This window comes from Oreochromis niloticus, linkage group LG23 (assembly GCF_001858045.2).
Source record: "Oreochromis niloticus isolate F11D_XX linkage group LG23, O_niloticus_UMD_NMBU, whole genome shotgun sequence".
NCBI lineage: Eukaryota > Metazoa > Chordata > Actinopteri > Cichliformes > Cichlidae > Oreochromis > Oreochromis niloticus.
In genome coordinates, this window is record NC_031986.2 from 45,111,197 (window position 1) to 45,341,145 (window position 229,949).

The window sequence follows — 229,949 nt, forward strand, 5'->3', positions numbered from 1 at the left end:
ATGTGTTCTCGATCCGCCCATTTTATCGAGCATGCATCGGTGTAGACTTGGGACAGCTATATATCCCAGAATGCATTTCGTCCAAAACTCAACAGCGGACTCCCGGCACATCGCCCCCCCCCCTCCCCTCCCCGCCCGCTCGCGGTCTTCTCACTACTCAGGTTAAAGAAACTCCAGCAGCTGTCTATAGTATTGAGTGTCCACTAGAATAGAAATAAAAGCGTTCTAACATCTCACCTGCTTGTTTTTATTAAGGTATGTACACGTATGTACATGTACACTATTTGTATTAATAGAGGTTTCACTACTGAGGTTAAAAATGATATATAAGTTACTTAGATCACTTCTAAATGTTAATGTTTGGTTTATTTCAGTGTTTTATTTGTTCCTGAGTAAACCGGTTTGGCTGTGATTAAAGTTAAGCTTCATAACATGTTACTCACAGTTAAATTAGGAGGGGACGGCAGTAAAAACTCCGGACCTGTGACATCATCACGTACGCTGGTACAAATCACGAGTCCGTGCTCGCGTACTTGAGAATTGAGAGACGGCCCACGAGTCCGTGCTCGCGTTCTCGGCGGGTACGTACTCCCGTGCGTTCTCGGCGAGTACGTACTCACCGAGAACGCGAGTACGTACTCGCGTACTTGGGCATTGATAAACGGCCATTGTATCAGGTACAGCTCGGTAGTACTGGATTGGACCCCCCTTTTGAATTCAATTTGTTCAGTTTGTGTAGTGATTTGTTCACTACACGTGATGCAAACCTGCTGCACCACATACCAAAGCGGCTCTATAGATTGAGATGTGGTTACTGTGGAGACCATTTGATTACAGTGAAGTCAGTCTCGTGTTCGAGAAACCAGTCTGGGATCATTTCATATTTAAATACCACAGAGATGCACCGCAGATAATAAATCGATATTTCGTATTATATTGTTTGTTATGGACAATACACAGGTCAGGAGCGTGCTGCTGAAATGATGTTTCATCCTTAATTTAAATACATCATCACTGTGATTTTTTTAATATTTGATTCATGATCCTTTCCCCTCCATGACTGTTAAGTTTGGAGAAATCTGTGTGCTTGTAAACTGTTTAAGTCTCATCTCCAAAAGTTGAATCTGTTCATCTGGACGTAGCGTTTTGTGGGAGAAACGTTTCGTCACTCATCCAAGTGACTTCTTCAGTCTCAGCTGACTGCAGGTTTCCCCAAACCTTATAAACAGTACAATGCTGTGATTGCAGCCATTCCCCAACTCTCTGTGAATGGTACTCATGGCCATTGATCAGTGTTCTTTGATCAGTGGGTTTTGGTCAGTGATTGTTGATCAATGGTCATGGGAATTTGCATAATTATGATTAAGGAACTGACCTCACAGCCCATTGTTCCTTCACTGGGCTGGTTTCAGTCATTATGCAAATGTACTGTTTATAAGGTTTGGGGAAACCTGCAGTCAGCTGAGACTGAAGAAGTCACTTGGATGAGTGACGAAACGTTTCTCCCACAAAACGCTACGTCCAGATGAACAGATTCAACTTTTGGAGATTTACTTTCCTGGATGATTGAGAATGCATCAAGATGTTTAAGTCTCACTATTTCAATTATCACACCCTGCCAACAAAGAGGAACAATGTGTGCTTGGAGATGAGATAAGACAAAAGGAACAGACTGACCATGAAATAATCGCTGTGCAGAAAAATATTTTAGAGCTTTATGTGACCTTGTGTCTGAAAGTGCTATGAAACTATGCTGGGAAACCCACGGCTCAAATACGGGAAGCTGACAGGACTGCACCTGAGCGTCCTCTCAGATTATCAGTGTTGCTTCTTCTTGCAAGAATAAACAAAAGCTTTTTCAGCACATCTATCGGGGTCTCCATTGCCTTGGTTTTTATTAAAGTGGTGTCACCTTTGGATTTATCTGTCATTCTGGTCCTTCAAGCCAGATCCTACATCCCAGCCCTTTGCGAAAAATAAGGAACCTGCAAATTGTGGCAGGGTCTGGAACCATTCCTGGATGCCTTATTACTCCAATTGACCACAAATTCAAAAGACCTCTCTGACCACATTTGTGTTATCTGAATCTTATCCAATAAATTTACCAGCAAGATGTTTGATGATAAAATCAGACTTAAGTGGTGAGAGAGAAGCTTGCAGTTAAGTCACTGAAGGGCAGGAACTTCTGCAGCCCGATCCTCAATAACTTCTGATCTTTGCAGAAAAACCGATAAGTAATTATGCCATTTAAGACAACTTGGCAAGAACCATTAGAACTAAATTGTACCTTATATTATAAACACAGATACCTGACCTGATTTAAATGATCAGCAACAGATCAAAATAGGAAGCAAGCCACACACAAAGAGATGATGTCTGATGCATTGGGAACTACTTTGAGATAACATAGCCACATTTAACTGTAGAGAGCCTTATTGAGCCATGAGCCATGCTATGCCTAAACAAACAGGAGGGATGGTACAGGGTTAGAAAGATTTCTATGTGATGCAGAGGAAGACAGCAAGGATGTACGATGTGCTCTGCCCTTCCAACCTTTCAACTGCATTGGAACCAAAGAGTGAAAAACCACCCTGCTCCGCCCAGACTGGGCCAAGCTCCAACTAAGTGATGTGCAGAGTGAGTCTCTGGGTGACAGCACTGTGCAAAATTACTGGGCTGGTGGGGCTTGAAAGGTTCAGTGTAAGTAATTTTGTTTCAGTTATGGTGGGTGCTGCTAAACCTTTACAATGCTTACACGTGAAGAACATGTGACTCTACAAACATCACAAACACAAGGAAAGTTATTTTTTAAATATTCAAAGTGTTTCCCAGAGAAATTTTAACACCTACGTCAGATATGCTGTCGGCCCAAAAAGGAGGTGTCTGCTCCATGTTGGCCGATGTGTGATGTATCATTCATTCCAAACAACACAGCCCCAGATGGCTCAGTAACAAAAGCCTCACAACCCTTAAATCTTTGTCTGTTAGTAAATGTAGAGGAGTACAGCAGCTGTAATTGTAATCCTGATATGTCTGACAATACTGGCGATTACTGGTTGTTGCTGTGTGCCATGTCTTCTCGGACTGACTCAGAAAATTATTACTACAGCGGTGATTAAGGTAGATTGCATAGATGATTTAATTTTGTATACAGAGGTACCCATGAGATGGGCAGATGGTGGCCATGATGACACCAAGTATTGGCGATCTATAGTTTTTAGGATCAGTTGTGTTTGGTTTAGCTCCTTGTACATAGGAACTTGGTTGTAGCTTTTGTTTTGCGTTCATTATATTTTATTTGCAGTCTGTTTGGGTTCTGGTTAATCTTCCGAGTTTAGTAATATTAAGTTGATTCCCTTTTCCCCACCTTTCTTTTTCCCCAGCCGTTGATGGTCCCTCGTCATGTGTGTGATGTTCTGCTTTGCTAGCCTTGGTTCTCTTGTGTATTCTGTTCAGCTGTGTTCCCCAGGTGTTTCCACTCTGCTCTTACCTCATGTGTGTATTTACGTCTTCAGTCTTCCTCTGTTCTTTCTCACATTGTTGTCATATGTGTCCTCACGCTGTGTGCTCTAAGTTTCCTCCATAGTTCATGGCTTTCCATGTGAGGTATTAGTATCCTTTATACTCACGTATTTTGATCTTCTTGAAATTGTTTATATATATATACTCCTGTTTATGCTTTTTCATTAATATGTAGCTAAATTATAAACAGAAGGGAAAGTTAATGAAGTTCTGAGAAATCTGTGTGCTTGTAAACTCTTGTTTAAGTGTTTCTGTTTCATGCCCTGCTGCACAAGAGGAACAATGTGTTCTAGGAGATGAGAGACGACAAAAGGAACAGACTGACCATGAAATAATTGCTATGCAGAGAAATATTGCTGACCTGTATACGACCCTGTATCTAAACCATGTGTCTGAAAGTACTATGAGGATAAGCTGAGGGGACTGCCCCTCATCTTCCTCTCAGTGTGTTGCTCCTTCTTGCAAGAATAAAAAAGGTTTTCCAGTGCGTCAGTCTGACAGCGATGCAGTTCCTCCTGCAAAGTGCATGATGTAATTAGCAGCAGCACTGTATACAGAAGTATTAGCCTACGATTATGCTAGCACAACATAAAACTTTAGAAACCTCACCCAGAGCAAGGAGGGCTGGAGGGGCCTCTAAACCAGAGGCGTGGAGCCTCCAAATATGTGGATAGAAATGATTAGAAAAGAAAATACATCAAATACATGTTTTTAAATTGACAGTGTGTAAATTGCTAAGACTATAAACCCCTTTTGGAGGAACTTGCTCCTTGGTTGAATATTATAAACACGGGCCCTGTTTATAAGGAATCTGCTGCTGGCTCCTGCTGTGTAACTTCTCAAGCCTGAACGCAAACTGTATTTAAATCATGTTTCAGCTGTACATGTTCTGAATACAAATTCAGAGAGCCAGATAAAGAAAAATAACAAAACTCTAATATCTATATTTTGTGACAGAACAACAACTAAAGAGGCGCAATTCTCATCAAGTCCAGCTGATGAACAGGCAGTGGGACGGTTCGAGGGCAGTTGCCTGCTTTGTCTAAGGGCTAGTCAACCAAGGAAGGGATCCAAACATGTCTTTGCAAGGGAGGACAACTTTGTGCGGCCTCCTCCTTGAAACTGTTTACTCAGTTTACTCAGCAGTGTTATCCTGTAGTTACAAGGCCCTACTGCAAATAATGCCTGGTTATCTCTGCCCTTTGATTGCATTTAAACACAATATTTACAATGTCAGGTCACAAGACATTTTAAATACTTTGCTGCCTAAAAATAAAACTTATAGAAAAAAAGCTATGAAGCTATTCTCCGATTTCATTCTTAAAAGGTTATATTTATGTATTTGCAGTTACCTTCCCACAGTCTTTTCTTATGAACATGTATAATGTTCTTTTATTATGTGCATGTCTTTATTGTTATATGTTTTCTCTGCACAGCTCTGTGTTGAACAAAAAGATCTTCATGGCAGACGACAGAAGGGCTGGAACCATGGTGCGCTGTCCATTTCTTAACTGATCATTCTGATTATTCGGACACATTTTCATCATTTTTATGGAGAAATTTTAATTTTGATAAATTACCACCCACTGCATTTCCATGGCATACAGCTCCAGCTCCATTCATTGTACTATGCTATGAATGCATGCTACACTGGGAAAGTAGTGTTTGTGGAAATGTGAGTGATGATGGGTTTCCTGTCCTTTCTATCCTTTCAGGCAACAGGTTGCAGTTTGTTGCTGCGTAGCCTGTAACAGTGAAAGAATCAACAATGCAGTTCTTTGTGTTCATTTTATTAAAAGTTTTTTTTTTCTATTTATAATATACGACAAATAATCGGACAAGTCTACTTTTATATTTATTATCAAACCTTAAAACGGTTGTCCTCGACAACTTTAAGTGTAGTACATTTAACACAAAAAATGGTTGGTGCATGAAAAATTAATCTGTAGAGGCTGCAGGTAAAAATCAGGGATGCAGCGGTTTTTTTTCCTGCAACATGTGGCTGCCTTTAAATCGTCGATATAACTGCTGTTCTTTAAGTGAATGCACAGGGACATGTTACATTTTACATTTCAATACCTCAAGCTCAACATTTGCCATTTATGGACCAAAACGTGTGATATTTACAGAACAGTACCAGAACAGTGCAGGAAATGTGCAGGAATATTGTCAGGGCCGTGCAGGAGAGATCGTTTTGAAGTTTTGGTGCAGCCCTTGTCGTGGGAACAAGAATCACGTCTGTTTTTGGCACAGGTATCATCTTCCATCCTAGAGGGGAGTGCAGCTTTACATTTGAGCAATACGCAAACAACATCTTGTCTTTGTTTTTTGCATACGCGTGTTATGTGTCCCTCCCTTAGGAATGCCAAGCATACTGCTATTTCCTTCCCTCTGTTTGACAATGCCAGGAGGGACGACGTTTTACAAAAGGAGTGAGAGACAGAGGGAAACTCTCCAGAACACGAGGCGGCATCAGTAGTCGTAAGCTGCAAGAAAGAAACAGAAGGACGGTTATCCAAATCGGCAGTCGAGCCAGAGTTTACGAGGAAGAGGAGCATGCGGTCCACTTCGCGAAGAGAGGTTCATGTCCAGACGGGCATGCAATCACACCAAGGTGGTCTTACTTTCTATTGTGAGGATGCAGGTACTTGCTGCCGTGCCTCTGCTGTTCACAGCCTTGCACATGTACTCTCCCTCGTCCTCGGGGAAGGTCTCCGGCAGGTAGAGGCAGTATGTCTCTCCTCTCTCTATGTACTGATAGTCCTCGCAATCTTGAAGCATCTCTCCCTCAAACCACCAGGTCACCTCTGGCTTTGGTTCCCCGGTGATCTTTACGGTGAACCGAACTGGCTCAGAATCTACCACCGACTGGTTTTTGAGGGGCTTTTTAAACCACGGGGCCCCTGACCTGGCGTGATCTTCCTCATCTTCGTAAGCCGCAGAGCCATTAATGATGCTACCCTCGTCCTCCACATCATCATCCTTCTGCAAACAAAGGATAAAACAATCACAAAAACGTGTTCGTGTGTTATCTCAGCGCAGTTTGTCATGAAAATGGAAGATTTACTTTTTGGAGGGCGGCATCAATCTCCTGCTGCTCAAACTGCATCCTCTGCAGTTTCTGCTCCTCTATCCTCCTCCGTTCCTCCTCCTCTCTGGCTTTGGCCATCTGCTCAAAGCGGGCTCGCATGTCCACTTTCTGTTTGAACGGTGAATCCTCGGCCCTCGCTGGAGTCGTTTCCCGATCCTCATCCTCCAGAAAAAACAAAAACTTGTAATACATACTGCCAAGATCATCTTCATTGATATAAAAAAAACACTTGCGTGTGTTATAAAGTGCTCTTACCTCCTGGAACCGCTCAGCTTCTCTCTCCTTAATTTCATCATCGATGGCCTTCCTCTTGGCTCTCTCCATCTCGATCTTCTTCTGAATCTCCTCCTCAGTCAGCTGCTTGATCTTCTCAAACTTGGACTTGAGGCTTTTGGCCTGAATGGAGCCGGTTCTCTTGAGCTTAGTGAGCTCTTCATACTCTTTGCTTACAACATCCGAGCTTTCATTTATTTCTTCCTGTAACGATATTTGAAACACAACTTTAAACATTTAGTTGCATTTTTCTGTAAAACACACTGTCGACTCGACTGGCTGTTGTCTGTATGTCTGATATTTTCAGCTGTTCCAGGCTGACCTCGCCCATTTCTTGTCTGAGTTGTTCGAATTCCTGCTTCTCTTGCTCCATTTTCTTTTTGCGCTCCTCTGCCTTGCGTCTCCTCTCAGCTTCCTCCTTCTCTTTCAGCAGCTCTTCAAAGTTGATCTCCAGTTTCCTGGGGTACAGGGCTTCCTGAGACTCACTCTTTACCATCCCTTCGTCCTCATCTAGCACCTAAACACACAAGTACCCACAAAAGTCTTTCAGTATTTTAATGTTTAATGAAATCCTGCAGCAGTAACGTCTTCAATTTGCAAAAGCAATTACAAAGCATTACAAACATTAGATAAACAGCTGCATGCAAACAAACCCAAGATGCATCGTCTGGAGGCCACTGTGTCCTTGTATGTATAGGGAATATATTGATAATAAGACTCTTGGAGTAAAAATAATATATACTATATTTGAAACTGAAAATCTCTTACTGTTTCATCTCCAAATGCAGACTTTTCCTGATCCAGACCAGGGCTCTTAAAGAAATAATTGAGACATGGAAACAGCAGTGCGGTTGTAGCATCTGAGCCCATTATTACTGATGTGCAGCATGAATCTATTACAGACAACACTTCTGCAGGGTCACTTAAATTAGGTGTTGGCTTAATTCCACTGATGCTGAATGAAATTGTGTTTGATTGTTTTACAAATATCGTAAAACTGCTTTTTATGCAGGTTGTCCTGCTCTGTAACAAGAGACAGCTGAGCAGCAAAGCAGCAGCAAATCAACTTGAAGCTTTAACAGCACCAAAAAGCTGTAACACATTAGTGATCAGTCCAATACATGCAGACTGCGCAATGCTTTTGTCACCAAGTGATGGACAGTTACCATGCTCTTGCGGGCCTCAGCAAACAGCCTCTTTTCCTCCTCCAGTCTCCTCTTAGCCTCCTCCTCTGCCCTTTTCTGCTCTTCCTCTCTCCTCTGGCGTTCCAGCTCCTCAAAGCTGACACATATCTTCCCAGGCTCACTGCCCTCCAGGTTCAGCAAGGCCATCAGCACCTCGTCATCCTCATCTACAAGCTGAGTGAAAACCCAACAGTGCAAAGACCACATTAAGGTTGCCATGGTTTTTAAAAAGCAGTTGATCTCACCGCCTGTACACACAGAGTAAAGGCAGCTTAGCTCTGCACAGAAAGCTCAATAATTATCCAGACTAGTTTGTTTCACTAACCAGGCCAACCAGCTGCTGACTAGGGTCTAACATTCAGCTGGCAGATGATCGCTTCCTCACGCACAAAATTTCAATCTACACTTTTAAGGCAATATCAGACTTCTGACAAACAAATTCATTGATATAATCAACAGATACGTGTCCACGCTGAGAGAAATGTTTTGTATTAAAATGCAGATTTAATATTGACCATGCTTTTCCTGGCTTCAGCAAAAGCTCTTCTCTCCTCCTCCATCCGTCTCTTGGCCTCTTCCTCTGCTTTCTTGCGCTCTTCCTCTACCCTTTGTCTCTCCAGCTCTTCAAAGCTCAGTCTCAGTTTTCCTGGACGAAACTCCTCCTTGTCTTCCTGTCCGGGCTGAGTGCTTTCCTCGTCTTCTTCCTGATGAGACACAAACATATCCCAAACCCTGATTAGGCCATCTTCACAACACAAAAGTCATTTGGAAGCACAAACACAAATCCCCTAAAGTTGTTTTTATGAGATGTTAATGTTAATCCCAGGAGGACTTCTGAAATATTTTCACATGGCTCGTGATTTATAGATCTGCACTTCTTGCTTGAAATAACTGTTCACTGGAAGATGATGGCAGTCAGAAGGAAGGCTGTTATATCCGTCTGTAGATATGTATATGTGGCTTTTCTCTGGTACCGCCCTAAGCTTGCATAGAGGAGGGTTGCAAAGCGACATGCAGATGTGGGAATGCTAAAGCTGCTGAAGGGCACTTGTTCTCTTCATGAGATCTGCCAATGAATCACACAAGTACAAAAGCTATGCTTGCTGTTTTGCAGTTATGTGTACCATTCCCAGCCTGGCCTCCTCAAAAGCTTTCTTCTCCTCTAGCAGGCGGCGTTTGGCTTCCTCCTCAGCTTGCTTCCTCCTCTGCTCCTGCCTTTCTTTCTCCAGCTCCTCAAATGTCAGTTTCAGCTTTCCAGGAGTCACTTGAACCTTATCGGAAGGTTTCTCCTCTTCATCCTAATGCAAAAGAATGCAAGAAAGCAGACCTGTGGCTGTAAAACACAATATCTCACGTTAACACTGCGTTCATACTGATATCTTCATTTACCTGTTGATTAACTGAGCGTCTCTTCACTTCCCGGAAGGAGCGCTTGTTTTCATCGTAGCGTCTTTTTTTCTCCTCTTCTGCCTTCCTTTTTAGCTCCTCCTCTCGATTCTTCTCCATGTCTTCAAAATTCACTTTGATTTTGCCGGGAGGTCGTGACGGCTTCGCCGGGACCACACGTACCAGGATTGTGTCATCTCCTTCCTAAAAAGTAAAAGTAGCTGATAATCATGGTCTAAAGAATTCACAACAACAATATTATCACAATTTATATTAAAGCAAATGTGATAGGTATCTATATGTTTGCTTACTGTGGGGTTTTTGGTCTTTAGGAACACAAAGAAACTGTGATTTTAATCATTACTATGTGTGTTATCTGCAGCACTGAGAGAGCAAACCTCACACACTCACTGGGATTGTGTGTGGGTAGGCAGTGACTCTGCAGTTCGCAGTAGGTCAGTGTACGGGTGTCAGTCTAAGATAGCAGCAGGCACAGCGGGAAGGCTAGAGCTAATTTTGTCTGTGGGAGGTGTGGGAAACAGCTGCCAGTCATCTGCTGTCTACACCTGGCAGCTCTGTTCCAGCTGTTTCCAGATCACAGTCAGATCGTTCCTATATGTGAACAGGCTGTTTTTAATGGTGTGATCTGAAGCGTCATTATGTGGTCGACGAGGCTCAAAGTTAAAACAGCAGTCGGGGGTCAGAGTAGCTTTTTAGACAAGCTTTGAAGAAACTGTGATTTCACCGTCGACTTCGTGATCTGATCTTTACCATAATCAGGGCTGTGTCCTGGATTTCACACAAGCAAAGTTTACAATCATTTTTACCGGTTAGCTGCGCACCCCAAAAATATTTATGCCCAGAATGTTGATTTTAAGTAATCTGATTACATGCCAACTTTCCACATAATTTTGTTACATAAGTACAAAGTAAAATGGAATCTGTACAGATTCAGTCGAATAATTTGAATAAACAAACATTTCAGTTACACTCAAAGTTGATGAGGACAAAATATCTTTTCTTTTTTTCCGAATGTGTTTCAGTGAAACCAACAATGTTACGCTCCCGGTCTTTGACATCCCAGAGGAGAGGGTCACAGTGTTATTAGTGATGACTAAGGCAGCGCTTTGCAGCCACATTCAAAGTTTCAAACTGAACAGGATCCATATAAAAGTCCCATTTTCAGACAGCATTGTGAACCTTATTGCAGCAGAATCAGGGCAAAGAAGTAGTGCACAGTTCCTTGTAATTGCCTATTTGGCATGAGATCACTTATGTAACCGTTTCCAAGAACTGCACCGTCTGAATGTACAAGAAGCCTGAAAGTGGACCAATTGGAAATCTCCGTCTGATTTAGCCTGAATCATTTTCCTGCACAGTGAGATTAAATGTATGTATCTGCCAGCAGTTCACAGACTGGTCATGTTAGCAACGCTACTGGTGGATTCAGACCTACATCCAGTCTGTGCCAATTACAACTCATCCGAGCGGCAGCTGAGGATTAACCTAATCATTACGGTAGTAACCACACTGGTTCATCGCGGCCTCTCAAACACCAAAACACACTTTGTTTTTGGTTGCACCCAGGTTCACTGACCTCAGCAGCTTTTTGAGCCAGTTCTTTCTGGATTTTGGCTTTCTCCAGCTTATCCTGGGCCTCCCTCTTCTTCCTCTCTTCCTCCATCCTCTTCCTCTCCTCCTCTTGTCTTTGTTTTTCCATTTCTGCAAACTTCCCCTTCACACTACCTGAGGATTTCACAAAGCGAGACACAAGCCTTAAGCCTCGTCTTCCTCCCGGATCATTATCGCTCATTACTATCCCTTACCTTTGATTTTGGGGACGTAAGATTTTTCCACCTTCGCTGGCTTCACCTCCTCTTCCTCATCACTGGAAGCAAGCAGTTCTTTTATCTGTGATCGAGCAGATAGAAAGTGTGACGAGGTGAGGTTACGGTTTAGCTGGGATCATCTCCTTTGCCACTCAGGAGCCATGCTGGTCCCAGCAAGAACACGAGCCTAATCCCTGCTAATAGCAGGGTCATGTGGCTTGCAGCGGGCCTCTGATTGGCCCGTCGTGTTGTTGAACAGATAGAGGATGAGCGCAGGTGTCCGAGCCTGGCCAGCTACGGCACGGCAGTATACAGGAAGGCCGTTGTGTCTGAGTGCCTGATAATCACATAACACCGTATCACTGCCTTTATTTCACCGCAGTCGATTAGGAAGAAAAGCCGTCTTAACCCTGGAATTCTTGATCTCTGACATTCCCAGTGGGGACTGTATGTTTGTATTTGTGATGTCTGCTTATTTTCTAATGGATCAGTGAAGTTTTGGTGATATATTAAATCAATTTAAAGCAATTTCATTGACTAATCTGATTAGTTGATCAATGGATTCACACATAAAATGCTCAAAAGTCTCTTTAAATGTCATCGTTCATGCAGTTTCACTATCATGTGACCCACTGGATATTTGATATACTGTGAATTCTGAATTTAAAGTAGTGGTGAGAAAGTTGTTCAGTGCACGACTGCCAATAACAACGTTTCAGTGCATATTAATACGGTTAAATATGGCTTTTTATAAAAGATCACTTTAACAACAAGCACATATCTAAAACGTTTAGCAGGTTAATACATGAGATGTGACGGATGTGTCGGTGCAGTGTAAAAAATGAGTTCTCTCACAAACCGGCAGTCTCTGTCACGGCGTCATGCCTCATCATGCCATGCAGATCAGAGTGGGAGGTTAGTGGGGTTATCAGTCTTTGACCTGCTGCTTCCTGCGATGCCACTCTCTCTCCTTGACGTATTGCTCCTTCCTCTTCTGCTGCTCCTCCCTGTTCCTCTGTCGGCTGCGCTCCTCCCTGGTCTTCTGCATGGCCTCAAATTTGCTCGTCACGTTCTCCTTGTCTTTGTTGAGCTTTGGCACGTAGCTTCTTGCCACCGGCTTTCTGGACCTGAGGAGTTTCTGTGGTTTAACAGTCGAAAGAATGATGAGTTCATTGATGTCGCTGTGGGAAAAAATGGTACCAGAAATGTAAAGATGCTGCCAGTGTTTTCATCTCACCTCTTTTTTGAATGCCACATCAGAAATGTTCTGGTCTTCATTTGTTTCAGGTTGTGGCTCTTCCTCATCCTCCTCCTTCTGTGAAACACCATTAACATCTCCCGAGCTCTCATTTTGCCCTTTCTTTTCTTTGTGCTCCAAACCGTTCACGTGTGTCTTGTCAGTCTCATTACTCGCTGTTTCATTCCTGCGACGAGGCTTCTTATCTTCTGTGGATGCCTTCTCACCTCTACCCTCGACGTCATTGGCTGTCACATCGCTTTCTTTATCTTCCACGTCGTGGGCCTCTACGGCTGCCACCTGCGCCACCTCAGTCATGTTTGTACCACAGTGACAAGCCGACAAACACACTCTGTTTAAAGTTCTTCACCTGCAAAGCACACAAGTCATGGTTCAAACACTGATGACCAACACTGATGTGTTTTTAAGAATCTGCTGTTAAACACACAAAGACAAATGGTTTAGACACAACTCACTGATGGATACAGCAGAATAAAAGCTAACTACATTCACAGGTGGATGTTAGGATGAGTTTGTTAACCTTTGTCATGTAGTGCCGCACATAAGTGCTCCATTTTAGCTGACAACATGGCAGACTACATTAATTATACACGATTAAAATCCTAATTTTAAAGTTTTATTTTTAAATTAATCTGTGTTTTGAATCAATCATTTTAATGCCATTTCTATCTTTGTCTAATTTTATTTTTCATCCTTTAGCTGAATATCAACTCATTACTTTACTGTCATTTTGCTACATTTCGCAGTTACTGTCTGTCACATTGTCACATTTTTACCACAGCAAACGGAGCTGTTACTCAGTATCTGGAGAAAGAGTGCATGGAAGCTTGCTGCCCCCTATTTATAGCCCACTTGTGGATCTAGGGCATGTGATCGTGGCTATTTCTGATGACTGATAGGCAGTTGGACACAGCTCAAGCTGGCACCCACATGTCGCCCCACAGACCCTCGACAAAATGGCCAAACTGAGAGCAGGACAACTGGATGAATGAGAGCTGTTTGGACTGTTATTCACCCCACACTAAAACTGTTGCTGTGTATCAGCGTCCCCAAATACCTTTCAGACTCAGCACACTGAGGCGGATCACTGTGGGCCTCACAGGTGGGCTCAGCCCTACTTCAGAAGTATTCGAAGCACTTTTACATTATAGCAGAGAGTGGCTAAATTGAACCAATTATAGTTAAGCATGATTTTAGGCCTAAAACTCAATGCTGGAGTCCAGCTTGATTTAGTGATGGCTGATTTGATTTTCCACCCTCATTTTAGGAGGTGAATGCCAAAGTCAGACAGTGACAGTGTTTGTTGCCCTTTGTGGATCTTCACGCCATATTCTGACTGTTTAAATTCCAATTTAGAGGGATTTTGAAAGAAATCCACTATAAATCTATTACTGCGGATAAATAAAAATAACCTGCTTTGTAATAAATACTCTCATTATTTAAACACCAGCTAAAGTAGAAACGCTAGTGTGATTTCTGTACACAGCTGGCAAAATCATGACATAAAAGCCTGATTCTACCCTCAGTATCGTTTAAGACAATTATTAAGCAGTGAAGCTATAGCCACACTAATGAGCATGGCGTAAACCCGCAATAACCAAAGAGTTGGTTAATCCTAATTCAGGGTGTAGGTAAATAATCTAAAAACACACACTTTGGTCTTTTCAAACCCCCCTCGTGCTACAGAATTACGAAACCAGACTTTACCTCTTCAGTGCTTTCGTCCTCCTGCTTTGATTTATTTTATTTTATGTTTTATTCCTCTGGGAAGCCACAAAACTTAAAGTGAGACCAAGCGGAACAATCCGAGGAGCGACGGCTTCCACCAGCTCGACTGGCTTCTGGTTGCTGGTTTGCCTGTTGGTGAGCAGTTTCCTTAAAAGTACCGTTACTTTCTACCGGATACTGCATTCCGCGCGCGCCTGCTGCAGGTTCAGCTGTTCAGCCCCGCACGCGCTCCCACACACATGCACGCGCACAGGCGCACGGACCCATCATTTACTCACAGCTGCATAAATAATCTCAAAGCCTTTCTTTTTATTTTTGTTTAAGATGAACAAAAATAAATACAGTAATTGTTTTGGAGGATTTCTGGCTACAGACAGCGTTACTTTTGTCAGATTATTATTTATGTATTTATGAAAAGATAATTACCAAAGTGTAATTAGCAAGCTAATTATCGCTATGATTTTATACCAACGACAACAGATAGATAGGTGAGCATTTTTGTGCAGTTTTCCAGTTTTTATACTTCTCACTTCACTTTTTAAATTTGTCTGATTAACGTTTTTGTTTTGTTTTGTTTTTAGAAAGAACAAAATGAGTACATTGCATTATTATTATTGTTGTTGTTGTTGTTAACCAACGAACTGCTGAGATAAGAGCAGCTTCTTTAGACTGTTTGGTAGAACTGGAGTCTAAATGCAGATAGATTATAATTATCGGCTCGTTATCCAGTTCAGCGCAGATTCCCGACTTATCAGTTCAGAGGGACAGCGGCTTACCCTTTCTTTTTTCTAAAATGACCTAGATGTCGCCGTCATTATGCTATGCAGTGACAGTTGGTGCTGACATTGTTGTGTCAAGAGCAACACAAATCCAGTTGTTAAGTGTGTCACATGCGCTCAGAAACCAGGCATCTGTTTAACTTATCTTAAGTCAAATAACTGAATAACAGCTCCATGGTAGTGCTGATAAGCCGTCTTCTTTAAACTGAGGTGACAAAGTGATTCTCTCACTGTAGATGGATGTAAATAGAAACCTCGCTGCAGACAGCCCGCTCTAACGCCCCCATGCACAGCTGCTGACTCACTGACCACACAGGCACCCAGCAGAAAGTGCACAAAGTTAAGTCCCCATTCAAGCACTGTAGGAATGTTGCAGACAGTTTTTGAGAGGCTGCACACAAAAGGCTCTGCTGATCATGCTGCTCGATTGTCTTTGCCTGAAGAGTCAAAGCTTTGGCCATATCCACTTTTTGGACGTTCCAAAAATGTAGGAAAGCTTCATGATTTTAGCAATTACACTGTGACTTTGTTAGAGGTGTTGATATTTTGGACCCCCCAAACTGAAGAGTAAAACTCTGGCTAGTGTTGCACTTCTAAGTGAAACATGAGAGTCCCGGTGCCTCTGGAAAAGAAAGAACTGGAAAAAAGGCTCGAGGAGTCCTTTAAGGCAGCGGTCCCCAACCCCCGGGCCTCGGACCGGTACCGGTCCTTGAGTCGTTTGGTACCGGGCCGCGAGAGTTGAGGCTCGGGTGTGAAATGTATTGTTTTCAGGGTTTTTATCGGTTTTCAGCGTTATTTTGTTATCGTTTTTATCGTTAACTCGGTTTTCCTGGGTCTTTTCACGTGTGTTGTGAATAAATCTTCTTTTTTTCGGTACCGGTACTAGTTTTGTTTTGTTGTGTTTATCCGCGACACCTTAAAGGCCGGTCCGTGAAAATATTGTCGGGCACAAACCGGTCCGTGGCGCAAAAAAGGTTGGGGACCGCTGCTTTAAGGAAACAACATTAAGACTGTTTGAAAGTTGTTGTGTTAACTCGTCCAGTGCATACAACTCAACAAAAGTGCCCAGTGTAGATAATAAACACAGAGAGTTTGCCAAGGTCACTACACGTCTTCAAGCAGGCATCGAACTTTGGATTGTTGTATCTGTGTCTTGACTTTGACTGATGTTTGCATTTGAATGATCACATGGAACTTCACATGTTCGTTGCACTTCCTGCCCAGATTGAAGCATTAGCTGGTCAGGGGTACTGTTCACTGAGCTCTCGGGGCACTGGGGTCTTGGTCCTCCTCTGTTTCTGAGTCCGGTGGGGTATTAGGGACAACAAGGGGACTGCTTTAAATAGCACCACAGCTGTGGCAACTAATCAGCACTGCAAGGACAGCTAACCTGAGTCAGACTGGGCCTTAGCATCAGCTGCTGCAGCACAACAACTCAGACTCCCCTATGGATATTTCATGGTGGTACAGCCCACACCCCCACGCTGAAACCACTGTAAAGTGGCTCACCGGGTCAAACTGTGCCATGTGCTGGTGAATGGACACACCTGTCCACACCTCTAGCAAAGGTACACATAACTTATATGAGCAAATTTCAAACCACATAACCAGGCACTCAATAAAAAAGGCAAGTGTTATGTGACATGCTGATGAGCTCAGCAAAAAGACAAAAAAACTCATCAAATCTTTTATGTCTCTTTTCATTTTAGTCACTTATAAACAGGCTGATTCACTCAAGCAGGACTTGGAACAGTTAAAACACATTTCCGCGACCCTCTGATTCTTCCCATCCACGCCTCATATAAAATATATTCCGACATGGCTGAGCTGTCTGTGTATTCTCATTCTGTGTGCCGATAGTATTTAGAAGGACTTTATTTGGTGTTTGTGCCAAAGGAGTTGTCATAATTGTGTGTCTATTAAAGTGAAGCAATCGTTCTTCCTGAGCAGACAAACCAGTCCAGTGGCATGCAATCATGATACAATGTTGTGGTTTGGAAACAGTCAAAGGCAAACGGAAAGTAACAAAATGTGCCGTTCATGAGCAACAGCCTGATCAGGCCCAGAGCAGTACTGATCTGCAGGTTGAGCTGGATGATTGCATTTTTAGAAGAAATTGCTGTGTTCTGACCAGACTTGGCAATGCACTGAAGGACATGAACTCTGTGATGCCTCTGCCTTTTCTCCAGCCTACATAGCTAAATGAGATCAAATTAGGTGGTCCGGAAAGGACAGAACAACCCTTTATCAGCTGAGACATGAACAGATGTTTGTGCTGTTTTCAGAAGAACAAGCAGACTGTTGTTCAGCTCGTGCCCCCATGTGTCTAAACCAGAATAATGAGAATGAATGGTTGTTAACATCCATGTTTGTTTTGTTGTTGTTTTTTAACAGTTTCTCTCTTGAACTACATTATAACTGATTTGGGTTAATGTTACATACAAATAACATGAGATCAATGTGGTTTTATTTGGTTCTTAAAGTAGTGACTTAGAACATTTCCATAATAATGATTCAAAACAGCCTAAAGTTAAAATATTCCAGTCATCTGATAACAGGCACTGGCTTCCACTCTGCACCACTGGCTTGGTGACAACCCTCCGAGGGACGGTTATTATGGTAGTATCCATGACTGGACACAATTTCTTAACAAGGATGGATTTATATGTAATCGTGCATCAGTCAGCAGCTGGTCTCATGGCCCGGGGCTTGCGTACATTTATTACCTGAAAGCATGAGGAAAGATGGTTTATCCTCCTGTGCTGTTAAACAAATTAAACCTCAGTGTGCATTTGTCTTTTCGAGACCTTCATCGAGGTGCCTTCCTGTCAGCGTGGATGCAGAGTGTGAGCGTCTCTCACTGCCCCCTAGTGGAAACAAAGGGAAATACCTGTGACAATCGTGACTGTAACATTAAGGGCAAGAAATATATCATGTGAGCTGGTGACTAATTATATATATTCATCATTCTGCACTTGATGTCTTTATGCTTCAATTTCAAGGTTGTTCAATGACCTGAGCACACTAAGAAATTCATTATGATGTGTTGACCTGAAGCCCCTTCATTAAAAGTGTGTATGTATTTCCATTAATGTCGTCAGTTTGTGTCACTGTGGCTGAACCAGTTATTAAGTAACAAAACACTTTAGAATCAGAGCCTTTCAATCTCACTGAAATGTGAAATTAGGTGATTTTATGGAGAGAAGATGAAGATTTTCTTTGACTGTTGCTAAATTTTGTTTGCTTGTTACTTTATTTTAACTTCGATCACCCTTGTGTCTTTTATTTCCATAATGTTGTGAAACATGTGTCTACAGGTCTGTTTATGCTTTATTGGTAGTGCTGTAAGAAAGTAAAACATTAATCATAATCAGTGGATTTCAGACTATGGGCTGGGCACTGCTGGGCACAGAGCCAGTGGATGTGTGGGTGTGGACTAGTGGAAATATCAGTTGAAATTAAGCTGAATGAATGTGATGTTTGCTGTCTAAAAATGATGGCAAATATATATATATATATATATATATATATATATATATATATATATATATATATATATATATATATACATGTAGGTAAATAATAATTCAAATATGAACAGAACAACACATCAACCCTCTGCCTGCTCTGCTTCAGTATATCCATGAATCTTCTCTGTGGTCTTTCTCTTTTCAGCTCCATATTTAAGATCCTTTCTCCAACATATCCACTGTCCCTCCTCTGCATATGTCCAGACCATCTCAGCTTTTCCTTTCTCACTTTGTCTCCAAGCTGGTCATCCTGAGCTTCCCCTCTGTTGTATTCATTTCTAATCTTGTCCATTCTGGTCCCTCAGGCCAAAAATCCTTAACTCTGCCACTTCCAGCTCCTTCTCCTGTCTTGTTGTCAGTGCTGCCATCTCTAAACTATACATCATAGAAGGTCTCACTAAACCTTCTCTTTTCCTCTTGTTGTTATCCCTTGTCATAAATCAGCCCTCTCTAACCCTGCCTGTGCAGTCTCCATTGCTGTGGATGGTTGAGCCCCGGTATTTAAACTCATCCATCTTTGCTATCTCTATTCCTCGCAGCTTCGCCTTTCCCTCTGCCTCGGTCTCACTCACACATATGGATTCTGTCTTGAGCTTTCCACAGCTTATCCAAACCTTACCTGGCTTTATGTGAAAAAGTAATTGCTCCTAAACCTAATAACTGGTTATGCCACCCTTGGTAGCAAGAACTGCAATCAAGCATTTCAGATAACTAGCAACTATAGAGGAATTTTGGCCCACTCTTCTTTGCAGAATTGTTTTAATTCAACTGTATAAAGGGTTTTCAGGCATGAATGGCCTCTTTAAGGTCATGCCGAAGCATCCCAATCAGATTTAAACTGGATATCGACTACTCCAAAACGGTCAATTTTGAGCCATTCAGAGGTGAACTTTCTGGTGTACTTCAGATCATTGTCCTGCTGCATAACCCAAGTGTGACTGAGCTTCCGGGCATGAACTGATGGCTGGATATTCTAATAGAGAGCAGAAGTCATGGTTCCATCAATTACAGTGTGCAGTCGTCCAGGTCCTGAAGCAGCAATGCAGCTCAGACCATCATACTAAGAGCCCAGCTATGATGATCTGTTTATGAAAAACCTTCCAACCTTGTCAGTCCACAGATTATTTTTCCAAGAGTCTTGGGGATCATCAAGATGTGTTTTTGGCAGATGTGAGACGAGCCTTTGTGTTCCTTTTGGTTAGAAGTGGCTCTTTCCGTTTTTCTTCCTTATTGTTGAATCATCAACACTAACAATAACTTAACAGGTGAGGCCTGCAGTTCTTAGGTATTGTTTTAACCCTGTGTGGAAAGCTTTTTGACACAAGTCCAAGTAGGTTTGGATGGCTTTTTTCCCCCGTAATAAATTAAACCATCTGTCTATCTATTATTATTTGCCTGAGTGTGACAAATATGCAAAAAATAAAAAGATAGAAATCTATTTATATATCTGTATGAAAATGTGTGTGTGTGTGTGTGTGTGTCCGTGTGTGTCGGGGGGGACTGGCTCAGTATTTACAGGAAATACATTGTTATTCACAGGCATTTGTGTCCCTGTGACAAGACAAAATACTGAAAGCAGTTTAGCGCGCACGCTCCACACATGCGCATTATTGACAGCGCCCATCACGTCGATTAAACAACTTCCTGGTCCGGGAAAATCTGACATTATCGCGATAGACGAGCTGATCTGTTAGTACTTCTGCACTTCAGCGGCACGGGCCTGACGCTGGAATGCAAAAGCATAAGTTATTTAGCCCAAACAAAGAACCGGGAAACGTCAGCGCACCTTCTCAGAAGTATCACAGCTGTCCCTCGGGACTCAGCTACAGCCCGAGACATGAGGGGGACTCTTAGCGTGTGGTAAGAGCCATGGAGCCGTTTTAGTGGCTAACGTTGGCTGGCTTTAGCATGGTTAGCTAGCTAATCCATCAACACCCGGGCTTGTGACAGCTGACCAGCCAGCCGGACTGAGCTAGGGTTAGCATTAGCATATTTAGCTGACAGGCTGTTGAATTAAGTTAGCCTGGTTTAAACGCATTGCTGGTTTAGGGTTTTATGACGCTGCGTTAGTGACAGGTGACATCGGAGCGTCTTCCAGGAGTGGCAGGACTGTCTTTTAGGGTGCACAGGTGCGGTTGTTTATGTGAGTGATGTACGGAGGCTAACTGATGCTGATAACTAGCCTGCTAGCTAGCATTGGTATGTCGTCGTTGCTTGGTGCAACAGTATGGCAAACAAACAACAGACTGACAGCCACCTCCTTACTTAGCACGCGTGTGCTAATGGGAATAAATGGCACAATAATCCGTGTTTTCATTCGGTTTGTGTTTTCCATTGACGGATTAACTGTATTCGGTTAAATAAGCAACATGACATGCCGCACAGTGACTGTTTAATTGATACGTGCGTTAAGATTACTGCTGACACATAGGGTGTGTGACTGTCATTGGCAGGCCGACAGTCCTGATGGGATTATTGCAGGAATTTCCATGTTCATTTATTTGTTTGCTTTGTTTGTCATCAGGGGATGAGACGAGATCGGTTATTTCGACATTTGCAGCTCTGGGCTCGTTGACTCTCTGTTTTGGCTCAGGATGGCGCAGGGAGGCTCTCAGCTCGACTACCACATCCTGCAGGACCTCAAGCAGCGTTTCCCAGAGATCCCAGAGGGGGTAGTGTCACAGTGCCTTCTGCAGGTACATATTGAAAGCTGTTATTTGGATTGAGGCTTGTTATAATATATGTATTAGTGCACCATGCTGTGTTTGCACTAATTCTTGCATCGTAAAAACATCGCAGAAGATATTTATGATCAGAACATCAATACCTAATAATCACACTCCTTTCTGCCTCAGAACAACAATAACCTGGATCTCTGCTGCCATCTGCTGGCCCAGGAGAGTAACAGATACCTGTATGGTGATTTCCATCCCAGTCCAGAGGAGGGGCGGCTGAACCGAAATCACATGCTACACATTAGCTTGGGCTACCCAGGTTCAGATGCAAGCAAATCAAATGGAGGAGCAGGAGGAGTAGGGCGCTCCTTAGTGCACAGCACCAGTGACAGTCACATCGATCCGCAGCGACCCAACTACCCCGAACCGCTGTCAGCCCCTGCTACCATGGCTCCTTCCCCTGGATACAATCCTTTTTTTATGAATGATCAGAGCCGCTCAGCCAGTACTCCCACCCCTCCACCCACAATGCCAGGCATGTCTCCCACATACTCTTCTGTTTCACATTACACCATGAACCCTATAACAGTCACTCTTTCGCAAAGCATACCCAACGTCCCACAAGCTCTGCAGATCCCTCCTGGACACTACGCAAACAACACCAACGCAACCCTGTACATTCGACCCTCGCCATCTCAAAGCCCCCAGCCAGCACCCTGGTCCTCCTCAGGTGCACCTGTCTATCAACATCAGCAGTCCCCTTACAGCACTCCCACATACGGCTCACCTTACAGCTCCCCACAGCATCAGGTCCAGGCGCAGCCCCAACCGCAACCCCAGCTACAACCCCAGCTACAACCCCAGCTGCAACCCCAGCACCAGCCCCAACCCCAGCACCAGCACCAGCAGTATGTCTTCCTCCCTATTAGCTCCCCAACTCTTCCCAGCATGCCCTACCACCACCAGCAGCCGCCCCAGCAACAGCCTCCTGTTTACAGGCCCTACCAAACAAAAAACCTCCTTAAGAACCAGATAGAGATTACTCTGGAGGGTCCGCGGCCTCGCAGCAATTCACCTGTGCACACTCCTCACCCCCAGGGACCACTTTACAGGTCTCCCAGTTCTTCGCCCAGCTCCCCTTCGAGGGGCATCGCAGTGAATGCAGGTCCGCAGCCGTACCACCCTGGGGTGTACATGCAGGGAAGACCTCGGCCCGCCTCGTCCCCTCAACCGGGGCAGTCAGCCTATACGTTCAAAATCAAAGTGTCCCCAGGAGGCCAGGCTCAGAGGCCCCTGAGCTCGCCGCCCGTCACTGAAGCCGAGCCCATTCTCAACATAGTAGACCAAGGAGCGCACAACGCTGCCCCTGCACCCATCCTGCCCATCTCCGCTCTGCCGGGGACTATCACCAGTCAGTTTCAGCCAATGCCCAGGCGTTCCAGCTCGGGCTCTGATGACTATGCCTACACGCAAGGTAAGGGCTTCTTATTTTTGTTACCGTGCAAGTTTGTCCATCAAAATCTTATATTTCAATATTCATATCATTTTATATATGTTATGTTTTGCAATATTTAAGGTCTCACCTGTCATGGGTTTATATAAGCAGCATAACAACTTCTGCTGCTCATATTTTTTGGACAGCGTTGTCGCAGCTGCACCTTCATATGATATTTTTTTTACTGCTTTGTGCTTGATATTCATCTTTAAATATGTTTGGTTGTCTACGTGTTGTGATGAGAAAAGGTGTGATTGTCATGCTTTTTCCTTTTTTTTTTTTTTTTAATTTAAGGCTGCATATTGGTCTTTTGCGTGTGTTAAGTACACATGACACTGCTTTCATGTGATTGTAGTCTTCCCCACGCCCTCTACCTGTACCATCACTTTCAGGCTTATATAGCAGATTGGAGTCGCAGCATTTCATTGCAGCATTTCATTTCTTTTTTTAAAAATCATTTTTGCGTTTCCCTTCAGCTCTCCTGCTCCACCAGCGGGCGAGGATGGAGCGTCTGATGAAGGAGCTGCGGCTGGAGCAGCAGAAACTCGAGCAGCTGAAGGGTGACGTTAACAACATGGAATACGATGCCCTTCAAAGACGCTTTCGACGAGTCAACTCCACCAGTCTAATCCCCCGAGTAAGGCCTGAACGCGTGCTTGTCTTACATGTAGACCTACTCGTTCATGTCACTCTTTGTGTACTGCTTCACTGACCAAAGGTATAAAGGCAAGCTGTGAAATGATCACTGATTTTATTGAATGCTTTTTAAACTATTCACTGGGAACTACTTGATTATTCTCCCAAGTTATCCCCACCAGCAGACGTTCTCAGATGTCTGTGCGTAGCTGCTGCTTACCTTGCAGAGTTTTCACTTGATTTAATTTCCATTTATGTACTGAAGGACTTCCTACAGCTGCTGTAGTCTTTGTCTGTGCATGTTTGTCCTGTTTGTGCAGTAGTATCTAATCTCACCAGCCACACACGCCTCACCAGTCCAACACCTGGCACTGAATGGCTTCTGTTTTTTGTGGTGTTATTGTGTATTAAGGTATATTGCCACCACTTTGTGGTGATAGTCGACTGTTACATCCTACATGTTTCTGGTAAAAACTCCATATTTAAGGAGTATTAGAAAATAATCACTGAGACGTCAACGTGGGGTTAAGACTGGTTTGATTTCACTGCTAATACACACCAAAGTGGAGCGTGAGTGTGGGAGTGGGCTAATCAGACCGGCTCGTGTGTTTACTGTCTGCAGCCTGAGGAGATGACCCGACTACGCAGTCAGAACAGACAGCTTCAAATTGATATCGACTGTACACTGAAGGAAACAGATCTACTGCAGTCTAGAGGTATGCACACATCACTCACACACAAATGCATTCCCACACAAACCTTTGAAGTGTGCCTCTGATTTATTTGAAAGCATTGATCTTGAAAGAGCCGAGGCCTGAAGCAGACAGTGTCGGGTCCAGAATGATGGACGAGTATCCGCCGCAGCGCATACAGATGCAGGCTTCTGAAATGACTGGCCGGTGCTTTGCAGGCCTCGGGCTGATCTGTGCTTGACCCTCACTCTGGGCCCTGCATAGTATTTCACTGGCACATGATTCTTGTTGATTATGCAGTTGAAACACTTAGCCTACAACACAACGTGTGGACATTAGTTCCAATCCTTTATCTGTTTACCAGGAGTGATGATGATGGAAGCTGAAACAGTGTTTCTGGCAGCACACTCAGGAGTGTGACCGATTTACTTGCAATCAGCCCAGTGCCACTGAACATTTAAGGGGGGGTCTTCTGCAGTAATCCTTCTGATGTCAGTTATCTCACAGACCGTTTCCTTCAGGATTCATTTGTATTTTGCTGTGTTTGTCTGACCCTCTACCTTGCAAGATATGCTGCTGCAGAGACTCGATGCTGTCACAACACACTCCATGGCACATTAAGTGTGTTTCTGTGGATGTGAAGTTTTCAGATTACTCTTACCGTGACGTAAATGTTGACCTTGTGAGATCAGACGTTTTATTCAACAGGGCGGCAGCAAATCACGGCGATCGTGTTCACCTGTGCCAGCACCGTTAGGAGTCAGCAATTTCTGATACCTAATTTTCTAACAAAGACGAGATTATCAGTGCCGTTCAAGATAAACTCATGTGCCTGTGAGGTTTTGCCTCATGTTATTCATGTCACATCGTGAGATTCCTGTTGTCCTGAAATGGTAGCTGTTAAAGATAAAATTATTTTGACAACACGCGAACATTTTACATAAAATTTGTTTACAACTTAAACTCTAAATATAATTTGGCTTTGGGGGTTTTTTTTATCCTCAATGTTGCTGTAGTTCTGTTTGTACAAATCTATAAATGTATCTACATCAGCAACAAATCTGTAAATAAACATTTGTTTTTAATGACTGTCGATATTTGGGGCTCTAACCTGTTTTTTAAGAATAGATGGGCTCAGAAACCAAGAACTGGAAGAATAAACGAGCCCTCTGAAAATCCTGTTGTTGTGGTCCTTGTGATAAACGCAGTGTACAGGCATAATTTGCTTGAATGGTTTTTCTGTAATCCTGGAGTTTCTTCTTCAAACACGAAGAGTTTGCTTACAGAGAAAATCCAACAGTTATTTAAGTAAATGTCTCACCAGCCTCGGCTGCTAGCTGTCGTTCTTTTTGGTGGTGAAACTATTCTTGTCCTCCTCTAAACAGGCAATAAAATCCCATGTTGTCATAAATCTTATTTGGAGTTCTTATTTCATTTTGTTCTTAAAATATTTTTCTAACCACTGGGGGGAGGCTGATGCACGGTTGACCTCATCACAGCGTTGCACACTCTCCTTCGTCTCCCTTGTAGCTAGACGCGCGATCCTACTAAGCTGGGGGGGGTGCCCCTGTCCCCCCCATGCTCAGTGGCTGAGGGACCTTATGTACTATCTGAGCCTTGAAAAGATCCGTTATGCGATTAGCACTAACAGTGGCAAGTTTTACGAGGTGTGGGGGCAATTCCTGAAATATTTTTCCAGCCTTCAGGTTGTGAACCCGACTTCCAGCATTTTTTTAAAAAAGTTATTTGTGTGTTTGTTTTATTTTGTTCTGTTTTGTCCTGTTGTATTTGCGATGGTGTTTTTGTGTTTGTTTGTTTTTGTCTTTAGTTTGGTTCGTTTGTTTGTTTTTACCTGGCCTGATGGATAGGGCTACTGTGTGGTATGGGTAGGGCGTAAACTGATAAAAGTAATTACAAGAAATGTGAATGTGTCCTTAATCCGTATTCTATTATTTCAGTTCAAACAATCATTGTGAAACCTACTTGTTTGTTGTTTAACAATTCTGTGTGTATCTGTTTTTCTTTGTTGCTTCAATTTAATAAAAATGTCTTTGAGAAAAAAATAATTTTCTATAGATGGCAAAACACTTGCAGGAATTCCCAAATATTTAACAAACGATTACAGCAACAATGACTTTATGCTCCCAGAGTAGGATAACACATTTCAAGTAGGCCTGCATGATGCACGTCTTCTTCCAGGTGTTTGATTGGCAGATAAGTTGTTGAGTAAACTGAGTCTTTGTGACAGCTGACTCTGTCTGTCTTTGGTTTGCCTGTCGGTATAGTTCTGATTACACATCTGGCTGAAACAGGCACTCTTTAAAACAAACTAAAGCTCTCTGTCTGATCTCTGCAGGGAAGTTTGACCCCAAAGCAATGAACAACTTTTATGACAATATTCAGCCCGGTCCTGTAGTGCCGCCCACATCTGGAAAGAAAGGTAAGCACTTCTGCAGAAGTCAGAGAAAGACAGAAACACAGTTTAATATTTTACCAAGATGCAGATTTGACGGTTCATTCAGATCCTTGTCTCACATTGGCCTTAATTCTTACTGTTTGGTCTGTTCATGCTGATAGCTGTGAAATTAAAACGATACAGTGCTTCTCATAAAGTGCTGTGGATGCATAAAAATGTCTCAATTTAAACTTGCTCTGTGGTTGCTTGGCAGCATCGTGATGTGATAGCAGATCATGTGTGATTCAACTCTTGTGGCTATAAATGAGCTTTTACTGCCTTAAGATTAAAACAAGAGTCTTTTATAAAAAAGTGTTTTAGGAACATAAACGTTAAAATCAGGTCAGTTTAGGTTAGTTAGTTGCTAGGCAACGTGATGACATTATAATATCAGACTCTACTGAACTTTTGTGGATAAAAATTCAATTTCGCTGTTGTGAAATTAAAATGCTACGTAGTCTTTCTAAGGTGTTATAGTGGCCCCACAGCTTACACGGTCACCTAACTGAAACCCTTTGCAGCATCTGGAGTAAAAGTTGGCCAGAACAAACATGCGGCACTACCCACACTATCCACACTATCCACACTTCCCATCCAAAAGTAGAACTGGCTGTAGTGCAGGTCATCCACTAACTGGAAAGTTGGTGGTTTGATTCCTAGCTTCTCCAGTTTAAATGCCAAAGTATCCTCGGGCAGATACTGAACCCAGAGCTGCTTCACTCACATTAGATAAAATGATAGCTTGGCGTAGACAGAAGGAATGAGTAGAAATGGAAGGTGCTGTATGAGAAGCAGTTCATTTAGCATCATAATATCTGATACAGATAAAACCTTCAGGGGCAGAAGATGCACCTGTTTGGTTGCTCCGCTGTTGATTGTGTAGCAGGACCTTGGACAGAGATCTAAGATTTGCTCTGCTGTTTAGTAAACGCATGTTTCTGTCAAGTTTCACCCTTGAATGATTAACTGCCTTCGTTTTAATGCTGCTCTGAGTTGTAGACTTTCTGGTGCGCATGTTTTACCACGTGAATGAACTTTTTCTTTCTTTTTGTCAGAAGGGACACAGGCCTCCAAGCGGGTCCCCCAGACGGACGAGGACTTTGAAGGCGCCCAGTGGAACTGTGAAAGCTGCACCTTCCTCAACCACCCTGCACTAAACCGCTGTGAACAGTGCGAGATGCCACGCTACACCTGAGCTTACGCACTGTGCTGTATCTCCACTCCTGCCTCATCCCTTGCAAATCCCTGGATACTATAAGCCCCGCCCCTCTACAATCTGCAGAATCTGTGTAGAGGTCTCATCCCATCAATCAGTATACAAGTCCCCTCCTACCTGCTGAGGAAGAGCCACTTATCCCTCTCGTCCTGCTCTGGTCCCCTACTCCTGTGCACTTTGACCTTTGTTTTCTTTGGTGGATAATGACCATTATTCTGGAGGGCTGGAGCTTCCTGTGGCAGACGTGTAAGAGCAGACTGCGGCTCAGACGGCGGGTGCAGCAGGCTTCAGAAATGTCAGAGCGCTTTAAGGATTGAGGAGGAGCAGCTGTGGTTTACCTGGCGACCATTCCATGCAGAACAAATGACTGCCCTGTTTACACTGTGCCCATTCCCAAAGTATAAATGGAGACACTTGTTTTATCCAGGACCTCCAGCTCCCTCTTTCTGACAGTGGAACAATGAAAGCAATGAGTATATAAGTTGTGACTAATGCGAAATGTAGACTTTACACTGTATCTGGCTCTGTATGAGAGCTCATTTCACTGAAAGAACACTAAAGACACTTGCATATGAGTATGTTCCTGGTACTTTTATGCATATTATTACCACCCTGTATTATGTGTTCAACAGATGTTGATTTCCTGTGCAAATGCCTCAACTTGCTGTACTTAATAAAAGAGCTGATTCTATGTGACTTGATCCTGCACAGGTGCAGAGTTTCTGATTGATCACGGCTGTGATCCCTCCTTCCCAAATTAAACAGGCACAATTAATTTTTTTTCTACTACATGTTTATTGTGTTTATCAGACCAGTGGGAATTGTAAATGCATGCACACACTTTGATGTTGCAGGAGGGAGTTCATGAACGCTATGAAGGAGCTTTCAGAAGACGGCCATTACCACAGCACGCCGGTGTAGGTCGTCTACCGCGGTCCTCGTTTCATTACTCGTACACGGCACGTCCCACTCTGGTGTGGACCTTAGCTCAGACGCTAAAACCAAGTGTGTTGCCTTTTTCAGCTACAGTGGATTTCCTGCCACAGCCTGTCTATAGGAAAGCAGATGTATTTTTAATGGTGCCTGTTGAGAGCATTCTCATTTCCTACTGAGTGGGAAGATAAGGAGGCATCACATGGGTAGGTCTGTGAGCACATGCTGGCTGGTATGATCACGCACACACACTCAGCAGACGTGGTCATTTGCCCTCTACCTTCCTACTGCTGTGCTTAAAACTAATAAGCTTTTATTATGTAAACTGCATAACTTGGATATGATACAATTTCCTGAAAAAGCAGGTACGACTGGGGGTATTTGAAAGGTTCTCACAGCAGGTCTGTTACAGCCAAGACTTTAGGCTGATCTCACGTTAAGTACTATTTTGTTCATGTGATGGACTTGACGTGAGATTGGCCGCTATTTTTAGATCAGCCTCTGAGACTGATGCTGGATCTGCCATAGTGTAAAAATGATGACCCAGGGCAGGCCAGCAGCCTAAGCAAGGACGCCCAGACCTCCACAGCCCAGCCACCTCCTCCAGCTTATCCTGGGAAACGCTGAGGAAACTCTTCATCTCGACTGCTGTAGCTGGAGATCTTATAACCAGCGACTGTCCTCCCTGCGGAGGGATCACGTTCAAACAGAAGCTAATGTTTGCAGTCTGTGGTCGTGGCATAATTGGAATTCCAGGGAGCGATCTAAAAACAGCAGCCATGCTGGAAGCTATGTGGGCGTGTCGCAGGTAAAAGGTAACTCTGAACATGAGAATGACCAAATTAAAGGTAATGCTTTACATTCTTTATAATTTTGTTCTCAGAACTTCTTGATCGCATCTTGTAAATCAGGTTTTGTGTAGAAGACACTCGTGAGTGAATCTTTAACCAGGATTGTGTTACTTTCACCCATTTGGAAGGTGTTAGCTGTCTTAGGTAGCTTCTGTTTATTGACCCAGTTATAATAGACACAAGCAGGACAGGACAAATGCAGTGAGTCCAGGGAGCTCTGTGACATGCTTTCTCTGATATATTAAAGTCTGCTGGCAGCAGAAGAAAGCTTGGCCAGCCTCCAGTTGTTGTTGCGTCTCTGGGGAAATGTGGCATGTTGCATTCTTTAGGTGTGCCCCATCTTCCTCACTTTGTCATCCTCAGGATATCACTTCAAAAGAATGTCTTCCTCTCCACATTTCCTTCTCTTCTCTGATTGGCTAATTAGTCCATCAATTCCTCCGGGTATGGGGCCAGCGAATCCATCTGTTCACAACAGACCTTGTGTCCAGAACTAAGACCTACTGGAGTTACACTTAAAGGGGACGCAGAATTATCTGACCGGTGGCATTCTCTCCCAAATGAAAGCGCCCCATTTCTTTTATATCACTGGATTCACTGCAAGCTCTCCTAAGAGACCTCAGGGCTTCAGTCCAGTGAGCGAGGACAGCGTTGGAGACAAGTTCACAGTATCAAATACAAGAGCTCCATTCCAGTCCTGAAAATATTAATGAGCATTTGTTTTGTTTTATTTTTCCTATTTCTAGTCTTTTTGTGCGATATGTAAGAGACAGAGGTGCTATTACTAATGTGGACACTAGCTGGGTGAGGTCCCAGGTTTCTCCTCGTCTTTTCAGTAGTAGTCTTCATAGTTTTTGGGGTTGAGGCAGTAGAGGAGGGCACCTCCGAAAGAGAAGATGGTGGATCCCCATGCCAGGCCGTAGCCCCAGTTAAATTCATGGTAGATCCTCAGACTGACTGTCTCTATGAACTTGATGGGGAAGAGAACCAAGCTGCACACTTGGAGCACAACTGCAAGAAAAACAGACAGTTCAGACGCAAGATGCATCATTAAAGATGTAAAAGGACCTTGGGGTCTTCCTGTGCACATTCGATGAAAATGGAATTTCTTTACATACCTGCAGAGAAAAGCATGACGGCCACAGGCTTGTAGCAGCGACTCCTGGAGCCAAAGCACAGGGAGAACAGCGCCACGAGGAAGGCGAGCAGGGTGAGGGCTGCTCCCCCCAACAGCAGAGCCAGGGTGGCGATCTGCCAGTCTGAGACGAGCACAAACACAGGGGCAGAGAGGAGGGAGAGGGTGAGGGAGGAAAACCGTGAAATCACACTGAAACAGAGAGTGACACAGGTAGCTAAAAAAAGGTTACTCTGGAGAGCCGTGTCGGCGCTGCTGACAGGAGGGAGGAAAGCGGAGAGACAAGATGAGGACAGATAAAGGGAAGAAGAGAGAGTCAGCAGAATAGGTCACAGGCTGTAGTGGTTAGCCACAGTAATACTGCAATACTCAAAAAGTAAATAACACTGGTGCTGAATTGCCACAGTGTAAACACAAACTATTTGTGGTTTGGAGGCTGAGTGATGGCGGCGATGGCTCGTAATGTTTCTGAGCCACCGGGGACCCGTTGGCGGGCTGGCAGATGAGGAATGCGAACCCTCAAACTGAGCACAGCCCTTTTTCTGGCTGGCAAGAACATGCGCTTGGTTACGCGTGCACATTTCCAACAGTCCAGTAATGGATCCCAATGGAGCAGAAAGGTGACTCTGATAATGAGTATATCCCTCCCTGTCGGCTGATGCCAGCTCAGCAGCATCCTCAGCATCTCATCCACACTTGAGTGTAAATAACTGTCTTCCCCAAACAGAAGCAGCTGTGAAAGGCAGAAAAATATGATCGTAGGCTTCTTCTTCTTTTTTTTTAGATGCCTTGCCTTTTTCTCGAGTCTTTCTTAGTCTTAATTAGCCACGGGACACCAACTGAGGACTGTTGAGAGACAATATACGTTATTGTTTAGAGATTAGGGGTCTCTTTCATTGCTTTACTGTTTACTTGCGGAAACAGGAGGTCTGCGTGCTTATGATGAAGCATTTGATTACACAGGAGGAAATCATTTAAAGTACGGTGGGTGGAAAAAGGTAAACATCAAAGCATAAAGGGGATTGGGCTCTGTATACGCGGCTCAGTGTTACAGAGTGTGGAAAAGTTTACAGTGACTGACTAAAGTTTATTTAGTCTTTTTTTAGTAAGTGTACGAGCTATTGTTTATTATGGAGTCTGGAAAATAAAAAAAAGATTAAGCATGGCCGAGAATACTTCCTCTCTGCTGAGGCAGAAAATCACTAAAACAGCAGAAGAAAGTGACGGAACATAAGCTGCTTAAAATACAGTTCCCACTCTTGTTGGAGGGAAACATTATCGGAGGGGCCAAGCAGCTCAAATATAAACAAACATCAACCACTTCTGATGGTTGATGGCTCAGGATTTAGAGTTTAAAAAATGGGCCCTGTCACCACAGGATGTTGGAGCGAGCCCACAAAAAGCAGAGCACCACTTTTCCTTCAGCCTCCCTGCTTTCACAACCAGAGCGACCCCCTCACTGCCGCTGCCTCTCAGCAAAAAGGGAGGGTTACACTGACTTGACCCGCAGCTGTCACAGACCCATCGCTGTTGAGATACTGTATCTTTCCTGGGTCATTTTGATGCCCGCAGCCCAGCCGGCGCGCAACTTTATCATGAAAACAGCAGGATACAGAAAGTCATCTCATCTCAGAATTGGAACGGATCCTGTTCGCTGTGCGAGAGACACAGCCAGAGTTAGGGTGCTTAAAGGCTTTGACGAGCAGGAAGTGCCAAACTATTAATCTGAGCCCCGCACGATAACAGATGGAAAAGGAGATACAGTACACGAGATCCAATCTGAGCATTAATTATGGTCCTCTGTACGGATGTCGGGAACTGCTGAAGTGTTAAGCAAATAAATCCTTCAAGGCCCCCGATTCAGTTGCTTTGTCTCAGACAATTGTGGAAGATCTGTGACACAGAAGTGCCTCGAGTGTCTCTCTCTCTCGCACTGTCACACAATCTCAGCCTCACTCTCTCAAGGCAGCAGGATGAAGGACTGTTTGAAGAAGCATCATCTTCAATCGGAGGCTGCAGGTTCGTGTCCTCTGTGTCTCTGAGCTGAGGCTCTGTCCCACAGAGTCGGTGTGTGGCCTGCACAGTTCTGTGACCTCCCGTAAAGAGAAAGCAGGCACCCAGAATGGGATAGCTAACATATTACATTATTAATACGCTTTGCCATCACTGCATCTCACTGAGCTGGACGTGCTCACACTCTGGCTCCACATTCGTATCCTGATCTCGCACCACCCTGGCATCAACGCACACTACTGTTGCTGCATTCCTGGCCCCATGTTGAGTCTGTAGCGTTTATACTTGACCACGACAGCTCCTGACTAAATGTGTGTGCGTGTCTGTCTGAGAGAGACAAACACACAGAGAGGAAATCCTATATGCATCTGTATATTTAAAACACTAGAGCATGTAATGAGGCCATACTTGATGTCTACCTTACAGCACATCATTATGGTTTAAAGAGAACTCTGTGCAGAACACGTTCAAAACATCTGAGTGGCCAGCTGCTGTTTCAGACTAACAGGATTTATTTCATGCCCGAAGCATGACACTGAGGAAATATCGGGGGTTGATGAGGGGTGGGGGGTGGTTAGAAACTGATTACTGGGATTCAAATCAATAAGCCCTAGCCAAGCACAAGCCTGAGGAAATGGGAAGTTCACTGTGTGCATTTACTGTGGTATGCTGCTGCTGCTGCTGCTGCTGCTGAGAGCTGACACGGAGACTAGGTGTCTTTATATGGCACCAAAGTGCACTTTGTCTGCGCTGACAGAGGAAGAATGGGGCCAGAGTGGCCCGCAGTTACTCATCTCAGACAGAAAGAAAACATTTTGTCAGACTAACAAAAACGCAATTCACCAGTCAGCACGCAGGAGCCGCTCAGAGACAGCAGAAAAATGAAACAGAGGAGTAAACAGAGACAGGAAATGTTAGATAGTCTACTCAGGGATACTGCAGGATAAACCAATGCAAGCTTTACGCACATTTACAAGGAAAAACAAAATGAAAAACCCTCTCTGTGTGATAGTTTTGACATTTTTTTGCTTTTTTTGTGTTGCAAGATGGATTGTTATCTACAAACTGTGGCTTGAAAGCCTGCCAGTGCATTAGAAATGTCATGAAGGGCTGTTGCACTGCTTTACATATGCATTAAATATTTTGTACGGCGCTACAAACACTCACTCAACTAGCGATAGGATCAATTTTCTGAGAGTTCAGCCAGCTTCTCTCTTTCTTTCTCTCGGTGGATTAGTAGCTGTGATGGAAATATGAAATGCTTCCAGAAAAAAAGCTAAATGAGGGGACTCCTTAAATAAAAAAGTTTCCCTAATAGAGAAAATCGGCATTTCTGGAGTGTTTCAACGTGTTTCCCTGGTTACTAATCTGCAGGCATCTGGATCTCGGGGGAGCTCTCTGCTCTGAGCTGCCCCTGCTCCTTGGCCGGTGAAGAAACCCACACAAAGGCTCATTTTGATCGCAACAAAAGGCCAAATGAAACCCCAGCTGGACCGCTCCTGGCGAGGCAACATTCCCACATCATTCTGTGGCGCACTGAGCAAACGCTGTAAGGAAAAAAGAGTCAAACAGCTTAGAAAGAAACCAACGCGTCTTATTAATCAGACTTGTGAGACTTAACTTTTCCTGTACTCGATTATTTCGCAATTGGACAGCAGTGCGCAACACACCGTTCTAGATCCTATTTCATGCAGAAAAGTTCGGCACTTTAAATTAAACAGGCAATAGCTAATTATAAAGTAATTAACATCTAGCCCTCTCTGGGGTGATGTTTTATAATTCTCGCCCACAGAACAGATTGGTTCAGCAGCGCACTCTCCGCGGGGACCCTTTGTTATCCCTGAGAGCGGTGCATCGCACTTCCATTTGAATACGAATGTGGGTGTCTGTCTGCGCCCACAATCCTGCCATTTCGAGGGTGAAGCATCCCTTAAAACTACAACACCCAACTGGTTTAAAACTTCCAGCCAACATGGTGGCACGTCACGCCAGCAGCAGCCAGTGTTAAGCGTGTCTGTGCGGGCACATGAGCATCTTTCTCACCCGTGGCCAGCGTGCTGCTGCAGGACCAATCCTCGGAGCTGACGGGCTTCCAGCAAGACTCCCACAGGGACAGGAAGTACTGGTCATCCGCGGTGACCCACGCCGGGCTCAACATGGCACCGACATCCAGGCAGAGAGCGAGAAAGACGCACACAAGTCCCACCAACTTCAGGGGCGTCAACGCCGTCACCCGCACCTCCTCTGTGCCGCTCACGGATGAAGCCATGTCTAAAGTATCTTACTCATTAAATAACAAATAGTACCAAAAAAAAAAAACAACAATGAAACAAATGCGGGATGTGCTCTTTTCCTCAAATCGTCAACCTTGAACCAGTAATAACTTGTGGTTGTTCCCTCTTGCCCGCGCACAGTGTGGTGGCGAGCCTCCGCTCACTCTGCGTCCTGAGCCCAGAGGACGCTGCCGCGGTGTGTGCTGTGGATCCGGCGCTCTGCCGACGGGACCGTGCTGCGGAGCTCTAAAATAACGGGGCTGCACCTGCTGGGTCCTAGTGCCAGAACACAGACACACACACACAGAGTGTGTGTCTGTAGGTGGTTTTCTAATTTCTCTCCCTGATAACCAGGGCACCAGACACCCTCTTAGGCTTAAAAAAATTCTTTTTCATGAAGCATATATTTAGGGCTGGATCAGGTGACCCTGAATTCTCCCTCAGTTATTCTGCAGGTCTAGGCTGCCGGAGGCTTCCCATGATGCTATGAGTGTTTTTTCTTCACGCCCTGTGTCTTACACCTTGTCTTTTGTCCTGTCTCCCTTCCCACCTGCTGGAGGTTTCTTCTGGTTAAAAGCGAGTTTTTCCTTTCCACTGTCACCAAAGTGCGTGCTCATAGGGGCTCATCTGATTGGGTGCAGTTTTCTCTGTTTTCTCTTTATTATTGTAGGTCTTTACCTTACAAATAAAAGCCCCAACTTAAAACCTTTTTATGCACACAGCCTACAGTTAATAGATGTTGTTTTGTTAAGTTTTTCACTCCCTTAAGTCACTTTTCCAAAAACTGACTGCAGCTTCTATCTGGTGACAGTAATGTTCTTTCTGGCTCAAAAGGCATTGATATTATTCCTGAGAGGTATGTTTGACACATTTTTGACAGATTATAGGCCAAGAAGTCATTTCTAAAAGTTTAAATTCTTGCAACAATGGATGCCCAATGCATCCATAAGGCAGCATTTTAGTGCAAGAGTCTGAGCTAATAATTAACTAACTTGTATTCTTTAACTGTGTGTTATTTTACAAATTTAAAGTCTTGTGTGCAATTTAACCACAGTTTTCACTGGATGCCTAAATACATGCTTAGTGTGAGTGTTACAGTAGGCATGAATTCAATGTTTTATTGTAGGATACAGGAAATCCAAAAAGCATAGCTGAATATTTCTGAGATGCGAGTTGTGGTATAGATTCAACAAGATGCTGGAAATATTCCCCACAGCTTTTGGTTCATAGTGATATGATAGCATCACACAGTTGCAACCGCGTGACGTTTACAGAGCGTTCTCTGTAAATGGTAGATATTGCTATGTGGGAAAAATCCCAGTAGATCAGCAGACTGTCTGGCACCAACAACCATGTCATGCTCAAAGTCACTTAAATCTTCTTTTCTTCCTCATTCTTATGCTCAGTTTGAACTTTAGGAGGTTTTCATTTCTATATCTACATGCTTGTATGCATTGAGTTGCTTCCATGGGATTAATTAATTGGATATTTGCATTAACAAGCAGCTGAAGAGGTGTTCTTAGGTAAGGCAGAGAGGGTTTGGACATGTGTAGAGAAAGGGTAGTGGATATATTGGACAAAGGATGTTGAAGATGAAGCTACCAGGAAAGAGGAAAAGAGGAAGACCTCAGAGAAGGTTTGTGGATGTAGTGAAGGAGGACATGCAGAAGGTTGGTGTGACAGTATAGGATACTAGAGACAGGGTGAGATGGAGGCAGATGATCTGCTATGGTGACCCCCACAGCAAATCTTCTGCAGCCACAAGAAGTAGAAGATGAAGGCTGGGCTTTTGTTCATTCACTTTGGCTTTAAGATCATCTTCCCTCTAGGCCAGCTTTGTTCTGATTGGCTGCCCTTCCCAAACAGAATGTTTATACAGCAGGTAGGTGGAGCTGCTGTGCTGAAAAGATCACTTTAAGGACATCTCCACACAATGACATCATCAAGAGTGCTTGGAGCAGTCCGAGGTTGTGGATCACAGCGCAGACACCGACCATATCACTTTAAACTTTATAAAAAATGAGGTTATTCTCTCTCACACAGACACAGAGCTACGCTTAGAAGGCTGCTCGGGTGCTTTCTAATTGAACTCAGTGATTTTTTGTCCTCAGGGACGAATCTTGGAATTAATTCATATTGATCATAAGTTCACCCTGAGAGAGACATAGATGAGAATATTGTTGAAGTAAATTAACTTCATAGCTACATTTAATTAGAAATGCACCATCAGCATCTGTGTTGGAGTCCTTGTTAAATTAGGTTACGTTATAGACCGTAACTGGTATTAAAGGAAACTGAAAATAAAACACAACATTTTCAGTTTCATGAACCAGTACATTGATATTATATGCAGGTCTATACTGTGATGGGGAAAAAAATCTCATTTGACTTTGTGTGTGTGTGTGTGTGTGTGTGTTTATATTTACCCATCCAGCCTCTCCTGATTACAATCTGTTTTCATCAGTAATGATGTTGAAAGACTTTGCCGGAAGGAACATTTGACCTACACTTTGGTAAGACACACACACTCACACACACACACACACACACACACACACACACACACACACACACACACCCGCATACCACACGACAACATAACTCATCAGTGTTAATATACTGCTCGGAGTTGCATATTTGATTGCACGTCTAAGGCACAAAATATCAATGCTTAGATTGAACTGTTTAAAATGACTGACACAGAACACTGAGCAAGAGTGAAACCAAGTGGAAACAAAGTGAAATTAACGATTGTATCTTCCTCTGCCATCAGGAATTGGATATTGTGGTGACATGAGCAAAAAATGAAATGTCAGGCAAACGCTAGAGATGAATATATTCTTTAATACTAACGTCGCTGAAAGAGGACGGTTTTCTGGATCTTTAAATGCCTTTTAGAATCATCCTCACTATCTGAGATTTGAAGTGAAATTTGTCTCAGCTTGGCATCCTTTTGCTGCACCATCTGGTAAATATTAACGTACTAAAATCTCAAACCAAACAGAATGTCCTTGATAATCTTCTGAACTGCATTTGGTTTCTATTTGATTGATAAAACTCCTCTCTCGGTTTAGTTTACAGTAAATACTAAATAACATGTTATCTACAAAAAGATGAAACATTAAATTTTTGCATGTAAACACAGAAATAAATGGCTAAGGGCATTTGCAGTATAATATTTATCAAATACTGATATGATATAATAAACAGATGGTATTATTTAAATTATAAAGGCCAGATTGTTCATTTTGTATGTTTTAGTTTAAATAGTGTCATTGAAAATGAGACAGAACACACAGTAAACGAGATTAAAGTGAATTTGACATCTGACATTTGTTTTAACTAATTATTGATTATCAAACCAAAATCAAGCAGCAGAAATAAAAATTGAAGTAAAAGGGGATTCATATCAGATTTTTAAAAATCAGATAAACAAAAAAATCAGATTTTTTTTAAAAATCAGATGCTAACTTTTTTTATAGTAAGGGTTAGATTTATTATATTTTAATATTTTCTTTCACTTTTTGTTTTTAATTCTGCTTAGTTTCATTTTAGCGTCTGTGATTTGAAAGCGTGTAGGTTCACTTTGGTTTTCGTTAGTTTCAGTCTTTTTAATCATTATTGTTCTGAGGGTCTCGTACGGAAAGCAAGGCTTCAGTATAGATCTAAGCAGCAGACTCAGTCTTAGACATCCAAAATCTCAATAAACATGTCAATCAAAGCCTTATCAGAAAAGTGAAAAATGGAAGATAAAAGATTAAAATGTTTTAGCTAATTAACTAAAACTAAGAATATTCCCTCTATATTTTGTTTTATTTTATTTGAGTTAGTTTTCCAAGTTCACATAATAATTTCATTATTTTTTCCTTATTCTATATGTTTTTTTTTGTCACATACGATTTTAGCTTCGTTTAATTAACCTTGCGGAGGATGGAGAAAACAAGAACTGCCACCTTTCATTGATGACCTTTGATTTTTATTGGGTGGCCTATTTGTGAACACGTGGACTTACTTACATAATTAGAACATTGGTTACATTTATGTATCTTTAGTTATTTTTTCCAGATAGATTTATTTACCTGCGATCCTTCGCCCTAACTGTGGTCTGGACTGTCTCTTTAACTCGGGGGAGCGGGGCGCTTCGTGAAGCCGCGATACCAAACAGACCTTGTGCGCCTGCGCAGTTTGTACAACAAATCTTTCGGGCAACGGAGGAGACGAATGGTCGCTAATGCGCATATTTGGGGACAAAAAAAGGTAAGTCGGAGCGATAGGTGTTGTGTTTCCAGCAACACACGGTTTCGAGAAGCAGTGAAGCCCGTAGCGTTTGGCGGGACTCTCTCCCTGGAAGTCTTTGTTTGGCTTCTGTGTTGATGGCCAGATTGAATTTAAAGGTGAAGGCTCCGTGAGCCCACTAATCAACCTGTCAGCGCTAACCCGCTCAGCCACACACCGCCGAAGCTAACCTAACCAGACAGAGACCGTTAGCACAGCGCCGTGTCCCCGGTGATTGTTTGGGGCGGAGGCGCTTTGTGATGGATGTTTGTGCTGATGGTCATCTATTTTTGGATCCCGCTAACACATCCGTGCGGAGCGCTGGCCAGCAGCCGCCATTGGTCGCTGTCACTTCAGCCACGGATGTCTCATGGTCATGGCGTAACAACGCCCTTTACCGTGTCCCTGTCAGAAAACGGTTTCCGTCAGTCTGTGTGAGAACAGCAGAGATGTGATGTTTGTAAAGGAGCTTGGAAACCGTACTGCTTATCTTTAAGTAGGGCCAAAGGAAAGGGTGTAGCTGCCGAGATGGAAGTTCGAGTTAACTGTCATCTTACTCGCATCAGCAGGTTCAAAGCTGCAGCTTAATGCCTGTTTGCTTTTCTGCAGATAAATCCCCCCAAACAGACTCGCAGGAATCATGGGGAGTGGTGAGTTTACCCAGAAACATGGATTTAACCTTCCTCTTTTTTCTACTCTCGCCTGTTTTTCTGTTCTGTTGTGTTGATTTTCCACATTGTCCCACATTGTCCCACGCTAGTAAACCACTGCAGTGTCCCCCCCTTGTTAACACAGTAAGAATTCCCATTCTTTCCGGGGGGGAAATTCCTGTTTGGATTTTGCTCTTTGTCCTTTTTTTCTGCCTTTAAGCCTTTTGTCGATCTCATTCCTGAAGTTATGAGTCAGACAGCCATTACTTGTTAATTTGGGCATGTTGTGGCATCTGGACGGCTGTTTCTTTGGGGGAGTTTATGTTTATATTCTGGATGTGAGAAACAGAGGGCCACCTTGTCTCTTCAAGTCCGTTCTTCCAGTTTCTCTTATTTGGCAGAGGGACGGATGCCCAAATCAAAGGAGCTTTTGTTTTTATGTAGAAATGTGGGCACTGACCAGCACTCGGCTCTGCTGCCTTTGTTTCAGTCCCCACCTCGCTCCCTCTCCCGTTTTTCCTCATTATTTTTTTCCCAGCATTTCTATCCTTTTTGCCGTCCTTTCAATACACTCTGAATTCCTCCCCCATGCTGTTCTGCTTACTGACTCGCCCTTACTTTCCTGTCATCTTCATTCCTTTTCCTGTCTCTGCTTGTTGATTATTGCATTTTTTTCTTTCCCCTACTCGCTCCTGTCTTTGCTTCCTCTCATCCACTGTTTCCCTCGTTTCAGTGTTCCTGCCAGCAGAAGCGGCCCACTCGGTCCTGCGGAGGCTGCGCAGGGCCAACTTTTTTCTGGAGGAAATAAAGCAGGGTAACATCCAGAGGGAGTGTCGGGAGGAGACCTGCACCTATGAGGAGGCCCGGGAAGCTTTTGAGAACGAAGAGAAGACGGTGAGAGGATAAGGAGGCATGTCGCATCACGTATTGCACATCAAAACTCCAACATGAACCATGCGTCATTTTTCTTTAACAGGAAATCATTTCCAATCCAATCCAACTTTATTTATATAGCACTTTTAAAAACAACAAAGTTGACCAAAGTGCTTTCCAATAATAAAACAGAGATAGCAGTTAAAAACCATACAGTAAGCATACAATGAAATCAATAAACAAAATAAATATATAATTGAAAAAGAAGATAAAAATAAATCAGTGTATATATTGAATATCAAAACATGAGTAAAATAAACAATAAGATATACAATGAATAAGATTAACAAAGTAAAAAGATTAAGGATGACCAACAGCTGACTACAAACTGACTCTGATAATACTCCTAGAAAGCCTTTGAAAAAAAGTGTGTTTTTAAAAGTGATTTAAACATTTCAATTTCCTTTCCTATTTGTGGAATGCTGGAAATAAACAGCTTAAAGTGGAAGATCCTTTATTTTCCTGATTCTTATAGATGAGGACAAAATTATTAGCCCACCTATGAAATTTAAAGTCTTTCCCAAGTGCTTTTTTAACAGAGCATGTTTGTGCACAATAACAGAACTGTTTTAGATTAGTTTGACCGGGGTCAGTATTATTTGCCCTTCTGGAAAAACAGACCTTTTTATCGTGCCACCGCACAAAGCACTGCTGTGAAATGATGTGATTTAACTTGGTAATGCTCAGAGCTTCTAGAACCAGGATAAAACCGAAGGTTATTTTCCTATTTTCACTCAGTATAAAAACTTCAGCGAGGGTCTGAGCTGTCAGTTGAGAAAGCATCAGGCCAAAAACGAAATCAATCAGTTTGGACTCGAGGAAAAAAACTGCTGATGATCACAGAGCAGGAGATGGATACACAGAGTTTCCACAGTAGAAACCAGAGTGTTAAACCACAGACACGATGCTTATGTTTGGAGAGAGAAGTGAGAGGCGTACAACCCAAAGAACGCTGGCTCCACGGTGAAACACGGGGGTGGGAGTATTATGCCGTGGGAATGCTTCAGCCCACTTTAAACAGAGAGTCTCAGGATGGAAGGAATCATGAAGAAAGAAGGAAATATGAAGCTTTAGAAAGAAAACTTCAGACAACCAGCAGCTAATCTGAGTCACGACAACAACCCAAAACATGCCTGGTGAAGAACAGCGACTGGTCTGCACAAAGCCCTGACACCAGTGCCAGTCTGTGAGGTGGACTGAAGATCTAGGCCAAGATGATCGAGTCTGGAGGAGCTTGGGAGATTCACTGAAGAAGACGTGTGTGACTGTTAGCATTGGGGAGTTAATAATTTTGACCCTGTTAGTTCTGGTAGTAAAATAACATAATCGTCCAAAAAACTAGGATGTTTGGATAACTGGAACTCCTCACCCTTTTTAGAAGCACTTGGGAAATACTTGAAACATGAAAACATGGTTTCCTCTGCAGGTAAAATCCACAAATCAGCATCACCAGTGGAGAGTAACCCACGCCAGCCACTCTAACTACAAGTGATATTTTGTGGCCTTCGTGCGCCCTGCAGTGAAATCCTGTGCCGAGAGTGGAACGAGGGTGTTTGTCAGAAAGTGATTGCAATCAGCAGGAAGAACAGCCCAGTGCACCATTGTGTGGAGGCCGGAGAGCTAGGTCATGTGTGCACTCATGTGGTCTCTTTGTTTGTTTGGGTGTTGTTGTCGGCTTCCTTTGCGTTGCAGTAATCTGGATAAAAAGCGCTTGCAGTGGGGGGATGTGTACTTTTGGGCTGTTTTATTGATGGTGTGGATGTTCTGTGTGCAGAGGCAGTTCTGGGAAGAATATGTGCGTGAAAGCAGTCCGCCTGGAGGCCTGGAGGCAGCGGTGGGCGGGATCCACTCGCTCTACCTGATTGTGCCACTGCTGCTGGTCGTGGTCATCATCGCCGGCATCGCAATCACTGTGTGGCGCTGCCACTCCCGCAAACGCTCACAGCGCAGCCCCAGCATGGGACACTCGCATCACAACAACGTCTTGTCAGTGGTCTCTATGGACCACTGGGGGAGGGAATACCACGGTGACCAATCAGAACTCAGCATCCACAGCAGCCCAGCGTATCCAGGCTCAGAGTTTACGTCAGGGCGCGGAAGCGCTGGGGACCCGCCGCCATCTTACGAGGAGGCTGTGGGCCACACGGATGTCCAAATAGAGACGGAGCCGCCCCCACAGTATGAGGACATAGTCAACAGCAGCTCTGTTAGTGTCAATGGGGGCCAAGGGAAGTGAACGTGTTTGTAACCAGCAGCCTAACAAACGCCCTAACCCACACTAAGACTATTATTGTTTAGCAGTGCTACTGCTGTGTTTTCACCAGCCCCCCACCCCACCCCTGCAATCCAACACACACAACAGAAACACTAATAACTGTTTGGTCAGTGGACTAATGCAATCATTAGTGCTGGAACAGACGTTGCACTAACCTGTGGCATTGAAGGAACGAGTGATGGTGCAATACCAAACCGGTCTACACGCTGCTGCTTCTCCTCACGCTGTATCAGAGCTACAGATTCACAAACGTGGTTTGTATCACAGGTGTGAGACCAATGCTTTAGTGACGCTCGGTACCAACTGATGTCACTTTGAGACCCGAGTAGGCAGCGTCACATCATTTGTACGTATTTTTCATCTTTGAATTTGAATTTTTCATCTTTTGTGTTTTCATTTTGCAGCACAATGCAAAACTTTACTCAAAACATTCATCCACAAGTTTATTGTTGTACATTTGCTGTGTGTGACTCAATCATAAGTAAACATAACTCAGACTTTTAGCTTGAGGAAGGACATTATTCACCAGCCTGTCTCTCGTGGTGGGCAGGGAGCCTGCACATGGCTCCGATGAGGGTTTTACCTGTAAATAGTAGATAGATGTCAAGATGTGGCATAATATGCCTTAAAGCACGAGGTGACTCACCAAATCAAAGCATTGGTCCATCTTTAGTAAACACTTGTGAATGTTAGAAGGGTTAAGGGAAGGACAGCAGTTATGCGTCATTACCTGCTTATGTTTTGGTAACACCTGTAGTTCATGCTGTCCTCGTGAGGTTAGAGGTGTCTCTGTACTGTTTAATGGTCAGGACTCACTGGCCCATGAACACTAGTGGGGCCTCTGAAAACTGCTCACAGCTGCTTTAACTGTGAAACGCCCTCCTTCCCAAACGGACCTCCTGGATGTGAAACTGTAGCTGTGCTACTGTTACTGACTTGCACATGAATGTGGGGCAGAAAGCAGCAGAGACGGGTTGTCAGGGGAAGCTTCTGTATTTACAGTCACCATGGATAAAGTCTATGTTTAGCATGAGTAATGTATCTATGTAACTGTGTATCTGTGTGCAAACATTACGGGGAGGCATTTTTTAAAGCTTAAAGGCCAGTGACTGCATCGGTGCTGATGTAACTGTAGTACAGAAGGTTGTGAATAATGAAGGGACGAAGCTGAAAATGAGCTGTTTCATGAAAAGTAGGACAGTCTGGTTTCACATTTGCTGTGTCACTCAGCAGTAACAATGACGTCGTAATCCTCAGAGTGCTCAGTCTATATGCAACGCTGCTGCTGCTGCATACACTCTAAAGCCAAATATGTTGTCACTAATGCTGATCACTGTCACACAGCAGAGCACTCAACTTTTGCGATGTGACCTTTGAGCCTCAGCACTCGCTATGACACTGAGCTGACTCGTGCTGGTAGAGGTAGCAATTTTGGTTGGGTCACTTGTTGTACTGTTACTTAACAGAACCCTGTTTTTACAAAGCCTTATCGAGGAAAAAACGCGTTATATAACACTAAAAGTAAGGAGCTTGTTATAAATCTTTCACTTGTGCAAAAGCTTGAATTAATTTGTAATAAAATATTTAAAATGTGCTACTCGCTGCATGAATCTTTCAGCGTCTCAAGAACATGTTCAGTTTGTTTGGGTGAGCACTTGTTGCTCTTCTCTTCATCGCTCGACCCCCCCCGTGTATCGTTACCATCGTCACTCACAAAGGGCAAAATTAGTCATCGCCAAGTGGTTTTACAGGCTCTCACAACCGGATCAAACAAGTGAGAGACAAAAATTCATACGAAGGATACAAATGTATCCAGTGTGATCTTCACTTTATATTAAAGAAACAGAAGAGAAGAAACCGTAGAAAAAAGACAGATTGTTGTTTCCACCTGGCCTGTGACTCACGTTCGTCCTCTCTGTGAAACATGATCCAAAATCACAGTATTGTTTACTGCTGTTCAAACAAACCATAAAGTGATTCATTAACCACAAATCAAAGACCAACCACAAAGTCAATGGGCCTCAGCAGAGAGCAGTGAATATCCATTTATTCATTTTTTGCCAGAAAGAGTCATAATTGTGGACATTGAAACCAGCTTTTATTAACATTAGATAGCAGAGCTGACACACTGGCTCAGTTTGTCCTTTTCAGGTTTTTGTTGAAAACGAGCAGAGGACGGCTTTAACGGCTTTAAGCGGAGCGAGCCACATTTAGCCGGTCGTAGAACAAAACACACACACGTTTAAAGGAGCATGATGGAAGTGTAGATGACCTGTAAAGGAGGTCGCTCATTAAGTCACATTATTTGGTCTTGCAGCAAGCAATGGCACAAAGTTAATGAACAGAGTTTGACATTATTACGTTAGAATTCAGGGTCGCGTTTTACCAAGGCTCGTTTGACAAAATGAAATAGAAAAAAGGTCTTCAGACAATTACAGCGCAGCTTCATATTATAAAAGCAGTATTAAATGTTGCCGAGCTGGTCGAACAGGCCAGCTTTATAAAATAGACGTTTTTGTCCATACTGACATCCAAACCCGGGGGCGCTCTGGTCACACCCAGTCTTTGGGGTTTCGTAACGCATCCAGCATCTCAGCCTCCCGGGTGCCTTTGGCAGGCTCGTGCATGTACTCCCACCTGAGGATGAAAAGCGATTCTGTTACCACGCCACGCGGGCAGCTTGCTGTCGTTACACAAACGAGGTACAAATGGTGCTTTGAAGAGGCAGCAGCTTACCTTGCGGTGAGTGGGAGGGACATGAGGATGCTCTCGATTCTTGAGCCGGGCGTGGCCAGGCCAAACTTCACTCCCCTGTCGTACACCAGGTTAAACTCCACATACCTGCAGAGCAGCACATCATCACTGTAGCCTCAAAACTTACTGTTCATCGTGCATCAAGTTCAGGTTTTGATTTATTTAAGGTAATCGGGTACTGTACGAAAACACATAAGAACCACTCAGAGCACAAAGCAAGGCAGCTCATTCTCTGGGTTTACTTTCACAGGAATAATACTGTAATGTGCATTTATTCATTTTGTTTTCTTTGTTACTGTCATAGGTTTGTGATGCAGTTAAAATCAGATAAGGGCAGCATGTTAACACTATTATCCATTACCTACAGCTACATAATGTAGCATATTAAGTAGATAAGTATATAACATTACGTTACAGTTTATTTCTAACTATCTCGGCAGCTTGTTGCTTTTTTCTTCATAAGTTTCTTTGAAAATATGAGATTTTTGAGTCTTCTTGGAAAAAAGGCAGATGTAAAATGTAAATGTGAGGTCAGAGGTCAAATATGACACGATATCTGGATACAAAACTGATATTTATAATCCCTGTAAACCAGCGTCAGTTTGTAAATGCTGCTAATGCAAACAGAGGAAGCAGAAGTTTAAGCAAAGATCAAAGACATTTGAACAAAGTCTGACTTCATTTGACCTTGAAAGAGGTCAGAGGTCCACAGTGAGGTCATATTTAGAATCCCCATATATGCTGCATGATGTCAGTACAAACAGTGGCAGTAAGAAGCAGTTTTATATGCTCATTGTTATCACTTTGACCTTCACACCAATCACTTACCCCTGAAGGAGAGGTCAGAGGTCAAATGTTACTTGATATTTTAAATCCTTACATGGTGCTTTCTGTATGTGCCAACACATACCACACTGAGCTAATCTGAACAATCTAATCACTCTACTGGTTTCCAGCTTGCTATCGTACTTCCCATTCTCAAACTAGCCCTTTAAGTCAGTATCTGTGTTGTTAGTGACTCCCTGCAGGATCCACACCAGCTTCAGACCACACTGCAGTCAGAGCTCTTTAAGTAGCTCAATCACACAAGTGAAGACAGACTAAACCTGAGACTGGCAGTCACTGCAAGTCTGTGGCCTGAAAAACAGGACGGACTGACTTGGATCAGCTGGTCTGTGAAGCCTTTATAATTTTGTGTTTATTTGAGCACAAATACTCTTAAAGGATAATCTGAATAAAAATAATATCAAACTTTGATATTTAACTTGTTGTAGAAAACGAGCAAAGGTGCAAAAATAAGTGAACCTTTGATCCAGTATCTAGTGTGGATCCCTCCTGCAGCAGTAACTGTAACTAAAGCTTTCTGTCGATCAGACCTGTAGCCTCTTCCTCTGTAAAGCACAGCATCACCTCTGGGACGTCTGTGCTCACTGCAGCTTCAGGCCTCTGACTCGACCACTCCAAAACAGTCTCTTTAGTCTTTTTCGACTGCTCTATGATAAAAAGACTTGTGTGTTTAAGGTCACTATGTTGATGTGTGAATTTGATTATTTGTGCAAAATCTTTTCCATCCAAGATGAGCATGAACAGCTCTTTGGTGAAGACCTCAGAAGTCTTGTTTGTAGACTTCCACAAAGATCTGAAAATCAAACTCTGATCCCTGATCAGCTGGGTTCTCTTTATTTACTGTTTGGTGCTACTCACCGGCCTCGTCGAACCTGCTGCCAGTCCTTCTCCTCATTAGTAAAAGAGTCATTGAGATGTTTGTACACAATGGGCAGATAGCAGGGCACCACAGTGCGGGCGCAGCTCTTGACAAAGCTGAACACCTCCTCCTGATTCGGGGAGTCCAGGTCGTCAAAGAAGATTCCTCCTATACCGCGGCTCTCTCCTCTGTGGCGGACGTAGAAGTACCTATCACACCTGGACAACATGCAGTAATATATACTGAGACAGAAGCATGGCCAAATAAATATCCAAATATATGACATGACATATGACAAATGAAGTCTGACTGACATATCAGCTGCTATTGGATATTTGCCTGTATGTTGATATCAGTATTTATAATGACCAAGTAATGAAAATTTAGAAAGTAAACTAAAACGTTTAAAAAAAAAAACTAAAGATGCAAGAGAAACATCCTCTCAACCACGTTATGAGCGCTGATGTTCCACAGTTTGTCCACCAGAGGGAGCTCTGCAACTTCTCTGTTGCTTGGATCACCACAAACACACCAAGTGATCTCAGCAGATTCAACAAAACAGCAGTAATATCTTAGTGAGGACTGAAAATAAATATGAGGGAATTGTGTTTATGTTTCATTTTTCCTGAGAGAAAAATCATCAAATATCATCAAATATCAGTATAGGTATCAAAGCTCCAAATGGGCTCTAAATGAATTAACAGCAAGTCAACTGAAAGCATATCTGTAGAGACAGTAAACTGTGCTACATTTAGTGGATGAGAGGGGTGCCAATCGTCTCTATAAGAGGAAAGGCATATTTATGAAAACATCACATTATTCCCTAAATGCAAAATTTTACTTCATACAGCAAACAGATAAACCACACCCATCATTTCCCACTGAAGTCAATCCCTGACTAACGTCTTGGCTCAACGGTTTTTCTGCAACTGCAGATTTTAGACAAAGACTTCCTCTTATCATCACTCCACAGTGGGGATACACCCAGTGTAAATCCACACACAGATGCATACGTGCTGAAGGACCCACGTGCAAGTGGAGGCGACGAGCGTGGGACTAACCAAACCGTACCATTTCTTAAAGTCGGGGTAGTACTGTGGGTGGTGCTTGTCACAGGCCTCCTTCAGGGTTTTGTGGAAGTGAAAAGCATCTTCCTTATCTATATACACCGGAGTCAGGTCTGTGCCTCCACCGAACCACCACTGCTTAGTGCCTGAAACAAGGAAGACAAGCCAGACAAGGAAGAAGGAAACAAGGGTTATCATTCACTCACACACTCAGTTGTGTCACTGACACTGAGAGCCAACTGCTGATGTAAGGCCTAATGCTTACCATCTTCCTCCTCAATCTCAAAGTATCTGTAGTTGAAGTGCACAGTAGGAATATGGGGGTTTTTGGGGTGGATAACGGAGCTCACTCCCATGGCAACAAATGGCAGTTTACCTGGGAAAAAATAAAGATACCAATATTAAAGTTTAAACCGCTGTATCGAGGGTTCAAAAACACAAATAGCAGTAGTCAAAACTCACCATCTTTCCCTTTGAGGACCTTTCCTCTGCTCCTCATCTGCTTCGCAGCCTCCTCTGTCAGGTTCCCAAACACCACTGACACATTAACACCCGCCTTCTCAAACACCTTTCCGTCCTGCATCACACAGCTGATGCCTCCACCACCTGACACAGACACAGTCAGTTTACTTTTGGTTCTTCTTTTAAGCAAATATAATCATGTTACACTGTACGTGGATATTTTATGTCAGGCAGAAGCGCCTTACCTTCCTTCCTGTCCCACCGGTCAACCCTGAACTTCCCACCGTCCACCTTCTCCAGGGCTTTGCAGAAGTCGGCCTGAGTCTCCATGATCAGCATCTCCATCTTCGTACGCATCTCGTCCTTGTTCCCCTGCAGCACACTAATGTCAGTCACCGGCGGAGACATAAAGCCCTGGCACCTCTGAAGAATGTCCCCCTCTTTCTCTGTCTCCTTGGCGGCTCGGGGGACCCTCGTTGCCATCTCTGCGCGCTGGAAGTGGTCAGTGTTAGCTAAAAACCCCGCTACGGCCGCCGCCGCTGTTACTGCTGCGGCTCCGCTGAGCGCCAGGGCTCCCCTCCTGGTTTTCCCGGACCTGCCTGCGGTCCCATGGGACATGAACCTCACGCCGGTACCCCTCGAAAACCATCTCGTTCCCGGAAGCAAAGGCACTGACCGAGTGTGAGTGGAGGCTAGCCGCGAAACGGACTCTCCGGCACTAGCGAGCCCCTTTAACTGAGAAGTTACACATCGTCTCGCGGCGGTGTGAGCCGTTTTGTTCACCGAGTAAAACACGATGGTGGCCATCTGTGGAAAAAACACGATTCTCTGTCCGTGTGTCCGGTCGCTGCCTGTCACTGTGTTCTCACCACCAACTTAATACTGTGTCAGAAGTTTCACCTACGTGATATCAGGCATGATTTAGATGAGGGGGCGTGGCTTGTCAACGGAGATAAAAGCAACATGGGAAATGTCGTTCTCCATTATCGCGGTGCGGAGCTCAGAGTGATGAATGCCTACACAAAACTCCAAGACCCAGAATTCAGTGCGCCAAACAAATGTTGCATTCAAAGACTTGTGCTATATTCTCTGTTTGGGGACGTATTTAAGGACCTCTGTTTCCCATACGATTGTTTATAACAGGCAGGCCTGTTGAGCTTGATTTATTAGACTTCTGCGGGAAATCTTCGTCTTTTAACTTCGACGACGTAACCGGAAACCCCATTTAACCCTAACGCTGCAACCTCCCACAGCATTCAAGTCATTGCGGGCTACAGGTTACATATCCTGGGAGGTGCACATCCGGTTACATGGAAGTTTATCGGGGAGCGTTAAAAGGAGTTTCTGCTTACTTCCTAAGTTATGACTGAGATTTGCAGCAGAAGTCTAAATCAGGCATTACCCTTTATCAGCAGTGTTGGGTAAGTTACTTTAAATTAGTAACTTAGTTACATTACTAGTTACTTCCATCAAAAGTAACTCAGTTACTTCAAGTTACTCGTTACTTTAAAAGTAACTAGTTACTAGGGAAAGTAACTTTGGTTTTACTCAGACTTCTCTTGTTAATGTGTTGCTTCCGTAACTGGATACCCAGCCAGACTGCCAGTCTTCTAGCTTGCTTGCTTGCCACAAGTGCACCAATAGAAAGGAAAAAATAATGTGCACATTTCCACGAGAGAAATCCCACGCCTGGACCGTCGTTGACCGCCGCCATGATTCTAGCCTACGTCACAGTGTCATGTGCGCTTTTTACATCCAACACAAAAACTGCAGTCGTGGTGCTTTTGATTGTACTCAGAACTCAGAAATTCTGCCTTCTGAATAGGAAGATGTAGGTAACACCAGACTGCAGATGAGCTGCATCCAGGGCTGGACTGGGACAAAAACATTGGCCCGGGCATTTTGACTAGAGACCGGCCCACCATTATAGGAAAAATCATAAAGCCTCTGAATGAAAACAAACACTGTTGTGACAGTGATGTACACTGTCTTGATGGTATATATGTATCAATCTATCAATTGTTTGTTGTAAGACTCAGATAATTATTTAATAAAAGCGAGACATTTTAAATGAGAATAAGAATGAAAAGTATTTCTTTGTGCCCCCCTTTCCCTGTTAATGCCCTGCCTGGCCCCCTGGCATCACTTTGCTAGATCCGCCCCTGCACAGTTACCAGCTGTGAGCTACATAGAAAAGGATCCTGGTGTTATTTGTCTCTCAGAAACAGTTCATAACTTCAACTCATTCATGTCACCTAAAAGATAAACCTGCTTCTCCATCACCTGTTCAGCTCTGATGATTCAGTAAGGACATCTCCTGGTTTCATCTGCATGTTTCCCTCTCACCACATATCCAAACCGACATCATGACCAGCAGCTTTACAGCTGTGGCTCCAGCAAACATCAGCTGATACTAGAAATTAATATTAAATAAATTCTAACAACAGCTGATCAAGCTTAAACGTGCTGCTGTTGTTTAACGCGACATCCGCTGGTTTCCTCTTTCTGGTGCAAAGTGGGCGATAAATAAACAGAGAAAAGCCGATCAGCTGATCATTGATCAGTTTCGTGATTGAAGTAGAAACGGGAGAGGAGAGAATGAGAGAAGAAGAGGCAGCTGTGCAGCTTCAGCTTTGTGTCTTTTTCATTGTAGCTGAAGTCCGGGACAAACTGTGTTCCTTTTCACCTCAGTACGAAACGCGTAATATTTTCTCTGAATACCAGACGATTCTGTTTTTTAGGGGACGGTTGGCAACTCTAATAATTAACCGTATGAACAAAATAAAGTTCAACATCAGTAACATAGCACCCACCCAGCTGTATAGAAACTCCGTCATGCTAGCTAGCACGCAGTACGAAAATGTCAGCATACCGAAAATAAACTCCACCTAAACTTGGTTTATATCTGACTCAGATAGACTGCAGGTCATAACTTCTTACCTGAAGTTCAGTTCACCTGACACGCGGACCGGCGGCCGCTTCGGGTCTCTCTTCCTGCCTCCCTTTTCCTTCATCCACCTGCTGGCCTCCACCACTTGCTAATGTTATTGAATCTGTGGAAGCTCCGCGATAGCCTCCACACGAAGTAACGAGTAACGAGCCTATCTAAATCCCAGTAACGAGTAACGCGTTCCTGATTTTGGCATAATAACTAGTTACCGTGCTCGTTACCACAATAATAACGTAGTTACTGTAACGCGTTACTTAATAACGCGTTAGTCCCAACACTGTTTATCAGTGAGTCAAAATATAAAATAAGCTGATTCTCTGTCACTGTACAGTCATCTGTCAATGTGACTTAACCTAGAAATGCACCAAATGTGAGCAGGAATGTGACATGTAATTCAAACGTTACACGAAAAGTCACGCTAGAAATGGGGTGTCAAACATAGGGCCCAAGGGCCAGAATAGGCCCAGCGCAAACTCCATTATGGCCCACTAGATGTCTTTGGAAAATGTGATGGTCAGCAATTTGGACTTCTAACTGTACTTTCATAAGTTTAACAGCTTTTTCTACTGAAAAAGACCACCGTGGCCATTTTTTGGATTACCTACTATAGAAATATATATATATATGTATATATATATACATATATATATAAATTATTTCGTTATTTTAAAGTGGATACTTCTGAAAATTAGCAAAAACTTTGCGTTTAATAATTACAGCACCAACTGGCCAATGAGCTGCCAGAACCCTTTCTGTAATTGTACACAGTAATTTCTTACAATTTAAGCCCAGAGAGCCATGCTGACAGATTTCATTTACTACAGCAGCATTTGTCTATCATGTAAAAAAAACAAAAAGACATACTGTTAGAATAGCACTTCTTTTTCTTATATTAGGATAAATGCAGGAATAAATGTGTTGTTAAACATTTTCACACCGACAGAAGTGTCACTGCTCCGACAAACATAAGATCAAAGTGGGCTGTATGTGGCAGCTGATTTAAAATTAGTTAGAAATCTCTGCTCTGGATCCCTGCTTTTCTTATCAAGAAAAAGAAAATGTTTAGATGGATGAAAATTGTAATGATAAAAAACCATTTTCATCCATCTAAACTGGTTTGATCGTCCTGGCATTGTGCGTACAGACTCACTATCATATCTTCTTCAGCAGTTGTATTCATAATGTCTCTGGTTTTATACAACATTTCTGGATGTTACATGTAAAATCCCCAGGCTCTATGGCTTCCCTTCTTATACCTTTTTATTATTATCTGTAACAACATAAGAGTTTCAGATTAGCATAAAAGTTTGTGTTAAGGGTTTCGACACCCTGAGCTGCACAGTTGGAAGTGGTCGGTTCTGTGAGGCTTCTGTGTTTCTTCACACTTAAAGAAGAGGCAATTGGGAATAAAAGGGAAAAGAAAGGGTCTGATAGTGAGACAGGAAAGGTAGAAAGGTAAAGAGGGTGGGGGAGATAAAGAAAAAACAGGGGTTATGAGGAGGTGGACAGATAAGAGATAAAGAGACGGGATGGGAGAAGGAGGGATGGATGAAGGCTGGGGTAGATAGAAAAATGTTAAGGGAAGGGTGGAGACAAGGCAGAGGCATGGGAAAGATAAAGGAAGGTAATAAAGAAATAAAAACAACAGGGATACATATTCAAAGTGGGAAGGGATGAGGGTTTGATGGGACTGTGGCTGTAAAAGGTGTCAGATTTTTAGTGGGGTCCCTCCAGTTCTTTCAAAGAGCCAGAGGAAAATATTTCTCAAAGATTTTTATTCTGATTTCCTCTGAAGCTGTTGTTCTACATGAGTGCATTAAGGCAACAGTTATTGTGATTTGGTGCTGTATGAATAAAACCTATTTGAGTTGATTTGAACATTATCGACTCTGTCCTTCCGCCTTCTTTGGGTTGTTTACAGTTTTAGCAGGAAGGTCTTTTCCTGGCGCCCCTGGCTTATTTGATTGACTCTGATTGGTACCACTTGGTTGTTGTGTCTCTTACTGATCAGAAATGAGGCTCTTTCCTCTTCTGCTTGTTCTTTTAGCTGTCTGTTAGTGTCTGTTAGTGAGCTGAAGCAGCCTTAACTTTGAAGATTTCCTACCTGCTGTGCTGTGACCTCAGCCTCCTTTGTCTTCTTTTCATTAAACACACAGAAACACATTTCACTGTGTGTGATGAGACCATATACGTACATTGGGAGTAGCACTCTGAATACCACATATAGTATAATATGTAAAATAGTTAAGTGTGTTTTTTCTTCTAAATTTATTCATAACACTTTGTAAAATACTTTACTGACTTTGCTTAATTAATTATTTATATAGCATTACTCCTCCTTAGTGTGTCATTTATAAATACAGATATATGATGATGACTATGATTATGACTGTGATTATGATTAAAATATAGCCATACATGGTGTAACAGTAACAGAGAGATAAACATATCTGTATTTATGAATGACATACTAAGGAGGAGTAATGATACATAAATGATGAATTAAACACTTACTAATACCTTATTAATACCTTATTAATGCTTAATACTGTGACATTATTTCAAAAGTATATATATCCAGTTGCTAGCTTGATAAAATCGAGCTGTCTTGCTGAAAATAGGTAGAAACTTGTACCCATGTAGTGTGCACTGTTGCTGATTCTAATCATCCACTAGTTTTTTTTTATTGACTCATACATAAAGAAATAAGAAATGTACTTTTGAAAATGAAACACATCATATTCTGTGTTCGTTTTTATAAAGTCCTGAATCATTCACCAGCATCTGCAGCATTGCTGTACCGGCCACAACACTTCATGCTAAAGGCTTCTTTCAGTTGTTTCATTTTCAGAGAAACATCTTTGCAAAGGTTCCCCCTTTAATCATAAGGCTTATTATAAACAAATGAATGTATGCAAAAGTATAACTTCCAAGTTTGTTTTAACTACTTTGGGGTGAAAGTCTAGAGTTACTTACTTTGACTGTATGCTAACCAATTACACTGATGTGTTGTACACATACAGAGATTTATAATCAGAGAGGTGGTTGGAGATAATTGACTTCCTTGTAAATTTTCTATTTTCTCTGCCCTTTTGACACTTTTTAATCTTTTATCTGTTGCCTGATTTTGTTTTACTTTCCTGCCTTTTTTTTTATTCTTTAATAAAACCCAAAATTAGATTAAAAATGTCACGACGTATAAAATGCAAATAAAAACTGAATGCAAAGACTCGCAAATCTCATAAACCCAAGTTTTATTCACAACATAACACAGAAAACATATCAGTGTTTAAACTCTTTGTACTCTGGTTTTATTAGCATTTTACACGTCGTCCTGACATTTTTGGAATTTGTTATTCTCACCGTAGAAAAAGAGGCAATATTCTAAGTGCAGCCTGTCCTGGCTCAAATGTGTGCTTTAGTTTTGTTTAGTCATAAAAATGTGCAAAAATGGAAAGACTCGCACAAAAGGGCCCAGTTTATCTAGATTAGTGCTTTAAATTTAATCGACCTCGCTCAGCCTGGAGGAACAGATAATTAATTAAATTAACTTTACTTTGTTAAATATTTAACGATCTTTTAATACCTCCTGGCTTTTCCCTCATGTTTACACCGTGTTCATGGAGATTTTCTTTTCTTTTTTGTGAATGCGTGTTTAGCGGGTGGCGTGCGCATGCGCATGTGTAAAGCGTGTTGCTGGTCTCTATGACGACGTGTCTATTAAACCTTTTAGTGGCCGTGGAGAGACTTGAAGCAGATTATGTGCACAGGTGTTGCTCCACCGGCTGGCGGGGACTACGCAGGCCAGTTAGATGGTCGGTTTGTTGTTTTACTGAAACAGGAAGACGACGGAAGAAGCTGCTGCTGGTGAGTTTAACGTCACTGTTGTCACATTTTACACTGCTGCTTGTTCGCTTTGAAAGCGATCGATGTAAAGCGTCTGGGTACAAAGTCTGCTCTACAGCCTGCCCTCTGTTCGTTTTTATAAAGCATATAGATTAAAACAAATGAAGTAAAACCTAAAGATGACTCTGTTTCTGTGTGTTTTAAGCTGCCTGGTGGAAGTGAAAGTGGCTGTGACCCAAAGCACACATGCACTGTAGATGTTAGCAAGTGGGGGATATATAAGTATTAAAACCAAAAAGCGAAAAAGAATTGTAGATTTTGACAGCCATGCAATGCTGATCTAATACATGAGATGGCGACAAAGCCCGGAAACAGATTTATACCTAATATTTAAACGAACCCACTTAAAATGGCTTTGATGGAGTTTTTACCATAACATAGCAAATACAGGTGCTCCCAAAACTGTTGTTACTGTTCTTAAAGCACAGGCCCACTGTGAATAACCCTGGTCTGCCTGTACAGGCTGATCTTTGCATTAGTCTTTATACTTAATGTTAGTGGTGCCCAAGTCGTTGGACATCAGCACCATGACATGAAGAGCCATCATTGGCTGGAGGTCATGTGCAAACACTTGGGTAAATAAGGTTATCTGTGCTGATATGTACCTCCTTTGTTTTCTGACCTTTACTGTTATATTTTGGCATAAACTAAACAGCACATATTCCTAGAGGGACATTCAGGTTTCTGTGTGATCACCACAAATAATGCATTTAATGAGGAAGACTATGATTATGCACTTTTTTGTCTCATGTGTTAAGCGGTAGTCAAGAAATCATCCAACCTGTTGGCAGCCTCACTGTGATTAAACGCTCTTTACAAGAGAAACCTGAGAACAATGCACGTTTTATTCTACAAGAAAGATGCTCACCATGTAATCCTAGAGTGAATATATTCTATGTAGTTTCACCAACCTCTGCATAAACCTGGAGGGTGTTGACTGCACTGTGATCTGTACTTATTAGACTTAATAACATGAAATTGTTACTTTTCTCTTGAAGTCAAAGTCACCCTCTCACAGAAAACAGTGAGTAGATCACTGATCATCAATGATTTTAAACCTGAGGTGTTGTTGGGCTGCACAGGTGATCTCCACGGTCTATAGCGATGATCGCATCATCACTGTGCTGTCTCAGGCTTGACCGACTGACATCACTTTCTTTGGGTGCTACAGTCTGAGTGTGTGCAGGGAGAAAAACTTACTTTAATAAGCTTTACATCACATCTTTCTGTCCCCTCTTTCAGTTCGGTGGTAGATCATGAGCCAAACAGTTTGCACAAAGACTCAGGAGGAGTACGAGGACGACTTTGAGAAAGATCTGGACTGGCTGATCAGTGAGGAAGGCCGGAGCGAGGACCAGGTAGGTCTGACATTACATCTCCTGCATCTCGTCTTTCTAATCTTCCTTTCCTTTTTAATGTGCAGTATATATCTGAATGCTGCTCTACTTGCTGCAGACTGAATGAGGTGTGTATACCTGAGCCTGCTCTGTGAAAGTGTGTCAGCGAGCAGTGTTGAGTTACCAGACCTGGCACACCGAGTTTGGATGTGAAACCTATGCTGCTGAAATACAGAGGCATACTTTCACTGTTCCACTGCTGGATGCAATATTGATGAGCAAAATAAAACATATCTTGTATCTGTTGCTCAGTATTGATGTTGCACCTTCATCTACATGCAGACTTAATGCATGCAGAGTACATCTGTCTTATCCCCCACAGGGCTCTGACTATGAGGACATAGAGGCAGACATTGACAAAGAACTGGAGCAGGGTGAGAAACGACAGGGAATGAAAGGAAAGGAGAAAAACTACAAGGAAACAAACCGAGACAACAAAACAGAGCAAGTGGAAGAAGAAGAAGAGAGGTGGCCATCTCCTATGGAGCCACTGGAGTATGACTCAGACAGGGACAGTCCCAGTAAGTCATCACCTACAGCCCCACCTCCTCCAGGGATGGATGATCAAACAGACGAAGAGAAGAAGTATATCCTAGAGAAGATCCAGCAGGCTAACCGGGAGCTGCAGGATCAGGCAGTGCCAGATATGACACGACGCAGGCGGTTGCATTTTAAAGAGACATTGGTGGACCTGGTGGTGCCTCCGCTGCAGTTTGAGAGAGATGGCAGCAGTGATGAAGTAGAGGGGAAAAATGGGAGCAAGGAAAGAGCTGAGGATGCACCGGCAGATACTGAAGTGTCAGGAAAGCTGTCCGAGCTAAAGATTTCACCTCGCAATGAAAGCAGGAGTTCTGAAGGAGGTTCTGGCAGGGCTGGGGAGAGCAGCGAGGGAGGCCAGGGGATGAAGGAGGGCAGAGTCCTTGTGGAGAAGGATGGGAAGTTTGACCTGGTCAGTCTAAAAGAGGTGGAGAGTCAAGCCCTTTTCCCTCCTTTAGCGAACAACTTCAGTGAGAGTTCACGCTCATCACCTCGTGTTCAGGAGCAAAATGTAAACTCTGTTAAGATCCACAGTTCCTCCTCTTCTCCTCGCCTTCGGGCTGCCTCCTCCTCGTTTCCACAGGGAATAGATCACCTTCGGCCCCCCAGACCTCCAGCACAACCAAAGGGCAGGCCTAGCTCAGCCAGCCAGAGCCAGAGAGGCAGCCAGAGGAAAAGCAGCAAGAGGCGGGTGCAGTCTGCCACGGAGACACCCAGCCAGGCCACGTACACCCTGACCCCACAGCAGAAAGAGCAGCTGCAGAAGATCCAGGAGAGGAAGCAGAGGCTGGCCAGAGAGGTAGGAGATGCAGCTAGTTAGGTCATTTCAAAAAAAGGTCTGGCTATGGTTGCTACATTTCTTTACAGTTATTATGTTTTGTTGTTTGCCACTCAGGCAGAACAGAGGAAGCGTGAGGAAGAAGAGCTGAAGAGGCAGGAGAACGAGCTGGCGTTCAAAGCCTGGCTGATGAGGAAGAAAGAGCAGCTTCAGGAGGAGCGAAGGATCCACAGAGCCCAGGAAATCGAGAGAATGAACTGTCAAGTATGGCCACACGGGGGCACAGTAAGCTCATAACACAGTCTCTACATGAGGACCACATTTTCCCCCCAACACTTTTCGTGTCTTAAACTTTGATGCAATACAAAGAAAGTGTCCAGTAAAAGTGACCCGACTGAGGATGGTAATACACTGCTTCTGCGTCCCCCGTTAGAGAGACCCCAACCCGGACCCGGAGGAGGCCTTCAGGTCATGGCTTCAGAGGAAGCAGGAGCAGCAACAGAAGGAGAGGCAGCTGGTGGAGTTCAGGAGGCTGGAGGAGGACAGTGGGTACCTGTTACACAGCCGTGAGGAGTGCGACGAGGCTTTCAAACTGTACGTCTGCTTTTAAACTTCGTAACCTGCAGAAATAAAGTTTTTATATGATGACTTCCTGTCACCACTTGTTTCTGCTCTAAGGTGAAGTTAAAGTTTTACAGGCTGAATTTTGGTTTATTGATTTAAATGCTGTCAGGAGTAAAGTTACATTTAGACAATATTAATAATAAAAAAGCAGCTAATGATGCAGCCCTCATCTGACTGAATAGGGCAAATATTCTGAAAACGTGCTGGAAGTATCTATCAGCTGACTGACAGATACCTTTTTCCTCCCTCAGGTGGCTGAAGCGAAAGCGGGCGGAGAAGCGAGCGGAGCAGCAGGCGGCCCGAGAGCACTCCCGCAGGCTGGTGTTAGAGGAGCGGCGTGCACGGCGCATGAGGGACTTGATGTGCACCACCAGTGAAAGCAAACCGTTCAGAGTCACTGAGCAGCTGGCCTACCGCTTCTGAGCCGAGCCAACCCGGCACACCCACCAAAGCCACATGTTACCTCTCGTCAGGGTCCCCACAAACTCAAACTAAGGACTCGGGCGGCGCGTTACAGTAAGCAGGTATAAACTCCCAAGTTTGTTAAACACGAGGTGACGGAAATCCATTTGTTCCAGAAAGATGGTTAAGTTAAACTCTGACTCCCCCGACTCAGCCAGCTGACTGACACCGTTTCATTTCCTTACTGATATGGTTAATATCAAAGTGGTTAGCAGAATGCGTTAATATGCACATGAAATCCCAGGCAGATGTTAGTTCAGTGGTGTATTCAACACGAGTGCTTTTAGAATCAACCAGCCTTGGATCATGGATGTGATCAGCAGACACTGTAGATTTATTAACAACTCAAAACCTGTTGGCTACATGTTTGTAACATGCTGACTCTGCGGTCAGTCAGGCAGCCGTCTGCTAAATATTTAAATGACACTTTTCTGTCCACCTGTTTTCATTTTTACGATGAATATCACTCAGTCCACTGGATGTACGGGTGGATGGATGATGGGTGGATGGATTTATTGACCCTGGTTTCTGTAGCAGGGCCCTGGTGGAGTTTCTTGTTCATCATTTTTGAGCTCGAGTACATTTATAAAGTATAGCACAGTGACCTCGCCTCTGTAAATAACTGAATAACATTAAATACAGCTGTGGCATGGTTTGAGTAAATGCTTGCACAAGTTTTGAGTATGGGCGGAGCTCCTGACAAAGCGCTGTGATGTAATCCTGAATAAAAATGACCTTTTTCTTATAGTCTGTCTTTTTTCTGAGAGTTTGGTTACATAATAAGGATGCATGCAAACTTCATAAATTATTATACAATGTTTTCTAATAAACCGTATTCTTAGTTGCAATACGCAACACATGAAACAATATGGACACAAAACACATGAAATATTTTTAATTTATAGGCATGTACACATACATGTGTTCTTCAGCATTTCAGAATTAAACAATAAAACATTTTGAACCCATGTTTAAAAGCCAAGTTACTCTTATTTATTTTTCTTCTCCACCTGATCTACAGTGCACGACTCGACCGTTCTCGACCAACCACACAAAGTAATAAAAGCCCGTTATTCAACGCGTATTCCTTGAAACAGGAATAATTGGCATCTTTTATGAAAAAAAGTTTCTTATATTAAATGTCGGCAGCAGCTGTCATTACAAGACAAACACAATAAAAAACCAAACACACTCTGTCCTCGTGTCAGTGAGCATCTTAGGCAGTGTCGTGCAGAGTGATTTATTACAACTAATGAACTAAACTGACTAAAGTTTCCTGTTTCACTTAAATATTCAACAAAACACTAATTATTCAGATGAGTCTCATTTTAGACTCTGAGAAAAAAAACAGTGCACCGTGCATTTAAAAATATATTACAGGCATAGAAAATAATAAAAAGGGATAATGTGCTTAATATCATACTTGCCCGTACCATTTGTGAAGACACAAGTTAATATATGAACATACAGTGAAAATGAAATATTGGTGTTTAAGTCTGTTGCCCAGACACGACCCAAAGCAGTGAAACTTCACAGTGAGATTACAGATACAAGCTGACCACAGTCTGTCACTCCAAACACACGCAGGCTGTGATTGGATCAAACGACCAAGAATCAAAATGTAAACTCAAGTTTGAATAAGAAGCAGGAGGAAAAAAATCAAAATAACACAAAACAACATTAACTTTGCACTTCCAAAACAGTACAAAAATAGAAACGTTCTGATCCAGAGGTCATTCAATAAATAGTGAAAACATATACAAGTGATTGATTAAAGAAGGTGGCGCCATTGTGACGTTTCTACAACTCATCTTTGGGGTTGATGTTGAGACCTTGACCGAACACGTGCTGCGTGTCCAGGGCCTGGACCACCTCGTCCGCCTGCAGTCGCTCCTGTAGCAGAAAACAGTTTGTCCAACACATTTATTAAATAGCAGAAATTCAGTGGGAGTTTTTTGTTTTTTGTACATTTTTGGTTCAAACGTTCTTCCTTTCCAAACAGTCCCAGTGATTTCTACCAGTATAACCAGTATCACACAGAGGATTATTTTTCACAATATGTTGTTCTACTATTGAGACTTTAATACAGCGGCATGTATTTAAGCACACAGTGATCACTGGTTGCCACATATCGACAGAACAACAACAAAGTGCACGAAACAAAGCAGGTGTCGAGTACACGGCACCGAATACTCTGCCAGCGCCCTCCGTTAAAAACTAAGGTCGGTTTTTTTCCTACCAACTGAGTAACAATGTGACACTGTTACAATGTAACCAGTTAACTTTTCTCAGTTTATTCTGCAAAGACGATACAACAGAGACTCCAACAGCAGATGTAGAAAAAGAAGCTACGTTTTACCAGTTCTCTGTAGAGTGGGTTCAGGGTGAACCAGAGAGCCACAGCACACCTCTGCCCACTCGTAACAGCCTTCACGCCATGTGGATTTTCCCCTCCTGACGAGAAACCTACCATTCTGCCACACTTTGGTTTCACTGATGCCTGAAGGGGACGACAGAAGGACAGACGTGAGGCTACGATGATCTTATGATGCGAGCACAAAGCTGAAGATGAACCGTGACATACTTAAAAATCATCAACTTCACATATTTTTAGGATTGTTTAATAAATGTTAAAAGGGATGGGGTCGTCATTTCAGAACTGAAATTTAAAATGAAACAAAGTGTCATTTTGGTCACTGTACAATAATACTGTGCAAAAGTCTTGATCCAGCCCTCATTTCTTTATACATTGCTAGGGAAATCTTTATTGTTAGGTCTCCTGGCTTCTTGGAGGACATTTAAAGAGTTTCTTTGGATGCTGCCTTTTCCAGATGGTATTTGATGGTGGCTTAAAGACCTTTAACCTCGCTGGCTGCGATGCAGCCCCATACCATGACCGAGCGTCCTCCCACTGTGCTTTTACAGAAGGCTGTAGACACTCACTGACCTCCCCCCACGGACCAACACTGGATTTTAGTCTTGGTCTTGATTAATTTGGCCGACCTCAGCCTTTTCTTCCAGTTTCCGTAAGAATGGCTTCTTGACAGCCACGCTTCCAATGAGGCCATTTCTAATAAGGATTCAATCAACTGTAGACGGATCGACTGAAGGGAAAATTCACAAATAAAAATCCAGCAGCGACCTAACATAGGACACATTTGCCAGTCACATGACTTTCTGAAACTGTTCGTGAGTTTCTGGGTTTCCAACGGTCCAGTTCCTCAGATTTTTTAGGGTCACACTGCACACCATGCTGAGATATTCCAGCCGACTCTTTGTGAAACACCTTCTTGGTGCAAAAATACTTGTGCTTCTCAGACTATGTTACCTTTGACAGTTTTTGTAGATTCAGCTGAAGAAAGGGCAAAAAATGTGTCCTTTGGCTGGTTTCAATTTAAAAAGAGTTCCTTGCCAGGTTGTTATAGACACAGTGAGGTGCCTCTTTAAATGGCTTAAACAAAAAACATTCCTGTGAAAACTAGTGACAAAGCAGCCTGAAGAACTACTGCTCACGAATATTTGACAAGAAATTACAAGAAAGCCTGTTTGGAAGCAAAATAAATAAAAGCTATGAAATCATCTTTGCTGGGCAAACTTCTCACCGTGACCGTTTTGGCATCCATTTCTGTAAATATGAACTCCCCTCCTTCAAAGTCCCCATTTAGATATAACAGTGCACTGAAACAAAGAAGGACATTAAAGCACATTAAAGCAGGAACATCTGCACGTCTCACAGTATAAAACAAACCTCACAAACACTTTTGTCTGGAGACATAAACCTCGTACCTGTAGTCTCTGTTTGTGTAAGCTGGAGGTTCCTTCCAGCACTCATTGGCATCAGGGTCCAACAAGCAGTTGTCAGCATGGATGGGATGGCTCAGGTCATTCCTGTGATCTTGCTGACCTAAGGGAAAAACAACGACACTGCTTTTCGTGTGACGGTAAACACAACAACCATCCACCTTCCTGGATATTTGAACTCATCGGGGTGAAAGGCAGCATTTTATTTCCTTTACTAAATACTGTTTATGGCCTCAGCTGAAGACCTTTGATGGCTGTCCGGCACACCAGGTGTGTGTAGGAGAAGTGCAACGTGGAGTTTAGAACGAAATACGACTCGATGATTCGTCTCGCCCGCTCGCTGGTTTCGTAGAAGAGGCGAGCACTTCTCATTGGCACTCTGCCCTCAAAGCCGTGCTGGGAGGAGAGATGGAAAGGGATTTTAAACGCCATCAAAGTGGAGGTAAGCTAACAGTCCTGGTCAGTCTGTGGGATTTTTAGTTTACAGTTTATGAAGCTTGTCGTAACATTCATAACCAGACTGGAAATTAGAGACTTGTTTGTTTAGTGACCAGTGTTTACCTGCAGGGTTTTAAGCACACTGGCTCCTTCAAACCTCTCATTGGGAGTGTGAGGGGACATCCTCCCTTTGTAACCGTCTCCTGCCATCGTGACAGTCTTTAAGACAAGAATACAAAAACCACTTTATACAGTTTCACACACTGAGACAGAAACCAATGCACGATTTGTAAAACTGTCCTTACATGTGCCAGCTGTCTGAGCTCTGCACACTCTTCCTCAGATATAACATGATCCAGCAGCACCCGCTGGGTCCCGTTCAAAGCCGCCGAGTTCTGCACCAGCTGCACGCCCTCGTACAGCAAGGGGCCACCTGCACAGATCACAGCACAGCATTGGAAGAATGCAGCCAGTGGTGGTCTTCATCCTTTTAACTCCTCATTCTGCTTCGTCTCTGTTAGCAGCAAAATTTTACCTTCCTTGAGACTCTGCAGAGACGTGACGGTGACATTTTTCTTATGCGAGATGGGAACATACTCCATCCAGCCATCGGTGCCTGAGGGAATGCTGGATGTGGAGAGAATCTGGTGTGAAGATACCCACTCAGGAACAGCAGTGACATACAGAATGAACATTTTCTGACTTTAACACATACAGGATCAAATTTGCATGAAGCTAACAACACAAATACTGGAACTGTGTTTTTGCTTCGTAGACATCTCCACCTGCTCTCAGCCTGGAGCTAGAGGTGTGCCGTTTGAAGGTTTGACAGATTTAAAAACGTCCGTCTATTAAGCTGAGCGAGCGTGGCGAGGGTGAACCAGCACATGACTTTAATCTAGAAACTTTGGATTTGTTACTAAAAGCGTGCTACTTAAAAACTGAAAGGCAGCCTTTCCATTACCACACACTTTTGGCAATATAAACAAAAGGATGAATACACAGCCTACAACCGTACACATCATTTGTTTTAAGTGTTTCACCTGTGTGAGTCATCTCTTCCACCTGTGCTCCTCCAGTAGTTCTGAAAAAAAAGGGAAACCTGTAAATTTGACATTTTTAGCTGCATGTATTGTTACATGTGGCGGCACGGCCAGCAGATGGCGCTGTCAGCTGAGCAGATAGAAGTGCAGCGGCCATGCCAGGCACCTGTTACCCCTGCTTTGAATGAGCCAGCAGCAGCAGGGGCGCATTAAGGCTGTTACACACCCTGCAGGAGATCTGCTCTGCATCACAAACATACGGACTCACTTACCAACAACTGCTCGTTAAATTACAAACTAAATCTCCTTTCATTTTGGGGGGAAAAACAAAATTAAAGAACGTCGGTTTGTTATTAAGCGCTCAAAGGCTGCTCCGGGGTTTTATAGCATAACTTACCCCTTCTGTGAATTCTGCACCCATGATTTTGCTGCCAATCAGAAGGAGCTCTAGTTCCTGTTTGTGCCGCCTCAGGTACCACGCAGCTTTCTGTTGAACAAAAAAGGTGGATGATTTATGGTGAACAGAGTAAAGGAAAATGTCATTTGCATTGTTTTTCTGCAGATTATGAAACGCTGCTCTCTGAGATGCTCTGTTAAAACCCTGTTATCGAGTCACATGTTAACTACGAAGAAAATTAGTTGCAAATTGTTTCTGTTTTAGTGCCGCTTACTTTTCCAACCCTCGACTCCTGAGACATAACAATGACATCAAATTTAAAATGAGCCAACATTTAGCAGCAAACAGTAAAATGTCTCACTTTAAACATTTGATTTATTTCTACGTTATATTATAAATAAAATCTGGGGTTGTGAGATTTGCATTCTGTTTTACACAAATGTGTAAACCACGACAACATAGGAAAGAAATGAGAAAACGGGAAAGACAGCTCGGTTTTATTTTGTTCTCTCGTGCAGAAAACGCCTTCAGACAAAATTATTCAGACTTTAATGCGAGTCCTAGATAACTCAGAGGTCTGTCCATAATGTCTCCAAGCTCTAAAAGTCACAGGGTATTCCTCTTGTCCGTATAAAGGAAATGAGAACGAGACTGTGTTTCCTTTGGCTCTCTGCGCTTCAGTGCCAGGGCTAATGGTTTGTGATGAACTCTCCTCATTTTCTCAGAGGGAAACTTTCCCTCCTCAGGGCAAAAACAGAATAATACTGCAGTAACGCAGAGAGCTGCTCTGCATTGAGGTGGACTGTGTAAAACCTAAAGCTCCCACAGTGTCCCACACACTTCTGTGGGCCAGACTCGTTAGCGGGGAGGCGGTCGGACGTGGCACGGGATCCAGGACTCTGTAAATGAACTCTTCCAGTCAAAAGAGGGAGAGGACGCAGAAGGAGGGAGTCTGCGGCCCAGTGACTTTTCTGTAAACTGATGGGGATGGAAAGGCTTAGACAATATGCAGGCTATGAGTGAAAAGTTTGACTTTCAGTCTCACACACACGCACGCACGCACACACTCATTAGAGACAGTGTGTGTGTGTGTGTGTGTGTGTGTGTGTGTGTGTGTGTGTGTGTGTGTGTGTGTGTGTGTGTGTGTGTGTGTGTGTGTGTGTAACAGGCTTTAGGAGAAAAGCTGTTTCCTTGGAGCTGAACTGAGGCAGCGTTTGACTTTTAAAGCAGCTGATCAGAGTTTAGGAAGAACAAACGCTCAGCGCACAAGTAGCTGATGAGCAGCAGTCAGCCTCTGCAGATTTAATTTTCACTAGCGTCGCGTGCAGACATTTAGCCTTTAGTCACTCAGAATAACAATAAAAAAGACGGCAGGGGGAAAAATATGTCACCGTAAACATTGGATAGAGTCGATAGAGTGAAATGTGCCGAGTGCTGCCAGCTGGATAGAAAACGTACACAAGTGAAAAGCAAACTTGAAGCGGCAGCAGCTGCCAAGTGGCAAGTAGCTGCTTCATCCAAGACATACAGCAGGAGGGCTGTTTTCCGTAAATCCACACTTTTCCTCTCCAGTCCTGGACGTCTCACGCCAACACTCCTGTTACATTACTGCACATCCATCTCAAGTGGAATCTTTAGCCTTTATTTAATCTCTCATTACTGTTTCTTTGAAGCAGTTGCCAGTTACCTCAGCCTCATTCCTCTGAGTGCAAAAAGGTGTTTGAAAGCATTTAAACATTGTTCTCATAACCTAAAAGAAACCGTAGAGAGCCCCAGAGCGCCTCGATTAACCTGATTACACCGTCCAGCTTCAAGGTCATCTTCAACGGGCCAACCAATCAAAGTAGATCTTTGAAAAGAGGAAAAAGAACGAGCAGAGTCTGCAGCTTCTGTGTGACGTCTGCAGATAATTAACAAATACCGGCGGCGATCAGTGCTGCCCCTCGGCCTCCTAGTGATGCACATATGGTATGAATTTCAAAATCCTACGTCACCTTGTTCCCAAGTTATCGCATTCACAAGATTTTCAGAAAATGTCACCTCTGACCTCTAACCTTGAGGTCAGAGGTCATTGAGACTCGAACTTGTCCGAGGTTTTTAGTAGAAACATCTATGACATCAGTTTGTGTCCACGCCGCCCGCCTTCCAGTCGCTTCAGTGAAATCTTCTCAAATGAATCGTTGGTGTTTTATTTGCATTTTTAATTTCATCGGTAAAACTTCCATCTTCACATACAAACTCAAACAGAGGCCAAAATAAATGATCACAGCTCTGTCATGCACCAGCCTGCATATTCGAGCAGTAACATAGCCGGGCACAGACACTGTAAACACACATCAACACATTGCTCTTCTTATTAAGTTTAATTTAAAGGCCCATTCACTAAATTCATTCATCGGCTGAAACGCTGTTTTCTGCTGTCTTCACGTCCAAACACATCAGCTCCTTACCTCTCGTGGCTCAGCATCATGTCCCAGCTCCTCTCTGTAGTAATCGGCGTTTTCCTCCATGAACTCCTCTCCCTTGTGGAACAAAAGGTAGGTGAGAGCGCACTGCAGCGCCTCCTCCAGCCTGCCCGCTGCAGAGAGACACACAAAGCAAAGGAAGGAGTTTTATCTTGTAGTTTCCACAGAGTAGACTGTAACTTACATGTCACACATGTGCAAAGCATGTAAAGAGTGTTTTGTGAAAGGACTGTGGAGTATGTGAGTGACACACACACACACACACACACACACACACACACACACACACACACACACACGCTCAGGGTTGCTACAACAGAAGGAGAGCAGCGGCCGTCTCCCGTCACCGAACGCTTCCTGAAACATCTGTGAGCACAAACGCACTCCTGACGAGAGGCTGAAGGTTAACCAAAGATCTCCCCCCAGACGTCGGTCAGAGTGTGGAGATTTGAGCTTCAGCAGAGAGAAAATGCCACTGATGTTTTTAGGAAACATAAGCTGCAAAGGTATGAGTAATGGTGGTGCTGAGGAGTGAAACAGGAGGAGGCCCCAGTGTAACAGGGAGCGACATTACTGCCTCACAGGCAACAAGCAGCTACCTTAAATTTCCAACCTTTACGCAACAGGATGTTTGCACGAGTGCTCCGCGGATAAGCGACCACTTTTTCTCAGGAAAACAATTATGGCAACAAAACAATGTCGGACAAAAGTTCAAACTTTTTAAGTCTGATTAGAAAAAATAGTTTTGTCTTTTTGTAACTGAGTCATTTCCATCATCATCACACAGACCCACACTTCAGGCTGTCGGGAATGTGCTCAGACCCACTGATCTGTCATTCCTTATTGGAGCCACATGTTTACAGGGCACCACGTATAATCAGTGATGTCACAACTCGTCAGCGCACCATCTTTTCCCGTCTACGCTTTGTTGCCGTGCCAACACTTCTGTGTTGAACTCTTCACTCCCCCGTTTAGATGTTTTCACACTCGCGTTCTCCACACAGCGCCAGCATCAGATTCAGCCACGCTATTAATGCTCGTGATACAAGGTGAGACTCGACCGGGCGTGCTACGCTGCCGATCCACTTTGTGGTCGTGGGGCCTTCGTGTACACACATGTATGCGCTTGTGTGGGCGTTGGATTCATGGGTGTATCCATGATCCTTCTTCTTTGTTCATAATTGTGCAGTCAGACTGAGCTTCACACAGCCACAGATAATGTCTGAAAGTATTGTGCAGTCACCATTTTTTACACTAAAGAAAAACCTACCTTTGAAGTAGGCAAACTGAAGGTAGTCGTAGTGTAGAGGCAGGTAGTTCTCCATAGGTGAGAGGCGACCAGGTCGAGTAGCGAGGTCTCTGACACACTCGTGCTCACAGTGCAGCACCTGAGTGAAGTGATCTGCAAACAAAGAAAGGAAAAAATCTTAGAGCTGGTGTTTGATTTGGAGAAAGTATACAAATCACAACAACTGTATTAAAATCACAGTCATCAACTCAAATACTTGGTTCTAATTAAACAGAAATTTCTATGAACTTGTAAGAACTGTGTAGAACATGAATCAGTCTGTGTCAGGTCCTGAATCTGAAATTTCCACTGAAGTCACGGGTCAGAGGTGAGTGGAACCAAGATCGAGGCCATTTGTTTTTGAAGTTTGCAAAGACTGCTACATTTTGACAATGGTAGTTCACTCTTTGCAACATAGTAACGCTTTTGAAAGATTTTTCAGGACTTCTGCTTGTGCTTGGTTTATTTTTAGTATGTTTTTTGCAATTGCTGTTTGTTCTGGGAAAGATATTGCAGACTGGGTGCAGTATAATGCATTTCTTGCATTTCTCATGGGTTCTGATGGGGTCTTTCTTAAAATTACTGGTCCCAGTTACAAAGGCGCTTGTGGACTCAAATGAAATGAAACTCACGACACACCCGGCAGAACATGATGTTATTTAGCTCGTCATATTCCAGCCACAGAAATTCTTTTGTCCATGAAACCAAAAAAGCTGAGCTTTCTTTTTGCCTCATAGTCTGATTTGTCATAACTTTTCCGTTTTGTGGTCGGCTTTTATTTGGCTGTCCCTTCTTCACCCTGACCTGTCTTATTTGGCTCAGCAGAACTAAAATACCGGCGTAAATCCATCTGCTTTTACACACGTACTCACATAACGGTCAGCGATTCTCTGCGCAATCAACCTCTCACATGTTTAAGCTTGCTGTGGGAGATTTCACATGTCACGTTTGAATAGTAAGCTAATGAGTGATAAGACGACGTCAGAGGAATCGGTGCGCAATTAATCGTCACTCACCAATCAGTGCTGCCGCTCTCTACACACCGTTCACGGGATCGCAAAGTGAAAGCAAAAAACAAGCGCAAATTCAAACTAGATTTCAATGTGTCATCGATGCCAATGACATAATTACTCAGCTACATTTGTGAAAGAATGCAAAAGCATTGACATATCTTTCCTTCCTCTGATAGCCCGACGGGCAGGGCTGAGATAGATTTTGGTAGCCCGACTGGAAAGATCGCTAGCCCCGGGACGTCGGGCTAGCGATTTTGCGAGCCCTGACACTCCATCATATACACTTAACAAATAAGGACACTTTATGTTATAGTTACTGAACTTATCCAGATGGTATGAGACCAGCTCTGGGGTAGAGAGATCTGTGATTTACGCACATTAAAGGCTGACGTTCAGCTGGTCTAATGGAAAAGAGCGAGAGCTAATCTCAGGGCAGATACTTCATCAAAACACTGACGAATCCCAGTAAAGTCTAAAACACAGAACATCTGAGAACTTTACGAGTCCAAATTTGGATAAAAATGTTGATAAATAAATGAAAAAGGTTCTCCCAGTTTTCCAGTCTTGGCAGATGTTTTTAGAATGAAACATTTATGGAAATTTAAAAAACAAAAAACAAGGCTCAACATATGATTTCCTCATGTGCATCCCTGAGAGGAGAGCCAGCAGAGCCCGATGAGCGTGCTTTATGAGGACGTGTGCTCATCGTTTATGTGCATGAATACTGAGGTGGTGTCTGAGCAGCTGCAGCAGCGCTTTCCTGACTCTCTGTTTTAGGAGTCTCGCAGGAGCAAAGGTCTGATCTGATTTGACTTTCTGGGTCAGTGAACTGAACGTTCAGCAGGAGACAGGAGAACATAATCCTTTAAAACTCCCGTATACGCGAGTCATGTTGCGCGATCGCAGCCTGTGCCGTGGCAGCGCTGTGGAAAATAAAACTCCAACTGTAAGTAAAACAAAGCCTGGCCAAAACTAATCAGCGTTTATACATCCTGGATACGACTAACCTGCAGCTACTGCTAAAACTCGCCTCAGCTTCCACAGACAAAGATCTGACTCTTACAGTAATAATAATAATAATAATAATAATAATGATAATAATAATAATAACACCCCTGCCCAAAGTCCCAGTGTAACATGATAATACTAAAATTATAATTGTGATCTGGTAGAAGAGATTTTACACGCCTGGTTCTACACAACAAGATCATTAAGGTCTACAGGAACAAAACAAACTGACAGCACGTTATGTGAAGTGTGAGATAAGTGCTTGTTATTTATCCAGCTCATTAAAACTGTTTGAATAATATTTTGTGATGAAACTATGCGGTTAACCTTCTCGCCAGCTGTCAGTGTGATGGACGCCAGTCTGCCAGTGACCTTTGGAGTTGAACTGAGAGACGCAATTAGGAAGATAAAGTTGTGTAAATTACACTAACTTTCATTTTTGTGGTTAAAACCCCCCAAAACTGTCGACGTGAAAAAAAACAAACAACAACACTGAACCGTTTAAAAAAAAAAAATCTTACCTCGTGTTGTGTTCAGGTACAAGAAGAAAAGCTCCTAAAAGTCAGCTTCACAACACTTTTTCCTTTAATCTGTCACACCTCTTGTCTCAGCTACAGAAACCTGCATGTTCTGACTGAATAAAAACCAAAACACATCCAATAATTCCATGTGTGTCACTACAATTTTAGTTAATGAGCCCAGGCATGTAGTAACTAATGTTCCTTTAAGCAAACACGCCAAGAACAACAACTTAAATTGCAGCAGTGGAATGAGGCGACGGGAGAGAGGGAGCTGGCCTGGGTTCAGGCCGTTTCTGCCAAAGATGGTTATGAAGCATGTCGACTGAATCCCAGAGCTGACCGCACAGCTCTGCTAATAATTCTGAACAGAATCAAATAAACTGGAATTTATTGGGACTTGTACTCTTAAAAAAAACATGCAGCTCAAACTCAACTCTGACTGGTGCAGACAGACGTGCCATGGCTTTTGACTTTACGCGGGACACATGAAAGAAGACCTGTGACCTCAGGTCTGGATGTCAACTGCTTTCTGTCCAAGAAAATGTCCCAAAGTCTTTAAAAAAATATTTGTAAGATTTGTTTTGGGGCATTTTTTGCATTTATAGGATGGTGTAGCAGTGAAAAGCAGGAGAGCAGGGGAAGACGCCCAGCAAAGGTCACAGGGCAGACTGGAACCCAGACGCCTCCTCGACAGAGCACCTCGAGACTGGTTTCTTACCTGATACGACTTCATAGAGGCTGTAGCGGTATCGGAGGTGATCTTGGCCCTCAAACTTCTGCGGGCCTTGGCACAACGCCCGACAGTCCACATCTGCCCTGTAGTATTTCACCAACGCCTCCTCAAAGAGAGCGATCGCTCCTTCGTACTCGCCTTTATCGTACAACTGCACTGCGGCTGTGAAGGAGCGCTGCGACAGGAGGCGATAATCAAGACAAAAATGATTTCAGCCATGCAGTCACAGACCAATACGATTCCCATGATGATGACAGCTGTGAATAAATAGATCTGATGTCTAAACTAATCCTCTGGTGAATGTCACGCTCTGCCGCCGAGGAAGGGCGGGGCAGCAAATGCTTCAGCAAAAACACTTTGGACTAAGTTAAGTTTTAAGTTAAAACTTTGAACTGAGGCACAAGTTTCACTTAGTGAGACACTCCGTGGCAGCTTCACCACAGCTGCCACTGACATGTTTCCAATCATTAAACTGTAAGGACCATTAACACAAAGCCCCTTCAAACAGGAAGCGCTGTTTTCCATGGTTGCCATTTCCAATTTTTGGGAAGAAGCAAAGTAGGAAAAAGCTCAGGGAGAAATGGTTTTTGTAAGTATTAAATTCAGTACATGTGGTTTATGAAGATGCATCAGGACATGTGTGGCATGAAACCCAAATAAACTGAAATGTCTGACTGATTAAGGTTTTGTGCCTTGCCTGGTGAGGCCGGGCTTCTCGGTCCACAAAGTGGGTTTCCTCGACGCCCTGCAGGTTTTTGTACTGCTCCAGGTCCCGGCCCATCTCCACATGCTCTGGATTGGCCTGGAAGTAGGTGTGAGCCGCCTCTGCAGCCTTGTCAGGCCGCTGCAACTGGAAATAAAAGGAGCATAGACAGAAAGAATAAGGGGTTATTGAAATAATCGTGTCAGCAGAATTAAGAACTGTGGCTGACCCAGAAATGGGATAAAGTTTGAGGTGTGACGGGCATTTTTGGAGCAAACTACAGCAGAATTCAGAAAATAAAAGCTTTTTATCTTCATGTTTGCAGCATAAAACAGACGGACAGCTCTCTGCGATCCATAAGCTGACGTGAAGTACCTGGAAAAGAATCTGCCGCCGTTCTTCTGAAGCATCTGCCCAAAGAAACAGATTACTTTCCTAAAATTTCTGGCATGCAATTTTTGAACTCACTTGAAATAAGTAATATATCTACATTTGTTTCATTAAGCCAGAGAAGAACTCACTAAGCAGATTTAGTAGCCCACACTGTCTCCATCCACATCCTGTCAATAAATAGAGCTGTCAGTGTTACAGCTGCTGGATAACTTCTTTGCACCCAGTGAACTCTGTGGATTTTCTAAGTAATATAACGAAATAATCATTTGTACCTTGTAGTATTACAGTGTTTCTTCCTCACTTACACTCAAATGCATCCAAGGTGCTCGTCTGCCATAAAGGAGCAACACGTGCATGTGCAGGAGTTGGAGGCTGAAACAACAACGCTGCACTAAAAACCTGAACAACTGCTGCCCATAAAACCAAACAACGAGAGGTTTAAAAATTCAATGAAACGAACATTTGGGCGTGACCACTGACGCTTTTTACACACCTCTGGTTCTCCATCGCCTGCTGAAGTTCGAACCAAACACAAAATAGGGAAGAGAGGGGACTTTATTGCCTGACAGGCTGATATGAGCATTTCAGAACAACAATCAAGCTGGTAGGAAGGAAACTTTATCTCAAATAACAAACTGTTACAACCAACGAATATAGAAGAGCATCTGTGAACACACACCACATTGAATCTTGAAGCAGCCACAGAGCCCACCGAGTGCTGAGCCTGTCAGCCAACAACAGGAAACTGAGGCACAGTACGATTGTCGCCCGGTCTGCTGGCTCTGGGTGGGGTGAGAATTTCATGTAAATGATGTGAAAGCTTGGATCCATCCAGCCTCGTATCAGCAACTCATGATGCTGGTGGTGTAATGATTGGGGGGATTGAACACTTTGGGCCCCTCAGTACTAAGTTAGCACTTGGTTACTGTTACAAACCAAGTCCATCCCTCTATGACCGTCTGGCTGGTTGAATAACGCTGGGCTCCGTATATATTAAGCTGCTTTCTTTAGATGTAACTTTTACAAAACACCACTGCTGGCTTCGGCCTGAACCGAACAGAAACAAACCACAGAAAAGAAACGGATCAGGGGGAAGATTAAGGATATCTTGAGCAATTTGAATTCCAACGTTTGCCTTTTTCATCTCTAAAACGACCCACACCGGTTTGTAAGAAGTCGGCTATCAGGACGTGCCTGGTGCCATTCAGATTAGATAGTCATCGTGTTCAAGCCTCAACACGGACACATTTCTCTCTGCAGCCAACTCTGTATACAGTCAACAACACAAACGGGCTCTAAACAACAGCCTGCATTGGATTTGGCTCATTGGATGTCACCAGGGACTGTGTTTTAACTCAAACATGATAAGTGCCTGCAGGTTTTAATCTGCCGTCCTGTTGGATGGCTATAAACACGTTAACCAACAAAGCCAAAACTGAGCGATAAAGGGCTTCAAAATTCAAATGAAGTGCTCGACAGTGACTGAACTGTAGACAGAAGCAGCCGAGTAGAGAGCCGAGAGGATGACAGAACGATTACGAGAGAATGAAACACAGAAACAGAAAGGTGAAAGTTGACAAGGTTGGAGACGATGTTGGCTGCGTATCCCCTGGAACGGCACACTCAGCAGCAGAGCCATCTGACGCTGATTGTCTCAATCCATCATGTCGCCAACAGGTGCAAACTTAAAGCAGACCCCAGCGTTTCACGACCTAACCTCTCTCCAGTCGAGTATGTCGGACTGACCCGGCTGCCAAAAACAGAACTCCACACACGCCAACCCCTCGTTTCGCTACCAGGTACCGATTCCTGTTTGCTAGTAAAAAGGCATTTGTTACAGTAAAGGTCTCGTTCTGTACTCCTTTGTTCTTTGTTAGATAAAGTTTGGGAATTTCCACATGTATGCACGGACATCCTTTTCTGCAGGGACCTTAATGCACAAACTCACATGCTGCAGATAGAAAAACAGAAGTCTATGTTTTCTGTGGGGGATAAAATCTTCCAAGAACTGTACATCATGAAAGCTGGAGTGACCTGCTCTGATGGAAGAAGCAGAACCACAAACAATGAATTTCTTTTTGAAGAATTCCCCCCCCGTCTGTCTGACAGCAGCCTGAGAGGAAAAGGCCAGCTGGACATGCTGGGTTAGTCCTGAGAGTGAGGCGGCATTCCTGGACTGAAGACACGAAGACAGCTATGATAAGACCAAGGTGTCTTCAGCACGTTCCTGATGAAATTCATCCGAGGCTTAAGATAAGAAATAAGATCAGATGGTTGATAAGTGATGAGAACGTGTGTTCTGAAGATCACGATCAGCTTCTTATTTTAAAAAAGCATCGATGTTCTTTGTGGCATGAGTTTGGCTTCCAGCCCACTCCTGGTGAAAACACTAGTAACTCTATTTTAACTCAGTGTAACATAAAAGGTTTAAAAGCCTTTGAAAACCACGCAGGAAGAAGCGGAAACATCAAATTTACACAACCACGACGTGCACAAGCATGCACAATGACAAGTGAGTGACGCAACCTTCGCTGGAGTGCACGATCTGAAGTGGACCAGAGGGAGGAGCTTTGCTCTGATGGCACAGCGCACGCTGCTGCATGCTTCGGACACTTTCGAGATACAACATTCTCCTTTAAGACACTGTTGTCAGCTCTGATCATCTGCTTTGTGCACAGTACCAGCAGGTCACAGCGGCTGTGGTATACAGTACACCCACCTATTCTCTCCCCAGCTGCTAACATACATTCACAGGGACAACATGGCCTGCTTTAGGGAGGCACACAGTGATGAGGACCCCTGCACACTGACGACTAAATATACTGTTCATTAACAAATAGCAAAGTTTAATAGTGCCTGAGTTCATCAGTATGAGATGCTTGCTACCATTTTATGGACAGATAATAAAAGTATTTCTGAGAGTCGGTGTACTGAATCAAACTGTGAAACCCCGCAGTGAGTCCAAGCTGGAAGCTTCTGCATTGAAAACACATGTTCATATATCAAACACTCCCTCAGCATGACGGAGCCTGAATCAGTCATGGCTGTGAGATTTCCATGACGCTATTCAGCAGAAGATTCGGCATACAGACAGTCATGTGTAGGCAAATCCAACTGATGTGCAAATATTGCATCATTGCTATCCTGAGAAATCAGAAACAACTCATTTTTTGCTGATCGTGCAAATCAAGCACCTGACTGCAGCAGATGGCCCCGCCCCTCCCTGAGCCTGGCTCTGCCGGAGGTTTCTTCCTGTTAAAAGGGAGTTTTTCCTTCCCACTGTTGCCAAAGTGCTTGCTCATAGGGGGTCATATGATTGTTGGGTTTATTGTAGGGTCTACCTTACAATATAAAGCGCCCTGAGGCGACTGTTGTTGTGATTTGGCGCTGTATAAATAAAGTTGAATTGAATTGCAGTGTCATCCTCACTCGTGGACCCAGCATGAAACCAGAGACATTACAGGCAAATGCTACCGACAGACTTTCTGATGGTAGGTTTGTTTTTTTTTTCTCCCTTCTGTCAAACAAACGACTGCAACTGTGAAAACTGACGGTTTTTAAATAAGTTAGCCATATTATAAGTATTAATTTGATTGTTGGAAAACTGCACTGTCAGTCACAGTGAACCGAGTTCAGCTTTCACTCTCTCCAAACAGTAAAACGACACGACAGACATATTTTTCCTGTGCAATTAAAACTCACAGCAACACTAAAACTCTGCCATGAAAAGCAAATCTTATGATGTACAAGATGTAAACTTCTGAATGTGCTGACTTCCTCCTCCCTCGTGAATTTCAAAGCAGCACCTGTAGAGATGAATAAGCACCAGTCAGTGTGTCCAGCTTTGAAAAGAGCGACTTGTGTACGAGCTGCTGGACCGCCCTGCCACTCAGAGACGTGCTCTTGATGTGGGAACATGTTAGTGCCAACTTAAATGTGCATTTGCATGCTTTTCTCCTCTGGGGCTGCACCTTCCAGTCAAAGGTATGTAGATAGGTGTGGGCTGGTGCTGCAGACACAGTGATGATGTGACAAAGTGCACATATGGCTGTGCTACAATTGTCTCTGCACACAGCTCTGAACAGCTGAGAGACGAGCAGTCTTTATAAGCTTCTACAGATGCCAAGAAGTTTAAGCTTTGAGTGTGTTACACAGATTTTAGTGTTTACGTCAAAAGTAGGGACAGGAAAAGCTGCAGGATAGTAACGATTTCAAGATTATAGTGCACAACTCCTCTCCTATTCCACTTTTTCTTGCAAAGGTTTCAAACAAATTCCTCCCAAAATGTTACAGCTTTCAAACTTGAGGGTATGCAGGTTGAAAGGCGTCGCTGCTGCATGCAAACTGCAGTTTGTGTGCATCCGTCCTGATCTTTAGGATATGAAAATGTCAGTACCTCGGTTTATCTGCCAGACGTGTGATATGAAATGCTGTCATAGTTGGCAGGAGAAGAGTCAGTCGTGGTTAAAAATACGTTTCCTTACCGTGGATGTAATGGCTGGCAGCAATGGCTGCTCTCACCCGGTGAAGAAACCTGCACACTCCCGCTGACTCTTAAGGCTTTTTATTGCCAGTGAAAGCTGCGGCAGCTATACTGGGTGAAAACCTTGACACCAGTGCCTGCAAGACAAACCCACCGCGGAAAAATGTGTCCAAATGGATGATAACCTCCCAATGAGGCGAGCGCATGCTTCCTTCTGCTTTGCTTCAGAGGTCACCAGCGAGCACTTTGATAATTCAATTGAGAAATTTCAGTTAGTCGTGTCTGTTTGACGCTTTCATTGTGACGTCCCCGTTTCGAGACCACGTGCCAACATTAACAGGAATGAAGAACATTTGAAGCCCATTTTTAAAAAGCACACACTTGAACACAAAACCATTACAAAGGGTGCTTTTGATTTACGTGAGTCTAATTGGCAAGGAAAATGTTGTTCCACCTACACGTTAACCTTTCCATCTTTCACACTTAAGTCTTTCAATCTCTGGAGCTTTGATGGACAAAACATTGCTTCAGTAGAAGCTAACTGGACACACGGACCACATAATGTCTTTACTGTGTGCTGAGGAGGAGGCGTGCCCGAGCCGCTCCTTCATCTCAGCTAAATAAACCAAGGCTTGATTTTTTTTGCTCTACTGATATAATCAAAAAGCCTAACACATTATTGGGACTCCAGCTCAGTTTTTCCATGCTAGTGAGGAAAGCAGCCAGACGGTCAAGGTGCACATTACATGAAACACGGCTAACGCATTGAGCACATGCTGTGGGAGAAGCAAGACAAAAAGAAAAAGTGGGCCAGTGGAACTTTTCCTCTCAGTGATGTCATGGTTAAAGTGGTCCGCTTTGATCTGCTCCATCCTCCTCCTCTCTCATTTGTCCATTCCTGCTGACAGATCTGCACAGTGGCCTCTTTCTGCCCGTCCTTGACCGTTCCCGTCCTCGGCCCAGCGTGCGATGATCTAATAAGGTCACGCCAAAGAAATTGCTAAAAAACTCCTCACTGCTGTTGCTGCTAAAAAGCCTCTTTCATTACACCCATCAAGATAGGAGTCCTGTGCTTCTTCCTGAAAGTGCCTCGGACTGTACACTGAAGACAAAACAGCAGTAGATAATAACGCCACTGTTCAGCAGCGAGCTGGATTCAGACACGTGTTGTGAAACTGCTGGCTGTCCTTAGAGAGGGAGGGGAGAGTGAGCGTAAGTGACCACAGTGGTCTGAACTCATAATGTACAACAGGCGCTCATGATCCAGAATCTTATTAGCTATCCAAACATAACGAGTCCATGAATGAGCTCATATGGATCAGACTACCTGACCTGAGGCGGCTGGAATCTGCAGGCATGCCTGGGCTGTGACTGACGACACTGGGCTGCGGGGGGAACATCACTCCCTCCAACTTCAGTGACATCCAAGGAAAGACTTGCAGGAATGCCGAGACAACCTGACTTTCCCTCTAAGCTATGGTGACACCCACCACATGAGCTACTGTATCCTTGGACAACCATCACAGTCTTTCCCACGTCAGATCGTGCTTCCTGGGCAGCGTCAGGGCACACAGGACCGACTTTGTGTGAAAACGTTAACGAAAACACTAGGTGCAAATGTTTGAAGCAGTGCAGACAGGGTGGAAAATCACCCATAATGTCTTCCTCCTTTTCCCCTCCTCCCAACACCTTCCTCACATTCCCTCCTACCTGAAACACAATAACACGCTCTCTTCTCCCAGGGAAAAACAGGCCTGGTTAGCCAACGTCTTTATTTTGTTATTATCCCGCAATCTCACACTCCATCGGTTTTCATTGACATAAAAATAGGTGCCTCTTTCCCAAACTGGAAAAATGTTGACCAGTCCAAGAAGTGTGAAATCTGTCGCTTTGTGTAAATCTTTCTTTAGACACTGACAGAAACAGGAGCCACAGACACCCGCCCAGCTTTCTCAGCAGCTTTTACCATGTTGCACGGGATTAAAGGGAAACACTGGGAAAATTGGCTTTCTTGGTAAGTTTTACTCTCCCACAAGATTAAAGGGGAAACGTGCGGTACGTAAGAGTTTAAAAAAAGCTGCAGGCTGTAGCTTTACATTCACAGAGGGTGGAAACCTACACACAGAGGGGAGTTATGGGTAACATGAGCTGATTAATCCCAGCATGCAGCGCTGACCTGCGAATCAAACAGGCTCACGCAGCCGAGGATCAAACTTGCCCTTGGAGTTGGTGAGAAAGAGACGAGATGTCACAATAACCTCTGAGCGAAAGCTGTTTGCTCTCATCTTATCTCTCTTTAAATAACCAGACAGCGAGGAATTTTCCATTTTGGAGGATGTTTTGAGAAACGGCACATTTAAACAGTTACACAGCATGCCAATCAGAGTCGGGGGTCAAAGGTCATTTCCAGACGTGGCGTTTGTGTGTCCAAGCTAAAATAAAGACAAATGTTGAGTTTACACAAGAGACGTACAACAAATGAGCGAAACTGTCAGTGTGAGAGAGACAGCATTCATCCAGCTACCCCCCAAATCTCAGCCCACACACCCCAGAGGAACAGAAAATATATTTGTTCATGTAAAACTCAATCTGCTGATTACAGCTGCCAGCTGCCTTTCAGTGACAAAGGGCGCCCACACCCACCAACTTCTTCTGTGGGGCCTTTGCTGAGAGACTGAAATGCATCCAAGAGCCACAGCTGGACGAGAAGATTTCAACAGAAGATTCAGGAATTTGGAAACATGTCAAGCCTTCAAACTCGTGTCCTTTTAGTTTGATAGAAATCTCCATTAAATGTGCAATTAAGCTCATTTTCCCACGTCTCTGTAATACTGAGCGCGTGAGCTACCACGACAGAAGGAACATCCAAAAATCCACTCAGCTGCCAAGAGTCAGGAGACGGTTCAGACTTGGTTCAGCCTCACTCTGATTGGAGTAATGGATCCACCTTTTTCCTCGGGGGTTAGAAAAACAAAGAATGACGGAGTGGTTCTGCTCAAAGTGTCATAAAAAGACTACAGCCCATAAATCACACCACCATCCACTGAGCCTCAGTCAGGGGGGAAAACAGAAAAACCCTTTTACTACATGGAAAAGGTGAAGAAATGTCCAAAAAAAGCAGAAACAATAAAACAGTAAAACCTGCGTGAGTCAAAGACAGAGAGGAATGTACGTCCTCTCTCTAAGCAGACATACTCCATGTCAAAAAAACAAAAACGAGAAAAACGTCTCAAGCCAGGTATGACGGCTCTAATTATTCCCTTTCACTACGTCCAGCTGAGTTTCGCATCTCCTGCAGAAACCACCATCACTGGAGAGCGATGCAGCTGGATACAGGAGGCGCTGCCACCCCAGGGGTCAAAGGGTGAGACACCGAGGAGGTGGGAATGATGAGAACAGCTTAGTAAAAAGGGAAAAAAGAGGAAAAGAAAATGCAGACTGGAGTTCAGCATGTTACCTCGCAGTACGAGGCAAAAAGCCGGGTAAAATATATGCTACGAACTTTTGGACATAGAGAGAAACACTTTCTTCTGATGTGGCGTTCACTTGTTCTCATTTAAACCAATCACATTAAGGATGTTTTTCCATGTTAGTTTAAAAGTAATAATATCTGCTCAGTAAATGCAGCACGCTTTTTATTATAACTCTGTTATAAATCCGCAACAATGGCAGCGGACTCTGTTTTGTGACCTACAACAGAAAAAACAAACGATTGGCTGCTCCCTTATTTACAAAGGGCTCGTCACAGCAGGAAGACGGCCCGCGTCGTCTCCTGGGAATCAAACCAGGAATCTTTGGCGTGTTAGCCAAGTGCGCAAACTGCCACACTATGGAGACACTATGGTGAACTACAGAAGTGAACAAATAAATCAATCAAGCCACATCGGTGTCAGCTAATATGAAAATAAGAGTGAATTTCATTTTGATTAGCAGCTGTTCAAGAATGAAAACCTCAGGATAAATTAGCTGCATTATCCACTCACAGACTGGAACAATTATTAGACATGGAAGAAATTCTCAGTGTAGCTGCAACCAAACTGCACCAATGTGTGCGCAAACACGCACTTTTACATCCTCCCGCTGCGACATTCAGCACAGCCTGCTTGCATGTGACAGCGACAATAACTCTGATTTATGCGCGCGCGTATTTAACAGTCCAAATACATTCTGCACATAATGGGATGATGCAAAGAAAAAAAAAAAGAAAAAAAAAAAAGACATAAATCCTCAGTGGAAGCACTGGGACGAGTGTTTCAGATGTTTTCTCAGCATGTCGCCACTTCCCTCTTGGGGGCTGTTTGAACGCCCCCTTTGTGGGCTGAGCGTGGCTCTTTGCACATATTTGCTGGGGACTGCAGCGGAGCGTGGACACAAACGTACGTTTCAGGATGTGTTTGGACATGTGGTGCGGAGAAGAACTCCCGCTCCCATGAAAAGGGTGAAAACATCTGATGTCAAACTGAGGGTAAATCTGAGCAGACCTGGGCGCTGCGCTGCATTAAGCCAGTTCGAAGGGCTGCTGTAATGATTTCATTGGTTGGACACCTTCACACGTGTTTTCTAAATTTATCCTTGCCTAGAAAAGAAGAAGAGGAGGAGGAATCCAGTCCATCCATGAGAAACAAAAATATTTTAGTGTGATTTCTGGAAATGAACATAACATTGTTTAGCTTGGTGGAGGCAGTTATGAGCGGGCTACAGAGCAATGCTAACTGTCTTTAATGGCCTCTCAGCTGCTCTGTACTCCGTCACAAACACAACATACGACTGCTGATGCTGTCACATTGCACAAATGTAACATTCTTGACACCCAGCATGGGGACTGGAATTCAGCTCAAGCCTGCCAGTGCATGCACACGCACACACACACACACACACACACACACACACACACACACACACACACACACACACACACACACACACACACACACACACACACCACACACACACACACACACACACACACACACACACACACACACACACACACACTTAAAATCACATGAGAATGGTTACGAGACATTTTTAATGGGAATCTGTCAGACCTGAGGCTTTGGGGAAATTAACGTTCGTGTCCCGTGCATGCTTTCCACAGCAGTGGAATTCAAAGGATCAGTGTGTGCTGCAGCCACTTTTTACTCCTCTGATAAAGAAAGAAAAATGTTTAACCAAGCAGGTCTGTGCCTGTCTGCGTCTTCCTGTTTGTGGTCAGATCCTCTGCAGAGGCATTCGCCCCCTACCAGCCCTTTTATTTGATGGGCTTGGCTGTGAAGAGCTGGACAGGGCTGAGGTCAGGGGTCATGGAGATGTCGGGCTGATGACCCAGAGGTGACAGGTCGCATGAACATGCATGCTTTGCATTCTCAAGTAGTCATGGAGGAAGCATGGAGCACAGTAGGGGGAAACTGTTCAATAAAGAGAATATCAGGTGTCGATTCGGAGATCCAAACCAGCTTCACGTGGTGTAAAACTGGTTAATGACATTTATAATTACAACATAAATGCCACACATAAAGATAATCTAAAAATCCATATTTATTATTAACTTAAGAGTCAATTTGACATAAAATCACTGGATTTTATTGACTCAAAGTCCGTGTACAACGGTCAGGAGGAACAGATGATGAGTAATAGACCTGAGAAGAAAAAAAAGGTGTTTTTAGTTGTAGGAATAGGACAACATGTCTTCATTCACCACCGGTTGTTTTATAAGGCAAGACTAATGGGTTATGCCGGGCTCACACTGTGCGATTTTTGACCCATTTTGAGCCGATTTTTGAGTCGTGCGACCGTTTTGGCAATCGGCCCGAGTTTGTCCTTCATCGTGCGTCGTGCATCGTGTAGTGTACGTGGGGTAACGAGAAGCGATTAACACCTCACGACCAGCTCCCGATCATCAATCGCTTGGTCGGGAGGATTTCAAACCTGTTTGAAATCCTCGCGACCGTCGTGAGGGTGTCACTGCAGCTTCTCACACTGCGCACGCGCAAACACAAATGTCAGCGAAAAAGACGGCGCAGCACGGCAGTGCAGCGTGTGATCTGGACACAAGCGATGGAGGCACAACTTGTAGAACTTTGGAAAGCTCAACCGAGCCTTTTCGATGTGGCCTCACAAAATTATCACGACCACAACAACCGTGAAAATAGTTGGATCTACACTGCTGCTCAATCACAGCTGCCTGATCAATGTTTTTCATAAAGTTGATGGCGGTGGTGTGCGTGTCTGTGTGAGTGAAAGACAGAGAGGGAGAGCGAGCGGCAGAATTTCTGTTATAACCTTCATTTTATGAACGCACAGTTTGAGCACTCAGGTCGCATCAGAGCATCGGGCCCTATAGTGTGAGACCCTGCATCGTGACCTATGAACTTCTAACCCCTGCGAGTCAATCGTACAGTTTGAGCAGGAGCTGAATCGCGCGACTGAAAAAAATCGCACAGTGTGAGCCCGGCATTAGTGAGCTTTTGCTTGGCTGAATCACCTTATGCTGAAAACATAAGCTGGTCTGAAGCTGCTCATGTTCAGAGTTTCAGTTTAAAATCAGCTGAAAGCAGAACACCTTCACTGATTCTGCAATACAGAGTCTCTGCTGGGCCGATGCATTTTACAGCTGAGGCCCGGCTGTAAAGTTACCTTAGCACAAACTGTGTGTCGTCATGTATAGATGTTTTTCATACTCGACTCTAATCTGTGCACCTAATTAGTCGTCTTACTCTGGACCAATCGTAGCATCTTTTACCGTAGTGTTTGTGATGCTCTCCGTCATCAAATCAACAATTAGTCGGCTAACTTTGATCTCCACTGTTGAAACTTAGATAAGGACTATTTATTTCCCGTCTTTTACTTTTCTAAAGCAAATCTTGATGTAAAACATTTCATCAAAACTGTCAACGGGCTCAAAATGTGTTACAAAGGGTGAGATGTGATAGTGCTGCCGTGGACAAAGGATGTTTTTAAAAGGTTAGTGCTCCTAAACTGCACAGTGGAATCTTGTTTGTGGTTCTTGGGAAGCGTGAAGGATAAAGAAAGACAAGTTAACTGTGAGGCGGCTGCACAGAATATTTATGTCAAAGTTACAGAGATTAAATGATCTAGAAAATCTTACCTGGAATAAAAAGCACTAAAGCCGCTCTAATCTTACAATCATAAATCCAGACCTGCGGTGTGCATTTCCTCCTTCAGGCCTTAAATATGATTACAGCCAGGATTTCCCTGCCTCACTACAAAAGCCTGTTTCGACTTTACGTCCACCCTCTGTTCGTTGGTACAAGGGCAACTCTCACATGCCTCCACTCTCCTTTTCCATTAGCCTGCCCCTCAAGTTTGAGTAAGAGCACATTTGGCATTTATTCCACGGCAAAATTAAAGAAACATGAAGTGTGTCTGTGTCTCCATGAGTACTGAAAAAAAGCTAAACCCTTGTAAACCTCAGAATAATACGTCTCCACAGCGAGGTAGGTGAAAGTGGAAAAAGAGTGGGTGAGAGACAGCCCACGGAGCAGTGGGCTCATGGTCCTCAACTGTTTGCCACTGGTAACAAATCCTACGTGGCCACACACACTGAAAGCCTCACGGTGTCTCAAATACCTGCAGGACTCCACAAAACACTGAAAAGGAAAAAAGCAACAAAAAGAAAAAAGGCTTTCAATGTAAAAAATGTAAAGAGTTATTACGTCCAAACATTCAAATCCATCCGACTCGTGTTCATATTTCATTACTGTCACCACAGCAAAGATGAATGACACCACCACGGCCGCGTTTGAAGGGTGGAGCTCGTGGACGTTACCAGGAAACCGCCAAAGCAGGAACACTGCACCCTTCGATGACAACACGAATCAAAGAGGTCAAAGTGCCTAAACCTCTCTTAGCCCCATAAAGCCCACAGCCACAGAGCCTTTGCAGCAACATTATGAACCCAGAGCTTCAGTCTTTGAACTGTTGCTGCTTTGCTCTTTAAATATATCCAGGATCTACCACAGGCCTGTCATTTTGGTAAATGTTTCTGTACGTGTCGCGTCTCTAAGTGTTGCTCGTGATAGTGACTGACAGCAGCTAAAGCTTCAGTATCAGCCAACATTAAGCACCCCTGAGTCTGCGCTGGTCCTGCTGCAGTGCTGCGGTATCAGGCAATACAACCAAAACATCTGCCGAGATCATCTGCTGAGGATAATCTAGATTATCGGGTCAGGAGGAGATGTGTGCAGCCTTGCATGTCTACACCTCAGGCAGACGTTTATTTGAGCATCCGTCTGCTCGTGGATGACTCTGTGCATCTGCACGTACACCCATGAGTGCTCCAGCTTCCCAACAGGGGCTGAGAGCTTACAGCCTGCTCAGTAACAGAGCGAGGAGATTAAATTATGATAAGCGGTGACCCTTGGGGGGGGGAAAGGGCACAGGTGGCCCGAAAGTTTTCTCGTGTATGTAGTCTCCTAGTCTGGCAGCTCTGAACCTGCTTGACTTCAAACTTATTTTCAGGGCTACGACTCTGCCAGCTGTCATAAAACGTTTCAAAGAGCAGCTTCCGGTCCTCAGCTACAAATGAGCAGCAAATGCAGAGGTGACGTCTCAGTTCCAGGTCTGGGACTCTGCCCTATTAATAAACTGCGAGGAAGTGGTTTGGCAAAGATAAACACACAGGAGGACTTGAACTAGACATCTGTTCGTTACAAGAGGTCTGCTTCTCTTCTCTGAAAAATCTAGGTCATCAATGGCAGAGCGGCCAGCAGAAACCTTCACGACTCACTTTGTTTGGCAAACACGTTGCTCCACTTTACAGAATTATCAAATAATCTGTTCAACATCTGAAAACTTTTCAAAAAGACCCAGAAATACGAGTCAGAGAAATCCAGGACCAAAGAAAACTGAGCGACAAAACATTTGGCGACCAAAGCTGACGGACTTTTGTGACAATAAACGGATTGTCCAGTGGTTGTTGGTGCCAGTGTCACTTTCAAAGCAACATTAATTAAACTGGTCTTAAAGAGGTAAATCTGTGGTGTGCTGTGTGCAGCACGCAGGATTGGAGGACCCAAGTGCAGACTCCACGAGGCGAAAAGTGCACTCGGAACAGCTTTATTGCTGAACACCAAAATAACTAAACTGAATATCAAACTCCTGCTGTTGGAGGAGTTTGATTTGGGGAAAGTTTTTAGGCTAAAATTACATAATTGATAAAAACAGTACCAATGTTAATATCTCAGAGAAAACTAAGATGTCCTGTCCAGCTGTCTGGGGCCTGGTTGGAGCTGTCTGAAATGTCTTACGTTTAGAAGTTTGGGCACATCTTTCATTGGTCTGTTTCAGATCGTAGCCAAAGATTTGTAGCTGTAAAGACCTCTGTGTGAGAACGCAGTACCCACTGATAAAAGGTCAAAGGTCAAACATGACATAAGACTGTTTTGTTTTCATTTCCATGATGCTGAAGATATTGATCCTGAAGATCATTCTTCAGACGCAGACACACTAAATGCGATCGCTGCTGTAAGTTCTTGCGACAGAGGAAATGAAGAGTGGAAAATGTCTGAGGCTAAACTTGGACAAGACTCAGAGTCTGAGCCAAGACTTCCAGGAACTCCAGATTAATCATGAACCTGAGATTTTTCAGACAAGAAAGAGGCAAACATGTGGATGCTTCAGTTGTGTGCAGACAGCTGAAGCATCCACATGTTTGTGTCTGGCTCAAACATATTATCGCTCTCAGCCTTTGGATGATGGCTTAGAGGATAAAAACAGTGAGTCTTAAAAACTCGTCTCTCAGCATCTTTTTGTTGTTACTGTGTGTGTCAGCGCTAAAAAAGCATATTTGGGGTCTGACTTTACAAAAGTAGCATAAATAAGAGTCCACGGGAGGGGCCGGGGGGGAATGGTAAACAAATGTTTTGACTGAAGTTCACCCCGCCCAGCTGTGTAACAAAGCCCCTCGGACACAGCTGGGCCCAGCTGGGCACAGCTGGCCTACATTTCTCTAACAGCACATTAAGCATCAATCTGTTTCATGGTGCTTAATTATAGGAGCCGGCAAAAAGACCTCCGAGGTCAGACTTTTATAGCGGAGTGGAATCTGCCGAGGCCCCATTAAACCATCAATGCCATTTGGATAACTGAAATATAAACTAAAGGACACAAAGAAGTAGTATCTGAAGGATGAATCCTCTTCATTTCCCATCTCAGTCCATTCAGGAATTTTAAAGCCACAATGCTGGATGTATTGTAGGAGTTAAAGATGTGACAAAAGTGTCAGAGCTGAGCTGATGTTCACACCAAATGAGTCAATAACCTCAAAAACGAGACTGGAAAAACTATTTTTGTTGTCCAAGTGGGTGAACTTTGAGCGACTTGGTCCAAATTCCTTAAAATCGTTTTTTCCACAACCAAAAAGTAAATTTTGGAGCTGTTATTTGAATTTCCCTTCTGGAAAAGAATGTGTTTACTTTTGGCCAGACCAAAGTCATCCCACACACAGCTGCTCCAGTGATACGAGAGAATGATGGATTGGTTTCCTTGTCTTATCCTTGCATGAATTGGCATTCACGCCTAACAGTGTAGTAATCTAACGCAGTACTACAGCAAGACTGCTTACTGTGAAGTTTAAGATAAGAAAAACTGCCCTTGAATCAATCAACTACACTAATCTAGAGGGAAGAAAAAGTGCAGTCACTGAAATGGGGCCTTTCCAGTGAGCTCAGATAACAGGATGTCCCCGGGGGGCGAGGAGAGGAAATCCCCCACAATCTGGAGAGGAAAAATACCACCAGACCTCCCAAAGCAAGCTGTGTGGAAAAGTTTGACTGTCGCCAACATGAGGCGCTTTTCCTGGTGTTGATCTGCGCTACCTTGTACACAAATACGGGACACTACAGGAAGTGAAGAAACGCATCATCATAACTGCTGATGTATGTGGGGGCAGATCCAGAAATATGACTTCCTAAGAGGAGGCTGATCTCATTTCCTCTCCATTCACAGCTGGCTCTTGCTGAGCTCCTGAGAAAGAAATCAGTTGCTTTTTTTCTTGTCTCCATCCACCCAGGACAGAGATGTGACACAGCATCCAACCACGCAGCCTCCGGCCGCGACTGCTCTTTCCATTAACTTCATTAGCTGCGATCCACAGACGCGATATTCCAGAGACGTTTGTTTGGGTTTTATTGGCTTCAGTGTCAACGCTGTGATCTTTATCATGTGCTGTATTGTGAGGAAGACTAATAGATGGAAACAGGCAGAAAGAAGAAAAAAAGTAATCCGTCATAAAACCTAAAGGTTCACATTCGTCACCATCACGTCAGTGGAAACACACACTGGGTGATGGCTGTGGTAGCCGGAGGAGGCGCAGTACAGAGGGCAAGGAATGCTTGTGTAAGCAGCTGAAAACATAATAACACACTTACAACATGTGTGTTTGTCCCAAAGCACAATGCCTAAATTATAAAGCGGGGGTGACGAGTATGTGTGTCAACTTTCACTGAGGAATCCACCCACACTTACAGGCTCCGAGTGCTGGAAAAACCCTTTGGTGCTGTAGGTAATAACACCTCCTGACGTGCTTCCTAGGCCTGCAGGATAACCACAGATGAAGCACTGTTTGAAAGTAAGCCATGACAGCTGTAAGAGGTGGGACTGATAAAGCACACCTAAGACATGAAACATCCCCCTCCCCTGCTCTGACATGACAAAAGTCAGTGAAGGTCTAGTTAACACTTAAACACGGGACAAATTTAGCTTCATTTAAAAATCCTCACATACAAAGGTCTTGAATAACCAGGCTCCATCAGTCTACCTTAAAGAACTCATCCCATCATATTCCCAATATCCCACTTCGCAAAAGTAGAATAGGAGGCAGAGGCTTCAGCTTCCAAGCCCCTCTCCTGTAAAACCAGCTCCCAGTTTGGATTCAGGACACAGACACTCTCTGCTTTTTTGATAAAGCTTACAGTTTGGTTCTGGATCAGCTGATCCAGCATTTTCCCCTGTTATTCTCCTATAGGCTCTTTGTTTATACGCCACTGCTGCCTTCTCCCTCTCCTCATCCTCCAACTGATCCGGGCAGGTGGCTGCCCCTCCCTTATCCTGGTTCTACCCAATCTCCTGTTAAAATGAAGCTTTTCCTTCCTACTGTTGCCCAGTCCTTGTTCATCAGGATCATTAGATTGTTGAGGTTTTCCCTCTGATATTGTGGGGTCGTCACCTTACAGTACAAACTGCCTCGAGGCCAAATGTGTGCTTGAACTGGTGATACATAAATAACATAGGAGTCGAACTGATCTACTACCAGATCACCTTTATAGGAGACACTTAACCAGAGGCAGTCAGGAGGTGTGTCAACACCACGGGTTATACCATTAAAACAAAACCAGAGTATGGAAACGAGCATTAATGAAGAATGCAGGCTGATGTCATCAGCATCATGCATCTTCAGTAAATTTGTTGTTGGGATGTTCATTCAGTGAAATATTCATAGATCTAAGCCACAGTTCCTTAACAAGACTCTGAAGTTGTTATCGTGTGGGGAAAACTGTCTATTGGCTGCTGGATGACCCAGTTCATTCATTTCTACATCCAATGGGGAGAACTCCTCATGATGTCATGGCTTTTATGGCCAGCTATAAACAGCTTCATTTGTTTTGTTGTCATACCTGCTGACACATAGTGAACAAAAGCAGAAAAGGTTCAGGAGTTTGTATAATTTTCTTCATGTGTTTGGTGGGAACTGGGCACAATCCCATCCAAACATTTGGAACCACTGATTCAGATGAGCTCACTCTGACCTGGCAGCAATGCAGCGTCTGAGGCCATTACAGAGATTGCCTTTCACACCACACGTGCAGCCTGGGTGGAAGCCTCCCACTCGCTGTCAGTGCACCGAAACCCCACTGCCTGTGCCATAAACCACAGCCAGGCTGTACTGTAAAGCCATGGAAACATGAATGGCCCAGACTGCACCGTATGTATGACACGCCTGCATGCTGGTGAAAACCACAAAACCAACGGCAAGTAAGAGGACCAAGGGTGACAGAGCCACCGAGTGGAGGCCCACACTAGAGTTTGAGTGAGGAGGCAGAGAGGATGAAGAGGCTGCTTTATACATGGAGCATCTTCTAAGGAGGTATTAATGTGCTGTCATTTAAGGATAAAGGTGGCCTGCTGTCTGTTTGTAGCGTGAACAGGCTGAATCTAGTGCCAGCTCCATCGTGATGAACAAATGAAGTCGTCATTGCTGCAAAACTTACATTCACAAAAACGACGTTATTAACCCAGAGCAGCGTTTTCCCCACAGACTATAGCAAACAAAAGGAGAGCTGTTTACTGTCCAACATCTACATGATGTCATGAAGACATTTTTGCACAATGGCTCTACTGTATAGAAAGTCACTGGCCCTAATACGAGTCCATATTACAGACTCTGTGGGAATTAACCACTCATTTCATCAGAGTGACACAGTTTCAGCTTTCTGCCCAAACCATGTAAAAATTCCTCTTTGATGAAGAGATGCTATAAACCACTGACCCAAAGAGAAGTAGCCCTGTCATTGGGTCTGTTTGTATCCCCACTGCTGCTTAGTAACCAACCCACAAGGTGAGTTTCTGCGTGGGTTTCATTAATACCGCCAGGCGTGTGCCAGTCTTTTTTAGGCAGATGCTAATTTTAGGGAGAATTTATTTCCCCTACTTTATGTGATATTACACCATTTCTAAATTATTCCAAGTATTTTTATCATATTATATCCACTTAAAAAAAAAATAACCTCAAAAAAAATCTTAATGCACCTTCATTCAGTTATATTATTGATCGATCGATATATAGAGTGCCAAATCTCAACAATGGTCGCCTCAAGGTGCTTTATATTGTAAGATACAGACCATGTGATAATACAGATGACCCTGCATAAGCACGCATTTGGCAACAGTGAGAAGGAAAAACTCCCTTTTAACAGGAAGAAACCTCCAGCAGAACCAGGCTGACAGTACATCCAGAAATCTGTGGTGACTGGAGGGAGATGGGACAAATTACACACTGTGGAAGAGAGCCAGAGTTTAATAATGACCGAGTATTGAAGGCAATGTGGCGCATAAACACAGCGAGTGAAGATTGTTGAAATAGTATCGCGAGTTTTGTATTTGTTTTTAACACTAGTTAGCAGCTGATAACTTTAATTCTTTAAATTTTGTCGCTTCTGTCTGCAGAAAAACAAGCTGAGAGTTATGATGCTAAAGTGCATGCTTCAAAATGAAGAGTGGGTTACATACAGGCTATGTCCATCTTTTAGCTACAGTCTGATAAGCCAATATTTTGATCTGGTCCAAATTAGCAACCTGTGAGGAAGAAGTAGCAAAGTAGTAGAAGACGGTCACATATTCCACACTGTTGACTGACATCCAAAATGTTGATGGGCTCCATTGCACGCGAGTCGCGGTTAAAGTCGGTTACAGACACAGCTTATGTTTGAGTTCAGCTGTGCCAAGGAACATTACACTCTCACAAACCTTCGACATGAACCAGTCAGATAATCTTAACACCTATAATTAACAAAAACACTAACTATCTGTATGGCCTTTAAAAAGAAAACATGTTTTATTTTACAAGTTTCTGGTAATTCAGTAAAGCAACATGAAAGGAAATCTCCCGCTATGTCAGCACTTTGCGGCTCCATGGAAAAATGTACAGGAAGCTAGCTTTAAACCAAGTGCATGCCTGCTCAGTATACGCTTAAAACAGCTTCTTTGGCATTTATGCTTCTAACCACAATCTGCTCGGGTGAGAAAACAGCGGGACCTCATCCAGAATAAGTGGTATGGTTGCTCTGCAGATGTTGTTTCTGATGCAGCCATGAAGTGTATACAAAAGATGCATTGTTCTCAGCCTACGGTCCCACTCTGCAGCGCATAGTTTCCACATTTACACCACTTAATAGCACAGTTACACAACAGCACAGGCTGTAAATCACAGCATATTCTAATACGTTTATGTCAGTGAAAATCATTAAGTAACCATTATTTTGGAATGGCGTAGTACAGCTTATTACTGCGAGATAGCACCAGATAAACTATTTAAACCCCCAAACAGAGTCTATAGAGTCAGGGAGCTTGGCCTGCTTTAATAAATCAGCTGTTTACTTGCAGTTTGCTGCGGCTGTAAACAGAGTTTGGACCCTTGCTTTGAAACATTCAGCCTAAGCTGATGTGTTTATTATCAGCATGCTACTAATATTTAGCTTGTAGCAAAGTAAATATTAAAGATTCAAATCTAAAAATGTTCTTTATCGTCTCTTGAAGGAAAACGTCCTGTAAATAACACCATGACAAGTACGACAGCAGTAACACGACGCTGTGGGGCAGCTTTTCTAAGACAATGAGCACAAAACAACATCAGGATTGAGGTAACGCGACATACCAGTGCATGTTCATGTGCAATACTGCAATGCATTGTGGGCTGGTTCTTGTTGAGTCTGACCGTGGCTGTGAATAGAAACGTACACTGCTGACAAACTAACGGGCTGGTCAGGACCTCGACCTCTCCCAGCCCACTCAATCAGTAAAGCACTCCAAGTATTTGTGTCTGCTAAATTAAGAGGCCTGTTGAATCCATTTCATGGGCCATGTTTCCACACCAGGCAACAATGGAAGAAGATAATCCTGCAACTATTACATTCCTATAAAACAGACATTTTGCTGCGTGAGAAGAGACACTGGAGCCTTTTTTTTAAAAAATTTACATCTATAAAAATAGTTGGCTGCTGTTCAGGAGAAGAAAATAAGAAGGAAATCTGTATCGTTCCACTGGGTGAGCCCTCATTATCCTTAGTTACAGGGTGGAAATACAAAGACCTATCGATAATTACGACCTCTGCATGGAGAAAAAAAATGACAACATATTCACCAAAAGCAGATTGAGTTTCAATTCTCAAATTAAGTTTTAATTATGGACGAAAATGACTGAGTCAAACAAGAAGAGGCTTTCCTTTATCCTTTGTGCAATCGAGGCCGTGCCGCAAACCTTCGCGTCCTCACGTCTTTCTCAGGACCCCGTAATGATCAGTAATATCCTCCATAACTAAAACCACAAAACTCAGAGATTAAGCAAACAGGAACCAGAGACGGCAAAACAAAGCAGCTCCAGGCACAAAACAATAAATGATGGTAAACACGCCACCTCGTTATACGGAGCAGGCGTAGCTATGGTTACGCTGGAGGCCCTCGGGATGGACGTCAGTCTGAACTTTCTAAACGAATGTGACTCTGCTTTCAGCATAATGTTTACGATTACAGCAGGAGGAAGCGTTTATGTTCCCGTATGGCTCCGTCTCAGTCTAACAATTACATTTGCATGTAGAAACTCAGGAAGACTCGTGTCTTCTCTTTCATTGAGTGCATATGGTCAGGATGTAATGCATCGTCTTGAAGTGGCAGCTCTCAAAATCACAGTTAGGGCCAAAAAGTTTACATTCCACTCATGTGACGTCACATCGCAGAGAGTGCTTCATATCACCCGCTCGTCCAAACGATCCACTGCTAAACTGGCAAACTGAGTGCAAACACAGCCAAAGCAGAGGCGAACCATAAAACAGCATCAGAGTATAGTGTAGTGTTTTAAACAGGCCGAACACGCCGCGGTACACAACCATTACGTCCATGTGTATCAGCCATGAACACTGGATCTCTGAATTTGACCCAGCAAGGTTAAAACTCTGACCTGGAGCAATGTTACCTACAAAAATGTAACTATTACATCATATTACATTATTTATCTTACTTATCATTATCTCTTCGTAGGTTCTGGTTTTAATTCTGGTTCATTTGCCATTATGTCATCACAAACACTTAAATACACATTCAATTCTGTAACTAGAATTCACAGAGCTGTGTACTATTAAAAAAAAAAAAAAAATAACAGACAGCGTCTAGGCCTGAAAGATGAAGCCGATGGGGAAGTGCCTAAACTCGCTTTTATTAGCCATTAGGGGATATCTGTTGCTGCAAACAGAAGTCTGACTATAAAAGTGTAAAAGCTCCCCTCACGGTCACCACAGTAAATGTTTTCCTTTAAGGTCTCAGGAGAGTTTAAAGTAATACTGAATACATCACCGTCCCGTGTGAATAAAGAACCCTTTTAGAGTGAAGAATGAGAAAGAATTATTATTATAATGTTATTAATTAACATGATGCTACTATACTCGTTAAAAAAAGAAATGCAAGTCTGCATTTTAAATGCTTGTGGTGCAACCCGGCAGGCACGTCCAGAGGAGACCTAGAGGAGGCCGGTCCTGCTCTCAGTGTGTGCACAGTCCTGCTGCTACAACACACCTGATCTACCTCTGCACAGTCAGAGCGGGCTTCCGTTAACTTGGACAGACACGCCACGGTGGCACTGAGGACAACGTTGTACGTGCACCGTTTTTTGTGTCTCACTGGCTCGAGCACGCAGCACACTGAACGAATTCTGAGGCGTACGAGTGAATTCGTTTGTGTTTGACCGACTTCTCCATCGGCTGTGACTGAAAAATATGTTTGGTTTCCTGACGCATCGCACAGAAATAGACATAAAACTTTTCTTTTTTGACTAACACGCAGTGTCCCTCACTCGCGTCCACATGATGATCAAAAGGCAGCTCAAGCTTTCCAAACCAGCGGGTGTGTGCGTCTTTATACACACAGTCTTCTTGTCTTGGCTGTCGCCCTGTTTTGAACAGACTCATTCCATTAGACGGATGAATTCATTTGTTTTGAACTCTTTTACTTTTGCCCAGTCCAGGTTTTAAGTCCTGCATAACTTTGTCTGTCTCACATTTTCAGCCATTAATCAGATGAGTTCATCTTTAAATAAAAAGGAAAGGTGCCAGCGGGAGCTGATGTAAAAACTGATATAACGTTTCACAGATGATGCGATCCGGCTGCTTGGGGGGAAATCCTTCATTTATAGCAAAGGTTCTTTAAGGACATTTGGCTCGGCGTGCTGGAAGAGCCACACACAGTCTGCTCCTCAGTCTGCACCTCTGGAAGGCACGAGACGCAACTCCACATATGTTGGGGTTTAAAAAACTGCTCACAGCTTTCTTGTGGTATTTTTTTCTCATTTAGAAACTAATACATTATTTTTGTAATCAACAGTGTTGTTTTGGTCTAAGCACCATGTATAATGGTGTAAACAAGATGGGGAAACGTGATGTTATAAAGCATCTCTGTGACATTACAGCCAGTGCTTTTAGACGGCTTATTCTTACAAATGACATGAAGTTTACCCAAAATATTCAGACCAGCAGCTTACCCATAGCCATGATGTCATTGGTCCATGACCTCAGCCACTGAGAAGGATCTCTGCTTGGCTGCAGATGACATAATGTGCAGCCAAAAAGGAAAAAAGTCCCTTTGGTTGCACACTTTCTCCCATTGCTGTCACATCACTGTGATGAAGCAGACAGGCCTGTCGTTAGCCGCCTGTCTGTTATTAGTTCCAATTCAGAGATCCACAGCAGATGTGAAGGCCCCGAGGTCAGTAACAACCAGGGTCGGGTCAACACGGGATCGTGAAAACACGATCGGGGAGAAAAAATGTTCTCTAAAGACAAAGGAGCAGGTCTGAACAATGCTGAACATCAGGATGTCCAGTTTGTTCTTTGGTAGTTAGGAGTCAAAGGAAAGAGGAGCGATCTGAGCAAACTGGAAACAGGAAGGCGTGGCTCCGCCAGCTGTTGAACTTGGTGATGTGTAGCATAGGGTGGATGCAGCTGTATGGCTGTCTTTGTATGCTCAGGAAAAACATCTGTAGTGGGACATTTACAACACAGTCTGATAACCATCTACAGTATGCCAGTGTCTTTTGTGCTAAACACTCGAAAACCCACTCAGCAAATGCAGTGCAGCTCTGCAGGACGTTAAACCTCTTTTTAGTCTTCAAGCTTCCTACAAGGTCGGTCCTCTCTGACACCGAGTGGAAAAGAGTAAAATCATCATTAGAACTGAACAGGTGAGAAGCATGTGCCCTGCTCAACACCCTCGATTAAACCAAAACCTCCCTGAAGCATCTCCCAGTGTGTGCCCAGTGTGATAAAAACCGCACAACTCCGGACAATCTGCCAACGATGTTCCTGTGGTAAAACGAATACTACGTAAATGTGTGCACATGTCAGGTCCCTGTGTGCAGCCTGATGACAGCAGACTGGCCTGGATAAATAATCAACACTTTAAATTGAATTTTCCTGGAAACAGCTGTGGGGTCAAAGCAAATAAACTGTCCTCGGAACATTAATGAGAAGCCTGGTGAAAACAGAAAGCTCCAAAAGGAAGGTCAATTAGACACATTTCACTTTCAGCTACTTCCTGCTTACGCTGGTGTGAAAGCTTTGGTGTGGACCAGACAACTGAACCAAAGACAACAGTCACATCGGCTTTTTGGGTAGAACAGAGGACAAACATTTTCCCAAGCATTTAGAGGATCTCTTTTCCATGTTGCATTGGAATTTAAGATAAAGACCTCGGAATTACCTTGCATGCTTCAATTTTGGGCAAACTCCATCTCCTGGTGACGAGGTCTCCGGTTTCCAGAGTGAGTGAGGACTATTGGACCCGACTCTTAACATCAGCCAGGTTACCACACACTGAGCTTCACTGCGCATTAAGACACAAGTCACACTGGGCCCAGCACAGCTGTGTTGCTTTATCCCTGCACTCCTTTTGGAGCGCTACAGCCAAACTACACTTGCACAAGCCTCAAGCTAAACTCATTATTGTCAACACAGCGAGGTCGAGAGGGTGGAGACGATCACAGCTTGGCCCAAGCAGAACCATAATAGCAGAACAGTATCAGTTACCTTCTGCTTTGCTAGTTCAGTGGAAATTTATACAATCACATCTTGCCATTGTCATGTGTGCTTAACCAAACAGACAAAGAGGATAACAGGCATGTGACCTTACTCTGCTCGGAGGCCTGCAGCTCTGTGCAGCTGGGACCTCACACAGAGTACCACAAACTTCCTGCCATGAAGAGTCATTTTACCCACTTTAGTGAGGAAGATTCAGGTTCCTGTGCACTCTCCCTTCTTTGCGGTTTCCACTCTTAACAGCGCACGACTTATCGTGGTCGAGGACAAAACCAACTTAATGCAACTGCACAATTTATGGCCCATGGTTGTGCAGAACAAGCTGTGGGCTGGATATAAGACGCATCACAACCTGATGAGTATTTTACCTCCTTTGAGAGGTTGGCTAAAGTGGCTTAAACCAGTGCCAACAGTTCAATTAGAGCAAAATGTTTAGTCTGAATAAGCAAATGAGTATAGCTCTTGAAGTGACCACTGGCTACGCGCAAGCAAACATTTTGATTAAAAGAAAACAGCAGCAGGGGAGATGGAATAGAGTGTAGCAACTGGCATGCCAGTGGGTATACGACTACCTCTGCTGCAGTCATCAATGTAGGCTGTAATTCATAAGCATTATCCGTTAGTCCCTAGAAGGCTCCTCGTGGTTTCAGCAGGCAGCTCTGTCTGCAGCAGCACATCCTCCAGACCATCCAAAGTTGACTTTAGTATTTTTCTGGGAAAGTCAACACACATTACTCAGGCGCACTTTGTGCAAACACGTCTCCTCCCTGTGTGCTTTGTAGATGACACATTTGACTGAAATAAACATGGCCCCGCCCATCTACCAAAAAACACCTCACAATTTACCAAAAAGTGTGAAAAAAAAGTGTGTAAATGCAAACTCGACTTTTTCCATGCTAACTCCGGTTTCTGTGCTCAGACACCGCGGAGACGTTGGCAACGTCACCAAACAAAGAGCGACAGCCTCCATTAGAGGCATGCATACAAACACACATAGAAACTAAACCAGTAGAAGCAACAACGTCCTCTTGGCAAACACTTCAATGTGAGAAAAGGAGGGAAAAATCCACATGAACACATCTAAATACTGTTCTTCCGCTTTTACCAAAATCCTGCTTATGGGATCAAGAGGATATTGTGAACTTTCATGAAAAAGGAATACACTGCAGTCACCATGTGGTCACTGTGACAAAACTGAAGGCCGAATCAAAGACGTCCTGATTCCTGTCAGATCCAACTACGTCTGTTCTTTTACTTGGACTCATTTTCACAGAGGCCAGTGTTTCACAAGCCAAGTCCATCTCTGCTCCATTCATCTGTCTTTTTCATGACTGCAAACCGATGCAGTGTTTTCAGCTGATCCTGAACCAGCCTCCTGCACCCTGCTCTCCGGCAGCAGTTTGTTAATCAGGGCAAGAACAATATAGGTGCCACGCCCCCACATTCCTGTCATGGGTTATCCGCTGAAATCCAGTCATGCAGAAGACTTTTGGCACTGCTAAGTGCCACAATGTGTGATCATCTGGGCAAAGCACAGCATGCTTTGCCCAGGAGGGCATGATGATGGTGCAGGTGTGGAACATTCTGACTCTGAATGAGGTGTTCAGTCTCACTTTACCTCTCCTGTTTCCCCGTTACTGAAACAACACAGCAGTGCGTTTGTTTTTCGGAACATTTCCATTTAATCTTCATTGTGTGACAGTTAAAGAAACACCAGTGAATCCATCACTCACCAACTTATGTTTTAGATCTGCAATGTTTAAAATTCCTGTTTGGCAAGAAGGCAGCAGAGAAGCAGCAGCACACAGCTGAAACCTTTTAAGGTGGACCTGAAGCATCAAGCCAGTTGGACTGTTGGACTCACACACGCACACAGGTTGACTAAAGTTTAAACTCAACACATCACGATAGTGAAGATGCAAGAACATGTCCTCGTTTTTCTTGGCTTCGTGTGTAGATGATGACGTTAATTACGATGTACAAGTTTTGGGCTCTGGTGAGATAAGCCGTGATCTTTGAGGGCTTAATGTCGTGCAACTTTGAGCACGTGCAGTGGAAGCATAACCTGCTGGTGATCCTATGCATGCACGTGCCCTGCTGGCCACTGAAACTAAAATTTGCAGCTCTCATTCATTTGGACAGCGCCTTGGTCTTGTTAACCCAAAATAACCGCCCAGAGGCATCCTTTTCTTGGCTCACCATTCAACAGATGGTTACCAAGTGGCAAGCCAAGTCTTGTATACCTAAAACTAGAACTTGCTGCTTTTACTTCAGCTCAGACTAAAGCAGAACACGCTCAAGAACAAGAGCAGACACAAATCCCTCAGAGGCTGCGTCAGAAAGAGCAACCAGACAATAAGAAAAAAAAGAATCTGTGCCAACTCAAATATGTGAATTCATGTGCCAGGAGCAGATCAAGCAGCCATTCATAGTTTCCTCTTTTCAATTCTCCAAAACATCAAACCAGTTCTTAAACATCACGTTTAAAAAAAGTCTTGTTTTCAGTGACAAACAAATCAAGGAGCTGCTGCACCCAAACATTTGATGAGACCTTTAAATTCAATGAAATTCTCATCCACACTCGCAGTCACTTTTTAGGTGTGATAACCGCAGAATGACTGCTGCGGACACAAACACATGAATCAGACTCGGCAGCAACTGGACTGTTTTTGCTACTTTAACTGTGGCAGACGTAGAGCTCGCTCTCTGTGTCCCCTTATTATGTGCAGATGACAGTGCCATCATCTCAGACTCAGGCTCACTGCTCTGAATGCTTTTAATACAATGTTCATTCTCTCTTAACAAACACTCACTTTGTCCAAGATTCTTCTCCAGAGTCCAAACTAATGTGGACGCCTCAAAACAAGGAGCAGACCCCTGCCCCAGCACCTCCCAGGGCGCTTAAGTCTCACCAGTTCTGTCAATTTCTTTTAATTTAGCTTTTCTCTGATTCACGTACACACCCGAGGTTTTATATAAGCATACGGGATGCAAGCGGAGTAGTATCAGAACCACAACCTTCCAGCTGTGTTATAATCAAATCATCGTATTCATGAATGAGTTGGACTTGATTTTTAAAAAATCCCAAGAAACAGCAGCAGACTTTAGTGTCCTGACCTGCTGCCACGTTCTAGCACCATCCTGGGAGACACGGGGAAGTCCTCAAAGCAGAAAAGATAAATGGGACAGTCGGACAAATCGTGAGAAAGCTGCTCTCCCTCTGTTCTCATCTCTCAGAGAAAAGTAAACTCGAATGAACAGATTTACATGATTCCTGCCAAATCTTTGCATTTTTCCCATCACTGCAGATACATTCAGTCCCGTTCATTAACAGAACAAAGAGGACAGCACATCAACAGGGTGAGTGCACCATCCCACTGTCCCAAATCTGTACGAGATGACTAATGACAGTGGGCAGTCTGGGACGAGCCCTGCTGGGTCTGGAAAGACTCGACTTAATCTACAGTAAGATGAAAACTAAGTAAAGTAGAAGAAAACGTCTCCACAGCAGCAATAATGGACCATTACATCTACACAAAGGAAAAAGGGATACGCAGCTCACTTTGGACTACAACATCCACCACGCTGACTTTAACGCAGTGGTTGTTATGCTGATGTATCAATGCGTCTCCAACCATTACTCAGATCGCCAGATCTGAGAGTGTAACAAAAATCCAAAAGTGACATTTCAACAGCCTTTGTGGACATTTTCTGTGATCTGTGGTTGAGGCCCTCACTCCCAACGTAGCGCCCACAGGCTTGGAGCAGACTGAGGACTCATCCAAGTTTTGGGTGAATTGCTGGAAACCCTAATATAGGTCTAGTGTGAAATGCCAGAAAAGCTGAATGACTCCCCGCAGAGATGCACAGGCAGAATATGGTGACGTAAACAGTGGACGAGAAAACGTCTTGAGCACACATAATATTTGGTGTGAACTTTTAATCTCAATGAAAGATTTAAAATGTGTGGTCTGGGACTGAATGATGGCTGCCTGCATCCACCGAATGTCATTACAAAGAAAAATTTGTCACGAAACTTTTTTGAGAAGTAAAAAGAAAAAACAAGTTCCCCTTTACAAACCACTTCTTGGAATAACAGTGGATTTAAAAAAAAACTGTTGCTGGGAGAGTTGCATGACTTTAGCGAGCGCACAAAGACCGCTCCACAAGTTTCCCTTAATACTTACAAAAAAAGGTGACGTGCATCTTTTTTTAGAAAGGTATACAAACCACAAAAGGAAAATAAAATATTTGCCCTGCTGAATGACGGGCGAGCTGGAGACTTGCACCCAGCAGCAACATTATGCCGTAGAGCGTCAGGAGGAGGGTGTGGGACAGCAGAGCGTCAGAGACTACAGGAGCACGCCTTTTATTTTTAGTTAATACCACCAAGAGCCTGCACACTAGCACACGTGAGGGTCTCTGTGCACTTATTCAGAATCTGATAAAAGTGTGCAGCTAACAGTCATTGTGGCCAAACAGCAGCCCCGCTCTGCCCCTCTGTACCTGTGGCGAGCTCGCTGTGTTCCCAAAGGGTTCGGTTCACGAAGATGTCAAAACAAAACAGCAAAGGCAGGGCTGAAATAAATATTCAGAAGAGTGTGTGTGTGTGTCCTTTTGTGGGGAAACAAAAACAAAACATTATGTGCCATTTTGTTCTCAAAACAGATGTCGGAGAAAACATCATTCTTTGCACAAAAGTTGAGAAATATTGTCATAGCTGGACGAGCATCTGTCTGTAAAGTGGAGTCTATGATCACGTCTAGACAGGAGAGAGTGCTCAGCTCTGAATCTTTCTCTGCTGATTCAGGAGAAAGAACAAAAACCACCTCACAGCGAAGCAGCAGACCTAACACGGCAGATCAACTTCCTACCACAGTAGCAGCTGTGCGTCATCACCTGGGCATGTGGGGCTGGTCTGCAGTCAGCAGCAGTCCACATGTGGGAGGACGGTGCCAGCTTGTCAGCCTAAATCCAACTGGGTTAAACTGCCCTCGTCTGACTTCAATGAAATAATCTTATTCCAGTTTTTCCTTTCTTGCATTTTATAGCTTGATTGGCACAATCACATGCTGCGTGATAGTTGCACTCAGCATCCAAACGTCAAAGCTAACGCGCTTCCTGCTGAGGGACACATGAAGAAGTCGTGTCACAGCTGTAGCCATGTTGAAGTGTTCTGGCCCTTACAATCCATCCAAAACTCCAGGAGATGCTTCCCTCACCTTTTCTCCCCCCTCCCACACAAACTAAGAAGAACAGTGACTAGACTGACTAAATCAACACGTATCTAGAGGGGCTTTCCAACTTTTCTCTAAACATCCTTTAATGAGAAAGACCAGCGGTGTTACAGTTTGGTGAAGCCGTGCACAGACAACCCACAAATATTCACAGACTACCAGGGACACAAAGCTACTCCTCCTTGAGGGACAAAAAGCAGCACACAGAGCCTGAATAAGCCATTACACTTTGTTCCCAGCTCGCCTACTTTATCTCTCTCAGTGTTCCCACGCTTTGCTTTGCGCTCACCAAATGATGAGCCTCATGGGAAGTTCCATTTAGAAAGTCTGTGATAATGCAGACATCATCCTAATTAGTGCCTCTTATAGACCTGAAGCTGTCCAAAGAAAAAAATAAATCAAAGGACTGAAAAGCTGAATTTGTTAGTTCAGTGCACTTCAAGTGGACCTTGATGTATCTGCTTCATACAAACAAGCGGGTTTGTAACACTGTGGATGTGGGACGGAGCCGGAAAGAGAGAGATTGAAAACCCACAAACATGTGTTGAAAAACCAACAGTGCACGCCAAGAAGCCGCAAAGCCAAACAAAGCAAAGCACTGCTGTAAAACAAAAGACAAGTGCACAGATCTGCATAACAGCAACACAATTTTATGTTACAGCGTATTGTTGTGGTCAGGGAGACTGAGAACATGGCTGTCAGCCTACAGATGTATAAAGTTCTGCATCTGATTTATCATGACAAGCATGATTCACATACAGGTAACTGAGCTGGTGGGAAAATCCAAGTACTTGTACTTGATAACAAAGTGTCACTTGATGCAAGTACAGATGCCAAAGGCTCAGCAGTGCATGTATTGTATAACGTATTTGTGAAAATGCTGTATTTGTGTTTTCTAATATTTGGTGCTCTGGGTCTCTCAGCCTGAAGAACAACAATGGATTGAAGCACTTTGTGAACAGTGTCGCAAAGCAGCAGCTCAAAGATCTCCTGCGCTCCGTGTAGAGTCTTCTGGGTGGGCGTGTTTCGTGGGGTATCAAATTGCCCCCCGGGGATCATAAAGCTTATGTTGAATCTTAAAGTGATCGTTGCCAAGTTTTCAGTGAAAGAAAACTGGCAAATGTTTTTCTAAATACTTTCTCTTTCCTTTGAGTATCCTGATGTGTATTAACGTGTCTTGCAACAATAATACACCTACTGTACGCACCGTGTACGTGGGGTATATTGCGCAACAATGGCACAAGCAAACCCTCGCTGTTCTCTCCTCTCTCTGCTTCTTGTTGCCAGGCAGCAGAAACGTTTTTTTAATGAGGAATGCAGCAGGTAGCGTTGAGCAGACCAGCCAGACAAACCATCCCCCGCCGGGTCCACAACAATAGTGCTCATTCAGCTCCAGCGGTTCACTCCTTCTCCCCCCTCCTTACCTTCTGATAAGCCTGCTGGAGATAGTTGTACGGGATCCTCCTGTTGAAGTCCTGCACCACATCCTCGCTGACTTTGTGCAGAGACTGCGTGCCAACTTTTGCCTCGATGCATTTGTTCATACACGCTGCTCTCCGCAGGACCGAGTCGAAGAAGCGCAGATCCGAGAAGCTTTCATCAAACGGATGCTGGTCCTGGCACCTCAGCCGGCACTGGACCCTGGTGGCCCGGACATGTCTGTTGCTGCTGAGCGCCCCCTCCATGTAGCGCACCACGCTCTCATAGTCGGCACTGTAAAACGCTTCCACCGCGTTATCATATAAAAGGTCGTACGGCTCCAGCACACCGGCGGAAGACGGCAACACGGCTGAGAGCAGGACCGGGAGAAAGATAAGAGTCGGTAACAAGTTTCCATCCATCCTCTTGTCTTCAGGCTGCGAGGAGCGTCAGGCGGAGAGCACACAGAAATCAGCTCAGCCTCCTTTTCCAGTTCATCCAAGCGCTTCTCTCAGAGTCACCAGCCGAGCGAGGCGGAAATGGAATAATTACTTATCGAGGACACACTTGTTATGACCCCCCTCTCGCTCCTTTAACTCCTCCCCTCCGAGATGAATGGCCACGGTACAATCAAAGCGCGTTTTCGTAACAGGGAAACAAACAGCCCCCACGGGGAGTCACGGGCAGTCCCGTGGGTCCTGTTCGTTCAACGTTTAAAACACGAAACGCTGCGTTTAAAGGAGGAATGCACCTTTAAACAGTTTGGGTTCATCGAGGTAAATCTTTAAAAAATCTCCAGTTTTAGACAATTTGAGCTCACCGAGACAAACCTGAAGATGTTTTCAGTCATAAAGAAACCCTGAAAAGGAGACATTTGACTTCTCAGATTTAAGGAGTCTACAAAAGTAACCGAGAGAGATTCAAACAGGTAAGCAAATCCCAAAAAGCTGGTTCTGTTCACCTGGATGTGTCGCCTTCAGTGGGAGAAACGTTTTCGTCACTCTCTCCTTCCAAATGAACAGAATCAACTTTCTGGGAGTCCAAAACAACAAACTCTTCAGTTCATCCAAAGTCAACGAAACTTCGTTTCCAAGCTGTTTGCGCAACCTCAATAATTCGCATGTTAACTCAATGGAGACTGCGCTGTTTAAGAATGAATTCATTTATACTGTGAGCACAGGAAACAACGGGGGCAAATACATTTCGAGAAAATTCTTTGTCAACAAAAGAAAAACGCGCTCTCTCCGAGTCCCCACCAGAGACAGACCCACAGAGCCTTTCCCACATTAGTGGACACTGTCTCCCTCTAGAGGTTTTCGATGTACAGAAACTTTAATTAAAACACCACAAAACGACATGAAGCTAGAGTCCAGGTAAAAGCACTTGCATAGACTTCTTTGATAAGTCAAGTCACTTTTATTTCTATAGCTTTTATTCATGGTCTCCAAAAAAGTCAATTATAAAGAAGCAAGAAACCAAAATCAAACGTGACAGAAATAAAAAGCAAACAAAGCAGATATTTCAGTGATAATAAAAATGTGATGAATCAATAAAATAAGGGGAAAAGTCTAATAAATAATAAATGGACAAGTAAGGTAAATATATTTATAAAAAATGTAATTTCAGAAAGAAGAGTCGAAATAAAAGAGCTGTAAGAAAACGTAAAAGTGTCTTTAGTTGGACAGGTTTTTTTTGTCTGTTTTTTCAAATGTCATTTAATCTCTTATTGACCTAATTACCAATTAAACCAAACTGAAATGTGTGATTACTTTAAGCTTTCGCACAAGTAATTAAGCCACTGCATGTGGATTGCACCACTAGGTGGCAGTCACACCGAGGAGATTTTCACCACTGGTATGAAGAGCCCAATGAATGTAATAAACCACAGTACAACACGTTTTAGACACACCAATGAGCTAAACTAGAGCTGTATACAATTTTACTAAATGCTGTGAATACAATATTCTGATATTAAGATGATCTTTGAAAGTAAGTCAGTTATTTCAATGGAAGAAATAATGTACAGGGTGGGCCATTTATATGGATACACTGTAATAACATGGGAATGGTTGGTGATATTAAAGTCCTGTTTGTGGCACATTAGTATATGTGAGGGGGCAAACTCCTCAAGATGGGTGGTGACCATGGTGGCCATTTAGAAGTCGGCCATCTTGGATACAACTTTTGTTTTTTCAATAGGAAGAGGGTCATGTGACACATCAAACTTATTGGTAATGTCACAAGAAAAACAATGGTGTGCTTGGTTTCAACGTAACTTTATTCTTTCATGAGTTATTTACCTGCCTGTGCAGGGGCGGGTCAAAGTTTTGCCAGGGGGCCAGGTGGGGCATTAACAGGGAAAGGGGGCCACAAAGAAATACTTTTCTTTCTTATTCTTATTTAAAATATCTCACTTTTAATAACCAATTATCTGAATCTTACAACCAAAGTTTTCATCTGATGTAAAATGTATAGAAATCCATTATTGTATTCAGTAAATATTAAGTCTAGTATACCCTAGTAAGTTATAGTATTCTTTCCTTTGGGAAGGTACCATCTGTGCAGTCTGCAATTCTGTTGAAGAAAGATGTTGATTCTATTTAATTACTGGAGAAAAAATAATAGATTTCTGTGCATTTGTTTTATACGTGCATTAAATTAAAATCGGTTTTGTTAGTTAAGCATCTTGAGGCAGAAGGTGGGGGAGTGGTTCCCTATTTTTATTCTTTTCTTTTTTTGCTGGGAGTTGGCTGGGACCTATCAGTTAGGTATATGTAATTATAAATTAGATTGTTTTATATTTTTGCTAAGTACTGTTTAGAATACCAGAATAGGGAGGATGGTGTAGGTTTAAGTTTATTATAAAGGCTTTATGGCTTTTCCTATAACACCATGGTGGGCCGGTCACTAGTCAAAATGCCCGGGCTGATTTTTTGTCCAGCCCTGCTTAAGAGGCCTTAATCACAGTTTATGCTGGTGGGGGCAGAGCATTTAAAGCCAGTCTCTCTGTTTGCAGCAGATGGCCCCGCCTCTCCCTGAGCCTGGTTCTGCCGGAGGTTACTTCCTGATAAAAAGGAGTTTTTCCTTCCCACTGTCGCCAAGTGCTTGCTCATAGGACGTCAACTGATTCTTGAATTGAATCAGATTGAATCAAATCTAATCAACTAATCACATGGCAGCAATGCACTCAATGCATTAAGGCATACAGGCATAGCTAAGATGGCCTGCTGAAGGTCAAACCGAGCATCAGAATGGGGAAGAAAGGTGGTTGTTGGTGCCCAACAGGCTGCTCTGAGTATTTCAGAAACTGCTGATGGGGGATTTTCCAACACAACGATCTCTAAGGTTGTCAGTGTGAGCAGTTCTCTGGGTGGAAATGTTGATGTCATTTGAGGTCAAAGGCTGGTCTGCTTTGAGTCAATAAGAAGGAAATTGTAGTTCTAATAACCACTTCTAACAGCAAAGCCATGCAGAAGAGCATCTCTGATTGCACACAAGTTGAACCTTGAAGCAGATGAGCTACAGCAGCAGACGACCACAGCAGGTTTTGCTCCTGTCAGCTAAGAGACTGAGGCTAGAATTCACATGGACTTTATAAATTGGACAAGAGAAGATTGTAAAAATGTTGCCTGGCCTAATGAGACTTTTTAGTGTAAACAACAAGAAAGCATGTATCTATGCTGTCTGTGAGTTCATTGTACGCTAACGAGTTCATTGTACTCTAATGGCGTCTCCTATCAGCGGGTCTCAATCCAGCAGAGCACCTTTAGGATGCAGTCATTTGCATCATGGATCTACAGCAGCTGTGCGATGGTATCGTGCCAATAATGGCCAAAATGTTTTCAGCACCTTGTTAAATTTTAGCCACAGAGAGTTAGGGCAGTGATTAGATATGACGACTGCTTTCTTTCTGTTATTCTTTTGCTGACAGTTCAGGAAGGGTTGGACATAATCAGAATCTGAGTGGCACACGGCCACTCCCACCAGAGTCTGCATCCACTTAAATCCACATCCGCGTTTTGTTATGTTTCAAGTGAGGAGCGAGATCATTTGTTTCCACAAATCAGAAACTCACTAATGGAGCAAATGTGTATTTGCCAATAATCAATTTCACTCTTCTCTCCGAGTGCAAATGATCAAATCAAAGCATGTATTTATCCTTCGATCTTCCTCTTGCATATTTGCCCACACAGAGTTATGATCACTGCAAGTTTTCACGTGGTGCTTATCTTAAATGGTTGGTTTTACACACGAATGACTATGAAATGCAGACTGAATGGAAGTAGGTTTCTTACTGTCATTCCAATAATTTGTCTAGTCTGAGAGCAACCCTGTCAACGCTCCTGGTGTACAGTAATGGATTTAATGACAGTGTATGAAAGGAAGGAAACTAATACACTGGAGAAAAGGCACTCATTACTTGTACACTGTGGCGTTTAAGATAACTGCTGCCTGGATACAGCAAACAACAAACTCTTATGGACTTTTATGCCTTTTATATTCAACCAAATGCAGTTTATGTATGTTAAAGCAAACTCTGAACACATGTTAAACTTATGGCACTGTGTTTAATTTACAGCTGTGGTGGTTAGCATGCAGACTGAGTATTACTGAAAACTGGAATCAGAATAATATAAATTATGCGACCACATACCAAGACAGTCAGAACGAAACTGAATAAATAATGAAAGTTACAAAATGTAACAAAACAATTATAAATATCCCTGTATATAACACAAGTTCAATTTATATGGTTGAAATCGAGGCGCCCTCGTACCAAACTGTAAAGCTTTGTTATTTTCTCTGCAGAGGATGTGCACGATGACGGGTGTACGACTACTGCAGTGTGACTGCTCATTAGATGGAGGAGCTGTACAGGAATCATTTCCTGTGTTGCTCAGTGGTGCATTTGGGTAATCTCAGTGTCTCGCTGAGCGTGCTCCTGTGACTGGCCAGCACGTCATGGAGTGGGTGGGATGTATTGTCTAGCATTGTCCTTATCTTGGACAACATCCGCCTCTCTGACACCACCTTAGCTCCATCCCCTCAGCATTCCTGGCCGTGCAAATCAGTTTATTGAGTTTGTTGGCACCTGCGACACTTAACCTGCCGCCCCAGCATGCAACAGTGTAGAGGATGATGCTGGTCAGACTACAGACTACTGAAACGTACACAGCTGATAAATGATGCTTTTGTATTGTTGCATGTATAGCACAACCTCCAAATTCTCCTTGTATTAAAAATACAGTCTTGCAGTGGCTTCATGTTAGTGGATTTTTGTTCTTTTTGTTAGCATCTAATAATAAATAACAAACTTAAGTAACTTCATATAAAGTTTGAAGCTTCTGTCTTCACAAAGGCGCCTTTTTAAAATGTTCAAGCTTTCAATATCAATTATCAAACACAGGAAAAAAAACAAAAAAATTTTTTTATTTAATTATGCAAACAATAAAAAAAAATGACAAGTTCCAAAATGAACATACTTTACACACACAAACAGATCTACAAAGTACAACAGAAAGTACACCGTCTGCACTTTATGGCCACACTTCAAACTATGAAAGCAAATCTTCTTTAAAGCTTATTATAAACTTGATGACTTTATAAGTGTACAGCAGGATGGCAGGGTCCTTCACAAACATAAATCTGTAATTACAGAAGAAATTTAAATGTTGAACCTTCACATCTTTACACCGGGGAAAAAACACACGACGACCGATCCTGATAAGACCTCGTTATTCAGTGACTGTAGAAAGTTTTTTCTTCAACTAGACGTAGTTGGACTTTGGATCACTGGTGGGAAGCAGGCGGCTGGAGCTTATGGACATTGAGGACGTGGTCGCGCATCTGCGACAGCTCAGGAAAGCACCGCCAGTCAGAGTGAGGAGTCCACCGGCCCAGCTCACAAACACGGCATTACCAAACTCAGATCTGCCAGAGAGAGCAAATAAACACTAACTTAGCGCGCTGCATGTTTGCTTACAGGGTTCATGGGTGATGATATGTGTCAGCTGTACCTGATTAGAGGAGGGGAATCATAAAAGTTCTGAAGAACAACTTTGACAAACCAGGAGGTGATGATGATGGTCAATAAACCTAATCAAAGAAAGCACATGATATCGTCCATCACTGCAGCTGACAATCATTTTAAAAGCCCGTTGTTATGAATCCATCAGTCGTCTCGCCACTCATTTAATTTTGGTTTCACGTGTTAGTTTAGATCTGAACACACCTGAGAGCATGAACATGATTCCTCCAATCATTGCTGTCACAGATTTGCTCTGCGAGGCACCGTCCATGAAGTGGGTGCACTTCATCCCCACTGTGGAGACGAGCATTGCCAGAGCAGAGAGGAAGAGGCTGAGTGGCAACGCTATCCTGGTTGCTTGAATCTCATCTAAAGTAAACAGAAGCACAAATATGGGAACGTTTGGTAAACTGTAAATGTAGATTATACATTAAATATCAGTTTTAGAACATTTTTCCTTGCAAAAGCTCAACAAAAAGCTGGAAGTAACGAACATTTTTACTTTGTCAAAAAGAAAGACATTTCTGACTAATTAAAGTCCCGTGTTGTAAGCTGGGGTGCAATCCAAACTTACCTGGCAGTTTGATAAAGGAATGGTAAATTTCACAGGTGGCTCTGTCTTGGACTCCACCACAGGACATCCATAAGCCCTCATAGGAGCGGTGCTTGCCCTGGACCAGTTTCTTCCAGTCCACCATAACAGTGGCGGCAGCAGTGGCAGCGACTCCGACCAGTGAGAGAAAAAAGCCGAGGAGCTGTAATCCAGATGCGGCCATCTTATCCAGCAGAGGAGTTCACTTAATCGACGAGTCCCGAAAATTCTTCGGGAATGTGCAAATGATCTGAAACAGTGATGAGTGCCGCTGAAGTCAGTAGTCACTCGTAGTTGCTCAGACCGTTATGCGTGAGCGCTGCTGCCTCCTGTTTTTAAAGTCCAAGATGCGTCACGCTCTAGATCCCTTTTTCCTCCTGCAGCCGTTGATGGGAAGAAAATGTTCCAGGAAGTCTTATCTTGCTAATTAACTAATGATGATAACATAGGTCACACTGACTATTCTAGGGAAAGACCGCCATAACATTTTTGAACAAAAATGAAAAAGATTCCTCTTGTGGTCTTTGGATGAGCCCTCCTGATGACCACCATGAGTAGAAGTTTAATATTTAGCATTTAATATCTTTCTGTAAATCTGGCCTGATGATGAAACTGGGTCTCAAAGAGCACAGACACGAGTTTGGATTTCAAGATCGATGCAAATGAAATCTGATTTTTCTGCACGGTTTCACTTTGCATCAAAAATTTGCTTCCGGTGTGGCGCACGCCTCGTGCATTTAACCTGCACCTATATGAGCCGGCAACAGGTTACGTGCAGGGAACTAAACTGTGAGCCCATCACACAACAATGACCTGATTAGTCATGTAAACAGGAAAAATAAAGGCTGACTGTCATTACAGTTGCACAGTCACAGTAGTGTTATCTAATGGGTTTTAATATGTAATTATTGGATGCATGTTTGGGTTTATGTACAGTACAAGACATACTTTAAACTTTAAGCTTTGCATGATTTAAACAGCGCTGAGATCTACATTTTTAAGTATAATTTCACAGTGAATGAAGAAAATAAGCAGAGTTAGAATAAGGCAGCACATCTTACACATGCAAACATTTGGGGAATTTATTCTGTAACTTCTGTCTTGTATGCTTCAACTGATAATGTGTTGCACAAGCACAATTTACAGTGCACACTACTGTACGTTCTTAATCCCATGAGATCCATTAAAGAGGATCTTTCAACCAAACAGTTGAACGTCAGCGTCCTCATTGTCATTCCTTTCCTCCGTTTAACGCAGCAAGCCCGCGCTTACGTGAACAAACTCTTCATTTACTTCAGCAGTTACCAAATTATCTGACCATATTTGGTTCACAGGATGCCTGTTTGTTAACATTTGCCGTGCCTGTTAGATTGGATCAGGGTCCAGCCTTTCCTGAAATAAGCACAAACATTTTGCTGCAATTAAAGTTACAGATTCCATCTGAATGTGCCACTTAACTTATTTATTATTCTTTTTTTCTTTCCAGCATTGTTAAGTTTTACTTGCAAGGTCTGCTTGAGTCAAATCTTATTTCCAAGGAAGTTTCTTTTGTTGTTGCCTGCAGGCAGAAGATGTTGGTGACAGTATCAGGAAAGCTGTTTTTGTGCCCAACAGGCTCTTCTGTTTGGGAGCCATGTCTTTTATCATTACTTATTTTTACATATAACAAATAACTGCAGCAAGAACTCGACACAAAGGTCTGCACAGTTTGACACTTTTTAACCTTCATTTAACGCCACACTGTAGTCTGTTATTACTTCATGGTTAAGCGAGTTTTGCTTGGAGAATCAAACTGAAGCTTTCATTGGTTTTACCATTTTTTAAAATCTGTCTTCATGCTAGCGATCCTCTACGCAGACAGACCCTCCACTATAATAAAGTACACAGGACTGGTATTGGCAGAGGTCAAACTAGATCATCAGGGCGCTCCATCATCACTGTGAATAATGTAATAATCCTGGTAACAGAGTGTATGAACTTATTTGTGTTTATCAAACTGTAACACTAAAATTACATCACCTTGGTTGAGTGGGTTATGACGTTTATAAAATGCAAATTGATAAACTGAAACAAACATTTGATTCCAGGCTTGATTCAGTCCCTCCCTCCATGGGGGGCTGGGACGTCTGGACCACGTCTGCCCCGACTATGATTCAACTCTCAGGCAAAGAATTCACTGTGTGGACATTCTGACTGTTTATAATGAGCCTGCTTATTATGAATAAAAGTCATGTAGGTCTCAAAAAAGAAGAGAAACAAAGAAACGTAAACATGATGGAAATGAAAAGCAAAACATTTCAATAATGAAATAGTTTTTATGAATGAATAAAACAGCAAAAACCAGGATTGACAAATGAGTCTAATAAAATCAGCAAAAGTAGAAATAAAAGAGCTTCAACAAAATGTTCACAGTGTGAAGCTGGGCAGGATGTTGTTGGGAGGCTGACCTCAGTGACCTTTTGGCGGGATGTGGCGTCAAAAGCTTTTGAAAACAAATAATACATTTTTAAAGGGAACAGTTTTGTATTTCACAGGTGGCCAGTGCCAATGAGCTTTATGTGTGTGTGTGTGTGTGTGTGTGTGTGTGTGTGTGTGTGTGTGTGGACACTTTCTATGTGTCTGTTTGGTTGATATTTATACATTATTGGAATATGTTTCAAATTGTCTTTAAACAGCCTGAAGGAAAGTTCATCCTCATGTGTGGATGAATTTATGTATGGATTGTGTCAGTAGATGGCGCTAAAACCACGGAGCTCACTCACCTGTAGGTGAAGCTGTACCTGAGAACCAGCCCATTCATTTTTGTCCTCTGTAATGGAAATTTGTTTTTGGTCTATATCTAAGTCCTGGTTTTGGTTGGTCTAAGTCCTGATGCACTAAACAGATCCTGGGCTTACCACTGACATCTGGAGTGTTTGGGTGGTAAACAGGAAGGAAATCACACCAAAGTTAAATTCTTGTTCCTGGATCCTCAGGAGGAAATATTGAGGAGCTCCATCTCACCTGTCTGATCAGATGATTTTCTCAGTTCCACAGTTTAGTTTTCACTTTGACGTTCAGTTCAGTTCAGTTCAGTTCATTTTTATTTCAAACATTTCAAACATGTGTCTTCGCAATCATTATAAAATATCATTTCATTATTTGTTTGTTTGTTGTTGTTTGTTGTGAGCCTTTACATAGACAGATGTTTGTCTTTCTGACATCCAGTCCATTGAATTTAAACAACCAGCTGTAGACATGCCAGTAAGCGTTGAGGAGCACCAGTCATAGAAGCTGTCATACACTGGTTGTGCATGTATGTGATATGTACATGACACAGTTGGAAAAAAAATAACGTTGATGTCTGAGGACATGTAACCATCTGCGATAAAGACAAAACCTCTTAACATCCACATGTTACCCCGATAAGCCGTCTGCACTCGTGCCTGCACAGAAACAGACACAGCACACCTGGGCAGTGAGCCTGCAGGAGCAGCTTGTGGTTTCTGAATATCTGAAAGGGCTCGCTGGTTTTCAAAGACTCATTAAGAAACTGAAAATTCACTTTTTCATGGGTTTACAAGTGTGGGGGCCCACTCTGGGCAGGGACACAACTGACCCAAAGATCCACTTTACCCACTATTAAATACTTGTTTGAAAATAAATAATTACAATAAAACAACTGAAGCTAAGTTAAGCTGTATATAGCAGATGTACATGAAGGTCCTTCACCACAGCAGCTTCCCACGGCCTTAAGAAGCATCTGCTGTGTGTCTAACCTACACACACACACACACACATATATGTCCCTTATTTAAAAATCTCTATGTTTTAAAGTGTTCCTCCATTATAGATGTGGAAAGCTCTTTAAAATTTAGAAGAGACACTTTTAAGTAATGATTAATCAGTTAGATCAGATGTAATTATGACTCACTGAAAGAGGTTTGTAGCCTCGTTAATCACAAACAGTAAAGCTTCGTGTGACACGCAGCTCTGCAGGATACGTGAGTGATTATTTACGGTGCCCAGCACACAGCTCCGCCCTGCTCTCCACCTCCCTCTGGGCCCGGCAGCTACTCAAATAGGAAAGGAATGATGGAGGGTCATCTGTGGGGGCCACACCTACACCCGCTGGTCCACCCTCCCCTGCAGCTGAGCCACAAACCACACCTCGCCACAGAGCAGTTGTAAAACAGGAATGCTTCACAATACAAATGCAACAAGGTGGCACCAAATGGCCACAGAATTAGTCATGTGATCAGTTAGCTCTGCTAGTATTGAACAAGGGGCAGTTTCATTGGATTACTTATCGGTGTTCCTGTAGTGAAATTTGGGTGGAGGACATTTATTTATTTATTGGAGTAACGACAAGTAACAGCAAGCTGTCCAGTCCTGTGCTCTCTATAGAATAAAACTACTGATGTGATTAAAATTGTTGTTCTCAGCAGTCGAGTTAGACACTAACAAATGAGCACAGTAACATCAAATATCCATTAACTGGTTTGTTTGATCCCATTTTACTTTGTGACAGTTCAGGAAGGCTGTGTCACAATCAGCATCGGAGCAGCACAGTCGCTCCCAGACACGGCCTGCACCCACTCACGTCCACATCCGCTTTTTGTTATGTTTCGAGTGAAGCGTGAGCTAATTTCTTCCCACCGTGACTCACAAACCCATTGTTGAAGCAAACGAACACTCACCTGTGTTAATATTCTCACTCTTCCTAATTATTTAATCGAACGAGGCATTCGCGTATCCATCACACTCGGAACGCAGCCCAGTCTCATGACAAAACATGAACCAAAGTCAGGTCAGTAAACAGCTTCTGTTTTTGTGCATTTGCCTCCTGAAAATGGAGTTTATAGTCAAATCTCATCAATTATCACTTACTTTCTAAACAATGGCAGTGCTTATCTTAAACGGTTGGTCTTACCCACTAATGTCTCTGAAATGCTGACTGAATGTAATGCAATAAGTAGGTTTCTCTGCGAGCGACCTTGGCAACTCTTACATGGTCCTAATGGTCTGGAGTAATGGGCTTAATGACAGTATCTATGAAAGGAAGGAAAGTATGACATCATTACTTGTACACGGCGGCGCTTAAGATAAGTGCTGCCTGGTTACAGTAAACAAGTCTTATGGACGTTTATGCCTTTTATACTCAAACAAATGCAGTTTTGTGCTCACATTAAACGTATGGCGGCGCATCTGTTTGACAGCAGCTGATATCCCCGGTGAACGATCCTTTGGTGCTGTGGGAACGGGACCGCTGGTCAGGTCTGAGATACGCTTCTCCATCCACGTCACCTCGCCAGAGTAACATTAGGTTCACATTAGGATGCTGTTTAAAAACATCTCTTAATGATCTGAACTTTATCAGTTAATAATAATAAGAAGAATCTTGGTTGGTGGTTATTATCTATCAAAATGATGATGTATTTTTGTCTTGGTGAGTTTCTATAGATGCTTTAACTGCATTAATATTTCATATGGGTATGTGCTTTATTGCACGTGTTTCTGTCTTTCAGTTCTGCTCACTTGCTTCTGATTTGTTGATTTCATGTAGCGTCGACCTGTCAGGTACAGCAGAAAGTTAGCCTGTGTGGCTAATTAAAAACAGGAAAACACAGATTATAAAAAACAAAATTATTTTATTTTTCTTCTCAAAATATACAAAATGTTGATACAAAATGTTATCTGACTAGGGGAAGCTTCACAGATACAAATAAACACATAAAACACACACAAACAAATCCGTATATAGGAAAAGTATCGGAGAGTACACCGTCTCCACTTTACACGTGGCCACACTTGAAACTATTAAAAACTGTTCGTCTTCGGTGCTATTATGAAGAAACTCTACCTGACAGGGTCATTTGTATATTTATAGAATTGTGGACTTTTTAGACTTAAACTTTGAACCTTGACATCTTTACAGCAGGAGAAACCAGTGCTGTGGTGGCATTTAAACCCAGGACAAAGGAGATTCAAAGGCGTTTCCCACAGAGCGATCCTCACTCCGATCTCAAAGGGCTCTCAGTGAATGAACGTATTCTTTAAATAATCCACAAAGGGAAACTTGCTCCTTCTTGAGGTTCTTGTGGCCTTTTTCACTAGACGTAGTTGGACTTGGAGTGATTGGTAGAAAGAAGGTGGCTGGAGCTCATGGACACTGGAGGGTTTGTCCTCCAGCATCTCCGACAGCTCAGGAAAGCACCACCAGCCGCAGTGAGGAGTCCACCAACCCAGCTCACAAACACGGCATTACCAAACTCAGGTCTGCCAAAAAGAGCAGATCAACATTAGCACACTGCGTGTTTATTTACAATGTGTATGCATACGTGTGTGTGTGTGTGTGTGTGTGTGTGTGGGTGTCTTGATGGCAGTACCTAAACAGCTTGTGTCCACTGTAAGAGAGAACCATGTTGACAAACCAGGAGGTGATGATGATGGTCAATACTCCTAATCAAAGAAAGCATATTTCATCATTCCAGCACTCATGGATCCTGACCCACCTGTTCACTACTGACCAATAACAATCACTCTCAGGTGCTATCTTAATTATGACTTCTGTAGAGTACTTCAGTCTGAGCGCAGGCTTTGGGACACACCTGAAAGTATGAACGTGATTCCTCCGATCATCGCTGTCATGGATTTGCTCTTGGGCACACTATCCATGAAGTGGGTGCACTTCATCCCCACTGTGGAGATGAGTACAGCCAGAGCAGAGAGAAGGAGGCTGACGGGCAGCACTGCCCTGGTAACCTGAATCTCAGCTGCAGCAAACAGAAGCACAAATATCGGTAAGAAATATTAGCTGTATTACACTGGTGAGAGAGAGAGATTCGGTTAGTTCTCTGATGGCTCGGTGGCTAAAATCCAAAGAAGTAACTGTAAATACATTTTGGGCTAATTATAAGACTTCACTGGAAGGTTCCTCAAAAAGCAGCGTCTTGCTTTGAGATGATTGTAGGTGCGATGCAAACTTACTCGGCAGTTTCAGGATGGACTGATAAATTTCACAGGTCATTCTGTCTTGGACACCAGCGCAGGACATCCATAAGCCCTCATAGGAGCGGTGCTTGCCCTGGACCAGCTTCTTCCAGTCCACCATAACAGTGGCGGCAACAGTGGCAGCGACTCCGGCCAGTGAGAGAAAAAAGCCGAGGAGCTGCAGTCCGGACGTGGCCATCTTATCCAGCAGAGTTAACTTGATTAATAAGTCCTGAAACTTGTTTTGAGATGGAGAACAGTGATGAGCGGCCGCTGAAGTCAGTAGTTGCTGATTTAAAGGAGTCCCTCCCTCGTAGTTGCTCAGACCTTTGTGCGAGAGCGCTGCTGCCTCCTGTTTTTAAAGCGTAAGGGTGAGGCCCCCTTTTTCCTCCTGCAGCCGCTGATGGGAAAAACTTTTTTCAGGAAGTGGTATTGGGCTCATTAAGTGATGACTGGAACACATCGACTATTCTAAAGAAGAGTCGCTTTAACATCACATGGGCTTTGCAGTTCTTTGCTTAGGCTCCTATCAAAATAAGCCCAATGGGAAATCAATTCACAATTTCTTTATTATTTTCTTTCAATTAATTCAGAAAGTCCTTTTTTAATAGTTCAGTTTTTTCTTTTTCTTTTTTAAACAAATAATAAAAAAGATTCCTGTATTTTCCTCTTGTGGTCTGATGTCTGTCTTAACTTTTAAGCCTATAAATCTGCAGAAATGTAATATTAGCCTACATGATTCCCCTAATTTGTCGTTATGATGACGACAAATTAGGGGAATGTGTACCCTGCATGTGCCATATCACATCAGGGTAGTTTAAGTACAAGATTCAGTTTAATCTACGTAGACCACAATTAGCGGTGCTTAATCAGCCCTGAGTCGAACAGACTGCAGGTCAAGTTGCTGGACATAGTTTCTGAGCTGTCAGCCCGTCACAGATGAATTGGCTGATTAGTCATGTTGACAGGAAAAGTAAAAGCTTTGGCTAATTCTCATTACAGCCACTCAGAGAGTCACAATAGTGTTGTTTCTCTTTTATGGGTTTTTAAGATGAATTTGCACTGAAAGCCTGCTAGCCTGTAATCACTGGATCCCCGGTGCTGGACTTTTTCATGTTTTGTAAGGCTGTGACTTTCAGATGCTGCTGATCCGTGTTTAGGCTTGTCATTTGTCCTCCACTCGTTTGTTTTTTAAGGGCAGACCTCACCGAGCTGACATTTTGGCCTGGTGTTCCCCTAATAGCTCTTTGGGAATGTCAAACTGTGTTCCCTTTGACATTTTTTATAGATTCAACTAAAACATGGAGACCAATTATTTGTTTTCAGCAAAGAGACGATACTAACATAGAGGCACAAATGAAAATTGCTTGTTTGCTAAGTCAGGAGAAACTTTGCTCCAGACCACTTTAAAAAAATTGCAAGAATGCCTCTTTGGCAGCCAAATATAGAGGAATGAAGGATGGCTCAAGGTCTTTGCACAGCGCTGTGTTCTTGATTCCCAAACATCCGTTAAAGAAGGTCTTTGAATCAAACGCTGAATGTCAGCATCCTCATTGTGACTCTTTTCCTTTGCGATGCACAGCAGCAGGCTCGTGCTTACGTGAACAAACTCTTTATTTTTCCTGTGACAGTTACTAAATTATTTGAGCATACTTGGTTCACAGGATACGTGTTTGTAAACACGTCGCCTGCATCGCCTGTTAGATTGGCTCAGGCTCCGCCCTTTCCTGAAATATGGCTTCATCAGAACATTTTGCTGCAATTCAAGTCCCAGATTTCATCTGACTTTGCCTTAATTACATCACGTCTATCCTTCCTTTAGCACTTGGGTTATTTATTAATTAACTTATTAAAAGTCTGCTTAGGTCATTGTTTATTTACAAGGAAATAAAGGTCACTGGGGGTCGTGTTATGAGCCTGCAGGGAGCAGATGGTTGATGACAATATCAGGAAACCCGCTTTTTTGTACCCGTCAAGTATCTGAATTGGCTTCAGCACAACACAAAAGCCTGAAGTGAAGTGAACCTGTCTGATGAGAAGCAGGCTTCCTTCTATTCTCACAGCAAGATGAAAGCGTATGCCAGCTTGAAGAATAATATGTCACCTTTCATCTAAGCACACGTTATTCCCACTATAACAATACTGTGTTTGTCAGTTATCAGCCTTACTCCATATATGTGGTGACTCATTCACATACGAGCAGGATTTAATGGAAATGCAGAGTCTAAAGCTGATGATCTGTAGCTGTGCATTTAAATATGTGCCTATCAGCAATGGTAGCAGGTTCCAGTGTGAGCTGTGTGTGTAACAAGTGTCCCTAAAAGTAAGAAAAGTTTCACACAATTTACAGCAAGAGGATAAAAATATTTAAAAATCTCTTGTTTTGTTTTAATAAAGAGTTATTATTTATCTGTTAAACCAATTTGTAGGTCCATGCTTGTCAGAAAAGCTCTGACTGTTTGGGGCACTGACAGAAGACCTGAAGGAGTGTCCTGTGGTGCCTGTGCAGTTGGCAGCAGACCCTTTGAGTCCAGCTGATTAAAGTTTAAAACATTCTGAGATCAATCCCCCGCATGGTCACAGGACTTTGCATAGATTCACTGGGTCTGAAAATAAGTGTTTGTGGCCACATCACTTTGCTCAAATGCAGCAGCTTCTATGTTTCAGAGATCTAATATGCATCTGTCACACTGGAAATTAAAGGCCAGCACTGAGAGTGTACTGAACAAAAAAAAAAAAAGATTTATGAACTTGTAAAGTCACAAGATAAAAAAAGGTTTTGGATTGAGGTTTTATTGATCCAGCGAACACAAAGAAAGCTTGGCTATGTCAGAGCCATGCCCCCATCCTCTGGTTTCCTATGTTTGGATCCTCCTCCTTCATTATTTGTACAGTTTAAATACTAGCCCAATTCTAACTAAGGTGGTGCAAAATGTAAATAAGAAACAATGTTAAGATTTGCACATCTCATAAACCCATACTCATTTACGACTGAACATGGATTAAACTGGATTAAACGGAGACATTTTGCTTTTTATTTCATAAAAAAAACAGCATCTTGAATCTGACAGCAGCGACACGTCTTGAAAACGTTAGGACGGGGGCATCGAAGGCTGGAGAGGTAAGTAGCACTAAAAACGGACAACTACGGGAACATTTGAATCCCAATGAGCTTTGGGCTTTTGTAATGTTGCTTGGACCCTTCCTGAGAAGTGTTTGTGCTGGGATGTGACTCACTGTCCTCCTGAGGCCCCTGACTGTTACCATGGGAGCAGTGGTCTGTGACTTTGTTTGGGTATCATGACCGTTTTCCACGTGACTGTCAGTAACTAATGTTTCTCTGCAGAACGCTGCACATCATCATTTATTTTTGTGTTTGCTTGTTTTTTCTGCCCACCAGATCCAGCGCTGGATTCAAATATCTCGACCCTGCAATCGCTCATCTTTACTCCACTCAGTTTTCCCAGTTTCCCACCATTAAAGACTTTCAACACCAACATGCTGCCTTCAGCCTCTGTTGGTTGTGTAAATGTCTGCGACAGCCACACAGGTGGGGCCGCAACTATTTGGAGAATTACATTTTTTAGTGACTGCTGCATCAAACTGTGGTTAACAAGCCTGGTTTATCGGATTCAAAACGAGCTCTGTGAGGACAGTACGGGTTTGTAGAAAGCAGGAAAACACGACTATCAAAACTACAAAAAAAACAAATTCAAAAATTAACCTCTTCAGTCTCAGCTGACTGCAGCTTTCCCAACCCTTTAAGCAGTACATTTGCATAATGACTAAAATGACTGACTGCTTATTAATGATCACGAAACTGACCTCAGGAAACGATGAGTGGGACGCTAATAACTGAGAGGCGGCCACGTGGAGAAATGTTTTATGCTCAGATGAGACAAAGATTGAGTTATTTGGCTCCAGGCTTAAAAAATATGTTTGGAGGAGTAAAAGTGAGGCTTTCAAAACTAAGAACACTGTACAAACCGTGGAGCACGCAGCATCGCACTGGTACGTTGCGCAAAGTGGATGATGGAGGAGGAGGACCAGCTCCAAATTCAACTTCACCTCTAATCAACAGCTAGACGGCAGAAACTTGGGGACAACTGGGTGTTCCAATAGCACAACGGTCCCAAACACACATCGAAACCATTCTTGGTCTAGGAGTGAATTGAACACAACAAGAAAAGTGACCTCCCACTCACACACACCACCCAAGAGCAAAAACAGAGTACCTTTCATTCAAAGTGCTATGCAGCCATTTATTTATGTTGGCAGTGAGCAATGCCAGAATAACAAACAGAAGATCCCTGAAGGGCCCGAAGCTTCCTTATGAAAAAAAAACAACCAAAAGACAATTTTACCCAAACTTCTAAGTGAAAAACAGGAGAAAACTGACCCGTACCAGGCTGCTGAACAATATATGCACAGTGACAGAGGTACACAAATGCTACTTTACAAATCTATTTACAACAGCAAAGCCCTAACCCAGACACACACATCACCTTATACTTACTGATACCAAGTTTTTAGGCAAAGACAATCTAAGTAACAACATTCAGACACACAAGCTGTTTACTGGGTGGTGGAGGCTGGGAGAGGGGCTGCCATCTGGTGGTTATATACTGGGTGATCGACCAATTATCCAATCCCAGAGCAGGAATGAATTCCACCCAACGACTCAGCAGGCACTGGACTCCAGTAAGACACACCCAGGTGTCCACGCCTGAGATAGAGAAGAGAAAAAACCCACAGCCATCCTCTGGTGGGAGGAGTCACACATAAACACACACACACACACACACACACACACACACACACACACACACACACACATATGACCTACATGATCATAACACTAGTTTTTGGATAAAGCTTCTGGAATGAAATAGTATTTAAACATTGTCTTTTCTCACTCTTACAGACGAGCTTTCCAACTTGAACAGAGGGTAAACAGTAACCTTTGCAAAAGCTCGAGCTTACATAAAAGGCAAATAAAAAATTCACTGTCACTGAGGGAAAATAGCTAAATTTTATCACACGGCGACATTCCCTGGAATGACTTCCCAAACAAAGAAAGCAGGACTTATTTTGATTGCTATCGAATTTCAGCAGGCCGTGATTATTTCCTCTAACAAGTAAAAGTGTTTGTTTGGATGGGAAAGGTCTCAGAAGCAAAAATGCTGTTTAATTGACACACTTTAGGCTGTTTTTCTTGGGATAACCAAAATCCTCTGAGATCAGTAAATAGTTTTCTGTTAATGACCTTATTTCCAGCACCTTGTTGTTGAGCAGTGTTGGGTCATTAGTGCTCTGTGTAACATGATAGTAAGGTTTTAAAGCTGCTATATCTTTTAAAATACATATATATATATATATATGTATTTATACTTTTTTTAAACCACCATTGTGTCTTTAATGCGATTCTTTATAATCTGATTTGCTGTTTGTGCCCGAGCTGGCCAAACCAGTTTTCACTCTTGAGTTTTCTATTCTGTACCAAGCACACGGTGAGATGTGTGAGCCCTCACACACACACACACACGCACACACACACACACACACGCACGCACGCACAAATTCATGTAAAAAGCTCTCTGATGACATCGCATAAGTTTAAAACGCTTACAGGTGCATGCTTTAAGTAAACTGGTGCAGTGAACAGAAGATTCAAAGGAACCCTGAACCCTGAGTGGACAGACTAAACTGCCAGATTAAAGAGTTCAGTCGGTAATTAGCAGAGCTGATCAGAAATACTGCAGGCTTCGCTTCTCGTGAAAATGCAAAGCACCTGCCAAATATCAGTAAACATGGGTTTTAACTTTTGATTCACTGGAAAGATTCAAGGATTTCCTTGCAAATACGACCTAAAGCTAGCCTTTATCACACAAAGGGAGGAAGCAGGCATCTGGGAGGAGCTACGCTGTAAACTCATTTCTGAGAAAAGCAGCGAGCCACCAACAACACGACAGCCAAATGTTTTAAAGTGAGCTGCTGGGAGAGTGGAGCAGAAACTGCGGGAGAGAGGTGAACTCGGTCCCTGATTCATTAAGAATGTGATGTTGTAGAGCACTACAGGGGAATTCTTAAAGAAGCCAACACCTGTTCCAAGAAGCTTGATGACTAAGCAAAACCTGCCTTTTTTCCACAGCCACAGTCAGGCACATGAAGATCAGTCCCACGCTCAAACTCAGGCCACAGTATGTGAGGGAGACGCCATCTAGTGGCATCACTGAGCAAGACAAGGTGCGGGAGGCACCGAGAACACAGTGCGACTTTGAGGTTTACCGGTTTGCAGGGTGAGCAGGCAAAATCCCCGGACATGCCCGTATATATGTATTGATATATATTTATTATCCCCACACACCGGAGCTAATCACGTTAATTATGCGCACATTCCATTTTCTGATTCAGCGCTAAAAGTTTGGTGTGGCACATGCTGGCTCCAGTCCATCAATCACCAAGTTTTTCTCTGTTCAGTCAAAAGAATATTTACGCAATAAAGCGAAACGACAGAAATTAATTTCTCCTTTCTTTCTCAAAACTTTATTTAGCCCACAAATAATTCATTGCTCATAACTTGTCTCTGGCTTGAGACATTACCGTTATATGCGTACATGCTCTATTTGCTTATTGATGAATTTAGGAAGCTGGGCTTCATAAAACAGTTCAACAAACGAATGGCGACAGCACAAGTGAATCTTCTTATGTCCACCAGCTGGGAAGCACTGACGTAATTCAGAGGGAGACATGTTTTCCCTTAAAGATGTTCCAGCTTCCCCCCTTATAAATGTGCCTTCATTTCCATTGTTAGTTTAACTCCTCGGGGTCCTCTCATAACATGCAGACAATACCTTTTATTTGAACAGAGCAGATCGCCCAGCTAGTAGGAAATGTTTAGAAACGAAGAGAAGGCCTGTTTTACGCAGTGGCTCTTTCACACACGGACAACGTGGAACAACCTGCCAAAAATTCACCACACACACACACACACACACACACACACACACACACACACACACACACACACACACACACACACACACACACACACACACACAACATGTTGCTGTGCCGATATCCGCTCAGGCTGCAGATTCTTAGGTGATTTCTTGTGCAGTTGCTATATTGGTTCACTGGGTTTTTAGCTTGACTTTCATAAATATGACACACTTTTGTTTGTTATTCTGTGCATATCCAATTATTCAGCGTCCTGTAACTGCAGCTGCATTAGCTGGTCAGTATGGGAAAACAAATTCAGTACGTTTCTGTCCTTTAGTGCATGCTTAAACAACACTTAAACACCTTGGCATGGATTCAGCAGAGACTCCCTCCGTAGGTGGGCCTAGCTGCTGCTTCAAACCAGTCGGATGTCATTCCTGCATCAGGCACAGCACAGAGCGCCTCGGGCCAAACGGCCTGCTAATTTTTTTTTTTTAAGTTTTTTTAGATGAGATGAGAAGGTTTACTTTTGTCAGCATTTAGGCGCTGAGCACTTTCTACAGCTCCATTTCAAGCACTGACACAACCTCCTGTGGGACTGTGACAATCCTGAGTCAGGGTTGTTTGAAAAAGATAAACTTCATCCATATGAGTCCAAATCTAAACATGTCGCTCCCATTACAGATTAAGAATTGCGTTTCTGGGAAAAGTAGTGATAGATGATGAGCTTTGTTCTTTAAGTGTCAGATTTGATGATCCTGACTGTAAATAGTTAATGATTTTGGAAAAATGCCGTTTCTAGCTCAGGGTGGGGCACTCGAAGCAACTCAGCTGATGCAATGCTGCCATAGTAGGAGTGATTGTTGGCATAAAAAGAGATTATTAGTGTATAAAGTGCTCACATTAAATGTAGCCCTTATTCAGCCGGCCTACAATCTCCAACATGCTTACATACACCAAGACAAAGGGCGTAATAATAGCGATGATAATAATCCTTTCTTTCTTTTTTCCCTCCACATTTTGTAACTTCTGGCCGCCTGAACTCTCATTAAAAACAGAGCTGGGATTTTCTTTGTCTCTCTGAGGGTTGGCTCGGAAAGGTTTAACAGAATAGTTCTCTGACAACCTCTACCGGTTTTTCCTGAAGATGCGCCCCAGGCTTCACGAGGAGAAGCACACAAACTAAAACATGCAGTGAATTAGATTAAAGATGACGGACACTTTTTTTTCTTTTACAGACTCACATCAACGAGTCATGAGAGGAAACAATGTTTATTCTCTCTCTGCCGAGATGATCTAGTCTTTAATAACGTCTCTAATCTGGATTGACAGAAATGTAAGAAGGCGGTGACTCTCTCTCTCGCTCTCATGAGTGGGTGTGTCTTCGTGTCTGAACACGGCGTGCTCCAGTAGATAGACAGCTGCATTCACCTTTCTACCTGCCAGGTGAGACACGGAAAAGACAGTCAAGTCCTCGCAGTTAACCAGCTTCTTCATCATTCTGAGAGGAGCTGAACGTCTGAGTGATCCGCTGACCTGCACGCCGGACAGGTGAGCTCATTTACCCGTAAATACACACTGTGTTGCTGTTTTGTTTGCACAGTTATGCAACCCATTAAACCAACTGCCTTGATGATCAGGATGTATGTCATCGTGTTTTTTCCCCTCCCCAGTTTCCAGGTAAAAAAAAAGAAAAGAAAAAAAGACCCAATCAAAAACACCTGTTGCGTCCGGCTGACCTGTGATTATCAGCGCAACCCGCAGTGCTCAGTATCATTAACCAGGTACCAACAGCTCGGTACCCGCACACAGACCTGCTTGCACTTGTGAGCTCCGCGTTATTTGTGTTTGTGAGCCAGCAGGTACAGGAAGAGCACGCGCGCTTCCCCCTGGACACCAAACGCCCGCCTCTGACCGCAGAGAGATTCCCGCCTGCAGAACTTGTGTTATCCGCACAGCTGGAAACTTTGCCTGGGAATTTCTGTGCTCAAAAATTTCAGTCATTGTTTCTGGTCGTGTGTGTAACTTCCCATCCCGGCCTTTAGCGCAGGGCTGCCTGCCACATGGTTTGGAGGGATTTCTTTAAATCATCTGTTTTAAATCTGGGCTGCATAATTGAACTATTTTACACAGCAGAGTCAACATCAGTGTGACCATTGTATAATTTGATTTGTATTAAAGCAGGACTACAACCTAACAGCCGCATGCTGGTGGGCCTGACCTCTTCATGCATCTGCTGTCCGAGCAGGGTCTGATCTCCAGAGGATTTCAGCGGTTCCTTTAAGAACATTGCCCAAACTGAAGCCGATCACCTGTCCACAGAAGCAGCCACTTTTCTGGCTATTCAGGTGTAGCTTCCAGTAGTTCAGTTGTGACATATCCCATGGAGGGCATGGCAGTGGTGTTACCACTTGCAGACAAACCTTCAGTATTTCAGGTATGTTGGTGAACCAGCTCTGCTCTACTCTCAGAGGAAGGGTGTGACTGTACTTTTCTTGAGAGTGGCACAATTTAATTAAATCTCTGACGATAAAAAGCTACCTGCTGCTGGCACCAACCACTTCACACAAGGAAGTTATCGCACACTGAGCACATGACTTACTTTAACACAATGAAAGGAAAAATGATTGCTTGTTTTCCTATGCAGCAATAAAAATGAAACAGCACTTTCTGCTGTATTGGTGTTGCTTTTATTTAGCATGGCTGAAATCACCTAAATGACACTTAAAACATGAAGCAGAAGAGTGATATTAAACAAACCTGGACGTCAATCACAGTTCAAACTGATTTTTTTAAATTGTCTTTCTAGGTGTAGTTTCTTGAAGTCGAAGGTTTTCAAGATGACTCATAAAAATCCAGAGGTTTTGAGCAGTTTCTGCCTTTGGAAACTCAAAACCTGTACTACAGGTAAATCTGTGGTTACATGTGCGAAGGTCAGAGGTCACTTGAGGTTTCAAACATTCTGCATTACGGGATCTGCCACTTCAGGCGGGCCCCAGAGGGGGCTACTGCGGGAGGTGCTGTCAGAGTGAAACTAAGTTGATTGAATATCATGACCAATAAACTGTGACCTTTAACACTAAAATCCCCCCTGTATTCTTATTAATGACTGAAGCTGTGGGATGTAGTGGGCATGGCAGGTGAGATCTGACTGGCCTACAGCTTCACAAATTCATGGTGTAAATGCTGATGCAATTTATTACATTTTGAGATGCTACAAGTAAAAGCAACTTATTAAATTCATTTTACTTAAAAAAAAAAAGTCCAACATGTTGATTCATGATTGGTAGATTGCATAAAGCCCTCGATCAAAGAAAACAGACAACACATGAAACCAAAGTCACATCTGAAGCACAACATACACAAATACACGTCACTGTGATCTGTACCCTCGCCAACTGGAAGCATGTCCACTAGGTGGTGCTCTCATCAAAGAATAAATTAGACCCACCTCAGTGGGTGCGCCAGCTCTGCTACAACCACAACTTTAACCGCCCCCCCCCCAATTTGTAAAGTCCCTGAAAAACAACACGTATATGGCACAGATCCCATTCAGCAAGTCGCACGTACTATAATTCAATGATGGTTGCACGTTTGTTCAACGCACTGCAGACGAGAGAAAATGGTTTCTGCTAACAGCACGGGGGCTTGTTCTCCACGCAGATTTATAATTTCAGCAACATTTATTACAAAGCAAAAGCTCTAAGCAGCACCAGATGCTCAATGAGTGAATCATTTTGAGGCAATCAAACATTTCAGCAATGTGCTCTTCATTATCCGTTTTTTTTTTTTTTTTTTTTTTTTTTTTTCATATAACCAAAAATATCAGGCCCTGAAGAAGTAGAAAACAAAACACTAGAATATGTCAATACGAGCCGTCTCCTGTCTGCAAGTAGGAAGTATAAGACAGGGAAGTCCTGGAAGTGACAGCGGGGAAGCTTGGTCAATGAAAACTGAGGAAACCATGTGAAGAAAAAAGAAATGTACAAAAATATAAAGCTCCCTTTCTCAATAAAGACAGTGAGTAGGATACAAGGTTTCATGGTGGGAGAACCCAACAGTTTCCACATGATTTGGTCTGACAAATGTAAAACACATGAACGCAGATTTAAACACAGCATCTGAGCTTGAACTCAGGTTTGACACACAGGCAACATACATGCATTTCATTTGGTACTGGTTCTTTTATGTGCCAGCTGGAAACGACAAGCTCATATGAAATACTGGCAGAAGAATGAAATACTGTACAGCAGGATGAGCGAGCAGATATTTAGTTTCTACAGAGAGCGATTATTATTGGCTGTTTGCAGCTTTAGCCCTTTCTGATAATAAAGAGGGAGCCAGTTAATATTGATACAGAGCTGAAATGCATGTACACATCTGTACACTCAGTAAGCATGCACATAGAAACAGTGAGTCATATACAGTCATACCACTACAGTTTAAGAGTGACGGGGTTTAAAAAAAAAAAAAAAAAAAAAGCGCCCCTCACAAGCAAAAAGACGAAAACACGTCGAGCTGATCGATGTCCACGGATCGCCGCAAAGCTCCACCTCTTCTGCGCTGGAACAAGGTGGTAAACGTATGAAAGCCAGAGCTACCAGCACCGAAATCAAGGCTTATTTCTTTGTTTCATAATTACAGCAAAAAACAAAATACAATGCGTCCCTTCAGAGTCAAAGGCTGTGTGGCACATGGGCAGGCCTCACAGGGCCTCGCTGCACAGCACGGCGAGACAGCAGAGGTGCAGCACGCTGTAACAAAGAAGCTGCCACGTTGGTATCTAAGACACTGTAGTAGCCACGGTGGACCAGACGAGCATGTCCCATGAAGAGTCTCGAGGAACTGTGACGGTTACATCCAGCAGAGGCTTTCAGCCCTTTGATGGCACACGATGACCACAGCAGGGGGGGCAGTTCCTTCATTTACACAGCAAAGAATCGTGGGAGATTTCTTTTGGCCCGGCTTAATGTCACGCCAGTTCAAAGAAATATGCAATCACATTTTACAAATAATTTAAAAAAAAAAAAAAAAAAAAAAAAAAAAAAAAAAAAGGGGGGGGGGGGGGGGGGGGAGATGAGTGTAATTCCAGCACTCACATATCCACTTCCTCAACTTTGGGCCAACTTAGGAATATATTTAAAAAAAATAAAAAAAATCCCACTGCCAACTCATGAGATTGTCCACAGGACTCAGACCAACAGTGTGGATGGGTGAAAATAAAAGATAAATACAGACACAAACAGGAGGACCGACAGCATGTGTGGACACGGTGGAGAGCCTGAGTCACCGCTTGTGATAGGCACCTGGAAAACATGGAAGAGACAGAAAATGAGCTCCATATACTGCAGTGCCACTTATGCTGCAGTGTTTATGGACTCAAGTTTTCCAAGGTAGAGTTCAGGAGTTTATTAATATGAGTGATTCATCTCGTCACGAGAAACCAGCTTTGGTAGAACTAAACACCTTCTGTGTGTCTGCACTCTCACCTGTTCAGGTAGGCAGTGCTAAGGAAAGTAAAGGTAGATGTTCCTATTTAGACATTTTTCATTTGAAAGAAATGAAGCTTTTCATGTTAACATTGATGATGTCAAAGATAAGGCCCGGGGACCAGAATTGGCCCAGAAAAGACTGAACGAGCCAACTGGACAGTGAGGAAAAATGTAAACTTTAGACTTGTAACTTTTTTCCTACCGATTTACACGACACCAAAGAAATCAAGTAAACTTCTTAGTTAAATACTGTAGTATTACTAGTATATTTAGTTAATTAAACTCCTGGAGTCCGAGCCAGTGTTGAGTTTGACAGCCCTGATCTAGACCGATGCATTTCTATCTGCAGGTTCAAAGTTAACCCTTCCTTCCCAGAATATACGCAGCCAGGACCGCTGGGATTTCTGAAGAGACTAAACTGCAAAAACACCAGTGTTGAAAAGGGACAGCAGCTGCCTTGTTTAGGATTTCAATTACCTCTGTAAGATGGATCAGGTCTGGCCGGAGCACGAGGGGCAGCAGGGTGATCTGGGTAGACGTAGCCAGGGCCCACATTCTCATAGTCATGTGTGCGTGGCTGTGGAGGCCTGAAACACACACAGAAAATATTTATTAACAATTTCTGCTTCTTTACTGAATGGACATTTCTTCTGGTGAGAGCTGTGTACCTCGGAGGCTTGTAGTTCTTTTGCCTTTGGTACTCGTACTCCTCTTGTGTTCTGGGCCGGACAACATCCTCGGAATTTGGCTGGAAACCAACAGAAATTATGGTTCTTGTCCCACAGAGGAAATACAGTTTTATATGGAAAAAAAAAAAAAAAAAAAAAAAAAAAAATCATAGCAGAACTAATTCACCCAAAGCACGCATTTTAAAAATATGCACGGTCATGGAAAATTACCCTGTAGTCTCCCTCTTGCCGCCTCCTCTCCACTGCCATCCTTTCCATAGCCAGCCTCTCCCTCTCCCTCTCCTTCTCTTTCTCCCGTTCGCGATTCTTCCTGTACTCCTTTTTCTCCTGCTCCATCAGCAGTCGGGCGATTTCCTGGCAGAGCGAGGCGACTAGGTCATTTACCCCAGAATATTTCCTCGCCCTACATGTTACATGACATAACTCTACACAAGCGTCCCAAATGTCATCAGAGAACACCTGGTTCACATGAATCAGCCAAAGCGACACCTCCAACGCTGCAGAGCATCTTTACACATAACATCTGCTTAATGGCTTCACAGACTCAGGCTGAATAAAGCCGGCTCTGAACTTGGAAATGAAGGATATATTTATCCTGTGTTAGAGGAGTTTCCACACTCACCTCATCTTGTGCCACTTGGGCTGCACGCACATGCATCTGGCTCGCCTGAAACCAGTGAAAAGGTTACATTCTCACACAGACCGAGGTGTTACGTAACGTTGGAAATACACAAGAAAAACACTTTCAGTTTGGTTTTTGACATCAAGGCTTAAAGTTCTTTACATGACTGACAGAGTAAAATGCTTTACTGTCATTGGCTCCAGAGCAGCCAATCATGTTTCATCATGTCAAATCAAATCATCTACAACAAAAATACATTTATGGGCAAATTTATTATTCAAACCTTTTCATTTCATTACAAACAAAAACTGATTTCTAAACAAAGAAGAAGAAACTCAACCCCACACAGACCAACACGGACCTTTAATTTTGCTCTTTGCTCACACTGTTTACTAACTATAAGCTGATGTGATTGTTCCCTGTACATCACCGCGTGTGCACACATGAACAACATGTACTTCTCTTCTGGTTTCCTTCCTCACCTTAATTTCCTCCTCTTGCAGTTTCCTGGCCACCTCCAGGTCCTTCAGCTCTTGCTCGCGCAGATCGAGCTTGGTCAAACCCTTGGTGGCCTCACTCAGTCCGTACTCAGTCTCTGGCATTACTGACCCACCGCCACGGTGCGCAATACGACCTGCAAAAGGCAAATCATGACTAACAGAGTAGGGCTGCGACGATTATTTATTAGGATTCATTTCCGCAAAAGGTAATATCACCTTAAAGGTGCAATTTACACAATTACAGAAAATGTAAAGTTTTTAATCATTTTTCTTGATAAATTAAATTATTTATGGATTAAAATCATTTTCTGTTGAAGGATCAATAATTTGATGCCACATTCACACGAAAATACATTGAGCAGCAGTTGGAATAAAGCCAATACACCTTTAAAAAACAAACAAAAAAAGGGCTGCAGTGCATCTCCACTGGTGTTGTTCGCTGCGTTTGGGGTTTTTAAAACCTGCAGCAGCTCTCAGATCAGTTAAAACAATGAAAATTGTAAAGTTTAGCTTGTTCAATTGACAAGAACACACAACCAGCTCTGAAGCCCTTTATCAAGGAAACATTTGAGCTTGTCAAAGCTCATCAAGCTATAAGAAAGCACACAGCACGCGCCTCCCTCCAAGCACAGAGAAACGATAAGAAAACTCCACACAAGGCCAAAGAAATCATTGGACTCAAACCTGTTAGAAATCACAAAATCGCTGTCCTCCTCATAGAAACAGTGAAACGAACATGTTTATTAGCGATTGCTGTTAGACTGACCCACCACCTCAGATTGGCACAGAGAAAGGTTTAGCACACCACACAAACACCCCCACAGAGCCCAGAGGGAGTTCGGGGTGATACCTGTCTCTCCACTGGGTTGACTATGACTGCGTTCCCTGCCACGACCCTCCCCCTGTTGGAGGTCCCAGAACTCCCTGCTGTCTCCTCTGCCTTCATCGCCCCTGTGGTCTCCAAACACCTCATTGGGGCTGGACTGGACACGGTGGCGTCCCCTGGTCCTTCTCCCTCTCTCAAAATCCTCCTCTTCCCCCTCCCAGGAAGCCCTCCCTTCCCTCAGCCGGTCCCGGCTGTGTGCTGGCTCCACAAAGTCCTCTTCAAGTCCTCTCTCCCTGCTCCGGGTTCTTGCTCTTTGTCTCTTTTTATCTCGATGTCCGTGTCCCTCTAGCTGTCTGTCCAAACTTCGTCCTCTGTTTCTGGATCTTTCTCCGTCCCTCCCCTCTGCTCTTCCCCACCTGAGGTCCTGGTCTCTGTCCCTCCTCCGGTCTCTGTCCCTCGTCTGGTCTCTTGCAGTATACATCTCGTATTCCAGTTCTCTGCCTCCGTCTCTGTCGTACTGCCTGTTCCGCTCCCTGTCCCACGTTTTGTCCCTCTCTTTAGGAATTTGGACTGGAGGTGGTCTAGCTGGTCTCTCTTTCCTCCTCACCACTCTCTCTGTGTCCTCGTACCCTAAATCCCTGGCTCTGCCAGTCTGTGAGGGCTCGTACTCTGGATACCTGTCCCCATGCTTGCCTCTGTTGGGCATCAGGTGCTCAGGAAAAGGATCTGCGTGCCTGCTACGGCCTCCTTCTCCCGGCAGATAGTGCTCGGGGTCTCTGGAGCGACCACGGGGTGTTGCAGCATCCAGTTTTGGGTGTCTGCTCCTTTTAGGTTCTGTTGAACTATAATCTGGAGAGTAATCTCGACGTGAGCTGACCGGAGCATCGTATCGCCCGGGGGATGTTGGTGTGTGATGACTGGGTTTGTCCAAGTCTAGAGGTCTTCTTGCAGCTGAGCAGAGTGAGAAGGCATGATGACGATGATGATGATGGGTGATGAAAACAGGGAAAGTTAACAACAACAGACAGGTGTAATATAAGCCAAGACAGTTAGTGAGCACCGGGTTAGACAGCACCTGTGAGGAGAGCGGTGGTTAAAAGAAGCATGAAATGCAGAAGATGATATTAAATGAACCAAAACGTCCCAGCAGTGGTTACTGTTGCTAAGACAGCAACAGCGAGTGTTAGCAGCTATCAGACAGGCTGACTGGATATAAAGGCACTCAGGACTCATGATGGGACATCAACCAGTATATGGTGTTTTTAAATGGTAACAAATGAAAACCAGTGTGTCCCCACACACAGTCTACTTCTCTATTGCACTCCACATACCGCTGCCTTTGTAAATACAGATGCTGCTCGATGGACAATCCTACTCTCAAGAATCCTGCTCATGTTGGTCACTTTATGTCACTCATACTGTAAACTGTAAAGCTGTCATCTTAAACCACTTCAAGGTCACTTTAAATCTGTAAATTTAGACTGTTATTGATCCTTTTTACCTTAAAGTGTATATTTATTCCTTTTACCTTTACCTTAGTCATAAGTGTATATTTATTTCTTACTCTTCTTACATTTATTGTTGTTTTTGCACTGAATGGAACTGGAGCGTCTCGTCTCTCTGTATACTGTACTGTATAAAGCAGAGATGACAATAAAGTTTACTTTGACTTTACTTGAGCTACCCTAGTATATTTGGCACTTTTATTACTGATGGACAATCTTCTTTCTCTTATTCTCAGAGTCCAGCTGCTGCCGACTACACAAAGCAGCAGTGCTCTCCATCATCCACCTGCTTCACTGGTGCTGTGATTGGACCGACTTTATCTCTGGTGTCTGAATGGAGGTTAAATAGTTTTGTTCTGCTCCAGAGATCGGCTACAAGCTGACGGGTCGATGCATGCAGGTGGAGAACTGTTGAACGCATTACTGTGTTGATCGTTTCAAGGCGACAGGACAGAACGAGTAGTTAGAGTCCATCTGCAGGACGAGAGGCTTACAGCAGACAAAAACCTGACTAGTAATAAACTGCTTGGTCATTAGAGTACATGTTATATACTGATTATTACTAACAGTATATTGACTTAAGAAAGTGTCCCTGTGTGTGAATACAAACACCCGCCCCCCACCACCATGAGAACAACCAACATGTGCATGAAAACCAAACTGCAGACACACCAACAAAGCAAACTGATGATCTGAGCACGTTCACCTTTAAGAAAACCAGTTTGTTGGGAGTCGACATGTGGCTGAGAAATGTTTCAATGAAAACAAATGAGTGGAAACGCACAGAGAGAAACACAAAGCTCAGGCCAGTCCTCGCTGCACTACCAGTCAGTGCAATGGCATTCCAGTTATTCAACCAGCAGCAGGGAGGTACGAGCAGAGCCTGATACCTGCTCAGACTCCCACGGACATTCGCCGTTTGCTCACCTCGTCTCATTTTAAAAAATAAAATATTCTCCTATTTTTTAACCTTTGATTCTACACTGCAGGGACAGCTGTTCTGTGCTGGTTTGTGATGAGAAGCAAAATGTTTTTACATGTCAGAGAGAGAATCTTTGTTCTGACATCATCACAGTCACAGGTACAAACACCCAGTGGTGACGTTACAGGTGAGCAGTTACATAACTTATCACAGTCTGCGGTCGATACAGAGAACAAGCAGGTGGACTGACAGCGAGAGAGGCTCGCCCGTCCCTGTCTGTGCTAACAAAGGGCCGCTGTTGGAATAAACACCAACACTGAAACTATTCAAATCAGCTTCTGTGACAGTTTAAATGAACAAACGAGCACAAGATAAAAATCACTCACGAGCACTTTAAGTAGAAACTGTGATGTGTGTGTTGAATTTTTGCAGAGCACCAAATTGTTAGAAACGCAGACGACACACTGATGTTTTTGTCTGTTGACTAAAAGGAAAAAAAAGATTTTCTTTTCTGCTTCCTATGTAGGAGTGACACCACTGTAGTGGTTTAGTGTTATGAGTCAATCTCAGAAGAAAAAAAATCCAAAGGGTAGAAACAGGAAAGCTGGTCGTCAGCGTGTCAGATTAGATTTAGCAGCTGCAGAGAGAAAAGCTGAGCTTTTATTAGCCAGGAGGGAACAGGAAATGTACTTCCTCCTACACTCAGAGTCACAACTGTGGTTCAAGACCTGCGACCGCACTAATGCCTCAACAAGACGCAATAAGAACGGCCGCAGCGCTTCAGGCACAGAAGCAATCGTGATGGCAATCTGACAGGCCCGACATTTTGCATTAGGACTTGCAGCAAAGCCTCAATTTTTCAACGTGAAACATAAAAATGTGACACTGAGGTGCTAACACAATGTTTTAGAAGCCCAAAAAATGTTTTTAAATACATCATCAGGAGTTAATCTAAAACTGCTCTCTTAATTCATTAAATGCCAACTCTGGTACCAAAGCACAGCATCTTCAGACTGAAGCAGCGCTCCTCACTGGGAGTAAAAGGACGAGTTATTTCCCTGCAGGAACATGTAAGCCTTCCTTCAGGGTTAATTATGTGCTTATAAATGCATTCCAAAATCTTCAAGTCAGCAACAACCTCCAGCCCCATGAGCGTTAGAGACACGCCCACCGCACTCAAAGCTGGAGACAACCAAACCCAGCACAGAAACAGAGACCGATCATCTCCCGTGACCTTACTCACCAGTTTATATTCTTCTGTGAAAAGCTGTGACAATTACTGTCTTTAATTAAACATCATTAGAACTACAGTAATACAAGTTTGCCTATAAAAACATATGATTATTGATTTTTGGAACACCCACACACACCCGCGCGCACGCACACACAATCTGAACAAACACGGACTTAGAAGTGACCTTGAAGCAAACTGAAGCAGGACTAGTGTGTGTTATACCTGAGATCTCTTTCTTATCGTTATGTCCGTCTTACTCTATTGTGCTTTTCTTTAACTCTAACTGTTAAATGCTCCTGCAGGACGCTCATACAGCAGTCAGCTGTTTTACAGATAGAGGAGTAGCTTTGCTCCGACAGCCATCAGTCAACAACAAATGAGGCATTTACATAAGTCAGCGCTGCTCTCCTCACCTCCATGTTCATCAAAATAATCTTCATCAAAGCGCGTTTCCAGCTGCTTATGTCTCCTCCTCTCCTCTTTCATCTCCTTCTCCTGCAGCTTACGAGCGATGGCCTACAAACAAACAACGCAACAGTAAACATGTCGTCCCGCACCAATGTAGAAATGTCCCACTTGGACAAAGGTCATATTTCTTTGGGTGCACGTACAGTAGCTCCCTCCTCAGGCCAATTAGCACATGCTTTGTACACCTTCTGGAGCACGTAGGAGGCGATCTGATCCGAGTTAGCTCACTCTGACTAATCTAAAACAGTGTTGCTGAAAGCAGCTCTGTGTCCCCTCTGATTGGGAAACAGAATCTAGGATTTCTCAGCTTTCCCCTTTATCAACAATATCATCGTCATGTAAAAAAAAAAAAAAAAAAAAAAGGTCCTAATTACTTTGGCCTTTCCACCTTTTTTATTTTTTAAGGAATAAACACTGGTGGAAACAAAGGCGCAATGATTGGAAAAGAATGACCCACCCTAAACAGGAAGACTAGAAACAACTGAGGGGTAAAAACAAGCAGGACTGGCTTCAAGTCCACGTCTGCTTCTTACCGCATCTTTCTCTTCTTGCTGTCGCTGTCGCTCTGCCTGTCGGACCAGTTCCTCCTGAATCTCCTGGGCGATCTCGTTATCTTGCCGCTCACTGAGGTTCACATGTGTTGTACGCGTGTACGAAGAGAAGAAGCAGGAAAATGTTACAGCATTAGGAAACTATATACATCAGGTAGGGAGGTGAGATCCTTCTGATGTAATGGAAACATTTTTAATTCACAGCTTTGCTTAAAGATACATATTTATACTGACACATTTGTTAAATAAGCATTATTACACTTTTTAACTTTGTCTCAATTATTCTGATGACAAACTCACACACTGGTGCTGAAACTGGCTCTGGGACTACACACGTTAGATTGTTGTGTATATAAAGGTTTAAAAACCTCACTGACTTCAACACTGAAGTCAGTGAGGTTTTTAGTCAAAAACACCATCTGCCTGCAGGGCTGGTGTGTGAAAATCATTACAGTGTGTACAGACGCACCTGAGTGTGAAATCTTAACAGGAGGAGGAGCTTATCCAACCCACGCCGTACCTGGATTTGACCTGGGCGGTTAACGGCTCAGGATGAATTAAAGTGGCACATGTAAACAAACTGCTGCACCTGAGCATCTTTAAACATTATGTGCTGAGAAAGAAGTGATGCTGTTTAGTCCAGCGTCTAAGTGACAAGTGTGGGATGGACGGCGGTGTGAGCTTGGAACAAGACCGGCAGCACCGGCCAGCATGCATCGCTGAGGCGTCTGGCCTCGCACCCAGGGAGTGCAATCCCTCCACTCGAGCCCTCCATGTTTGTGTGTGTTTAAAATAAGTGGGCTCTGTGAGTCAGCGCTTTTATGTTGATTAAAACTGCAGAGCACAGAGAGAAAGACTCCAAGTGCGTTTTTGCACACTTGGGATTAACTCCCGCTTTGGACTGAAACAGAGACAACAGAGCTCTCTGCTATGTTCAGGTCAGCGGAGCCTGATTTATGTTTCTGCATCAGGCCGCTGTGGTTAGTAAGTGTACACGCTGCATTGCTTTGGACATGCAGCTGGAAGCAACCCAAACCCCTCGGGAATATAATTATATATCAGCGGTGACAAAGATACCACATAGACTCCATAACAACTGAAGAAGATCTGTTTACCATTTGTTTCTTCTTCTGCATGTTTATAAAGCAGGATAAAGACTGAAAGCATTTTGTAGGCTAGCATGAGTCTCCTAACACAGATATAACATGCCTTTAGCACAGACCGGTTAAGAAGTCTACTACATCCTACGCCTAACCGACGCATGGCTCAGCAACATCTCCTCTTAAATAATCTGAAAACCAGCTGGTCAGCACAACCAGCTCCAAGCCTCATGACTGCTCTTTGGCAAAAACAAGATTGAAAGCATACTGAATGACAGGATCTTCTCATTTATAACAATAACAGTGTTAAACCTACTGTGAATGATCACTCAGCAGGAGTCACCTATAGCGCTGTGCTGGCTGACCTTGCTGCTGGAGCATAAATCTGTCCGAGGACGGGGTTTGCGAGTAATTACATGAGATTAGACTAATTGGAAACAGATGCTATCAAAGTAACTAATAACGCTCACAGTAAGTACTGCTGAGTAATCTGATGACTTCAAAAACCCTCGAGGTGCATCAAGTGTTTCATTTCAAAAACCAAACACATCCAACCAGCAGATTCTTATTTTCCTACTTGGACAAATGTTGCTCATATATACAACTATAAACAGGCGCGTGCTTTTATGCAACTGCTGACTCTAGCATGACTTTTCATTAGCACAAAGCTCAATGATTAAATGTGCTCAATAGCATTATTGATTTGGACTTTTTCAGCAGCTGATCCATCAGCCACGTCTCCAGTAATTCCTGCTCTTCTTATATCTAACAGGTGTGTATGAGGCTGACGTGTGAGGGACACCTACATGTCCACGTTCTCTTTCTGGGTCTTGATCTTGGCCCTCTCATCCTCCTCCTCTTGCAGCTTCTTGGCCACCTGCAGGTCGTTCTGCACCAGACGGCTCTTATAGACGTTGGAGGCCAAGTGGCTCTCAACTGTTGAGACACACACACCACACACACACACCACACACACACACACACACACACACACACACACACACCACACACACACACACACACACACACACACACACACACACACCACACACACCACACACACCACACACACACACACACACAGAGAGCAGGTCAGGCTTTACTATCAGTGAGATAAATGTTGAACAGCAGAGTTTATTTACACATCTACACTTCAGCGTCTGAGGAGGACTAGTGTTTAGATGATCGGCCGAGCACAAGATAAACGCCGAGGACGCGGCCGTTTCAGCCTCTGCTATTGAACCGAGTGCGCTCTTAGTCACTGAGAAATGAACGCTGGCAGCTGAGGCGTCGTTCCAAGGTTGTGTGACGGCATGTCGTCGACCATAACAGATGAGAAATCCTGTTTGCTGACGCACTTCTAGCACTTTGTAAGCAGAGCATCACTCACTCGCTCAGCTCTGTTTCATTTTGTTATTGATCCGGGACAAAATTACATTTGGCAATTTGTACGCGAGGAGCTCCATGAGGTTTCTGTTTGTGATTGGTGGGATGAAAAGAGGAAACCATGTCACAGCTGTGCCAACGTGATAACAAGTCAAGGGACCGACATCGATTTGTTTTTGGGTTCTCTTGGATGATGCTGTGATTAATTTTTCATGTGCTGACAGCCCATGAAAAAAATAAGTCTGAAGTCACACCGTAAAATGAAGGACATTTATCCACTGCCATGTTTGCCATGTCAACAGCAATCTGGATTCATCTCTCAAGGAAACAAAACAGACGTTGTGAAATTTGTTCACTTCATAAAACACAACCTCGGAAGAAGCCTCGGGTCATTCAGGAAAAGAAACAACGCTGAGCTGTGTGAACATCAGACACACGAGTGGAAATCTGCACAGTGAAAAGAAGCAAACACAGAAACAGAAGATGCCAAGTGCTGACACGGCCTTGAAGACATGTTTCCATGTGACATTTGGACACTTTGCTCTTCTGCATGCTCAACATTTTGAATGGAAATAAAAGCCAGCTGTATCTGCACATCAACTCAAACTCAATGTGCTTAAAATCTCCGTTTGGGACGCCATCTGCTCATGTGATCCAAGACAAAAAAAAAACAAAACGGGGGGGGGCTGCATATTTAGAGGACTACTGAAATATATTAAACGGCATCCTCCCGTTTCACTTCCAGGGTCAAAGGTGAAAGAACATTCTGCCAACACAAACCTGATCAGTTATTGTGGCAACAAAGGAGCAAATGGAAATGAGCCTTGGTTGTAGATCCCTACAGCTTTAAAAGGGTTAACGACACAGGGACAGACCCAAGCACAATCACATTCATTACAGCTAATCTGCACTGAGGGTGTGGCTGGATGACATCTGCCTTTCTCTTATTTAGCAGAGCTCGTGGCACAATTTACCCTTATATAGTTATACAATTGAGGAAACGGAAAGACAAACTAGTGTCCACTACAGCAGCGCCTTCTCTCGGTTCACACTCTAAACTTAGTGCAAAGCAAAGGGTCACCAGACTCAATAATACAGCAGTGGCCCATCTCTGATGCTTCTTGGGTTTTGTTGTTTTTAAACTAAATGCACGGAGGGAATCTGAAAAAGACGTTGATGTGAGATTTCAACAATTTATCTTGATGCAATTACAAAAAAAATATTTATAAAAAAAAAAAAACAGCAGACAAGGGAACGTAGCCCTCAATAATGACTCTAATTACTTGCATATGTGCTCACATTAAAGCACCAGCTAGCGTAAAAGGAGACACAGATGCAATGTGTTCAGCTCTACAATCAGAGCTTTCTGTGCTACAGCTGCTGCACACAAAAAAGCCACATCCCTGCTCTGATACAGAGCTTTGTGGCGTCCCACAACAGGGCTCGATTAATTGTGTACCAGGGTTTATACAGGCTTAATCAGACTGCAGCCACTGACACCATGCTCTGCCCTGCAAAAAAGCAAAGTGGAGCCTTGTGGGCTGCACACATGCTTTTACTGCTACACTCGTAAAAAATACAAACAAAACATAATTCAAAGCTTGATTTTTAGCAAAGGGATACCAAATGATTTAGGAAAGGAACAGAGCTGCATGACAGGAACAATCTGCAGTTACATAACAAGCCCGATGCAGAAAACAGTGCAATAATAAATGACACCAAGTGTTTAAACAGACTCTCCACATACAGACCTCTCTGTGTAAACTTTGATTTCTGTCATGTGAATAAAACAGCCAAGCTTTCTTCTGCCTGAACACAGTCAGGGAAAACAAATGTCTGAAGGAGGGAAGGTGGCACTGTTTGTCAAATGCTTGTTTTACCCGCGACACTCCTCAGGAGTACAAACTCATTTTATCAAGAGTCAAGCTGAATGTGAGAATGAATGAGAACCACCGCCTTAAGGTAAAAATACTGGGACTAGGACGAAGAAAAACCCCCAAACATGACTAATGTGTAGATGCTTACTTTCTTGTTCCTGGAGGTTATAGGCCAGGGAGTGGTCCTCCAGCACGGCAAAGTCTCGGCACACTAAAGAAAGGAAGAAAAAGAGACTTCGTTTAAAAACGAGTGCTGGAAAGTGTAGCAAATGTTACAATCACTCAAACAGCCCCATGTATTCAAACGCAGAGCTATGCTACCAGTTAAACACAAGCTTGAGGAAGAAGAGACGTCGATTTGAATCAGACTTTTCACGGTTTCATGCGTTTAACATCTGGCGCGTCTTCCCACATGTGCTTAAGCAATAAAAATGTATTTAAAGTCTAGACGGAAGGCAACGTTTCAGAATTCCACCAACAGGGAATCAAATGTGTCACGAAACTGAGAAACTACTTTTACTGAGAAACTACTTCTACAACCATTTTTTTAATCCTTTTTTTTGTAAATCTGATAAGCTGAGCAGAGTGAACAGCACAGTGCAGCACATCATTCTTAGGAAGCACATGTTAAGCAAAGTGATTTTAGTCCATGTCTGACCTTCTGGAACTTGTTTTTGGATCTGAGATGAACTGAAAGTGAATGAGGAACCACTCTCTGTACTCAGACTAAAAAAGCACTCAGGGTTTTTTATCTTGACAAGTTATTTTAAGGTGAGAAGAAGTGAGAAAACGTTTTGTTGCTGCACTGAAGTGCCATTCAAAAGGCAACATTTGTAAAGCTCATCTAGTAGAAAACACATCCCGAAGTCAGTTTAATGAAACGTGTTTGTGTATAGCCAAATAAGCTACAGTAAGTAAAGTAAGATTACACTGAATTTTCTATCTAAGCTGAGTTTTTATGACGCAGGACTCTTTCTTTTCCTGTCATTTTCAGGCCTGGCCAAAGACTAAAAGTCCACCAGCCACAACCTCAGCTCTGTAGAAAGAGAATAAGAATGTTTTTCTTAAAGAAAAAAAGATATGAACTGCTCATTTTCCATATCTACACAACAAATCTAGAGCAAACTTTCCAGGCTTGGTTTCGGTATCACTGGTGCTGCCAAAAGATTCATCCTGAAAACAACAGTTTAGGCTGATGGAGTAGGTGGGGATTTTTCCTCAGAAAACACCCCCAGCACCAAACACCATCCCGACACATCCACCTGATCCTTCTCAAAGACGCACACAGCTCGTCTCTCTTCACGTACACTGCTCCAGATCTTCAACAGCAAATGGTTTCCTGTTAAGGGGAGCTAAGGGGGCAGTTTTAGGCCTTTCTCACAACGTCAACTAAACATGAATGTGGACTTAAACGTTCTGTCAGCGTAGCTTAACTACCCTTATTTAGCAACAGTACCGTAGCATCATATAAACAGAATATTCTGTCATGGCTTCATCTAGCAGGAAGCCTTCAGCACTGTGGAGCTGGCACCGGATCGCTTCAACAAAGCAAAAGCAATCTGGCATCATACATATTCACCAGTGTCGATCAGTGGCGTTTGTGGAGCTCTCTTCCTTACCCACACACGGCAACCTCACCCCTGCCAAGCTTTCAGCCCAAAGATTACTTCATCCACATGAAATATTAATAACCAGTAACTGCCTGTGACTGTGTGACTGTAGAGATCGCTGTGAGGGAATCGTTCACTGTTAGGCAAACGCAATTGACAAATCATCCAGACTGCGTTGTTGTGCACGATGGCTAATGACAGATGCTTTGAAGGAGGATGACACCTCCACCTCCGCCAAGCATTTTCTCAACCATATGCTTAATCTTCTTAGCAAAGAGATTGTATCGTGGCTGCTGCAGCTTTATGTGTCAACAGTACTTTAACAGTTGCTTTTAAACACACTTCAGAAGAATTCAGCACTATACCAAGCAACAAGTGAAAGACGGGTTACAGCTGCACTCGCGGTTTAGGTTTTCACACCATCATTCATTTCAGGACCTGAAATAGAAAATAGGTCTAACATGTGTGCACTATGCAAATAGATGGACAGTTCTGCGTTTAATAAACCACAAGAACATCTAAATATAAATAAATATTTCAAGTTCATTTTTGCACCTTGTTGTTTTTACTGTTTTCTAACTTTTCCAGCAGTTTTGTAGAGTCCATCCCTTCCCAACGCAGACTAGACAAGCAGTGCAGGTTTCTTCTCTCTCTGACCAGAATAACAAACATCCTGCCCAGCAGCTGCTTCACACTAACAGGTCCTTCCCACCAGCAAAGCATCCCATCCATAATGCTTTTCCATATAAACACCCCCGTTTCCATTCTGCTTTTCAAACCCACAAACAATAGCAGACCTAGTTCTGGGTGTCTATGTGGCAGAGAGCTGGTGGGATTCATATTCTGAACAGTCATAACAAGCAGGAGGAAATGGCACCAGAGAATATGAGAACGGGGGGGAAACAAACAAAAATCAAACAGAGCTTGTTTTCAAAACTCTGGCTGGACCACATACCTTAAAACAGGAAAACAACTCAGGTGACAAAGTTACAAGTCATGTAAACACAGCAGCTTGCCACACAGCACATTTCACCAGCCCAGCACTGTGTTTAATATGAGGAGGATCTCACTGTGTCAACATGTACACAATACACAAAACGGTGTTTCCCACTGTAAACTTGTCTGGATGACACCTGCACCCAGACTGACCATCTAACTCCAGCCTGAAAAGACTAGTAAGTGTGCTAGCATCCACTAGCAGCGTGAGCTAAAAGCCACATTAGCCGTAGTGCATGAGACAAAAAATAAACACCTGCGTTTACTCGGTTAACATTAGCCTCGCTACAGTTATCCTAACGTAATAGGCTGGCTGTTTAAGAGCTAGCTTGCTTTATATTTTTCCAGGAAACATGTTATGTGGACATTACCCTCTTTCACTCCAGGTAGTTTATTCTGGTCGATGCTAACGTTACATTCAGCCATGTTGTCACGGATAATAAGTAAAAAAAAAGAAAAGAAAAAAAAAGAAAAGAAAAAACCCGTTGACGGTGAATTACACTTCAGCGTTTCTTCCGAAGGTTAACGGCAGCCTGATTGATCGCCTTTACTCATAAACCCGATTGATGGTTCAGGTGCTGGACGACCCTTTGATTAGTTTCGGTAACCACCCTCTCCTGATACGTCGCCGCTGTAATTGCCAGGCTGTTACTCTGCTGTAGCTAGCCTGTCAGATTGCTAGCTTCCCTCCCTCCTTACCCGGCCAACAGAGTAAGAGGATACTTCCTGTCGAGGTTTTTCAGAATAAAGGACCGGCTTTCGCAAGAATTGCGCAGGAAAAATAAATAGATAAATCACACACACACACACACACACACACACACACACACACACACACACACACACACACACACACACACACACGGAAATAAAAGAAAAGAAAATCAAAGTGAAGATTGTTCAAGAGTTCCCTTATTTATTTATTTATAATATATATATATATAAGATAAGATAAGATAAGACTTTATTGATCCCACGACGGGGAAATTTTTGCGTCACCTCAGCTCAGGTACAGATATCAGAAGGAAATACAAAAAAAATACAAATAAGTACAATCAATGAAAAAAGTAAGATAATACACTATATACAATGGTAGCACACACAGTATAAACACTATATACAATGGTAGCACACACAGTATAATACACTATATACAATGGTAGCATACACAGTATGTGATTATGGATATGGTTGGAAATATGGAAGACATAAACTATATCGCTTGATATAGCTATTGTACCACTACTATTCCTATTTATAGACATGTACACACACACATGTAAACACTAAATATACATATGTATACATATACATACATATATACCTGCACATGTCCATACACATGGAAGGTCCATTATGCATGAAGTGGTGACCGTGGATGTTCACAGTGTCCAGTGACTTATGACATTGTGATTGAGGAGTTATAGAGTCTAACTGCTGTTGGGATGAATGATCTGCGAAAGCGCTCCTTCCTGCACCGAAGGTGTTTCAGTCTCTGACTAAAGGAGCTGCTCAGCCCACTCACATACTCATGCAGTGGGTGATGTGGGTTGTTCATGATGGATGTCAGCTTTACTAACATCCTCCTCTCGCCAACCACCCCCACAGACTCCAGGGGACATCCCAGCACGGAGCTAGACCTCCGCACCAGTTTGTCAATCCTGCTCCTGTCCCTGTCCGTGCATCCACTCCCCCAGCAGGCCACTGCACAGAAAAGGGCAGATGCTACCACAGTGTCATAGAATGTCCTTAACAGAGTCCTGCAGACTCCGAAGGACCTCAGTCTCCTCAGCAGGTGGAGTCGACTCTGGCCCTTCTTATACAGGATGTCTATATGTCTATATGTCTATATGTCTCTCTCTCTCTCTACATATATATATATATATATATATATATATATATATATATATATATATATATATATATATATATATATATATATAACAAATACAACTGAACAGTAGTACTGACTACACCAGACCTTCATGCTTACGAACTTAGCCCAGCAAGTATAACTTTAACCTTTGACTGTGCAAAAGCCAACATTTACATTTAGCTTTATACTTCGGGTTTTTTTTTAAGTGTACCTTTATCAGCCAGCTTCCCAAACATTTGTTAAATATATTATTGAACTAAAAGAAAAGTTTAGCGAAGCTCTCCATTGGGGGAAAAAGTCTAAGAATACACTTGTGTTTCGGAAACTGAGCCTATTTGAATTTAAAACCTTACAATGTAAATTGCTGAAATGCATCACCAACATAGGCTAGTAATAACGGTGAATTTTTCTAAACTTGGCATGCTTAGTACACGAAAGTGCTGCAGTTTTAAGTGTATATTTTCGTTGTGATCATTACAAGCCAGCAGCATATGACACAACTGCTTTATTTATAAATTCAGGGACACAAGAATGCAGTGCTGGTATTAACGTTTGCTTTAAGCTGAAAAGTGAGTGAGCACACTTCCGGTTAGTTTCTAACTACTTGCGGCTGACTTACTAGAGGCTTTGAATTGACGCAGCCTCGAGAAGAGTCTCGAGGTGCAGTGGCTGTAGACGTGTGCTGCATGTGCAGCTGTGGAAAGTCTTCACCACGAAGCAACCGTGGGTCAACAGTACGGTCCACGCGAGTAACGATGCATGTGTGGGAACCGTCAAGGCAGACTAAGCGAATGGATCCGCATTTACACGTGTCATACTTTCTATAAAATACACGCTCACTGCAGCTGGTCTTTTGATTATGGTAATCTAATTGCTCCCTCTGGTGTTCAGCTGTCGGGTAGCCTTTCAGCCGCTTCCAATTGACATAACATCCCTAAAACAAGTCGAGCGGTCCATTTGCAGATAAATCAATGGGATTGTTAGTAGTACTTAAGCATCACAGACCGCGACAGTGATGCTTAAGTAAAGCAGTTTTACTGTTTATTTTTTTAGTGAAATACAATGAGGTCAACGAAGGCCTGACCTCTGCCGTTAAAGATGAAATAGAACAGAAGCTGGGCTGAAGGCTGTGGGGCTCCGAGGTGCTTAAACTGCTGTTACAGAGTTACGAATGCATCATTTCAGGATTAATCTTTAGGTGCATCCCTATGATATTTAGTTGGTGTGAACAGTGACTGCCTCCTGCAGACTCAGTAGCCTAGTTTCAGTTCTTTATCAGTACATTTGGTTTTCATTTACACGACAGACCCTGAAGATCCCCTCAGCACAGTCTTTCCTGATTCTTTAGCTTTCGTGTTTGTAGTCTCTTTATTTGTCTATTCAAAAGATGAGTGGCTAAAGTAGTGAGCTTATGAAAACCCCTTGTGTGCAAGTCTCATCCCAAAGGACTCTTATAATAACAGCCAAATTTAGCAGGTTCAAGGCAGCTCATTTCCCTTAGCCCGCACAAACACTATGTGCGCTCCGCTGGCTGACGTATGAAATGTGATTTCCTTGATTCATAGAATAGGATACGGTAAAATGGGAGGTGTTGGATGTTTGGCGTTGCCTCAGTGATGGATGCTCCTTCGTCTCCAGATCAGTCCTGAAGCCAAGATTGAAGAGCCCGTCTCTGGTTATGGTGCACTTAAGGACCGAATCCATTTACTTGCCACTCTTTCCCTAGGCCAACCCACTCCTGCGTACCTATTTTAGGAAGCAATTAAAGTAAAAGAAAAAGACTTGCAAGTGCCAAGAACATCTGATTCTGGTTCATAACCAACAGGTTGATTGATAGCATCCTCTCTTTTTGATTTACCCGTGTCAGAGTGATGTAGGGTTTCTTGGCCGCACGTCCGTGTCAGACCGCTGTATTTCATTCAGACGATTCACAGGCCCTGTGAGAAGGTGGCCCAGTGACGAAGTCCACAGTGACGAGAGGTGAATTTAGTAATCAAGGGGCCGACGGGCCCCTCCTCCCAGCTCGTAGAAGTATAAATATATTGATGGGTTGGTTTTAAGGGAGTGGACATCTAGCCTTGCTCGAAGGAGTGCTCACAGTGCGAAATTCGCTTGACATTACATTGAATGCCATGGACAGGGTTACAGCTGTGAGCTACTGTTTAGGACTCCTGAGTTTGTTTCTACTGCAAGGCGTGCTCAATGTGGACGGGAGGAGCATATTTAATCCAGGTGAGTGTGCAAAACAGCACATTTAATTTAATTAAAATGCCAAATGCATGCAACTGCTGATTAAATGATTTTGTCTATTGGTACAGTTTTATCAAATTTCAACATATTGATAGATAATAAGCATATAACCCACTGTGTGTTTGATTTGGTACATCCAGGGAACCCTGCTTTTAGTCAGAAAGAAGACACAGATTCCCAGAGCAAAATTCTGGCACTATTACTGCACAAAAGCTTAGTCCCAGTGGAAAAGGATGATCCTCTGGGTGAGACCTAGAAACACATGCCTGTTATAACATGCACAGATACATTTCTGCTTTGGTTAACTGGGTCTCCTTTCTGCAGGTGTTGAGCTGGCTAATAAATTAGCTGAGATCGAGGAGGTAAGGCTTATTTTAACTGGCACTGTGATTTAGATGTTATTATAATGTGAACAAACTGCTTGTGTATAAATGGAAGACTCGTTTCTTGTTTCAAATTCTCAAAAGTTGTTACAGTAATTCACAAAAACATTGCAAAACCTTTCTCGGTGTGTTATAATCACTTTGATCTGTATTTGTAGCTGAGAGCGCTGAAGGAGGACCTGGAGCTGGAGAGGAAGATTGCAGCTAATATGGTAGAAGGCAAATCCATAACAAGGAAACGCGGAGAACGTAAGCTAAATACGAATCAAACATTTACAATCATTACACTATAAATATACTTAATATGAGCTCAAAGTACAAAATCCTGTGTTTTTGCCTGTAGCCTGCTTCTGGAAGTACTGCGTCTGAGACGGATGCAAGAGGAGGACGACCACTGTGAAATCTTGCTGCAAAGCCCAACATAGCCTTAAAACTCAGACTAGCAGTAATATAATCATACTGTATTTATCCCAGCAATATAGAGTTGTAACATAGTTGTTTCATTAATAAAGGTTTCATTTCACCGTGGCTTTACATCTAGAATCTGTAAATAATAATAATACTTGAGGATTACATATGACGAAACATTACACATTACTTTACTTGAGTTTTCTTTGCATGACACTTGTGTTTTTGTCGCCCTCCTGTGGTAGAATTGGGAATTACATTTTTTTTGGTTTTTTACACCATTACCTACAAGTTCTCTTCACTGCTTATAGAAGTGCACTGCTGTTAATTTTACTGTGTAAATAAAATCATAATGTGAATACTTCTTGTTTTCTTTTTTCCTTTAAAAGTTTAAATGTTTAGAGATGAATTTAGGATTAATTTAGCATCAAAAGAGGAAATAGAAAAAGGCGTTGTAAACACTACTGAAGACTAAATCATTTCTAATTATATATTTATTCTACTAATGTGATGCACATTTGTCAGCTAGTTTAAACTGTGGAAACAGGAAGTGGGTGGTGGGCAGTGACAGGCTTTTTGTTCCACATTGAAGCACATTTGACTGGATTGTTCGGAGGCGAGTCACAAGCACAGTCCAAACAGCGGTGCAGTGAAAAGGTTAATCATACGGCACACGATGAACTGAGTTTCAGGGAAACCAGACTGACGCTGAGCTGGATTCGCTAAAACAGCAAATGCAGTGATGACTGCTATAAAATCAGGCGTGCTTTGCACAATATTGCACAGACACAGCATCGGGGGTGGACTGAAACAACAGGTCAGAGCTTTGACGCCATCTCAGGCCAAACTGTTCACGCCTACAAATTTCTACTCGTGCAGGCTGACCCTGTGTGTTGCTGTAAGAGGTGACACAGCTGTGATATCGCACCGAGTGATTAAAATGTACCTTTACACTACAACAAGCTCTTTGTGGTGGCTCAGTTCATACAACCGTAGATACAATATTGAGTTTTTATTTTTTGCTTAGTATTTGTGTCTTGCTGTAGGGGATGTACCAATATGTGGCCCATATCATAATCAACGATTACAAAAAAGCTTGCAATAAATCCATCAGCAATATATCAGTGAAAAATGATCTAAAATGTAAATAGTTTTGCTTAAATTCATCTGACATAATGGCATGGTTGCAGCTCTGTCCCAGTCATAACTGGCTCTCATCACATTTTGGAGACTGCCAAATTATTGTCTTTGATAGCCACATCCCTCGGGGACAATTAGCCGATATGTTTGGGCCCCTTGCTACCTCCCTCTCTGATACAGTACGTATCCTGGGTGTTCTTCTGGACAGTTCCTTTAAACTTGATAAACAAGTGTCCTCTCTAGTACAGTCTAGCTTTTACCAACTACGACAAATCTTTAAGGTTAAGCATTACATACCGCGAATGGATCTTGAAAAACTTATCCATGCCTTTGTTACTTTAAGATTAGACTACTGCAACTCCCTTTACCTGGGCCCTTCTTCATAGACTGCAACTTGTCCAAAATGCAGCGGCACGCCTTTTAACTGGTACTAGAAGATTTACTCTCTGCTTAAGAGGATTGTGATTCTGACTGTTAACCTTACACTTTACAGAGATGTTGTGCAGAAGGACAGAGTCTTAGAGTATGAGCTCTAATCTGAAAATGCTTGTACTTGAACGGCTTCCCTGAGGGACCGTCCCTACACACTGTTCCCCGGGCGCCCAATGGCTGCCCACTGCTTCACCGAGTGAGTGGGTTAAATGCAGAGAGGAATTTCTCCACGGGGATCAATAAAGTAAAGTAACGTAAAGTGCACATTAAAACACAATTAGAGTTCACTCACTAATCTACCAATGCAACCACAAGTATGCTTTACTCGCTTTTATTAGTTTAGTAACAATAAACTTAGTACATGCACAAAACGGCCAAACTTTCCTGCAGCAGATATGGCCGTTATCTGTTTCTACAGCCCACAGGAAATGAAACAGCACCCTCTGTGTCAATCAACATTTGTGATGGCAGGTTTTAAATGGAAAATATCATAGAAAACAGGCCTGAATGTGTCAACAAATAGCCAACCAAATGTTGCACATTGGGAAAGTCAAATTGAACAAAGTGCTCTGAAGAATAAGATCACATCAGTTTTACATTAATTTCCAGCATCAAAGTATCCAGAAAAGTAAGTCCAGCACATCGTAAATAAATTAAAAGTCATAAAGCTGACGTTTTCTTGCTAGCCTTTTAAAGCTGAACTCTAGAATTAATCTCAAGGCCTGAGCAGCATGAAGGATGAGATAATGTCTTTGGAGCCGACGTCTTGGTGAAGCAAAGGGTTGGATAGCGTGACAGATAGAGAGTGCGCATCTTTTAAACACAGCACTAGAGAGAGGAGCAGCACGCAGCACGGGAGCAAACAAACCATGATGGATCTTTATGTCAGAGGTTAGTCGAATGTTTGTGTTGTTTTTGGTTTTCCACTCCACGTTCAGTCCTTCTGAAACGTAAGAAATAACATCTTTAATTTTTTAAAATATTTTTTGTTGCTTTTTCATCATTATTGCTACTGTATTTATAATTATTTGGCTACATCATTCATTCAGTTTAAGCGTCTCATATTTGATACATGAAAGCTTTTGAGACTTCAGTCATCAGTTTTTTCTCACTGAAAAACCCAAGTGCACAATTTATTTTAAGCAATAAATTGCAAAAATATAAAACATATACGAAAATAAATATTTAATTTAAATATCAGAAGGTTCAATAAATGCTCCATGTTACAAACATTATGATGGCTCAGGCTTTAGGGGGTCAAGTTTTCTTTTATACAGATAAAATGAGCAAAATGAGCTATTAAAATCGAAATAAAAGAAAAATATGGACTCTCATATGTCTTTATTTTTACTTCCCAGGCACCACGTGGATAATACTCATGCTCTTTATGATTCCAGACCTTACCCACAGCAGTTCTTGCCCCAGCAGCTGCCGATGCAGCCCTCAAGGCGCTGCCATCTGTATTGGCTCCACCATCACGGATATACCGCCTCTGCCTGTCCACACGTACCTGCTGCAGCTTAGTGGTACAAACATGAATGTCATAAATGAGCAAAGTTTAGCAAATCTGGACCTCCTGCTGCGTTTCGGTCTCATAAAGAGTCATCTACACACCGTCCATCCTCGGGCTTTCCTCGTAGCTCCCCAGCTCAAGTCTGTCAAGCTGTCATCTAACGATCTCTCGACCCTTCCTTCTCGAGTGTTCAGTCCACTTGCTACTCTTGAGCAGCTGCATCTAGATGGGAACCAGTTTGAGAACATTCATCCAGATATGTTTGAAGGACTCGGCGGGTTGCAGGACCTGGACCTAAGCCGCAACAAACTCAGGAGTCTTGATTCAGACATATTTGAAGGCCTGTCCAACCTCACCTTTCTGAATCTTGGAAGGAACTTCATAAAGAAGCTTCCTCCTACCATCTTTCACTCCTTGACTAAACTTCAGCAGCTTATACTCTATTACAACGAACTAGAATTTCTAGAAGCTGACATCTTTGACAAACTCATCAACCTCGTGGAGCTAAAACTCCATCATAACCAGATTGCCAGCCTTCCACCTAAAGTCTTCTGGCCTCTGGGGAACCTGAAAACCCTGACCTTATCCTCCAACCAACTTCAGACCGTCCCAGAAAAAAGCTTCTACAACATGCCAAAGTTGATCAAACTCACCATTTACAAGAATCCACTATTATCTCTACCAGATGAGCTGATGGGTCACATGCCTGACATGACAGAGTTTTATCTATATGCCACCAACCTCATCACGGTTCCTGGAAATTTGTTTGCTAACATGTCTGGGCTGCTGATGCTGAACTTCCATTTAAATGACAATCTGAGGGACCTTCCACCAGATGTTTTCTGCTGTCTTCCAAACCTTCAGAAGCTCTCGCTGAAATCCAACAACCTCCATTATCTTCATCCCCAGCTATTCTCCAAACTAACCAACCTGAAGAAACTTCACCTCAATGACAATAAGTTGTATGGCCTACCAGAAAATATCTTTAAGGGTCTTGGAGAGATTCTTGAAATTTTATTAACGAATAACAACCTTAGCAGTCTTCCAGGAGATATTTTCGTGTCCCTTCCAGCTTTGATGAATCTGACTCTGAGTGGAAACCCCTGGGGTTGTAATTGTGCTATCAGAGGCATTGCAAGATGGATAAGACACAATGAGCATGTGCTTTGGGACAGAGATGACGTGATGTGTCATAATCCAGTCTACCAGCTGCTGCGTACCGTTGGCTCACTGCGTGATGAAGAGTTCAGCTTTTGCAGTGCTACAAGAGCCAAGAGTTTTCCTCTACAAGATTTGAGCTGGTCACCAACACAACCACTCCACAGTTTGTCAACCTCTGGACAAACATCAGGTTTAACTTCCATAACCACACCCCCCACAACGGCTACTCAATCCAAGCAAGCGGCTTTCCAAACCACACAAGGAGCTACCCAAAAAGTCACCGACAAAATAACCACCCAGACTGTAAAAGCAACCACATCAGATGATATAACACTCTCAGCATCACTTTCCACTGAACTTATTGGTAAATTTGCTCAGAACATGTCACCTCCTTTTCATGGCATATTGGTGATTGAACCGGGGCCTGAGTTTGTCCACCATAACCATCAGAAAGGCTGGGTGTATGTGTGGTTTCTGCCCTCAAACACGGCTTTGGCTGGGTTCCTTATGTTCTTTCACATCCTTCTAGTAGCTGCAGGGTTGTCGCTCATCCTTGCTACCATGTATGGCATGTATCGCCTCCACAAGGCCATGTATAAGCTAAAGTCTGAGTGTGCTCGTAATGAGGCGTAGCGCTGGCTTATCAGGCTGGTGCACAACTAGATAAACGATCCTCTTCTAGCAACAGATGACAATTACTGTGTTTGTTTTCTCTGAGCACCCTTCCTTAGGAACATCAGACTTTGAAAGTGACTTTCAAAATAATATGATTGAACCCTGTGGGATTTTTTTCAGAAAAAAGTACATTTAAATGGTGTTACATTTAATTTTATATGAAAGCTAAACTAATGTCTGTCAATAGGATACGAAGCAAATATTTGAATGCTCATCATTCAAATGGGAAGATTTTAGGCCTATTTTGAAACCGGGTAGCTATGCAGACTGCTAAAGTCCTAGCATCTGTTCATGTCCAAATTATTCAAATTAAAAGTACCCAACACTGGTAACAAATATAACACACACCAGCCTAATAACTCGTACTTGACGTTGCAGCCACATATCAGTGTAAAAGCCAGCAGCAATAGCAGATGCATGCTATGATACACATATTCAAACTCTTTAAAAAAATATGTATGTGTAATAATGATAATAATGATAAAATAAGAGCATTGTATAATGTCTGTATACATATATCATTGTTTATTCTATAGTGGTACAGTTTCTGTTAAAGCCACATACAGGTAAAGAACCACAGTTTCAAGTCCACCTGTTTTCCACTGTTAGTTTTTCAAGCATATAAAGTGAAAACCTGGTTTCTGCCACTCGTCTTTTGCTTTCACCATGTCTTCAGTCATACACACTGATGCCTGTGCTGTATTTATAAATGTACGTTTTATTTACTATGCCAAGACTACAGTGCTTCAGCAGCTTATAGATAACACACGTCAGTATTCAAGCTGCGTCTCAGGTGATTTGTTTCCCTCCGGTGGTGGATACTTGAAACTGCAAGAAGAAAGAGAAGCGCACGACTGGACAGTGTCTACTTTTATATTTGTGCGACGTACAAATCTTTATTTCAAAATGTTAAAGATGTGTGTGTCATCTGTTTGACCATCACCTCTGTTATTGTGAATTTGTTTCCAAATGACTGCAGCTACACTTTATACACCAAGTGCCTGCTGTGTATTTCTCCTTGTATGGCAATCTAATGGACTTTTTTAAAACTGCATGTAAGCTGTGATGCTGTCATTTTTTTTAATTTTATGCCATGAAAATTATGATTAAAGTTTTTTCTATCTTAACCCTGTCCACTTCTGTGATCAAACTGCTAAATATTTGGCCGATTAAGCAGATTGTGGTCTAGATTTTGGAGTATCTTGTTTAATCCCACAGCACCTGTTATTCGAACAGCTACTGTAAACAACCATTATTCCTTATCTGGATTTCACTTCCTTTTCAGGAATGTTACAGAAACGTGCTTTCCCAGAAGGAATCACATATCTTTAATGGGAAGATTGTGCAATCATCTTTGTAACAATGTTCAAAACAGGAAACACATCTATCCATGATGTCACAAGGTCAGCATGTGTAAGTAGCTTTTGAGATGACAAATCCATTTATGAAACGACGCCCTGTAATTTCACAAGTCTCCGTTATAACCTCAAATATGTGAACGTACATCCAGCCCAGTTCCCTTTTTATAACTGTCCAAATTGTGAAGTTCGTACATGTAAAGTTTCGTTTGTGACCAGCTATTACTCACAGTTGGACATTACACACTGTTCTGTAGAGACTAAACAACAGGCCATATTTGCCTGCCTGACAATAATTTTTCAAGTCTTTTAAACCCTAAGAATGACGGCAGATGCCACAAATTCCACGAGAGGTGATTGGATGCTAAACCAAGCAGCAAACAAAAGAGGATGAATTGGTGAGCAGCGCCCAAGTTCATTGCTATGACAACAGGTGATTAGGACTTTCCAGCAGGCTGAGCTCACACAACAGTGGGCACATACACAGGGTCAGCATGGGGAGAGGAAAACTGCAGGGGCACAAGAAATATTGGACCAATGTGGAAAACAAGACTTTAGGAAGAGAAATAAACCTCTGGAGGAATGTTTCGTTTGTCTATGATAACTTTCTAACTTTGACCATAATGCCTGCTGAGGGGGAGTTCCCAAAACACGAGCAAATGTGGAATTCCCAGAGTCTTGGCTGCGGGGTGGAATTATAATGCTCTTAATTAAGCCCAATAATAAGCTGTTTATTTTATTTTTCAGCCAAACTTTGTTAAAGACAACTAGAATAACAACACAAATGCTCAAATACATTGGTCCTTAGTTTCTGCTTGGTTCCAAATTCATTTGCGATGTCTTCTCAAAAACACAAAAAACAGGTTGTAAGTTGAGTCATGCTGAATGTACATGTCCTAATATTCCTTTCTAAATCCTCCCTAGAAAACATGCACTCATTACCTCACAAAGAAGAGCAGCAAACTGTAACTCTGCTGAATTCGGCTTCTTTTTTTTATATACTGTGTTTTTTCAGGACTCAATTGCATTTCTAGATTTTCTAGAAACTTTCAAAGATTTCACTGAACAAGTTCACTTAAATAACAGGTGAACATTAGATCAGTCTATAAATGGCTCTGTAACTCACAGCTAAGTGTTTTCAGTTTTCACAGATTGCATGCTCTGGTCAGCTGACACTGATTTTAATTGATGCAGTCTCAGGTAAGTGCTTACAGTCTTATGACTGAGAACTTCAGCACTCACAGTTACAAGTTTTTATAGTGTATTTAAAGGATTTTTTAAATGCTCTCACCTCAACCGGTCGCAGCAGATGGCCCCGCCCCTCCCTGAGCCTGGTTCTGCCGGAGGTTTCTTCCTGTTAAAAGGGAGTTTTTCCTTCTCAATGTAGCCAAAGCAATCACTCATAGGGGGTCATATGATTGTTGGTTTTTTCTCTCTATATATTATTGTAGGGTCTACCTTACAATATAAAGCGCCCTGAGGATACTGTTGTTGTGATTTGAGACTGTATACATAAATTGAATTGAACTGAATGCTGAGGAAAGGGAAGTGCTGAAGCTTTTCTAACTGCTCTGTAATATTAAATACTTTATACATGTCCTCACTCATAAGTTGACATTTCTATGGTTCAGCACCATTAAGCTGGTTTATCTGGAATGAAGTTGGGTGCGCTGGTTTTCCTGTTTGAGAAGTTCTCACAGCCTCTCCTGGGTAACAATGCATGGAGGGATTTACTGTTTCTCCATGAACTGGGTGTCCCCAGCTTTCACAGGCTTGAATCCAGATGAGTGTTTCTTTGTGGATGCGAGTGGATCACGCAGCTTTCTCCACAGGTAAGACAGGGAGGTGCAAAAACACGGCGAGTGGGTAATCTTACTCAGGAACAAGAAAACATGCTTCACCTATCAGGAGAGTTCAGTCTCACTGCAACGCGACAATTTGAGTTCAACAATCCAGTGAGGAATATAGAGGAGAAACAAGGCTGTAGTGCAGGTGAGTGTAAGTTGAATCAGACATGCCACTGGCTACTAGGGCAGCCACGCCCATACCTGTGCAGAGCAGCTAATGCTAATACTAGCACTAATTAAATGTCAATAATAAACATGTGCCATGGGTTTCCAGCAGATAATTCTCTTTATCCTTATGAATTAACAGGATAATAAACTCAGACCATTTTGCATTTAATCATTAGTTATTGATTGATTATTAAACTCGGGGTCTTGCAACAATTGCAAGACTCCTTGAGGTGACTGTTGTGGTGATTTGGTGCTGTATAAAATTGAACAGAAGAACAGAAATTGCTATCTTGTCATGCAGTCTTTTGAGACACTAATTTATAAGCTGTTGTACACAGAATGTGTGACAGATTTGCTTTATAGTAAAATATGCAAAACTAAAAACATACAATAGCTCTCGTGTTGGAGGTATGTAAGTCAAATCAGTCATAAAACACAATTATTGATTTTTATATGTTTCAATATTGCAATATTCTGCAAATACCAAGTTTCTAGGACAGTTTTGTGCACTGCAGCAACATCTGCCTTTAGATTAGCTCCACCCTCATTATCTGTTTCCAGTGGTTTCCTGTGTGATAGAGTTTAAAAGCTATAAGCTGCATATCACTGGCAGATCAACGCCATCTTTTTCACCCAAAAAGCTGAAAACAAGCCAAATTTAGCACTAAAGCTAAATCACATAATAATTCCCTTTACACTTTTGATATAAAAGAAACCGTTCCACTGTGTTTTGTAATAGCGTGGGATTCATCAGGGATATTTGTTTGACTCAGTCTAATGGCGTCACATGAGGAATATGCACACAACATGAGCAAAAGCTGTGTAGGCAAGGAAAGCCTCGTTGCTTAATTCTGTCCAGATGTACTAAATGCTGAAAGCTGTTCCTGAACTTACCTGCACAAGGCTTTCATTATGATATGAAAGAAAATGAATCATAAATGTATCATTTTTGTTACAGCAGCGAGAGTGAACACAAGCATGCCACTCATTCAGCTTGTTTGTGGGTGGATTGTGTTACAGTCTGTCCCTAAAAGTGGATTTGGGAAACCAAACCCATCCATTTACAAGCATACCATGAATGTCACTCCAAAGATATGTGCAGACCATACTTTGCGCACCCAAGCAGACACACAAATGCCACAAACCAAAGACACAAAACAATCTCCATTGTTTTGTCCAAAGCCACTTGTCACCCTTCCTGTAACCTCTAGCACACATATACATTTTTCCTTGTCCATTAAAAAAAGAAGCTCGAGACATAAAAAAAGAAAATGTGTCTTTGCTAAGATGAAACAGAGACCATTCTTCCCAAATACCCACAAAAACACAAAATCAGTTCAGTCCCAGACTGGTACCAGAGGGTGGGGCTTGTGCTGGTCTGATCCCCCTCCACCACATTTAGAAAAAAATGTGAGTGTGTGCAAGACACCGAGGGGGCAGGGGGACAGCCAGGAAGCTCAGCAAGAGGATCTACAATTTTTTTGTGTAACACAGAGAGAAAAAAAAGCTGACTTATAAAAAGATTTGACAAATGACGAAGAGCAGGAAAATGTGATGGTGTGAAAGTTCAGGCAGTGCTGGAAACTTTCAGAGGATTAGTAAAACTGAAGAGGAAGGGAGGACGCACATAAAGGACGACCACACCGACTCACTGTCTCTGTTCAGGGATCGCAGCACGAGAGGTAAGTTCAGCACGTTGGCCTACTTTGTTCCTTTATTTGACTTTTTCTTTTCTTTTTTGAAAACTTTTATTTACTTATTACTCAAGATGTGTCCAATATATTTCTGAGGTAAATTTAACAGGAAACAAACAAGATAAAGAAGTCTGTGACAATAATGTGGAATAAGATATAAAGTCTGTTACTTTTTCTTCTTGTTATTTTTTAAAATTTATAATACATTGCATATAATCAGTCATGTGTTTTCATGTGTGAAACAAATAGCTTTTTTAATTTCATCAATGAGTTACATTTTGAATTACATGACAAAGTTTATTTTTTATGGTTTTATTTTTTATACCATGTCAGCTACGGTGTTCATCAAAGCATGTTAAATAAAGATGAATGACCTTCCGCAGCTCTGCTCCTACGCTCTTTTCACAGAACATAATGTTCTGAGCCTTTAATTATCGAAGGGAGAAAACATCTAAGGAATTACTGGTGAACTGGAAATGGTTTAACCATTATATTACAATGCAGATCATTTCAGGCTGTCCCAGGGACAAAATGACAGTGGTTTTGGGTTGGAGAGGATAAAGTCTGCCAGAGATGAGACATAGTTTAGGTGTTAATTTGCTTTTTCTTCTCCTTCCTGCTGGCTCCTCTGCGTTTTAATACGGCGAAAATGATCCCAGGGTATTCCATGGATACCTAACTTTTTATTTTCTGGTTGTTTGGTAACTGAAACCCATCCATGACTACAGTCTGAACTCTGACCTGGCACATTCACAGCAGGAAAGAAAAAGGAAATAATAAGTTCAGTGTCTATTATAGGAAAGTTAGAAGAAATAATAATTATGATGAATTAAATGAGGTATTATGTTAGTATGGCTAGAAATCATGTAAACGTTATAAAATTGTAATAGCAGTGGAAACAATGACTTCACCTTCATAGCAGGAATCTAGTACAACCTCTGCACCCTTTTAATGAAAGCAGACATGGATTTTATGACCTTCTGCTTTTGATGTCAAAAAAAAAAAAAAAGGAAGTTAAGAAATCTGATGCCTTTGAGTTCATTTGAAGGATATTTTTATTTTGTCTTTACAAAGTTCCTTCCTGAGAGAAACTCTTGTTGCAAACTAATACATCTCATCTACTGAGAAAAAAACTCAGGCTTGCCAGCCCTCAGTTGCAAGACTGTGAATCTGGTGAATTTGTGTGGAGAAGCAGGTCATGATGCTGGCAAGGTTTTGTTCCTGGAGCTGTCTGTGCCTCTACAAACAGTGAGAACAGCTCAGCTTCCAAACATGTGCAGGCAGTCTGGCATGTTGAGAAGCAGACAAAACACTGAATTTCATTTGCTAACAAAATATTCAGTGTTCACTTCTGAAAATAATTGGGAAACAAATTATTCAGGCATGAGTGGTTCAAAACTACTGCTTAACACAAATGCTGCATACACGGTTTTGCTGCCAGAGGCCTGCCAAGCATTTAGCAGTCAGTCCTGTTGGTGGGCAGTGCTCCTAGCTACGAGCAACATTGGATTAATTTATGCAAATGTCGCCTTCTTGGATGAAACACAAACTCAGAGGCTACAACATGTAGACATTGTTACTAATTAGAGCCACATTCAGTAGAACTTTCCTATTACTGTGATGATTCTGGGAGCAGAGAATTCCAATCTGACATGGAGAGGAGATAAATAAATCCGTTTCTTTCGTTACTGCCCTGTAAGCGAGAAAGGTCTGCACAAATAAATCAAATTTCAGAGTAAGTCCAGTGGCGTTAACACACAAGAAATGCAACAATGATCCATTTTCCCTCATGAATATCCAAAGTGGAGCAGTTCATTTACTTTGGTAAGCAAAAATAACAACGTTTGTGTAACAACTCCTTTTAATGAGTGTTTGCTGGCCTTCCACTTAAAGCAAAATCCCCACATTTTGTACGCTTTCTTAATGTATCCAGACTTCTTTTTCTTAAATATGTCAAAATAATAAGGCTCACATTGATATGTTTAGTGACTTTGGCATGTAACCAATCAACATATATGTTTCTTCTATTTTAGGGCAATAATGGAGCTGCCAATGACACTTCCTGTATTCCTACTTCTCATGTCCCTCAGTGTTGTCTGGGCATGTCCGGATGGATGCCAATGTAAAGAAAGCACGGTCCAATGTTTTGGCCTGTCAGACTTCCCCATGCCGCTGCCGTCATCTGCCACCAAACTCTATTTCACAACATGCCGTTTTAACTCTCTGGAGCCAGAACACATGACGAATTCGTTGGATGTGTTGCTGATTAAAAATTCTCTTTTGAGGGAAGTGCGCCCTGGCACATTTGATTCAACACCACATATCGGGTCCTTAGTGTTAACTGGTACCCAACTGCAGGATCTGCCAGAAGCCTTGTTGAAAAATCTGCAGAAACTTGAGACTCTGACACTAAGTATCAACAAGCTCTTAGTACTTCGCCCTCAGTGGTTTTCCCTGTTGACCGAGCTTAGAAGACTTGACCTTAGTAAGAATATTTTCACTGCAGTACCTGTGGAAACTTTTCATCCACTGAAACAGTTGAGCTACCTTTCCCTTTCTGGTAACAAAATTAGTCAGCTATCTAGAGAAACCTTTAAGGGTCTTTCTCAGATTATAACTTTACGCCTTAATAAAAACATGCTACATGAGCTTCAAGTTGGTACTTTGGATGACCTTGTAAACCTGGGAGAGCTGTCACTACAAGACAATCAAATCACTCACCTCCACCGTGACCTGTTCTCCAAGACTCCAAAACTCCAGAAGCTGTTTCTCTCCAACAACAAGCTCACATCTCTCCCAGAAGGGATCTTCCTAAACTTGCCAAATCTTTCCCAGATCTCCCTGTATGAAAACCAGCTGGAGACTCTGGGTCCAAGGGTGTTTGGGCCCATGGCCCTTCAAGAGTTGTGGCTGTATGACAACAAGCTGAGTCGTGTGGAAGATGACACGTTCAGGAACCTGACTCAGTTACGCCTCCTGGTCCTCAGTCGTAACCGGATTAGTTATGTATCCACCAGTGCATTTAGAGGATTGGAACAGCTGGGAGAGGTATCCCTGCACACCAATCTGATCACGACCCTGCAAGCTGGGACTTTCCAGGTGCTACCTAAACTGGTCAACATTTCTCTGGAACATAACTTCATCAAGTTCCTCCCACATGGTTTCCTTCAGGGTCTGACCCACCTGGGACAGATAGACCTGCGAAACAATTCCCTCCCTAACCTACCACAGGAGAGTTTAGACGCCCTCACTGCATCAAAGGAAGTACTCCTTCAGCAAAATCCCTGGAGGTGTGACAAGGATATTCTGCCACTTAGGGACTGGTTGAAGCAGCACCCATCAAAGACCAACCAAAGCCTTGTGCTCTGTGACACTCCTTCCAGTCTGAATGGCGAGATGATTGCTTTGCTGGCAGATGAGAACCTGGTATCTCTCAGCTCTACTCAGGAGCCCGTGCTGACCTCAACAGAGAAAAGGAGGAGGCCACACACACCTCCAGCCAAAAGAAGCACTCCCTCACCTGCTGTCAAGACGACCCCCACCTCAGAGTATGAAGAGGTAACCAGCAGTGGACAAGGGAATAATGGAACCATTTCTCGTGATATTTCAATCACCCTAATTGTCATCGCAGTAGTGTGCACTGTCATCATCAGCACTGTAATTATCAGCTGTATTTGCTGGAGGAGAAATAAGAGTGGCAAAGGGAATATAGGCCGCAGGAGTAAAAACTCTGTGCTGTAGACTGCAATTCAGACAAAGCACACTAAGAACTTTTAAAGGGCGACTTTGAAAAGTTGGTAATCGAGCCTCAAAGACACCAGAAAGTTCATTAGCTTTCAGTTTTATTCTTCAGATTTACCCCTCAGTGTGTCTTCCTGACTGTGCTTCTTTGAAAAAAGAGATGCCATCTTAAATACTAACTGTAACAACAAACGCCTTAACGACTTTTGGCCAACCTGGACATATTTGTGAACATAAACTGAAACATGCTTCGTTTGTTGTGTTAACCTCCCCACCGACTTTTTTTTCATTAACAATTGTTGCAGCTTGACAGCTGATTTTGTGCTAACAACCCAACATTTAGCAAACAGTTGAACTTCTTTGCAAAAGGGCTACAATAGACATACAAAAGATGTAATATGGAGTTTACTATACTACACATCACGCTTCAACAGCCGGAATAAATGCAACACTTCTAGTGAGAGCATGTGCACACTGTGTCTCTTATTTACTGAGCTTCACTAGTCATCCTATGTTTGACAGGTCTGACATTATTTATATAAGTATATGGCATTACATTGTTTCATGTTTGAATTCTTGTTATAATGACTTTAAACACATATGAAAGTTTTCAGCATGACACTGACATAGTGGGTTGTACATTTAATAAAATATTTTAAAAAAAAGAACCAGGAGTACTCATTTTTTTAAATGCATTTATTTTAATATAGGAACATTAAAAGAAACAAGGCAAGCCTGATGCTTCATTCACATAAATCCATCCATAATAGCCAAGTACAGAGTGTCAGCATGAGTAGCAAGGTCCGGCTGTGTGGGAGGCAGGATGTGGACCCAAATGCAGGACTTAGAAGACAATAAGTAAACTTAAAATCCAACTGTAATGCTGACTATCCACAGAAACAACAAAAGACCAAAAACTTCTGCAGGGCAGGAAATGAAAATCACAGTACAGGTATATAAGGACAACATGGGTCAGGGGAGACACGCTGCTACGAGGGAGGACACAGCCAAGAACAGAGGGAAGACAATAAAAACACACCTAATAAGTAATGTAAGAGATGGAAAACATCTTAAATTAAACCAAGAAGTCCAAAACACAAAACCCCGGGTCAAAGACCCAGTTACAGCTACTATCCTCTTGGTAAAATCAATTCTACATCTACAGTACCTTCCATTACACTGCCATCTAATGGAAAACAGTCACGATAAAGTCTGAAATACTTTAGCTGGAATACAAAAGTTCCACCGGAAGCTTGCCTATGATTACAAACTGGAAACAACAAATTAATCAGAAATGATGTCGTGCATGTCATATTTTTTCCTGCTGTTCCAGTGAGGAAGTGAAAAAACTAATTAGCAAATAAACACATGTGCATTTTAACTTGCTGGAAATATTGTGTTAAGCATGTGTTAAACATTAATCACACAGCTATGTATGACGTTAAAGAAAAACTCCACAATCTTGGATGCACTCTGTAGACGTGTGCAGTAGCTAAAAGACTGATGCCTTGCTCTTATCTCGGGCTGCAGAAGTGTGCTGCGCCACGCCTCAGATGTGATGCAACAGACTTACAGCCTGCTGGCTGATGTTGACATAGGTAATTATTACTGAGGCTCTAACTCGCATGTGTCTCGTTGCTGGAGCTTCATCCTGGGAAAAGAAATAACCTGGTAGGTACCTTTTTCTTTGATATTTGACTAGATATAAAAAGATTTTCCAGAGAAACTGCAGGTCTGAATTTGATGCATTAAAAACAAATCATGCTAAATCACAAACCAAAATCTAATTTTTGAAAATTTTGCATGAGGGTAAAAATATTTTTTTCTTTTTCTAGTGAATAAAAATGTCCAGAGGCGAGATCATCGTTTTCTTTCTATTTTTCATGCCTGACTTTTCACTGGCTGAAACCCAACCATGTGAAAAGGCGACTGACTGTCCCAAAGAGAACCAGGCAGTATTTAGCTCAGCTACAGAAATCCCACGCTCTCTCAGACCTAGAGTGACAGAAGTCTTTTTTTTGGATAGCGACATTACAACAATACCAAAAGGAGCCTTTGCTGAAAACCCACAGCTTGAAAAGGTGGAGTTCATAAACAGTAACATATCATCCATCGAGCTGGGAGCGTTCGAGGGACTGAAAAACCTGAAAAATATTGAGGTCTCCGGCAGCGAATTAACTTCACTCCCAGTAGGTGTCTTTAACGACCTCAGCAACATGGAGGAACTCGTACTCAAGTCTAACAAGCTTCAAAGACTTGATAAAGGTTTGTTTGAAGGCCTTAAAAAATTAAGACATCTCCTGTTACATTTGAATGAGATTAAGTTGATTGAAGAGGAGACATTTGACGGTCTTGACAACCTTTTAATGCTCCATTTGGGTAAAAACAATCTCTCTGCTGTGTCAACTCACTGGTTCTCCAACCTAAACAAACTGGAGACATTCCGACTTTATGAGAATCAGCTGACCACCATTCCTGAAGACTTATTTCAGAATTTACCAAACCTTAAGGAAATTGGCTTGCATGGAAACCAGATAGAAGAATTACCTCCCAGTCTGTTTCCTCATAAAAACAAACTGACTAAACTGTTTTTGGACAATAATCTCCTAACTACGTTTCCTGAGGGGTATTTTGTTGGCTTCCCTCAGCTTAAAACACTGACATTGAAGAATAACAGGCTGAAAAGTTTGCCACCAGTGCTGTTTGGAGAAATGCCCAAATTGACTGAATTAAGCCTCCAGCAAAACAATCTCTCCAGTCTCCCTAAAGAAATTTTTAGGCCTCTGAAGAAAATCAGGAAGCTGGACCTGTCGAAGAATAAATTCATCACCTTGTTCCCTGAATACTTTGAAGGCCCAGAAAAGCTCACAGAACTGAATCTACAGAACAACATGATAGAGTCGCTGAATGAAGATCTGTTTGAAAAGCTACAATCACTAGCCACTCTCAAGCTTGCTCACAACAACCTCCAGACACTTCCTGGAGATATTTTTGAGCCATTAGGAAAACTTAGGAAGCTTGACCTCAGTAACAACCCTTGGCTCTGCGACTGTAATCTGAAAAACTTTCACAGCTGGATAACTGGAAATGCTGCAAAGCTCACGCCTCCTCCACTCTGTGAGTATCCAGAAGATTTGAAAGGGACGAAAATACAGTCATTAACAGAGGATCAACTTATTTGCCCAACAACTACACCCACGACCACCCCAACCACAACTACACCCACGACCACCCCAACCACAACTACACCAACAACTACACCAACTACTACACCCACGACCACCCCAACCACAACTACACCCACGACCACCCAACCACAACTACACCAACAACTACACCAACTACTACACCCACGACCACCCCAACCACAACTACACCCACAACTACCCCAACGACTACTACACCCACGACCACCCCAACAACTGCTACACCCACGACCACCCCAACCACAACTACACCCACGACCACCCCAACGACTACTACACCCACAACCACCCAAACCACAACTACACCCACGACCACAACTACACCCACAACCACCCCAACCACAACTACAACCACAACCACCCCAACAACTACTACACCCACAACCACCCAAACCACAACTACACCCACGACCACAACTACACCCACAACCACCCCAACCACAACTACAACCACAACTACACCTACGACCACCCCAACGACCACTACACCCACAACCTCCACTACATCCCTGACTACCACAACAACTACACCCACAACCACCCTAGCCACAACTGAACCCACAACTGCACCCACGTCTACCACAACAACTACAACCATCCCAACCACAACTACACCCACAACCACCCCGACTACAATTGCAACCACCACTACTCTGACCACGACTGCACCCACAACAACATCTACACCCACAACCACCCCAACCACATCTACAACCACAACTACTACAACAACTGCATCTCCTCCAGCCACTCCAGTGATCTTCTCCTGTCTCAATGTGACAACCTCAGAGCAGCAGCAAGCTTACTTTGTTCCTCAAGACAGCAAAAAAGTTGAGCAGTGCAAAACTCATCTGAAGGTTTACATTGTGATTCTGGTGGTAGAGATTATCTGCACATTGGCACTGGCTAAGTTCACTATATCACTTTATCACCTACTCCAGCGCAGCGAGAGGCTGTACCACAAAGTGAAACTCACCCGCTTCTCCTACAAGAGGGAAGTCATCCTACGGCCTCTGCGAGAGGCAGAGACCCGAGGACTTTGAATTTTCTGAGCTGCTGCTAGAGATCAGAGTTTAATCATCGGAAAGATCACCAGGATGACAAATAGGCCAGTAGCAATCATACAACTTATCACAACATCCTTAAAGCTGTAATAATTCATCTTAAATGATTTGGGGGCAGTGGACCGATAAGATGAAGAAAGAATAAGAAATAAAAATGATGCACACACCTGCATAAGGTTTTAGATCCCTCGCTCAAATGTCATGTTTCTGGATGTTTTCTCTGTTTTGCTTAAAAAATATACATAAAAGATATTAGTTTTTTGTTTTTGTATGACAAACATAATAAAATGTAAATGTTTAAAAAAAGGTGTTTCTGGAACTCAGACTAGTCTTACTGATATTTCATTTAACACATTCTTACAGCAAGGGGGGTGGCAGAGATCCATAAGACCTCCTCACTCACATTCACTGAAAACAAAAGACAAGAGGTGCTAAGCTTAGGAACAGTTCTGCAAATTAGAGACACTGGAGCAGGTAGATGGTAAGTGGAGTGTGTGAGCAGCTTCAAGTTCCTGGGTGTCCACATCTCCGAGGATCTCATCTGGACGACCAACTGCTCCAAGCTGGTCAAGAAGGCTCACCAGCGCCTCTTCTTCTTGAGGACTCTGAGGAAGAACCACCTGTCCTCAGACATCCTGGTGAACTTCTATCGCTGCACCATCGAGAGCATCCTGACCAACTGTATAACAGTCTGGTATGGGAACTGCTCCGCCTCGGACCGGAAGGCGTTGCAGAGGGTCGTGAAAACTGCCCAGCGCATCGCTGGAGCACCACTTCCTGCCATAAAGGACATCTACAGGAAGTGGTGTCTGAAAAGGGCTGGGAAAATCATCAAAGACCCCAGTCACCCATCACATGGACTCTTCACCCTCCTGCCCTCTGGGAGGCGCTACAGGAGCCTCCGGACTAAGACCACCAGGTACCGGAACAGCTTCTTCCCCACAGCTGTCAGACTCCTGAACTCTGCCTCCTGACATCTGACCCACGTTAAACTCATGGACTGAACATACACACGCCCACAACCACTTACACACACAATGGACAACCGTACCCTCAAACACACAATAACAACATGGACTGAACCACCACTCACAACCACTAGCACTTTATATAGCCTCTGTAGAAATTATCCACATATCTCACTTATCTTAACTGCACTACTGTATAGTTCTGTGTAAATAATCATTCTGTACATACAATAATTTTTAATCCTACAACTGTTTATAACTTGCATAGTTCACATTTCTGTATAACTGTATATCTCATATTTCTGTATAGTTTTTTTTATTTCATATTTATATCCTGTTCATAGCCTGTACATAGCTTGTACTCACTACAGCCTGTACATACTTATAGTTATAGAATATTCATAACATACTTCATACCGTGTACATTATAACATACCATAATAGACCCATTTCTGTAATATACTTACATATCTATATTATTGCTAATATATATTGTAATATATCTATATCATGGCTAAAGCACTTCTGGATGGATGCAAACTGCATTTCGTTGCCCTGTACCTGTGACATGTGCAATGACAATAAAGTTGAATTCTATTCTATTCTATTCTATTCTATTCTATTCTAAATGTTATGGCTTGTATCGTCTGCATGCACAAAAGCTGTGCTATTCTCTTGGGTCTTTTGGTTCTGCTAAAACAGATAGTGCATATTTCCAACAATGTCCAAAACGACTTTTACAGCAAAGCAAGTTTGCTGTATGAAAGTTTAAATAATTTCATAAACATAGGAAACGTGTTGCGAACTGAGCAGGAGCATGGAACTAGATTTGTGTTTAGTGAGCTTGTCTGCTTCTTAGCAAAAGATAAAGACATCAATTGGTTTTGAATCAGACAGTAACAGGAGGACAGAGCAGTAGGGCAGATTCATAAACCCGGCCTGCAAGGGTGTGTGTGTGTGTGTGTGTGTGTGTGTGTGTGTGTGAGTGAGTGTGTGAGTGAGTGAGAAAGTGAATTTATCTAACCTCTGTACCATTTTTTTGTGTAATGAGAAGAAGCTTTAATATTGAAGTGTATTATGTTCAGTGTTGGGGAGTAACAGAATACATGTACAAGCGTTTCGTATTTAAAATACAAAATATGAGTAACTGTATTCTGCTACAGTTACCATTTAAAATACAATTCAGAATACAGTTACTTTGTTGAAATATATGGATTACACGGGGGTCTTTTCCTGTTTCCTGTTGTTATGTTAGGTTATGCCCTCTCTATTTTTGGTAATTCCACGCCAGTGGAAACCCAAACAAAACATGCATTAAGAGGCTCTAATGCCTGGGTCTCAATCTGGAGGCCCGCATAATGACGTGACGAAGTATTTTTAAAAATTACTGTTCAAAAACTGATTTAATATGAAGGCAATAGGCAGAGTGTTACAGGCATGGGCCTAAAGAATGCAGCCTGATGGGCAGTGTAGTCCGTGCTGCAGGGAGAATGGACTGCCATACCCGTGATGTGTCTGTGAGCGAGGGAGGGAGAAAAGGAAAAGTACGAGTTGTCACCGAGCAGAAACGGGAGCTGGAAGCATGTAAATAGAATAATAACCACTGCAGCCAAACAGAGTGCCTGACGAGCCCAGTTGTAAGTAAGCTCGACTGTACACTGTGTTCGTGTTTTCCTCCAAAACAATAAGTTCTGTTGGAGCAGCCTTTCAATGCCTCTCTCTGTCTCTCACTAACAAAGTTGACCCAGACAACAAAGTAAAGCTAGTTTTCAGCTACGAGCCCGACATGACAGAGGTCCCTTTACTACGGTTCGGAGCCGCGGACCTGTTTTATATACGCGCAGAACAGTTTTCTATACAAAATCACTGCAAAAAGTGCAGCCTTACCTAATGTCCACCTACTGTTACTCATTTATATTAAGATTTAAACATCTAGTTGGTATTGGTTTGGCGAGTATCCTTCAGTAATAGTAATAAATTGCACAGCAATAGTACATTCATGTAGTTGTACAAAGCACGATAATATATTAAGTAATCCAAAGTATTCAAAATACGTTACTCTCATTGAGTAACGTAACAGAATACGTTACAAAATACAATTTGGGGCATGTAATCTGTAATCTGTAGTAGAATACATTTTAAAAGTAACCTTCCCAACACTAATTATGTATAAAGTTCTGTAGACTCGACATAGTGAAAACAGGTGCATTTACAAATACAGCACAGACATTAGTATGTATGAATTTTTTAAGCCAGGAAGAAAAGGAAAGGAAGAGTGGCAGAAAGAAGAAGTTTTCTTTGAGGGGGGGTTAAGGAAGATTTTGACAGATGTTAGCACCCCCACCCCTTTTTCTTACCTTGTGAACATTTGCACGAGTTCCTGACCAACATCCCAATCCCAACACTCCCCGCGACGATTTACTATCAGAGAGGGCAAAATGCACCACAAGGAAATGTAGAAGCAGAAACAGTGAGGACACTTTCACTCCCATCAAAGCCACCCGAATCACCAGAGCCGAACATCCACACACAGTGGTCACAGAAGTCCGTACGAAGCCAGAAATCCCAAGTGGCTGCAACCTTCAGCGAGGACCAAGCAGCAGTGGACACCAGCATGTGGAACTAGAAACATGCAGGAAGGCCTCCACCAGAGCCCGAGTTAGCTGTGATGCCCAACAGAGGTCAGCGGGTCACATTAGTGTAAATGGACCACACTTACTAAGAGTAAAAGATAAATGTATTTGCAACATAGAATAGAATAGAAGAATAGAATGCCTTTATTGTCACTATACAGTTGTATAATGAGATACATCTGTCAGCTGTACGTGACTCAGGTGTCCTAAACCTGTGTGATGAATGATTTAACTGCATCTCTTTTACTCAGTGGTATTGTGATTCAGCGGTCGGCTACGTCATGGCCGATCCGCTCTCTGCATCTGAAGTAATTAATAATTAATTAAGTAAATGTGAATGAATCCAGTGAACCTACAAGTATTTATTAAATTAGAACAGCTGTAAACAACAACCACAATTTGAGCTCCTTTCCATTTGACTGCCATCACATGTTCGAAAACATTTTGTAATGTATGTCACATTGTTTCCTGTTGTTCCAGTAAGGAAGTAAGACTAAATAAAACCCCCAAAGAAAACATTTGTGAATACGACTGAGTGGAAACAGCTTTTTAATGTCAGTCTGTATTTTTCCTTAACCTGACCTGAGACAAGTGCAAACTTTTTTAAATGAGCACATATCTGCACACCACAGAGTATGAAAACATGTGGGATATGTGCATGATGGATAATCAAGTTTTCTGTTCTTTACACAACAGAGAGAAAAAACAAAAATATCTACCATCATCATATTTTAAATTCTGGTTAAAAAACTAAATTAAAAGTGGATCTGAAAGGAATTTATGTATTTTAAAGAAAAATACATTTGCAATGTACAAATACAACACAAGGCTATAGTCTTGGATACATACTGTAGTGCAGCAACTAAAAAACACGCTGTTATCTTGAGCTGCAGATGTGTGCGACGCCACGCCTCAAATTTGATGCAACACACTTTTTTGGACACATTACAACAATATCAAAGGAGCCTTTGCTGAAAACCCACAGCTTGAAAAGGTGGAGTTCATAAACAGTAACATATCATCCATCGAGCTGGGAGCGTTCGAGGGACTGAAAAACCTGAAAAATATTGAGGTCTCCGGCAGCGAATTAACTTCACTCCCAGTAGGTGTCTTTAACGACCTCAGCAACATGGAGGAACTCGTACTCAAGTCTAACAAGCTTCAAAGACTTGATAAAGGTTTGTTTGAAGGCCTTTGTTTAGGGTCTCCAACCTAAACAAACTGGAGACATTCCGACTTTATGAGAATCAGCTGACCACCATTCCCGAAGACTTATTTCAGAATTTACCAAACTTAACAACAACAACAAACTTTATTTATATAGCACATTTAAAAACCAGTGGTGTACCAAAGTGCTTAACATGCAAGAGGGTAAGATGACGTAACAGGGAAGGATCAGGGCTATGGCAAGGTACCAAAACGTGCTAGCAGGTTGAATGGCATTAAAACACACGAAGGCAAAAGAATTGCATATAAAAGCATAAAAGAAAGCTAAGTGTAGAGGATAAAACAGTCAAAAAATTAAAAATGAATTAAAAGTAATTAAGAATAAGCCAAAGATAAGAATAAGCGTTAAGCTAAGTATCAAGCAAGCGTTAACTGGTAGAAAAGGCGAGGCTAAATAAGTGGGTTTTTAACCGCGATTTGAAGGAATGGATGGAATCAGACTCGCGTATAGCGATGGGGAGGTTATTCCATAAATCGGGTGCAGCCAAGGCAAACGCGCGGTCACCTCTAGTCTTCAGCCGAGATCTCGGCAGCACCAAGAGTGACTGGGAAGATGATCTTAATGCTCTAGTAGGGGTGTATGATCTAAGTAGCTCAATGAGGTAGCTTGGCGCTATATTGTTAATAATTCGGAAGGTAAGCAGCAAGATTTTGAATTGAATGCGGTACTTAACGGGAAGCCAATGCAGATCAGCAAGGACAGGGGTAATAGAGACACGCCGCCCACTACCAGTAAGGAGACGAGCAGCTGCATTCTGAACAATTTGGAGTCTATGGAGGAGAGTAGACTTAAGACCGAAGTAAAGTGAGTTGCAATAATCCAACCTAGATGTCACAAAGGCGTGGATAAGCTTTCCAAGGTCCCTATGTGGAACATAATGTCTGGCCTTGCTAATAAGACGCAATTGATGGAAACAAGATTTAACAACAGAAGACACTTGTTTATCGAACTTAAAAGAGCTATCCAAAAATACACCCAGGTCACTAACAGTGTCGGTGAGGAAACTATTAAAGGAACCGAGGGCGTCACGGAGTTGGCCACGAGGGACTCTACTGTCAAACATGATAATTTCCGTTTTCCTGTCGTTTAGAATAAGAAAGTTACCTGCGAGTCAATTTTTGACCTCACACATGCACTCGCGAAAGCCGTACAAAGACATAGAGGGATCATCAGTTAGCTCGAAATACATCTGTATGTCGTCGGCATAACAATGATGTGCGATGATTGCGCCTAAGGGGAGCATATACAGTGAGAAGAGCAGGGGGCCAAGGACAGATCCTTGAGGCATGCCGCAGGAGACGGGTGCAGCAGAGGAGAAATAAGGGCCAAAATTGATCGAGAAGGACCTATTAGAAAGGTATGACTTAAACCAGTCTAGGGCGGCACCTCCAATGCCAACTGTGTGTTCAAGCCTCGCTAATAGGATGTTGTGATCTACCATATCAAAGACCGACTGAAGAGCGTCCGGAGTCAGCAATCAGAAGGAGATCATTGAGGACTCTGAGCAAGGCCGTTTCAGTACTATAACAGGGTTTGTAAGCAGACTGAAATTTATCATAGATGGCATTCGTATCCAAATACGGCTGGAGTTGTGTAAAGGAAATAAAAACACACCAGGTAATTTGGGAGATGGAAAAGATCAGGTTAAGATAACTTAAACTAAACTAAGAAGTCCAAAACTCAAAGACCCAGTTACAGCTACTATCCTCTAGGTAAAATCAATTCTACATCTACAGTACCTTCCATTACACTGCCATCTAATGGAAAACAGTCACGACAAAGTCTGAAATACTTTAGCTGGAATCCAAATGTTCCACTGGAAGTTTGCCTATGATTACAAACGTGCATGTCATATTTTTATCTGCTGTTCCAGTGAGGAAGTAAAAAAATAAATGACTTAGCAAATAAACATACCGTATTTTTCGGACCATAAGGCGCACCGGATTATAAGGCCCATTAAGTGAAAAAAAACCAGTCAGATACGTCAAACTTTATTCAGCTCTTTCTTCTTGCTTCCTCCACTTCCGTACCATTGATTCATTAATGTTGAATTCTCTGGCAGCTGCTCTATTCCCATGTTGTTGCAGTATATTAATGACTAACCTCGTGTTGTGGATGGATTATCTCAGTTGTTCTCCTGACTGAAGTTTGGTCCGTTTACAGCATCCTGCCATGAGATTGCATTTGTCTCTAACCATCGGGAACCCTCACGTTAACTTTTATCGAGTGGAAAAAAGTTAGCGTTCATCCTCCAGCTTCACTGTGTTTATGTTATGCTAACATAGCTGTGTTGCTAGCGATCACGTAGCACATCATTATATACCAGCTAGCCCAACTTCAGTAACCCTACAAACGTCACTGCTGTTTAGTTTTCTGTCTTCATTTATGTTGGAAGTGATAGCAGAGCTGTATATTTGAATTCTTTCAGGAATCTCTCAGTCAGAACATGCTATATCATGCTTAGGTAACTAGCGAAACTAGCGAGCTAACTTCCTGCTAACTTCTAACTCTGTTAAATGTAATAAATTCGGTTCTCATGGATGCCTGAATGTTAAACTTAATTGCTACACCTGGTAAAGCAGCATCGCTGATCATTTTATTAAAGATGAAAGAATTTAGACAGTTTTTAACTCTCAGTGATGCTGCAGTGTTCGTTTAACTTTGGGACCTGAAGAAGACAGAGTTTAGGACCCTAACTTTGGGACCTGAAGAAGACAGAGTTTAGGACCCAGATCACTCCGCGAGGCTCCTGACTACGGTAGCCGTAATGCTACAACAATCCATCAAGCAGTGCGGCTTCGTAGCTTACCAAAGTCGTACTAAAACAGTTTTTACAGATTTTTGAGCGCCGTGTACCACATGAAATCGGTTCGAGGTCAGTAAGCACAACCAGAATTCATACATAAGGCGCACTGTTGATTTTTGAGAAAATAAAAGGATTTTAAGTGCACCTTATAGTGCGGAAAATATGTTATATATATATATAATATATGTTATATTGTGTTAAGCATGTGTTAAACATTAATCACACAGCTATGTATGACGTTAAAGAAAAACTCCACAATCTTGGATGCACTCTGTAGACGTGTGCAGTAGCTAAAAGACTGATGCCTTGCTCTTATCTCGGGCTGCAGAAGTGTGCTGCGCCACGCCTCAGATGTGATGCAACAGACTTACAGCCTGCTGGCTGATGTTGACATAGGTAATTATTACTGAGGCTCTAACTCGCATGTGTCTCGTTGCTGGAGCTTCATCCTGGGAAAAGAAATAACCTGGTAGGTACCTTTTTCTTTGATATTTGACTAGATATAAAAAGATTTTCCAGAGAAACTGCAGGTCTGAATTTGATGCATTAAAAACAAATCATGCTAAATCACAAACCAAAATCTAATTTTTGAAAATTTTGCATGAGGGTAAAAATATTTTTTTCTTTTTCTAGTGAATAAAAATGTCCAGAGGCGAGATCATCGTTTTCTTTCTATTTTTCATGCCTGACTTTTCACTGGCTGAAACCCAACCATGTGAAATGGCGACTGACTGTCCCAAAGAGAACCAGGCAGTATTTAGCTCAGCTACAGAAATCCCACGCTCTCTCAGACCTAGAGTGACAGAAGTCTTTTTTTTGGATAGCGACATTACAACAATACCAAAAGGAGCCTTTGCTGAAAACCCACAGCTTGAAAAGGTGGAGTTCATAAACAGTAACATATCATCCATCGAGCTGGGAGCGTTCGAGGGACTGAAAAACCTGAAAAATATTGAGGTCTCCGGCAGCGAATTAACTTCACTCCCAGTAGGTGTCTTTAACGACCTCAGCAACATGGAGGAACTCGTACTCAAGTCTAACAAGCTTCAAAGACTTGATAAAGGTTTGTTTGAAGGCCTTAAAAAATTAAGACATCTCCTGTTACATTTGAATGAGATTAAGTTGATTGAAGAGGAGACATTTGACGGTCTTGACAACCTTTTAATGCTCCATTTGGGTAAAAACAATCTCTCTGCTGTGTCAACTCACTGGTTCTCCAACCTAAACAAACTGGAGACATTCCGACTTTATGAGAATCAGCTGACCACCATTCCTGAAGACTTATTTCAGAATTTACCAAACCTTAAGGAAATTGGCTTGCATGGAAACCAGATAGAAGAATTACCTCCCAGTCTGTTTCCTCATAAAAACAAACTGACTAAACTGTTTTTGGACAATAATCTCCTAACTACGTTTCCTGAGGGGTATTTTGTTGGCTTCCCTCAGCTTAAAACACTGACATTGAAGAATAACAGGCTGAAAAGTTTGCCACCAGTGCTGTTTGGAGAAATGCCCAAATTGACTGAATTAAGCCTCCAGCAAAACAATCTCTCCAGTCTCCCTAAAGAAATTTTTAGGCCTCTGAAGAAAATCAGGAAGCTGGACCTGTCGAAGAATAAATTCATCACCTTGTTCCCTGAATACTTTGAAGGCCCAGAAAAGCTCACAGAACTGAATCTACAGAACAACATGATAGAGTCGCTGAATGAAGATCTGTTTGAAAAGCTACAATCACTAGCCACTCTCAAGCTTGCTCACAACAACCTCCAGACACTTCCTGGAGATATTTTTGAGCCATTAGGAAAACTTAGGAAGCTTGACCTCAGTAACAACCCTTGGCTCTGCGACTGTAATCTGAAAAACTTTCACAGCTGGATAACTGGAAATGCTGCAAAGCTCACGCCTCCTCCACTCTGTGAGTATCCAGAAGATTTGAAAGGGATGGAAATACACTCATTAACAGAGGATCAACTTATTTGCCCAACAACTACACCCACGACCACCCCAACCACAACTACACCCACGACCACCCCAACCACAACTACACCAACAACTACACCCACAACTACACCAACTACTACACCCACGACATGCTGCAAAGCTCACGCCTCCTCCACTCTGTGAGTATCCAGAAGATTTGAAAGGGACGGAAATACACTCATTAACAGAGGATCAACTTATTTGCCCAACACTTCTACCTATAAGTATTCCAACCATTACTGCACCTACAACAACCCAGTATAGAAAAAATCTAAAAGAGATGGAAATACACTAACCCACAACAACTTGTGAGGAATTGGGGTGTTATTTTTCATTTATATTCATTTTTTATCAGTTCATTTTACTATTTCCAGTTTCATTATTTTGTTATTGCTATTGCACCATAATCAAGTAACAAGCATGTGCATTGATGCATTTATTGGTATTACCTTAAAGTTTGCATTAATTTCAGGTTAACTTTTATTTACTTTATTTACTTTATTTACAGGTGCCGGTATAATTAAATGAGGATTTGTCATTGTAAGTGCACCTATGATTAGTCTACACATATTGCATTTTTGTGTCTTTAAAGGAGTTGTGACTCAAGAAGTCGTCTCTTGAGGGTTACAAGCTTTTGGTTAGCGCTATGATTAGCCACTCTACTGTGAGGATGACATGAGTTATTGAAGGATTGCACACGCTTACAATACATTTGTATTCTGTTCTTTTATTATTTTTATCTATGTATACCTTTTATTAAGTTCTAAGTAGTGGTATTAGATTGAAACATTGGTTTAATACATTTTTATACATTTTACATACAAGTTAAGATCATCATACACAGGAGGGCCTCAGCCTGGTTGCATAAGCAGAGAGGTCAAATAAGGTGCAAGGCGAGAGGAACACATGCACAGACATACACGCACCCACATGCACACAGAGATAGTAGTGAGTTTATTTTTGTAGGTGAAAGTTTAAGCATGTTTTGCTAGGGTTGCAGTTTTTCTGTGGGTGTATGTGATGGTTTGATGAAAGTACAGGATGTCTAACAGGTATGTTGGGGCGGTGGTTGCGGGCACTGCACCTGGAGGAAGATGGAAGCTAATGTTCTTTTAAAATGGGTCAAAAAGTTAACCGGGGGTCTGTCGTTTTGATTTGACGTATGCAAGTATTGTATCTGCTTAATGCATGGAGGGGTGATGTATTGACCCGACCCTATAAAAACCTTTGGTTTGTTCATTGTCAGAAAGATACACCTTTGATGTTCTGCAGGGTGTGACTCCCACACGTGTGCTTTTCATTAAAATCATCGCTTGAATTCATCTTCTGGACCAGTGTAGTTACTTGCATTCCTCCTGTATTTTCTTCCCAATATTTTGAACCCAACAAACTCCAACGACAACTGTACCCAGGTCTACACAAACTTGAGCAACAACTCAGGTGACCTGACTGTCAAACTGCGACAGCCCAGATGAAGCAGCAACCTTCCTTTGTGCATCAAGAGAGCAAAAGCAAAGTTTAAGAGTAAGAAACTCACATGAAGATTTACATTGGAGTTCTGGTGGTGAAGATTTCCTGCACACTGGGACTGTCTAAGTTCACCATCTCGCTTCTTTGCATCCTCTTGAAAAGAGGACTTTTCTGTCAAAATCAAACTATCCCCTCAAAATCAGTTATCCTGTGTTCAAAACCAAACAATGTGTTCACATCATAAATACAGCAAGTCATTGTGGATTGTTCGTGAAAATGACAAAACTAATAAAATATTATTAAAAAATAAAAATAAATAAATGCAGCAAGTAAAAATATATTCACCCCAGAACATTCATGACACATTACATCAACTAGCTGAAGACACAGCATTTAGGGCGTGTAGTTAACAGGAAATTTTATTGTATATTTAACCAGAGATTACAATGAGGACCCATCTCCCATTTTATGCGGGGAGGCGTTATTGCGGATGCCGCTCAGGTGCGTCCACCTCCCCTGCAGCGGCACCGCAGACCACGCCCCACCAAAAGCACATTACTGGAATTCACAGATTTACTCGAAATCTTCATGTCTTTGTGCAGGTTCTGTGCATGTGGACTTCATCCACATTACAGGCAATAATCTCCCTTGTCAAGCAATGTGGGAAAAACCAACTTGTGTGCCAAACCCCACCTTGACAAGAATCCACAGTTATGTCATTGCTGGCGTGTTCCATTGCCTCCAATAAAACTTCCCTGGTGTAGGGCTGCCGGTCATAGACCTTCCACCTCCATGCAGAGAAAAACCCCTCTATTGGATTCAGGAAGGGACTGTAAGGTGGAGGGAAAATGTTTATGAAGCCCTGGTTGTTTGTGAACCACTCACGTATCGGGACAGTACAGTGAACGTTCACATTGTCCCAAACTATGATGTATACAGGATGCACTGCTTGCTGATCCAGCTGTTTAAGTGCAGCCATAATATCCTGTAGACCACCAGGAGACGTACACACTGTTAAAAAACACCTCCATTAAAAAAACAGGAAATGTCCTGGTAATGTTCTGCCAGTACATTTTCTGTTTTTCTACGGACTTTATGGTCATTTCTTTCAACCCACAATACAGACAATTCCATAAATTTGCAGTAAATATGGGCAGTTCTCTAAAACCCTTCTAAAAAACAAAAACCCCAAATCATATTCCAAGGATTTACTGATAATTTCTTAACCAGAGGAAATTCTGTTACATTAATCTGTGCCAAAATGCTAATACAAATAACATTGCATACCTGGAAAATGTACTTAAATGATTCAAAGAGTCAATTGGGAAAAACAATGACAAACATGTTTGTGAGGCTGTTTATGTTGTATTGTTTCAGTAGATCGGTGCATTGATAAATACCTTTTAATGACTTTTCTTTAACCAAGAAAACTGAGTAACACACATGAACTATGTTGTATTTTCTGCTCACAGTGACCTCGACAGTCTGTGCCCATGATTTTGTGTTGATGGGACATATGGATATCCACACCTACCAGAAAGTAACCCAATAGAAGTGTTTATTTTAAACAAGACTTTTGCTTAAAATGACAATACATTAAGATGCATAAATATTACATGATGAACAGAGCCTTAAAATAACACCACTATGAACATTTGTATCACAAATCCAGTTTTAGTCTGGTGTTTCTGAGTAACATGGATTGCCAAGGTTGAAATAACTTTAGTAGAAGAAAACCTACTGTGATCAAGCCCCTGCCATTGGTAAAAATGTAATTAAATCTGTTTAAACAAGTCAATGAAGACTAAAAATCTGAAATGCTAATCCATTCAACAATTTGCAAAACAATGTTTTACAAATATGCACTTTAAACAATAAAAGAAATTGCTATGTGAATGTTTTAATACAAGATATACAGTATATAAAATCATGGTGTCTTACCAGGGCCCCCTGGTGGATCACAAAAATACTGCAGGTGGGCTGCAGTAATAACAGGAATTCAGTTTGTACACTTTTGTGAGTAATTTCAATCACATATTAATATAAATGTATTAATTGATATAAAAAGTGAATATTCGAGGTGGTTAGTTTGTGATATTACTCACAATTGATCTAGATTTATTAAAGTTTGCGTTGGGTAGCATTAGCAATTTATAGACAACAGCCTGAGAGCTTTATGTTCTTTGTATGATTCACAAGGAAATGCATCATTTTCTCTTGTATTTTGATTAGAGTGAAGGTTTAATGATGGGTGGGTCTGATGGTATTTTCTGGTTTTCAAATGAATCGCAGCACTCTCGACTTTGGGAATGGCTGACATGGCAGAATGTGGGAGTAACTCTAGCTCAGGAGCATGCCAAATATTCTTGGTCAAGATACTGACCAAAGTTTCTCTTCGATGCGTCCATCGGACCATGAATGTGTGTGCATGTTAGATAGAAAGAACATACATAGAAAATGGTGTTTGTGGGAATGAGGCAAGTTGTATAAATTGTGCTGCTGTCCCTTGTTTTCCCTTTTACTGGTGTGTGTGTGTGTGTGTGTGTGTGTGTGTGTGTGTGTGTGTGTGTGTTGGTGTCCTGGTTTTCCTGGGACACCAGGCCAGGAGGGTTATTCCCACTGTGGGGACCTGCCACACCTGGAGGTAATCACACACACTTGCAGCTGATCAGCCTCGTCTGGAGAGCTTCATAGGAGAGTGCCTGAGCTTCTGTTGATGCTGGATCATTATGTGACCTCCCAGCAAAAACTGTCTGTAGTCAGTGCAAGTCTGCCACAACCTGTGAATGTACTAAGGGCTGCCTCTGTGATTTCCCAGGAGGACTGTAGAAAGAAGAGGGCAGGGTCATAAGAGCCATCATAAATATATTAAATATATTAAATTGAAGCTGTTAGGTGATAAACAAATTCATATGTAGTTCCATCTCATAGCAAAAAACAAGATTATTTAAAAGTTTTTATTAACAAACATTTATAAATAAAACAAACAATTTTTAAAGATGACAGTAAAAGATCTGATTACAAAAAAGCATTTCTTTAAAACAACACAAAATTAAGAATTAAAATTTTATTAAAAGTGTTATTAGTGTGTGAGAAGTATGGTTATTTATGTAAGAAACACACCATGAGTTGTTCTGTCACACTGTGAGAGCCACAACCAGCTAGTGGAGAAATAAAGCACCACAAAATAAATTAAGGTTACTGTAAATGGACCTTTTCACACTTCAAGTGAGGTTTTCTTTTATGGACACGTGGTTCTGAAAACAGTTTCAAAGCAGCAATTACTAAAATGTAAACACTGAACAATGTAAACCAATCATATCCATCTCTACCAGATTAGACCATTATCCAAAGTTACAAGTGTACGTGATTAACTGGCAAGTCTGTAATTTTACATTTTAATAAAATATTGTAACAAAATAAATACTCATACATATTGTATTTTTACAAGAGAGCTGTTGGTTTAGTCCAGACTCTAGTTGTTTGTGCCATGTTTAGTTGCACCATACTGTATATTAGAGTTCTGTGACCTACAGATAAAAGTCTTGAGATACTCCCTTTAAGGCTTGTCCATCTCTCCCCATCCCTTTCATCAGTCTTCAACTAACAGTGTCCACCAACATGCTGTAGGCAACAGCACCAGCGGTGGACATGCCTCAATTAATCTCAAAAATCTAATTCTTGATGATTATTTGATTTGGCAAAGCTTATAATGTCAGGTGCGTTTCCTGAAACAACCCTCCATGTTTAACCAGGCGTGGGGCGGGCATTAAGAGTCCACTAGTTTGTGTCATTAAATGAGAAGAAGAACTATAAAATACTAAAGTCAGAACTCATCAGAGTGGTGAAACCAACTAACCTGGCATGGATAAATAAAAAATATAAGATGCGAGAACTTAACAGACTACTTATTAAACTGTGCCCAGTAAAACTCTAATATAGTAGTGTGAAGTCGGACCCAACACACGTACACAACAAGTCCACTGATGTGGTGACAGCACTTTTATTTAATCACACTGTGGTTTCAGCACACCGCATGGGACACAGACACTTCCGCCCCGACTGTCACTGTGAACGTAAAAAGAGTCACCATCAATCACTCTTCCCCATCACACCTGTTCACCCCGCCTCTGCACCGCCCCGGGAGCTCACTGCACCACCCCTCCTCTGCAGCCAGCCAGAGACCACACCCACGCCACAAGTAGTCTGTGTACGTTTACCTTGCAAGCGCTGACTGTCACTCCAGGAGACTTTCCACTCCTGTTAGCAGCTTGGCCTGATGTCTTCAGTCCTGTATTTGCCACCTGACAGCATTTTCTCCTGAGACTTGTGTGCTCTTGTCTGGGCGGGCGACTTCTTTAAACTGCTGGATGGGGATCTTCTTGTGGAGCTACAGTTTGTTCTGATGTTTCTTTAGGCCTCTCTTGCTTTTAGAGAGGCCTAAAGAAAGTTTTCAACTGTAAACATTACTGACTGCCTTTGTTCAGCCTTTGAGCTTTACCTTCGAAATACTAAAGTTCAAGGAAATCCAGCTGAGCTCCCCTGTCTCCTGACACCGTGATCAGATGTCAGCAGTGCTGACTGAACCTCATACAAGTGACGAGCTCTGGGGAGACAACGCAGCAGAGACACGTTTAGCTGCCTGAACTCTGACAGTTTAAAACTCCTCAAAGACAAAAGTGTGAAGCCCAGGGATGGATGGATTCACTCACCTGAATGTCCGAACAGGGTGGCAACGCAGTCTCCTCACTTACAGTTGAAGATGATGTGTTTATCAGAGCAGCTGTTGGCAAAGAACGAGCCCAACGGATCCATCTGAACCAGCGGCTCAGATTGAGACTGGTTCATTTCAACAACAACAACAATCTTTATTTATAGAGCACATTTAAAAACCAACGGTATGCCAAAGTGCTTAACATAAAACAGGAAATAACACAAGTATAATCAGGGTCATAAAAATGTAAAAATGTAAAATTATGTTCACAGGAAAATGCCACCAATACGCAATGGCGATATGACATACACAGCACAAATAAAAGCATAATAGGAAAATTAATAGAATAAATCTATACAAACAAGGCCAGCATTAACCGGTAGAAAAGGCAAGATGAAACAAATACGTTTTAAGCCGTGATTTAAAAGATTGGATAGAATCAGACGCCCGGATGCCAATCAGAAGGTTGTTCCACAACTCTGGTGCAGCCAGGGCAAACGCTCGGTCACCTCTAGACTTCAGCCGAGATCTAGGCTGCACCAACAGTAACTGTGAAGATGATCTTAGAGCCCTAGCAGGAACATATGAGTTAAGGAGTTCCTTAAGATAGCTTGGTGCTGTGTTATTAGTGATTTTAAAAGTAATCAGCAGAATTTTAAATTGGATACGGTATTTCACAGGCAGCCAGTGCAAATCAGCTAGGATGGGAGTGATGTGGGCAGACTTCCTAGTTTTGGTTAGAATGCGTGCTGCAGCATTTTGGACTGTCTGCAATCTATGAAGGAGGGCAAAGTGGAGACCAAAATAGAGTGAATTGCAGTAATCCAGCCTCGAAGTCACAAAGGCATGGATGAGCTTTTCCAGGTCTTTATGCGGGATATACTGCCTGGCCTTAGAAATAAGGCGGAGTTGGTAAAAACTGGATCTAACAACAGCAGACACTTGTTTATCAAATTTAAACGAGCTGTCAAGTAACACGCCCAGATTCCTAGCAGTGTCAGAAAAGGAACTAGTGAGAAAACCAAAAGCATCACGAAGTTGGGCACGAAGAACGTTACTGCCAAAGACCACAATTTCAGTTTTCTTATCATTAAGGATAAGAGTATTTGCCAGGAGCCATTGCTTGACCTCACACATGCACTCTCGAAAACAATTCAAGGACAAAGCTAGGTCATCATTTAACTCAAAGTAGATCTGAATGTCATCAGCATAACAATGAAAAGCGATGTGATATTTCTCAAAGATAGCGCTTAAAGGAAGCATGTACAATGAGAACAGAGTAGGGCCTAACACAGATCCCTGTGGGACACCACAGCAGACAGGTACAGCAGAGGAAGAGCAAGTGCCCAGGTGAACCGAGGAGAGCCGATTGGAGAGGTATGATTTAAACCAATCCAGGGCAACACCCTTGATGCCTACAGTATGCTCAAGTCTCGCCAATAGGATGTTATGATCAACCATGTCGAATGCCGAGGATAAATCCAATAGCACTAGGACCGCGGAGCGTCCATTATCAGCCATTAGTAGAAGGTCATTAAGGACTCGGAGCAGCGCTGTCTCGGTGCTATGATGTGGTTTGAAGGCTGATTGGAATTTATCATTAATGTTGTTCTCATCCAGGTACGCCTGGAGTTGAAGCAAAACTATCTTCTCAAGAATTTTGGCCAGGAACGGAAGCTTGGAGATCGGCCTATAGTTCGCATAATCATTATAATCGAGGTTCCTTTTTTTAAGAACAGGTTGAATTATAGCATGTTTAAAGGCTGATGGTACGCAGCCGGAGAGCAAGGAATAGTTCAGCTGTTTCCGGCAGACCCCTCTCGTTCCTAGTGGTTCATGTCCCGCTTGATGCAGGGTCCGCTGTTTTGCATGCCTTCCTCCACTTCTTCCTATCCAGAGCGTCTTCCGGTGTGACGTTCGCAGCCTTCATATCATCTTTGTTTCGGTCCGTCCAGCTCTTTTTTGTGGCCTGTGGTCCTCGTGGCCTGTTGCCACCCAGTGGCACTCTGACCCGTAGAGTGCCACTGGGTGCCGGATCGACTTGTAGACTTTCGCCATGTCCATATGTGACGAAGAAATACTTTAACCGTCGCTCCATCTGTCGTCAAAGACCAAAGATCCTTGTTTCCAGCCGGCACCACGAGGAGGTGGTGGTTGGAATTTGCCTGCTTCCAGCAGACAGATAAACCAATAACTCTGTAATCATTAACCCCGCCCCTCACCTTCACAAGGGCCCTCTCATCAATGGACGAGCCTTTCAGACAATTCTTCAGCTTTCCATTTCATCTAAGAGATCTAGAGTACGCATAAGGCTGCAAGAGGTCAGACAAATACTCAGGAGCCTGTCCATTCAGGGCTTTCTAACTCAGCAATAAAATTTTAAAATAATGTACAATTTATTGATCCCCGTGGGGAAATTCTTCTCTGCATTTAACCCATTCACTCAGTGAAACAGTGGGCAGCCACCAGTGCGGCGCCCGGGGAGCAGTGTGTGGGGACGGTACCTTGCTCAGGGATAGCTCAGGGTAGCCGTTGAGGGGATTTGAACCCCCGACCTTCTGATCATGGGGCAACCGCTTTACCTACTGAGCTATCAGCTGCACCACATCACCCTGCCCCACCAGTCAATCAAATAAAATCAATTCTGAAGCAAACAGGGAGCCCGTGAAGAGAAGCAAACACCGGGGAAATATGTTCACGTGTTTTAGTTTGTGTCAAAAGACGAGCTGCAGCATTTTGGACCAACTGCAGGTTTGCAAAGCAGGTCTGGTTAACTCCAACATATTGGATCGCCCGATCAAAGTTTCTAAAAGATAAAAATTATCCCACCTTAGATAAAAGACTCAGTTTGTAAAAAAAAAAAAAAGGCAGCTGTACAATTTAGCTAATCTGGGGAAATTGCTATCAAATATAATCCCCAAATTTTTGGCATACGATTTAATAAAAGTTTCAAGACTGTGCAGGTTAAAATGAGAGGTGCTGGGATTGCCACTTGGTTCAAAAATTATCACTTCGGTTTTGTTCTCATTAAAGTTAATAAGATTAGAGGCCATCCAGAGGCTTTAACTTCACCGAGACACTGAAGTAAGGGTTTTAGTAGGGGAGGACAGCTTCTCTTCAGTTGAAGGTATATCTGAGTGTCATTAGCGCATAATTGGAAGCAAATGTTATATTTTCTAATAATTAGACCTAGAGACAGCATATAAATGGAGAATAAAATTGGCCCCAGTATAGATCCCTGAGGAATGCCCCAAGTAAGGGGAGCTGAGGAAGACATTAAATCTCCAAAGCTCACAGAAAAGGTCCTGTCGTACAGATATAACCTGAACCACTCTAATGGATAACCCTTGATGCCGCAATGCTCCAATCGTGAGATCAAGTGTCTGCGGTCAACAGTATCAAAGGCAGCAGTCAGAACCAAAAGCACAGCTGAGTCTCCCGAATCAGTGGTTAATAAAAGATCATTAAGAACTTTTAAAAGTGCAGTTTCAGTGCTGTGAAGAGCTTTAAAACCAGACTGAAACCTCTCAAGAACATTTACAAAAGATCGCACCTGCACAAACACAATCTTTTCCAAGATTTTTGATAGGAAGCTTTAAAGTAGGCCTGAAATCTGAGAGGACAGAGGAATTATCTTGTCCAAATGATGTTGTTCCAACACATTTTCTTAAAAAAGGAAAAAAAGGATTTTTCAGGTTGTCAGTTCCGACATCTTAAGGATTTTTAACAGCAGTCTTAGTTCAGGCGTTGTGCCAGCCTGTTTGAAACATGCTGTTGACCAGCCTAACTTAAAAAAAAAGAAAAGAAAAGGGAAAAAAAAGAATAATCTCGATTCCTCTGTCCTCAGAGAGCGTTCCCAGAAGTCCACATCAGGGAAGATGCATACCACAGCCATGTCTCTTTGGGTCCATACCACAAGGTCACAGTGCTTGGCGCTGGTCACAAAGATTTGTGTTTGCACTTGTGAATAGTAGGGGTGCGTCCTCTTTAAGTGAAGTCCATTTGCAGCTAACTCCAGGCAGAAGTCTTTATCCTGCGCATCCAATGCCTGCTTAATGCGGTCCATTTTGTATTTAAAAGGACACTTCATCTCCAGGCTTCCCTTCCCACAACATTCACACACAATGAGTCTGTCGGAGATGCTCCAAGTTCAAGATAAATTGTGTTCACAACAAAACTGCACAAACGAACCTGCAGTTTGTGGTGAAGTGCTGCAATTTTTTAGGTGTAGGCCTTTCGTGCGTCCTCCTCATGCTCCAGTCCCCATTCTGTTTGCTCAATAGACACAGAGTTTTCAGGGTAGCACACACGATTAACAACACTTTGGGCGGGTGTTTCTAAACTTGTGGCAAATACAGCGTGCATCACCGAAGCTGTGATTCTCCCTACACGCCATCTAAACCAATCAGGGCTCTTGTGCTGAAGTCTTGTGTGTCCTTCAATAGCTTCTGCCTGCACTTCAGTAACTGTTGCAGCTTTTATATACTTTACACAGTGCAGCTGTAGACTGGTAGGGCCAAGGGACTGTGCACTTTTGTTGTGCAAACACGCCAGTGACTGGGGTAGGTGACTGTACAGTGTATTCAGTGTAATATTTCTCCATTCCTGACAAACCCACAGCTTTACTGTGTTCCTGTAGTGTATCTAATAGCGGTGACACTCCTCCAGAGTAGCAGTTGGAATCTCTTTTTGGAGGATGGCTTCTTTTGCCTTTCACTACTGCTGAAGAAGAAAAATCAATGTTATGGCCAACCTCTGGCTGTAGCTTGGTCGTATTCCCCGGCAAAACCCAGTAGGATGGTTCATCTGTGACAGTCCTTGTGCCACGGATCCACAATGTTGCCTCCACTTTAAACAGAAGCACAGCGACATGGGTGCAAGTCTCCACGACTCCGGCCATACAGGTGCAGTGGGCGGCTTCGACCTTCCCCGTGATGCTCACAATGACCTATGGCTGCAATGCAGGTTCATTCAATCTTTGAGAGTGCAGTACCTGAAACATACAAAGACAAAGTTGATTGAAGACAATAACTGAAATGAGCCAAGGAGGACACAAATGGGTTTTATCTACAATCTAATCCATTTATCAATTTAAAAGTTTGACTTTAAGTTACAATTATGGACACGCAATATGATAACAAGATTCTGCAGTTCACTGATAAATGTATAATATTAATGTTTTGGGGGGAGGGGAGCAATCGCATTGCACTCAACGCACTCAAGCTGACTTACCTTTGTTTGAATGACGACGTTGTGGTGGACCACTGGAGGGCTCCACTCACACCCAGTTCTCAGGAAGTGTTGTTGCTGTGTTTTGGAGGGAAAAGTATTCAGTTGTGTGGTGATGAGTAATAAACAAGGAGTAACTTTGTTGTTTGCAAAACTTGTGCATAGGATTTTAAAATTGACAATTTATATTTGCATTTAAAGTTATGAAATATGATTCATTAAACATGTTTGTGGTTGTTACAGTAAAAATATAACTTTTTCTACTCTGATTTTATGTTTTTTGTCTGATTTTAGATCAATTGTTATAATACAGTATGTCAAAATGAAAACATAACTGTAAATTCAGACACGTGAGGTTGTGCTGAAAACAATGATGCCAAACAAGGCAAAGTAAATAGTTTTTAAAGGTAAAATGTGGAGGGAAAATCAAAAGTAGTAAAAAAATGGCCAATTATACCCTGGACCCCAGAGGGTTAAACGTTTTTTTTTTTTTTTAAAGTAACCCAATAGTTACTTTTCAAGTAATTAATTACTTTTAGAATATTGTAACACAGTTACTAACTCAGTTACTTTTTTGAAGAAGTAACTAGTAACTATAATTGAATTACTTTTTCAAAGTAACTTGCCCAACACTGATTATGTCACGGACCCGGTTCCGGGGACTCGGGGTCCGTGAACAGTGTGGATCTTTATTATCATTATTATTATTATTATTATTATTATTATTATTATTGTATTGGTTGTATGTTTTCTGCACTGTGCTCTTGTGTTCCATGCTGGTGGGTGTATATGTGTGTGGGTGTGTCTGCGGGTGTGGCTGGAGGATGAAGGACAGCCACCTGCAGGCCTGATGGGTGTGGCCCTGCCAGCTGCCGGTCACGCCCAGGTTCTCACACACCTGCTTCTGATCAGGCTCGTCGGGGGAGCTACATAACAGAGCGATGGGGCTTCCTCCGGCGCAGGATCGTTGAGTTAGACTCCATGTCAGTGTTTAAAGAGCTGTTTAGTGTATGCCTGCTGGAGTTGGTGCCATAACGGCTGCATCTGTTGTTTTTCCTCAGGAGGAGAGCGGAACACAGGACTGCAGGACGCACGGGGTGTGCGTAGGCACAGGGGCAGAGAGCACGGGATATCAGCACTTAGGGGAAGACACGTCACGGGAGTCAAGGGAGCACTCTGGAGATTTATTGTGTGGTGTACATTTAACTCACTGTAAATAAATGCACTGCTCATTCCACTAAGTCCAGCGTTTGGGTCCTATCTCCACCATTCCCCACGGTCTGTCTGCCAGACCGTGACAGATTAACACATAGTGAGTGAGAAAGGTGACTGGAAGGGAAAAACTCAATGCATCATGGGAATCCCCGGCAGCCTACGTCTATTGCAGCATAACTAAGGGAGGATTCAGGGTCACCTGGTCCAGCCCTAACTATATGCTTTAGCAAAAAGGAAAGTTTGAAGCCTAATCTTGAAAGTAGAGATAGTGTCTGTCTCCTGAATCCAAACTGGAAGCTGGTTCCACAGAAGAGGGGCCTGAAAACTGAAGGCTCTGCCTCCCATTCTACTTTTAAATACTCTAGGAACAACAAGTAGGCCTGCAGTGTGAGAGCGAAGTGCTCTAATAGGGTGATATGGTACTACAAGGTCATTAAGATAAGATGGGGCCTGATTATTTAAGACCTTGTATGTGAGGAGCAGGATTTTGAATTCAATTCTGGATTTAACAGGAAGCCAATGAAGGGAAGCCAAAACAGGAGAAATCTGCTCTCTCTTTCTAGTCCCTGTCAGGACTCTTGCTGCAGCATTTTGGATCAGCTGAAGGCTTTTCAGTGAGTTTTTAGGACATCCTGATAATAATGAATTACAGTAGTCCAGCCTGGAAGTAATAAATGCATGAACTAGTTTTTCAGCATCACTCTGAGACAGGATATTTCTAATTTTAGAGATGTTGCACAAATGGAAGAAAGCAGTCTTACATATTTGTTTAATATGTGCGTTAAAGGACATGTCCTGGTCAAATATGACTCCAAGGTTCCTCACAGTGTTACTGGAGGCCAAGGTAATGCCATCCAGAGTAAGAATCTGGTTAGATACCATATTTCTAAGATTTTCAGGGCCGAGTACAATAACCTCAGTTTGATCTGAATCGGTCTCTATACCGCCCTTTGTCTTTTGAGCTGCTTTTAAGCATGTTTCTTGCAACCGTCCTTCCAACACAGTGTGTTTGTTTTGATTCGTAGCCCAGAAGTATGGCGCAGAGCTCCCACAATGCATTGCGGCGTTACATCAATTCCAAAGCCCTATAGTTTCTCCACCTGATCAGAACACACAAGCTCAAACTGATCAAAAAAACAGCAGAGCAGGTGAATATCTTGGAAAGGTCATGTGAAGGCAGGGCGATCATAGATCAAAGCTGTTTTATCCTTACTGATAAAAAAACTGCAAAAAACCTTTCACATAATACAATATAAAGCGCCTTGAGGCGACTGTTGTTGTGATTTGGTGCTATATAAAATTGAATTGAATTGAATTGAATTGAATAATCCTGTGGATATTGGATTTTTTGACCAACAGGACTCAGAAAGTTCGGGTCAACAACTCTCTTTCCGGTCTCCGTTCCACCTCCACTGGCTCCCCCCAGGGCTGTGTGCTCTCCCCCCTGCTCTTCATCCTCTACACCAATGACTGCAGATCCACACAGCCCAACTGTCACCTGGTTAAATATGCTGACGACACAGTTCTCCTGTCACTGCTGTCAGGCCCCTCACAACACCACGGGCCCGCTCTGCAGGAGTTTGTAGAGTGGTGTGACAGCTCCAAACTTGAACTGAACGTGAGCAAAACCAAGAGATGGAGGTGACCTTCTCCAGTAGGCAGAAGGACCTGGCTGCTTCAGTCACCACCACCATCCATGGGAAGCCAGTGGAGGTAGTTGAGGAGTACAAATACCTGGCAACCATTTTTAACAACCTCCTGAAATTCTCTGCCAACACAGAGGAGATTCTCAGGACGTGCCACCAACGGCTATATATAAAGTCTTTCTGATTCTGATTCTGATCAAAAATGCCAAACACCACTACAAAACAAAGATAGTAGAACACTTCTCCAACTCCAACCTCCGACGTATGTGACAAGGACTCCAGACCATTACAGACTACAGGACCACCAAACCCTCCCCTGCATCCTCTGATGTCTCCTTCCTCAACAAGCTCAACAACTTATATGCTCGTTTTGAGCGAGGGAACCCAACTACTGTGACTAAAGCAGAGGTGACTCCGGACCACCAACCACTGACTCTCTCCCCCACCGATGTAGGAGCGGTGCTGTGCAGGATTAATGTCCACAAGGCTGCAGGTCCTGATGTTATCCCCCGCGTGTTCTCAGAACGTGTTCTGGGGAGCTTGCAGGAGTGCTGACAGACATATTCAACGCTGTGGCACTGCCCTGCTTCAAATCCACCTCCATCATCCCGATACCCAAAAACTCCAAACCATCAAGCCTCAACGACTACCGCCCAGTAGCCCTCACCCCATCATTACAAAGTGCTTAAAGCAGCTGGTCTTAGCACTAGAGCTGCCACGATTAGTCGACTAGTCACGATTACGTCGACTATCAAAATCGTCGACGACTGATTTAATAGTCGACGCGTCGTTTGAAGCTTTGTAAGATCACAAAAGACGCAGGAATAAGTAGTAGGATTTAAAAGTGTAATAACGGACTGAAACAGAAGATGGCAGCAGTGCATGTAAAGGATGCCAGCTGCCGTTAAACCCCGAAGAAGAAGAAGCTGTGTCCCAGAATTCATAGTGCGGCCCAGCGCAGTTGTCAACAATGGCGGCAGCTAGTTAGTTTTAATATTACTATTATTATTCTTTCTGGGTCACAAAATAAACGTTTAACATATTTTCAAGCTGTAAGTTTTACGTCCAATCGATGCATGATCTGATTAGTCGACTAATCGCAAAAATAATCGGTGACTAGTCGACTATCAAAATAATCGTTTGTGGCAGCCCTACTTAGCACACTTCGAATCCTGTCTCGCCCCCACCCTGGACCCTCACCAATTCGCATACCGTCAGAACAGGAGCACAGAGGATGCAGTCTCCATCGCACTGCACTCTGTCCTCTCACACCTGGACAATAAAAACACCGACGCCAGAATGCTGTTTATAGACTTCAGTTCAGTGTTCAATTCAATGCTCCCCTCACAACTCATTAGGAAACTGACAGACCTGGGCATCAGTTCCTGGGCAAATGGTTACTGGACTTCCTGACCAACCAGCCCCAACATGTCTGGCTGCATAACCGCTGCTCATCTACCATTATAATGAACACCGATGTACCACAAGGCTGTGTGATGAGCCCTTTCCTCTACTCCCTCTTCACCCATGACAGCAGACCTGCTGATGGTTCCAACACCATCATTAAGTTTGCAGATGACACCACGGTGATTGGCTTCATCAATGACAATGATGAGGCCGCCTACAGGGAGGAGGTGGATCGTCTGGCTGAGTGGTGCGACACCAACAACCTGCTGCTTAACACCGAGAAGACCAAGGAGCTCATCGTGGACTACAGGAGGAATGCTGACCCACATCCACCCATCCACATTAAATAACATGGACTAAACCACCATTCACAACCACTAGCACTTTATATAACCACTGTAGAAATTATCCACATATCTCACTGATCTAAACTGCACTACTGTAAATGCTGTATAGACAATCATTCTGTACAATACAATAATTATAGTTCTACCACTGTTTATAACTTGTATAATTCATGTTTCATATTTCTGTATAGTTTTCATATTTCTATCCTGTTCATAGCCTGTACATACTTATAGTTATAGCATATTCATAACATACCTTCATACCGTGTAAATTGTAACATACCCATAATCAATGTTCCCTCTAAGCTGCGCACGTGCGTAATTGCGCACTGCTGGCACGGTCTCTGCGCACAGAAAATCTGTGTTGCGCACAAAAAAAAATCTAACCTGAATTGAAATTAAAATTAATACTTTAACAATTCTGTTTTGCAGTGTTAGTCAGTGAGTGACTGGCTGCTCCCATATGAGATTAGAACGAGGCCACCTTATCCCATAGTTCAGCCAATAATGCATATATATGCAGCCAATCAACGTCGCTGACAGGCTATGACAGCGTCCTTATGTGCCGACACCGGTGTTTTAGCGAGCAAAGCGGCGTGGCTGATGTGGAGTGAAGCCACGTTAATGACAACGTGTCCAACCATTGGAGATGTGAGCAGGACAGATGGAACAATTGACGGAAAAAGTGTGGACTTTATACCAGTTTTTAAATTGTGTTGATCGGCCACGTAAAACCAGAGTTATGATAAAAATATTTAATGTTTGTTTTTCTTTCTCAATACTGTCGTTGTTTATATTTACTGCGGGAAGAAACGGTAAAAACGGCGTTTTATAAGAAAAAAGGCTCGAAAGCACTCTTCGCCTGTGAGCAAAAAAACCCCCCCACCCCCCTCTGCCTTTCCCATTCGTCCAAAAAAAGTACCATGTCGACCAATCAAAAAATAATATGGCAACGTGGCATCTAGTTGTTAAGAAACGGGGGGAAGTTTTAGAATTTTTATCATTAGAGAAAAAATTACCAATAATCATCCCACAGATGTAATATTATCTACAGCTACTTTTAGTACCATCGATGTTAAGTTAGACTCTTTTTCTACAATTGATCTTTCTGAGTTAACTTCAATAATTAATTCCTCCAAACCATCAACGTGTCTTTTAGACCCCATTCCTACAAAACTGCTCAAAGAAGTCCTGCCATTAATTAATTCTTCGATCTTAAATATGATCAACCTATCTCTAATAATCAGCTATGTACCACAGGCCTTCGAGCTGGCTGTAGTTAAACCTTTACTTAAAAAGCATCTCTAGACCCAGCAGTCTTAGCTAATTATAGGCCAATCTCCAACCTTCCTTTCATATCAAACATCCTTAAAAGAGTAGTTGTCAAACAGCTAACTGATCATCTGCAGAGGAATGGCTTATTTGAAGAGTTTCAGTCAGGTTTCAGAGCTCATCACAGCACAGAAACAGCTTTAGTGAAGGTTACAAATGATCTTCTTATGGCCTCTGACAGTGGACTCATCTCTGTGCTTGTCCTGCTAGACCTCAGTGCTGCATTCGATACTGTCGACCATAATATCCTATTAGAGCGATTAGAACATGCTGTAGGTATTACAGGTACTGCACTGCAGTGGTTTGTATCATATCTATCTAATAGACTCCAATTTGTACATGTAAATGGAGAGTCCTCTTCACACACTAAGGTCAATTATGGAGTTCCACAGGGTTCAGTGCTAGGACCAATTCTGTTTACATTATACATGCTTCCCTTAGGCAGCATCATTAGAAGACATAGCATACATTTTCACTGCTATGCAGATGACACGCAGCTCTATCTATCCATGAAGCCAGGTATCACACACCAATTAGTTAAACTGCAGGAATGTCTTAAAGACATGAAGACCTGGATGGCCGCTAACTTTCTGCTTCTTAATTCAGATCAAACTGAGGTTATTGTACTCGGCCCTGAAAATCTTAGAAATATGGTATCTAACCAGATTCTTACTCTGGATGGCATTACCTTGGCCTCCAGTAACACTGTGAGGAACCTTGGAGTCATATTTGACCAGGACATGTCCTTCAATGCACATATTAAACAAATATGTAAGACTGCTTTCTTCCATTTGTGCAACATCTCTAAAGTTAGAAATATCCTGTCTCAGAGTGACGCTGAAAAACTAGTTCATGCATTTATTACTTCCAGGCTGGACTACTGTAATTCTTTATTATCAGGATGTCCTAAAAACTCGCTGAAAAGCCTTCAGTTAATCCAAAATGCTGCAGCAAGAGTCCTGACAGGGACTAGAAAGAGAGAGCAGATTTCTCCTGTTTTGGCTTCCCTTCATTGGCTCCCTGTTAAATCCAGAATTCAAAATCCTGCTCCTCACATACAAGGTCTTAAATAATCAGGCCCCATCTTATCTTAATGACCTTGTAGTACCATATCACCCTATTAGAGCACTTCGCTCTCGCTCTGCAGGCCTACTTGTTGTTCCTAGAGTATTTAAAAGTAGAATGGGAGGCAGAGCCTTCAGTTTTCAGGCCCCTCTTCTGTGGAACCAGCTTCCAGTTTGGATTCAGGAGACAGACACTATCTCTACTTTCAAGATTAGGCTTCAAACTGTCCTTTTTGCTAAAGCATATAGTTAGGGCTGGACCAGGTGACCCTGAATCCTCCCTTAGTTATGCTGCAATAGACGTAGGCTGCCGGGGATTCCCATGATGCATTGAGTTTTTCCTTTCCAGTCACCTTTCTCACTCACTATGTGTTAATAGACCTCTCTGCATCGAATCATATCTGTTATTAATCTCTGTTTCTCTTCCACAGCATGTCTTTATCCTGTTTTCCTTCTTTCACCCCAACCGGTCGCAGCAGATGGCCCCGCCCCTCCCTGAGCCTGGTTCTGCCAGAGGTTTCTTCCTGTTAAAAGGGAGTTTTTCCTTCCCACTGTCGCCAAAGTGCTTGCTCATAGGGGGTCATATGATTGTTGGGTTTTTCTCTGTATTTATTATTGTGCGATCTACTGTACAATATAAAGCGCCTTGAGGCGACTTTTGTTGTGATTTGGCGCTGTGTAAATAAAATTGAATTGAATTGAATTGAGTGACGGCGGTGTTCTGAGATGTGAGAGATTTGCGACGTTTAGCGCAAATCTTGTGTAGTTAGTGTGTAGTTAGTGTGTAGTTAGTGTGTAGTGTATTCAATAGTTTTGTTGTGTGTGTCAGAACAATGAGGCGGCTGCTGAATGTTGCAGGTGTTACAGCAGTGATACATCTCCTGTTGTCAGGCCTGCAGGTATCAGGCTGTTGTTCTCCTTTATCTCATAGTGGACAGAAATGATTTTTTGGAGTGGCACAAATAATTTGTGTGGCATCAGATTTGATGCAGAACAGCTGATTGTACTTTTTTGAAGAAGTAACTATATAATTAATTGCCCAGCATTGGTCATTATATACTATATTTTGCAGACCACAGACTCATAATACAAGTCAGAGCTTTATAAAAAAAAATTTAAAAAAGAAAGTTGTGTTTTCGAAATTGGAGTTCAAGTTATTTTTACTTCCAATAGTGTTAACATACTACACAGGTCAATGACTAGATTTTTTTTAAATTTTCAATATAAGTGGGCTAAAGCACTTAATTAAAAGTAGTCGAACATAAATGTAAATGCTGTAATTTGATTATTTTAATAAACCATGTAACTTGGATGGATTAGATGCTGGCGTGACCACAGTGCACACGTCTGATGTCGCTCACAGTGGTCCAAGGGACGCTCAGGGAGTTTGTGTGCTTGCTCAGACACATGAAAAATTAGAGGGAACATTGCCCATAATAGACCCATATTTTGTACCCTCATACTTATAATAGACCAGTTGATGCTTGTCTACAATTGACATTGAGAGTCTGTATACAAATATTAACACAGATTTAGGCTTAAAAACAATACGAAACATTTCTAGAAGATATCCGGACACAAATAGACCAGATGAGGAGGTGCTGCAGCTCCTGGAGCTCTGCTTGAGATGCAATGATTTTGAATTTAATGCCAAACAGTACCTCCAAGTGGCGGGAACTGCAGTGGGAGACAGATATGCCCCATCTTATGCCAACCTCTACATAAGTGAATGGGAAAAGGGTGCTTTAGCGAAATGTCCCCGCAAACCTTTCTTCTACCTCCGCTTCGATGACGTTATAGGGGCCTGGTTATGCACACGGAGGAATTTGAGTTTATAAAGGTGTTGAATGATCATCATGCTTCAATTAAAGTTAAGAATATGTTAGATCCACAACAGGTGAATTTTTTGGATACAACAGGTTTTTTTGAGCCTGTAGATGAGCAGCACAAAAGAATACTCACCCAAGTATACTTCAAATCGACAGACACTCACGCCCTCCTCCATAAGACCAGCTACCATCCCAAACATACATTTAAAGGCATTGTTAAGTCGCAGATCATCAGATTTCATAAAATAGCATCCCGTGAAGAAGACCTCCAGGAGTCCATCGCTGTCCTCTTCCTCAGTCTTAGACGGAGGGGATATTCAAAGAGGTTCCTCAGGGCCAATAAGAAAAAACTCTTTTAGAACTGGGCTCACCCGGGACCACTAGCCCAGGGACAGGGGAGAGCGGGAGGCCCTGGGGGTATTTTACCTCTGATTACCACTTTGTATCATTTGCCTCTACAGCGGGCTTTCAGATGCAACTTTGAGAAGCTTCTAATCAGTGTGAGCCACTTCCAAGATTGTAGGGTGATAGCAGCTCACAGAAAATCTAAAGGATGTGTTAGTTAAAATGAAGCTCTGGGATCATGAGTGAGTACAGAAACCGAGGGACGAACCAATGGGTCCTGAGACAAAGGCGATACATGTTCAATCCACATGGGGGAGCCGGAGCTCCAATTCTGGAAAGAATTACACTTAATAGTAGAAAGTCGGTGTTTTGCATTGTCTGTGAGAAATGTTCTCTCATATATGTGGGGGAAACAGGACAAACTCTGTCAGACTGAGGCAACAACTGTATAGCATTGGGGAAGGCAGACTGAGCACCCCTTTGGTCCAACATCTCCAAATACACTCACCAAGTTATTTCTCCACCACAGGGTCCAGTCATGTGGGCACGGACGGAGGGCCAAAGGAGGAGACACGAGAGTTTGTGGATCGGAAAGTTGAACACCAGAACTCCCCTTGGGTTAAATGTAAAAGATATAAAGAGTTGCTATTTATGCCTTGCCTCACACATATGAATAAAAGTGATCTATGTTACATGAGTTATGAAAATATTTTGAACTTTTGGTTACTGAACATTTTTGAGTGGGTGACTTTCTTTGTGGGTCCTAAGGTCTAAATATCATGTTTTGTGGCCCCTTTTTCTAGTTTCAGAGACCTGGATCACCAGTAACAGGTATATTGAGGGAAAGCATGGTTTTTGTGTATTAAAGGATAAAACTGTTGAAACTGTTGAGCCAAGTGTGAAATAAATAAATAAATGAAATGAATTTTAGAAAAAAATATTTGTTTATGATAGCGATGTTGGTACAGCTTTCTAATTCACAAATACTCCCCTTCTTTTGGGTTTTGCAGGAATCTTATTAATATTATCAACATTATTGTATATGAAAACTAATCACAGTATGAAGGGGACTTTATTGGGAGGTATCTGATTACAGGACATCAGATCTCTTTTCCCTTTTCTTAGATAAATGAAAACCAAAAGGGATTCATGATCATAAATATGGGACAAGATTAAAGAACTTACCTGAAGGAGAAATAGCAGGACCTGAGATGAGGGCCACTGAACCAAGTATAGGATGGAAAGTAGGCAACAGCACTCAGACTCCTGTATGCCAGTGCACTGGTCCCATAATCTATGGCTACAGAAAAACCACTCTCTTTATACCTAACCCTAACCCCTGCTAAGAGTAATGCACAGTTTTCTTTTGTTAAGTCACCTCCTGAGATCTTCAATCTCAAACCCAGTCTCATTTCCACTTGTAGAAAGGAAAGCGTCATTATTTACCCAGGCTTGGATAACTGGTGCGTTTTAGTCCAATCTGCTCTTGCTTCCCTATCTCTCTGTAATTTACAGATAAGTAGCCACAGTTTTCAGACTTTCTAGTTGGCTGAAAGAGCCAACAAACACAGAGTTGAAATTGTCGTTTCCATCACACTGCTGGGGACACAGTTTACAAGGGAATGCTGAAAATGTATTTATTTATTTGTCTGTTATCTTAAAAGTGGAAACAAATAAAGAAAAATATTATCAGCCACATTGTTATTTCTTTCTTTGAATGTGTAAATACCAGTTAGATTGCTAATGTGGCCAGAGTCACAAAAAGGATACAGAGGAAAGTGAAAGCCTTTCTTTTAGCACCTCTCGTCTGAGCACAGGAGCTTGTGGTCCATCTTTCCAGCCTCATCCTCTGGACTTTTTCCTCTTGCTTAATAGATCCATCCATCTTTCTTTAGAACTGCTTGTCAGAGCCAGGGTTTGAAAGCTACAGCAGCTTGGAATGACCAGTTAGCCTAACATGCATGTCTTTGGACTGTGGGAGGAAGCTGGCATAGAGAAGAGCACTCACGCAGGCACAGGAAAGACCACAACCAGTGGATTCAAACACGCCACCACCTCTGTTCTTTGGTTACCTCGAACTCGGGGTCGTATGATTAGCAGCTTCCTGCTGTTTAAGAGAAACAAAGAAACCTTTGTGTAAAGTAACTTTTAAGATGTTGAGGATTGATGAATAAGAAACACCTGCATTTATGTTACACTGCCTATCATCACATGGGACCAAACTTGATGTCTCTGAGTCAAGATGACATCGTGTCACACCGATCTAGTTAAAATGCTGACATTTTTCTCAGTCAGTAAATATCATTCAGTTCCTCTAATAAACCGCTCCTCATTAAGATGGCTTTAGTGTCACCGTTGTTCAATAAAAACTCTGACTTTTCAATCAATCTTTAGAAAAACAGAATTTTTCACTTTAACTAAAAACAAAGATATGGGACTTTCATTTACTTTCATTTGCACAGTGGTCCTTTTCATACACACAGACATGAAAACAATGCACTTTACCAGTACATCACAAAAGAGAGCTCACATACAAAAATTACTTAGATCTACAAAAATATCGCAATATTTTCTTAGTTTAAACTGTTTATAAAACAGTGAACTTTAACCTCTGCTAATCTGCAATGTGATAATTAACAGACAGCGAGGCAAAGGGAAGAGGATTTGATTCTTTTCAAAGTGTGAAAGTTGATTGGTGTCCAGGGGAAACAAAATATCATCGATGCTAAGTGTTCTGCTTTTAGCTGTCACCACAGCAGGTCATCTTACCCCATCGCTACATCCTCTCCTGTCACACCAACACTCTGCATGTCCCATCCCTCTTTTCCTCCTACCATTGTCTCTAGATTTAAAATCCCTATTCTCATACATGCTGCATATACATGCCTTCTCTTTCCTCTTCCACTGTCTTTGGACAGTGGTTGGACAGTTTCCACTGACACCTTTCTGGCCAACAACACAGATGTGGAAATCTTATTGATGACCTGAAGTTTGATTTGGCAAAGGTTTTGTGACGCAGACTCTTCCTGACACAACACTTACCATTCAATATCGTCCCAAGTGATTTTGAATGAAAATGGAAAAATTTTCTTAAAGTCCTTAAAGTAGCCAAACAGATTAAACCAAACAGAGCTCACATTATTCTTTGTTTAGTGACCCTTTCTATTACCGCACAGGCTTACCATGAAAATAAATGAACTGTAATCAGCTGGCTTTAAGATCATATTTTGACTTTCAATGGCTTTACATTTCAACAGTTTTAGCTGAGCTAAACGATTATCATCCAGAAGCAGACAAAGTTGTCATATCCCTTGAAGACTCTGCTTTTAGGGAAGTTCTTCTAACGAGCCTGAAATGGAGCTGAGGAGGTAATTGTGTGTGAAAAGGGCAATGTGCTGAAGAACATAAGAGGCTATAAAATAAGGAGGAACCCATTACAGCCAAAATAAGAGATTTCAACTGGAAAACAGTTTAAAGCAAGCAGGCGGAGTTTCAGCTGGAATGGTACAGCTGATTACCTGGGGTTAATGACCAGCAGGCTCCTATTATAGAGAACATATGATAGAGATGTGGATGGCTGGTTTTGGGGCAAACTAACTTTCATTCTTCAGTGAATCTACTTGTTTTATGGTGCCATGAGAGAAGCTGAGGGAAAGTTCTTGATCAAAAGTTGTTACAGAAAACAGAAAAAACTTCAGTGACAGCAGTTTCAGTATTATTTGATGCAAAAACTGCAAAGACTCAAAACTAAACAGAAAATTTACAGATTTTCTCCACATACACTGAATGCACCAAATTCAAACGAGGGAGCGCTACAGAGGTGCAGAAGTGCACAAAATGCCTGTCACGCTCAAAACCTTTGTTTGTTGATGAAAAAAAAAATCGAGCATGGCAACATTTTTTATTTTTTGACAGATATTTGGGGGGAAAACAAATGTAGCAGATTTCTTTTTGTTTGATAAAATACAACCAAGTGCAAATGTTTTTGTGTAACTGCAGGACAAACATCAGGATTCCTTAACTGCTACGCACGTGGGCATGTCGATTACCAGTTCAAAACTTATTCTATTTACTGTTACTGGATATTTCTGCAGATGAATTATTTAAATCTTCCCAGAACAACAGACATCTTCTCTTGGCTCAGCGGGGTCAGTTTCACAGCTGCCTTTAGACAGGCTCACAGACTCCAGCAGTGCTGAAACCTGCTGTCAGGAGCAAGTTCAACAGACACACAGATGCTATATACTCATTTTATTTTTTTAAGGTTAGTGTATTACATGAATGCCTACAAACACAGATGAATGTTTCTGTACACAGCAGGAATTAAGAGCACAAACTGTCGCATCATGACAATACTACCTTCCTGATACTGACAGCATTAAGGTTTCTCTAAGGATTATATTTCTGCGCAAATGCACATTTCTCTTAATCCCACAACATGAAATATCTGACACTTAAAAAAATCAATTTGGGTGATTTTTCTTTTCAATTTAAAAAATTAACATATGTCACAACCTAAAAAAGACAAAACCTGGAAACTGTAATTTGTAGTATTTCAAAAGTAATTTGCAGCCTACATGTGGTGTGTTTTCTTAACCATAGTTATGGTTGTACCTCATACTTTATACCTTAAACAAGGTAAAAAAAAAAAAAATCTGCTAATCCTGAATTGAACACTTACCTGAAGTCTTTAGAGGCGGTAAGTGTAAAATCTCATCACTAGATGTCAGTAGACTGTAGATTGCAGTTAACTGAGGACTGTTTCCTTACCCCTCCCAATTCAAGTGCATAATCTACAGTAGGAAAAAGGACTGTAGTGAGTGTAGGCGGTGAGTCCAGTGTTTGCCTCGGCTGTCAATATGTCAAGTGTCTAGTTACTGCAGATGAGGCTGTAAACTTTGTCCAATATGAGCCGACGAGTCAGCGAAGCTCACTTCTGTCCATTGACAGCGACACTGAGGAAGCTTTGAGGATTTCTTTTTATGTCAGTAAGCGCTGCTGTTTTTTCTGTTAGCCAGCATTAGTGCAACTGTCTTTGAATGTATGTCTATTGTCTGCTGATAACAAGTAATTGCAACAATTTTGGGAATAACTAAGCATGTATGTGAACATTTATGTGTCTTGCATGTTGAGTTTTTCCTTCTTCCACCCCCTCTCAGAGGATAAAACAGAGGTGTGAGCCTTTATATGTTGAGTCTGAAGGTGCAAACACAAATTAAAATTTGTCCCCGTGGCACACAAATACCTACAAGTTCTGTCCTTTCCTCTGCCTTTAAACGTACCTTTAATGTGTCCGGTGCCCATCTCAGCTCCTGAGCTCAAGCTGGTGGGGAAACATGGCAGCTGCCACTTTTCTTTTTTTTTTAATCAATTAACTCTAAATTTATGAGAATGCATCAATTTGTTAGAAGACACAATTGAATGTATTTTTACGAGTAAAGCATTCTGTTGTTCTATTAAATAAACTAAACATAAATGACTGTACCTTTAAATGAGTGCGGACCAACACGCTGTTGCTTAGTTTGTTCTACGCAGTAGCCGTCACATGTCCATGAGTAGTCACGTATGCAGTGAGGGCAGCCTGGCCTCGGGCACTTGAAAGCACAGCCACCTTGGCGCTGGTGTCTTGCGCCTCCCACCCGAGGAGCATCCAGCAGTGCCAGCTGAGCCCAATCTCTGCATGCCAGCTGCACCTCCAGCTTAGGAGCTTAGGTCACCATGACACCTTCTCATCTGCTCCTTAAAATGGAATCAGCCAGGGAGCCTATAGAGAAGCTGCCCATAGAGTGCACAGATTAGCTATTACTCCATGTACTGTTAAGTATTACTAATATTCAGTGTCATCCCACTAAGTATCCTGTGACTGATATATGAATGCTTAAGCCTGCCCAGGCCTCTATCCGGGACGTACATCCATACAGCGATATTATGTGGTAGTATATAATGATCAGTTACTGAAATAAAACCTTAAACAACAACCCTGAAACAAGTCTGTAACTGTGCAAATGTGACCATTGAGCATTATGCCACGATTTTGTTCAGTCAAGCATCTCAGGACAAATTAGAGTTATGCAGTCATGAATGGGCTTTCAATATGCTCCCTCAGCTCCTGTTTGTTGTAAATCAATGATGGTGCCAGGTCTGTCTTGTAAAAGGGATTGACATTGCAGTTAACAAAGCAAAATCAATATTTTAAAGATTTTGAGTAGAATTCTCAATAAAGAGAGACGGTAAAGTGTAGCATCTCAGCCTGCCTCAGAAAAACAAGCAGTTACATAATAGAAGGAGCCTTAAGAATTTAAGCAGGAATGTTAATGAATAATAGTGTGGGATGTAAATTCATAGTTTAGAAACTATTAAGAAAATGAGGATATTTTAATTCCACCCTACAGTGATGCCAGTTGTAATAGGAACCCTAGATGTTAACGGTGAAACTTCATAAAAAGAAAGTGAAAAATGTTGAAGGGCCTGAGCTGACGAGAAGATGAATCTTGGACGATACGTTGAACACGATGCCAGCGGCCCAGCTGCCAAAACAGGAAGAAATAATGGCTTCAAGTAATGACTTGTCAGCCTTTGTATGAAGAAATGAGACAGAAATAGCTCTGCTTGAATTAAAAAAAAAGGAAGAAGAAAGTGACTCTATTTTTACTCTGTCCTCTTCGCCTTTTGTCTAATTTTAGTCTAGAATTAGTCTCGCTGGCTGCCTGAGCAGGGGTCTCATCATCTGCACAAGGGTGCAGAAGATATTACAGGAAGGAGTGCACATTTCTTTTAACTTTAAACACCTTGATTCACACAAGCACACAAATATTCATAGTTCTCAGAGTCAAGGTTTATTCATGGAGAGGTCAGTGGGAGTCATCCGATTAGAGAAAAGCTTTGGGTATTTTGGGAGCTTTTTGACTCTGACATCATTCTAAAAGTCACTGCAGATGTTGGTGTCATTGACTTAATGAGCTGTTTCACCTTCACTATACCCCCAGTAGATGATGAGGCATTAGCTAAGTGTACAGGACACCAGAGTACACTTTTGCTGTTCAACTTTAACATTTCCAGGCAAAGCACTTTGCTCATAATTGGCCTGTGCAATTAGCCAGACTCTCTCCTTTGTTCATGAAGCCGGCAGAGCTACAGTCAGGGTGAAAAACACTGAGAAGAAAGACGAAGAAAGTTTCTCATACTGCAGTTTGCATCTTGACCGACAAATATCCAACCATAAGGCAGTTCAACACAAACTACTACTTTTTTGTTTGTTTTGCCAGATGTGAGGTTGTTCTGACAAATGACAAATTAAAGGAAAAAAATCTCAGCTGTATGGAGAGCTTTTTGGCTCCACAAACCAATGGGAGGATAGAGAGCAGTCACACGCCTCGGTAAAAAGATTAGATTAATCCTAACCTGACTGACCGACGACAACATTCACTGCAACATTCACAAGGGTTGAGGGTGGCTGTAGCTCAGGTGGCAGAGCAGGTCAGCCACTAATCAGAAGGTCGCTGGTTCGATCCCAGGCTGCCTCCTGGCTGCATGCCAAATATTCTTGGGCAAGATACTCACCCCATGTTTACCACCTGGTGGTGGTCAGAGGGCCCGGTGGCGCCAGTGTCCAGCGGCCTCGCCTCTGTCAGTGTGCCCCAGGGCAGCTGTGGTTACAATGTAGCTTGCCATCGCCAGTGTGTGAATGTCTGAATGTAGTGTAAAGTGCTTTGGGGTCCTTAGGGACTAAGTAAAAGCGCCATACAAATGCAGGCCATTAACAAGTTATGTGTATCACTCAATTTATCTTCTTGTGAATGATAAACAGTAAAGACTCGTATTTGAAAGCTTCTACTGTTTGTGAGTGAATTCATCTCAGTTTTGAAACTATATTTTCATCCATTGATTTTTTTTAATTTACGGGTTAAATGTTCTAGTGTGCAGTACTGTAGTTTCAGCAATGTGCTCATATAGTCATTATATTTATACATAGCTGATTTTTCAGGATAACTCTTCACTCCTACATGGACGGCTAAGAGCAAGCACAATCTTGGTCATAAAGTGAGCAGCAGCATAGACTCTGATGACACAGCAGCCCTGATTGAGAATGGACCAGTTTCAGTCTGAGGTAAAATGTCACCTAAGCCTGAAATCAATTGCAATCTCCCCTTTGTCTCCCAGGAACTGGATGTTCTTCCAGCCAGCATCCCGCTCTGCTTGGGCAGTACTGAGGATGATACCTGACACTTCCTAAACTTCCCTCTGGAAGCTGATGGAAAACTGAATCTTTAGAAGCTCACTGTCAGACAGTAATGATAAGAATAACAAGAGTTGGCTGAGTAAATGATAAACAGATGACGGGCTGAGTATTGTATGTCTCACACAGCAGCATGTAGACCTCTGAGTGCCAGTCTGTATCTCGGTCACAGGCAGGTGTTATCGCAGGGTGAGACGACACAGCAGGTGATTTGGTGCCCCAACATGTGTCAGCAAGCAGATTTACACAATAACAGTCTGTACACCATTTATTTTGACACAAAATTCTCTGTCAAGGTCCCAATAAATCAAACGTAACTGTCAAACTGCCGGAGCTTTTTCTGAAGACTTAAAACATCCACATGAGGAATGTTCCAGTTCCAAACTCTTTCAGCTCAACAATTACAACAAACTGTCACTGATGTTGGCTGAGAAACATTTCAGAAGAAGATCTGTGCCTTTGTTTAAATGCTCAACATTAGCACTGATGTAACCGGATGCAACAAATGCTGTATGTGTGTGTAAAGTTAAAGCTTTGATGGTGTGATATTTTTGGATATGCTCCTGAGTTATATAGAGATTGATGTTTACCCGGGTGTAGTAGCAGGATATTGCATTAGTCCTGGTGAAGGTCATTAAGAGCTCTGTGCAGGATACCCTTTGGTAATTCAGTGTGTTGTACCTGTTTAACTGCAGTCACGCCACAGGAGCAATGCTAAACTTTCTGTCTTGGGTTTAGTTCACACCAACATTTGCCTAACCTCCCAACAAACTGACAAACGTTTTGTGCCTCAGTGACTTCTACTGCCAAATGTCAGCTCCTGAGGAAACTGTGAAGATGTCTGATAATAAGTGTCAGCGCTGATGTAACATCCTCTACACAGTTACTCTGATTACTTGTTTCCCTGAACTTCAGAACATGAACACAAAGAGTCTGCTGTTCAGGGTTACTTACAGTGGCTTGCAAAAGTATTCGGCCCCCTTGAACTTTCCCACATTTTGTCACATTACAGCCACAAACATGAATCAATGTTATTGGAATTCCAGGTGAAAGACCAATACAAAGTGGTGTACACGTGAGAAGTGGAACGAAAATCATACATGATTCCAAACATTTTTTACAAATAAATAACTGCAAAGTGGGGTGTGCGTAATTATTCAGCCCCCTTTGGTCTGAGTGCAGTCAGTTGCCCATAGACATTGCCTGATGAGTGCTAATGACTAAATAGAGTGCACCTGTGTGTAATCTAATGTCAGTACAAATACAGCTGCTCTGTGACGGCCTCAGAGGTTGTCTAAGAGAATATTGGGAGCAACAACACCATGAAGTCCAAAGAACACACCAGACAGGTCAGGGATAAAGTTATTGAGAAATTTAAAGCAGGCTTAGGCTACAAAAAGATTTCCCAAGCCTTGAACATCCCACGGAGCACTGTTCAAGCCATCATTCAGAAATGGAAGGAATATGGCACAACTGTAAACCTACCGAGACAAGGCCGTCCACCTAAACTCACAGGCCGAACAAGGAGAGCGCTGATCAGAAATGCAGCCAAGAGGCCCATGGTGACTCTGGACGAGCTGCAGAGATCTACAGCTCAGGTGGGGGAATCTGTCCATAGGACAACTATTAGTCGTGCACTGCACAAAGTTGGCCTTTATGGAAGAGTGGCAAGAAGAAAGCCATTGTTAACAGGAAACCATAAGAAGTCCCGTTTGCAGTTTGCCACAAGCCATGTGGGGGACACAGCAAACATGTGGAAGAAGGTGCTTTGGTCAGATGAGACCAAAATGCAAAACGCTATGTGTGGTGGAAAACTAACACTGCACATCACTCTGAACACACCATCCCCACTGTCACATATGGTGGTGGCAGCATCATGCTCTGGGGGTGCCTCTCTTCAGCAGGGACAAGGAAGCTGGTCAGAGTTGATGGGAAGATGGATGGAGCCAAATACAGGGCAATCTTGGAAGGAAACCTCTTGGAGTCTGCAAAAGACTTGAGACTGGGGCGGAGGTTCACCTTCCAGCAGGACAACCACCCTAAACATAAAGCCAGGGCAACAATGGAACGGTTTAAAACAAAACATATCCATGTGTTAGAATGGCCCAGTCAAAGTCCAGATCTAAATCCAATCCAGAATCTGTGGCAAGATCTGAAAACTGCTGTTCACAAACGCTGTCCATCTAATCTGACTGAGCTGGAGCTGTTTTGCAAAGAAGAATGGGCAAAGATTTCAGTCTGTAGATGTGCAAAGCTGGTAGAGACAGACCCTAAAAGACTGGCAGCTGTAACTGCAGCAAAAGGTGGTTCTACAAAGTATTGACTCAGGGGGCTGAATAATTACGCACACCCCACTTTGCAGTTATTTATTTGTAAAAAATGTTTGGAATCATGTATGATTTTCGTTCCACTTCTCACATGTACACCACTTTGTATTGGTCTTTCACCTGGAATTCCAATAACATTGATTCATGTTTGTGGCTGTAATGTGACAAAATGTGGAAAAGTTCAAGGGGGGCTGAATAGTTTTCCAAGCCACTGTATGTTCACATGCACTCGCACTTGCTTGGACCGCTTACATTCATTCAGTATCATATGAAAATATTAGTACAGTACCCGTATTATGGCGGCCAGATCAGTTTGTTTCACACACAGTTTGTGTTTCCATCCACCAAGTTTCTTCCATTTATCCAATTCAGAGCATTCACAAATGATTTGTATTGTTTTTATTTACAGTGAATCAACAAAAACAAAGGAAACAAACTTGTATTATCCTGTCATACCAATATTTTGGTCCTCCTCCAACTGAGTGGGGGTATTGTGACGAATTCTCACCTCAGCGCAGCGATGAGCAAATTCAAATTAAAACTTTATGTCTTCTCGGTCCTTTGATCCAAACACGCGTCACTTAACTACAAATGCAAACGTGGAATAGCAAACACTGGCATCTGCCTTCTCTTCGAACGCACACTCGTGTTTAAAGACACTCACCTTCTACTCTGCCTGCTGACATTCAGTCAGTCATGTCAGCAGTGATGTCTCACAGAGGGCCCCGTCTGCTGTGTCAGGATGCTCTCCGAGTTAACCTCACCGCGGGCCGCTGTGAGCATTAAGTAGCAATATAAATGGAAATTAGACCTTCCAATGAAGAGAAAATGAAGTGCAAGGAAACAATATATGTTCCCAGATAAGTAACAATATATATACTTTTTTTTGCTCCACCAATACTGAGCACCATGATAACTATTTTAGTGGAGATGCTAAAAACTTGAACACAGGGGGAGTCTTACTTTGTGAACTCCTGGTACTACACATTGGCTTCTAAAACAATTTCAAGGCCAAGTTTAAACAACACTAGCTAAATATACCACATTAAACCCCTTCCCACATCACTGCTTCTTTAATCGTGCCTGAAAAAATGGTTTGTTCAAACGGCAGAAACCAAACACGAGCTCAGTGACTTTCACTGTGGATGTTTGACGCTCATGTTCCAGCTGGCAGGAATCTGTCAGGATCCAAATGTTTCAGAGACATGTTCAGGAAAACTTACGGAATGAGCTTTCACCTTCTCAGTTATATTAATAAAGCCCTGGGCCCGTATCCCTAAAGATTCTGAGAATCCTCTCAGAGAGCTCCTAACTTAACCTAAAAATTCCTTGCCAGGAGTTTTAGCTTAGAAGTGATTCCAGAACATTTTCAGTGAACTCTGAGCAAGGAATGGATGGAAAATCCTATCTTAGTGAGGAGGTGTGGTTGACCCCGTTGCTAGGTATGAGTCATCATTTCAAAAGCCGTGATTGGTTGATCCTACAAGTTTGATGGAAATGAGCTTTTGGTGAGAATGAGCAAAGGATGTACCCTCAAATCAATAAACATAATTATACACTCTAATCTTATGCTGACTGTAATTGTAAATATTTCACATTCAAGAAAATATCTGGAAAATGAATAGTAAGCTGTAGGGGTTATAGCCTAACATTAGAATCTAAAATATGTGAAAACTTAAACTCATTACACCCTGTTCAAATAATGATTCGTGTCTTATTTGCTCATATCAATATCCTAGCTGGCATGTTTTGTACTTTCACTCCCATATGGACCCCATTGAAAACAACATGGCCTATCTCAAGGGGCTGTCCCTAATGAAGTAGAAATCACAACGTTACAAGTCCAGTGTGGTCTTAACGAGGGTAACACGGCTCAGCTTTTATCAATGTCTGTGATTGCTGGCTGGTCTATTTGTAAAGGCTTGTTAACAAATATCCTACAAACACAGAAAATGGAGAAAAAAAGGACTCGCAAGCCGAACTGGACTGAGGAGCAAGGTTTGTTGCTGGCCCAGTTGGTGAACGAACATAAAGGTATCTCTCCTGCCTCTTCTGTTGGCCATTTTGTGCAGCTGCTTAGGGCAGGGGTGCCCAATCCCAGTCCTCGAGAGCTACTGTCCTGCAGCTTTTAGATGCATCCCTACTCCAACACAGCTGAATCAAATAGTTGGATTACCAATTCGGCATGCCATCAAGTCTGGCAAAGGCCTGATAACGAGCCATTCATTTGATTCAGGTGTGCTGGAACAAGGACGCATCTAAAAGCTGCAGGGCAGTAGCTCTCGAGGACTGGGATTGGGCACCCCTGGCTTAGGGGAACTCTTAAGCCACTAAAAGTTCTCTTCCCTGCTCTTAGCAGATCTCGCCTTAGGAGCCCTTTTAAGCGCTAGGAATCTTGAGGAATAGCTTTTATATTAACTGGGATTATCGTGTCACTTTTAGGGGAAATTCTAAGAAAACGTCATGACTCTGAGAATTTTCTTAGAATTTGGCCGCTAGGAGCCACTTTTTGCACAAAGATTCTTTAGGGATACGGGCCCTGATGTCTGGGTGGGTGGGTGACTGAGGATTCTTGTCTGCGTGGGGCTTTTTTAAGCCGTGCCTTCAGGGCTTCGAGATAGCGATCACACCGGGTCACAGCAGCAAGCTGAAAAACGTGTAGCCATCATCTGCTCTGACAGAAGTAGCAAACAAGAGCCAAAGCCACCCTCACTCCTGCTGCTGCTAGCCTCATCACATGAGCGCTATCGTGTTTCCATCATAAACAACGGTGATTTCACACAGGCAAACATTACACACAAATATTCAATTCTGTCATTTTACAGCAGCTAACTAACCATTTAATAACCATTTAATCCGATTCAGACTCACGGGGATGAAGGCTGGAATTTTTCCCAGCTGTCACAGGGCGAAAGGCACGGCACACAACCCGGACAGGTTGGCAGTCTGTCGCAGGATCTTTAAAATATGCATCAGTATCAGTATTTCTTTATTGTTATCCATTGTAGCTGCTGTGTTAGTTTGTCATATGTTGTTTCTGTGTGGTTTTTAAGGATCGAAGACATTCCAGACATCTGTGTCCCAACACAGATTTAAGTTGGCTTAACCAGAAATATTGAAATAATGTGTGGAGCAATGAACTACAGGAACTAGCTTTGCTATAGTTTTATACACCCAGCAGCCACTTTATCAGATTGTGTTGTGCTTAAAAACACAGCTGCAGCACATTCGTGGTCAGTACTGTGCGTTTGGCTCAAACAGCGAGTCACAAATACACAACAGTGGCTGGTGTTAGGCATGTGGGGCTTCTTTGACTTTTTTAGTGGGAAGTCCAAGCTGAGTGGCTGTTCTACAAATAATTTCCCACTGGGAACTCAGGAATGCACCATGAGAACTAACGTTTCTGCTCACTTTTTCTGGAGCATCAATCCTGAATTAGACATACATGCCTAAATGCACTGAATTGCTTCGATGTGATTGGCTTATTATAGATATTCTATATATAATTATATTATATTCCTTGGTAATGAGTAACTGAACCTGAAGTGTACCTAATAAAGTGGCTGGTGAGTGTACATTTTAAAATAAATACAAACTTATCCGTGCACTTGGAAACAAATACTTATTATTTCTGATAAAAAGTCTTTACATTTCCTGTGGGTGTAAATATTCGTTCCTCCAGGCTGCTGAGCTCTCACAGATATTCCAGCAGATAAGCAGGAACAGAAAATGGATGGATGGATGTTTGCTGTTGTTTGTGCCAAGAGGGAGCATGACGCAGCGGTCAACCACTGAGGCCAGGACCGCCAGGTTAGAGCGACCTTTTTTCCTCAGCGCTCTCAAACATCACAGAACAATCTCACCTCGCAGCGCTCCCAGACCTGCCACATTTCATCTGATGTCTATTTATCACGCTGGGGTCAGACGGCTCCTTCTCTTCAATCAAAATACTAACTTGTATATTTTGTGACAAAATACTTTAAGCAGTGGGTTTGCAGTTGAGCAAAATGATTCATGCAAATGCTGCTCGAAGAATTGTGCAAATATTATCACTGCGAGACCTGAAAGCAAAGAAAGGGAAAACAGATGCGCATAAATAAAACAAAGGGGCTGACACACAGAGAGATTTAGATAGAAATAAAGAAGACTGGGACGGAAAAGACATCCCCAACAAATGTTGACACCAGAAGAAGAAGAAAAAAGTTTAAAAAACATGATTTTGAAGGGATACAGATCTGCATACTGTCCAGCACTAAACCCCACTGAATGTGATAATGATTGAGGAGGTGGCACATTAGCTACAGTCGCGTCTGCCCAGTGCAGAGTCTGGGCTCGTCACTGTGCTGTGCCTTTTTGTTAGTTGTTGATAGACTTGTAAGTCTAATTCATCTCCATTACAGTGACATATTTCTGTGCTGCCGTGCTCAATTAGGATCCACATCAGTGAATAAACCTCTCTGCAACACTCCCGTTTTTCCCTCCTGCCACTTTCAGTGATGACAATACTCGAGTCATTTGAAGCCTTCTGCAGGTGGCCTGGCTGTGGGCTGATTTCTGTAGGTGTGGAGAAAATGATGTCGGTGAAATGACATCTGCTCACGATCCCTGATGCAGAAACTCATAAATATACAAGGATTAAGGGGGAGAAAGTCACTTTTAATTCAAGATGTGCTTTTTTTCCAAGACACCCGTCACATCACGTCATCTTCAACAATGACATATTTACTCAGTAGCCTACGAGGTCCTGCACCCTCTCCTCTTTAATGTAAAGCAAAAAGAATCATGTATGGAGAGGATTTTAGGTTGCAGACACGTGCCAGTACTTCACACTTCATCCTGCTTGTACTTTTTTTTGCATTAAAAATCCCCCAGCGAGACTAATTACCCTGCATGATTAGTAGAAACTATGGGCTGCTGTCAGCTCAGTGATGATGAGTTGCTCAGATTTGGCAGGCGAGTGAGTAATGTGACAGAGCACTCTTACTTTTTTGGGGGAGATGGGGCGCAACTCAAAGTTGATCTGTGCTGATGCTGAACACTACAGCACAAACAGTCTGATTGCATTAAAATTCAGTTTGGCCTCCTCGACAGTTAAACTCAGTGTCCACCATCAGCCTGCAGCTCGAGCACTGTGATCCATCCCCACATTAGGCATGAGAACCCTGCTTCAAACTCATACAGAACAGCGAGTTTCACACTTCAAGTCATTTAGTTGTGACGTGTTTTTACTGTCTTTGATTGAGGCGCCTGCACGAGAGCAACTAGCAATCGTCATAAGTGTTCTTTTTATTCAGATCATCAGCAACATCTTCAAGCCTTGTCAGGCAAGGTCAAAGCTTCAAGTGGCCCGGTGGAATTTCATGAAGCCAACACAACAGCGTGCTATCCGGCTCTTTTTGGAGTCGTATGCTGCAAAACCAGCCAGGGAATCCAGTTGAGAGCACAAAGCACAATGTTTTATCCTTTATAGGTTTGCATCGGCCTCCTATTAGACACTGAAACAAGCAATGTGCTATGATGATGCTGGCTATGTTTGCCATTCGCAACAAGAAGTCAGGTCTGGTTTTTATCTTTGAGTCTCTGTGTGTGTCTGACTATGACAGATTTTGTCTGCATTATGCAAAAACAATTAGAGCATTTCCACTTAAACACTGGGTACGGTCCATTTCATAAAAACCAAACATAAAGTCTAGCTTCTATAAACAGCTGATATATAAATCTCAGTGACTGCACTCATGTAAAGCACATATCTGCATTGTTTGTGTGTGTGTGTTTGTGAAATGCTTGCTGTTGCTTACACACAAGAGAGTTGTTGAAAATAAAGAGAAAGGAACTGTGAACTCCCTTGGAGGCAATAGAGCATGCTTGGCAGTGTTACATAAGGCAGTGATTGCTCCTTTCACAGACACTGGCACCTCTGTGCTTTTCTCAATTCCACGCTCACTTTTTGAATACTAACAAATGCTGAAATGTTGGTAGTGTGGCTCTCATTCGAACTACTATGAAACTATAACATGAGTGGTTGAAATGTATCACTGTGTTTCCCCTCAGTCTTTGTAGGAAAAAAGGACATTTGCCTTAATCTGTAAGAAGCTTAACCCCCCCCCCCCCCCCCCCGTGACATGGATTATAATCTCTACAGACACAAATTTGACAAGGTTATGAACTTTGCAAAGAAAAATCATCACACAGCTGTCCTTCACCCAAGAATACAACTACTAATTAAGTTCAAATTATATTTTTTTAAAAAAGGCCAACAGATTAGTTCCTGATTATTTCTTGAGATCGACAAAAACAGAGATGTCCAACTTGTTCATTTAGTATTTGGCTGCAGTTCCTTAAACATCAGCTCGCAGGTCTGCTGAGGTGCTGCTGAAGCCCAGGCTACTTTCATAGTAGCTTTTCCTTTATCTTTATTTTTGGCTCAGGTGTTTCTCATTTTTCTCGGAAAACATCCCGGAGATGAAGTTACAGTTAGAGTTAGTAATATTATGATCAGAAAACCATCCGGTAGTAGTTTTGGCCCCGTGAGCAACTGCTATGTACTGCTGGAAAAGGAAATCAGCATGTTCACAAAGGTTGTCTGCAGATGGAAGCATGAAGTGGCTCCAAAGTCTCCTGGCAGAAACCGTGTCGACTTGATAAAATACTCCATCATAGTTGGTCCACCAGCACCACACCAGCAGGTGAAACAGCACCTGAAATCATCAGAGACTGTGGGAACTCCACAGTGGACTTCAGACACCTGTGATTCAGATGACGACTCTATTTTGATCTCAAAAGAGGACTGGGCAGCAGTCCAGTTCATTTTCTCGTTAGCCCAGGAAAGTTGCTTCTGATGCTGTGTCTGGTTCTGGAGTGGTTCGATATTAGGAATGCATGTTTGTGCACCTTTTCCTTCTAATTTTCAATTATTTTGCTTGAATGTAGCAGCCAGCTTTCTGTGCACACCATCCATGTGGAAGGTGTCAGTGAGCATCATATGGACAAATAAATGTTTGACTGTGTCAAGAGTAGGGAGATTGGACCCAAATTCAGGTTTCAATCATCAAAAGTAAACCAGAAAAAGGCTTGAAGTACTTTTGCATTACATGGGATGAATATAGAATATATGAGTTTTCTACTGAGATCCACTTGTAGAAATCTGTTTGCAAAGCTTGGTGTTTTAACGTCCTTAACATCAGAAGTTTTAACGTGAAACATGGGAACTGGCTTTTTTTTTGGAACCTCTGCTGGCAACGATGATGAACTTCAGTTTTTGATCCTTTGAACTTGGAATTATGTTTCATCGCTGAAGGTTTCCGACTCGCTAAGAAACAAAACACACGAGCAATGACCTTTACTATTGCAGCTGTCTGCATTACTTTGCTCTGCAGCTTTGTTCATGGAGCATGGTCAGTTTAAATCAAAGGAGAAATTAAGCCAATTACAATTTGCTAAAAAGATGGAAAATTAGCATAGCAAAAAAAAAAGATCATGTTCTTCACCCCGACGCAGTGCAAGAATGACTGCTTTAAGCTATTAAATTAAGTAGTTGGTTCAACAAATGTGAAGCTAATGTGAAAATCGCCAGTTATAACGACTAACTTTGGTTCATCGCATGAGTCAAAGGACAACCTGCACATGACTTTCTCTGTTTAGTTCAGAGATGCTTAAGTTCACCAATCACTGATGAATTAGCAACTACAGATAGTGGCAGCTGATCTCTGTGTGTGTGTGTGTGTGTGTGTGTGTGTGTGTGTGTGTGTGTGTGTGTGTGTGTGTGTGTGTTAGAGACACAGAGAGCAGTGCAGTGGATGATGCTCCTGACTTGAGAGGCACAGAAACAGCACCTGCACTGCTGAGTCATCATCAGGTAAGCAGATAATACAGCTAAGATTCATTTGATTTGTTTCTGAGTGTTTTTCAATATCTTTCAACAGCTTTTGGGGTTTTTTTAATTCTAAACATGAAAATGAATCCAGCCAGTTTGTATCTGCAGCAGAGGGTTTGAGAATGGAAGTAAACAAAATGTGTCGCTCTTCCTCCTGACTGCTCTCTCATGGTTCCCAAAAGAAGTAAAATCAACAACTATGTAAACTTGTGCACCTTCTGCTTTTCCTTCTGCTCATCTGTCACATTAGTGACAAGATTGAGCTCAGTGAAAAAGACAAACCTGCAGAGAGAGTGAGAGTAATAGGCTTGGTGGGGAAGGGGAGGGGGTGTTTTTGCTGCATTGCTGGGTTTTGCACTCCATCATTTCTCCATCTCATTTAATTTATCAGATGCAGCCTGGTGGAATCACCCAACCTTGGCAGTGATTATGCTCACCTTGTCAGTCAGTCCCTGTCTCTGGGATCACATGACATTTTCAGCAACACTAAGAGCAATAAAACTTTTTTTTGTTTGTATGGTGAGGGTTCATTTGCTGCTAAAATGAGGCATTCGGTGTTGTTTCAGATCTGCACCATTATCTGCTTTATCACGTTGGGTTTGGCAACATGTCTAGCTCAGTTTTTAATTCTCATGACTCAAAGCCACACGTTTTACAGAAGATCTGCACCAGTGACAAAAATATAGATGATTATGAAACAGCATTATCCTGATGGCGTGATGAGAAGTATTACAGGTTTAAATACTAGGGGGGGAAAGTATTTAATTATAAATACTTTCCAAAAGTCTTTAGCCAACACTTATTTCTTAGTATTTTGCTTCAAAGCAGTCAGAGTTGTTTGTTTCCAACACAAGGGATGAACCAGTGTTTGTCTGCACTTAACATCTTAGTAAAGAATATCAATTAAAATGACATTTATCACTGGGAACTTTGTTACAAGCAACCTGTCACAAAAGCACATACTCTGGTCCCAGTTATTTATTTATCTATGGAAAATGCCAATGATAACACAGTTTGACAGGCATCAAATATAAGTTTTGCACCAACAAGGTGATTCCCTAAAAGCTGCAGACTTAGTGTGCAGTCTATACTTCAAAAAAAAAAAAAGAACAAGTGAAAGACAAAAGAAGAGGCAGACCTGAAAAAACAACCCATCCTGCAGCAGAGGAACAGTCTCTGAGAGTCATGTCCTTAAGAAATCAAAACCTGACACAGGACCCGAGAGATGCACCTGATCCTGCCCCAGGACTGGTCCAGGGTCCAGCCAGTATCTGTGTAGGTAATCTGGCGACCTGCCAGTGACAAATGAAAAGATCTAGTATTTATGATTCATTAGAACTAAGTGTGCGTACCAGACTTCATATTAGTCTTATATTAGTCTATCAGTCTCACGGTAGAGCTACAGAAAAAAGTCAGAGAATTAGAAGGAATCATTGGGGAATTTAATTTAATCAGGAAATCTTGGTAAATAGAATAAATGGCTGGACAGGCAAGCAAACCAACACACTAATTTAAACCGCCTGTAAGACTACATGAATGGGTCTAGAAAAAAGCTGAATTTACCACCGTGCCAGATGTGCACATGTCCAAATCCCCAGAGCCATTTGTAGCACAGAAATGAGCCAGCTGTTGTGGTGTGATGGGTCAGCACTGGATTGTGCTGAGTCTGATACCACACAGCTGCCAGAGAGTGAAACACATAATAATACTGTCGGGTTATGCTCTCCATCAGTCACGGCAGTGTTAAGATGCCCTTGAGAAAATGTGAAATTCCCAGTAGACAGTCGGTGTCCGCTGTGGATGGATGGAGTGCTGAGATGAGAATAGATACATACGTAACTCAGATTTAACAACAGGAGCTCTGCTGTTTTTGGTTAGTGTGCCAGCTATTGGATCACTTCTGAAATACGCAGTATTTTGTTAACCATCCAAAAAAAACCCACTACAGCTGCTTCAACATCTGCTTCCAGTGTTGTCACCAGTAATGTTCACCCAGCTGTCCAATCGCTTTCAGCTGCAGCTTCCTCTTCCTGAACGAGGTCACTGATTGGCTCCAGATTAAGCAAAGTAAATTATCTCTACTTCCAACCAAATCTACCTGTGTGGCTTGAGTGGCTGGTGTTTTGCACTCAGGGCTCATATTACAGTTGAAAATTCTACAGATGTCGTGCACTGTTTTAAAGCAATATACTTTTTAATGTGTTATTAATCAATATTCATGAGTCATGAGAGGAGACTTTATACAAAGGAAGCACCAATAACATCTCAGTGCTCAATCCTCTAAAAACATGTTCAGTCTAATATTTACAAATGATGTCACCTGACATCTTACCTGTGCAGTATCTGTGATACTACCATCCTGTCAAAATCTCACTATACTATTTCTCAGCATCCTCTTTAGTTCATTTCAGAGTTGTTATCCCTCCATGTGAATGAAGGCTCTTTGCATCTTTCTGAGAAGCTCTAATGGGAGCAGCAGCGACGTGCTCAGACTTCCAGCTGGAACAGGAATCTTCTGTGCAGGTATTCAGTCAAGGTCAATTTCAAAGCTGACCAAGCTTATGTGACACGACTGGATGTGCTTGATTACTAAAAGACGTTGAGGGAAGACTGTCTCGACATCTTTGCCATTTTTGCAGGTTTTTAACTCTGAAGCTATTTACTGTTTTTTTTTGTTTTTTTTTTTTTTACTGTTTTTTACTGTTTTTTTTACTGTTTTTACTATTTACTGTTTTCAATCAAGTGCAATGGTTAAGCCTTTTTACTTGGGAAGCAAATGGTTGCTGGTTTGATTCCAGTTGGAGGAAAAGCATGTGACATAGAAACAAACTAGTTGTTTGACCTCCAAAAGTTGAATCTGTTCATCTGGACGTAGCGTTTTGTGGGAGAAACGTTTCGTCACTCATCCAAGTGACGAAACGTTGTTTGACATTTAACCAACTGTGAAAATCTGTCACCATTGACATTTTTAGGGTGTAGTTTATGCTGTATTTGTCACCACAAGGCTTTTTATACAAGCGTGTTGTTGTTGTTGAAGAGAGGGGGTCATGGACGTGTTATTGGCCGTCATCGCTGACAGGTGGCACTGAGAGATGACCACACCATCTCTGTGTCAGCCTGTGAAAACACACACCGGGCATGCAGCCAGCTCTGAAGGGATTTACACAAGAGGAGAAGAAAACCCACTGCTGACTAATCCTTGGTGAGCTAAATGTAATCATTTTTTGTCACACAGGTTGGATATGAAATGATCTGTGTCAAACTGCACAAATGTTACTTGTTTTTGTTTTTCTAAATCTAGCTCAAAACACAAATTGCTATATTATTATGTCATAATAATACATTTAAAAACCCACAATCACTTTATCATTATTATTTTTAAAGTATATTTTTAGCTGATATTTCTTTCTCTCTTTTTTTGCCCGGAAATCAACAGGAAACAGGCCGAGATCAAACCAGCTGCAAATCCAGCTGTGGACTGGAAATGTTACCTGAGATTTACACAAAGAAGGAAGCGGTGCACGTGCATCAGCACTAAGAGTTGGAAGCTGCGTGTCATTTAGGTAGTAGTCGATAGCCTGCAGCAGTTAACTGCCTGATGCGGCACACTGTGCATGCTGTCTCGTACCTCATCTCATATCACTGGTCCCTTTGTTCTGAAGGTGTCGGGTTTCTGTTCATCACTGTGAGCAGGCAAATAAGACAGGAAGGAGAGGGAGGGAGATATCAGACAGGGATGACTAACTGCTCATTGGTACTAACAGGACACTTTCATGTGTGAGCCAACCTGTTTGTCACAGTGGCACACAACTGCAATGACTTTAACGGTGGGATCTCACTGGAGCAGCCCAAAATAATTAAGAAATGAGAAAAAGACTTAGAAAAGGGAGCCTGCTGAGATGTTTCATGCTGCTGTGGCCTGATTTGTAATATAGTTATCGTAAAAAGAAATGAAATAATTAAAAGTACACCCTTTGGCAGTTTTTAGAGATTTTACATATGATTTTTAAAAATTACCTCGTCCTTGCCAGGATGAACAGCAGCATGCTGCATTTATTACACAGTGTCACTATTTGTTTAACTAAGGCAAAATACAGAAGCAGTGTGTGAAGAACCAAGTACATCCCATGATCCACCTTTAGCAGCATGTATGACTTCATTAGTCTCTCACATTGTTGTGGAGGAATTTGGTTTCACTCTTCTTTAGACCTTTGCCTCATCATCGAGGTTTGCAGACATTCATTTATGCGCAGCCTCTTAATTTCCCACCACAGCTTTTTAACCAGGTTGTAAGTCGGAAAGATGGCCTCACATTTGACTCGGTGTTACTGATGTGTTTGTATGATGCGCTGCACACTGTGCATCACGGCCAGACCTCTTCACTTTGGTCTCATCTGTCCCAGAGGCATCATTACAGAAGTCATGTGGTTTGTTTAGATGCAACTTTGTAAAGCTAAGCTGTGCTGCTGTGTTCAGAGAAGAGGTTCTCTCCTGCAAAACTCTGCAAACAAACCATACTCGCTTAGTCTTTATCTTTAATATTTCAATGCTAAATGAGCCCCGTAGAGTCTTACATGGAGCTCTTGGGTATTCTGAAGATTCTGTGACTATATCACGGTCTGACCTTGTGCTGGAACAACAACAGGAAGACTGGCAACAGCCTCCGATGTTTCCCACTCGTGAATAATCTTCTGATGGTTTGGAAAGGGTCATATAATCCTTCCTGGTTTCAGAGACAGCAACAGTTGCTTCTTTACAGTCATTATTGACGTCTTTCCTCCTTGGTTGCGTTAGCACACGTTGACTACTCCAGATCAAATACTGTGAAAACCTCTGCTTTTACAGGGGTGCCACATAGTTTTTGTAGTTTCGATTAATTTTCATTAAATAAAAAATGCACAGTTCAATTTAGAGATTTTGGTAAGTGGAACATGGTGACATTAGACATTTTCTGTTGTGAGCCTTTTGTTGCTAGAAGCAGGTTTATTATATTAAAATATTCTGGACACAAACACATTTTGTAGTTTTTTGCTGCTTTTGTGTGGATCTACGTAGCGACTCCCTGCTGAGAGACATCACACAACAAACTTTTGATAAGTTAAAACTTTGCACTCCTTATGACTATTAGCTGCTTTTGAAAAGCACATAATATGTTGTAGATTACTTGCTACCCTTTTAAAACTGTAACAATTAAAGGAATGTTTCCATTACTTTAAAGTAAATGTATTTCTTTTCTTCATTTCTGGTAACAAATGTTTTAACTGGGAATGAATCCAGATGAATGAAAACATCTACATGCTGTAGATGTTTTCATTGATCTGACATTAGATCGATGTGGACACTGAGCTCATTTTCACTGCTGGTTAATGCGTTTTACTCTAAGCAGTGGCTTTAGGAGACTTACCTGATTCAAGAAGGAAGATTTTGGTGAATTTCCAGGACTCAAAGGAGCTTTTGACTGACGTCACAGCCAAAGACTATTGCTTATAACAAAAAGCATGGACTTACTGGCAAATGAGGAACAGCACAAATCAAATTCAACCTGGGCTTAGAGTCTATGCTGTGATGGGCTGAGAGGCCAGGTACACCTTAGAGAGGTGACCAGTCTATTGCAGGGCTAACACACAGAGATAGACAACCGTTTGTGCAACCAGTTAACACAACACACAACATACATGTCTTTGGACTGTGTGAGGAAGCACTCGGAGAGCCCCCACATCAGCACAGGAAAAGCATGCAAACCCCACATGGTAAGGCTGACAGTTTCAAACCAGGAGTCTTCTTGTTGTGAGTCGTTTTCATGGTATCAGATGTTGGTCCCAATAAATTGTTTGGACATAATAAAGACAATTGTAGACTCTGAAAAGATGCAAAGCAACAGAATGAAAATAAACTGACACGTTTAAAGCCTTGGTATCCACCAGCATTTTGATGAGTAACTGAAATTTACTAAAACTGAAAACACACTGTAACTAATTAGACTTTCAGCATTTACTTCATCTTTTCAGGGGTTTTTATGTAAGTAGTCACTCCCAAACATAAGATGTGTGAATATTCATTGCAACATTATGAGTTTTACAATCAGCAGTTCCCGCTGTTTAAAATTAGCTGTAAAACTCTGAATGTTGTTCAAATTATGCTTTTGAAACAGTGCACTAAATCTCTGCTTTAACTGCAGCGTTGTTTGAGGCAGTGATTTGCTTATCTCAGTGCAATATGCTGGAAAGTTGGTGTTGAGGAAGAGCCACCGAAGGTCAGCAGGATATTAATGTAGTGTGTTAATCTAGAGATTTGTTCATACAGCTTTATTATGGAAGATACCAACGGCTGCACTGGAAACTTTGTTACTGACTAATTTATCATAAAGCAGAGTGACCGCTGTCTGTTCTCAGGTGGAACAGACTTGCTGCTTGCATACAGATGCAAGCACACAACCTTCTTTTCTTTATTATATTCAGGAGAATTTGAAGCCTGCCAAAGTTAGGAATGGTTAGAAATGGAAAGCCGTTAACTTTCAAGTCTAACAGCTAAAAGTTGTTTTTATCATCACTGAAAAGGGTGGTGTCACTTAATTAACCTCAGTGTACACTTTAGGAAGTGTAAGCTGAGTGCTAACTGTTATGTAGCTAGTCTCCACTTCCATAAATTCCAGTGCATCTCTGTGATATTGCCCATCCAGCAGTCGCAGCTATCATGCATGTGTCATGAATTATTGAAGTCAATCAGATGCCAGGAGCCTTATCTCATGAAGATGAGCTTCACCTGAAGTCATGGCTGATGGCAGCCTGCTGCAGCTGCTCATCTGGAGCTATGTTGCACAATGTATGACGGCATAAATATGGAAGAGAGGAGCGTATACAGTAGCTGAAACATCAAGCGAAAAAGCAAGAATTTCTATCTGACTTTATTCACGTTGTATATTTGCAGCAGGTAAAAAGAACATTGCAGTAGCATTAGTGGTGGTGTTTTGATTCAACACTTGAATGCTGGGATTGTATCAGTTCAGCAACTGGAGCTCTGTTTCCCCACGCCATCATGTCCATAGCCTCCATTCCTCAATTATCCCCTGACTGTAAACAGCTAATCCCATTTAAGGTCAAAAGGGAACGGAGTCTATTCCAAGGTGAGAGGTGAGTATATGATACCACCATATCAAGGAACTGCCACATCTTTCCTTGGATTCTGAGGAAAAGGGGATGCCTAACGTTAACCAGTAAGAACATGATCTTACTGTATGTACAATTTACCAAAAAAGACATACTCGCACAGAAAACAAGCGCTTTTCGATGACACTGCAAAGCACTTTGTAAGCCAGTTTCCATTTATGTTCAAAACCATCATGGTCTTCTAATTGTACGTGTTTTTCCAAAGCAGTTCACCTTTGGCATGACTTGAAGGGGACGCTTAATAAAATCCAAATAATCAATACTGCTACAGTAATTGACCTTGCCACAGACAGTAAAGTACACAGATAAAAGAGGAGGCACTGAGGGGTCAACACTGTTTGAAGGCACTCACAGCTCAGCGGGCCTGTGAATGCAACCTGCTTTTATCGGCCAGCAGACAACTAGATGCAGCAAAAACAGACAGCTGGATTTGCATCCTAGACACCCTAACAATCAGCGGGCAGCCGTATCAAAGCGCTGCAGACCCCTTGATCTACATTTTATGTTCATCAAGAAAATGCGTTTACTGATACATATAAATAGTTCTCCATGTGATCATTTCTAGTGTGATTAATCTGGAGTAGCTCGGCAGACAAACAAGTGTGTGTTTGCAGTTCTGTGTATGCTTCTACTCATCTGAGGGAATATTTGAGAAACATAAATTATAAATCCCATGCCGTGCACAGATAACTGTGGTAATGAAGCTGGCAGAACAACTGGATGCGGTACATATTTAAACAGGCTACTTCCTTTGTGGACATATCATCTGGGCATTAAAGATTCAGACGCTGTGATAGCCCAACATTAGAGAGGACTGCAGGGTGAGTAGTTTGGAAATGGGAGCATTATCTAGTCAGCAGGGGCCGACGATGCACGCAAGAGACCCGAGCTGCCGGGACAAGGCCGACGGGACGGCGAGTGTAAGATTTACTGTGAAGTTTCCACAATACTTCTGCAAAAATAACCCAAACTGTTACTGTTGCAGATTTAGAAGGTTAATGATATTAACATGGAAAAATATAGAGCAGCATATGGGATTATTTGTTGCCTCCAAGTTTCAGTCTTTGTCTCCAAAAAACATCTCTATGCTCTCACACTATAAACAGAATCAAACATCCTCGTAGTAACCACACTGAAGGCCCTGGGTTGGCATTAATTGCAAAAAATTAGAAAGCAAGCTTTTAAAAGGGCTACAACTTCAGATGGCACTTTTTAATCTGTGCAGTTTGTATTTTTTCCTAACTAGTGCCTTTGTTTACCAGGTCGGATGCTTCTCTGCAACATTAGCCTCGCTTGATCCTTATCTCGTCTATGATATCTAGCTGCAGTTGGAAATCAGGGTATAATTTACCACAGCATAGAATACAGCTAACACGAGGTATTTAATATTCCAGTACGTCATGGTTATCCAAGACCATTTGCTTAATCAAGAAACAAGATCCTTACTGGCAAACCATTAAAAGAGTGAGAGCTTATCTTCTGATCTACTTACAGCTGGATGTTGAAATGACTGGAAGAAGCTTCATCACTTTATCTTCAGGACACAGTTAGAAGTTTGGAGTTTTTAGTTAAAATGCTGACTTTATAGTAAACGTTAATATAAGTTATATTATGTATCATGGTAAAAATATCACCCGTTCCTCTACAGGGCTTAAAAAAGACTATTATACATTCATTCAAACATCAGTGAGCTGATGCAGAGTCGTAAAGCGTAGTCCCAAATTTCTTCACACACACACACAAAAAGGAAAACAGAGTTTTATTATCATTATTATTATTATTATTCATAGTAGTACGAGAAACGAGGAAAACGTGCTTAGATCTGTGGACTTAGTGTTATAGTGATATTTGCAGGATGGCAAAGAGCGATCTTCTACATATCAGGTTGTTTGATTACCTTAACTAACTCATTAATAATATTTTAAACAGTGCATTTACCAAAACCTCAGCGTGTTCCTGTCTGCTTAGGAACAGCGGCGCCTCAGAGGGAAACATGCTTGTTGGAGTGTAAACTGGTACAAAGCGTCTGCCGCTCTAGATCGTTTGACATCATTTGTTTGCTCCATTAGCTTTGTGGCATTCTCCTCTGCAGCTCTGCGGCTCACTGCTAATGATTTGTCCTCCAAAAAGCAGATTAGGAGTTAGTGTGTTAGTTACATTATGTGTAAAATCAAAATAAATCACATTTTTGTCTGAGATGACCGGACGGTGCAAGTACTTTTTAGGCGTTGGATTAAGAAGTCCAATATTTAGGTTTGTGATGCAGCAGAAAAACCAATTCTCTGAATTTCTAAAACAACACGTCCAGGAAATAGCGCCGTTTTTCTGGTTGCATTCAGGCCAAACCATCAACACCTCTAATACACTTGTTTGCAAAACCACACTTTCAGATTGCAGGGTGACACTGTGTGAAGGTCGGGCCTCTCTGAAGCAAACAAAGCTGGATGATGACATCACTGCTGCACAGCAAATACACACACGCATGACAAAGACTGACAAATAGTCAAGGACTTACAGCTGCGATTTCTATTTGATCATGACAGGAGGGGCAGAGCTGTGTTGACTGATAGCATCTTTGACCTGTTGCTATGTAGCAACTGGTCGCCTGGAAATTATTTCTGGAGTAATGAGTTACCGGCTGACGAGTACTTCAGTGGTGATCCAAATGTGTGACTGAATTTATAGGCAATGAGATGGTAGACTGCAGGTACACCTGACAGCAAGTGTCACTGTTTTCTCCAGTTAAATAAAACCTTGGTCAGGCCCGTGTGTCCACAACAGGTTCAGCTGCACTAGTTGCCAGGAGCCTTATCTCAGCTTTGTGACGTCAGCAAAACAGCTGTCAGAAAACAAGTGATATATGGAGTATAATGGACATTTTAATTTTTAATCACCACATTTCTCAGGTGAAAAATAGGTCGAGCCCTGATAATAATGGGATCATCAAATGTGCCAGCTGCATTTGATCTCGCCATCCATTTGCATTATTTCAGTCACTCCTTAATTTGCACAGATTCTGGAGATCAATCCAATCTGACATATTTCCACTGATATATTTCTGAGACTCAGTTTGGTGTTTATTTTATTAAAGGTCTGCATTCGAGCAGGCTGTGGTTTTATGAGAATAAAACCTATATAGTTTATCTTTATAACACTTTTATATAATTGCAAATTACTAAAAGCTCTCATGTTGCCCAGAATTTCATGCTCTGTGTTGAAACTGTTTCAATCCCAATCAAATTCTTATCAAACCAAATCTAATCTGTTTCAGTCATTTGTCTCACCATCTGTGGTCCAGGTAACGACTTAACTGTGGTTTGGGGTGAATACATGAATTCAAATGATGCACTTCTAATATCTTTTCATAATTTTAATAGCTTTGTGGACAATGATGGTCAAAACAATATCAAAAATAATTATCATTGAGTATTTATGGCCATACGTTAAAGTACTGAATGAAAAAAAGAGTTTTTACCTGATGATGGCGTTTATTAATACCTGAATCATCAAGCTATATTCTCCACACTAAGTGGATAATTCCCGAATGCTGTGACCAAAAACCGCCCCACTGGTGACCCCCAATGAGTTAGAGGATCTTCATGGTGATTCAGATTTATTCAGAGGGGTCCAAAACTTAGAATGAGCCTAGATGTGTGTTGGCAAAAAACAAAGCAAAGCAGTGACGTCATGATTATACCAGAAATCAGTCAGTGTTCAAAAGACTTTGTTTGTTTTGGGGGGGTGAGACGCACCATGGTCGAATTCACCTGTGTGAGTTATAAATGCTGAAGCATGTATACGTGTCACTGACATGGAAACTTGGTTTACACTTTTATTCCCACTTTCCAACATTCTCAGTCCGTACGTCTTCATTAAAAAAATCACAGCAGTATTGCTCAGTATTTATTATAATAATTCTTCTTTAGCTGTGTTTTGTAGCTGGTAATTATCCAAAGCAGATAAAACATTTGATTTTTAATTTGATTGAAATAATTGGCAATGCAAAGAGGAGTAATTCCCTTCTTGTTGACTTTAATAATATTTTTGCTGTTTCTGTTAACCGTACAAGAGTGATGGGACAGAAATCTAAAAATAGATTTAAAGGCCAGTGCGTGCACATGTACACACACATAAAACACTACAATCTGTGATCATATATCGATTTTCAAAAATAGGCTTGTGTACGTTTGGTAAACAATAAAGACCCAGGATGTAATAATCGTGCTTTTCTGGCCTTTAGACTAGATTTTTTTAATGTAGTGAGGCATGAAGAATATGACAGGACTGATGTGTTGGTGTTGTTGTACAACAAATTACAGTGAGAGCTTCTGAATAGCAACAACTTACACCTTTATTAAAGGACAGTGTGTTAATAATTACAGACGTGTTTAATGTCCACACAATCCTCTGCTGCCCACAAAAGATCCTGGGCCGTTTCACAAAGACAGTTAAGACCAGTTCTTTTGGGTGATGTTCAGCTACAGCAGAGCTTCAACAACATTTCCAGGGAAACAGGATGTAATGATTAGAGCGTACTCAGGCGCCTCCAATCATGTGAGTTTTCAGGATTTTTTAAAATTTGCTGACATGAAGGGGATAAGGAGAAAGGTGGGAGGGGAGGCAAAAATCAGAAATAAAATTAAACTACAAACTACACTATTTGCATCTAAAATATAGTAGAGTGGAAATGTGGCATTACATAGAAATACTTTAAGTTCAATACGTGAGTAAATGCACTAACTTGTTACTACTATTCCTATACATCAGGGGTGCCAAACATAAGGCCCTGGGGCCAGAATTGGCCTGGCAAAGACTCCAATCCCTCCAACCGGATGGCACTGGAAAACTGTATGTTCATAAGTTTTATAACATTTCCCACTGATAAAGATCTCTCCCATGGCTTCTCATATTACACTACAATAATTATTTAAACATTCACAGACCAATGCAAAGGAGAGTTTCTTTGGCCCATCCCACTTAAGATCAAAGTGGGCTGTATGTGGTCCGTGGTATAAAATAAGTTTGACATCCATACTATACGTGCTCTCATTCATTGGGTATTGTAAGATTAACAGTACTTTCCTTTTTGCCTCCAAATGTGAGGACACATTGGAGCTGTGGCCTTCAGGTTGTTAGTGCTCATGCAGCGGCAACCCCTGAACCAGATGGTGTACACCGGGGGTAAAAAGAGCCATCAAGCTGTAGAGGAGTCTTTTTCACTCCGTCAGCTTGTGGGACTCTGCAGGCAGCTGATCAGCAGGCCAAGCGGGCTGTGGCTTCAATGGTTGTCAAAGCAAAAACTCAGGTGTGGGAGGAGTTCAGCGAGGTCGTGGATCTACGCTTTGGGTCAGACTGTCAGACAACTCGGTAGGGGGAAGCAGCTTTCAGCCCACACGCTATACAGTGGGGATATTGTTCTGCTTATCTCAACTGAGAATATAGTCAGGGGGTGGAAGGAATAATTTAAGAATCTCCTGAATCCTTCTGCCTTTTACATAAATTATCTCTTGACAGGCAACAAACACAAAAAATGGCTATGCTTTACTACTTTGATATGTGACTCAATTACTTCACTAAGGTTTCTCAAGCTGCATCTTGAAGATAGCAGCTGAACAAGTTGCCTAGCATATCTCTGCTTAGCTATATGTTCAGTGTGAGTGCTTATATCGCCAGATGTCCAGATGGTGGTGCACTCCACATCAGTAATCCTTTGCTACACGTCTGCAAAGTAAGGTAAAGTATTGATTAAACTGCTAAAAAATATATACATATATATATATATATATATCTATCTCTGTGTTTCAAAACTGAATGTTAGGAATTGTTTTCCAAAATAATCCTTTCATGAATCACAATAGCTTAGGTGTAACTATATAACTTTGCCTACTTTAAAATGTGTGGCTCATTGGATATACGAAAAAGTCTCCTTCACTCTCAGTCTGCACCCCACAAGCTGTGTGACTCCCCTGAGGGGGACACAGTATCAGCTGACACTGGCAAAGTGTGTTTACTTTGCAGGAAAGGAAGAATAGAGGAAAATGTTTTGCTATTAGGTGCAGAACACAGAGCGGCCCTGCTCCAGCTGGTCAGAGAAAAGGTGAAAAATCCTCCATGACTGAAGCACAGAGTGTCGAGGTGCTACCTAGAAACTGAAAAAGAAATAAACTAAATTTTCACCAGAAGCTGAACTTTTAGATGAAGTGTTGTTGAAATGCTCATAAAACATAACTCCCAGTGTCATTGATACACTAATCTGGAGCTGTTCCGCTCCCAGTGAGCTATTTTAGAATAAAATAAAAGCTTGCTGTGTATTTGATATTCTGTTATTCAGTAGAAAACATTGCATACATGCGTGTGTGCATGTGAGATTAAAACACGCGCACTGACACTAATGTGGGCTAAAATGTAAACATATAGATCT

At 42.5% G+C, this 229,949-nt stretch overlaps 12 protein-coding genes and 3 long non-coding RNA genes across 24 annotated transcripts; 7 read left to right on the plus strand and 8 right to left on the minus strand.

Moving 5' to 3' along the window:
• Positions 1 to 5,291: 5,291 nt before the first annotated feature.
• Positions 5,292 to 14,411, minus strand: nexn (nexilin (F actin binding protein)). Of its 3 annotated transcripts, XM_003439878.3 has the most exons (15): positions 14,251 to 14,410; positions 12,523 to 12,892; positions 12,226 to 12,423; positions 11,283 to 11,367; positions 11,054 to 11,202; positions 9,460 to 9,660; positions 9,195 to 9,368; positions 8,586 to 8,774; positions 8,053 to 8,244; positions 7,655 to 7,699; positions 7,209 to 7,403; positions 6,869 to 7,090; positions 6,590 to 6,775; positions 6,147 to 6,507; positions 5,292 to 6,008 (listed from the first exon to the last, which is right to left on the minus strand). In XM_003439878.3, exons 2-15 carry the CDS (start codon positions 12,838 to 12,840, stop codon positions 5,995 to 5,997), a joined length of 2,529 nt encoding a protein of 842 aa, XP_003439926.1. In that variant the 5' UTR covers positions 12,841 to 12,892; positions 14,251 to 14,410; the 3' UTR covers positions 5,292 to 5,994. The 3 variants fall into 3 exon arrangements, with proteins under 3 accessions (XP_003439926.1, XP_013123790.1, XP_013123797.1); XM_013268336.3 differs by lacking the exon at positions 5,292 to 6,008 and having other exon boundaries at positions 6,039 to 6,507; positions 14,251 to 14,411; XM_013268343.3 differs by lacking the exons at positions 5,292 to 6,008; positions 7,655 to 7,699 and having other exon boundaries at positions 6,040 to 6,507.
• A 3,168-nt stretch (positions 14,412 to 17,579) lies between these two features.
• On the minus strand, positions 17,580 to 18,758 carry LOC112843830 (uncharacterized). Its single transcript, XR_003216354.1, has 3 exons — positions 18,666 to 18,758; positions 17,858 to 17,917; positions 17,580 to 17,776 (listed from the first exon to the last, which is right to left on the minus strand). It is a non-coding gene; the product is annotated as an uncharacterized LOC112843830 (long non-coding RNA).
• A 1,386-nt stretch (positions 18,759 to 20,144) lies between these two features.
• On the plus strand, positions 20,145 to 28,450 carry tab3 (TGF-beta activated kinase 1 (MAP3K7) binding protein 3). Of its 4 annotated transcripts, XM_005479194.3 has the most exons (7): positions 20,150 to 20,440; positions 21,105 to 21,276; positions 21,436 to 22,729; positions 23,227 to 23,387; positions 24,009 to 24,102; positions 26,435 to 26,518; positions 27,589 to 28,450. In XM_005479194.3, exons 2-7 carry the CDS (start codon positions 21,175 to 21,177, stop codon positions 27,726 to 27,728), a joined length of 1,875 nt encoding a protein of 624 aa, XP_005479251.1. In that variant the 5' UTR covers positions 20,150 to 20,440; positions 21,105 to 21,174; the 3' UTR covers positions 27,729 to 28,450. The 4 variants fall into 4 exon arrangements, with proteins under 4 accessions (XP_019207216.1, XP_019207217.1, XP_005479254.1 ...); XM_019351671.2 differs by lacking the exons at positions 26,435 to 26,518; positions 27,589 to 28,450 and adding an exon at positions 24,177 to 24,426 and having other exon boundaries at positions 20,145 to 20,440; XM_005479197.4 differs by lacking the exons at positions 26,435 to 26,518; positions 27,589 to 28,450 and adding an exon at positions 24,443 to 25,299 and having other exon boundaries at positions 20,147 to 20,440.
• tmem47 (transmembrane protein 47) lies at positions 27,960 to 35,196 on the minus strand. The gene is made up of 3 exons (XM_003439868.5): positions 34,725 to 35,196; positions 30,652 to 30,792; positions 27,960 to 30,544 (listed from the first exon to the last, which is right to left on the minus strand). The coding sequence occupies exons 1-3, from the start codon at positions 34,948 to 34,950 to the stop codon at positions 30,366 to 30,368; spliced, it is 546 nt and encodes a 181-aa protein (XP_003439916.1). The 5' UTR covers positions 34,951 to 35,196; the 3' UTR covers positions 27,960 to 30,365.
• Positions 35,197 to 37,446: 2,250 nt separating this feature from the next.
• Positions 37,447 to 44,681, plus strand: prrg1 (proline rich Gla (G-carboxyglutamic acid) 1). 2 transcript variants are annotated; one of them, XM_003439970.5, is made up of 4 exons: positions 37,447 to 37,467; positions 39,839 to 39,879; positions 40,613 to 40,773; positions 42,587 to 44,681. In XM_003439970.5, the coding sequence occupies exons 2-4, from the start codon at positions 39,870 to 39,872 to the stop codon at positions 43,046 to 43,048; spliced, it is 633 nt and encodes a 210-aa protein (XP_003440018.1). In that variant the 5' UTR covers positions 37,447 to 37,467; positions 39,839 to 39,869; the 3' UTR covers positions 43,049 to 44,681. The 2 variants fall into 2 exon arrangements, with proteins under 2 accessions (XP_003440018.1, XP_019207215.1); XM_019351670.2 differs by lacking the exon at positions 37,447 to 37,467 and adding an exon at positions 39,065 to 39,211.
• A 417-nt stretch (positions 44,682 to 45,098) lies between these two features.
• Positions 45,099 to 49,882, minus strand: cpox (coproporphyrinogen oxidase). The gene is made up of 7 exons (XM_003439968.4): positions 49,321 to 49,882; positions 49,076 to 49,219; positions 48,879 to 48,989; positions 48,618 to 48,759; positions 47,546 to 47,764; positions 45,824 to 45,928; positions 45,099 to 45,724 (listed from the first exon to the last, which is right to left on the minus strand). Exons 1-7 carry the CDS (start codon positions 49,880 to 49,882, stop codon positions 45,640 to 45,642), a joined length of 1,368 nt encoding a protein of 455 aa, XP_003440016.1. The 3' UTR covers positions 45,099 to 45,639.
• Positions 49,883 to 55,708: 5,826 nt separating this feature from the next.
• ccdc181 (coiled-coil domain containing 181) lies at positions 55,709 to 60,121 on the plus strand. 2 transcript variants are annotated; one of them, XM_025903031.1, is made up of 6 exons: positions 55,709 to 55,892; positions 57,174 to 57,289; positions 57,651 to 58,664; positions 58,761 to 58,907; positions 59,077 to 59,237; positions 59,519 to 60,121. In XM_025903031.1, the coding sequence occupies exons 2-6, from the start codon at positions 57,188 to 57,190 to the stop codon at positions 59,688 to 59,690; spliced, it is 1,596 nt and encodes a 531-aa protein (XP_025758816.1). In that variant the 5' UTR covers positions 55,709 to 55,892; positions 57,174 to 57,187; the 3' UTR covers positions 59,691 to 60,121. The 2 variants fall into 2 exon arrangements, with proteins under 2 accessions (XP_025758816.1, XP_005479257.1); XM_005479200.4 differs by having other exon boundaries at positions 55,712 to 55,892; positions 58,761 to 58,928.
• Positions 60,122 to 60,609: 488 nt separating this feature from the next.
• p3h2 (prolyl 3-hydroxylase 2) lies at positions 60,610 to 105,049 on the minus strand. Its single transcript, XM_005479199.4, has 15 exons — positions 104,491 to 105,049; positions 73,134 to 73,286; positions 72,422 to 72,611; positions 69,144 to 69,275; positions 67,859 to 67,986; positions 65,409 to 65,498; positions 65,012 to 65,052; positions 64,504 to 64,595; positions 64,274 to 64,401; positions 64,092 to 64,187; positions 63,776 to 63,926; positions 63,516 to 63,633; positions 63,332 to 63,407; positions 62,089 to 62,229; positions 60,610 to 61,622 (listed from the first exon to the last, which is right to left on the minus strand). The coding sequence occupies exons 1-15, from the start codon at positions 104,905 to 104,907 to the stop codon at positions 61,530 to 61,532; spliced, it is 2,046 nt and encodes a 681-aa protein (XP_005479256.1). The 5' UTR covers positions 104,908 to 105,049; the 3' UTR covers positions 60,610 to 61,529.
• A 4,845-nt stretch (positions 105,050 to 109,894) lies between these two features.
• Positions 109,895 to 111,434, minus strand: LOC100691869 (claudin-7). Its single transcript, XM_003439850.4, has 4 exons — positions 111,088 to 111,434; positions 110,718 to 110,882; positions 110,503 to 110,581; positions 109,895 to 110,416 (listed from the first exon to the last, which is right to left on the minus strand). Exons 1-4 carry the CDS (start codon positions 111,287 to 111,289, stop codon positions 110,254 to 110,256), a joined length of 609 nt encoding a protein of 202 aa, XP_003439898.1. The 5' UTR covers positions 111,290 to 111,434; the 3' UTR covers positions 109,895 to 110,253.
• A 5,281-nt stretch (positions 111,435 to 116,715) lies between these two features.
• Positions 116,716 to 118,791, minus strand: LOC100698921 (claudin-19). The gene is made up of 4 exons (XM_003439965.4): positions 118,075 to 118,791; positions 117,696 to 117,860; positions 117,474 to 117,546; positions 116,716 to 117,363 (listed from the first exon to the last, which is right to left on the minus strand). Exons 1-4 carry the CDS (start codon positions 118,274 to 118,276, stop codon positions 117,198 to 117,200), a joined length of 606 nt encoding a protein of 201 aa, XP_003440013.1. The 5' UTR covers positions 118,277 to 118,791; the 3' UTR covers positions 116,716 to 117,197.
• A 7,302-nt stretch (positions 118,792 to 126,093) lies between these two features.
• On the minus strand, positions 126,094 to 145,513 carry ccdc50a (coiled-coil domain containing 50a). Of its 3 annotated transcripts, none has more exons than XM_005479201.4 (12): positions 145,169 to 145,513; positions 142,340 to 142,402; positions 139,735 to 139,864; positions 137,811 to 137,901; positions 137,223 to 137,325; positions 133,173 to 134,099; positions 132,305 to 132,456; positions 131,823 to 131,867; positions 131,411 to 131,554; positions 131,180 to 131,259; positions 130,989 to 131,098; positions 126,094 to 126,458 (listed from the first exon to the last, which is right to left on the minus strand). In XM_005479201.4, the coding sequence occupies exons 1-12, from the start codon at positions 145,221 to 145,223 to the stop codon at positions 126,316 to 126,318; spliced, it is 2,043 nt and encodes a 680-aa protein (XP_005479258.1). In that variant the 5' UTR covers positions 145,224 to 145,513; the 3' UTR covers positions 126,094 to 126,315. The 3 variants fall into 3 exon arrangements, with proteins under 3 accessions (XP_005479258.1, XP_013122293.1, XP_003440012.1); XM_003439964.5 differs by lacking the exon at positions 126,094 to 126,458 and adding an exon at positions 127,694 to 130,325 and having other exon boundaries at positions 145,169 to 145,512; XM_013266839.3 differs by lacking the exon at positions 133,173 to 134,099 and having other exon boundaries at positions 126,301 to 126,458; positions 145,169 to 145,507.
• Positions 126,465 to 128,687, plus strand: LOC102078075 (uncharacterized). Its single transcript, XR_003216374.1, has 3 exons — positions 126,465 to 126,570; positions 126,693 to 127,456; positions 127,829 to 128,687. It is a non-coding gene; the product is annotated as an uncharacterized LOC102078075 (long non-coding RNA).
• Positions 145,514 to 151,650: 6,137 nt separating the features above from the next.
• On the plus strand, positions 151,651 to 164,098 carry LOC100698387 (uncharacterized). Its single transcript, XM_025903289.1, has 5 exons — positions 151,651 to 152,177; positions 152,645 to 154,592; positions 157,685 to 157,825; positions 159,619 to 159,690; positions 161,736 to 164,098. The coding sequence occupies exons 1-5, from the start codon at positions 152,156 to 152,158 to the stop codon at positions 163,441 to 163,443; spliced, it is 3,891 nt and encodes a 1,296-aa protein (XP_025759074.1). The 5' UTR covers positions 151,651 to 152,155; the 3' UTR covers positions 163,444 to 164,098.
• Positions 164,099 to 164,925: 827 nt separating this feature from the next.
• LOC106097144 (uncharacterized) lies at positions 164,926 to 189,982 on the plus strand. Its single transcript, XM_025903290.1, has 7 exons — positions 164,926 to 165,114; positions 165,279 to 166,751; positions 166,795 to 167,194; positions 172,277 to 172,517; positions 175,677 to 175,744; positions 175,986 to 177,468; positions 189,803 to 189,982. The coding sequence occupies exons 2-7, from the start codon at positions 165,288 to 165,290 to the stop codon at positions 189,846 to 189,848; spliced, it is 3,702 nt and encodes a 1,233-aa protein (XP_025759075.1). The 5' UTR covers positions 164,926 to 165,114; positions 165,279 to 165,287; the 3' UTR covers positions 189,849 to 189,982.
• A 28,779-nt stretch (positions 189,983 to 218,761) lies between these two features.
• LOC112843802 (uncharacterized) lies at positions 218,762 to 219,929 on the plus strand. The gene is made up of 3 exons (XR_003216316.1): positions 218,762 to 218,885; positions 219,400 to 219,564; positions 219,799 to 219,929. It is a non-coding gene; the product is annotated as an uncharacterized LOC112843802 (long non-coding RNA).
• The last annotated feature ends 10,020 nt before the right edge of the window (positions 219,930 to 229,949 follow it).

Bases quoted from the DNA above. Each gene is read 5' to 3' on its own strand.
- LOC100691869 (XM_003439850.4), bottom strand. From the start codon at position 111,289: ATGGCCGCATCTGGATTACAGCTCCTCGGCTTTTTTCTCTCACTGGTC. The intron at 110,582-110,717 runs GTGTGTTCAGAT...TTCTTTGATTAG, and splicing joins AATCATGTTCATGCTCTCAG to GTTTATTGACCATCATCATC. The intron at 110,417-110,502 runs GTACAGCTGACA...TCTCTCTGGCAG, and splicing joins GATTCCCCTCCTCTAATCAG to ATCTGAGTTTGGTAATGCCG.
- LOC100698921 (XM_003439965.4), bottom strand. From the start codon at position 118,276: ATGGCCACGTCCGGACTGCAGCTCCTCGGCTTTTTTCTCTCACTGGCC. The intron at 117,861-118,074 runs GTAAGTTTGCAT...TGTTTGCTGCAG, and splicing joins GTCCATCCTGAAACTGCCGA to CTGAGATTCAGGTTACCAGG. The intron at 117,364-117,473 runs GTACTGCCATCA...TCTTTTTGGCAG, and splicing joins AGTGGACACAAGCTGTTTAG to ACCTGAGTTTGGTAATGCCG.
- nexn (XM_013268336.3), bottom strand. From the start codon at position 12,840: ATGACTGAGGTGGCGCAGGTGGCAGCCGTAGAGGCCCACGACGTGGAA. The intron at 9,661-11,053 runs GTCAGTGAACCT...TTTACTTTTTAG, and splicing joins TGGCTCAAAAAGCTGCTGAG to GAAGGAGATGACACAATCCT. The intron at 7,700-8,052 runs GTAACTGTCCAT...TATTTCTTTAAG, and splicing joins CTGAGGCCCGCAAGAGCATG to AGCCCTGGTCTGGATCAGGA.
- ccdc50a (XM_005479201.4), bottom strand. From the start codon at position 145,223: ATGGCTGAATGTAACGTTAGCATCGACCAGAATAAACTACCTGGAGTG. The intron at 132,457-133,172 runs GTATCACCCCGA...TGCCTTTTGCAG, and splicing joins TCAACCCAGTGGAGAGACAG to GTCGTATTGCGCACCGTGGC. The intron at 131,099-131,179 runs GTACACAGCTCT...TGTGTGTTTCAG, and splicing joins AAGAACTACAAGCCTCCGAG to GCCTCCACAGCCACGCACAC.
- cpox (XM_003439968.4), bottom strand. From the start codon at position 49,882: ATGGCCACCATCGTGTTTTACTCGGTGAACAAAACGGCTCACACCGCC. The intron at 49,220-49,320 runs GTAAGGCGCTTC...TGTCTGTGTCAG, and splicing joins CCGGTGGGACAGGAAGGAAG to GTGGTGGAGGCATCAGCTGT. The intron at 48,990-49,075 runs GTGAGTTTTGAC...ATTTTTTCCCAG, and splicing joins GGTCCTCAAAGGGAAAGATG to GTAAACTGCCATTTGTTGCC.
- p3h2 (XM_005479199.4), bottom strand. From the start codon at position 104,907: ATGGATGGAAACTTGTTACCGACTCTTATCTTTCTCCCGGTCCTGCTC. The intron at 72,612-73,133 runs GCAAGGCACAAA...CTCCTGTCGCAG, and splicing joins GAGAAGCCCGGCCTCACCAG to CGCTCCTTCACAGCCGCAGT. The intron at 65,053-65,408 runs GTAAGTTATGCT...CTTTTTTTTCAG, and splicing joins GTGCAGAATTCACAGAAGGG to AACTACTGGAGGAGCACAGG.
- LOC100698387 (XM_025903289.1), top strand. From the start codon at position 152,156: ATGATGGATCTTTATGTCAGAG. The intron at 154,593-157,684 runs GCGCTGGCTTAT...CTGTTTGAGAAG, and splicing joins TGTGCTCGTAATGAGGCGTA to TTCTCACAGCCTCTCCTGGG. The intron at 157,826-159,618 runs GTAAGACAGGGA...GTAAAACTGAAG, and splicing joins TCACGCAGCTTTCTCCACAG to AGGAAGGGAGGACGCACATA.
- prrg1 (XM_003439970.5), top strand. The intron at 40,774-42,586 runs GTGAGAGGATAA...TTCTGTGTGCAG, and splicing joins TTGAGAACGAAGAGAAGACG to AGGCAGTTCTGGGAAGAATA.
- tmem47 (XM_003439868.5), bottom strand. From the start codon at position 34,950: ATGGCTTCATCCGTGAGCGGCACAGAGGAGGTGCGGGTGACGGCGTTG. The intron at 30,793-34,724 runs GTGAGAAAGATG...TGCTCGTCTCAG, and splicing joins CAGCAGCACGCTGGCCACGG to ACTGGCAGATCGCCACCCTG. The intron at 30,545-30,651 runs GTATGTAAAGAA...TTTTTCTTGCAG, and splicing joins CGTCATGCTTTTCTCTGCAG to TTGTGCTCCAAGTGTGCAGC.
- ccdc181 (XM_005479200.4), top strand. From the start codon at position 57,188: ATGAGCCAAACAGTTTGCACAAAGACTCAGGAGGAGTACGAGGACGAC. The intron at 57,290-57,650 runs GTAGGTCTGACA...TATCCCCCACAG, and splicing joins AAGGCCGGAGCGAGGACCAG to GGCTCTGACTATGAGGACAT. The intron at 59,238-59,518 runs GTACGTCTGCTT...TTCCTCCCTCAG, and splicing joins TGCGACGAGGCTTTCAAACT to GTGGCTGAAGCGAAAGCGGG.
- LOC106097144 (XM_025903290.1), top strand. From the start codon at position 165,288: ATGTCCAGAGGCGAGATCATCGTTTTCTTTCTATTTTTCATGCCTGAC. The intron at 175,745-175,985 runs GTAATTATTACT...TTTTCTAGTGAA, and splicing joins GCTGGCTGATGTTGACATAG to TAAAAATGTCCAGAGGCGAG. The intron at 177,469-189,802 runs GTGAGTATCCAG...GTTTTTCCTCAG, and splicing joins GCTCACGCCTCCTCCACTCT to GAGGAGAGCGGAACACAGGA.
- tab3 (XM_005479194.3), top strand. From the start codon at position 21,175: ATGGCGCAGGGAGGCTCTCAGCTCGACTACCACATCCTGCAGGACCTC. The intron at 22,730-23,226 runs GTAAGGGCTTCT...GTTTCCCTTCAG, and splicing joins TGACTATGCCTACACGCAAG to CTCTCCTGCTCCACCAGCGG. The intron at 24,103-26,434 runs GTATGCACACAT...TGATCTCTGCAG, and splicing joins AGATCTACTGCAGTCTAGAG to GGAAGTTTGACCCCAAAGCA.